We start from the raw sequence: 288,358 nt of genomic DNA, 5'->3' as shown, positions 1-288,358 counted from the left end.
AATTGCTTAATCAAATTGCCTGAACATTTACGACATATTATTTTGGTAGGACGTTGCAAAGATAACACTGAAGCTTTTCAGGGGCTGTTACAAGAATTGGAAATTGACACTGACAATCACGGGACGCGAAAACAGGAACACAACAGTTACAGGTCACACCCGTCCCAATTCCGCGGTGACAAAAATAGTAACTGGGCACGATAAGGCCATTCTTACAACGCAAATCGTGACCAAAACAGACACCACCTTACTACCACTTACACAGAACTGCCAACAGTGTAGGACGCAGAAGTTTAAATAGGAAGTGTTCTTTTCAATTTGAGGTACTCTACTGCGCTGTGTGTTTGTTGAATACGTCGTGAAGTGCAAAAGAAAAGCTGTAACTGTCTCTCTCTCTCAGAAGGCTGGATCCGGCCATATGCATTACCTCACAGCGCTGTGGAATGCGGAAGTTCTGGAGGAACTGTTTATGACTTCTGGAGCTGTTTTTAGCTACAAGACAGCTAATAGCGTAACACTATTCCCTTCACTTCTCAACCCAAAATAGCCGCATGTGCAAAAAGAGCTATCTTCTGCGACATTTTGTTCTAGTCAGGTTTAATAGACGGCCAGGGAGCAGATGCATCTTGAAACTTCTGCATTATGTATGGGGAGAGGGCATCATGCCAAAATAGACAGAAAAGTATTTTCTACATTATCTGTCGTCTGGTAGTGGCATTTTATTCTTCTTCAAACCTTGTTTGACAGCTTTCACTCAGAACAAGTTTTCTACATGCATGTAATCAATAAACTGCATGTCCACTGTCAGACTGTTATAGACAACATCAACGAATTCTCTTATATCGTAGATGATTAATTAATCTCTCATGTTTAGTATTGTTGTAAAGTCACTAAAAGAAAAATTACGTAAATTGTGCACTGTATTATAAGAAATGAAATAAAACTACCCACGATAACCTTACGACGAAAGTCTGTTTTAATAAAACTGAGTATCTGTACACAAGCGTGCCTCTATTGGCACGAAGTAGTGAAATACTAATCACTTAGATTTCGGTTGCATCTGTGTTTAATTGGTATGCTGTGTCATACTCAACAGGTATGCAAATGTGGCATTTCATAAATAAAGTTATATATTCTGAGAAACCCAAAATTTGCTTGTTAGCAGCGGAAAGAGGCATGACCTGTTGTGCAACATTGTAAGTTTTTCACCATTGCACTATGAGCTGAAAGTAATTTCTTGCGATTTGCTTATCGATGTTTGATCTGACTGCTTGTAGCTCTTTCACAGAGGGGATAAAAACGTTACAGTCAGCGAGACTGGAACCGCGAACCATAACAAACGCGTTTTCATAGGTCAGCACGTCACCACAGAGCACGCGAAGAGGTATGTGTCGTGCTGCCCTCTTACGAGGCCAACAGTGGCTAGAACCCGTAAACCGCTATTTAAAGGACGAGATTAGTTACGATTTACATGTGCAACGACTTTCCTGGGCTGAAAACGGTACATTTACAATCTTTTGTTACACATCAAGCGATAATAACTGAGATTATTCAGTGGAAATTACAGGAAAAATCATGCGAACTTTAAGGCTTTATTCCGTGCACACCAGGCAGTAACTCGTCGATCACAGAGTTGCCAAACATACCTTGCCTTGTTGCCAAATGTCAGTTACAGTACCAGCAGGAAGAAGACGAACCGATATGATCCTACAGTGGGCGGGGAAGTGACCAGAGCTGGCCTCTCAAAGACGCGGCTGCTACGGGCTGGAATACGTAATGCATCTGATTCGCAGTTCTGTAACTAGGTTTAGGGACTGGAGCGTAGTTACTAATAATACTCAGAACTGACTGCAAACTAAGCGTCGTAAATCAGTAACTCTCACAGTTGTTTTTATATTTCCTTCGTAACTGTACTCAAAACTAAGAAAATCATACACGGACGTTTTCGTGCCTCGCAGACAGTCGAGCACACAAGACAAATAAAAATAAAATAAAGAATATGTGTGTGTGTGTGTGTGTGTGTGTGTGAGAGAGAGAGAGAGAGAGAGAGAGAGTAAAAAATTATTGTAAAAAAATTGAATACCGGTATGTAAGGAACTCTTTCATGAAAATGACTGGTTCCATTCATTACGAAATGTCGTATTCATGATCTACGGAATTAATCTAATCTAATCTAATCATATCATGTTGCTGACTAGCTATGAAGAGTCATGAATTACCGAAATTTGCTCCAATATTCCAGTTATTGACAGTCTATTCGTAAGCTTGCTCGCATTCAGTGGGGTGAAACCTGTCACAGAACCAAGCAAAATACAAATATTTCTTGCACCATGTGCAACACGCAAACGAAATCTAGCCGCACTCACGTGTTGTCCGGTATATTACACGGAAAACATATCGCATTCATGTTGATAAATACAGCTCTATCAGATATCAATTTGAATGCGTACCAAGTGAATAAAAGTATATCTTGAAATACGCAGAAAGTCACATAGAGGTATTCGACTGAAACATAGCCATGACCAAAATTGTAACTGGGGTCGACAGCATCGTCGTCTACCACCCTGACAACTCGAACGGTGACAGTGCTCGGCCGGTTACTTACGTTTAGTGGTATCAAGGCTACAGCATGAAAGCACAAAAGTGTTAATAACCCGAAGATCATTAACTTTGGAACCCATAGAAAGTAATGCAGTCACCAGTCGGAACAGTGGTTTGAACACCACAGTGCTTTAATAGGCACGGTCTTGTTGGAGGTGGCATGCCATTGCTTTCCTCCGACCTTTGAGTTGACATACCTAGCCACTTAATAGGGGAACCTACAGTTTAACGTGCGTTTCGGACCACAGTAAAGCTAGGCATTTTTCACATCCACAAACACTTCCCGAGGGGAAATAAGTGTAAAATCACACATAAAAATCGTGGTCCTGACGAGGGATTGAACCTGAGACCTTACCGACCGTAGTCTTGCTCTTTATCACTTTGCCACCATACAGCTACTACTATGGTTTCTAAAGGGCATTACAATTAATGATCTCCCATTTGTTCCCGCTTTGGCACTTGCGTGTCCCTTAGGAGACCTTACTTTTGGGATTACCCTCGTATACGTGTGTGTAAACGCCTTCCGATGTCAACTCAAGGAAGACAAGGATACACAGTCAAGCTCCAATATTATAAACACGCCTCAGTTTGTCGACGAACTCAGGTTTATAATCGTTTTGAATGTTTAGCTGTGCTGTACCCACTGGTGTTAAACTCGTTTTCAACCAATGATTCACACAGCTACAGGAACACTACTTGTGATACCTCTTAGACAAAATACTTGCGCAGTTATATCAGACGAAAAAATCAAACTGTCGCAAACTGTGCGAAGTTTGTTTTACAACCTTCGTACCTGGGTAGAGAGCTTTTCCTATTTGAGATATCTGTGAACGTTGCGGCAAAAGACGATTTAAGAAGAAACTATATTCCTTCAGCTACGCCAATGTTTAAAGAAATCATCTTAACGGCACTAAATCATGGTTTGTGAATCGTTTACCGGCCGTATTCCGCCGCATTTCACTGGTTGGAAGGCAAAAAGCTTACTAACAAATTTCACAGAAGGAAAAGGGGGACGAAATGTCTCCCACTGGAAGGTCATGTTGTTTTATTTAAATGATTACACAATCAGGTTAAACGAACAGTGAGGTTGTCAGTATAAGCACATTACTGTTGTCTGTATGATGTTGCACCGCCCAGGGCCTGTGACGATAAAGGGCCCGTTTAGGTCAGGCATATTGTATACAGAAGTGGAAGAGACAGCACCACTAAATTCTACAATCCGTATGCATTGCATACCCACAGAAATTACTGTTACAGTGTACTTACGGAGCCCAATGAGTGAAATGCATATTTTCCGGTGAGAAAGAGAACTGGGAAACAGTCTTCCTTACTTTAAGTTACTTAAACTGGTGTCACTCAGAGCTAGAATTTATGGTCAGCGACTAAGTGTAAGGAGAATGAGTCGGATGCGGGTTTTACAACTGTGAAATACTTTCCTACCTTATAGAAGCGAATATTAAATTTGAACTAATATTAGGAAAATTTTGAACTTGGATAGCTTAGAATGAAAATCTTTCTGTTTCTTGCTATGGAAAACAATTGATTTTCTAAAACATTCTCTGTCATACACAAATTGAAACAGGTCACGTCGACCAAATCATATGGAAGAAATGACAGCGACGTATATCGGATTGCAGTAAGATACCATGGCTTTTGGTTCGGCAGTATTCGACAGCCATTTCTAGTCACAAGTAAATGAAGAAAGGCAGCGCGTTTTTGTTGTCAAGTAACGTCTTCATCAATTACTTTAGTTTTAATGTAATCTACGAGTAATTGCTGATGTCTGATATTAACATGAAAAGGATTCCGTAGACAGGGAAAGAACCTGTTCTTGGACAACAACTTCTATAATGACCAAAAGGCCTTAAATGATCTTCAAGCACGTGTGTTCCAGCAGAGGCTTGAAGAAAATGATAGTAATAATGACGGTGATAATCGAATTATCCGGTAACTTCACAGTGGATTTTCTCGAACTAAGAAATTTCCTTAATTAGTGAAAATTCCAAAATGGCTTCACATCGAGGCTGTGATGCCTAGAAGAGTCTTTACATCTTGCTGAAATGGGAATAACATAATCTCCGTGTCAGAAGCTTGCTTCTACTTAACCATTTAATAGACTCGCATTTATTCCACCGTGACTAATTTTGTAAGCTAAGCACATCATCCGTTACATCACATTCCTGGGGCTGGGAAATGTGGCCACAATGGTCTAGTGGAACCAACTATTACAAGTGCAATGCGTGGGTACAGGCATTTACTTTTAAGAGGCACGAACAGATTTACTTTACCTTTGGTGACCTCAAGAGAAAGATGTTATAATCCAGAATCCGCATTAAACGTCACGTTGCTTCATTCCCAACTGGGCAGAGTCGGTTTACGTTGGGAAATGACATAGGTGCAGGTCATGGTAAACAGAAATACTGTCGCCAGTAAACTTACCTACATTAGAACATTTTATTTTATTTGGCGAACCGATAGCCATTTAAAGGAACAGGGCTCGTATTTTACTTGTACTTGATTGAACTGGAAACGTTGAAAAATTTGGTGCTGGACTGTGATTCGAATTCGTATCTCCTCTTTCAAGGGTCTGAATCTCTCGGAACAGTATTGTTTAATCATTTCGTTCCTTTTTCGAAGACTGCAATCTTCTCTAGGTCTCCTCCGAAGGTAAGTATGTGGGTCCGAATCCTGATCCAGTACAAAAATATTCATAATTTCATTTCAAGCCCTATCACGTGCACACCGACCTACTAGTGAAAATTAACGTGCCTTTTTAATGTCTGTTCATTTGCTGCTAACAATTTCTGGTCAAACACGCACATATATGTTGGTGAGTAAGCAATTGATAGTTAAGCTATATTCGTGGACGATAAAGAAGAACGATAGGAGTGCGTTTCGATTGTTGCTCAGGCACAAAAATTTGTATCCTTATTTTAGATTCAAACACGTAGTAGCTGGTAAGAAAACCGTTACGTAACATTTGATTTTACTTAGTTAAGCGTATAAGGAATGAGTTTTTCGATGAAAAAATCGATTTTTGGGTAAATGCATTTTCGAAAAATTTAGGCTCCCTCGTTTAATACCATGTATAAAATATTTGGATGAGATGAATAGAAGTATTTTAAAAAAAATTTAAAATAATTTCGGCACACGATGTTCCACACCTTGTATATGAGACGCGAAATATACCTGATATAGACAGCCTTGCCAGAGATATAATTGAGCATAAGAGAGTTAGTTTTTCTGTTGGATACACTGCTAGACAGTTGACAATAGATTCTGCACTATTTGTATTGCTTCTTTTGTGAGTACATCCATGACATTGTTGTGGAAGTCGTATGTGGAGAAGTCAATGAGTTTTCTTTCCTTCAACATGCCAAGACCTAGTCTGAAGGTATTTAGATAGCGTGTACATTGGCGCTAGAAAGTGAAGTGTACTAAAAATTCGTCTGATTCATCTTCATCAGTATCTGATGTCCCAGTAGCGACTAACCTCAACACTGGTAGTGATACGTTGAGTGATCCCGCTGCCACTACACCGGAAAGTGCTTCAAGAAGAAAACTAGCTGGAATTGAAGAAGAATACAAGAAACTAAACGCTGGGACTACAAAATATGAGGTAATTAACGTATCTTTATTATCAGACGTTTTGGAGAACAATGTGTGCTGCAAACAATGAGGAAAATGTGGTGTTTCATTGAAAACAAACTTACATGTAGGACTTGCTTGTGAATTAGAGTTGATGTGCAGTTATTGCAAACACAATGTTCCTTTCTTCAATTCCTCACATGTTACTGCAGATACAGGTAAACTATACGATATAAACATTAGACTGGTTTATGGATTACGGTGTATAGGAAAGGGCAGGGCTGCAGGTGCCATGTTGTGTGGTGTGATGAACCTCCCTCCTCCACCTTCAAAATTTAACAAACACCTAATTGCAAGAGGCTCTGCTGTAGAAGATGTGGCACAGGAAAACATGAAAGATGCTGTTGAGGAAGCAGTTGTTGAAAATAATAATAGCAGAGACTTGTCCATAGCTTTTGATGGAAGCTGGCAGAAGAGAGGCCACACATCTCCGAATGGTGTAGCAACAGCTACAAGTGTGGACACTGGTAAGGTAGTTGATGTGGCAATACTTTCCAAGCATTGCAGATGCAAGGAGAAAATGAAAACTAAACATGAATAGGAGTGCATGGAAATTTACTATGGGTCAATTGGTGGTATGGAAATTGCTGGTGTAAGAAGTATTTATCAACGCTCAGTAAAATGGTACAACGTTAGATACATAAATTATCTTGGAGATGGTGACTCAAAGGCTTTCAAAGAAATTGAGCAACTGAGACCCTATGGTAACGATGTGAAAATTTCCAAACTGGAGTGTGTTGGCCATGTTCAGAAAAGGATGGGATCAAGACTTCGACAGCTCAAGTATAGCATGAAAGGCAAGAAATTGAGCGATGGGAAAACTTTAGATGGGAAAAATAGACTGACAGATGCTACAATAGATCATATTCAGAAGTGCTATGGTCTAGCAATAAGACAGAATACAGCAGATGCAGAATTAATGAGAAGAGCAGTCTGGGCTCTGTTTTTTCATACAGCTTCAAACAAAGAGAATCCCCCAACATGGGCTATGTCCAAAAGGAGACGATAGTTGGTGCAAGTACAACACAATCAAGGTAACTAAGAAACAATACAATCACCCTCATTACCTGCCACCTGCTATAATATATGAAATAAAACCAATATTTCGAGACCTCGCAGATATTAGTCTACTAAAGAAATGAACCATGTGATATGGAATAGACTACCTAAAACTGTGTTTGTGGGTATAAACATACTTCACTTTGGCGTTTATGATGCTGTTTCAGCATTCAATCTGGGCAATATAACAAAGTGCAAAGTTCTGCAGAAGATGGTGCTCTGTGTAGGACTACCAACTGCTGCAGCTATGCTTTGTTTGGACAATGAACGGCTCAGGTCTTCAGATAATGCCATAAAGGTATATTCCAAGATGGCTAGACAGCATAGCAATCAAGAGGAAGCTGTTGGACGATTCTGATGAGACGAGCTATGGAGCAAACTTGTACTGAAGTAAAAACTTTGAAGCTAATTTTCCATAACATTAGTTTTATTGTGTATAAGGAACATTTTCTCAGGGCCTATTTATAGTAGAAAGATGAAATTTTCTGTAGTTGTTCCTTAAGACCTTTTAATATATCTGAATTGAAAGATATGTGGAATTATTTTGTGTTAATGGATGTAAATTTTAAAGTACTTCTTAAAATGTATAACTTTTTTTAACATTTACAAAAAATAAAATATCTGAAAAACAATACATTACTTTTTCAAAATTAATAATTCAGCATAAAAGCAGAACATATCTCTGCGTTCTGTGAAAAAAATCAAGAGTATCGTCCAATAACAAATGAGAAAATGTTCCTAACATTTAGCTCAATGTAACATGGTAAGCATAGGGTGTTCGATATACCCTTAACAATCCGATTACGTGTTGGGTTTGTATCTCTGTCACAGAACTACACCTAATGCACTTCATCTTTAAATACATACACACTTTGTTACTTCAGGATGGAGATATATTGGACATCTTCTGTGGTTAGTTAACAGGGATGAAAGAGTTTTGATATTAGTCCCGGTTGATTACAAAAACTGTCGTCTTTTATTTTCAAGTATAGATTTGGTTACTGGTATTGGCGAACATTTGGGTAATTTATGACTCTTCACGGCTAGTCAGCAATATGATATGATATGATTAGATTAGATTAGATTAATTCCATAGATCATGAATATGACATTTGGTAATGATGTGGAACGAGTCATTTTCATGAAAGATTTCCTTACATACCGGTATTCAATTTTTTTACAACAATTTTTTACTCTATCTCATACTTTTTTATTTCTCTCGATCTATCTTTCTCGCTCTCTTTCTCTCTCTCTCTCTCTCTCTCTCTCTCTCTCTCTCTCTCTCTCTCTCACACACACACACACACACACACATTCTTACTGATTTACGACGCTTAGTTTGCAGTCAGTTCTGAGTATTATTAGTAACTACGCTCCAGTCCCTAAACCTAGTTACAGAATTGCGAATCAGATGCATTACGTATTCCAGCCCGTAGCAGCCGCGTCTTTGAGAGGCCAGCTCTGGTCACTTCCCAGCCCACTGTAGGATCATATTGGTTCGTCTTCTTCCTGCTGGTACTGTAACTGAGATTCGGCAACAAGGCAAGGTATGTTTGGCAACTCTGTGATCGACGAGTTACTACCTGGTGTGCACGGAATAAGGCCTCAAAGTTCGCTTGATTTTTCCTGTCATTTCCATTGAATAATCTCAGTTATTATCGCTTGATGTGTAACAAAAGATTGTAAATGTACCGTTTTCAGCCCAGGAAAGTCGTTGCACATGGACATCGTAACTAATCTCGTCCTTTAAATAGCGGTTTACGAGTTCTAGCAACTGTTGGCGTCGTTAGAGGGCAGCACGACACATACCTCTTCGCGTGCTCTGTGGTGACGTGCTGACCTATGAAAACGCGTTTGTTATGGTTCGCGGTTCCAGTCTAGCTGACTGTAACGTTTTTATCCCCTCTGTGAAAGAGCTACAAGCAGTCAGATCAAACATCGATAAGCAAATCGCAAGAAATTACTTTCAGCTCATAGTGCAATGGTGAAAAACTTATAATGTTGCACAACAGGTCATGCCTCTTTCCGCTGCTAACAAGCAAATTTTGGGTTTCTCAGAGTACATAACTTTATTTATGAAATGCCACATTTGCATACCTGTTGAGTATGACACAGCATACCAATTACACACAGATGCAACCGAAATCTAAGTGATTAGTATTTTACTACTTCGTGCCAATAGAGGCACGCTTGTGTACAGATACTCAGTTTTATTAAAACAGACTTTCGTCGTAAGGTTATCGTGGGTAGTTTTATTTCATTTCTTATAATACAGTGCACAATTTACGTAATTTTTCTTTTAGTGATGTTACAACAGTACTAAACATGAGAGATTAATTAATCATCTACGATATATGCGAATTCTCTGATGTTATCTATAACAGTCTGACAGTGGATATGCAGTTATTGGTTACATGCATGTAGAAAACTTGTTCTGAGTGAAAGTTGTCAAACAAGGTTTGAAGAAGAATAAAATGCCACTACCAGACGACAGATAATGTAGAAAATACTTTTCTGTCTATTTTGGCATGATGCCCTCTCCCCATACGTAATAAAAAAGTTTCAAGATGCATCTGCTGCCTGGCCGTCTATTAAACCTGACTAGAACAAAATGTCGCAGAAGATAGCTCTTTTTGCACATGCGGCTATTTTGGGTTGAGAAGTGAAGGGAATAGTGTTACGCTATTAGCTGTCTTGTAGCTAAAAACAGCTCCAGAAGTCATAAACAGTTCCTCCAGAACTTCCGCATTCCACAGCGCTGTGAGGTAATGCATATGGCCGGATCCAGCCTTCTGAGAGAGAGAGACAGTTACAGCTTTTCTTTTGCACTTCACGACGTATTCAACAAACACACAGCGCAGTAGAGTACCTCAAATTGAAAAGAACACTTCCTATTTAAACTTCTGCGTCCTACACTGTTGGCAGTTCTGTGTAAGTGGTAGTAACGTGATTTTATTTTGGTGATGACAAAATGGAGTCGAATGTTTGCACTGGGTAGCCGAGGCAGCTAGTTCATGGCTTCCGTTAAAATGTTTACGTTATGTAATTTAAAGTTGATAATTGCTAACTGATACTGTCTAAAATCGAGGTATATCACTCTCTGTATGCCTAGTCAGGAATGACTGTTAGTTTCCGTCAGTCGCGAAATCTTAGTCTGCATGACGTGGGTTTGGATCCATGTGCAGAACGAGGCGGTTCGTCGTGTCATTTGAAGTTCATATATATTATCAACTAGCTGCTCGTGAATAACGTAAACTTTTAATGTCTTTTGTGTTAAATAATAAGTACGGTGTGTTACTTTGAAGAGGAAATCATGAATACGACGAACATACTATGTGCAATACCTATCTGACGGAATAATGAGAGTGGTAACATTTCAGGTATGTCATTTACTGTGGTAAATGTGAGCTTACAAGCCTTAAGGACAGTCTTATCTGTGATAAGGTGTTCCCTGATATTTCTTGTATCGTGGTATTACTTTACATCTTAAGTAATTGCGATACAGAGCACTGTTTTCTAGTGGTGACTTGTTGGAACCATCTTCAGTAGTCAAACGACTGTACCAAGGAGCGATTAGAGAACCTGCTAGACGGCTGCATTATTTGGGTTGCTTGAGAATCAGGCAAAACGCAATTCAGGTCGTTCGGATACTTTTGATCATGACTGTACATAAAGCAGAGTTAGGTGCTCAGCAAGTGGCATAAGAAGCAAGAAAGAAAAGGAGGAGGCCAGCACTGGGCTGTTGTGACACTGAAGAAGACACAGATTACGGGCCAGGGCAATTCTAGTGCATAGAAGACGCAGAAATTTAAGTCTGTATAAGAATTTGTAATGAAAAAGTTTTAAACCTCACTATCTCTTAACTACATTTTTTGCAATAAATGACCCGTTTTCTAAAAAAGCACTGATGGCAGAGACATGAAATTTTCACAGCATGCCACGTGTGAGATGGAACTCATGTGGAACTAGAATAATTAAAATATCATTAGTTGTTTTGTTTTTATGTTCATTTATTTACAAAATACTGTCAAAAAATTGAGTGTTTGAAAAAAAGATAACATGCCCCGCAATACAATTTTAGTAATAATGCTAGTTCAGCGTATCTAGAAAGGTGCATTCAATAATTATGGAAAATTGTAGTTTGGTGTCTTAAAAGTTTCCAAGATAATGGGTCAAAAAATTCGGTGACTTAACATTGGGTCATAATGTCCCGTGAATAATTAATTTGCACCCCGCCATGCAGCACCAGATTCCCATCAGACCAACGACAACGTTGACCGACGGCATTGCTTAGACGCCAGTGGGCGATCTCAAAATCACGCAGTTTGCGTAATTACGTTGTCCGGATGCTGGTATAAAAGATCGGTGAAAGAGATCTCAAGGGCACTGAAATAAAAGTTTGATAAAGTAAATGCCGATTTAACAGTAGCAACTTTCAGCTTCATCCACCGAACAATTCGTCGGTAACTCTCCTTCGCTGCGGCCTGAGAAGGTCTTAAATGCAGCATAATAAATCGAGATGTGGCATTACTGGAAGAGGAAAGTAGGTTTCTGGATTCAAATATGGCTTCTATCATTAAATTAACGTAATTATTGAAGCAGTTATTTACTAACCAAACTACGAAAGCGACACTTAAAATTTATGAAACTGTAATCACAAACAAACGCGAGAGAGAGAGATAGGGAGGGAGGGAGCACAGCCCCTACTTTTATACAGTCAAAACAAATGACGGTGATTACCTTCAACTTACTTTACAGAGCGTGTTTTAACAAATTTCGATGCATAAACATTTGTTTGGAACACTCTTTATACGAACATTAAAAAATACATATTTTATATTAAATTATTAAATTTCCTCCTTGCTTTACAGATTTATTTACGCACAGAAAATTTATTGTTAATGTCTTTTAGCACTAATTAGACGTTTGGATAATATTTTATTAATTGTTCAAGAAAATAACACTTCAGCACCTTGTCGGTAGGCCAGCCGCTCACATAATGAAAAGAAATATTCTTTACTTCTATGGTTGTCTGATGCAGCTTATTAATTGACTGCTTGCAAGAAAGTGTTACTTCAGCGTTTTACCTTTTTATGTGTTGTATCCATTTAATTAATAAATATTTGAAAGTGTCATCCTGCACTCATTTAATCAAGAACTCACTCCACACCACCCTGTTGCATAGGACTTGGGTAACAATTACTCGTCAGTTGGGTCCTCCGTAATGAGGGAGTAGAAACCGTAAAATCCTTCCTCAGGTAGGAAAGTTGATGAGAACGGAGAGGACTACTTATCAGACTACGAAATATTTAAACAGGTTTTATGTTTGAGCTATTTGCAAGTTTATTTCACAGAATTTTCCACTACTCTTACAGCTCACTGGCCAATTTAATGTTCCCACTAAGTGTTCTACTAATCTTCACAATTTTGGCTTCTACCAATCAGAGACGACCGCTGTATTATGGTTCGTGGTGACTACTTTACAGAAACTCCTGCATGAACTCGCTAATAAAGTGCAGGCTGGCATTTTTCTAACTACCATCTGACACGCAGGCACAGACACCCAATACTTCTGGAGTCCATTATCTAATCCAGATGCTCATTGAAATGGATTACAGACTCCTACTAAAAAGCTTACTACTGCGCAGTGTAATATTTTTGGGTTTCAGATACTTTGAGATATTTGTCATAAAAGAAAAGGACAGCCACCGAGGTGTAGTTAGTAAAAATGCTACGCATCACAGCGCGAGAGTAAAGAGTGGAAATATTTTTTTTTTTTAATGTGCGCCTGTACCAAGACGCGTGTCTAGCTTTTAAATACTCTAAATAAACTCTATGATCCGCTGGGCGCAGATATTTAAAATCATTGCCGCAGCACTTGATAGCAAGAAGCTGCGAAACACAATAAAGGACAATCTATCTTTTGTTAAGAAATATTCTAAGAGACTTCATTATCCCTTATACTTCTGGTCGCCGACATGTTAAGACGTACTGCATAACATTGCTACAAGTTGTATTTTTATTTTGTGTAAAAACTATATGAAACGACGAACAAACATTTCGGTAACTCGGGTGTGGATACAATGTACTTACGCACACGCAACGACATTTTAATTTTAAGAAGGAACGGACTGACAAAGGAACCATTGTTGGACTGCGCTATCCACAAAATAAATATCAGATGTAAGTCATGCATTTATTATTTATTTGTCAATGTTTAGAAGTTTAATGCCAATTTGTTCAAAATATATTAATATTTTAGGATGCAGTAATTTTCTGTTTCTTTTTTTTTTCACTAACCAAAACTGATGTTCAAATTGTATATGAGCTTTGTTACAGGTACGTTCTTTATCGCGGTGTCTCGATTGTATTTGAGAGACCACTAATGTGTTCAATATCCGATCTGTTAATCTTTCTCTTACGAAATTCCACTAATTTGCTTTCATACCCATTTTTATATTCAAATAGGTCGCTTAGGTATTTTCATCAAAGATTCTGATTGCGTGAAGGAATTCCGGGTCAAAAGGTCAATTATTAGCGTAATCAATGCGTACGTCTCCCGAACACAATCGAGAACTGACGCATCGGTGATAAATCAATAAACTCTCTCTCTCTTTTAAAGTCATACTAAAAACGGCCACACAGAATAGCCTTAAGTACGCAGTCTAGCGTTAGGTTGTATTTTGTCAGTAAATATTACCAACCAACAGTTACAGCATCACTATTATTAATAAGCAACTTCCTAACGCCAAAACAGCTACTCCTTCATGTCTGCGAGTCGGCGCTATTGCTTTTTCGGCGTCTTGACACACCTCTTATCTTCAACAGAGCTGCGATGGCTCCTCACTGCTTAGGGGAATCCGTCAAATCCCTCTCATACATCTTTCTGCCTTCCTTGAATTTGCTTTGCTACTCGCTAACTGTTTGTAGGGGTAGTATAGCTTCTTGAAAGGAAGTGTGTCGTTGTATTCTTTAGCTTTCATGATCAATAGATAATGATATTGTCCTGTGCCCTCACTCCTTTCCCAAGCCAGCTACTATGGCTAATCAGTCCGACAACGTATAACAAAGAGAGAAATTAATTAAACGAACATAGTAAGATGTTTGTATGTGTCTCACTATTGTACTTGGAATGAGATGTCCCCCCCCCCCCCCCCCCCCCCCACTCGCTGTGATGAAAAGCCGTTCCACATTAATTTCGGGCAGTTATTTGAATGTAAGCACAAGCGAAGCAGAAGAAATTGCAATGAGCATACTAGCTAACTCCATTCACTACCATTTATATATCCAGGGAAGTGCTGGGACAGAATGATTTCGCACGTTTTGGAGACGTAATTTTTTTAGTTTTGTTTGTCACTCGACGACTCGTGTGCGTTTGTTTCTGTACGTAGGTAGTGAAGAGAAGGAAACAACTGCTATTTTGTTCAAAAATCAAAGTCTAGTCCCCTCATTCTGATTTATCCCGAAGTTGCTATATAATTGCTATTTGAGATAAATCGTCCCTTATGACAGAAACAAGTGGGATCTTAAACTGTGGAATATTAAGAAGTACAAGAGAGCTGTCAAAGTCAGAGATTATTGGGTGACAAATGAACACAAGACTGGTAATCTAAAGTATTTACAAGTTAAAGAATTTTCACGTCAAGCTCATTTAACTGATTAAACCACAACATAATTAGGGCTATAATTTGTGTTTAAAATGAAGTAAGAGTGAGTTATCTATTTAAAAGTAGAGAAAATACGAAGGATTACTTTATTTTTGTTAAAAATTCGAAATTCTATGAACCAAGTTTCGTAACATAAAGACTGAGACAATGTTTATATCATCCAAAGGCTTTGCTGTAGCAACAAAATAGATGGCAGACCGTATCTGTCAGATTTCATACATCTGAACAATTCTGGATTTTTGGTGAAGGTAGTTCGTGTTAAGTAAGGAGAAAGTGAGAGAATTTAAGATTGGGTACTGATGACCTCAGATGTTAAGTCCCATAGTGCTCAGAGCCATTTGAACATTTAAGATCCATGACTTAACGTTAAAGAGCGGACTGACGTGTGTATTGCTAGTAGTGATTCTTGGCTACTCTAAAAGGTTACAGATAAGATAATTAAACTAATTCTATCCTAGAAACAGTGGTAAACCACTAACTCTTACATAGATGTTTAGACAAAACAATTTCCGATAACTTTCTACCAATTTATGGTATTTAATCTTTGGTATTTCTCGATAGTGCACGATACGTAATTGCATTTTGTACGATACGAAATTGCATTTTGTACGATACGCAGTTGCATTTCCCGTTAGTGTGTTGACGTCAGTGTAGGAGGTACTACCTATTAAAAGTCACTGCTGTTGACCTTGACATAATAATAACACAAACGGAAAGGCATTTAAAAACTATATCGATAACAGTCTATGCAAATAGCTGCCGTTTGTGCGCTCAATTGCAATTCTCCAGAAACTGAACTTCTGTGTCTGCTAGTTGTGTGAATTTGTATGCCGCAGTCCCAAAAAACAGCTTGTTTTGTGGGAAGACAAACTGATTGATTTTGAAGAAGGAATCCATGTCAGGAAATGCACGGCTTGGGTGATGGTGAGCGTCGAAGTCCGAGAACGAACGATTGCGACAGTTTGTTCCGATTCGTTTTGGTGAGTACGAAAGGTATGCAACCCTTCAGCAACGTGTGTACTGCGGTTGCACGATCTGAGCCTAGTGACATTGCTGCGCATGCGCTTCATTCATCCTCACAGTCCTTGTGGGCATTCTATTACGGACCTTGTGAGGTCTGCCAGTGCAGTCTTGCATATGGTAAAGCGGACTGCAGTGGGAGAGCTGCTGCCTGACTTAAGTGGTACGTTTTCCAAGCAGACGTACCCCACACCATTCCACGATCACGGCCATCGAGAGACGCCTCAGAGAAGGGGAAAGTTGCACTTAGGTATTTTGTACCGGATGTGCGTCCATTGTCCAGTAAAGTAGTAGCACTTAGTGTTTGGTGCTTTTGAACACTATCCCCAGTCTACTATTTGCCCTCTGGTAGGTACGGAAACTTTATGCGCCTGTCCACCCTTGCTCGAAAACTACAGTACAGGACGTGCTGAAATGCCCCAAGAGGGCCGAGCCAACACCACTCGGCGTGCGGCATCTGGATGCGTCTTCAATGGCTGACCTCTCATTGCTGCGGACGAGTTACTTCCATATCTCGGTGAATAAAAAAGTTCCTAGTATTTATTGTGCAACATCAGGGCCTCATCGCGTTTGCAGAAAACCGCGTTTCGATGTCTTGAATCGTTTATGAGATATGACGATTGTTATGACCACACGATTAGAGATGTGCAAGGACGTGAATGGGAGCGTCATGCGCGACCGTCCTTCGCATGTAAAATACAGTAACTCGAGAACAGAACTAAACATCCTTCTGCTCCCAAGTTTAAATAAAATTTCGGTGTCTTGTCTACACTCCATTCACTGCAATGTATGAGCCAAAATCAACCATACGCGAAGTTTATGCTATGTATTTTTAACTCTGCGAACTCTTTAAAATTTCGTGCCATGTTTTACTTAATTTGATGATGGATAACGAAAAGAAATTCATTTCCTTACCGAGTAAAGATATCAGACTATAAGATATGAAAAAATATAATTTTTTCACCTAATAGTTTTCGAAAAATCGGATGATAGATATTTCGTATTGGCCGGAACGTCGTCTCTAAATATATGCACCAGCATTTGGCGAGGAGTACAGCCGTAACAAAAGCAGCCTCAGCACACAATACAGAGGTCGTCTGCAGTAGCCGAAGGGTTAAACTTGCACAATATACATGTTTGGTTGAACCAAAACCCGCGTGCGCCGGTTATTTAAAATTACCAACGCAGGGTCGGCATTAATTTCAAAGACAACTGCATGTATTGGTTGATTTGCGTGAACTCAGCCCAGCCGATATATATTCTGCATTGACGTAGGAGGTACTCAGTTCGAAGCCTGTTTGCAACGTAGACAGCGCTATTTGATGTTCATGCTGGGTTTGATAACTTAATGAATAACGTACACCCATTTCAGTGATTTGGATGCTCTCTAGCGGCAAGTTGTGCGTTTCCGGATTTGGTTTGCTTCTTGAAAACCGATCAGTTTGCTTACCCGCACAATGTACTGAGTTTTGTTGGTGTTTTTTTTTGGACATCCAGTAATTAGATGCTCCTCTTAAAATGGAAAGGAATAATCAAATCAGAGTTTACTAAAATAATAGTTTTTCCCATCTCGTGTAATGTTCGCATGGTAAGATTCTCGCTTCAGTCGCGTGCCTACTGGGAGAGTACCTTGTTTGTTCCTCAAATAATGGAGGCCCCCTTAACGGCCCCAATCAACCTGTATACAGGCGGCACTGTGGTGCACTAAGTCCTTCTTTCACACGAATCAGGGGCTGAAAGGCTGGAATGCACAGAAAAAAACATCTTTCTAATTGACAATGGTAACGCTTACGTGCGCCTCGGTAGCGCTAGCAGTGGCCGTTTCCCCCGCAATGCGTAAAACCTAGCGCTTTTTCATGGGACGTAAGTCTGGTCAAGGTGTTTCAAAAATGCGCAGAATGGAAGGGGAAGGGACAAGCATCTCTCCTTCTCTCTTATAGCCCAATAATGAGCATAGAGGTCTGGTTGGCCGCCAATATTATGGAGTGGATTTTTCTCGGTTACGTAACAAAACAGGGGGAAATTTGTGCAGAAAATCTCCTTTTCTCTGGTAGATCAACAAACAGCCACAAAAATTGGCTGACGCTGAATTTGGCAGAATTTTCGGTGGGACGCGAGAGTTAGGAGAAGCAAGCTTCTTCGTGGCAATTGGATTCCGACTTTGCCGTTTGGAAGACTGGTAAATGTTATCGCTTTGGTGTTCGAATTTAATTGATTGGGCGTAGCTGATCAGACATTGTTTAAGTTTTAGGAGGGGAATGGCAACGTTAGACTTCGATTAGAGCTGTTTTCACGATTCTTAATTTTGTTATTTCAGTTCTTTTGCTTTTGTCACTGATAAACCAGTTATTTCTGCCACGTCATTGATTCAATCTTGATCGATGAAGGTAACATCTGTTTTACACTATATTTCCCAGCACTTTGTGCACCAATAATGTGTGTATTACGTGTAGCTGAGACAGTTTATTGCTTCATGTGCATCTGTTTAATTTTGAATCTAGAAGTTTGGTATGTTCCGTTTTTCTCCATACGTGTGGATTCTTGTGAAATAAATATGCAGTAATTGAATTCCTTTTGCTTTTATTGCGGTAGCTAGTAACCTCTGCCTCTCTCTAATTATCGTTTAAACAATGCCATCTGCCATACTTATGTATGAAGGGCTTTTTCTTTCGACAATTCCGCTGTGCGAACCTTTCTTCTAATGATAGATAGCGTTTTAATTAGCTTACTTGTAACCGCCCTGTAAAACTGTTAGAAAATTAGTCAGCCGGTGTCGTAGTTTTGGAATGAGCGTTAGTATGATTGTCGGGTAATGACAAAAGTCAATGGTGGAAACTAAGCCACTGATTATTAAACTTAATGTTACTAAGGAATACACCCGAGTGCCTATACAAAATAAGAGAGCACGTACATCCGCGAGTGAGTGGTTCAAAATAAGAATTAATACTGTGAGGGAAATTGGTCATACGTATAGTTACGTCGGTAGACATTCAGTTGTATGCGAAAGTACGATAGGGATAGAGGCACGTACATTCCAAGTACTGTCATTCCTCGTAGCCAGGGCAAAAAGAATTGTGGTTAAAATGCATTTATTCATCTGAGAAAGAAACTAATTGGACCACGTAATTAAATGAAACAAAAGATTGCAGGTTGTGAATGTCGCGGCAAATGTGACCTAAATATTGAAATTGACATTGGCGGCCACGAAGATAAAGAGATGAACACATTTACGTACCTCTATTGTTGAGCAGCACCGTCGTGAAGATCTTCGCCCCCATCTAAATTCTCCATACAAAATTAAAGTAATAATAACCGTCCAGAGTTATAGGAGCTGGGATCCATGGTATCGTAAATGAGAAAGTCGTATTGTTTCAGAAGTTGCTTTTTTTATTTAACACTATTTCACTAGAAATTACACAGCACTTTGCTTTTACGTCTTCCCAGCAGAACATGAGAACAACGAAATGTAACTATTATTAAAACTAATAAACAAAGAGCGTAAATCTTCTTTTGTCCGTCAGTGTTAAATACTTTTCAAATTAATGTTTGGTATGAGAGTCGAATAATTATCTATACATTTATCAATCAGAAAAATTATTAAGTTGCTTTAAATTGCCCCCTTGGGCGAAACGTCCTTAGAAATGGCGAATTCCGGGCAATGAGCCCAACCACTTTACGCACTGGCAGTTCTTTCACTCCTTTACACAGGTACTTGAATTGCACTGTTCTTGTCTTTTAAGGGATTTCTCACTTTGCTTATATAGTTCTGGTACCGGCCCTAGCAATTAGCTCATCACTTGTTGTAACTTTCGTTTCTCTCGTTTACTGTACATGTATGGTTTTTTAGCAATGAAAACATGTATACTAGGGTCATAAAATATACATTAACTTACATACTACACACAAAAATTACTGCATCGTCCGTTACATAAAATAACATGAATATTACATTCCATTTTATACAAGTCTATAGTTCAGTTCTTTATGACTGTAGCGTCGTTCCTGCGTACAAATAACATTTTCGATAGCTCGTTGACAATAAAATTGCATTTCACAAGTCTTTTCTGTGATACTACAATTACGTTTTCTGTTGAAAATAAAAAAGTTTCACAAGAACGTCGTATATTTTGGTGTGTCGATCCAGGCTGTAGGCTTAGCAAGGGTATCTGGAGTGGTCAAGTGTGATAAATTCTTCGTTATTGTTGCTTATGGTCCCCACTGCCTCCCTCGTTTATACCATGATCTATTTGATAACGTCCCAGTATATCTCCTTTCTGGGTTTTATAGTTGTCTGATCATGGGCAAGATAAACATGTAACAAATAAAATTCGGAGAGATTAATACTAAGTCTAACTTAACACTAACATATACGTAAACATAGGTGTTGTTCTGCCTCAAGTTCAATGAACTATGGGATTTAACATCTGAGGTCATCAGTCCCCTAGACCTCGAACTACTTAAACCTAACTAACCTAAGGACATCACACACATCCATGCCCGAGGCAGGATTCGAACCTGCGACCGTAGCGGTCACGCGGTTCCAGACTGAAGCGCCTAGAACCGCTCGGCCACACTGGCCGGCCAAGTTCAGTGAACATGGGTGTCCTTTTTACTTCGTAACGTGGGACGTAGATCATGAGCTGTAGTGGTAAGACTTTATTTAGTCAAGAAAATCGTGTCTCTCCATCTCTTTGCACTATGGTGAGGGTTAGTTTGTCAGCACGCTACGCACCGTATGGAGTCCTGTAGCCGCGCAACCGCCGCCGGGTAGCGATGCCGCGCGTACCGGTCAATACACCTTTATCAAGTGTTTTGTGCAGCGTTCGCAGCATTTACGAAAGTACTGCACCTACTTCAACTCGTCGTACACCTTGGCTGTGGGAAGGGACCACAGCGTACCTCCTACGTTCACAGGGCGAAGGTACGTACCGCACTTTACTGTTTAGCTTGCCAGCGGCACACTGTCCTACTGCATAAACACCCGTACCGTAGCAGGCTTCCTCGATCCACTAAGTTTCATTTATTTCGAAGTTGAAGGCTCGCGGTAAAAAGTTGTTCTCACAATCACTGCCACTGAGTAACTCACTGCCATTGGATGACTATACACCGTTGCGTTCATTTTTCCGTTCAAAAAAAAAAAAAAAATTGTAGCTCATGAGACCACTGGACTGGTTTTAGTAGTTTATGACCACGTTCGTTATTTGCTTTTGTATCCTCTTTCAAATCTTAAGCTATGTACATACTGCCCATTTTCGAGAACAACAGCACTTCCCTAACTTAGCATCGTGCCGCAAATGCACTTATACATCGAAACGACTATACAAAAAATGAATGCACCAAAAGTACCTATAGAAATTTCTCCAGATGAGGCAAACTCTCTGCATTAATTACCTGAAATTTCTCCAGATGAGGCAAACTCTCTGCATTAATTACCGGTGAGTTACTGTGGGAGGAGAGTAATTTCATCTTTCATCACCCAACACTGTAACAACGCATGGTACAAACAGAAAAACACATAAATAAACGACTCACTATACTTAAATTCATACATAAATAGAAAAGTAAAATGCTAGGTAATATGAACAACAGGTCGATAATGAAGCTTGGATGCTGTATGCTATACTGCTTCCTAAGCCTGTGTCTGTGTTTTTATATGTTTTCATGTTCGTGTGCTCATCATTGTATCACTGGTATGTACATAATTATTTTTTTTTAATTTAGCGTGACCTTAGTCACTCCTTACTTTACTTCTTGTCGCGCGGGATTAGCCGAGCGGTCTCAGGCGCTGCAGTCGTGGACTGTGCGGCTGGTCCCAGCGGAGGTTCGAGTCCTCCTACGGGCATGGGTGTGTGTGTTTGTCCTTAGGATAATTTAGGTTAAGTAGTGTGTAAGCTTAGGGACTGATGACCTTAGCAGTTATGTCCCATAAGATTTTACACACATTTGAACATTTTTGAACTTTACTTCTTCCATAAATGATCTTCAGCTGAGATTGGATAAAATATTATAAACCTAAGAGAAAATCAGTGTGCGTATTTTCCTAATGTCAGCATAGATTCTTAGTACTTTCATGCCGAAGAAAAGACAAAATATTAAAAATCTCTGGTGTTACTGAGCGTCAAGTAGTGTACTTCTCAGTGATCTTGGTAATATTTTGTAACGTCAGTCGGAAAGCGTAGTGACATTAGTGTAACTTAGTTGCTTGTCTTCACCGGTTGAAGTCTCGTTGCATCTCGATGAACGCTACCTGTAAAGAATCATGTTTGTTTCGGCATTACCTGATTTCTCTGCCTCTCAGTTTCCTGTAACTTCCCTAAATCATTTCAGGCAAATGCCGGGATGGTTCCTTTGAAAGGGCACGGCCGATTTCCTTCCCCGTCCTTCCCTAACCCGAGCTTGCGCTCCGTCTCTAATGACCTCGTTGTCGACGGGACGTTAAACACTAATCTCCTCCTCCTCCTCCTCCTGTAACTTATCATGTACGTATTTCTTTTTTTTTATTTCAAGAGACAGTGTTAAGTTTGCCTCAGACTACGTTTACAAATCGTACCTCAACAGTGAATTTGCACTCTAATGTATGTATAAAGTTGAAAAAATTATTAGTAGTTAGAAAGGTCACACTAGTTTTTATTCCTAGGTTATATCTTCAGATGCACTTTACTTAGATTAGGTTGTCATGCATATGGTATATACCACGCTAAATTTTCATTAGCAGACAGAAATCATTTCATCATTGCAGCAAACAAAAAAATTAATGCCGTTTGCATTCATAGATAACGACTAGTGGTGTGGATACATCAGAAAAAAATATTTTCTCTGCAGTATGACTTGTATTTCAGTGACCAAATACTTATGCAATACCTTAGGGAGTCCAATATTTTCTGTAACTTGCCCTGTACCTTACAACCTTGATGCACAAGTGGCATAAAAAACTTACAGCTTTTTTGGTCTGTGCTAATTTTTCGCTCCAGAATCCTTCATACGTGAACTTAAATTTAACTACCACTGTGATCATAACATATTTAGTCAAACCGCCAAATACACTCTGTGCTAACATTGCTAGTCATCAGTTGATGCGTATGTCCTTGCTTGCTTGTGTATTGTGTCCACAGTCACTGACAAATGTAAACAAAGGTGGTGAAATGCTCTAATTCACGTGGCTGCATAAAATATACTTACTTTACCCTTCTTTTTACCATAGGTTACTTATTTCACTCGTGTGCATAGATGTGAAGTGTGATACTTAAACATGGTAGAATTTCCTCAAGTCTCTGTGTCCATAGAGCCCTCTGATTTTACCATTGTATGGATACGCAAGTAATTGACATCCGTCAAGCGGAATATGTACAATAATGTACAACCAGTATACCGTATTTGCCACTTAGCGGTTTTCTTGGCTAACAGAGAAGATTGCACATGGGTCTTAAGTAAAAATTTTGCTCCAACCACAAATCTGTTAGCACTATGTAACTGTTGGTCAAAGTTTTTCTTATGGCGTTGAGCTTGTTCAAATGGTTCAGATGGCTCTAAGCACTACAGGACTTAATATATGATGTCTTCACTCCCCTAGACTTAGAACTACTTAAACCTAACTAACCTAAGGACATCACACACATCCATGCTCAAGGCAGGATTCGAACCTGCGACCGTAGCAGCAGCGTGGTTCCGGACTGAAGCGCCTAGAACCGCTTGGCCACAAGGGCCGGCTTGAGCTTGTTCTTTAATAGAGATCAATACCTGTCTTATCTTTTCTTTTAAATCTACAGGTTGCCTTGGAAGAGGTGGTATGAGATTCATCTTGATTACCTTAGCAAATTACTACCGTGGCAGCATGGATCACCCCCACGACTATACATGGCCAACACTGGGGAGCATAACGAGGCCACGTTTAGTTTAACGCCCCATTATTGCTGTTTGCAGGTGTTTCGTTTCTCACTTCTATAATATTCATTCTCGACATGTTGTTCCTCTGTTGCGCATCCCGATCATGATTGAGCCCTGAGTTTATTGGCGTAATGTTACTTTGCACTTGGGACTGATAGGGTTGATTACTAATCATGTACTGCCACTGCACATTTCGTGGGTCAGCCGTGTTGTTGCTAATTTGAGGCTGAAAATTACTGTAAGCGTTACCCCACTGATTCCCGTTATGGTTTCTATTCCAGTTTCGTTTCCTCTTACCGGAGTAGCCAGAGTAGTTTCTGTCACCATTTTTTCTTTTCCTTTTATAACACGGATTATAATTTTGGTTATAGTTACTACTAAAATTGCCTCCCAAACTCGGGCCTGGCATATACGCTGCTGCGACAGGATCGACAAAAGCTGGTCGTGACTCAGTCGTCCACATTACGTTGTTGATACCGCACTGTGGCTGGAGCTACAGAGGCTGGTTGCCACCACTGATACGGAAATTATTTGAGTTGGTGTGTCTCTGTCTTGCATCTTCATTAATTAAGTCAATAGAACCCAAGACAGATGGAAAATATTCCAAATTGCTTTCGGATACTTGTACTAGCTTTTTCCGAATATTAAGCGGCAATTTAGCTTTCAGAATGCGTAGGACATCAATTTATGGCACTGGCTCGTCCCAGAACCTCGTCTTATTTCAATATTTCTCAAAATACTTTCGCAATGATGCAAATTTTGGATTATAAGGTCAGGGTTGAATAAGGCTTTCTTTAATCTCTCTTGAATGCTATGTGACCAGCACTTGGGAAGAATCGCGTTTTCAAACTGTTCTAATGTCTGACAAGCTTCTGACATTTCCATCGCCCATAACGCTCCATCGACTTGGATATAACCTGTAACATATTGTATCTTTTGCTGTTCTGGCCATGTTTTAGGCAATAGATTTTTGAATGACTTCATAAAAATTACCGGATGCACAGAAATCTTTTCAGGGATAAACATAGGAAATTGCCGGTGTTTTATAAGACTGCTAACAAAACTGATGACAAAGTGAGTTCGGCTATCTGCTGTTTCTTTCTTTCATAAAGGTGTCGTTGGTTACTGTACATCTCATAATTTTGTGAGCTCACATATATATTCAGGGTAGGACAATCACTAACTGCACTATCGCTCTTACCTGTGGGTATCTTGCCAAGCTCTTCTTCTGCGTCTTGGTATCGCTCTTTCATTGTACTACGTTCCCTGCTAAGTTGCTCGACTGTTTTATACTACCGGCCCGTTAGTCCTGCGTCAAAGCTTTCTGTATCTGGTCTATGTCAGTTTGCAATTTTGACTAAGATGATTTGTGTAATGTATACTTGTTCCATTGTGTCGCTAATTGCTTTCTTTAACTCTGTTTCTAGACTACGGTTTATGTGTGTCTTTTTCTTCTAGAAAGTACTCATACTGCTGTTTTTGCTGGTTTGTCATGTCCTCAACTTGATTTACAGCTTCTTGCATTTTTGGATTGACCTCGGTTTGCTGTACACTCATAGCTTTGAAATTTTCAGTTAACTTACGTATCTGATCTGGCACATCCTTAACTGTGGTTTTTAAATTATTAATATTCTGGTTCATGGAATTTAAATCTTCACGTACCACTTCTATTACCTGATCCGCTACCTCTCTTTTTAGTTGTGTCGTCAGGTTACTGTGCATATCAGTAAGACTTTTGACATCACTGTCTAGCTTCTTCATTTGAGTGGTTACACTCCCTGTCTGTTGTGACATTGCTTATCTGAGTTGTTACAGGACCTGTGTTGCGACATTTCCTGTCTGTGTATTCATTTGGGCTGTTATCAGAGTTACAAATTGTGACACCAAATCTGTCTGCATTACTCTAAACATGTGCCTAATGTCTGGCTCCACTGGACCTTGCACATTTGCTGAATCGGGAACAGTTTCCAAAGTTGACATATTATCGTCTGTCGCTTGCGACTGAGTGCCACTAGTCGCTGCGACTGCGTCATCAGTATCTGTAATGTGTTCTACTTCGGTGTTAGGCATAGGTTGAGCAACTGATTCCTCATCGGATGAATTATCTATCGTTTTGGTTTGTGATTTTAATTTCACCATAGCTGTATACAGCCATAAATCAGCGTGAAGCCAAACTTCACTACTATTGCGGCTCGAACTACACGTAAACAAATCACAGATGACGTTCCGCGCGTTGGTGAATTTCAATGTAGTAAAATATGCCTCTGGTGAAACAAGACTGATAAGTGACTTCTGGGCACGCAGTCAATGAAAATGATCCGAGATCTTAAAGATGTTACTTTTTTTCACTATTGCTGCGCCATAGGACTAACTTGGTTATTGTATTGAGAGTTACTGTATTTTAAAGACCGGAAAGTGTGTTACTTGGATGTTGAGACATTAATTAAATTTGAAATCAGTCATGAGCACTTTCTCACATTATACAAGAAGAAAACTTAGTGTTGTCACTTATGCCCGCATTTCATTTTTTGCCTACATTTCGCTTACAGTTTTCGATTCACCAGTTTTTTTTCTTTTTCTTTTTTTAAGGGAAAGGAACGAGGTGTATTCCAAAAATACTTCGACTTTCAACTAGCAGAGAATTCATTGCACCTCACGAGTGTACCTATGTAGATAAAGTAATTCGCAGCTTTAGCATAGCCGCGCGCAAGGCAGAGCAGTACTGCAATGCTTTATCCAGATTTGGGCAGAATAGAGGTAAGGACTAAATATTTTGATGTTCTTTTTATTTATTCAATCAGGGCAAACTTATGTCATTCAGAGAGAGTTTCTGTGATCAGTTTTGCAGAATTAATTATTGTAGGTTTTATGTCAGAGTTCATTATTCAGACAGTTTATACTGTTCAAAGTTCTTGCAGTCGGATTGGTAGCTTTTACATTATGGTAATTAATTATTTTTACAGTGCAGCTTTGCCTTCACATTAGGACAGTACAAGATCCATTACGACAGTTCATTTATTATTACATTTCATATCCCACAGACGGGAATAGTACGTCAGTCACATTTTCATTATTTAAAGAGAACTTTCACTGTTGTTTTTGTTATGTCTACATATTTGCAGTCTTCTGGCTCTGAAGGCTCCAAACCGTAGTGTGTAAGATGGCGCTGTGCAACTAAACTTTGTTGGTGCAAGAGAAACAACGTGATGTAACCAAGTTTCGACTTCAAAGAGTTGGCCACATATGGAACACCCTCTCCTTCACCATGACAATGCCAGACCACACATGAGCGCTGCGACATGTGCAAAAATTCGACGCCTCGGGTTCACTGTCATAGACCATCCCCAGTCTTTGGCCCTACCCACCTTTCACCTCTTTCCAGTGTTAAAGAAGATCCTCGAGGACTATACTTCAACAGTGTTGAAGCAGTGGTGAGGTTGTGGTTCCATCAACAATGTCAAACATCGTACAGTGACGGTATCAACAAACTGGTCTGTCATTGGGAGAAATGTGTTCGTGGCCAGATATGTTGAGAAATAAACATATAGACATGAAAAATTAAGATATAAAGTATTAATAAAATTTGTTTTATTTAAAAAGCTCTAAGGACATAAAAAATTCGGAGACATTACCTTTCAGCAGGCCCAGGTACATTACATGCCTTTCCCTAAAGATTACTTCTATTTTTCTCAGAATTAAAAACATCGTGCACCATTTTAAATTGTCAAACGCTTTTTCTCGATCATCAAATCCTATGAGCGTGTCTTAATTTGTCTTCAGTTTTCCTTCTATTATCAAGCGTGAAGTGAAAACAGCCTCTCTGGTCCTTTTAGCTTTCCTGGAGCCAAACTGATAGTCACCTGAAAGCATCGTGGATGCTTTAGACGTTAAACTGACTGTGTGATAGTTGTCGCACTTATTTGCCCTTGCTATCTTCTAGTAGTGCGGATGATGTTTCCGAAGGTCTGATGGTACATTCTACACGCCAACTTGAAGAGCCGCTTCGTTGCCACTCCCTCGCCCCCCTCAAAGTCTTCAGAAATTTTGTTGGAATCTTATCCATCGCTTATCTCTTATTTGATCTAGGACTTCCAGAGCTCTTTTAAATTCTAGCTCATATACTGGATCCCCTATGTCTTCCATAGCGACTCCACTTTCTTGTTCAACCATGTCACCAGGAAAGTCTTCCTCCTCTAAATGTATTCAATGTACTGCTGCCACAAACTCGCTCTGTTCTCTGCATTTAAAAATTGAATTTCCATTGCAACCTTAGTGGTACCACCCGTGCTTCTAATTGTTCTGAAGGTCGTTTTGACTTTTGTGTGTGCTGAGTCAGTCGTTAAAACTATAATATTCTTTTTGATTTCCTCACATCATTTCTGTAGCCATGTCGCCTTTGTTGCCCTGTTCTTCTTGTTTATTTCATTCCAACGGGCTTTATATTGTCGTATTCCTGTCTTTCCGTGAACATTTTCGTACTTCCTTCTTTCGTCGTTCGATTGAAGTACATCTGTTACCCACTGTTTCTTCGCATTTACCTTCCTTGTACCTATGTTTTAAATGCATCTCATCTTTCAACAGCAATTCACTATCCCACTTCCTTTAAAATTTACTCTTCTGGGTGACTGTCTTAAATTTCAGTCGACTCTTCATCGTTACTAAATTGTGATCTATGTCCGGACCTGGATATGCCTTACAATCAAGTATCTGACTTTGGAATTGCTGTGTGACATGATCCGATCCAGTTGGAATCTTCCCATGTCTCCGGGTATTTTCCAAATATACCTCCTCTTCCCGAGGTTCTTGAACATAGTATTCGCTACTACCACTTGTAATTTATTTCAAAACTCGAGTAGTCTTTCTCCCCTCTCAAACCTATTGCCAAGCCCGTATTCTACCATAGACCTTTTTCTGGTCCGTCACCTATAACCATGACTATTAGATTTTAATCTCTCTTTACGTACTGAATGACCCGTTCAATATCCTAAAACACCGTCTCTCACTCTTCGTTTTCTGCTTGCGACAGCAGCATGTTTACCTGAACTACTGTTGTAGGTGTTGGTTTCTTGTCGATTCTGATGAGAATTACCCAGTAACTGCACTGTATCCTCCTCTACCCTCTTTCACAAGGCCGTTGACGGAATGCGGATGTCTTCTTATGCCAGAAGTCTTGCTCCCCACCCCCACCACAGTGATGATACTTTTTATTCAAAATGTAAGGAGAGGCTTCGTTCGAACCATAGACCCAGAACTTTTTTTATTACTAGTCAAAATCGTTACCTATAGATAATCTATTTCCATCGTTATGTACATAACAAATACGAAGCAGTCTATCAAAGCACAGTATTTTACCAGTCATTAAAATGAATACCACAGTGCAGTCATGTTTTCCACCATCTTGGATGGCGACACCAAGCAATCAAGGTGAATGAACCCACATGTGATGTCAAGATGATGTCATAGAAAAGGGTGTGTGGCTTGTAACGTGATGGTTTGCGTACTGGTCTGCACATACGACTTCCTGAAGCTGACTGCCACGCGGAGTGGCCACGTGGTTTGAGACACGAATTGCGCGGCCCCTCCCGCCGGATGTTCGAGTCCTCCCTCGGGCATGAGTGTGTATATTGTCCTTAGCGCAAGTTAGTTTAAGTAGTGTATAAGTCTAGAGACCGATGACCTCAGCAGTTTGGTCCCTTAGGAATTCACACACATTTGAACATTTTTTTTTTTTTAAGCTGACTAGGCCTTTTGATTATTGGAACAAGTCTTGACTTGTTGGCTTTAGTAAGTCGTAGTTTGCTGACTAATGGTTTTTTCTTATTTTATTTTCAATTTCAAACATCTGTTTCAGTGAGCAGCAAATATCTATGGTCATGGAGCAAGTCAGTACGTGCAGTTAACATCAGAAAAGTAAAAGTAAATAATATAGCATGTACACGAACCATTTGCAGATGACAAACTGCAAAACTTACGGTTGAGATATATAAAGTTACTTAACATAATAGTCACTTGGCGGAAGTGAATGAAAGTGCGAGAGAATATTGACAAAGGTTTCCTAGACACACACAGAAAGTTGGATGTCAGATGGCGTGAGATCAGCGTGAGTATAGCGCCAGATGGGGCTGACCCTGATACATGAATCAGCTGAAGGAACAGAAAAGGACAGTGTGTGTCGGTCAGCGAGCAGTTGCTGTGACACTTTGGTGCTGTTCTTCATGACAACGTAGTCCAGAGCCAACATTTGGATTACCTCACTTGGGGAAGGGTCGTTAGGGATGTGGAAGCCCAGGAGTTTGGTATTGATCGCAGCATTGTTTCAAATGCATGGGGAGTAGTCTGAACTTGAGGAACTTCTGCCCAACCACAGAAGCATATGACCGCTACGTTGTGCAACAAGCAACAAGCTTAAACTAGACTGTATGCATGGGACGGCCGATAGGTCGTGTTCTGTTGACACTTACACGTACAGCACTGTTTGCGACTGCATTAGGATGAAGTGCTTGGATGGGATCTGATTCAGTCTGCACTTACCGACATGTGGCGAGAGATGGGAGCACATAATGTACCCAGAAACATTGTCGAACACATTATTGTTTCGGTGGCGTGGGGAGGCATCATGTCGCTTGGACATACTGACCTCAAAATCTTTGAACGTAATACACTCACCTGTCAAAGCTATTGTGGCACTGTATTCCGTCTCAGTGTATGTCTCTTCAGGGATGCATTCGGTCCTGACATCGTTTTTAAGGATGAGAATCCGCGACCACATCGAACAGCGCAGATAAGCAGTTCTTGGAATGATAGCATATTTGACGAATGCGCTAACGGTTATGCAGCAGTGTCAACTGCGATGAACACCTCATTAACCCAGTGCCAGCTTGGAAGAACGTTGCAGTGCAGGCATTGCAGTACGTGGTGATCACATACCCTATTGAAAACCATATCCCGCATTTGTACATAATAAATCGCTGTCATCTCAGTGTAATTATTACCTTTGAATAAAAGTGTAATTTCTGTTCGTCTTATTGCATATTTCTTGTTCTAACCTTGTGTACTATACTGTAGCAGTTCTTTCTGTGTGTGGTGTAAGTTTAATAGAGTTATGTTGCTTGGCAGTGACACATCTTGCGAAACACAGTTTCGTCCTTGAGTTTTGTACACCAGTGTGTGTCTACTAGCATAACTACCAATATAACACACGAATTAGATTAATTTATTCCAGAAGTTCCTTGACAGAACAGAAGGATGATTTGTGAATAAATTCTTCAATTTAGTCTTTCAGGTGAGAAGACTAGTGCGAAGATTTTTTCATTCTTATCGTAGCTTATTGGAAACGCATGCAGAGGAATACTGCAAGACTTTCTCACAAGAGCCAAGGAGGTGTGATTCAATTGCAGATTAAATGTATGTCTAGTTTTAACTGTGTGAAAGCTGATAATTTTTGGGAATAAGCTCACATTGTTAACAACAGATGACATTAAAAATAAATATTGAGAGGCCATTGTTAGAATTCCCAGACTCCTAAACAGGAGTTGGCAAGAGGTTTACGAACTTACTGTACATGTTGCGCGAACCGCCTGTTTCTGAGCCAAAAATACCCTTTGTGAATGGGAAGTGTTACACCAGAATATAATGCTGTATGTCTTAAGCGTATGAATATTAGCAAAGTAGACTAATTTTCGTGTTTACCTGGCACCTATTGCATATACTCTTTTGATGGTGAATATAGCAGCGTTCAGTTTTGGAACAAGTTCATGAACATAGGCTTTCTCTAACAGCTTAGTATCTATCAGAAGACATAGAACTTTGAATTGTTCAGATTCACTAATTATATACTCATTCTTTGTAATGAAAATATCGATTTTAGTTGAACTGTGGTTTAGAAACTGTAAAAACTTAGTGTTATATGGATTAGCATCAATTTATGTTGTATGAGTGTTAAACTTATGTCTTCAACCGCAATATTATACAGTGCTTATGTTGTATTCAATATCCTTCTCTTTAAAACTAGTGTCAGCAGCAGGTAGAAATATTTTAGAATCACTTTTCACACTAGAAGGCATTTCATAAACAATATAATAAAAAAAAGTAATGATCCCAACAACGACTACTGAGGCTCCCCCCTCTCGCCCCCTCCTCCCCACCACCACCATTTAAATGTACTCCACTCAGATGTAACCTCATATCTGTTCCATTTCCATTACTGTGGCAAATGACTTTTTACTGTCCATTCTTAAAGTCTGAGGGCAACCAGTTATGTGCTACTCTTCTTTTTCCAAAGTGATACAATGTCTACAGTATTATTTGTGATCAACAGAATCAAACGCCTTAGTTAAATCAGAGACTTTGTCCAGTGTTTGCAACTTTTTGTTTAATGCATTCAAAGCGTCAGCAAGAAAAGAGAATATAGTTTTTTTTCAATTTTTAAACTTATTTTGAAACCAATCTGAATGACTGAAAGCGAATTATGTGAACTGAAACTGTAAATTACCCTTATACATACAGCCTTTGTTGGAACAAATTATGATTTTCTGGAATAGGTTATACGGTTATAGTTGGTGGGGACTTCAACATACCCTCGATATGTTGGCAAAAATACTTGTTCAAAACCAGTGGTAGGCAGAAAACGTCTTCCGAGATTGTCCTAAATGCTTTCTCCGAAAATTATTTCGAGCAGTTAGTCCACGAACCCACGCGAATTGTAAATGGTTGCGAAAACACACTTGACCTCTTAGCCACAAACAATCCAGAGCTGATAGAGAGCATCATGACTGATACAGGGATTAGTGATCACAAGGTCGTTGTAGCTAGGCTCAATACCATTTTTTCCAAATCCATCAGAAACAAACGCAAAATAATTTTATTTAAAAAAGCGAATAAAGTGCCACTAGAAGCCTTCCTAAAAGACAATTTCCATTCCTTCCGAACTGACTATGCGAATGTAGACGAGATGTGGCTCAAATTCAAAGATATAGTAGCAACAGCAATTGAGATATTCATACCTCATAAAGTGGTAAGAGATGGAACGGATCCCCCGTGGTACACAAAAAAAGGTCCGAACGCTGTTTCAGAGGCAACGGAAAAAGCATGCGAAGTTCAGAAGAACGCGAAATCCCGAAGATGGGCTAAAATTTACAGACGCGCGAAATTTGGCACGTACTTCGATGCGAGATGCCTTTAATAGGTTCGACAACGAAACATTGTCTCGAAATTTGGTAGAAAATCCGAAGAAATTCTGGTCGTATGTAAAGTACACAAGCGGCAAGACGCAGTCAATACCTTCGCTGCGCAGTGCCGATGGTACTGTTATCGACGACTGTGCCGCTAAAGCGGAGTTATTGAACGCAGTTTTCCGAAATTCCTTCACCAGGGAAGACGAATGGAATATTCCAGAATTTGAAACACGAACATCTGCTAGCATGAGTTTCTTAGAAGTAGATACCTTAGGGGTTGCGAAGCAACTCAAATCGCTTGATACGGGCAAGTCTTCAGGTCCAGATTGTATACCGATTAGGTTCCTTTCAGATTACGCTGATACTATAGCTCCCTACTTAGCACTCATATATAACCGCTCGCTCACCGATAGATCTGTACCTACAGATTGGAAAATTGCGCAGGTCGCACCAGTGTTCAAGAAGGGTAGTAGGAGTAATCCATTTAACTACAGACCTATATCATTGACGTCGGTATGCAGTAGGGTTTTGGAGCATATACTGTATTCAAACATTATGAATCACCTCAAAGGGAACGATCTATTGACACGTAATCAGCATGGCTTCAGAAAACATCGCTCTTGTGCAACGCAGCTAGCTCTTTATTCGCACGAAGTAATGGCCGCTATCGACAGGGGATCTCAAGTTGATTCCGTATTTCTAGATTTCCGGAAAGCTTTTGACATCGTTCCTCACAAGCGACTTCTAATCAAGCTGCGGAGCTATGGGGTATCGTCTTAGTTGTGCGACTGGATTCGTGATTTCCTGTCAGGAAGGTCGCAGTTCGTAGTAATAGACGGCAAATCATCGAGTAAAACTGAAGTGATATCAGGTGTTCCCCAGGGAAGCGTCCTGGGACCTCTGCTGTTCCAGATCTATATAAATGACCTGGGTGACAATCTGAGCAGTTCTCTTAGATTGTTCGCAGATGATGCTGTAATTTACCGTCTAGTTAAGGTCATCCGAAGACCAGTATCAGTTGCAAAGCGATTTAGAGAAGATTGCTGTATGGTGTGGCAGGTGGCAGTTGACGCTAAATAATGAAAAGTGTGAGATGATACACATGAGTTCCAAAAGAAATCCGTTGGTATTCGATTACTCGATAAATAGTACAATTCTCAAGGCTGTCAATTCAACTAAGTACCTGGGTGTTAAAATTACGAACAACTTCAGTTGGAAGGACCACATAGATAATATTGTCGGGAAGGCGAGCCAAAGGTTGCGTTTCATTGGCAGGACACTTAGAAGATGCAACAAGTCCACTAAAGAGACAGCTTACACTACACTCGTTCGTCCTCTGTTAGAATATTGCTGCGCGGTGTGGGATCCTTACCAGGTGGGATTGACGGAGGACATCGAAAGGGTGCAAAACAGGGCAGCTCGTTTTGTATTATCACGTTATAGGGGAGAGAGTGTGGCAGATATGATACACGAGTTGGGATGGAAGTCATTACAGCATAGACGTTTTTCGTCGCGGCGAGACCTTTTTACGAAATTTCAGTCACCAACTTTCTCTTCCGAATGCGAAAATATTTTATTGAGCCCAACCTACATAGGTAGGAATGATCATCAAAATAAAATAAGAGAAATCAGAGCTCGAACAGAAAGGTTTAGGTGTTCGTTTTTCCCGCTCGCTGTTCGGGAGTGGAATAGTAGAGAGATAGTATGATTGTGGTTCGATGAACCCTCTACCAAGCACTTAAATGTGAATTGCAGAGTAGTCATGTAGATGTAGATGTAGATATTGACTTGCATAGTTGGTGATGTATCGGGCGATCTGGTACTTTTGAGTAATTATGACGATATATGGGATAGTTTTTACTGTAATATAGTGATGTAGAGGGATAATGTTTAACAATTTTTACTATAACTGAGGCAATTTGCTACCATTTCATGAACATTGGTATGTAAGGGGCAAATTGTGACAATTTTGCTGTAACAGTGACAGTTCTTTACAATTTTGCTGTAACATGTGGATGCATTTGTTATAAATTTTGCTGACCACAGTGACATATTGGGCAGTTTATCAGAATCTTGCAGTAACATGATGATATATGGGGCAGTTTCTACAATTTCATTTGATGTCTACCTGTAACCAAATACATAGCTGACAATCCTCCAGCGCCCTAGTTGACAACCACAGCAGCTGCCGTTCCCAGTGAATGACACCACAGTCACAAACTGCACATAAGAACTGTCAGCCACAGATGCAAGAGTAATGCTTTAAGATATGGTGGCTGTCACACACTGTGTATACAAACTGTCTGCTCCTGGTGTTACAGTACAGTTTTAAGCTCATCGTTGCCCCACCATGTAAACTGACCATCATTGTCCCACCCTGCAAATTGGCAGTCGTTGCCCTGTTCTGTAAACTGAGTATCACTGCCTCTTCCTATAACCTGGTGATTTATGTGGCAGTTTATTCCAATTTTGCTGTAACATGAGAGTAGAAAAATGTTATATGATTTTGGTGTAACTTGTCAATAAATGATTGATTTCTTACAATTTCGTTGTACCATAGATAATGCTGTCAAATAATTGACGTAAGATAGTAGCAATTTGGTACATTTTTGCTTTAACATGTCAATGTAAGGAATAATTGTAACATTTTTGCTGTAACAGGGCAATTTGTTCATTTTTGCTGGAAGTGGGGTAATTTGTATAGTCGACTTATGGGAGATTTGTTGCATTTTCCCATTATATGGAGCTTTTTGTAATATTTTTGATGTAATGTAGAGTTCAGTTTATCACATTTACGCAATAACATAGGCAGTTTATTTCAGTTTTGCTGTAATATGTTGATGTATGGAGGATATATTACATTTTTGCTGTTACAGGAGCAGTTTGGTACTTTTTGGTATAAAATTTGGAAATTTGTTTAAGTTTTGCTGTATCAGTGGACAATTGCTACAATTTTGCAGGTAGTATGGAGCAATTTGTTACCTTTTTTGCTGTAACTTGGGAAACTTGTCAAATTTTGGTGCCAATATTGTGATGTACAGGTCATAGTTTTACTATATCATCTACATCTGCATATATACTTAGCTAGCCAAGAAGCGGTGTGTGGCGGAGGGCACAACTGGCGCCAAAGTTATAGCCCCCCCCCCTCCTCCTTCTTCTGTTCCACTCGCGGCTCGCGCGAGGGAAAAACGACTGTCTGAACGCCTCAATACGAGCTCTAATTTCTCTTAGCTTTGAATGGTTATCATTGCGCGATTTGAAAGTTCGCGGTTATAATATATGCTCTAAATCCTCGGCGAAGATCGGATTTCGGATTTTAGTGAGCAGCCTCTTCCGTTTAGCGCGTCATCTATCAGCAAGTGTGTCCCACACAGATTTATAGAGCCATTTGTTACAATTTTGCTGTAGCATTGGGCAGACTGTTGTAGTTTTCATGAAATATGGTGATTTAGAAGGCATTTTCGTACTCTTTTGTTGAATTATGGAACAATTAGTGACAGTTTTGCTGTAATATGGCGATAAATGGGGTGAAATATCATGCACTCTCCGCTGTGTAATAGCAGAAAATGACAAACGTTTTGTGCCGCAAAATAAAGTTAATACCTTAACATGAGGTCATTATAATCTCTGGAGGATTTAGATATCGGTTTTAGCTGAACTGAGATGTTTTATGTCAATAAAAGTACAGCATTTAGGGGAATAGAAATTTTTGAGCAAGACAGTTCAGCCAGCTGTTGATGCTATGCTTGAAGCTGATATCTTACCTAGAGAAATGAACTGCTCAGGTAACAAATGATGGAGTGATGGATTTTCCTCATGGTCCCTGTATCCTTACTAAGTTGGCAACTGAATCAAGACTGGGTAAGAAGATGATATTGGGAAACATGCATTTTTTGCAATAAAAAGAACTAACCATAACTGCCAAGTGAACCGTTACTAGTAAAGACTACTGGAATTTTACATATCAGCAAAAGGCATTTGCTTATGATAGGCATTCTCATCATATTACTATGCTAAATGCGCTCCAAGCAAGGGAAGATGCATGGATGAGTAGTGAACAAGTTGAAACAGCTTCTTGTGAGTGTAAGAAGTTGTGAATGCAAGCGTCATTACTGATTACTTTTGCAAACTCATCGACATGTGCACTATAAACTGTAAGTAAGATCAACATTAGCGCCAATGTGCTTCTTATAATGTAAAAGAACAATTTTTCATTTATTTTGATAAATTTAATGTTTGGTATTAAAATCTAATTAATCTCGTCGACTAATCTGTAAGTGTTGTCATTAGCTCCAATGTGTGAGTCAATTATTTTAAACGTTTCAATGCAACAGTAATGCCATTTGTGTTTTGTACTCAAAATCTTATGTACTTCGAAGAACAATATAATTTTGTTTTCATGCAATGTTCGAATTGTTGTTTGCGATCTGAAATCTGTAGCTGTACTTGTGTATTGCAATGAAGATGTGGGAATGTACATGAGCGCTTGTGCGTGCGTGTGTGTGAGCGTGTGTGTGTGTGTGTGTGTGTATGTGTGCAGGTGGGTGGGTGTGTGGATGTGTGCATGTGTGCGCATTTTTAATCGAAACTTTTGTTCGTTTGATCAATTATTTTACTTTTGTGCTAAGATCGAATTTTCCCTCATTATCAGAAATCTGTGATACAAAGTGATATCGAAATTTCCATTTTTGTCTTGTTCCACCAATTTCTTTGGTCATGTTTACATTTTGTACTTGGAGCATTGTACCCACATACAGTATGTAGTGATACTGTGCAAACGGATTCTGTTAAAATGCCTTCTTACCTCGTTAAAATGGTGTTTGATCAGTTTGTTTGTCTATGGCTATGGTGTGTGTTTTATACCAATTATATTGGAGCATTATGACTAAATGGTCGATATTTTTTAGTAGTTTATTAAGGAAATACAGTCTGTAAATGTCCTAGAGAGCTTCGGAAGCATAGATTCGATTTGCAGATGTTACAGCAGCCCTTGAGAATTTGTTCTTGTACATAACCTCAAGAAGGCCTAGATCAAAGGTAATAAATAAGGCAGCCAATATCACTGGCTATATTTTCATAGTGTCGCACAATTAACGATATTTTCTTCGCCTCTAAAATGAAGCTTGGTGAAATGAGACATTTCTGAAAAACTTCTGCAACTTTTAGACGTATATTTTACAGACACATCCTTTATATATACTGCACTTTAAAGGTGAAAATAACATTGTTACATTTGGCGTAAACATTGTGTGTTGTTGTTGTCTTTTTCTCCCTTTAAATGGTACATGGTGACTTTTGTTTTTGTTCATACTCTTCATTTGTACCTAGGATCACATTAATTGTATTTTTCCAGGAGCTGACAGTATATTGGTCTGCCTGTTTGTTTTTGGGTTTGCCTGCTTAGCACAGAATTTTAGCCAACATGTGTTTTGTACAGTCATGGGCCTGATCAGATCCGTTTTCGTACATTGATACAATTAGGTCTACAAATGAAATGTCAGTTACTGTCTTCGGACGTTCTTTTTAACATGTGTTTTGTAATAATTTAGATATGAAAGAAATACGACAACACTTATTTTAAGAGTTCACATTCATGTTTTATTTGTCAGGTTTGAGGGATGTGTGTGGGTGTATAGAAATAACATTGAGACACTTGATATTAATATTGCATTTTTTTGCTGACTTATCACTGTGGATATTTGAAATGGTGAATTAATATTAAGAGACTTGACAAGTCTCATGTGTTTTGCGGAAGAATTTGAATGTGGAAATATTTAATTTGAGGGTCCATTGTGCATTATACCAACTGTGGTAGAGAGATAGAACTACTGATTCTCTCAAGTGCTGCTTAACCTATAAGTTCATGGCATGGACATCGTGTGTGTGTTTGTGTGTGTGTGTTTGTGTGTAAGAGGGGGAGGGAGAGAGAGAGAGAGAGAGAGAGAGAGAGAGAGAGAGAGAGAGAGAGAGAGAGAGTCTGATGACAAACCTTACCTTACATATAGAAGTACTACAACTTACACCCTCTACATAATTTTTTGATTAATACTTTAGGCCAGTCGGATGCCTTTGAGCATGGTGCAGAATTCAGATCATTTAAATACTTTAAAACATGTTGCAAAACTGAGATCATTTCGATACTTATGAACATAGTGCAGATAGTTTTTATCTTTTAGGTATTTTTGAACAGGGGAGAAATTTCAGATGATTTTGATATTTTTTTAACATGACACCATAATTTCTGCTACAATCTGAGCAGATTCTTGCTCTTTCTATTTTTTTTTATTTTTTTTAATATAATTTTAGTTTTATTTTCACACAAATTATTTCCGCTTGCTTGCGTTTCTTAATTTCTGCCACTGCTGACTAGCGGATCACACCTTAACTGTGGGCCAAAGGATATTTTGCCATATTATTTTACACTGTGAAATTTGGGGAGGAAAATGACAGCAAGGCCATCAATCATAAAGTGATGGGATACTGCAACCAGAGGACTGCGAGCTGCCCTCGAAAGAAAAGAAGTGTACAGTTCTGTGTACAGTGATACAGTGCTTTAACTGCCTGCCTTACTGTGTTGTATGTGTATTAATATCAAAAAAGTAAACTGTCGTTTTCGTTAAATGTGGAAGTTTTATCTTCATATTTGTATGTAGAACACTTTTGAGGATACTAATGAAGGCATCGCCTACACAGCTGACCGCGAAAGTAGCACCAGCTGCTCCAAGGCGGGCACTTGATGTACCATACTGAAGTGCCCACGCAGGTGTGCAAAGTATCTGCATGTAGCCAATGTCAAAATCATTGTTACACATATCTGTTATAGCACGTGCATATGGTTTGATGTGTTGCGTGGGAAAAAAGAAGAAAAAACACAATTACCTTTATATCAGTACATTGGTTTGTCAGTACGTTAATTACGCTCTGCATTACTTTACCGTAGAATGTTTATTAACTATAAATTCTGCATTTTTCTTTCCGTCTGACAACACATACATGAAAATAAACACTTAACGATTTCATGTTGTTACTCTAGCCAGTAAAACTTCACTCTGGCCACTTCATTTACGTCACTATGCTGTCTGTTTATTTTAGAAGGGTGTATTTTCTTTTTTCTTTGTGCTTGTGTGTCATTAGTGGTGGCAACAGACTAACATTTTTCTTTTCCTTGAGCAGAGGTACAGAGGTGAAGTGGTAATTGTTTCTTGTGCCTCGTTTTCTCCTTTATCTTACTGGCACGATTTTAGAAAAGTAACTGCATTTTTATTTTGAAAAAAGAATGCTCTATTTCATTTAAAGTCTGAAGGGACTATGTTACATGAACAGTTCATAATTATTCAATAAATTTTTTCTGTGTTTGTGATCGTATTTGCAATATATATAAAACTACTGATGTTTTGTTCCCTGTTACTAGCGGTCTTCAGCGTGTTTTTTTTTTTTTTTTTTTACTTCTGAATAAGAAAACTTTGTTTCTTATATAAGTGCAGACATGGCTGTCATCACCCTGGTGTTGTTCAAATGGTTCTGAGCACTATGGGACTTAACATCTTAGGTCATCAGTCCCCTAGAACGAAGAACTGCTTAAATCTAACTAACCTAAGGACATCACACATCCATGCCCGAGGCAGGATTCGAACCTGCGAACGTAGCAGTTGCGCGGTTCCTGACTGAAGCGCCTAGAACCCCACTGCCACTGAGGTCGGCCTGTGGTGTTGTGCCACCGCTGACTTGGTGTGCTGTCTTAGTCGGATACATCTTTTGTTTTCAGATATGCGAGTGCTGATTGGTAGCGTCTCGCCTACGTACACAATCCGCATTCGCACCTGATTTCGTAAACTCCAGCAGCATGTAGTTTGTCAACTGTATATTTCGTTGTGCGAAGAACATCTTTTATTCTGTTGGTGCTTTGGAAAATCGGTTTGATGCCTGCTCGGCGGAGAATTTTGGCTACCTGTTCAATGACACCGTGAACATAAGGTAACAGAGCGATGTTTTGTATTTCCTTTTGCTCTCCTCTATTGCCTTCATTCTTTGTCGCCATAGTTTTATCTATTACTTTCATTCCATAACCACTGGCACAAAAAAATGGACTTTAGGTTTTGTACTTCACTCTTTAGATGTTCCTCATCGCTGATCCTGTGAGCCCTCTTGGTTAAAGTGTGCAGGGCGGATTTCTTCTGCGTAGGGTAATGATGCGAGGAGACATGCAGGTACCTTTCAGTACTGGTTGGCTTCCTATATGCTCCATGGCCCAGTTTACCATCAGGTTTTCTTTAAACTTCCACGTCTAGGAAAGGAGGTTCCCTATTCTTTTCCATCTCCATAGTGAAATGGATACTGCTGTGGTGCTGGTTGAGGTGTTGGTGGAAATTTCGTAGCTATTCCTCTCCATGTGGCCATATATCGAAAGTATCGTCAACGTATCGGAGCCAACATTCTGGGCGTAATGATGTGGACTGAAGCGCTGTTTCTTCAAAAGCTTCCATAAAGATGTCTGCTGCAATAGGTGAGAGAGGGGAGCCCATAGCTACACCATCTGTCTGTTCATAAAATTCCCCTTTCCACTTGAAATAGGAGGTTGCTAAACAGTGGCGCACTTGATCGCAGGCCGGCCGGAGTGGCCGAGCGGTTCTAAGCGCTACAGTCTGGAACCGCAGGTTCGAATCCTGCAACGTGCATGGATGTGTGTGATGTCCTTAGGTTAGCTAGGTTTAAGTAGTTCTAAGTTCTAGGGGACTGATGACCTCAGAAGTTAAGTCCCATAGTGCTCAGTGCCATTTGAACCATTTTTGAGCTTGATCGCAGATCAAGCGTTCCTCTAAGATGTTCAAGATGTCTTGTACCGGTATATCTATGAATAAAGACTTCACGTCGAAGCTAACCATTATGTCTATGGCCGAGATACACTTTTCTTTTAAAAGTTCCACAAAATGGGTGGAGTCCTTAACGTACGAATTTGTGTGGCCCAACAAATGTCGGAGATTTGGAGCCAGTTCCTTTGCTAGACCGTACGTCAGTGAGTTAATGGTACTCACGATCGGTCGTAAAGGAAAGGCCTCTTTATGAACCTTCGGTACACCATATATTCTTGGTGCCTGTGGAACTTGTGAGATGAGTCTTCTGGAAGCGTCGAAATTCATTCTGGTTTGCTTTAGCAGTGCTTGCGTCGATTTGATTATCTTGGCCGTTGGATCTCCCTTAAGTTTCTTATAAATGGGTTCACTCAGAAGATCCTCCATTTGTTTATTATAATCTTCCGTGTCCAACACAACGGACGCATTTCCCTTGTCTGCTCGTGTTACTACTAAATGAGAGTTGTTCTTCAGTTCCGACTTAGGGTGACGTTCCTCCATGCTGACATTATGTTTCGTCTTGGGTTTCCGCCAATGAAAAGAAATACTAAAAACACCAATAAAGGCTTCTAACATCCACCCCTTCATCCTAAACAGCCTATCAGAATTAGATAATAGCTATGTCTGCAGGTATATAAGAAACAAAGTTTTCTCATTCAACAGTAAACAAAAATTCCCTGAAGAGGGTCGCTTGCAGCAGGGACCGAAGCGTCGGTAGTTTTATATATATTGACAATGCTGTCACAAACCTAGAAAAATTTTATTGAATGTGACAATGGCCGCAGAAGCCTACATTTATAGTTCATAATCAATTTGCTTGTAGGTCGATGACTTTCCTTAGTTGCTAGACTATTATAATGTTATATTTTTTGGAACTCTTGTTGTGTCTTAAATTTTTGGAATTGATTTTCTAGTTTCTTCTTGGATTAAAAAAAAAAAAACGTATATGGCATTTGTTTTCAAAGAATTCTAAAGAGAGGGGGGGATGTAAAATGTACTGCCATCGATAATAGTATGAGTATGAGATAATAGTATGAGTATGAGTAGTATCCTTTACACGTGTCTGGTTCTTTGGAACTTTTAGAGCTGAGCGCGATTTGTCCAGCAAGGGCATTGTATTTCTGTTATTTTCAACAATGGCCAAGTACCACCGGTCAGGCGCCAGAATGCGAGGTGCGAGCAGTGTTTCCACTTTGTGGAGTTTCGCCCTTTTGTAGGACGAAGTGGCTCATATTACATATGGGTTAGGGCTATTTTATATTGAAAAGGATTTAGGGAAATTTAGAGTGAAATCGAACTTAAAGTGGTAACCTTATTATTTATAGTAGACCCAACTCAATGTATTAATTTGCTCTATGGCTGCACCGATTTATTAATGGAGATTCCCTCAAACTCTTATGGAATGTAATACATCTAATTTATCCTACTATGTTAATTGCAGTATTACCGCTGTTAAGGGCGGCATCGGAACTTGGTCGTATTGTAACTACAATGATCGCACGGAAAGTTTGTCGATTACATCGGGCTGTGCGAAGTATAGAGGAAAATCAGGTATTATGCCATTGTGTGGTTTCGGGACGCGAAGAGGGAAACTGTTTTCGTGTTTGTGTTCCAGGCTGACAACGTTTGGCCGCGCGCGCCGCCTACCCATGGCAACAATAGCACAGCTAGTAACACGGATTTGCAAACGCGGATTATACAAACTCTCATCTTCGTACGTGGCGCTTATTTCCAGGAAAGAAAATTAAATTAAATCAATGCTGCTCTAATACCCAACAGAAGAAGTGAACAAATTGTGTGCATGTTACCAGGAATTTAATATGGAAATAATATTTTAGGTATAACAGCGGTTCGACTTGGATGAGAAACCTTCCGATTTATTGAAATACGAGTATGTAGATCCCAAAGTAGCACGAAATATCCAGGAACCGCCTGTGACAGATGTGTTTAGCCATTTTAGTTTTTTGGTGACAAAAAGCAACATGCAAAAAGCAGACAATGTATGGAGACATCAAGCTCCCATCACATTGAAGCATTTTGGAGTTGAGGGCAAGGAAGATATAAAAAAAATCCCAACTGAAATTTACTGGAATAAGGCACTAAGCTTGAATGATTATCATGTCACTAGTATTTACGAAAATTTCGAAATGGTCCTTTCACTTTTGCTAATAGTTCTATCTCCAAATACTGAAGTTGGAAGAGTATTCGGTGTTCCTAAGAATGTTAAAACAGGCAAAAGAATATATTTAACAACGAAACCCTTAATGGGTCCTTCATTCAAAATTGCTCAATTTTAAAGCTCAACAGTGCCATGCACAGTACGAAGGTGTAAACGTAGTGCTTCTGCTTCTCATCCTGTGGCTCTATGAATTTTTTGTGTACTGCACTATAGGTATTTCATGTTAATAAGTACGTAAAATAGTGTGTTGCTCTTTATTATATGTTAAATTTAGGAACTTTAAAGATTTTTAGGGTACTTCCGGTATAATTCCGAAAGAAATTAGGGTAAAACCAAAATCCTAAGTGGAAACACTGGATGGAGTCTTCATTTGGGTTTTGCGTAAAACGGTTGTGTGCAGCTGAGTCACAACAAAACTTTTTGAACAGTTAGCTGGTGTGATTAAGTGTGAGTCTGGAAGGCTTCTGTTGATTGGTGCAGTAACAGTGAGTAATTATAAGTTTATTCGCGCGGGTGGTCAGTGGACAAGTCAGTAGCGTCACTCTTATTCGTCGAAACACATTGCTATTTTAACAGTTACAAATGGCACCGTGATCTGTCATAACGTGAAATATTACCTCGGGAAACCAATACAGGAATGGCAAACTTCAGGAAGAAACTGGAATAAATTTAACTGTCAATACAAACAAGAAATGTGTTACTTACATAATCAGTAAACGATGTAACAGATATGTACCGTTATCGTTTGAAAGAAAGATTTTTTTCTCCTACATTCGAAATTCTTTAATATTCATAAAGTGAATAGTCACTTTTTCGTTTCGGTAGCATGGTCGGATTTTGCAACGAAACCTTTTATTCCTGTTATTTTTCCCTTACCAGCTCCCGATCGACGCAAATGCACCTGTTAAAATGAAGTATGACTAAAAAACACAGGGATAGGAAGGGTATAATATGTAACAGAAAAGGCATGAACCGCAATCACTGAATGTTGTCTGGCTCAGGTACATCATTATATTTATGGTGGGGTTTCCATGTAGAGTATGAAATATATTGCAACGTTAATAAATATTTGACAGATTTATTATCGATCCACGTGGCTTGCTGCGACTGTTCCTCGTTGTTACCCTGCAAACAAAAGATAAATCTGGTTAATGACATAGGCATGATTCACGAACAATCAACAGTACACAACATCATTTTTTTTTAATTTTGTGTACTGTAATTCAAATGGCAGATCTGACAACCACATGTGCATATTTAACTCATGGAATGTAGCGAATACCTTTTTTATTGTAAATGTAACTGTTGCTGCAATGCATTTTAATTCATCCTTTCCTTCGGCTCAAAATCTTTATCTCTCTTGGACTGGACTTCCCTGCCATATAATATCTTCAGAATCTGTTTCTAAAAAACTATCACTTTGTAATTTACATTCTTTTTACTATATGAAAAGCAGATGAGGTTTCATCTTTCTAAGCTAGTCTTGGTTACTAATTAACTGTTGACTAAGCGGTCTTGGCTATATTTAATTTTATTTGAAGAGATAACCAGTGTCGCCATTACACCCATCATAGATCTTAGAAAAGCAGCTACGTAGAAGACATGTAGGCATTAGGTGTCTTAGTGTCACTGCTTTTTTCAAGCTTTGATGATGACTGTAAGGCCGAAATTGGTTATCTGTTCAAATAAAGTGAAATGAAACCAAAATTCTATGCCCTATGTAACATCAAGGTCACAATACGTTTCGAAAGGTAAAAGTTACCTGAATTCATGTTCTTTCTTCTTAATAATAGAAAAAATCGGCATGATAGTAAAAACAGAACTTTGCTTCTTTAGAAATAATCTAATTTTAAGCACGCCTCTCAGACTTTCCCAATCCTTCCCTCCTCTGCAGAGGCTCTTCCACGATGCTGTGAGACCAGCTGCTCTGAGGGGAGGGATACAGCAGGGAGCTGGGCTTATCTTCAGCCTTAAGCCTTCGGTCCACGGACCGTGTTTCAAACGTGAACGTTGAGCGTGCCGAGGTCAACGTGCTGCTGAACGTTCAGAAACGATGCGACTTGTGCATACCTTACGTCGGCGCCAACGTGCGACCGCAACGCGCTCCAGTGGCAGTTGTCGGCTGTATCTGACTTGTAAATCACTTTGTCTACGAAATGGACGGGCGTAAAATTAGCGTATTAGCTCTAATAAAACGTACTTTTCTCCCTTGCTGCAAGTAGTGCAAGGCGCCTTACGGTAAAGCCAATCGAACAAATTCATCCCTCAAATGGGCACCGTTATGTTTACATGACATAAGTGGTTCAAATGGCACTGAGCACTATCGGACTCAACTGCTGAGGTCATAAGTCCCCTAGAACGTAGTACTACTTAAACCAAATGAACCTAAGGACATCACAGACATCCATGCCCGAGGCAGGATTCGAACCTGCGACCGTAGCGGTCGCGCGGTTCCAGACTGCAGCGCCTAGAACCGCTCGGCCACACAACTCATGACATAGAATATTATAGTATATACTTATATTAAACTAATAAGAAAGTATCAGAAACTATTAAAAAAGCGAAGGTCAGAAGGAGAAGAATATATAGAAGTTGCGGGATGCGAAGCATCAACACTTCAATCAAGATTTTCGCTCTGAAACTACGATGCTACTCACGGCGCTACTGTGACCATATGTAGCCTATTACTGTGCTCTGGAAGTCTTAATTATAGCTATATTATAACAAACTGTACCAAGAACAATGCATTTTTAATGGATCCTCAACATGCTGTTGGTGTCAAATGACCTACTGTCATAAAATAATACAATAATACTTTTCCCACGAATATACGTTCTTGTCATTTTATTACAACGAATCATACAATTGACGGAATGTTTTTGAAAGCTCCCCAGTTTGCTGGTATTCACAAATGGCATATATACATACGGGCTTCAAATGGAAGCCAATATGGCGCCTCGCAACTCTGCACCAAAGGAAGATGGCGGGCATGTGGCGTAGGTTGCGTTCTGCCATTTGGTTAGTCAACGATTAACCACACTTTCATAATATTTGACATGCTAGGTATTGCCTTCCCAACGTGGTATTCCACACTGTGACATCAGAAACTCCGCACGCTCAATGTTCAACGTTCGGATGCACGGTTCGTATGCCGATGGCTTTATGGTCATCGCAAAAAACAATTCTTTTCTGTATGTGTATGTGTTACAAGAATTAAACACCACCAATGGAATTAATAAAAAGAAAACGATTACCCTGCCCAAGAAGGGAAATGCGAATGGTTGTTCACATTAAAGAGCATAGGACATACATCGAAAATGCTATTGGATATTGTTAAAGAAAGACTAAAAGCTAAAATCAACCAACATTTCGGAAAAAAAAATTATTTAGGAAAGGAGAAGAAATCGCGGTGGCTCTAATGGCATTAGAAATGACTTGAGGAACTAGTATTCAGATTAACAGGAAAGTATGCTGCTATCATTTACCTAAAGAAGGCTTCTAGTAGAGTGAATGTAATGCCACAGTACCCAAAGGTTGCAAATTATAATCGCTACATGAGAATAGATTAATTTGTGATTATTATACGTTTCAGAAAGCAATGGAAGTTCTGTATGAAATAATTAATTTTGACTTAATTTGATTTGAAATTTTATATGAGGGTGGACGAGTTATCCCAGAGACACTTATGATGTGCTAGTGTAGAGGTATTTTACGTAATTTTTTCTGGTCTTAAGTGAAAATAATTTTGCAGTTAGACTTTTCACCGAGACGACGTTTTCCGTTGTAAATGAGCTCTGCGTGCTAAGTTTGAGCAGTTCTTCGCCTGTTAATACATCAGAGAGGTGCCAGGCTGCAGAGCCGTGCAAAATGGCACATCCCGTGGGCCAGTGGCGCTCTGCCCCACACTGAGCTACGACGGTTTTGAATGAAGTGAGCCCGTGACGTCACCTCACGTGGCGGACAAAGCTGTGCGCTACAGGCTGGCGATGGCACTGACCGCTGTTGGGAGCTGCGGTGTATTAATGGATAGCAGGCACAGTAGTTTGGTTGCAGGGTAGTACGTAGCGTACTTTACATTTTTATTAAATTTTCCATTTTTTGTCTTCACTGAAAGTGACTGCAGAATATACAGGAATACATTATCAGATGGTCGAAATGGGAGCGACCTAGACCGAGCCTTAAAATTCAATGAAGCGATTTAGGTATCTTCGAGTACAAAACATCTGGTTTCGTTTCCAATAACTCTTTCACATTCACAATACATTTGAAACTGGCGCTGATTTTTGAAATGATATACTCAAAATTTTTTCTAATTTTCCAATCAGGTAATAAGCTTTATGGTGGAAGTGCCATACACGAGCTACAAACAGACGATTCTTTCATCAAATTTCACTACCAGCAGAAAGAAGTTTGCTTTGTGTGCAGCTGTCTCAGGTATTTAAATCAAAACAGTAAAATGGAAGAAAGCGTGGTCTCTTATAGTAAAATGAACAGACAAAGTTTTCCGACCCTATAGATGACTGCCAGAAAAATACTGTGTACACAAGCACCCAGCTCGGCTCCGGTAGAATGGACATTTAAAGTAGAATTGCAAAGACCAAACACGCCTTCAGAAATGAAAGTAGTTTATTAACAAACAGCCGTTTTAATATAGATACAAGAAATAGATTGCTATAGATCTTTATTTCGAGTTTTTTCAGCTATAATTGTGAAGGATGAATTAAAAGGAAACAGGAAAAAAGGAGCAATAGAGATTTGGATTGAAAGAAAAATGTGATAAAAAGTAGCTAAAAGCAATTAAAAAGACAAAGATAGTGATTAAATTAAATGGAGAGCTAATTTGGCATATCAGCCTCATCAAAAACTTCTTAGGAGGAAATGCCCTGCAAAAAGAAATCAGGCATCAGAAAGTGTTATCAGTACAATGAGCTGCAGGATCTACAACCAATGGGAAGATTAAGAAAGGCAGAGAAGGAGGGCTACATCTTCCTCAGTGTCTGATGGTGAAACATTTGCTGGGATGATTGCGTGTGACAAGTAAAAAAATTTAATGCAGATATGTCTTCGAAACTGGATACCTGCTTCTTGCGGATAGTGAGGTAAGGGGCCTGTGAGAAGTTGGAGATTTCAGTTGGTCTGCGAGGCGTGCTCAGACGACGTAATACATAGTGCACAGTGGGCGGGATCCAGGGATTTGGGTTCGATTCTTGGTCCATTACATAGTTTCAGCATATCATATGCAATCATACTGACAGTGAACTCTCCGGACTAAAAATAGTTTCCTTCCTCCTAGACATGGGTAACAAGTAAACGAACCATAAACGACTGCAGTGCGGTTTGTTGTTGTGGTCTCAGTTCTGAAGACTGGTTCGATGCAGTTCTTGATGCTACTGTACACTATGTAGACCTCTTCATTTCCCAATAGCTGATACACCCTACATCCATTTCAACCTGCTTGGTCTGCCTCTGCAATATTTAAGTTCCATACATCCATTCAATACTACACTGGTGATTCCTCTATGTCTCATACTGTATCCTATTAACCGAACTCTTCTTTTAGTCAAGCTGTGCCATAAACTCCCCTCATATGTTGAGATTGTGGTCGTCCATCCCATACCAATAGTCCATGTGCCCCGCCTCCCATCTGTGTCGACTGTGGAGAGCACCATTCCCCTTGCTGGCTGGGATGTAGGATTCTACAGAAGGAAAGGAAAGTAATCGAATACAAGACCCTGGGCCGACTGACCTACACTGAGGCTAAAAGGAAGTTTGCAAGGCTCCATACCAAGTGCGTGAAAACATCTTACGCTGCTGCTATCACTACTGTTACAGCCCAATCCGTTGCACCAAATTAAGTCAGCTCTCTGAGCTGTAAGACCACGCCTGCCCCCTTCATGGTTGGGGGCACTTCCCTCCCGGTTGCTCCCGCACTACCGACCTCAGGAGAACCCCCCTCCCCTCCCCCAACCATCAGGGACATCAGTCCCCACTTCTAAACTGGAGAAGTGTAAGTCTTCTACAGCTTCTGTCTCTAGGAAGGGGTCCCTTGGGTCACTCCCTTCCCAGGTTTCTACCAGTGGTAAAAGCAGAGACCCACCAGTGGCTCAAGAAGCCGCAAATAGCTGGTTGCAGGGCTTCGCAGTCCTCGTCAGTTCCGGAGACTGTTGCCATTCAGGTGTGGACGCCTCAGGGTGTTACCTTCTGCAGTATCTATCTTGCACCAGATGGTGATGACCCAGAGCATGTATTGGTTGCGCTGGTAGCCCAGTTGCCGCCCTCATTTCTGTTACTGGATAACTTTAATGCGAATAACCCTTTGTGGGGTGGATTGGTGGCAACAGGCCAAGGCACTGTCATTGAGCAAGCGTTGGCACAGCTCGACCTTTCCCTCTTAAATAATGGTGCCCCCACACATTTCAGTGTGGCACATGGCACATACTCAGCCATCGATCTTTTGGTCTGCTGCCCTAGCCCTCTACCATCCAATGGAGTGTGCATAACGAATTATGCAGTAGGGACAACTTAACGATCTTTCTGTCACTGCCCAGCATCACTCACCTGGGCACCTCCCCAGATGGGCTTTGAATAAGGCTGACTGGGATTCGTTTCGCCTCCATTGCCACTATTGAGCCTCATGATGCCATTGATGTGGTGGTTCACACAGTCACCACCATTATCGTTTCTGCAGTCGAATTTGCACTTCCCTGTTCTTCTGGGTTCTCTCGGTGGAGGACTGTGCCTTGGTTGTCACTGGAAATCGCTGAGGCGATCAGAGATCGCAGGTGGGCCCTCCAATGTCATCACCAGCACCCATCCCTGGAACACCTCATCACCTTTAAGCAGCACTTTGCCCGAGCCCGACGCCTTATTTGCCGACAGAAGCAGGAGTGCTGGGAACGGTATGTCTCCACCATTGGCATCTATATCATCACAGGTTTGGAGCAAGATCATGCGACTCTATGGGTATCAGACACCCAGCAGCGTACCTGGGCTTTCCCTGAATGGAGCAGCCTGTACTGAATCAGACACGATTGCAGAACTCTTAGCAGAGAATTATGCTCAGAGTTCCGCTTGTACGAATTACCCACTGGCCTTCCACTACCTGAAAGAGTGGTTGGAATGTCAGAGCCTTTCATTGCATATGCACCACCCCAAATCGTACAATGCTCCAGTCAGTGAGTGGGAATTCCAAAGTGCCCTAGGTACTTGCCCTGATACAGCTCCCAGGCCAGATCGCATCCACTATCAAATGCTCAAACACCTCTCGGTGGACTGCCAGTAACACCTCCTCGACCTTTTCAACTCTATCTGGGTTGAGGGTAAGTTCCCATCACAATGGCGGGAATGCATCGTCATCCCCATTTTGAAACCTGGCAAGAACCCACTGGAGGTGGACAGCTACAGCCCCATTAGCCTCAGCAATGTTCCATGCAAGTTGCTCGAAAGCATGGTGAGCTGGAGGTTGAGTTGGCTACTTGAGTCTCAGGGCCTTCTGGTGGGTACTGTAAGGGTACTGTAAGGGCCACTCTGCAACTGATAATCTGCTCTGCCTGGAGTCTGCCATCTGCACAGCATTTGCCCGCCATCAGCATTTTGACATGCGGATGGCATATAATATAATGTCATGACATCACATCTTCAACACGCTTCATGGATTGCGTCTTAGGGGCCCGCTCTCGATTTTTATTCAAAATTTTCTGTTGCTTCATTCCTTCTGCATGCAAATTAGTTCCTCCCATAGTTCCTCCCGAGTCCAGGAGAATGGGGTCCTGCAAGGCTCTGTCTTGAGTGTTTGCCTATTTTTAGTTGCTATAAATGGGCTAGCTGCAGCTGTAGTATAGCGCCCCTAGCATTGCGGTTGTGACCGGCAGCTACAGAGCGCTATTTGCAGGATGCAATCTTGGGCCGTCACACACGGCTTCCAGTTTTCACCCACCAAGATCTGTGTCATGCATTTCTGCCGGCGTTACACTGTTCACCCTGAGCCACAGCTTTCTCTTGATTGCGAACCTCTTGCCGTGGTGGAGACATGTCGGTTTTTGGGCTTCCTCTTTGATGCCCAGTTGACTTGGCTCTCCCATATTTGGCAGCTTAAACAAACGTGCTAGCGCTATCTTAATTCTCTTCGTTGCTTGAGTTACACCAGCTGGGATGCCGATCGGTCTACCCTTCTCCGACTGTATCAGGCTTTGATTCAGTCCGATCCCGATTATGGGATCCTGGCTTATGGTTCGGCATTGCCTTCTGTGTTGCAGTTGCTTGGCCCCATACTTCACTGCTCGATCCGACTCGCATCAGGAGCTTTCCGTACAAGGCCTGTAAACAGCATACTTTTGGAGGCTGGTGTCCCTCCACTGCGATCCGGAGCCAGCTACTACAGCCCTCTTATGGTGCTCATGTTTGTAGCTTGCCCGGGCATCCAAATAACTGACCCTGTTCCCCAGCTCTGTCGTCCATCTTCCAGAATGGCGGCCCTGTCATGGTGTATGATCGCTGTTCGCTCTTCTCTCTGGGCTTAAGTTCCCCACCCCCTCCCCACCTCTTTTCCAGGCCCACATACGTCTACCCCCATGGTGTGTGCTCCACCCATGACTCTGGCTGGATTTGACACAGGACCCGAATGACAGTGCCTCTTGAGGCCCTTCGCCGCCACTTTCTTTCTATGTTTGCCGCGTTTCAAGGCTCTGACGTGATGTATACCAATGGTTCGATCTCGTTGGTCTTGAGGATCACTCTGAACAATGCTCATTGCCAGCTAGCTGCAGTGTTTGCACTGCCGAGCTGAGAGCCTTCTCTCGCACCCTAAAGTATATCTCCTCCTGCTCAGGCGAGTCCTTCATTATCTCTAGTGACTCCCTGAGTGGTTTATGAGCTATCGACCATTGTTTTCCTCACTCTCGTCTAGTGATGGCTATCCTGGAGTCCACCCATAATCTTACCAATTGGAACTACTCTGTGGTTTTTATGTGTACCCTGGGTCATATCGGCAACTGGGTTGATGAACGTGTTGACTCCCTGGCCAAACAGGCTGTCTGTGCATTGGACCTGGAGATTGGCCTTTAGGAGTGTGATCTCTAGTCTTGTGGCAGAAGGTACTTGGTACTGGGAATGATGAATGGCGCGCCCTGCTTTCACCCAACAAACTTCGGGTCGTCAAGGAGACTACTGGTGTGTGGCGCTCCACCTTGTGGGCCTCTCTCAAGGACTGCATTGTACTCTGCCGGCTACACATTGGCCACACCTGGCTGAGGCACGGTTTTTTTTTTGCGCTGCGAGGACCCACCTCTCTGTCACTGTGGTTCAAACGGCTCTATGAGACTTAACATCTGTGGTCATCAGTCCCCTAGAACTTAGAACTACTTAAACCTAACTAACCTAAGGACATCACACACATCGATGCCCGAGGCAGGATTCTAACCTGTGACCGTAGTGGACATGCAGTTCCAGACTGAAGTGCCTAGAACCGCATGGCCTCTGTCACTGTAGATCAACGTTGTCGGTGGCCCACATTTGGTGGACTGTCCGCTTTTCACTACGCTCAGGCAGACGATTACGCTGCCTAATACACTCCATGCACTTTTAACAGATGACGCTGCAGTGCCAGGCTAGGTTTTGAGTTTTATTCGGGCAGGGGACTTTTATCACTCGATTTGAGTGTTTGTTCCCCTTTTTGTGTTGAGTCTGGCCTTTGGCCTACGGTTTTAGTTGGGGTTTTTAGTGTGTCTCTTGGTGGTTGGGTTTTCCTTTTTTTGTTTCCATGGTTGGCTAACCACTGCTTGTTTTTGTTAAAAAGAATGGTTGAAATGGCTCTGAGCACCATGGGACTCAACTTCTGAGGTCATCAGTCCCCTAGAACTCAGAACTACTTAAAACTAACTAACCTAAGGACATCACACACATCCATGCCCGAGGCAGGATTCGAACCTGCAACCGTAGCGGTTGCGCGGCTCCAGACTGTAGCGCCTAGAACCGCTCGGCCACTCCGGCCGGCCTCCTGTTTGTTCCATGTGGGTGTTTCATGATCGTGGAGAAAGGTTTGATGACAACCAACCACTGAAGGTCGCTCTGTATAGTTATGCCTAGCTATATTATGGCAGACGCTGTCTACAGCTGTTTGTTATCAATGGTGTAGCTGTACAGTAGTGGTTTTCTTTTGCTATATACGCACAATATGTTACATTTATTTACGTTGAAGGTCAACTGCCAGAGCCTGCACCATTAATCAATTCTCTGGAGGCCGCTCTGCAAATTCTTATTATCTTCTGGCGTTGCTTCTTTGGTATGGACAACTGCATTATCTGCAAATAGCCTTTAAGAGTATCCGACGCATTCTACTAGATCATTAATAAATATTTTAAACAGCAACGGTCCTGTCACAATTCTCTGTGATACTCCAGATATTACCTTTACATCTGTCGATTTTGTTTCGTTAAGAACATGTTGAGTTCTATTTGACAGAATGTCTTAAATCCATTTGCAAGTCTGGTCCGATACTCTGTAAGCTCGTACTTTTTTCATTAACTGGCAATGTGGGGCGGTGTCAAATGCCTTACTGAAATCAAGGAACACGGCATAAGCCTGAGCGCCGTTGTCCACTCCGCTGTGGATCTCATGAAGGAACAGAGCGAGTTGAGTGTCGCAGGATGTCTGTTTGCGGAACCCATGTTGATTTTATAGACGAGATGTTCATTTTCCAAGAACGTCACAATTCTTGTGCATGAAACATGTACCATAATTCTACAACAGATTGACGTCAGCTATATAGGTCTATAATTGAGCGGATCTGTCTTACGGCCTTTCTTAGAAACGGGAATGACCTGCGCTTTTTTCTAGACACTAGGTACCTTTCGTTGCTCAAGCGATCTACGATACGTTACTGCTAGAAGGGGAGCAAGTTCTTTCGCATAAATCTGTGTAGAATCTGATAGGTATCACATCTGTTCCTAAAGCCTTTCCATTATTAAGCGATTGTAGCTGCTTTTCAATTCGGCGATGGGTTATCTCAAGATCTGCCATTTCGACGTTCGTAAGACGATCGAAAGGAGGGACAGTGCTACGGTCATCCACGGTGAAACAACTTCGGAAGACCGAATCAGTATTTCGGCCTCCTCTCTGCTATCTTCCGTTTCGGTGCCGGTGTGGGGGCTGAGAGAATGAATAGATGATTTTGACCCACTTACAACGTCTTACTTTCAAAATCAATGAACGCTTCTCTCATTGCTCTCCTTGCACCGATTTTCGCTTCCGACGACTTCTCTGGTGTGTTTGCTTTCAAACGTTTCACGCAATATACGCCAACAGCCACCTGTTTGATGCAGAATAAAACGTGATTCATCTCAAAAAGGCCACCTGTAACCTCTTAGTGGACGTCCAGTTCTGGTACTGTCGTACAAATTCCTACCTTCATTGTCAGTGAGCAGCAGTCAGCGTGGTGCATGAATCAGGCGATTGCTGTGGAGTGCCATACGTAGCAACGTTTGCTGCACGGTAGCTCCTTCGTTCATCAGGACGGCCAGTTCCTCAACAGTTGCCTATCTGTTCGCCCTTATGCATCGCCGCAGCAGTCATTCTCCTCTGTGGTGCACCACAGTTGCCCCAGCGTCGGTTTTTGCATAACACCATTTACCGTGCACAACATTTTTAAACTACGACTGCATGTGAACAGTTCACAAAGGTAGCCGTTTCGGGAAAGCTTCCACCCATGTCCAGAAAGCCAGTGGTCATGCCGTTTTGGTAGGCGGATAAATCGCTCCCTTTCCGCATTACGACAACGACTGTGCTGCTTTCCGTGTTCCCCTACACCCTTTCTATACTCTCCACTTCAACAACAGTTTGTCGCGATCACTCTACGTTCCAAAAGTGAAACATGATGGGGGTACAGTGATGACTTGGGCAGCCATATAGTGGTAATCCATGGACCCCATGGTTACTCTGCAAGGACGCATTACTGACGAATATTATGCCGCCATTTTGACTGAGCACGTCCATTCCGACGTAAAGTGCTTTTTAAACAATAACGATGTATTGTTTCATGACGACAGGGCCAATGTTCACACAACTCGCATCGTCCTGGAATGGCTTTGTTTTCACGAAGATGAATTGTAGAATCTGCCATGGCACTATAATCGCTAGATCCCAGTATTATTGAGGCTTTGTCTCTATTTCGGAGATGTGGTTACTCGACCATCATCCACCTCCATCATCGTTATCTGAAGTTGCCACTATTCTGCAGTCCCATGAAAATCTTTACAGAAGCTATATTAATCCTTTTCCAGACGACTAGAAGCTGTTTCGAATGCTGACAGATTTCCTACACCGTATTAGGCATGATAATATGTAGTGTTTTTCGTCATATTTTTGTCTTCCCTCTGTATGATTCTCCATTCTTGCACCATCTACTGTTGGTGTGTCTTTACTGTTTTGAGACTGCAAAAATTATATGTGTTTAATATTATTTTATGTAGAATAATTGCACTAACAACTAAAGTAAAAAAAAAACATTGCTCTTGGAGTGTAACACTATAGTTACGAGAAGTACATATCTGCGGGTTAGCGACAGTAGTGTTAAAGCCAAATACACAAATTCGCGTTCTCTGAGACACGTTCTAAATGTTACACTATTAGTTTAATTTCTTAATGTACTCGTATAGTACGTCAAATTATATCTGCAAGTACAATGGTTCCTCCTCCCACGTCTACTTTAGGTACAACGGTCAGCAGTTTGTGACAGTGTTGTTAACCTCCCACAGTTGCTGGAGAGTTCAGATCATATTCCTATAACTGATAAAAGGCTGATGTGCTCATTTACTTATCGCAGGCTTTGCTCCACTAGACATAGTTTCGATATTAAAGGCATTAAACCCTGTGTGTCGTAAGTTATAAAAGCTCTGAACCTGCTATAAAGTTCCCAGCTGCCTGATTACTACGCAAGGGGAAATTCGTTTGCACACGACATTATGAGAAATTCGTCTACTGTCGGTCATGGTTGAGAATTGGGATAGAAACACACACACCTTCTGTTACGGACACTGTCCAGTGGGTCGTTTTGCAGCAAGAAGTCGTTGAATGATGTTTCACTAGCCGAAATGTCTTTTGGCTGCATCACCTGCAACATGTTTACGTTCACACAATCATATTTACTGATCTTACGATTACTAAAGATAATATCAGCACATATCTGTTTGTGCAGAGTTTAAAAGAGCTTCATATCTAAGTGATCAGTGATCAGTGATCAGTGATTGTCAGTACCACCTCACCAAGCTTACTGCTGAGTGGAGTGAGGCAAGAAGTAACAGTGAAAAGTAGTACATTTCTACGGCAGACAGTTCCTTATAAAGAGGTTGCCATCTCTTCTAATCTTTCAAAAAATTCATGAGCCCCTTGCTTATAACATTATCTCTTGGAATCCAGCAAGTAACTTATTTGGTCCATCTGTCATCTTTTCCCGTGGCTACATCTCCTGCCCATTTCCATTTCGTTTTACATTGCAGTCATAATCAGGTCTTCCATTCAAATTGCTTATCTGCGTTATTTATTTTCCTGCATTTCTTGGTAATTCTCATCTTGCAAGTCTCTGTTGCTCAGTGGACAACGCATGAGAAGACTGCATCCTGACATTGCACAAGATTTATGTATTCTGTATATTTACATACTATACAAATGTCTAATTTCCCCAACAACAAAAATCTCATTTGCCTACATTGAAAAAAGCAATTTCTTATTTTCTCATTTAAAACTTTTCATATCTAATAAACTTTATTCTTCATAAATAAGATTCATCAAACAAAAAATCTCAAAGGTACATTTTAACTGAAAACATTCAAATAAAAATAAAAATTCATTCTACATAAATAGAACAGAAACAAAAATTCCAAACGAAGTTGAATTGTCTAAGAACTTAGAAATTATAGTAAAGGACAGTATGGATAGGGCTATGCCTGCCTGGCTAGCTGCACAGTCTAATGCACTGCTTCCCAAACTGGAAGGCATGCTGGTCCCTGGCATGGATCTGCCCAGTGGATTAGTTTCGGTCTGGTGTGCCGGCCAGCCTGTGGATTTTCGTTAATACGGTTTTCCATCTGCCTCAGCGAATGCAGGCTGGTTCCCCTTATTCCACGTCAGTTACACTATGTCGGTGACTTCTGTACAAACACTGTCTCCATGCATGCACACATCATAATTACTCTACCATGCAAAGATTAGGCCTTACACTGATCTGGTATGACATGTTCCCGGGGATGGGGGGGAGGGGGCACTGGGGGCTGAACTGCACAATAACTCAGGGTTAAGTGTGGGGTGGCGGTAGGGTGATGGACTGCTATGGCTAGTTGTGGAATTGTGAGGTTACAGTGGGAAAAAGCCTATCCATCGTTTCTAGGTCCCTGGTTCAATAGACAATACGCAATACACAATGGATTGCGTTACAGAGATTTAGAAAATTATTATAAAGGAAATGGTTATTCAAATGTAGCTGGAGGAGATCTTTGGGAATGTATTGATTATTTTAATACAAAACAAATGAATAATGATTGAAGAAGAAGGTACTAAAATATAAAACTTTAAAAGAACATGCCCAATTGCTAAAACAGGTAATTTGAACAGTTATTTCAAACTTAATAAACAAAAATTAATCCATCTTACTGTAAATCCTTTGAAATATTAACAACAATGATAATGATGATGAATTGAATAAAAAATCTTTAAAAGAACCACATCAAATCTGTGAAACGAAAAAAATACAAATTTATTCTCAACTTATAAAAAGACAATTAATTGATCTTATAAAAAATCTGAATGTAAAATCAATAACACTAACGATGTCACTAAAATCATTAAATTGTAAGTTCATTTTGTGATTTATGTACATTTAAAATATTTATTAAAAGATATTAAGACTTGTAAACCAAATCCTGAAAAATCTGATATTAACAAATATCAAAAACACTCACAAATTTAATTCAGTTATTACGTTAAATATTCTATTAAATCATAAAAATCCTCTGACTTACACAGGTTTAGATGCAGCAAAAAAGTGATTGAAATGTTAAAAGAACAACGAAGAGAAATTGCTAGAATAAATGAATGAAATATTTCGATGAAACTGACTAAAGAAGATATAATCGACTATAAAAAGCAGAGACTTGTCATCTTTATGAAGAAGAACATACTTTAGGTGAAAAGAAAATAAGATATCATTGCTAATCCACAGGAAAATATCGAGGAGATGCACTTGAAGACTGCAATCTCAATTACCAAAATACTGAATTATACCAGATTATATTCATAATTTAACAAATTACAATGTTCATATGTTTGTCAATGAATTAACAATAGATAGCAAAAATACTGATACAAGTCCCCATAATGAACAAAGATATATTTCCTTTAGTAAACATGTCGAAGATGGATAACATTAAGATTTGTCGATACATTTAAATTTATGGCTTCAAGTACTGATAAATTATCTTCTAATCATACAATAGAACAATTTAGAGAAAGAGCAAAATATTTTGAAGGTGAACAATTAGATTTAATAATAAAAACATTCGTTTATCCCTACAAATATATGGATCCTGAAGAAAAATTACAAGAAACTAAATTCTCTAAAAAAGAATATTTTTATTCAAAACTTAATAAAGAAAATACTTCTGATGAAGAATGTGAAAGAGCAGAAACAGTTTGGAAAAAATTCAGTTTTAAAAATTTAGATGAACACACAGAATTATATAATGAAGCTAATGTTTGAATTTTAGCAGATATTTTAGAAAATTTTGGAGATACATGTATTAAATCTGTGTATTTCACAGTTCGAGGATTATCTTCATATTCGCTGTTAGAAATGATAAAAATTAAATTATATTTACTACATGATTATTGCATGGTTTCGATTCTTGCAAATTCGAGTTGGAATTTCTCAAAGTATTAAAATATTTGCAAAAATAAATAATAATGGTATGGAAAATTTGAACCCAATAAAACAATCATATTATATAACTTATTTAAATGGAAGTAATTCATATGGTTGGGCAGTGTCTCAATTTTTACCATTTAAAAATTTCAGTTGGGCAGAACCAAAAATGTATTATTGCTGAAAAAATATTTAAAATGTTAGATGATTATAAATATGTTTTTCTAGAAGCTGAATCACAAAACCCAAAGAATTTACATAATTTACATATAGAATTACTTTTAGCACCAGAAGGAGGAAATAAATTATTAACAACTTTACATAATAAAGAAAAATATGTTTGACATTCTAGAAATCTTGAACAATGTTAAAAACTAGTACTAAAATTAATCTTATCACCTGAACAATGAGACCAGTTGAAGAAATTCATTGATTTTAACCCAGAAATGAGAAAAAAGGCAGCTAACGATTTTGACAAAATTCCTGCAAGTTACTGAATTATTTAGCGTTGGGAAAACAACGGAAAATATTAGAACTAGACAAAATATTAAAATTGTAACAGACCCAAGAAGATATATAAATTATATTTCAAAACTAAATTATGAACATTCTACTGTATTTTCAAAAAATGTTGTGGTAGTCCTATGAAGAAAATTATGATAGTATTCAATAAACCAATTTCTATTGGAGTGAGTATTTTAGCTTTATTTCGAAAATAAAATTGCGTGATTTTAATTATAATGTTATGAAAGCAAAATACTGTGAAAACATTGATTCATGTTATATAGATAGCGAATCTTTTAGTTATGACATAAGAAGTGTAGATTTTTGTAAAGATATGAAATCAATAATTTACGAATTTGATACAAGTGATTATCCTAATTATGATATTGATGAACTGCCACAAGTAAATAAGAAAGTCTTAGGAAAAATGAAAGTTGAAAATTGTGGAAAAATTATGTTAGAACTCATTATTTTAAGATCCAAAGTGTATGCATGCAAAGTTGGTGAAAAAAGGGGAAAAATCTAAATGAATTAAGAAATCAGTAGTGAAAAATGAAATTACTGTCGATGACTATAAATATGTTCAACTGACAAAAGAAAACGATATAAAAAATGAATTTGGTTAGATCACTTCAACATGAATAGTAAACAGTTGAATACAATAAAATAGTTTTAAGTTTCAGTGATGAGGAACGTGTTGTATTACAAAATGGAATCAATACATTATGATATGGTCATTATAAATTAAATCTAAATAATACAGAAGAATATAAAAATGATTTCTTCCAAGAATTAAAAATTTGCATAGAAGATTCAATAAAAATTGTATACTTTTTAATATTATTTAATGTTATGATAAGTTTGATGTCTTTGCAAATAAAATAAAATACAAATTTTCACAAAACATACAGCTTTTTTATATCAATAGATTTCTCAAAGTTTTTGATATTTTGAAGGTAATATGTCATCTTTTGAGTGACAACAGTCATGAATACATTTAACTGAAGTTTTAACTTCCTTTCCAAATTTTTCACAAATAAACGTATTAATATGCCAATTATGAAGAAGTACTCGGTGTCTCTCTGTTTTACAAACTTTACAATGTGATTTAACAGGCCAATTATCTTTTGTTATTTTTATTTCGGTATGAATTTCCCTTTCTTGATTGCAAATTGGACAACTAATTTTATTTCTGCCTTCCATATAAAGGGAAAATTTTTATTTGAATTAAAAAAATAATTTTTTTATATGTAATTGAAGACGCTTGTGGATCTGAAAGACAATGAATTTATATTTAATAAAAACAAGTTTTTGTAATCATTGGCGAAAATACAATCTTTGGTTTTATTCAAATCAGTGCTGATATTATAGGATATGTTGTCCAAGAACTGTAATTAAAGAACCTGTTAAACCAGAATATTGGAAAAGATGAAAATTTCAATAGCAATCATGCTGTTAAAAAAATTGTTCCACATACAGAATTTATTAATGAACCTGGTTCACATGATTTAGTTACGAAATAAAAATGTCTTTAGACGAAATTTTTCAAGATTTGGATTACAAAGAAGTTATATCATCCATTCATAAACTTGGAGAAATTAAAACAATAACATTTTATCAAGTTCAGATAAACTACAAAAATTATTGTATAGAAAAACTAGAAAGAAAAATCCAAAAATAAAGACTATTAATTTGGTAAAAGAAGTAGTAGGAGGACTAGAAAAATAAATAAAAAAATTGAAGAAATCATTAAATTGGAAGAGAAAGGAATAGAAAATTTAAGATAAACAGTTAATATTGTTTCAGAAATACTAAATGAAAGAAATGAAGAAATAAATACAGTATTACCACATATTGCTCCTGAACTAAGTGATTAAAATTTAAAATGAAGTTTTGTTATTTTAAGATTACATGATTTTTGATAATGAATATTATGTTGTTCAAATACAATTTCAAAATACACTAAATGAAAGGGATATATTTAGAAATTACATCTAAATTGTGAAGAATATTAAAGAATTATTTATGTACCAGATTAAATAAATTTATTTTACGAAATGAAATATAATTTAAGAATCGTTTCCTAAAGAAATTATTTCCATATTTTGGTTGATTATTCACTAGAACAATAGCCTGAAGACATAAATATTCTATCAAACGTTTCCTAGAATAGAAAACTAATTTTTGAAGCACATTTGATATAATCAGATTTCAAATAACATTCATGAGAAGTATTATATGCAACTAATAAAAGAATTAATTAAACCACATGATGCTGTCAACTCAAATTTAAAATCTTCATATGAAATCGACATTAAAACGTTTTTGTTAAACTTTATTTAAGTATCCAATTAAACTTTGTCTTCTGTAAAAAAGCAATAAGAATAATGAATATTATTCTCGATGTCAAACGTATTTAAATTTTCAGTAATCCATACTTTTTTGATAACTTTAGTAAAAACTACTTTAGATTTAATTATCCAACGGCTGTGTGTATTACCAAATCCTAACTACTTAACATAACCTTTACTATCTTCCTTATTTCAATTTGTTGTCAAGGTACACATCTGAAAATTTCGTATTCATGAGTTCTAGTTAATAAAATAGTCCTTTTGTTTGTTCACCATTTTAATCTTTCAATACATATATATATATACCATCTTCAATTACGAAAATTTCTGTTGACCAATTTTCTGTATATCCTTTCTTAAAATTCCCTTTAGATTAGTTGTTTCTACTTTATCGCCAATTTTATAGTTAGCTTCAGTATCTAGCAAATTTGTAAACAGCTCTTAATCTGATTTATTGCAGTTTGTTTATTTACATCTTTTGGCATCATTTTTCTTGTTGAATGTTTTGTGTTGTTATAGTCATGCACTAATTTCTAAACTAAGTCAACCTGTTTATAATTTCCTTGAAGAGCAAATTTCTTCTACAGTTTTTTCTTTCAAGGAGATATTAAATCAGTCAACAACAGATGCTTTTAATTCACTAAACGCTAAATAAAGCTTAGTGTAACTTTTTCATTAATTCTTTTAATTATTTGTTATAAAATTCCTTACCTTCATCTGTTTATAAATGTTTAACTTTTCTCAACTCAAATTTTTTTTTCGAAAGAATCAACTTCATTTATACCTATTTTGTCTTGCACTTGAATTGCCCAATCAAATTTTGAAAAACATCAAGAACAGTTAATAATTATTTAGATTCTTAATTTAGTTTCGAATACCTTTCAACTTTCCAGCATACATTTCAACTACATCAGATTGCCCTAAGTCAACAATTGCATAAGAAATGATATTTTTTCTTTTTAAATTCTTTCTTATTGGTTAATATAATTCCTTAATAATTAGTTTACCAAGATCTAGAGCATCATGAAACACAGTTACTATCTTGACAACAACTGGAACAATCTTAACAATATCTTTTAATTTCACTGTTATAAAATTTGATTTGCTAACCATTTTGATTGATTGTATTTCAGCAATTATTTTAAAAATTTCGTCAACAATGTTCATCGAAAAATCAAAATCATCAAATAAATAATTCCTAATAGTTTTCACCAAGAAGAAGAACTTCCTTAAGAAGAAAATGATACTCACTGAAATCGTGCTTTTTTTTCGAACCTCAGTCATAAAAGTAAAGTCAATAATTTGTTTATTATATATTTTACCTTTAAGACTATTTAAATCATTTCTTTGAGAAACAATCTGATAAAACTTTCTCAGTTCGTTTCTTTCAATAATAACACATTTAAGTATTGTTATTTAATTTCTAAATGTCTATTTTCCAAATAACTTCTACTAACTGCATGCAAATCATTAATAGGATCATTTTTCTGAACAAACCTGTTTTCAAAATCAATATAATATTTAGTTATTTTAATAATAGCATTTAATTCTTTTCTGAACATGTCTAATACGCCATTTAATTTTGTAAATGTTGCAGATAAAATTCTTGGATTTTGATTCTAATAGCTCTAATGATGATTTTACTTTTTCAATTATTTTTTTCGATCTCTTATGAATGAAAATCTATGATTTTTCATGGAAAATCTTTATATTTTGTAATTATTATACTATTAGTTTTGAGTTCTATTGGTTTAAAACATTTTATTGTTTTGGAACAGTTATTGAGTATATTTTCAAAAATGTTCATTTAGTAAATTTAAAATATCATTAGAGTTATAATTCATGTTTAAGTGTTTTAAAACAAATAAACACAAATGACCCCAAATTACTTCATCGAAATTTTGTATTCTCTCGATGTTGTAGTAAACATTTCCAATTTTCTAATTATGTATTTTTTGCCCTTCTAAGTTTTTATAACCTACATTTATTTATAGCTGCATTTGGAATTGCTGCAGTTCCACCAGCAAGGGACCCAATTGTTGCTAAATAAGGTAATGCAGCTAATAATAGCAGTAAAAATCTACCTTAATTTTTTGTTTATTTTTTGTTCATTAAATATCAAACAATCTTTTTCGCAACAGTTAGTCGCCTTTTCACTATCTTCCTTCTTTGAACATCAGTTAACAATCGCCCAATAATATTTAATTGTTCATTATTGAGCTTCAGCTGAATTGATTTTGGTTTAATTTTATCACTTGGCAGCAGAGTATAATCAAAAGTTATTCATTTATACAGATTTAAAAATAATAGAAAAATTTATAAACTATTTCCATTTTTATGAAGCTCAATACCCATACCTAAAATTCGTTTTTCATACATTATTCCTCTAACTGCAGTTGCAGCTAATTATTCTCCTAATGGAGCAACTCATGCATGCATTCTTTCTTTCATAGGTAATTGATCCTTTTTATCAGCTTCATATTTTTTTCTAATTCTTTATTACCTCCATAAGAAATATCAAGTTCTTACATGCTTTATCTAATGGATTAATTCATTGACCTCCTCTACATCTACATCTACATCTAACCTAATTCATACTCTGCAAGCCACCTGTAAGTGTGTGGCGGAGGGTACCCTGAGTGCCTCTATCGGTTCTCCCTTTTATTCCAGTGTTGTATTGTTTGTGGAAAGGATGTCGGTATGCCTCTATGTGGGCTCTAATCTATCTGATTTTATCCTCATGGTCTATTCATGAGATATATGCAGGAGGGAGCAATATACTGCTTGACTCCTCTGTGAAGGTACGTTCTTGAAACTTCAACAAAAGCTCGTACCAAGCTACTGAGTGTCTCTCATGCTGAGTCTTCCACTGGAGTTTATCTATCATGTCCATAACGCTTTCGCGATTTCTAAATGATCCTGTAACGAAGCGCGCTGCTCTCCGTTGGATCTCCTCTATTTCTTCTATCAACCCTATCTGGTGCGGATCCCACACTGGTGAGCAGTATTCAAGCAGTGGGCGAGTAAGCATACTGTAACCTACTTCCTTTGTTTTCAGATTGCATTTCCTTAGGATGCTTCCAATGAATCTCAGTCTGGCATCTGCTTTACCAACGATCAATTTTTAATGATCATTCCATATTAAATCACTCATAATGCCTACACCCAGATAATTTATGGAATTAAGTGCTTCCAGTTGATGACCTGCTATATTATAGCTAAATGATAAAGGATCTCTCTTTCTATGCATTCACAACACATTACACTTGTCTACATTGAGAGTCAATTGCCATTCACTGCACCATACGTTAATTCGTTGTAGATCATCCTGTATTTCAGTACAATTTTCCATTGTTACAACCTCTCGATACACCATAGCATCATCCGCAAAAAGCCTCAGTGAACTTCCTATGTTATCCACAAGGTCATTTATGTATATTGTGAATAGCAACGGTCCTATGACACTCCTCTGCGGCACACCTGAAATCACTCTTACTTCGGAAAACTTGTCTCCATTGAGAATAACATACTGCGTTCCATTATCTAGGAACTCTTCAATCCACTCGCACAATTGGTATGATATTCCATATGCTCTTACTTTGTTCATTAAACGACTGTGGCGAACTGTATCGAACGCCTTGTGGAAGTCAAGAGACACGGCATCTACTTGGGAACCTGTGTCTATGGCGCTCTGAATCTCGTGGAAAAATAGCGCGAGCTGGGTTTCACACGATCGTCTTTTTCTGAACACATGCTGATTCCTACAGAATTCCAAAGCAAACAGCTTGTTTTCTTTCAAAAACAGTCCCAAAATAACTCGGTCCAGAAAATCGGCTAGTGTACAAAAACTTAGGTTTAAAAGGGTTTAATGATCGTTTCCTGAGTGAAAGTTGTTTGAGATATGAATATCAGAACTGATACACAGAACTAATCTACATAAGAGGCAATGGCGTAACTTCCTGCACGAGTGACGCTAACATCTAATAGGTAGCTTTGTAAGCAAGCTTTACTGTTGTCTGACATTTACCAAACGACATTTAAAATTTGGCTGGATGTATTTGCAATACTTGTAAATTTAACGGACTGTGTGCTACAACGACCTGTCATTCTCCTTCCTTTCATTAACTGCAAGAGCCAATGGGTTAATTAAGTAACTCAGAGTTTCTTTGCTATCCTTTGTTATTCTTTTCCCATCTTCTTCGTCAAAGGTAGGAAGAAATCAGGCTTGATGAAGCCAATCTTCCTAGCAGAAGAAAATCCTGATGACAAATTCTGGTCTATCAGGTTGATGGCTGTGCGATGGGCCAGCTCACCATCTACATAAAAAGACAGCAGCTAAAACACCCAGTAATAGCCTTTATTTTTGTATGGTTATAATATAATTTGGCAACGGAAAAAAATGGACTTTGCATTTTGGTATCTGGACTGTCGGGGTATCGGTAATAAACAACAAGAAATTCTGATGAATGTAAGAAAGCACAACACTGATGTAGCTGTACTTTCCAAAATAAAAAGGAAGTGAATAAGGGTCTGGGGTAGGAATGTGGATTGTCACCGATCCTCTTTAAACTGTATCTAAGAGCGATAGTGCAGACTTGCCCAAAAAATGCCAGGTTATGGGAGTGACAGTAGAGGAAAGCAAGATATTTAGCCTGTATTTTTCAGATGATCAGATTGTACTAGTAGAAGATGATGATAATCCAAACTGTATGATACGAACGCTTAAAGAGGAATACCTAAGGGCTGGTCTAAAGGTGAAGAGGTGTGAGTACTTTTCAGTTGGAACGGAGAAAGTAAATAATTTGGAGGCAGATGAAAAGTGGTTGTAGATTAAAAAAGGCAAAATATCTTGTGGTATTATTTAATGAACAAAGCACAGACGATGATGAAATCCCTAGTAGGATTAATAAAGGATGAGCTGTAACCAGGTTAATGAACTCCGTTCTGTGGAATACAAATATGAAAAGAACAACAAAGTAGAGAATGTAGTTTTGTACGGAGCAGAGTCCTTGGACGTTAGTAAAGGGATATCTGTGACGACATCCAACAAAAACAGCTGATGTTGTTTGTCCATATGAGTAGTATGACTATAGAAAGGATACCAAATAGCATACTACGATGGATACCATCCTAGCGGAAGAAAGGGGGGTCACCCACGACGCAATTGGCAAAATGATGTGAAGGAGGCAATGGAAGTAAGAGACATCATACCATTACATACTGGTACCATTACTGCTACTAAAGGAGCTCAATATGGCGCCCATCAGAGTCCAGAAGAGTCTGAAAGCGCAGGATTGAGTTTTTCACAGCAGAATGAAGCATTTCCGTAGGTATGCTGGCTACGTCTCTTGATATGCTGCGCTTCAGATCAACACATGGGTAAAGATTCCCGTAGTAAAGTCTGTTCTTCAGGTAGCCCCACAATCAAAAATTGTGCCGGCCAATCATTTGGAAACGATCGGCTGATATTTTGATCGTTTCCAAATGTGTTTCGGAGAAAGTGGTGAACTTCACGAGTGATATGCGGTGGCGTCTCATATTGCATGAAAACTGTAGAGTTCAATACGTCTCTCTCCTACAGGGCGGTCGCGACAAGCTGGCTGATACCACAGTAACGGTGGCCAGTCACACTGCACATCTTTGGTCTTACAGCGCCATCCTGTTCAAAAAAGAATGGGCTAATGATGAACTTAGCTGCGAAGCCACACCGTCGGTGACACGTTCGCCATACTGAGGAACTTCATGCCCAGTGACTGGAGGAGAAGATCCAAACACTCAGCAATTTTGTATGTCTTGACCTCACCCGTCAGAGAAAAATGAGCTTCGTCTGTCCATAGGATGGTCTAGGCCCAGCTATCGTCAACTTCAATCCTTGCAAGGAAGTGGAGAGTGAAGTCAACACGTCGTTGTGCGTCCTGTGGTGCAGGTTGCTTTACGATGTAGATCTTATAGGGGTACCATTCGAGAATGGTTCGAAGCACCTTCCATTCAGTGGATCACGGGATGTTTCAACTACCACCTGTGGTGCAACCGGTCGTCGGCTTCTTCCTGGAGCGACGGCTAGTTCTCCAGTTGATTCGAACTTCTTTATCATGCTCCGTTCAGCAAGTGGAGGGAGAGGAACCTTCCGTAATCTTTTCAGCCGACGATATTCTCGAAGTACAGCTGCAGCGCTACTGTTGTTTGGATAAAACAGCTTCACCAATAATGTCCTGCTCTTTTTGTCCAGGCTCGAGTTGACACGTCAACAGGTGCACTGCGACTGGTCATGTGTGTGAAACTATGAATCACGATGACTGATCAGGGCACCTGATAACCACAGTTGTAACTCGACGGTTGCTCTGTGACGCATGGAAATCATGCAGCCCATATTCTGGACATTAATGCTACACTAAAAGAGTTTTGTAAGAATAAACTTAAGAAATTAGCACACCTTGACAGACCATTTGACAAAATGATATTAGCTGATGCACTAAAAACGAGATTACCAGGAAGATTGCAGTGGGATTTAGTACACAGACCTAACAGTTGTCTAGAACAATTTTGATGATATGTAGACAGGCTGGATAGGGTAGTAGAAAGAAACATGTACCATAACAATCGAAATGATAGATATCACAATGGTAATAACTACAGAAACAGAGATAATGGAGAATTCTATCAGGGTCAAAATGACAATTAGTTTCCGAATGATAACGTGTTAAATAGCGGAAGTTTAATTGTAAGCACCCGATATTGGTGATACCTATAAATGGTTTAACAACAAACAGACTGACGAGAGTGGTCATACTATAAAAGTAGTAAAGGCTTTGGAGATTTTGGGGGGGATGCAGCCAGCAGATTGGCATTGTTATGGCCTGAAGATTAATGACGTACCAGTGGTTGCTTTTGGCTATCAGTTGGAAAAGTGATTACTTGGAGCGAATAAATGTACTGACATTCTATAAGAAGAAAGCAATCAAGCAATTTATTTAAAGCCACAGAATCCTGGAAGCCACTGGTAAGGAAGTCGCCTGTTTGTCTGGGGAAGATAACGGTAAGTGTTGTGTCATATACCGGGTTTAAGCTGACGGTGTTCCGAAGGCTACAATGTGGGCTGTATACATCGCAAAACGCTGAAACATTGTGAGCTTACTCGCGGATTTTGCAAAAAAACATAACAGTTTCACTTTCTGCCACCATGTAAAAATATGGCGGTGTAATCAATCAGAATGTGAAATGTTTCCTGTTTTGACGGCAGTGTACTGTTCATCGCTTGGCGTCGTGCTTTGGTTTCTTTTGTTAAGTAAATGTTGCTGTATAGGGTGAAGAAGGTTGACGTTTTTCGTATGAAACACTATGACTGTTGAGAAGAAATTCCGTCCACTGCTGGTGAAGTAGTTTTATCAGAATGGCAGCAATAGTAGCACAGGACTGAGGGAATATCGCCAACAGAAACAGATACCAATAGGCCCCATGCGAATAAATGAGCTAAGGAATATGACTAAGAAATTTGAAGAAATAGGTCAATTAGGTGGTGCAGCGGAGAGGGGGAAACGGCCTATTTCCATGAAGATGACGTAGCTATAGCCGACCATGCAGCACATACCTCAATTTCTGCAGCGAATGCTCGAGCTATGTTACGGGAATTGTCTCTTCCCTGAGCAATAGTTGAAAAGATTTTTTGGTGCATTTTACACTGGTATCTTTACAAAATTCAGAACGTGCACCAAATGAAGTCCCATCACAGACTACAATACCGTGATTTTGCCCTTTAGTTTTGACCGTGGATGACATGTGGCTGGGGAGTATTCTTTGGATGGACAAAGCACCTTTAACTCTGCAGGTGAATGCACAGAGCCGTCGCATCTGGAGTTCTACTCTACCACATGCTGAGCAGGAACATCCACTGCACTCAGATTATGTGACTATGTAGTGTGGTTTGTTGTACTGCGCAAACAACTGAAAAATGTTATTTTCATAACACATTTTGTTCTACTTTTATAATGTCCGTCAATATTAATAAACAAAAGACTTGAAATTAATACTATACCGTATAAAAATATAGTATCGAAGTTGTATAATAGGCCAAACGTTTTCTACTTTTCTTCTGTTTTCGCGATTTTCAACATGTAACGAAAGAAAAAAAAGGAAAATAAAAATATTAAGCCGTTTGTAGATGAAAAGGTTTATGACGTATGGTGCATATAAACCTACCAGCACAGATTAACTGATAGTATTACTCGAGATAGCTGTATAATTCTCTTACTGGTTTCACCCGATTTTACAAGACCGTTTCTTCCACGTGAAACAAAATAGAAGCGTGGGGTGGATTTTAAATATAGCATGGAAACTACAAGTTTAGCTTGGCGCTAGTTGTAAGCTGCTGGTACATATGTTTGACAGTAGTGTTCTTGTTAGTGCAGCTGATTCGCTCTATTGCTTATTCATCGCCCAGTGCACGTAGAATTGAGGTGGTGATAATACAGTAACAAAGGTCTTTTGTTTTCTACGTTTCAACAGGGGTTTTCACCGAAGCTAAGGCTCTGCGCCTGCTACAGCGTGAGGCCGTCGTCACAAGAGACGAGACAGCTAACGTCGACGTGGACGCGGACGGGAAATCCAGTCACGAGACAGAGCCACAGTCTATTATAACACTCGCGAAACTCAGTTTGGGTTTTGTTAACCACTGCGATAGCAGCGTGTCAAGTGACCAGCAAGTAACACTTACAAGTACGATACCGGAGAGTGCGAGTAGTGTTGTTTGTATAGATTTTTAATATAATTTTTACCATGGTTAGCGTAACTAGTTCCAAAAAATAGACAATAAGTAAACAATTACACTACATTAGTCATTCTTTAGTTTACTAACGACGCAGGGAGGTATGAAACGGTAAATTACAGGTCAGTTTATTTATGATTCTCTGGTAACGTACGGAGACTTACTGAAGAATGTCGTTATCCTTTAATATCAAATAATTGCTGTTAAACACCCAAGATCTGACCTTTTGCAGAAAGACGTCATGCATCTATTCAAGAAAGTGAAGATTTGTTGGCTACACTTCAGCCAAATCACTGAATGTGGAATATAGGGAACCTATGTGGCGTGTATTACCCACATTATTTAACGTACCAGATAGGCCAGCACACCTGTAGCTGACGCGAAACCGCATAGACGTCATAGCAAAATGTCAAAAACTATAAATCTGTTTGGCTGTTGCTACATCTGAACTACAAACGCCAAGAATTTTCAACACATTCGCTTTTATGGAAGAATGGACTCCATAACGAGTTTTGTACGAGTCAAGGAAAGCGTCTGTCATAATAAGGACAGACAACAGAAATATATGCTTCTCATGCATCAAATATGTGTTTATATTCTTTTGCTGTCTGCGGAGTAAGCTGTAATTATGTGCATATTCGAGAGTATTTCTTCATCAATAGCATTTAGGTTACGCCACTGCATCAGAGAAATTCGCCTGTTTTTACATATATTTCACGATATATAATGTCCCTTGGTAATTTAGTAACGCATGGAATGCAAAAATATAACAATCATTTCGTTAATTAACTAGGAAAATAAATGCAGCAGACATTGTCATTACGAGACATGTCACATTCTGATTTCTCACCGCTTGGAGTGCTAGCGTCGCTCGAGCTGTCAAACGGTTGAGTAAAATCTTTCACATCAGAGAGTGTCGCCACTATATGTAAGCTGACTCTAGATCGTGACAGAGCCATCGTCGCATGGGGACAGGCTGATTAACCCTCGTATTCGCATTACAATTAATCCAGATTGATTTTTATCTTCTTATAATTTTATCTGAGGGGCTACATACTTGTGATTTCATGACTTTGTCTTAAAATGATATAATAGTATTCACACTTATGACCGGACCATTTTTTGCTTCGTTGCTGTAGTTGCCATCACCGTGCACAACGCAGTAGCGTCTTACGCTGTTTGGCACATGTGGTCTCAGATGCCGATAGTCTATCTGGTGAGCTACAACACCTAAGAACGGTATTCCAACAGCGTGGTTATTCCGATAGACGGATAAGCCGTGGATTCCGTCCCGAGCAAAATTCAAAGCACGGATAAAAATGGAGATGCGGAGCCACCCGTTGCAACGGCTTTCTTGTACTATTTTGACAGCATGTCTTCAAGAATAGAAATAACCCTCAAAAGGTACGATATCAACCTGCAAAATTGAGAAATTTATTGATCTCGGTCAAAGACGAACTTGGCCTTAGGAGGTGTGGTGTGTATAAGATCCGATGCCAATGTGGATAGTCTTACACTGGGCAGACGTGGTGAACCATGCAAGAACGTTGCGTTGAACACCATCGTCATACACACCTGGGGGCGACCTGATAAGTCAGTGGCCTGAACACGGATCATCGTATGTTTTACGAAAAGACTGTAATTTTTCCGACTGTGTTGTTAAGGAGGCCATAGATATCCGAACGGCGGATAATCGTATCAACAGGGATGCAGGTTTTCAATTAAGCACCGCTTAGAATCCAGCACTGGCTGCCATTAAATCAAAACGGGGAAAACCAGAACTTTCGATTCATCACACGGTGCAACGCACTACTGAGATTTAATCGAGCCTTTAACAACAGGAGCGCGGATGGCTTTCTGGAGCTCCCAGCAGGGAGCTTTCTTCCAACTGTGAGCGTCTTCCGCACATGCGTATCACTTGTTCCCGGCGTGATAAATTTGGACGCTGCCGCGCGATTATCATCAGTCGTGCTTTGCAGCAGTGACAGCAGCAACTACCGACACATGAAGATGTCGAGCAATTGCTTCGATGAAATATTATGCGATTTGCATGGTACGATCCGACTTGCAACAAGTCCGCCGGGAAGGCCAGGAAAGTAACATCAGTAGTTTTTCTATTTTTTCAGTGAATCGACGAACGATATTTTAGTATATGGTGTGATTGCTTCGCCGAAAAATGTACTTCCCAAACGCTCCTCACTTATTAGATTGACGAGCGCAGCGCGTAGACGTAAGCGAATTCGAGCTTCTCAAACAGACGAGGAACGACAGGGAGCAATGAAGCAGAACGTTTACGAAATGCACATTCACATGCATCAGAATTTAAAAATCAACATGCAGCAAGAATCGAAACTGAACGTTTACGAGCTTTCCAATCGCGCGCATCAAGAACACAAGACCAACATGAAGCAAAGAATGACGCTGCCCCTTTATGAATCGTTTATCCGCATGCATCACAATCAGAAGATCGACATGCTGCAACAATCGAAAGAGAGCGTTTACGTGCTACCCGAAAGCGTGAATAAGAATCAGAAGACCAACATGCAGCGAGAACTGAAAGAGAACATTCAGGAGCTGTCTGATCTCGACGGAAAGTACGTGATGATTTGAATCGTGCTGCATTTCAATTTGATGTTACCTACAATTACAGTTTGCGGTCCACTGTAAATATTGGCAAAATAGATAAGGTGTATGAACATTGCGGTTCTCTTAAGTTCAACAATGAATCACCAGAAATATGCTGCGCGAATGGCAAAGTTAAAATGCCGACATTGCATCCACCAGTTGATCCAGTGTTGTTATTGTTTTCGGGCGACTCATTCACTTCCAAACACTTTTTGCTGGCAAAGTTTTACGGGATCAGAACATGCCTAATTTCAAAATTCGAGGACAAATATATCACCCTGCTGGTTTATTTCTACCCGTTTCCGACGTTGAACATAAATTTCTATAAATATACTTTATGGGTGACGGTGATGCACAAGCTGATCAATGGTGCGATGCAGTTCCAGCTACTATGCGCCACATTATATCCTATTTGCAAAACTTTTTCAACCAAAACAACTCACTGATAAAATTATTCGAAATTTCAATTGACTGATTACTGGCGGATCATCACACAATTCAAATACGAACCGACAAAACACCCCTCGGATCGCATACTGGACCCACAAAAGCACCTACCGTAAATGAAGCTGTGATTGTCACATTGACGAAGACCGTGATACGCGTGATATACTATTTCAGCGACAGACTAATACAATTCAATGTGTTGCTGAAACACGTCGATCATACGATATGCAGCACTGTCACATAATGTTTTGGGAGGGGCAGGACGGATATCACTTCAGTATGCAAACTAATCCAATTACAGGTAAATATAAACATCTTTTTTTCATTTTATCAAATGAAAATATCATTTTCTCCTGAATTTTAAAACATTCGTAAGTATAATACAATTTATATTTTTCTTCTCTTTCCTCTTCTTTATTTTTAAAGCGAACAATTCAAATGTCAGCGATAAATTATTATTCATACCGCACAATCATAGTTCGGAATGGAACAAATCATGTTCCTCAATGCCATCAAGTATTTCATCAATACGAAGTAGACACATGTGCCAAAAACTGAATCCGAACGTCTGTTATTTATTGTCTCAAATCAAAATTCGTTGCGTAGGGAAGAATACCATCATTTACGAGACACAATTTGCAAACATTGTCAAAATGGTCATACTTACAGCAAAGTACAATGGCAGCCCACGGCATATGATTATGCACAAGATGCCTTTTCATCACATTTACACGCAATTCAGCATGGAAACAGATAAAATAGCTTCTATGGACTGGTCAGCGAGCATGCCATGTAGTTGCACCAATATTCAGGCAGAAACTCACCTGCAAGTTCGCAGGAGAGCTTCTGTAAAGTTTGGAAGGTAGGAGACAGATACTGGCAGAAGTAAAGCTGTGAGTAGCGGGCGTGAGTCGTGCTTCGGTAGCTCAGTGGTAGAGCGCTTGCCCGCGAAAGGCAAAGGTCCCGAGTTCGAGTCTCGGTCGGGCACACAGTTTTAGTCTGCCAGGAAGTTTCATATCAGCGCACACTCCGCTGCAGAGTGAAAATCTCATTCTAAAAACTCACTAAATTACTGAAGCATTACATTTATGGTGAAACTCGCTGCTGGATGTATGCGACTGAATGGAGGAAGAGAAGATTTCAAGGCGCTCATATTCTCATATTGTTCAAACCGAAAACACTTGCTGCTCAGACTGATGATGCCATTTATGGATAAATTCCCAATCATGAAGATCATCCACTGCTGTTTGATATTGTGTCGGTTAATGTCAAATGTCCTACTTCATTTGCAACTTTGAGAACGGTTGATGGCGCAGAATGCCAGACGTACAGAGAAGCTTGTCAATACCTTCATTTGCTCTAGAATGACTATCACTGGGAAACAACATTGACGGACGCATGTACCAGCTATCATTCGCGACAAATTCGAACATTATTCGCCATCATTTTGACCACATGTTCGCCATACAATCCGAAAGATTTGTGGTAAAAATTCAGAAAGGATCTGAGCGAAGATTTTTGCACCTTGTTCATACCGCGAGGAATGACAATTCGATCGATTTCTAAGACAATATTTTCAGTCAAGCTTTGATAGAAGTCCAGGACATATGCTTAACCATCAACAACAAAGAACTCATCTCGACGTGATTGGGCCAGAGCGTTCTGCACTTGACCTTTACGATCGCTATTTAGTGAGAGAACAGCCGTACAAAAGTAATGATTTGCGTGCATTTATTGAAGCAAGTGAACAATTTTCCTCGTGGAACAAAAACTGGCCTATGATAAAATTACAAATTCCGCCTCAAATGGCATAGGTGGTCTGTTCTTCCTTGATTCGCCTGGTGTCAGTGGAAAAACCTTTCTCATCAATTTGCTATTGACTCACTTCCGACCTCAAAATGGAATTGCTTTGGCTCTTGCTTCAGCAGGTATTGCGGCTACGTTATTAGATGGTGGAAGAACAGCGCTTTCGGCACTCAAATTATCACTGGATATGCAACATTTCAAAAGGATTTGCTGTGTAGGAAGTTGTGAAACTTTGCTAGTACACTGTCTGTGTCGGATACACCATGGCTCACAAAAATCGCTTGAAGCGCTTGATCGAAATATGAAGGGTACTATCAAATGCACAACCGTTCGGTGACTCTCTCATTTTATTTTCTCTTCCAGTGAAATCCACGTCAACACCAGCTGATGATCTCCATGTTTGCCTCAAAGCAAAGCATCTTTGGAGACATGTGTGAAAGTTCACATTAAAGACCAATATACACCAATATGCAGCGCAATACGTCGGCAGCTATATTTTCAAAAGAGCTGTTGAACATTGCTGGAGGAAAAGTTCCAGCTGATGCTACCAAAAATGTATTTAATTTCCATTTAACTTCTTCGATGGATAGCACAATGACGTACAGCTCTGTCAGAAAGTTATTCCGCAGACCGTCAGCAATAATAAAAACCACAAATGGCTTTGACAGCAAAAAACATCGACGTCAAGGCGATCAAACGTGCGATTCGCGAACAAATTGCGGGCGATTATGTTACCTACAAATCGATTCACAGCGTCATAAATGCGGACGAAACTGTTAATTATTCAGTCGAGTATTTAAATTCATTGAATCTTCCTGGCGTGTCACCACACATGTTATCACTCAAAGTCGGCATGCCAAGTATCATCTGGCGGAACATTAATCCATATCGATTGAGTAATGGAACTAGACTCACTGTGAAGAAACTGATGCGGGATGTCATTCTTGCTATTTAATTTCAAACGAAGGCAGTTCCCCATTCGAATTTCATTCTCAGTGATCACGAACAAAAAAATGGTTCAAATGGCTCTGAGCACTATGGGACTTAACTTCTGAGATCACCAGTCCCCTAGAACGTAGAACTACTTAAACCTAACTAAACTAAGGACATCACACACATCCATGCCCGAGGCAGGATTCGAACCAGACTGTAGCGCCTAGAACCGGTCGGCCACTCCGGCAGGCGATCACGAACAGGGAACGAGATCAGGCACTTCAAGGGTGCGGATTGAAACTATAAAATCCATGTTTGTCACATGGCCAGTTGTATGTTGTATGCTTATGAGTAGGACAGCCAAGAAATTTGTTTTTCCTGACGCTGGAAAAAAATTTGTCTACAAGCTTAGAGCGATCACATGAACTGTGAGCGATCCTCAGTTTATGTGATCGCTCTAAGCTTGTTGACACCAGTGCCTACCAATTTAAATTGTATATTACAGCACTGAGGTTAATAAAAACAAATAAATACGACCAATGCTGTCTCTCCTTCTAACTTGAATAAAAAGTCAACAAAATAAAATTATGAGATACTTCACCTTTATATATATCATTCAAGTTCAATACATGTATTCATTATTCACAATAAAATAAAAAAATATGCTTTCTATCATTCCTAATTAATCAATGTAACTCGTTTAATATTCAAATTATACTTCCCCAATTATTTCTTCTGCGGTAGCAGCGGTCTGGGTACCAACTATTATATACACTCCTGGAAATGGAAAAAAGAACACATTGACACCGGTGTGTCAGACCCACCATGCTTGCTCCGGACACTGCGAGAGGGCTGTACAAGCAATGATCACACGCACAGCACAGCGGACACACCAGGAACCGCGGTGTTGGCCGTCGAATGGCGCTAGCTGCGCAGCATTTGTGCACCGCCGCTGTCAGTGTCAGCCAGTTTGCCGTGGCATACAGAGCTCCATCGCAGTCTTTAACACTGGTAGCATGCCGCGACAGCGTGGACGTGAACCGTATGTGCAGTTGACGGACTTTGAGCGAGGGCGTATAGTGGGCATGCGGGAGGCCGGGTGGACGTACCGCCGAATTGCTCAACACGTGGGGCGTGAGGTCTCCACAGTACATCGATGTTATCGCCAGTGGTCGGCGGAAGGTGCACGTGCCCGTCGACCTGGGACCGGACCGCAAAGACGCACGGATGCACGCCAAGACCGTAGGATCCTACGCAGTGCCGTAGGGGACCGCACCGCCACTTCCCAGCAAATTAGGGACACTGTTGCTCCTGGGGTATCGGCGAGGACCATTCGCAACCGTCTCCATGAAGCTGGGCTACGGTCCCGCACACCGTTAGGCCGTCTTCCGCTCACGCCCCAACATCGTGCAGCCCGCCTCCAGCGGTGTCGCGACAGGCGTGAATGGAGGGACGAATGGAGACGTGTCGTCTTCAGCGATGAGAGTCGCTTCTGCCTTGGTGCCAATGATGGTCGTATGCGTGTTTGGCGCCGTGCAGGTGAGCGCCACAATCAGGACTGCATACGACCGAGGCACACAGGGCCAACACCCGGCATCATGGTGTGGGGAGCGATCTCCTACTCTGGCCGTACACCTCTGGTGATCGTCGAGGGGACACTGAATAGTGCACGGTACATCGAAACCGTCATCGAACCCATCGTTCTACCATTCCTAGACCGTCAAGGGAACTTGCTGTTCCAACAGGACAATGCACGCCCGCATGTATCCCGTGCCACCCAACGTGCTCTAGAAGGTGTAAGTCAACCACCCTGGCCAGCAAGATGTCCGGATCTGTCCCCCATTGAGCATGTTTGGGACTGGATGAAGCGTCGTCTCACGCGGTCTGGACGTCCAGCACGAACGCTGGTCCAACTGAGGCGCCAGGTGGAAATGGCATGGCAAGTCGTTCCACAGGACTACATCCAGCATCTCTACGATCGTCTCCATGGGAGAATAGCAGCCTGCATTGCTGCGAAAGGTGGATATACACTGTACTAGTGCCGACATTGAGCATGCTCTGTTGTCTGTGTCTATGTGCCTGTGGTTCTGTCAGTGTGATCATGTGATGTATCTGACCCCAGGAATATGTCAATAAAGTTTCCCCTTCCTGGGACAATGAATTCACGGTGTTCTTATTTCAATTTCCAGGAGTGTATATGAGAAGTTGTTAGCAAGTATGTTGCGTGCGAATAAGTGCGTGTTTTTATATACTTTTTATATTTATATAACATATACCGGTGATTAATATGTAGTATATAAAGAGGACATGTTGTTCCCAAAAATCTCGAAAAGTTCTTGACCAATTTACTTCATATCTTTATGCAGTACAATAATGAACACTCGAACTGACATAGGTGAAACAGTGTTGTCAAAAATCTCAAAAAGTACTACATTTTTCTACTTCCAATTTTTACAAGTTACTGTAATAAATGTTTGGACGAATATAGAATACACACACACACGTCCAAGCATTTATTACAGTAACTTGTAAAAATTCGAAGTAGAAAAATGTAGTGCTTTTTGAGATTTTGTGTGTGTGTGTGTGTGTGTGTGTGTGTGTGTGTGTGTGTAGAGAAATAGATTTAGCAAAACTCTCGACAAGTTCTCGATGGATTTACTTAAAATTTTAAATGTAATTCTATTATATATTCAGTCATGCAGAGACTAAGTGTACATATCTTAAACAGCAATGAACAGATTTTGTGTTACAACCCCTCCAAGCTAGAAAATGATCATCTGGGCTATCTATAAAACTAGTACAGTTTTGTTTTCTTTGGCGCAATCAGTTTTAACTATGATTGCAGGGCATGTAAGAAATCAGACGAATTGTTTATCACTTATAAATTCTTACCCATTAATATTATATTTTTAGAGATAAATTGCTTACACGACTATGAGCTGGTAGATTTCTTTTTCATTGCCGCTTTTACAAAAAACAGGAAATGTGTATTTCTGATGATTTTGTAATAACAACAAACAAGGTTCAGGTCATTGGGGGGGGGGGGGGGGTCGAGATGACCAGAGGAGAGGGAGCAGATGGTCACAGAGAGCGAAAATGAGGATTAACAGAGGGAGGGGGCAATAGGATACGGAGAAAGAGGGGGGACAAGATGAACAGACAGATGGGAAATAAGGAGCAGATGGGCAAAGAGAGAGGAGGAAATGAACAGATTCCAGAAGATGAAGGGGATTGGGAAGTACACCGATCAGCTAGAACACTACGGCCATCGACCTACTATCGATATAAACCCGTCCAGGTGATAGCTGCGTCACCTGGCGAGGAATGACGCTAGTCAGACACATGCATGGTACATGTGGTAACAATGAGCATCCTGTCCGTGTTTAGAATGGGGAAGGTGTGCGACCTATCTGAGTGTTATGGAGTGCAGATTGTGATGGCCCAGAGGCTCGGCCGAGCTTTTCGGATACTGCACGACTTGTCGGATGTTCGAGCATTGCTGTGGTGGGTGTCTTCAACACGTGACGAAATCAAGGGGAAACCACATCCAGACGTCGTGGGTTTGGGTGGCCACCCTTTATTACAATGTCGTACATCGCAAACTGGGCAGACTGACAAAACAGAACAGGTGGCGACCCGTTGCGGAACTAACATACGACTCTAATACTGTGCAGAGTACGAATGTGTGAGAACATACAGTGCGCCATACACTCCTAACGATAGGCCCCAGCAGCGGACGACCCATGCATGTGCCAATGTTAACACCACGACGTCGGCAACTACGACTGAAATGGGCGCGTGACCATCAGCACTGGACGGTGTCGCTGTGGCAGAATGTTGCATAGTGTGATGAATCCCAACAGCTTCTTCATCATGCTAATGGATGGGTCCAAATCCGTAGTCTTCCAGGGCAACAGCTTCTTGACTCATACATTGCAGGACCGAGACAAGCTAACGGCGGCTCCATTATACTCTGGGGGACATTCACGTGGGTGTCCATGGGACCAGTGGAGCTCGTGCAAGGCATCATGATGGCCGAGGAGCAGTATAATAAGCTTGATGAAGGTAGTTCATTGTTAAGAGACTCGCAGGTCCTTGGTTGCAAATATGTGCATTATCGAAGACAGTCATCCCTACGGTCACACTGCTTGAAGACCACAACACACCCCTTCATGACGATCGTGTTCCTTGACTGCAGTGGCATTTTTCAACAAGATAATGCGCCATGTCACACGGCTAGGAGTGTGATGGAGTGGTTTGAGGAACACCGTGATGAGTTCCAATTGAAGGATTTGGTGCAAGAAGGAGGCAGCTCCACCTTTTACAGTTTTTGGCAAATTAAAAAATCTTTTTCATCGAAAATAAAGAAAATAGTCGGCCTTGTGTTAGGTTACAAGGTTTCTAATACTACTGACCTGAATACACACAAATGCATGCACTCAGGTACGTGCAGTGGAGTTTAAATTTTGGGGCTGCCTCCATTTTGCTCCAAAGTGAATGAAAAGCACTTTGTAGGACCATTTTCTCCCTAATTAACGATATTTCACTTTTTAAAAAAACATTCATTGATAAAGAAAGCACATTATTTGCATAATACATCAATATATACAGGAGTGTGTTCAGTTTTCTAACTCACCCTCAGTCTCCTGAGGATCGTTTGAAGCGTCTGACGTCAGCTGGTACTAAAACCACATTTTGTTTTGCCCAACATACTTTCTGACGAGCTCTGTGACATCTTTCAACTTTCAGTCGTTAAGCGGGATGAGAAAATAATAAGCTTGATGAAGGTAGTTCGTTGTTAAGAGACTCGCAGGTCCTTGGTTGCAAATATGTGCATTATCGAAGACAGTCATCCCTACGGTCAAACTTCATTGGTCCCTTTACCGATGTATGGCTGTTCATAAGGAATATTTTGTACTTAGTGATTAAATATTTTCCTATTTTTTTGTTCGATATTGATATGTAAGAGTTCTTTAAACAAAAGTTCTTCAGCTTGTCAACAAAGTTATTATATTACCCAACGCTCTGTGGCGTGGCATAAAGTAGTGGCCCCTTTCTGGGAATCGCTGAACGATCTTCGTAAAGCGGTATCTTCGCACGACGTAAAACAGGTACTGCATTAACGAATGATTTTTATTTTGTGAGACGGAGTTATCGGAAAACAGATAAAGCATTTTGATATAATCTGTTAGAAGGTGGTTGATGTAGTGATATATAAAACAGGCGTTTATAAAATGCATCCCCAGAAGGAACTTTGGGGAGGGGCATATTTTGTTGGTAGCCGAAGCACAACATCTCGGTGTCATTATTACGTTGTGCAAGTGCCATCTGGTCTTCATTTAATATCTTGATAAAGTGAATCCGCCCGACTTTGATGAAGTAGCTTGGCATCCTGGAGCTCCTTACGTCTCTCATATAAGATAGAAGAGGCACTGAGTTCCTTTTGTACGCTGTCACAATTTTGACAATTGTCCTGTCTTGGGTGCCCGAATCTGATGCTGAAATGTGTCTTGAAGAACCGAAAGTAAAAATCATATTCTGCTGGAGATTCAAAGCGCTTCTCCAGGTACAAACAATGCATTTCTTTGATAGTGCGGTCAGCAGACAAGTATTGTCTATTACCATTGTCTTGACGACTGTAATGCAATTCTCGCCTAAGAAAACTGTCAATGTAACAATGAATCTTTTGCACAGTTTCATCTGGAGTTTTGTTGCATCTTGTATTATGCTTTCCCCTACCATCTGGTTTTGGTGTGATAGCTCCGTCAAAAGAAAGTTGCTTTGCGATGTTTCCCACTCGCTTTGTGGACACTTCATGCAGTGACGCCAAACCCTTTTTTTACAAATTTTTGGATTACTTTCACTGACTCGAACAGTACAAACATTTGAAAACGCCATGGGCTTACCTGTTCCACTTTTGGCCTATTTCTTGTAACAGGTAAACCTTTATTGCAACCAGCCAAACACACATCTTGGGTATGCTTAGTCGTTAGGCCATTAAAAGCATTAATAATACGATGCCAGTTTCAACGTCGAATGCAGTAAAGCACTTGTATTTGCAACTGCAATCATTACCTGTAGTCCGACGAGGCATGTTTTTTTCTACTCGTGCTCTTGTACTTATTTCCGTCAACCCTCCTCTGTTTTCTTATGTTCCGCCCCATCGTTCCTTGTGCGATCATTTTTTTCCTCTTCAATGGTTCAACAACTCCGTCTCTGCTTCTTGAAACTTCTTCTGAATCGGTAGACGTCTCATCTTCACCTGGCTCGTAGTTTTCTGAAGAGTCACAATTAAACAGTCCTTCCTCTTCTGATTCACTCGTATTGAAAAAAACCGTGAAATCAAAAGACGATGAAGTCGCAAAACAGATCTTAAACCTGATAAAAAATATGCATCACAGAAAACGCGCAATATTTACACCGGTCTTCTGAACACTACATAACATAATCTCCTTCTTACTATCGTTTGGGGGAAGAACGAGGCACCTCCCGTTTTCGCGGAAACTCGGAGCACAGGCAACTCCGTCTGTTGGATTTCTCTGGAACTAGCGGCTGCAGCTGCCTCATTCTTGCACCAAACCCCTCAATCGATGTGCTGAATCACCACCTCTCCAGATCCGATCAATAACGTCTGGGATGTAATTGAACGTGGCATCAGATCTCATCGCCCCCCTCCCCGGAATTTACTAGGATTAGGTGACTTGTATGTGCAGATGTGGTGGCATCTCCGTCCTGCGACCTACCAAGCCTTCATTGCTTCCGTGTTACGATGCGCCACTGCTGTTATCAGTGTGAAACGTGGACATGCCGGCTATTAGGTAGGCGGTAGTAATGATCTGGCTGATCAGTGTATATCTAATTCCCATACATACTAGAAAAGTATGTTCTTTCTTTTCGGTCTTTTCCATTTAATCCGACGGTGCCACAGCAATGAGTGAGCAGCTACTGCTAGTAAACCATAAACACTGAAGGTAGCAAATAAAATGCTGAAAAATGTGTGGCCAAGTATAACAGAAAGAGAAAATAAACTGAGTTTTCCGTAAGGTGGGGAAACTCTGCAGTACGATTATTATTGTAAAGACTTGGAAGCGGGAAGTGATAGCGCTGATAGCACCTGCTGTGTGTTCTCTGAAGGTAAAAACATACTCCTACCTGTTGTTTCTACGGCCTCCTCATTGATTCTGAAGACGGACTGGAGGCAACCCACGTCTTCACCATTCTTGGACTGCAGAAAATTCAACTTGAAGCGTCCATACAATAGCGAGGCCATCTTCTGCAACTTTAAGTTCAATGGAAAGAAGTGCTTCATGCTGTACTTGCCCTGTGAACAAAGACATCAGTCCCTTATGTAGTCAAACGAGCAGTTGAATCAGAGTAGCGTCTATCACTCGCTTCCGTTCAGATTACAGCAGTAACGCGTATTGGCGCGGCCAGCAAAAGACACCGTAAAAGTTTGAAAACCGCCTTAATCGTAGAATGTTCAACTGATATTCACATTTCACGGAAGTCGGTCGATACTGAGTCCACCGTGCACACAACAGGCCAGGTGAAACGGACACACTTGAAGTCATGTGAACCGAAGGGGAGGGTGAGCATGAAGAGGGAGATGGGGCTTGCACACAATCACCCTCATGTTCGTAGGGTATCCTTCAAATCATACCGACACAACTCGAGAGCGATGGGTCAGTCTTTTTATTATTGAATGTAGGGCTTGGCTGTGGAATATTCTACGCGAAATGGAAGCACATGAATGGACCTTAGGTTTCTGTATCGTTGCCTGATGAGAGGTTGCACAAAATCAGGGGCCTCATTTCATCCCATGCACAATACCTCTTTCGCAAGAAAGCCTCTTCACCTCCAAATAACTACTGTAACCCATACACGAAACTGCTTACTAGACTCGTCTTTTGCTCTCCCTCTGCAATTTTTATTCCCTCCCCCCCCCCCTCTCTCTCTCTTTCTTCCAGTACTAAATTGACGACTCCTTGAGGTCTCGGATGTTTCCTATCAAACGATTCCTTATTGTAGCCAAAGTAGGCCATAAATTTTGCTCATCAGTTCTATTCACTGCCTCCTCATTTACTATTTGATCTACCCATCTAATCTTCAGCAGTTATCTATTTGTTTCCCTCTACAATTTTTACCCATCACACTTCCCTCAAGTACTAAGTTAGTCATCCATTGATGTCTCGAAATTTGTTCTCTTAAGTCAAGTCTTCTTCAGTCAAGTTATGCCAAAAATTTCTTTTCTCCCCAATTATTTTCGATATCTTCTCATTGGTTATAGACGTATCCATGTTTTCCATCAGCTCGTAACTAGCTTGGTACGAACTGATGTTAGACGCCCGTTTACCATGCTGCGAGGGTCGATGCAAGATGACAAGGGCATATGCGCCAGACAGTGATGATATTGTGTGCAACGAGAGTGCACAGGGCTACACCCACGTAAGTAATTAGTAGAAACACGCATTTGGGATTAGAAGATACACATAAAGGGACGGGGCTCAGCTTTAAAGAGGTTGTGACAGTTAAATTGTTGAGACGCTGAGCGATCAGTACGCAAGAGAAGAACCGACACTGTCGCGATGTTTCATGGTCACAGCAAGTTGTTTTCGAGGCGACAACTAAACATTTATGACATCCTTCGTACTGAGGGGAACTAGTGGGTGCCAGAGACACAGTCGCAACAAACGTTGGCGATAAACGTTCACAAATCATAACTAAGTTTTCACCAGTATATGAAAGCGTGGAAGAGACCCAGTATTTCCTCCCACAGTAAGTGCGAAAAAATCAGCTCAGTTTTGTAAAACAATTGTATAAGTAAAGAAAGAGATCAGTTCATATGAAACAGGGAAAGAAAGGTTTAGCCCATTAATGCTGGTATTTGAAGTAAATAATGATATAGGATCCAGCCCTGCCAAACAGTTGTCAAAAGTTGTTGGCATCCTGTGCCTATGTGGCACATTAAGCTTGTGTGTGCATTTCTTTACATAGTTTACAAATTTTTTAAAAATTTTGTGAAATTGATGGTAGGCAAGGTGAGCGACAGAGTGACTGATGTCTGTAGTGAAACTACGGAAGGAAGACACCGTCTACAAAGAAAAGAAAAGAACGCAGGACCGTTTATATCAGGTAAACAAAAATGACTTAATGTCTCATGACATGGCAGAAAACTGCCATTCTAGGTTATAGTTTTTTAGCAACGTGCCTGAAAATACAAGACATTTTAAGAAGGAGGACAATGAAAGATGGATGTGATTCAAGATTTAACAGCGCAGACGACTATTACTGAGCTCGAGGCCAAATGGGAGATGGAGTGAAAGACATTTTAATTTGTCGTATGGTATTTATGGTGACGCATGGCACATCAGAACTTAAGATTCAGTATTTAGTATCTAGTCTTCGAACTACCAGGAACGCCCCTGTCGATAAGAGAGGGAAATACGGCGAGAGTCCCCGGAAATTAAGAGATGAAACAACTAAGACCATTAAGCACCACATTACCTCCTTCCTAGTTAGAAGCTGTCAATATGTAAGAAAAGATACAACTATAGTATACCTATCTGAGGAACTGGATATAAGTAAAATGTTCAGTTTAATTGTAGAGGCATCACCCAACAATTAAGGCGTCTTATGAAACACGTAGAGACGTATTTAATACGAGCTTCTATATTTCCTTTGGGTTTCCCTATACAGATACACGTGACACCAGTCACAAATATTCAGCCGAAGTGAAATGTCTGCAAACGGAAAAAATAAATTGCACTAAACTAGCAAAAATAAGAGATATTGAGTCTCAATCGATGGCAGATATTTATGCATGCTGAGTGCACCAAGCTTGTCAAAAGCGCTCGGCAAGCCCGGGCAGTCATCAATCCAACTGCGAGCCAAAGCAACAAGGCTTCCATAGATTTCGTATTTGTTTTGAATACAGTCAGAGACAGTCCCTTTAGTCAACCATAGTGCCAGTAGTGCTAGTGTTTGTTTTCAATACAGTCCAGAGACAGGTAGTGCCATTTTCATTGTTTTCTACAAGAAGTGGCTAGCAATCACAGTTTAGTCAATAATCAGCCACCTTTAGTGAATTAGCAGTCTAGTTAAAAGTTGATTAAGTCTCTTCACTTACAAGTTGATTAAGTCTCTTCAGTAAATTGATTCCTTAGGATGGATAGGATGTGTGACTGCTGTGTACGGGCGCAGGAGGAGCTGCCCACTCTACGCGAACAGTTGAGCGTGTTGATGGCCGCGGTCAGCCGTCTTCAGGCTGCTGCCTCGGAGTGTAGCGGCAGTGGGGAGTCTGGTGCGTCGCAAGGTACACCCCAGGTGTTACATGCTTCACCCACTGTCCCTGCTGTCGAGACATTGTCGCGGGTACCGGGCGCGGTTGGGCCACCCTCTCCCTAAGGGGAGTGGCGGGTTCAGCGGCGTTCGCGGCGCACGAGGCGGAGGGTAAATGTGGAGGCTGTCAGTGTGGCATCGCCCGCTCTGCCTGTGAGTGGACATGTGGCTGCTCCTTCAGCAGGGTCCGAGCAGGCAAATGGGAGGAGAGGTTTATTAGTTATTGGGAGCTCCAACGTTAGGCGGGTGATGGAGCCCCTTAGGGAACTAGCGGAAAGGTCGGGGAAGAAGGCCAGTGTTCACTCTGTCTGCTTGCCGGGGGTCTCATCCGAGATATGGAGGATGCCCTGCCGGCGGCGACAGAGAGCACTGGGTGCACCCGACTGCAAATTGTTGCACCAATGACTCCTGCCGTCTGGGTTCAGAGGTCATCCTCAGTTCGTACAGGTGGTTGGCGGAATTGGTGAAGGCGGAAAGCCTCGCTCGCGGGGTGGAATCAGAGCTAACTATTTGTAGTATCGTTCCCAGAACCGATCGCGGTCCTCTGGTTTGGAGCCGAGTGGAAGTCTTAAACCAGAGGCTCAGGCGATTTTGCGGAGGTCTGGGGTGCAAATTTCTCGACCTCCGCTATCGGGTGGAGAAATGTAGGGTTCCCCTGAATAGGTCAGGCGTGCACTACACGCCGGAAGCGGCTACAAAGGTAGCGGAGTGCGTGTGGAGTGCACATGGGTGTTTTTTAGTTTAGAGAATTCCCCCCTAGGCCCGACAAGACCCTCCTCAGATGCGGCAAGGTAGGAGTAGGCAAAATGCAACAGGGAATAACAATATTAATGTGCTAATTGTAAACTGCAGGAGCTTCTATAGAAAGGTCCCAGAACTGCTCTCATTAATAAACGGTCACAACGCCCATATAGTACTAGGGACAGAAAGATGGCTGAAACCAGACGTAAACAGTAATGAAATCCTAAACTCAGATTGGAATGTATACCGCAGAGACAGGCTGGACAGTGAAGGGGGAGGCGTGTTTATAGCGATAAGAAGTGCAATAGTATCGAAGGAAATTGACGGAGATCCGAAATGTGAAAAGATTTGGGTGAAGGTCACGGTTAAAGCAGGCTCAGACATGGTAGTTGGATGTCTCTATAGGCCCCCGGGCTCGGCACCTGTTGTGGCTGAGCACCTGAAGGATAATTTGGAAAATATTTCGAGTAGATTTCCCCACCATGTCATAGTTCTGGGTGGAGATTTTAATGTGCAGGATATAGACTGGGAGACTCAAACGTTCATAACGGGTGGCAGGGAAAAAGAATCCAGTGAAATTTTTTTAAGTGCTTCATGTGAAAACTACCTTGAGCAATTAAACAGAGAACCGACTCGTGGCGATAACATATTAGACATTCTGGTGACAAACAGACCCGAACTATTTGAAACAGTTAATGCAGAACAGGGAATCAGCGATCATAAAGTGGTTACTGCATCGATGATTTCAGCCGTAAATAGAAATATTAAAAAAGGTAGGAAGATTTTTCTGTTTAGCAAAAGTTACAAAAAGCAGATTACAGAGTACCTGACGGCTCAACACAAAAGTTTTTTCTCAAATACAGATAGTGTTGAGGATCAGCGGACAAAGTTCAAAACCATCGTACAACATGCTTTAGATGAGTATGTGCCAAGCAAGATCGTAAGAGATGGAAAAGAGCCACCGTGGTACAACAACCGAGTTAGAAAACTGCTGCGGGAGCAAAGTGAACTTCACAGCAAACATAATCATAGCCAAAGCCTTGCAGACAAACAAAACTGTAGTGTGAGGAGGGCTATGCGAGAGGCGTTCAATGAATTCGAAACTTAAGTTCTATGTACTGACTTGGCAAAAAATCCTAAGAAATTTTGGTCTTATGTCAAAGCGGTAGGTGGATCAAAACAAAATGTCCAGACACTCTGTGACCAAAATGGTACTGAAACAGAGTGCGACAGGCTAAAGGCCGAAATACTAAATGTCTTTTTCCAAAGCTGTTTCACAGAGGAAGAATGCACTGTAGTTCCTTCTCTAGATTGTCGTACAGATGACAAAATGGTAGATATCGAAATAGACGACAGAGGGATAGAGAAACAATTAAAATCGCTCAAAAGAGGAATGGCCGTTGGACCTGATGGGATACCAGTTCGATTTTACACAGAGTACGCGAAGGAACTTGCCCCCTTCTTGCAGCGGTGTACCGTAGGTCTCTAGAAGAGCGTAGCGTTCCAAAGGATTGGAAAAGGGCACAGGTCATCCCCGTTTTCAAGATGGGACGTCGAACAGATGTGCAGAACTATAGACTTATATCTGTAACGTCGATCAGTTGTAGAATTTTGGAACACGTATTATGTTCGAGTATAATGACTTTTCTGGAGACTAGAAATCTACTCTGTAGGAATCAGCATGGATTTAAAAAGACGGTCTTGGAAACCCAGCTCGCGCTATTCGTCCACGAGACTCAGAGGGCCTTAGACACGGGTTCACAGATAGATGCCATGTTTCTTGACTTCCGCAAGGCGTTCGATACAGTTCCACATAGTCGTTTAATGAACAAAGTAAGAGCTTGTGGACTATCAGACAAATTGTGTGATTGGATTGAGGAGTTCCTAGACAACAGAACACAGCATGTCATTCTCAATGGAGACAAGTCTTCCGGAGTAGGAGTGATTTCAGGTGTGCCGCAGGGGAGTGTCATAGGACCGTTGCTATTCACAATATACATAAAGGACCTGGTGGATGACATCGGAAGTTCACTGAGGCTTTTTGCAGATGATGCTGTGGGGTATCGAGAGGTTGTAACAATGGAAAATTGTACTGAAATGCAGGAGGATCTGCAGCGAATTGACGCATGGTGAGGGGAATGTCAATTGAATCTCAATGTAGACAAGTGTAATGTGCTGCGAATACATAGGAAAATAGATCCCTTATCATTTAGCTACAAAATAGCAGGTCAGCAACTGGAAGCAGTTAATTCCATAAATTATCTGGGAGTACGCATTAGGAGTGATTTAAAATGGAATGATCATATAAAGTTGATCGTCGGTAAAGCAGATGCCAGACTGAGATTCATTGGATGAATCCTAAGGAAATGCAATCCGGAAACAAAGGAAGTAGGTTACAGAACGCTTGTTCGCCCACTGCTTGAATACTGCTCAGCAGTGTGGGATCCGTAACAGATAGGGTTGATAGAAGAGATAGAGAAGATCCAACGGAGAGTAGCGCGCTTCGTTACAGGATCATTCAGTAATCGCAAAAGCGTTACGGAGATGATCGATAAACTCCAGTGGAAGACTATGCAGGAGAGACGCTCAGTAGCTCGGTACGGGCTTTTGTTGAAGCTTCGAGAACATACCTTCACTGAAGAGTCAAGCAGTATATTGCTCCCTCCTACGTATATCTCGCGAAGAGACCATGAGGATAAAATCAGAGAGGTTAGAGCCCACACAGAAGCATACCGACAATACTTCTTTCCACGAACAATACGAGACTGGAATAGAAGGGAGAACCGATAGAAGTACTCAGGGTACCCTCCGCCACACACCGTCAGGTGGCTTGTGGAGTATGAATGTAGATGTAGATGTAGATGTAGAAGGCTTAATTTCGGTGGTCTGACGGGAACCGGTATTACAACTGTGGCATGGTCGTTGGCAGTTGAGAAGCCACCAGACTGAGAAATGGCGGCTTCAGTCACAAAACCTGTCAACGGCCGGGAGAGCGGTGTGCTGACCACGTGCCCCTCCATATCAGCATCCAGTGACGTCTAACAGACGAGGATGACACGGCGGTAGGCGGCGCTGTTAGGCTGCGTTCACACTGCCGGCCGGGATGACGCAGTAGTCGGGACAGCGAAATGGGGGGAAATCCACTTCTCCGATTTTCATGTTTTAAAAATTCTTAGCGGTATATAAGACTTCGCCACACCGTTTTATGAACTTATTTTTTCCTTAAAAGCGTTACTTACGTCGTGAAAAAAGAAAAAGTCTACTTTTCGTTTCGCCTGATTTCTTCGTTTCGTAACGCTTCCCAACCGATTTTGAAGAAAGTATGCGGCTAAAGAATCTGATTTTTGTACACGTGGTAGTGCAACATCTTAGCTTCGTATTGAATCGTTTATCTTTCCATATTTCTTAACAGTCATTGTGAAATGATGCTATTTGTCAACGTTGTGCACTTGATATACAAACCTTGTAGTGAAAAAATTGTGTAGCAGGTAGCTTACTGTTAGATCCGTTTTAGACCATACATTGTTGGGAATGAAATGTAGCTAAAAGTACCAAAAAGTTTTTGAAATGATAATGATACTGATATCTGTCTGTGGTCTCAAGTAATGCGAGCTATTCAGTGGCGTCAGTGCCGCGTCCGCAAGCCACGGAGTTCGCGCGGTTACGGCTTGGTTTAGTGTAGTCATATAATGCACGGCAGAAAAAAACTAATTACTAGTGATCAGCGCAGACCTAGTGCCGGTCCCTCGTATTATTTTAATGGTCTCATTCTCTAGATAAATCCAAATGTATAAGAATTTTTCCCTAGGCTATTGGACAATCATCTGCTATGCTTTTATAATTGGCCACACGTTGCATCACAAAAGACAAACAATTATTTGTCATCAACATCCTACAATTAGTATGATGTACATTTCGTATTTCGAACTAAAAGATAACTGAAGCGCAATTCTGTAGTCTCGTTGTCTACTCTGACAAAAAAAAAAAAAAATAGAGAGTTAATGAAACTACTGTAGATCGGTACAGATGTGTGTTTCATCGTTCTTCATTGGTTTTTTTTTCTTTTCTTCCTTGGCGGGCTGCGCAGCACTGTCAAGGTAATCCCCACTCTTTGGCTAAATTTAAAAAGATCCCCACCCTTCGACAGCTGACAAGCAAGTCAGTAGAAAACGCAGCTGCAGTCAACAGTTGCTCGCCTTTAGCTAGTCTGTGCTGTCGTGTAGAACAATGTCTTCACTCTTTTATTGGTATTGTTTTGACTCTGCAGTAACTCGTCGAGTTTTGAAGTACAGAAGAACTAGGAGGTTATAGATTCATCCCATAAATAGCGACAGACATTTAGGGGAGTTTTTTTCTTTATATGAAGAACTTAAAAACTATCCTGAAAAATTTTATTCAAATTACAGAATGAATCATAATACATTTCAGTATGTGCTGCAGAACATTCAAAATAAAATTTCTAAACAGAACACAAATTTTCGCAGAAGTATAACAGCAGAAGGAAAAATTGTGTATAACGATAAGGTAAGGTTCGTTAGTACACACTTTTTGGTTTGCAGTAGAACTTTGTACGGCATTCACTACTTCCAGTTAATGGTAGTCATGCTTTTGTGTTTTAAATTTCACAAACGCTTACCTCTGAGGGGACGAGAGTTTATGGGACTCCTGAGAATCATTAGGAAGTAATTAGCTTCGTCATTTTGAGTAATGTCATGCTGTGCCTTCAACGAAGGGTCGCAGAAATACTCCGTCAGAATTTTCCAACTTTTTTCTTCTTTTTTCTTCATGATGCAGTGCTTGGCAGTGGTGATGGTTCATCATGTGGAGCCACTGATGACCTCACAGAATTCTTTTCATTACCTTGTAAGATAGACAGATTGATAGGCGAAGAGTTTTGAGATAATGCCCTTTGGCTCAGTGGTTCTATTTCCACTGATAAGGAACTGCCACAGCATGACTTTACAATGCGTTATCATCTGGTAGGGACACATTTCCGTCCCTCAGTGACACTCATATCTCTCTCCGTTTACAAGTAAATGCGAACTATTCAGTGGCGGCAATGCCGCAATCGCTGGCAAACTATTGTTGTAAATGAATGTAAATACGGTAGGTTAAATAAATGAAATAAAAGTAATTTCGCATGTATCATTATAATAAACGAAATTTTTCCTTATTGATTGTGAAATGTGAGGTAACATCTTAAAATAAAAGACGTGTGCAGACATATTTGTGATGAAAGCAGAAGGGAGACGTGTGATGCGTGTACTGCAGAAGCTGCAGTGCTGCTCCACAGGCTCGCGCCTGCGGTCGGCTCGCGCCGGCAATATTAAACACTCGGGATGTCGCCGGCTCTGCTCCGGGAGGCTGACGCCGTGTCGGCGCGGCCCGGCCGCCAGTGTGAACACCGCAATGCAAAACCACGTGTTTGATATCGAAGCGGGCGGCGGCCCGGCCAGGCTCGGCTCGGCCCGGCCGGCAGTGTGAACGCAGCCTTAGGCCTTCCGAGTCATGTTCGCACGGAGAGGGAGATTTCATCTACATATCCTTTTGACATCCACTCTTTATCAAATACAAAGAGTACATCTTTCGTTTACGATATTGCAGTGCTTTGCTGGTCGAATGGAATATTATTGCATCGCACTTATAAACCATAATACAGCTGACGGTTGTCCATACTTGCAACTGCGAATACATTTCATGTACTTTTCTTTATCTTGAATGTGTTGCCGAAAAGGTAAGATATCTATCCTACGGTTCACATATTTCCTTACAGTTACCTTGACATGGCCATGAAAAGATCTTGATATACATCTAAGAGAGAGGAAAAAAAAAACAGCTACCACGAGGGAATTATCCGAATGGGACCGAAGTCGCCAGCTGTGATGTACATGTATAGACGCACAAATAATTACAATTTCAGAAAAATTGTATGATTCATTTAAGAGAAAGGGCTTCAGAATTCGGTCCACCACTGGCCCTTACCCAAGCAGTTACTCGCTTTGGCACTGATTGATAGGGTTGCTGGAAGTCCTGCTGAGGGGCATCGTGCCAAGTTCTCTCCGATTAGAGCGTCAGATCGTCAAAATCCCGAGCCCGTTTGATGACCCTGCCCATAATCCTCAAACCATTCTCAGTTATGGTTAGCACGGGCGACCTTGCTGGTCAAAGGTATCAGTTACTCTGACGGAATGTCATCTACTCCTAGGACCTTGTTTCAGCTTAAGTCTTTCAATGCTCTGTCAGTTTTTTTCTTGCACTGTCATACCTCCCACCTCATCTTCATGTATATCCTCATTACTTTCTGTAATATTTCCATGAAGTTCATTTCTCTTGCATTACCTATCCCTTCTATATACTCCTTCCACCTTTCAGCTTTCCCTTCTTTGCTTAGTACCGGTTTTCCATCTGAGCTCTTTATATTCATATATTTTCCTATAGGCGATATCTGTCTTCTATATCCTTACGCTTGTCCTCTAACCACTCTTTCTTAGCCTACTATTTTTCCTTTTCTTCCTTTTCCTATTATCGAATTCCTGCCTCCAATCACAATTAAATTATTTAATGCCTTAACTATGTGAATAATTTCGTTCCTCTCATCATATAGTGTGAGAATACATGTTTATTATACACTACCGGCTATTAAAATTACTACACCACGAAGATGACGTACTACAGACACGAAATTTAACGGACAGGAAGAGGATGCTGTGATATGCAAATGATTAGCTTTTCAGAACATTCACACAAGGTCGGCGCCCGTGGCGACACCTACAACGTGCTGACATGAGGAAAGTTTCCAACCGATTCCTCATACACAAACACAAGTTGACCAGCGTTACCTGATGAAGCGTTGTTGTGATGCCTCGTGTGAGGAGGAGAAATGCGTACCGTCACGTTTCCGACTTTGATAAAGGTCGGATTGTAGCCTATCGCGATTGCGGTTTATCGTATCGCGACATTGCTGCTCGCGTTGGTCGAGATATAATGACTGTTAGCGGAATATGGAATTCGTGGGTTCAGGAGGGTAATACGGAACGCCGCGCTCGACCCCAACGGCCTCGTATCACTAGCAGTCGAGATGACAGGGATCTTATACGCATGGCTGTAACGGATCGTGCAGCCACGTCTCGGTCCTTGAGTCAACAGATGGGGACATTTGCAAGACAACAACCATCTGCACGAACAGTTAGATGATGTTTGCAGCAGCATGGACTATCAGATCGGAGACCATGGCTGCGGTTAACCATGACGCTGCATCACAGGGAGGAGCGCCTGCGATGGTGTACTCAATGATAAACCTGGGTGCACGAATGGCAAAACGTCATTTTTTCGTATGAATCCAGGTTCTGTTTACAGCATCATGATGGTCGCATCCGTGTTTGGCGAGATCGCGGTGAACGCACATTGGAAGCGTGTATTCGCCATGGCCATACTGGCGTATCACCCGGTGTGATGGTATGGGGTGCCATTGGTTACACGTGTCGGTCACCTCTTGTTCGCACTGACGGCACTTTGAACAGTGGACGTTACATTTCAGATGTGTTACGACCCGTGGCTCTACCCTTCTTTCGATCCCTGCGAAACCCTACATTTCAGCAGGATAATGCACGACCGCATCTTGCAGGTCCTGTACGGGCCTTTCTGAATACAGGAAATGTTCGACTGCTGCCCTGTCCAGCACATTCTCCAGATCTCTCACCAACTGAAAACGTCTGGTCAATGGTGACCGAGCAACTGGCTCGTCACAATACGTCAGTCACTACTCTTGATGAACTGTGGTATCGTGTTGAAGTTGCATGGGCAGCTGTACCTGTACACGCCATACAGGCTCTGTTTGACTCAATTCCCAGGCGTATCAAGGCCTTAATTACGGCCAGAGGTGGTTGTTCTGGATACTGATTTCTTAGGATCTATGCACCCAAATTTCTGAAAATGTAATCACATGTCAGTTCTGGTATAATATATTTGTCCAATGAATACCCGTTTATCATCTGCATTTCTTCTTGGTGTAGCAATTTTAATTGCTAGTAGTGTAAAAGGGGATGTGCAATGAGGCGACAAAAGTCACGGGATATCTTCTGATATCGTCTCGGACCTCCTTTTGCTTGGCGCAGCACAGCATCTCGACGTGTCATGGATTCAATAAGTCGCTGGAAACCCTCTGCAGAAATGTTGAACAATGCTGCCTCTATAGCCGTCCATTATTACGGAACTGTTAGTGATGCAAGGCGATGTGCACGAACTGACCTCTCGATTATGCTCCTTAAATGTTCGACGGAATTCATGTCGGGTGATCTGGGTGGCCGAATCATTCACTCGAATTGTCCAGAACGTTCTTCAAACCAGTAGCGAACAATTGTGGCACGTTGACATGATATCTTTGTTTGGGAACATGAAGTCTATGAATGGCGGAAAATGGTCTCCAAGTAGCCGAACATAACCATTTCCAGTCACTGACCGGTTCAGTTGGACTATAGGACCCAGTCCATTCAGTGTAAACGCAGCCAATACCAGTATGGAGTCAGCAGCAGCTTCCACAGTGTCTTATTGACAACTGGTTGGCGGGGGGAGGGGGAGAGGGGTGTTCTGCGCCACACTCGAACTTTCCATAAGCTCTTACCAACTGCAATCGGGATTCATCTGACCAGGACACGGTCTTCCAACCGATGAGATCGCGAGCCCAGGAGAGGCGTTACAGGTGACGTCCTGCTTTTAGCAAAGGTACTCGAGTCGGTCGTGTCCTCCCATAGCCCATTAATGACAAATTTCGCCGCACTGTCCTAACGGATATTTTCGTTGTACGTCGCACGTTGATTTGTGCTCTTATTTCACGCAGTGTTGCTTGTATGTTAGCACTGATAACTCTGCGCAAATGTCGTTTCTCTTGGTCGATAAGTAAAGGCCGTCGGGCACTGCGTTGTCCTTGGTACCTGAATGCTGAAGTTTGATATTCTCGGAGCACTCATGACACGCTGGATCTCGGAATACTGAATTTCCTAACGATTTTCGTAATGGAATGTCCCATGCGTATAGGTCCACCTACCATTCCGCGTTCAAAGTCTGTTAATTCCCGTTATGCGGCCATAATCAAGTCCGAAAGCTTTTCACATGAATCACCTGTATGCAAATGATAGCTCCGCCAATGCACTGCCCTTTTATACTTTGTGGACACGTTGCTTGACTTTTGTCACTTCAGAGTATGTATATATAGTCTCCATCTCCTCGTAAACCCCTGGATCGATTTCAACCAAAATTGGTACACGTATCACTTACTATTTCTGTGGTTAGAGGGGTAGATGTCGGAGTAAAAAAAGCGCGTAGCTTACAACCTGTTAATAGCCTGACTAATATTAGACGGTATCTGAGAACGAGAGCTCGTAGCAACTTGCAAGCAACGAACACGTAATATCAAATCCTTACGTGCCTTTCTTTCGCTGATAATCCCTCCGCAATTACTACTTACTCTATTTGCAGTACATCTGGCAGACAGTATCCACACATACTGCTGAATGTACTTGCAAAAATGTATCACTGTACGATACATAGTTCAGAAGATATGACGCCATGTACACAGATATGCGTGAAATACTGACGGCATCACGCACAACGATTTAAATTTTTACTTCGTCACTACTAACTCTATTCTCAACACAGTATCCACATATACCACTAGATGCAACTGCAAAATTATGTCATCATACGACGCTTACTTCAGGAAATATGCCGTCAGAAATATTAACTTCCATGAAAACAAAATTGCAGGCCGAAATTCGCTAGAGATATACTTTGATTAACTAGAATCTTATTACCACCGCCCTACTATCGATATAAACCGGTCCAGGCGGTACCAGCGTCACCTGGTGAGGAATGGCTGATAGACACACGTACGGTGTACGTTATGTCAGTGAGCGTGCTGAACAAAGGGAGAAGGTGTACAGTCTGCCTGAGTATGACCGAGGATAGATTGTGATGGCCCGGAGGCTCGGTACAAGCATTTCGGAAACTGCCCGACTTGCCGGTTGTTCGAGGAGCGTCACCGTCAGTGTCCTCAAACGTAGTGAAATCAAGGTGAAAGCACATTCGTGGGATTTGGTGGCCACCCCTCATTAAAAATGTTGGACGTCGTAGACAGGGCACACTGGTAAAACAGGACCGGCTGTCTATGGCGGATATAATATCAGGCTTTAATGCTGGGCAGAGTACAAGTGTGTCTGAACATACAGTCCACCGAACACTACTAACAATGGGCCTCTGCAGCCGACGACCCATGCATGTACCACCACACCACGACATCGTCAACTACAACTGAAATGGGCACGTGACCATCGGCACTGAATGTTGGCGCATTGGCAGAGCGCTGCATGGTCTGACGAATCACGATACCTGATTCATCATGCCGATGAGAGGGCGCGAATCCGGTGTCTTCGAGAGGAACATTTCCTTGAAACTTGTACTGCAGGACGGAGACAAGCTGGTGGCGGCCCCTCTCGGACGGAGACAAGCTGGTGGTGGCCCCTCTGTGTAACATTCACGTGGGCACCCGTGGGCACAGTGGAGCTCATAAAAGGCACTCTGTTGGCCAAGGAGTATCGTACATCAGTTCCAGACCACGTACACCCCTTTACGACGATCCTGTTTCCCGATGGCAGTGGCATTTTTCAATCAGATAATTCTGTGGGAGAGACTGATAATACAGAATAAATTCAAGAGCCAAGAGGGGATAACAAGAGTGGACAACCAAGAACGAAGTGCTCGGATTAAAAAGGGTGTAAGTCAGTGAGGTAGTCTTTCGCCCCTACTGTTCAATATGTACATCGAAGAAGCAATGTTGGAAATAAAAGAAAGATACAGGAGTGGAATTAATATTCAAGGTCAAAGGATGTCAATGATACGATTCGCTGATGATACTGTTAACTTGTGTGAAAGTGAAGAAGAATTACATGATCTACTGAATGGAATGAACAGTCTAATGAGTACAGAATACGGATTGAGAATAAATCGAAGAAAGACGAATGTAATGAGAAGTAGCAGAAATAGAAAAGTGAGAAATTTAACATCAGAACTGATGCTCACGAAGCAGATGAAGTTAAGGAATTCTACTACCCGGGCAGGAAAATGACCAGTGACGAACGGAGCAAGGAGGACTTCAATTGCAGACTAGCACTGGCAAAAAGTACATTCCTGGCCAAGAGAAGTCTACTAGCATCAAACGTAGGCCTTGTGGAAGAAATTTCTGAGAATGTGCGTTTGGAGCACTGTATTGCATTGTAGTGAAACGTGGACATGGGAAAAGCGGAATGGAAGAGAATCGAAGCATTTGAGATGTAGTGCTACAGAGGAATATTGAAAATTAGATGCACTGATAAGGTGAGGAATGAGGAGGATCTGCTTAGAATCGGAGAGGAAAGGAAAAAGAAAAAAAAAAAATGCGCCATGTCACTATACCAGGTGTGTGATGGAGTGGTTCGAGGAACACAGTGGAGAATTCCAGTTGATGTGGTGCCTCACCCCTCTCCCCAACTCGCCAAATCTGAACCCTATCGATCACCTCTGGAATGCGATTGAACGTGGCGTCTGAGCTCATTGGCCCCTCCCTGGAATTTACGGAAATTAGGGGCTTGTGTGTACAATTGTGGTGACAACTCCCTCAGCGACCTACCAAGGCCTCGCCGCTTTTATCCGTGCAAAAGGTGGACATACTGGCTATTAGTTAGGTAGTCATTATGTTCTCGCTGATCAGTATATGTGAAATACGTGTACGAATACATGTGAAATACGTTAAATATACGTGAAATGTATGTGATGGTCATATTCGGCAAAGCCACAGGTACAAAGATTCTGCTAAACATATCGGTCGATTTCAGCCAAACTTGGTACACTTGTTAGATACTATCTAGAAAGAAGTTATGTGTGGGTAAGATCCAGCAACCTCCTGTTGGCGCAGGGGTGGTATCATGGAGAGAGAGAATGGGGGGGGGGGAGGTCGATGGACAGATATAGAGGAGGAAAGAGGGGACGGACGAAGAGAGGGGAGCAGCAAATGGACAGAGAGAGGGGCAGAATGAGATGGACAGTTGGTGGGAGAGGGGGTTCGAAAATGGACAGAGAGGGGGGGGGGGAAGTGGACAGAAAGGGGAGTAGATGGACTGAGAGAGAAAAGAAGAGGATATGGACAGAGAAAGGAAAGAGAAAGAGGTGGACTGAGAAAGTGGGGAGAAAGGGATGGACAACAAGAGGGGAAGAAGAGATGGACAGAGAAAGGAAAGAGGAGATGGCACTGAGACAGAAGAAAAGTATGTCGACAGAGAGTGGGGAGAGGAGGAGATGGCCAGCGACAGGGGGAGTTGCAGATGGGTAGGGAGATGAGCTGGAGGATATGGACAGGGATTGGTGGTGGACGAGGTGGAGAGAGAGGGGAGGAGGTGATGGAGAGAGGGAGGACCAAGGAGGCGATGAACTAATAGAAGACTGGAATAAATAGTTATCTGGGCAATGTCAGGTTCTGAACTAGTACGTTAAATACAGAAAGTAATACCTTTTGTCCTCTCAGTAGAATTCTTCAAAATCTTCCTAGACAGAATCACCTTAGTTTATTTCTTTGTAAGAAGTTATTTATTCTCTTTCAGGTTAGACCAGACAAATTCCTTAGTTAGAAATAGCAATAAGTTGGTGCCAGGAAACTAAAATATAACTGCAGAGCACGCTAACACTAATAACACAACGAAATTAAATATAATACTTATCATGAATGTCGAGTCCTCCCTTTCACAAACAATATCTGCACAGAGGGAAGTTCATTATTTCTTCGCATCAAATGTAACGGTCTGAGGACACAGTATTATCAGAATCAGTATGTGCTTTTAGTGATGGCAGTTGATGGAAATAACAGAGGAAGGCAACCCTGCAACAACTAAAATTTTGGAACATGGGTGCGTAGCAAAAAAAATAAATAAATAAATAAATAAATAAATAAAATAAGTCTGCAGCTTGTGATCTAGTGGCTAGCATTGCTATCCTATGGATCACGGGGTCCCGGTTTCGATTCCCTGCCGGATTGGTGATTTTCTCTGCCCGAAGATTGGATGTTTCTGTCGTCCTCATCATTCCATCATCATTCATGAAAAGTGGCGGGATTGGACTATGTTCAGTTTGGGAAAGTGTGCGGGCGCTGATGACCGCGCAGTTGAGCACCCCACAAACCAAACATCTGTATCATCATCATCATAATCATAGCAAAATGACTGGGAGACAAGTGATAAGACACAAGCACAATGTTGTTAACCTATGTTTTATCTATTCTTCATTGTTAATATTGTTTTATAGCTGTGTAATAATATCGTGTATTATTGCAGACTCTAAATAAATAAAAGAAACAAACTGTAACGCAGGAGTTGCCACACAGTTTCCTTTGGAGAACGAGTTATTCTTAGAGCTTTTACTACCCATTAACACATACAGTTTATCAAGTTACCTTCTATAAGCAATGTGGATACACACAATGACTGTGATTTCCAAATGATGGAGCGCAGCAATTATTCGTCCTTTCCTTTCAGGTTTTATTAAGCAAATCTAGATTTCACCTAATGTCTAGTCATTATCAGTGCTCTGTTTGATAGTAACAATGTAAGTCCTAATATGTTATTCCCCTGTTGTTTGGGCTTGTGCCACAGTTCGCTCAAGACTACTGTACTGTCCAGTAGTTTTGAACGAATTGTGACAGAAGCCAAAATAACAGGGGACTGACGCACTAGACATACATTGATATTTCTGAAATATTGCATTGATAATGGCTAGGCATTCGCCGAAATCTAGATCCTGAAAGGAAAGGACGACTGATCGCTGTGCTCCATCATTTTGAAAGACATAAAATTTAACTGATCATCAACTAAACTACTCTGGCGGAAAAAAATTAGTACACCTGGAAAGACGACGGCAGTTTAAATCCAATAACGTCACATGTCATTTTTAGGACAGTAGATGCATTGATAATGGTTTCTAAGTTGTCCGCCAACAGGTAGCGTAGTGGCGTAGCTACCAAAGCATCATCTATTTAATATGGGGAGCTCATAGCCAGAACGCTCAGTGTGGTGCAAACGCGTGAAGCAAGCAGAAAACCATGCCACGGACACGCACTCATGCTTCCTATAGCCAAGTTTATAGCGAGTTTGAAGGGGGTCAAAGTGTGACCTTACGAGTGGCGAGATGGCTCTGGACGTCGAGGCAACACAGACAACCGCCAGGATCGTCTTAATGGCATCAGTGGCAGATCGTACAGCTGCCACAGCACAGATGAGACGGCTTGTGAGTCCAGATGTGTCGAAAAGAACTTTTGCGAACCAGTTATTAGTAGTGGGAGTAGGAGCACGCACACATCTAGATCGTCTTCCAAAACACCACAACATCGACGCGCAAGACTCGACTTGTGCTATCAGAGGATCACTTACGAGATGGAACGGCCCGCCGTGGTCTTCAACGATGAATGCGGATACTGCCTAAACGCAAGTGATGGTCGTCTGCTTGTAGCACGTAGACCTGGTGAGGCTGTCTCGTAGAGTGCATCCGTCCAAGACACAGTGGTTCGCCCCCTGCTGGTCCGGGGTAAGAATAGGCTCGAGGTATTCCTGCCTGTTGTAAGAGGTGACTAAAAGGAGTCTCACAGGTTTCGGCCTTTATGTGTTGGTCCCCTGTAGGGTTTGACCTCCATTCTTCAAAATTTTTCTGAAGAGCGAGGCAGTTGGGGATGGGCGCGTTACATGGAGCATCGTGTCCATCGTGCATTGAGGTCTTTCACACACTTTCTCGTTGATGCATTGCAGTCCTGCTCATTCTCCTTCTTTTGTGTGATGACACTTTCCTGGTTGCGTTTTCCACCATGCACTATGCAGTGCCGCTTTCTGCGCCGACGATAACCATGGACGTCTTTGCACCCGATATCCAGCATGGCAGCCAGTCTGTTGTGTTGAGGCCGCCATGTACCCTGTTGGCTGTAGCCCCCTGACAACACAGGGATCGACCTGCTGATGCCTGCGCCGTTAACTTCCAATGTATGCCAAGGAGTAGATGCATATCTACCTGGGGCATCATGACTCCTGGAAATGGTCATCCTGCCTGGTGGCCCTTTCTGAGGCTGGGTGGCGCCTGTGGGGAGGGCCCTTGGTCAGAGTGGGTGGCATCAGGGAGGATGACCCGCACTGAAGCGTGGTATGTCATCTCTTGCTGGTGGCAACCCACCAGCAGTCTCTAAGCGTTACAGGGTTCAATTCAATGTGCAAAAATATGACCCCAAATCGTTTCCCTCTCTGGCCACACCATGGGAGGAACACATGGCTAAGGATGGCAGTGAAGCTTATTCACCCTGGTACCTCGTCTATACGATAGTTGATGGGGAACTATTCATGTCAATGAAGCCTCAGTTTTTTGTGAAGCATTTAGAGGACAGGTTTTGCAAGGTGGAGGGCTTGTCCAAAATGCACTCTAGGTCAGTCTTAATAAAAACAGCATCCTCTGCCCAGTCATAGGCATTACTCACCTGTGACAAATTGAGGGATGTTTCTCTTTCCATCATGCCCCATAAGAGCTTCAATATCGTCCAGGGTATTATATTCCATAGGGGCCTTCTTTTATAGTCTGATGACCATCGGCGCTCCAATTTATAGTGGCGAGGTGTTCACTTCGTCTGGGGCATCGATCGGGGTCTGAGGGACAATCAGGTTGCCACCAGTGCCTTCATCTTAGCCTTTGAGGGTGACACATTGCCCAAGAAGGTTAAGGTGATTGTCTACTGCTGTGATGTCAAGACATATGTCCCTCCCATGATGCGGAGCTTTAAGTGCTGGAAATTTGGTCATATGTCTTCCTGCTGTACTTCCAGCACCAACTGTCTGGATTGTGGGCGTCCTTCGCATTCCCAATACTCCATGTGCCCCCCTCCCATCTGTGCCAAGGACTGTAGGATTCTTCAGAGAGAACGAAAAATAATGGAAGACAAGACCTTGGATCACCTGACCTACACTGAGGCTAAGCGAAAATATGAGCGGCTCCATCCTGTGTGTATGACATCAACCTACGCCACCGCTGTGACAATTGTTCTACCATCTCCCGTTTTGCCATGTACAGTTGGCTCTCAGAGCCATAAGACTCCACCTGCCCCCCTGATGGTGGGGGACACTCCCCCATCTGTTGCTTCTGCACCACCTACCTTGGGACCAACAACCCCCCCCCCCCCCCTGTCCCAGCCATCAGGGACATCTGTCCCCATGTCTCAGCCAGAGAAGTGTAAGTCTTCTTTGGCTTCTCTCGCCAGGAAAGGGTCCCTTGGGTCACACCCTTCCCAGTTTCCGACCAGTAGAAAAGCGGATACCCACCAGTGGCTGAAGCAACCACAGGTAGCTAGTTGTAGAGCTTCACGGTCCTCCTCAGTCCCTGAGACTGACCCAGTGAGGCCCTCCCAGTCAGAGACACAAAAGGAACAGTGAGAGAAACCAAAAAAGAAGAAGGCACCCTAGAATCCAGACCTTGCGGTGGCACACATACCACTGCTACCTATATTCTCTGCATCTGAGGATGTGGAGGAGATTCTGGCGTCTGGTGGGGACCTAGTTCTCGTCGGACCCTCAGTGACAATGGATGTCGATTGCACAGGTACTGAATCGGTGGCAGCAGGTGACCCTGAGGCGTAGCCTGCCTCCTTGAGCGCTTGATGCCTTCCCAGCCTAACAATGACGTCAGCCTCCATTGGAATTGCGGCGGTATTTTCCACCACCTGGCTGAGCTATTGCAATTGTTACACTTTACACCTGCTTTCTGCAACACCCTGCAAGAAACCTGGTTCCCAGCAATGTGAACCCCAGCCCCCCACGGCTGTGGGGATAGTACAAGAATCTTAGCGATTATAATAGGGTGTCAGGTGGCGCTTGCGTCTACGTCTTGAACTTGGTGTGTAGTGAACCTGTACCCCTTCAAACTCCTCTTGAAGATGTGGCCGTCAGGATAAGGACGACACAGGGCATAACTGTCTGCAACTTATATCTTCCTCCAGATGGTGCAGTGCCCCTGAACTTATTGCCTGCCCTGATTGATTAACTCCATAAACCTTTCCTACTTCTGGGAGATTTTAATGCCCAACCCCTTGTGGGGTAGTACCGTGCTTACTGTCCCATGCTTACTCTGCCTCTTAAATACTGGGGCCACCACAGATTCCAGTGAGGCTAATGGTAGTTACTTGACCATTGATTTATCAATCTGCAGCCCTGGGCTCCTCCCATCTATCCACTGCAGAGCACATGACGCCCTGTTTGGGAGTGACCACCTCCCCATCTTCATCTTCCTGTCACTCCCTCTGGCATCATGCCAGATGGGCTTTAGACAAGGCAGACTAGGAAGCCTTCACCTCTGCTGTCACTGTTGACTCTCCCCCACATGGTGCCATCGATGTTGTGGTTGACCAGGCCACCACAACGGTCGTTTCTGCGGCGAAAAATATGATCCCTCGTTCCCTGGCGAAAGACAGTCCCGTGGTGTTCGTCGGAAGTCGTTGAGGCCATTAAAGAGCGTCGGCGAGCTCTACAGCGACATAAGCGGCACCCTTCCATAGAGCACCCTATAGCCTTTAAATGGTTCCATTCCCGCGTTCGCTAGCTTATAAAAAGACGGACCTTCCCAGGTCTGGACCAAGATCAGACGTCTTTTCGGGTACTAGACCCTAATGGGTGTCCCTGATGTTCACATCAATGGCGTGTTGTCTACCGACGCAAACGCCATTGCCGAGCACCTCGCTGAGCACTGTGCTCGCGCCTCTGCGTCGGAGAATTGTCCCCCAGCCTTTCGCATCCTCAAACAGCAGATGGAAGGGAGGGTTCTCTCGTCCACTACACTCCACAGTGAACCATATAACGCCTCATTTACAGAGTGGGAGCTCCTTAGTGCCCTTGCATGTTGCCCCCACCCACCTCCTATGCTGGATCGGCTCCATCGTCAGATGATTTAACATTTCTCGCCTGACTACAAGCGACATCTCGTCATCGTCTTCAACCGGATCTGTTGCGATGGCGTCTTTCCATCACAATGGCGTAAGAGCACCGTCATTCCGGTGCTCTAACCCGATAAGAATCCGCTGGACGTGGATAGCTATTGGCCCATTAGCCTCACCAATGTTCTATGTAAGCTGCTGTAACGTATGGTGTGTTGGCGATTGAATTGGGTCCTGGAGTCACGTAGCCTCCTGGCCCCATGTCAGGGTGGCTTCCGCCAGGGTCGCTCTACCACTGATAATCTGGTATCCCTCGAGTCTTTTCCAGACGCCAACATCTGGTTGCCGTCTTTTTTGACTTATGTAAAGCGTACGACACGACCTGGCGACATCATATCCGTGAGACGTTGTGTGAGTGGGGTCTCCGTGACCCACTCCCGATTTTTATCCAAAACTCCCTGTCGCTTCGTGCTTTCCGTATCCAAGTTGGTGCCTCCCATAATTCCCCCCATATCCAGGAGAATGGAGTGCCTCAGGGCTCTGTATTGAGTGTCTATCTCTTTTTAGTGGCCATTAACTGTCTAGCAGCAGTTGAAGGGCCTTCAGTCTCACCATTTCTGTATGCAGACGATTTCTGCATTTCGAACTGCTGTTCCAGTACTGGTATCGCTGAGCAGCACCTACGGGGAGCCATCCACAAGGGGCAGTCATGGGCTCTAGCTCACGGCTTCCAGTTTTCAGCCGCAAAGTCGTGTGTCATGCACTTCTGTCGGCGTCGTACCGTTCATCCGGATCCAGAACTTCACCTTCATGAGAAACCATTCACTGTAGTGGAGACATATCGATTATTAGGACTGTTTTTCGACGCTCCATTGACTTGGCTTCCTCACCTTCGTCAGCATAAGCGGAGGTGCTGGCAGCACCTCATTGCTCTCCATTGCCTGGGCAACACCAATCACCATTGCAAATCAGACGTGCGCAAATGCTCGCCAGTTACGCTGCACACGTTCGTAGTTCTGAGCATCCGAATTACCGTCTCCTTCCCTCGCCCGCGGCAGTCCATCTCCCGCAACGGCGCAAAGGTCGGGGCTAAAGATTGCGGTTCGCGTGCGATGCCTTCTCTCCGAACAGGAGTCCTTCCCTTTACCACCTCTACTTGCGGTCCTTTCACGTACGCCCCATGGTGTACGCCCCGGCGGCAGCTTTGTCTGGACCTTTTGCATGGCCCTAAGGACTCCGTTAACCCCGCCGCTCTCCGCTGTCACTTCCTCTCGATTCTTGACGTGTTCCGGGGCTCTGACATGGTTGACACCAACTGCTCGATGGCTGATGGTCACGTAGGCTTTGCGTATGTTCATGGCGGACATATTGAACCGCGCTCCTTGCCAGATGGAATCAGTGTTTTCACTGCACAGCTGGCGGCCATGTGTCGTGCTCTTGGCCGTCCGCGGTGGCCGAGCGGTTCTAGGCGCTCCAGTCCGGAACCGCGCGACTGTGCTACGGTCGCCGGTTCGGATCCTGCCTTGGGCATGGATGTGTGTGGTGTCCTTAGGTTAGTTAGGTGTAAGTAGTTCTAAGTTCTAGGGGACTGTTGACCTCAGATGTTAAGTCCCACAGTCCTCAGAGCAATTTTTTCTGACTCAAGGCGCAGCCTACAAGCTATCCACCAGTGCTACCCTTGCTATCCTCTTGTAGCATCCATCCAGGAGTCCATCTATGCTCTGGAACAATCCCGTCGTTCGGTGGTGCTTGTATGGACCCCACTGGCACGTTGGAATCCCAGGCGACGAACTTACCGACAGGCTGGCCAAACAGGCGACGCGGAAACCGCTTCTGGAGGTGGGCATCTCCGAAGCTGACCCGAGTTCTGTCTTACGCCGCAGGATTTTCCGGCTTTGGGAGACAGAATGGCATAACAGCAAGCACAACAATCTGCGTGCATTAAGGAGACTACGACTGAGTGCAAGTCTTCCACGCGGCCCTTTGGCAGGGAATCAGATGTTCTTTGCCGGCTCCGCATTGGCCATACGTGGCTAACGCATGGTTACCTACTCCGTCGCGAGCACCCACCTCTGTGTCGCTGTGGCTCCCAAATGACAGTCGTCCACCTCTTGCTGGTCTGCCCACTTTTAGCTGCTCTTCGGGGGACTTTTAACTTTTCCAGCACCCTACCTTCGGTGTTGGGCGACAATGCTTCAACAGCAGCTTCAGTTTTACGTTTTCTTTGTGAGGATGGGTTTTATAATTTGATCTGAGTTTTCGCGCATGTCCTTTGTCCCTCTGTGACCTCCGCTCTAGTGCTTTTAGGGTGGACGTTTTAATGTGTTGCTGAGTGGCTGGCTTCTCCTTTTTATTCTTGTGGTCGGCCAGCTACAGTCATCTGCTTTCTTGTTTTATTCTTTTCCAGTTGTTTCTTAGGTCTCTCTGTTCTTTCCTTGTCCTCTTTTGTTCCTTTTAGTGTTCGTTGAATTTCCTTCGTTCCTGTGGTTTTTCCTATCTTTCCGCTTTGTGTTATATGTCTCACCTGTTTTATTCTCACACTTTCGGCGTTGTTTTACTAGTAACAAGGGACAGATGACCTCGTAGTTTGCCGGACGGAGTGGCCAAGCGGTTCTAGGCACTTCAGCGTCTGCTACGGTCACAGGTTCGAATCCTGCCTCGGGCATGGATGTGTGTGATGTCCTTAGGTTAGTTAGGTTTAAGTAGTTCTAAGTTCTAAGGGACTGATGACCGCAGAAGTTAAGTCCTATAGTGCTCAGAGCCATTTGAACCATTTTTTAACCTCGTAGTTTGGTCCCTTCCTCCCTCTTTTATACCAACCAACCAACCACACTGGTTCCACTGCAGGCCTAACGGTCTGGGGTACCATAAGCTACAACTCTCGTTCACTTTTGATGTTTCTGTAGGGGACGCTGACCAACTCTCAGTACGTGCAAAATGTTTTTAGATCCGTTCTTTTACCATTATTGCGACAGGAAGATGATGTGTTGTTCCATCATGATAGTGCTGGCCCACACACTGCCCGTGAAACCCAACGTGCTCTTCAAGACTTGCAGAAACTTCTCTGACCAGCACGATCTCCAGACTTGTCTCCAATCGAACACATGTTGTATCTGTTGGAGCGAGAAGTGACTCGTGCGATCCTTTAACCATCAACTCTTACAGAATTACGTGAAAAGGTGGAGTAGGTTGGCATGACGTAACCCACAACACTATTCGGCATCTGTACGACGGACTGGAATGCAGAGTCAGTGCCTGAATTGCCGCCCTTCGAGGCTACACTACGTACTAATATGGGTGTTTCAGTATGGGTCGATGCCTGGTACCTCAGAACCATTTGCGCCATTCGTCTGTAAAGTAATAATTTCATGTAGTCGATATGCACTGTTGGAAAAACGAATCTTGAGTAAACTGAAACCTTCGAAGAGGATATGCTAATTTTTGTTTCCGCTAGTGTAGTTTGGGACGACTGTATGGAATAGGAAGTTAATATTTCACTTTATAAAATATTTAGTCTACGCCTATGGCATTAGCCGATGGGTAACGGAGGCGCTCGTTTGCAACGAAGTCAATGGTCAGCGCAGAGCTTTGGAATATACTGCGTGACTCTGCACACATGGCCTCCTACTCAATGGTAATATGAACTTCCTCGCCTCACCTCGTCTTTTTTCCGCCAAGTACGAGTGCCCTCCAACAAACATGACAGTTAACTAATCTGTATACATAGTACCGACCTGGATGTGATTAATACCTTTGTTACTTCTTTGGCGATGGGCTCGTTTTTGAATACAGGCTGAAGAATAAATATTTTATGCACAACTAAACGGTGCATTCGAGTGAGAAATAAAATTTGATTTGAATCTAAATTGATTTGGGGTATGTTCTCTGCAGCTTACGAGTATATGTTTCATCCCTTCGCAGTGTGTATCATATTTCCTTTATCCTTGCTCTTCCCCACGCATACACACATACCACACACACACACACACACACACACACACACACACACACACACACGCTCACGCACATTTAAAGTGAGTGCGTTCCAAATACGTACGGCTGGTGCTGGAGGGCCCTCGATACCAAGGGAGCCGTAATAAGCTTCGAAGATGTTAGGAAAGTTGACCTTCAGGTACATGAACATATCTTTCTCCGTCAGGTTGTAGATGCGGCTCCAGCCACCAGTGCTGCCCCATCGGTCGATTAACACACTAGACTGAAACAGAGAAACCGAGTTCAGACAGGCTATTCTTTCGTGCGGGAAACAAGTATTGTTAAGATATGCGATGACAATTACGAAAAGTAGTTTCTGGCTTAAAAAGAACCTCAAACGGTTTAACGATTTTGCAGACATCGAAATATGTAATAACACCTATTCCAGTAGCAACATAAAGAAGCGCTTCAAAAATTTGCAACATTACAAAGGATGTATGTGACTAAACTGAGCTTTATATAACACGTCGGCTATATGACAGTAAAACGAAATTATACGATTCCAGAACTGCACATAAAACCTGATATCCAGAATTCAGTATGGTAAATACTCCACCTGCTGCAACTGGAAACTCTTAAACGCCGTATGCCGAGCAGACTGGCTGCGCGGTTTGAGGCGTCATGTAACTGACTTCGCGGCCCCTCCCGCCGAAGGTTCAAGTCCTCCCTCGGGCATGGGTTGTTGTTAGCATAAGTTAGTTTAAGTTATTTTAAGTAATGTGTAAGTCTAGGGACCGATGACCTAAGCAGTTTGGTCCCGTAGGAATTCACACATTTGAACATTTTAAACGTCGTGGCGCAGAGTCAAAGAGGATCTGGATACTTTCCTGCAAGGTATCCCTCCACGTAGTTCTTACGCCATTTACAAAGCATTAACAATAGTTGCTGCAGAACTGTGACGAACAAGTTGCCCTCTATTCAGATATGCTCGGAGAGTGACATGGCAGCAGGACATGAAGACAAGGAAGCAGGTGTAGCCCGCCATTTCCCTGCTGGGCAGTTGTTCGCAGTATTGGCAGTCTGCAGAACCTACTGATTTAGCCAGAGCAGTAAGACTGCTCTCAATTCTTAGAGGTCGAAATAACATGTTGTGTTCGGTGCCACTGCAAACGATGGCAAATGGAGCTGTCTGCACTCGACAACTCACCACGGTCACCACGTTAATACCTATTTCACTATTCAATTTGATGTGGTCTTCAGTACGAAGACTTGAACGATTCAGCTCTCAACCCTAATCTGTCATGCAGAACTACTGCAGCCTACGTGCAATTAATATTCAAGCCTTAACCTCTCTCTACAAATTTTATGCTCACCTCTATTTTCCTCCATTACCAAACTGACGATGCCTTGATGCCTCAGGACGTTTCCTATCAACTGATCTTTTGTTTTAGTCAAGTTGTGCCATAAATTTCTTTCTCTCTCAATTCCATTATTATCTCCTCATTGGTTATGAAATCTAAACGTATAATATTAATGTGCGGTGTCTGTTCTTTCGGCCATGTCAGAAAGAAGAGACACCGCGAGAAATCCGCATATGTGATACGTATTACGTAAACTGAAGGTGGAGGAGGGAGAAAGGAAAGGAAAGGAACTACTGAGATCAGTTGCATAGGGACTATGGTGAATCAGCGATATCATGTGAAAATGTAGGCCGGACCGGGACCTTTTGCTTACTAAGCAGTTACGTTAACCGCTGCACCGCCCGGACACAGTGTTAATCTCAAATGCGAGGGCTGTCTCGGCACACTCCCTGGTCGCCTCACATTCCCACCTACGCCACCTATCGACAGTTCCTCTTTATGTCCTCCACGCTCTCTAATTTTAGATTCCCACTGTAGGTCGAACGTAAATGTCCATCCGTCTTGAAGATTGTGGATTCGTGCCCTCCTCCACCTTCAGTCTACATAACATGTTTCACAGCTGCGGATTCCGCGTGGTGATTGGAAATGTCCAAAAAAACAGACACCACGCATTCATATCAATGAGTCGCCCCGATAGGCAATGAATCCACAATTTTCAGTGTGGATACACATTTACGTTCGACCTCCAGTGGTACTTTAAATAAGAGATCATGGTGGACATGGGCAGACAGGTGGCGCTGAGTGGGAAGATAGTCCGCACATTCATGGTAAACACTGTCCCCGGCTGGCACACTGGTCAATGCAACGAGGCCTGCTTAACAAGCAGGAAATCGCGAGATCGAGACCCAGACCGCCACACACTTTCAGTTGTCGCGCCTGACTCCGCATGAATTCCCGATGCAGCTGATGTCAATTTTTCTTTACTTTTTCTTCCTTTCTGTCCCCTCCACCTTCAGTTTTCGTAATAAACGTGTAATCTTCGGCATTTAAGAAGCTTCTATTCTCTTCTTGTCTGAACGCATCATCGTCCACATTTCACTTCCGTACAAGGCTACAAGCCAGATGGTTACTTTGAGAAAAGACTTACTAACACGTAAATTTATATTCGATGTTAAAAAATTTCTCATTTCCAGAAATACGTTTCTTGCTATTGCGAGCTTGGCCTTTATATTCTGTCTAGTTTAGCCATCATCAATTATTTTACTATCCAAACATTCCATTACTGTTATTTTGATTTTGTTGGTGATCATTTCATAGTCTTTCCTCAAGATTCATTCCGAATATCTGCTCTTCATATTCCTTAGCCTCTTCTACAGAGCCGAAATGTCATCAACACATCTCAAAAGTTTTATCTCCTCTCCATGAACTTTAATGCCCTTTCCAAATTCATCCTTCGTTTCCTTTACAGCTTGCTCAGTGACCGTGTTGAATCGTGGATAGGCCACAACCTACGTTATCTAACACGTGTATGGCTCTAACCGTGGAGTCTAGAAGTGGAACTCTCCCGAAAACCTCATATTTTGTCTCTCAGTACGACAGAGATTGCGTGCAGCTGTCCATTACAGCAGGCGTTGGACACTGTGGATCGACCTAACGGCATATGTGTGAACTAAACAACTTGCAGTTAATGGGGTAGACATGTCAAAACAAATGGGTCCTCATCGCTTGCAGTGCCCAGAAATGTGGATGAAGCTATAAAGGGGGATCAGAAATAGTTAGAAAAGCGGGTGTTGCAGGATAGGTCGTGCTGAGAAATATCTGCTAAGAAAAATATTCGCTATGTTGAACCGTTTCCGAGTTAATTAGCATTATCATTCCCTTGTTCGGTTTCAGGAAATAAAACTGAACACAACTTCGGCGACCCCGTCTCCGGCGGGCCACTTGAATTTGCGCGCGGAACAGCCTGACTGGCAAACTTCAATGCTAATTAACTCGGAAAAGGAGCCAAAGTACCGACTTGTTTTCTTAAGAATTATTTCTCGACACAGCGTATCCTGCAATACCCTTACCATACAAGCTTTTCAGACTGTTCCTGACGACACTGTACATTCCAGTACGTCCATGCGAAGAAGAAGGCGGTCGTCACGAAATGGGGTCGCATTGTACATGGAGATTATAATTAATCATTACTTGAGACGGCTCCCAAGACAGACGAGTGATTGTAGGACAACGAAATTTTGTGGGAACAGTTGTAAGGAGATGCAGAAGAGAAGCAACGAACAAACAACTGAGGGAGTAACATTTGATCATTGCGTACCATGTTTACATCCCAGGTTACAAACGTTGCTCAATGAGACGACCATCTAAATCCACGACAGCCCGGAACCGCGCTAGAGATTGCTCTTCTGCTGCCCGAAACAACGGTGGGCGCAGCTCGTACGCTGCTTTAAGATCCAAGTTGTATGCATCATTCTCAACCATGGCAACAGTAACTTCTTCAACAGGTTGCGGCGCAGTTGGCTGTCAGCCTTTCACAGGAACGATTCTCAAATCGCCTGTTAATTCGAACATCCGAATCATGTTCTTCAACTCATATTCGGAAAGAGGACTTCTCCCATTCCTTTAATGCGTCCATACTCGCGAAGAGCAAAACCACTGTTGGTGTTATTTTAATAAAGTAGTTTTGCGGCTAAAGCCCTCCTTATCGTTTCCAGAATCGTGTTGACTGTCTGCAGCTGTGAAGCACACTGGTGCTTGTGTTTCAGTCTTGCGCCACCGTGCCAGTACCGGCGCCTAAGGCAAGTCATAACATTAGCACTAGTAGCGACGAAAATCTTGCAGCGCACGGTCTGAACATCAGCCCTATAAAGTTGGGTGCCCATACCACAAATAGTGTGCGCCCCAACAGCTAAATGGTGCCGGCACGGTAGCTCAGCGTGTTCGGTCAGAAGGTTAGCTGCCCTCTGTCGTAAAAAAAACCTGAGTTAATCGATCAATAATGAACTTAAACGGAAGTCTTACGACGTCCACCCCGAGCAGATGCAACGAACAAAAACGAACAAAATGAGATTAAAAGCCGACCGCGGTCGTCTCGCGGTTCTAGGCGCGCAGTCCGGAACCGTGCGACTGCTACGGTCGCAGGTTCGAATCCTGCCTCGGGCATGGATGTGTGTGATGTCCTTAGGTTAGTTAGGTTTAAGTAGTTCTAAGTTCTAGGGGACTAATGACCACAGCAGTTGAGTCCCATAGTGCTCAGAGCCATTTGAACCATTTTTTGCACAATTTCTTTTTGAGATTAAAAAAAATGGTCAGCGTGACGGACTGCCGTCCTGATGGACCCAGGTTCCATTCCCGGCCGGGTCGGGGATTTTCTCCGCTCAGGGACTGTGAGTTGTTTTGTCTTCATCATCTCTTCATCCCCATCCGGCGCGCAGGTCGCCGAATGTGGCGTCGAATGTAACAAGACCTGCACCAAGGCTGCCGGACCTACCCGGTAAGGAGCCTCCCGGCCAATGACGCCAAACGCTCATTTCCATTTACCATAAATAGTTTTCATTTACACCGGCTCAAGTAGTGAATGTTTAATTAAAAACACCATGTACACTGCAGCACTCTCTCATCACTGTCTCTGTTGTAGCAACATGCTCTGTACGAGCAGAAACGTCATGGATATGGGAGTCATATTTCCTGAAGACAGAGCATATTTCCCCGTTCGATCTCATACACTATGGAGCTTTGCTCCTTACTTTGAAGACGCATAATGGCAAGTTATTTGACGTTCTAACTTCGTTTGACGGCTCTTCACTGGATGAGTTCGTAGTAAATCTGACCTTTTCGACCACACGACAGAGCACGCTGGTCGTTTTATGCCAAAGTTTCAGTGCTAATCACTTAGTGGTGGAACATTGCTTCCCCTTCTTCGAGTATGAATTCGTTTAAGCTTTTCTATACAACTATTCGAAATTTTCGCATTTGCGTTAGTGCATGAACTGTATAGTGAGATGTCCCCTATGTGAATACACTATAAGAAATACAAAGATTATGATTAACAGATATAGTACACTTTCGAATCAAGATTTCCAAGCTGGTAAATGATAAGAATCACTGTTTCCTCAGAGGTTTTGGAACTTTGCCCCTCCCCCCCCCCCCCCACTGTCCTTTCGAAGAGTGTATTTTTGTGCTATTTTTTTGAACAATACATGATTGTACAGCTCTGGCTGTTTGGCATACAGACACAATTTCATTTTGGTTTAGTTAACTGAAAAAAGCGCCGTCACCGGTTTCGAATGTGTATATTCAAAGTCAGCCGGCTTATATGATTTTATCAAAATACATGAATGTTAGCTTGCACGTGAGTTGCCATATAAGGACCCCTGGATCATTTATTTTATCGTCTGTCTAGAACGAATAACACATTGTTCTTATGTTTGCACATTCCGTCACAGTGGCTTTCATTACTATTATATTATGTAGAAGCAGCACGTTTTTTGACTCATATCAGAGTATTCTTTAGTTAGTTTGTGAAACGTTCTGACGCAATTCATTGTCGACATCGGCCTTAGGAAATGAAGCCGTTATGAGAATCGGCATCAATGTGAAATACCGTACATTGGCCAGACGCTTCACAAAGTGAAACACCGATGCGATCATCTGGTCCAACAAGATAAATTTATAGTGGCAGAGCACTGCTCTGGCACAGGACATACCGTGCTCTTCTATAAGACCGAAATTACATCCCTACGTCCTGGCAAAAGAATGAAAGAGCCTGCTCTCATTACTAACGAACTACTTGTCGTTGCAATGCTTTACTGCTTTATGGCTTTAAATTGTGTCCTTATTCTGCGACAAGTTTAACCAGTAATAGATCAGTTCCTTGTCAGTGGTTAACTACATGTGTGTTCTCTTTCTACAGCAGAAAATCAGAACGTCGGAACGTATGACATTTCCTGACCACACCTGTCAATTGTTTTCGAGCACACATTTCATAGCGGAGAGTTGTATATAAAAAACGTGGAACATTCTTCCAATCTTTCGCTGAGTATTGTGCCGTGACTTAGCTGCCCGCCTCACATTTTAAGTCCAACCTGGTGTGTTGTCAAAGCGGCTGAGAGCGCCCTAAACTCGAAACTACTTGATACGGGAACCACACGAACTTTAGTGCCTATTGCAAAGGGGTGTAGGGTACAACTAGGACATCAACATGTTTAAGTAGGGAGGTGTAACTCTCAATCGTTTTTGATAAGATCGAGTTTGAAAATTACAGGCGTGCTCTTTGCAGTGTACGGCCACAAGGGTTCACGGAATCCGCAGCCGGACGGACAGATCCGCCTCGCGCGTCGAGCGAGCAGATTGTCCTTACTTCCGCCTGTCGAACTTGAGTGTACTCAGTCTTGTGTGTGCGTCGCCCGACGTCGCGTAATTCTAGCCTAGCTCCGTCGTTCGTTTGTTCCCTGGAGGCAGCGCTTGCTGTCCACACCATGATGTCTGTCGAGTCTCCCAAGAATATTCGTCGTCGGGGTAAAGTTCGTTTCAGCTTTGACGAGAGTACGCGTCATGTTCAACGGGGCTCGCTAGAAATTCACGATCGATTGGTTCATACGATTCGAGATACATCTGATCAGGTAGACACTGCTTATTTTTATGCAAGCATACCGGCTTCTATCGTGGGTTGGTTCCCAGGTGATGTTTACACATGGTAATGGTTCTGTTAGTCCCGTCCTTCCTGTAAATGCAGCGACCGAGTATATCCCGGTTGGAGTTTACAATCTTCCTCCCGAAGTGGACGATTCATTTCCTCCTTATAGCGTCATTCGGCATATTCGGTGGGAACGCTGGCCTACTCAACATAGCTTGCAGCGTTACAGTGGTATCTGAACTGTAGAAACATGTGTTCAAAAAGCCTTCCTTTACATCTGAATGTTTGTGGTTATCGGATTTATGTTATGTGCACAGGGCTAGAAGGGAACCTACTCTATTTGTAATGAAAGTGGCCCTCTCAGAACCAATTGTCTTCGTCGTGTTATGGTTTTAAAATCGTCCTATGAAAAACGTCGTTCTTTGACATTAGCTGAGTTAGTGTCTTCGCAAACTGCTTTCAGTACTTCTCCAGCTGTGGAGGACTTTCGGAGACTCCTCGCGACTTTCAGACGCGGCCCCTGTTGCCGTTAAGGCGCCGTCACCGGTAGCAGAATTTAAACGCCGGCCGCCTCAGAATGGTGAAGATTTTGAAGTCACCCCTCCCCAATCTCGACTCTCCGAGAAGATGGTGGTGGAGCATGCTTCTTCCAGAGGTGATGCTCTGAACACTGACGTTAATTGCGGTTCTTGTTTCGCCAGGGATGGCGACGCTAGTTCTGCTGATGTTGAAATGAATGCTGGGTCTACGTCCTCTCCACCGTGCGTAGGGACGTCTGTTCCGGTGATTGAACGGAGGAATCGTCTGCTGTGCTGCCTTAATAGTGTCCTAGTCCAGTCTCATCCCTTCTTCAGTCTAATACGATAGAGCAACCGGTTACTGCCGATTCTCTTCCGGGTAGTCAGATGAAACACACAGCTTCAGACGCTGCATCGTCTATCTCTTCTTTATCTCATGATGAGGTTCATCGCTCCTGGTTGTGTTCCTCGCATTCCGTTCCACGTCAAGAAGTTACGTTGTCACACAGTGGTGCTAAACAACATTTGCAACCTGAGAGTGCAGCATCGCGCCGAAAAAAGAAAACAAAGTATGAAATCTGCATCTTCCGACGGAAAGGACTTAAATCCTGTACTTTCGCCTCCGCAATCTGCCGGTGTTGTGGCGAGTGGGACGTGATGCGTAAATTCTTTTCTAGTTCTACTATCGTGCCCTACATGTCTTAACTAATGCAAGTGTGTACGTTTCTTATTTTAAATGTTAATAGGATAACCTCCCCTTACGACGGTTTATTCTCAAGCTGATGTTGTGTGTTTGAAAGAAGTGTTATTTTATGCGTTTTGTCTCCCTGGGTATTCTATGTTTTTTTAATGATGCACCGTTAAGTTATGTTGACAAGACCGTGCTTTATAGGGACGGTATTCCGTTTATGAACTTTGAAATGCTGGACGATGGTCGGAGTATGGGGTGTTATTTTTATGATCTCGCCTTAACTTTTCTTTATGTTCCATCTGCATCTGTTCGTACACATGGGCGATAGCTCTTTTATAAGGAAGATGCCATTTATTTACTTCATGAAATCACAAAAAAATTTGATGGTGATACGGATGGATTTCAACTGTGTTTTACGTCCTGTGGATCAGACTGCCACTTATAATTATTGTCATGAGCTCAATGATATAGTGGCGTCGTTAAGTCTAGAGGATGCTTGGTCTTCAGATATCCCACATTAGTACTTTTCACGAGTTTTACAGCTACTTCCACTATTCGATTGGGCCGTATCCATTTTTCAGCTTCCCCGTGGAGACAATTTTTGTCAATTGATGCAATTACTGCCAGCTTTACCGACCACTCTGCTGTTTCAATTGCTTTTAACCACGTCCCGTAGCGGGTACATCTTCTTCGGTCTGTTTAGAAGCTAAATATTTCAATCTGCCGGACCGCTCTCTGGCTTATATCATCGTTGCCGTGTGGGGACGAGCATGCCGTTACCAAGTGCGTTATCCCTCAAATGCTGAATCATGGATTGCCAAACCTCGGCTTCGCACTGAACTCTTGCGTTTCATTGTTGCTAAAGCAGCAGAAATGAGGACGACTCCGTAATTTTATTACGCTGTCCTTCGTGGCCTTTTGATAGTGCTCGAGACGTCCCACTTGGAGTTATGGAAGTTCACCACGTGAGGGCAAAACTCCTGTAACTAAAAGACTAAAATTAGATGGTATTCGTTTGCGTTCTCAGCCGCGTTAGATTCTACAGGATGAACTGGCTTCTCTGTATCGTCTAATTCGGTTTCGAACGCGATCTCAGGGGACGTGTCTCAGTACCATTATTCGTTATGCAGATGGACGTGAGTGATCATGATAGCCTGATACAATGCGTGAACTACTTAGTTTTTATTATACGAGGGTCACTCCAAAAGAAATTCACACTATTTTTTTTAAATCCATCTTTTATCCCACATGTTTGAAAGTTTTACAGTGTGTAGATACATCCCTTAGGAACAAAATTTTCAATTCTCCACATAGTTTCCATCCCTCGCAACTGCCTTACGCCATCTTGGAACCAGCCTCTGTATACCCGCAGCGTAAAATTCTGGACCAACCTGTTTGAGCCACTGTTTGGCAGCGTGCACAAGGGAGTCATCATCTTCAGACTTTGTTCCACGAAGAGAGTCTTTATGTTTCCCAAAGAGATGGTAGTTACATTCATCTCCACCATTCTCGTACTGTCCCAAAAGTTCGCTGCATACAGTTTTTCTTGTTTCTTTGTGAACCACTGTCAACATCCTGAGAACCCACCTGGCAAAAACCTTTTCTAACGCCAACCCTTTCAGTATTCTGCAAACACTTCCTTCCTCTGTCTCAATGTAGCGTGACAATTCGTTCACTGTGATGCGTCTGTCAGCAGTCACCAATTTGTTAACTCTCTGCACATTGTCTGGAGTGTGTGCGGTAGAGGTCTGCCGCTGCGAGGACAATCCTCAATATTGCCGTACCCGCTTTCATCATGTAACCTGCTTGCCCACCGACTAACTGTACTGCGATCGACAGCAGCATCTCCATACATCTCTTTCAAACTCTTGTGGATGTTTCCCACTATCTTGTTTTCACAGCACAGGAATTCTATAACAGCACGTTGCTTCTGACGAACGTCAAGTGTAACAGCCATCTTGAAGACATGCTGTGACGGCGCCACTCACGGTAACAGGTGGAACTAAGTTTGAAAACAAGCGATAAGGATGTATCTACACACTGTAGTACTTTCACACCTGCAGAATGAAAACTGTATTTTTACAAAAATAGTGTGCATTTCTTTTGGAGTGACCCTTGTAAAACTGTAGGGCGGGCGGTAAATAGCCCCATGTCGTTTTTGCTTGCTTACATTGTTGCATGTTATCAAAGTAATCACCCGGGCGTTTTCTCCTGACTGTCGATGCTAAATGTCGTGATCTCATCTCGATTGCTTCCACAGTTCCTGTGTCGGAAGCTTTACTTTGGAGTGATTTTAAACATGCATTTCACCAAGTTAGTCATGACGGCCCTTGGTTTTAATGGTGCGGCACTCTCTTATTTCTAGTATTCAAGCGTCTATTGACGTGAATCGTCGCATTACTCCTTACTCCTTACTTATGAGGCAGTGCCCTGTTCAGAGAGATGTAAAGATGACTTAGTCCAACTGGAGTGGTTGCTGAAGCCCTCAACTTAAAAACAGATTTCTCTGATCACAGTTCATTGTCCCTCGCCAGCAGCCATTTTTCATCACACAGTAGCATGACTCTTTGACTCAATATGGAGATAATAGAGTGCAGAAAAAGGGGACATTGTGTCACATTATCTATATACATTTCCTTAACTTCTATATTTGCTCTATCTTTTCCCTTATTGCCCACGAGCGTCAGTACACTGTTGAACGGAATACACATATCCTGCTGCAGGAGAAGGAAGCTCCATATATTTTACTCCTGTTTGTCTTCTGGTCGCTAAAGCTTCAGCACTCGACGACTCCTGCCATCTGGGGCTCAGCATCTGTCTGCGGAGTACGCGCTTGGCGTCCTCGGGAATTGTGAGCTGGGGACTGGTAAGTGCCGCCGCTCTGGGCATGCTTGAGCGATCACTGTGCGGCGCGGCCGTGAAACGTTGAGTGTCAGAGTGAATGGGGATCTCGGCTTGACAGCCCAGATCGTGAAGATGAAATAAACCTCTATATAAAAAAAAAAACCCTCAATCTCAAGGTGAGGTTCGCGCTGATGAGATATATGCCTGTTGAGGTAGAACAGTCGCTAGTGGGCAACCTCTGGGAAACCTACCTCACCTCAATTGTATAAGGCTTATTAGGCATGTGGCGCTCTGTCTGAATGGATCCTTATTTCCCTAGCTGCTCATGGGGCCGCGATGGAACCCTCGAAACCTTCTTCTTCTCCTCCCAGCGGGAAGGCTGTACTGCATTGGAACACTATCACCCATTCATCCAGAAGAATGAGGGCGCTAGTCCTCCTGATAACCAACTTCTTGTCAGTAACAGGGCTGTCCGCCCCGATAGCTGAGTGGCCAGAGCGTTGGAATGCCGTGCAAAGGGGCCCAGGATCGATTCCCGGCTGGGTCAGAGATTTCCTCCACTCAGGGACTAGGTGTTGTGTTGTCCTCGTCATTATCATCTCATCCCCATCGACATGCAAGTCACCGAAATAGCGTCAACTCATAAGACTTGCACCAGGCGACCGGTCTATCCAATGGGAGGCGCTAGCCACAAGACATTTCATTTCAGTAACGGGGCTCAAGGAGTCATAAATCAGGACGTCTTTGTAGTGATCAAGAGGAAGGAGAGAATATCAAAACAGTCTTCTTCTATGTCCATAAGGGCTTAGAAGGGCTTGCTGGTAGCCTAAACTCTATTAAACAGTTGCGAAATGGTTTCTTGCCGGTCGAGACTAACCTGGAAAAGGAGGTGCAAATACTTAAGAAGTCACAAATTTGGGTTAGTATGACATCAGTTTTGAGTTACGTAACTCCCTTAACTCCAGCAAAGGTTTGGTAACCTGATGTAATATTATGGACATAGACGTTGCCAAAATCTAACAAGAATGGGTATCACAGGGGATAATACACTGAAGAGCCAAAGAAACTGGTACATCTGCCTAACATTGTGAAGAACCCCTGTGAGCACGCAGAAGAGTCGCAAAACGATGTGGCATGAACTCATCTAATGTCTGAGTTGTGCTGGAGGGAATTGTCACCATAAATCCTGTAGGGCTGTCAATAAATCTTAAGAGCACGAGGGGGTGGAGGGCTCTCCTGAGCAGCGTGTTGCAAGGCATCCCAGATATGCTCGATAATGTTCATGTCTCGTGATTCTGGTGGCCAGAGAACGCGTTTAAACTAAGAAGAGTGTTCCTGGAGTTACTCTGTAGCAGTTCTGGAAGTGTGGGGTGTCGCATTTTCCTGTTGGAATTGCCTAATGCACAATGAACTTGAATGGATGCAGGTGATCAGACAGGATGCCTACGTGCATGTCACCTAGTAAAATCGTATCTAGACGTATCAGGGGTCCCAATCACTCCAACTGCACACGCCTCACACGATTACAGAGCCTCCACCAGCTTCAACAGTCCCTTGATGACATCGAAGGTCCATGGATTCATGAGGTTGTCTCCATACCCGTATACGTTCATCTGCTCAATACAATTTTAAATGAGAGTCGTCCAACCAGGCAGCATGTTTCCAATAATCAACAGTCCAATGTTAGTGTTCATGGGCCCAGGCGAGGTCCAATGCTTTGCGTTGGTCAGTCATCAAGTGTACTCGAGTGGGCCTTCGGCTCCAAAGGCCCAAATCGATGATATTTCGTCGAATGATTCCTAAGCTGAGACTTGTTGATGGCCCAGCATTGAAATCTGCAGCAATTTCCGGAAGGATTGCCGGCCGCGGTGGTCTCGCGGTTCTAGGCGTGCAGTCCGGAACCGTGCGACTGCTACGGTCGCAGGTTCGAATCGTGCCTCGGGCATGGATGTGTGTGATGTCCGTAGGTTAGTTAGGTTTAAGTCGTTCTAAGTTATAGGGGACTGATGACCACAGCAGTTGAGTCCCATAGTGCTCAGAACCATTTGAACCGGAAGGGTTGCACTTCTGTCACATTGAACGAGTCTCTTCAGTAGTCGCTGGTACCATTCTTGCAAGATAATTTTCCTGCCGCAGCGATGTCGGAGATTTGATGTTTTAACGGGTTCCTCATATTCACTGCCCACGTTCCTCATATTATGTGGCTGCCCCTGCCTCTCAACAACAAGAGTCTCTATTCTATTTTCTCAACAATAGCCTCGATCGTTTCAGTTAAGTCGGTTACTTTCTTACCGATTTCAGTAACTACCTCATTTAATGCGTTGATCATTTTCAGAAGTATCTGGTAATATGTCTCTAGCTCCATGCACATACCTCCAAAGTTATGCACGATAGCCTGAATTTTCGCATGCATGTACAAGCGAATCTTTTGTTTATGTACACCCATTCTCTCAGGTTGAGAGCTGGACAAGCAATCGAATTTGTCTATGGTGCAGCTTATACTGATGTACTCACCTCTCTTACTGGGATATATATATATATATATATATATGATTCACGTGTAATTACTATCATTCAATTTTCTTGTTTCATCAATAACGAGAAACACATACAGTGAATGATTGCAGTAGTCAGCACATATCTTTAGAAACTCATTGAACGACTTGTCAGTCCCTACATGTGCTTGGTAAATGTGTTTCAAATTCAGACTGTCTTGTGTGAAGGCTATAATGAGGTTTGCATTATTCGTAACCAACTGTTTTGAGATTCTGGACCATCTTTGGATTAGATAAAATACATCAGCACAAATATGAGGATTGAAACAGAAATATTTTTGAATTTGGCATTGGTTTTTCACAGTAACATCGTAAAATATGAAGACAGTGTTTGGTTTCACTTTTTTAGGTTTGGGGATATCACTGCTGTCATTGGATGCCGTTTATATAACGCCTTTGACATCGCGCTATTTTTCCTGTATTAGCTGATACTTGAGCTGAAACAGTATTTTTGAAAATACACTAAGATGCTCAACTCCGAACTCCACCTACATGTGATAGCAACATCATGAGAACATTATTCTTACCACAATTAGATGTATCTGTAATAATTGTTCATATATTACCAGGAAGGAGTATTCCATTCTTGTTCTACTTCAGTTGTTCTTTTACAGGATCTGTTACCAACAAGAAAGCCCTTGTGACGATAATGTTGCATCCACCCTGCCATGATATTGACTATATCAGGTACTAACATGTAGTGGGGGTATATAGAAATACAGGTGGATATAAGCTTTCAGAATATGTAAGTAGAGACACTAGGGAGAGAGGAGGAGTTACCATACATATTAAAATCTGTCATAGTGTGAAAAATCTGGAAACTAAAAAATTGTATGTAAAGCAACATATAGAAGCAAGTGCATGTGAGCTTAAACTAAGTAATGGCACTTAAATAACTGTAGCTGTGGATAGGTCACCATTGCGAAATTTTCGACTATTTTTGACAAACTTGGATTCTTTGTTGTGCTATCTGTCAGACAGAAGGAAGCAAATTATTGTTTGTGAGGATTTCATTGACGTATTACATGGTTCTTTCAATTTGGCGTCAGTTATTGATTTTCCTACTTGGGTGGTACAGGAAAGCAACACACCGATAGATAATGTTTTTATAGACCAAGACACAGCTAGTTACAGTATATGACATAGCTCCATACATTAATGCATAATAGTCCTCCCAAATAATGCAATGAATTAATGATATAACGATTGGAAAGCTTGCAGCAGCTAGACTGGGATGACGTGTACAGGGAACTTGATGCTAGTTTAAAATTTGACGTATATCATGATACCTTGTGAGTATATTTGAAAACAGTTTCCCCTACGAAAACAGTGAAATATAATAGTAAGAAACCATGTAAAATGCCATCGCTTACTAAAGAGATAAAAATATCTTGCAAACAGAAAAGGAAAATGTATCTTAGAGCTAGGAGGGGTAATTATCCCGAAACAGTGAAACATTGTAAAAACTACTGTGCTGTATTAAGAAAAGTTATTAAAAAGTCCAGAAGTATGTGCTTTATGTATGAGATTAGCATATCTGATAACAAAATTAAAACAATTTGGAATATCGTTAAAAGGGACACAAGGCAACTGAGAGCACAGGGAGACTGTATCTCTATCAACTTAATGAGAAGTTTGATAACAAGAAGCCAGAAATAGGAAACGTTTTTAATAATCATTTTTTAAGTGTTGCAGAGAAAATAGGATCCAGCTATTCATAAGAAAATGCAACACAATTTATGGAAGAGGCAATACCTACGCAATTTGATAAAATTGAAATTCAATCCACCTCTCCTACTGAAATTAGGAAAATAATAAATTCACACAAAAGTAAAAGCTCACATGGAATTGATGCCAATAAATAGGATTCTCAGCCACATATGTAGTAGCTCACTGAAACAGGGCATTTTCCCAGGTAGATTGAAATACCCTAATGTTAAACCATAGTATAAAAAAGGGGATCCACCGAGGGCACAGAGGATAGTGCACCTGCAGGGACTTATCCCTTGCACGCTCCCCGTGAGACCCACATTCCCAACTTAATGTCGACACCACTATATTCGTAGTACGCCTAATGGATGTTTGCCCATCATACTCATTACTCGTGGTAGATTAATCTACCAAGTCCTGTACGAGTTCGGGCATAGCGTGTGCGTTTGCACAAGAAGGTCAATGTCTGGGAAGCCATATTTTAACTATATATGACGGTAGTATCTGTTCCCGAAAGAACAGTTACCGTTGATGACCATGCAGCTTTTGCTAGAAATGAAATAATAATTAAATGGACACCCTAGCTGCAAACAGGCGTTGATATATTTCATTGGGGACATGTTGCAAATGTGTGCCCTGACCAGGATTCGGATATTTTGGGGTCTCTCAAAGGCTTCTGATTGGGTGTATCATGAAATTCGTCTAGATGAGCTTAAGTATTGTCGTATGAGTGCCACAGTGCACAAACGACTTTATTCATATTTAATTGGAAGAATGCAGAAGGATGAAATTAACAGTACAGGTACTCTGGACAAATGAGCAGAGGCCTCTAAGTGGTTAGGTATCATGAATCGTGTCCCACAGGATTTAGTCTGGGGTCCCTTATTGTTCTTAATATGTATTAATGACTTGCCACTCTATATTCATGAAGATGCAAAGCTAGTTCTTTTTGCTGATGATACACCTATAGTAATCACACTCAACAAACAAGAATCATCTGAGGAAATTGTAAATAATGTGTTCCAGAAAATTATTAAGTGGTTGTCTGCAAACTGACTCTCATTAAATTTTGAGAAAGCATAGTTAATGCAATTCTGTATAGTAAATGGCATAACACCATCAATAAATATTGTTTATGAACAGAAGTCTGTTGCTAAGGCAGAATACACAAACTTTCTGGGTGTGTGCATTGATGAGAAACTGCATTGAAAAAAACAAATCGATGACTTGCTGAAACGGTTAGTTTCTACATTGGCTATGCAGAAAATTCAGCTATATAATATACACATATCAAAAAAAGTTTTGCATCACCTCGGTTCAAAGAGTTTTGGAACCTGTACATAAAATTGGAGTAGGGATGAACATAAACATCATTTCCGCCCTTTTTATTGCTCGTGAAAAACACATTTTGATGTACCACCGTACAACGAGACGTTCAGACTTGGAGGTTCAGATTGCTGTACACACCGGTACCTCTAATAGCCAGTAGCACGTCCTCTTGCATTGATGCATGCCCGTATTCGTTGTGGCATACTATCCACAAGTTCATCAAGGCGCTCTTGCTCCAGATTGTTTCACTCCTCAACTGCGATTCGGCATAGATCCCTCAGAGTGGGTGATGGGTCACGTCGTCTATAAACCGCCCTTTTCAGTCTATCCCAGGCATGTTCGCAAGGGTTCGTGTCTGGAGAACATGCTAGCCACTCTAGTCGAGCAATGTCGTTATCCTGAAAGAAGTCATTCACAAGATGTGCACGATGGGGGCGCGAATTGTCGTCCAGGAAGACGAGTGCCTCGCCAATATGCTGTCGATATGGTTGCACTATCGGTCGGAGGATGGCATTCACGTATCGTACAGCCGCTACGGCGCCTTCCATGACCACCAACGGCTTAAGTTGGTGTAGATTGTTCCACTCCTCAACAGCGATTCGGCATAGATCCCTCAGAGTGGTTGGTGGGTCACATCGTCCATAAACAGCCCTTTTCAATCTATCCCAGGCATGTTTGATAGAATTCATGTCTGGAGAACACGCTGCCCACTCTCGTTGAGAGATGTCGTTATCCTGAAGGAAGTCATTCACAAGATCCACACGATGGGCGCGAATTGTCAATTTCAGCGTTGACAGACCCAGGCGAGGCGTCAGGCTTTGTGTCGGTAAGTCATCAAGGGTACACAAGTGGGTCTTCAGCTCCGAAAGCCCATATCGATGATGTTTCATTGAGTGTTTCGCACGCTGACACTTGTTACAGCATACATAGCACACAGCCGTTGGGCATTTTCATCACAATAGCCATACATCAACACGATATCGACCTTTTCCGCAATTGGTAAACGGTCCATTTTAACACAGGTAACGTATCACGAAGCAAATACCGTCCACACTGACGGATTTTTACGTGATACCACGTACTTATACGTTTGTGACTATTACAGCGCCATCTATCACAAAGCGAAAAAAGTGGTCCAAGTAAAACGTTCATATTTCTTTACGCACTACACGAATATGTAATAAAAATGGGGTTCCTACTGAAAAAAAATCAGTTGATATCCGTTTGACCTATGGCAGCGCCATCAAGCTGGCCAACCATAGCGCCATCTGGTTTCCCTCTTCAAGCTAGACAAGTTTCGTTCTTTGTAGTTTTTTCGTTTGATGCTTATTTCATGAGATAGTTGGCCTAGTCACTATCAATGGAACACCCTGTATATACCCATGAAAAGTAACTTCATCATTCAGTTTGGGTGACGACAGAGTGTTTGAGGGAACTGTATGCTGCTGTATAGGTATAGGTGCAGTATTTAAGTTTAATAGTTGGACTATGATGAGAGACAGCTATGAAATAAAACACAAACACATTTTGAGATTACACATTCAGATAGTTATGAAACACGAAAATTTAATTGTGATATAATTCGACAATAGGAAAAGGAAGAGAAGGGAAAATAGTAGACGTATATGGATGCGGAAAAGGGGCGAAAGAAGAAGCACCTGGTAGAATTTTGTAGAGAGCGTAATTTAATCATCGCTAACGCTTGGTTTAATAATCACAAAAAACTGTTGTGTGCGTGGAAGAGACCTGGAGACGCTGAAAGATTTTGATTTGATTAGATAATGCTAAGACAGATGTTTCACAATCAGATTTTAAGCTGTAGGACATTTGCAGGTGTTGACATGGACTCTAACTACAGTTTATTGTTTATGAACTATAGATTAAATCTTAAGAAATCTCAAAAAGGTGGGAAATTAATAAGATTGGACATGGACAATTTGAAAGTACGAGAGGTTAATACGAGTTTCAGAGGGAGCAACAGGCAACGACTGACAGAACAGGGGAAAGGAATACAAAGACGACAAATGAGTAGCTTTGAGAGACGAAATAGTCAAGGCAGCAAAGGGTCAAATAGATAAACAGACAAGACCCAGTAGAAATACTTGACTGTCACAGCAGATATTCAGTTTAACTGATGAAAAGATAAAAGTTAAAACTATAGAAAATGAAGTAGGCTAAATGGACAGGAAGTGCAAAATGGGTAAGAAGGAATCGCTTTAGGACTAATGTAGGGATTTAGAATTAAAACTCATAGAGAGAGACAAAGAGATGAATTGCGTAAGGATCCAGAAGAATGTTTGTTTGCAGTAATTATTCGGAGATAAGAGGCATCTACAGAATAGAGTAGCATGGAGAGCTGCATTACACCAGTCTTCGGACTGAAGACCACAACAGCAACGACATGCAGTATCTGCAATGATTATCCATGTTCTGAAACACATTAACTAAAGAATGGCAAATATTTCTCGCAAAAGAAGTTCCTGCAACGAGTGACAACATATACCTAAAAAGCAAGTGTCTAAGTCACTGAACTATCAAAATTTATTATCTTATGTGCTTTCTGTTTCCGTCACCCCCATCGTTTACAGCCAGAGAATTGTGAGTTTTGAGTGCAAATCATTGGCAAAAAAGAGAGAGCTTCAATGAACTGAAATAAAAAGTAATTTTTCATTTATTTCAACATAAATTCATAATGTAGCATCAGTTTAGAAACCAAACAAAACTCCAAGTTAAATACTGGAAGAATGAAAAATTGGTATTTAGGTCAACAGATAAATAAATTTATAAAATACTTAACTTTTAGGAACATATTTCTTATTCATCTTCCCTAGCAATAATATACTTTATTGGGCTTGAAAAAGTTGGCAACATATATACACGCCTATGATAACAACAGCTTACCCAAAGATGATAGATTTTCAAAAGTGAGACCCCTTTGGAAACTCTTGAATGAGCTTTCAATAATGAAAGAGTGCTATGTGTTGATGAGCCATGATTCCGTATTATGGTAGACATGGAACAAAGCAACATATGGCAGGTAAACCGATTAGGTTTTCTTATAAAGTCTGGTGTCTTTTCACAAGAGTAGTGTACCTAGTTCAAGCGGAACCATACCAGGGTGCTGCGACAGACCTGAGCTTGGTGTACGTGGTTCAGTTGCGTTAGACCTAGTATCATAACTTCCCTTTGAGAATGAACAGAGATATGATTTCTTTGTTGATAACTTTTTTTACTTCATTGCCACTTTTGAATGCACTAAAATGAAAGGGCTGCACTGGAACAGGTAAAATTCGCTCAAATAAAATAGAACAGAGGGCGCTCCTCTGCAAGACCTTCATACACTGAAAAAGGTTCCAAGAGGAACATATGACCAGGTAACCAATAATAAATCTTGATTGATTCACTCGCTACCATGACGACAGCACTGCTACCATCACCTCAAACAGAAGTGGAATTCAACCAGCTGGACAATCCAGACGATACAGTAGGTGTGAGAGAAAGTTTATTGAAACAATTACTCCTGCTGCGTTGTTAGCTTCTAACACTTACATCGGAAGAGTGGACAGACTATATGAAAATATTGGAAAATACAGGATTAATTTCAGAACGAAACAATGGTACTACCAACATCTTGCTTTTCCGTCAATAAACAATGCTTGGTCCCTGTGAAGACAAACAATGCAGTATAAGGGCAATCCACAGGACCTTCTTGGCTTCACAAGGTATGTGGTCAACTGTTACTTTCAAAAGTACAGCTCATGACAGTCATCTGCACATTCAGTGCGAAATCCAAAAGCCTTACATAAAAGGATGCTAAATGATATACGCTACGATGTACAAGATCATCTGATTGTATCATTAGGCAAAGAACTAAGACGTGGCCAGTGCAAGAAGAACACAACAAAACTAAAATTCCTTTGTATGCAAATTGTTACGTGCAGTTTCATACAAACTAAAGCTCAAACTGAACTCATTAAGCCACAGTGTAATCTTGTTTATTCCTTATTTGGTTATATATTCACATTTTGTGTAATCTATAAATGAGCTGTATGAAATATGTAGTGAGAAAAATAAACACAGGTGTGAAAAATTTACATTCGCTTCTCACAGCATTACATGCACGGCACATCTACCTTCTCATTCCGACTGTTCCATCTTTGGAACGTCCATTCTTTATACTAAATATATTGTTGCAATCGCGGAGGAGGTGTCGTCCATCCTGTGTGCCCTGAACCCCAGGAAAGCTGCGGGCCCAGACGAGGTTTCCAACGCCCTACTCCAGAAGTTGCCGCCGCTGGCTGTCACTCATCTCGCCGCCGTCTTTAATGTAATCCTCCGGTCCTGCAGTTTTCCTCAGTCCTTGAAGAAGCATGCAGAGATCTTGGCGATTTCGAAGATGGGAAAGGATCTGCGTCAGCCCGCGAACTACAGACCTATTAGTTTACTGCCGGCCGTCTCCAAGGTCTTTGAAAGGGTGTACATCAGGCGGCTGCACCGCCACGTTGACGAGTAAGGCCTCCTGCCCGAAGAGCAGTTCGGTTTTCTTAGGGGCCACTCGGCAGTTCACCAACTTCTACGGCTAGTGGAAGATGCGTTCGTCGCCCTCGAGCAGCGCGAGTTCTTCGGCGCGGTGTTCCTGGACGTGTCGCGTGCTTTCGACAGTGTGTGACACTGCGGCCTCTTGTTCTAACTTTTTGAACTTGGGGTCCCGACGTCACACGTCCGTCTCATCCATTCCTATCTTGCCGATAGCACCTTCCATGTGCGGGCCGCGCATGGCTTGTCCTCCCTCCGCCGCATCAACGCCGGTGTGCCACAGGGCTCGGTCTTGGGACCACTCCTGTATTCGCTGTACACTTCTGATGCGCCGACGATCGACCGTGTGACACGGCTCTACATACGAGGAGCCTCAATGCCGCCGTCATGCGCCGTCGTCTGCAGCTCGCCGTTGACACCCTGGCAGCCTGGGCCGTCACGTGGCGTCTACAATTCAACGGGGCCAAGACGCAGTTCCTGATCGTCACCAGGCGACTCGTTCCTGCGGGTCTGCAACCGCTCACCGTCGGTGACAGCCCTGTCCCATGGCGTCCCGTGGCGCATTACCTCGGCGTCACCATCGACCGCCGACTCACGTGGGTTTCGCACATCCGCGAAGTGAAGGCCAAAGTGCGGAACCGGCTCCGCATCCTGTACCCGGTGCTGAACCCCGGATCCCGACTACCACCGCGTCTGGGCATCACTCTCTGCAAGGCGCTGCTCCGCCCTGTACTCCAATACGCCGCCGTCGTCTGGGGGAACGCCGCCGACACGAACCTGAAGAAGCTGGAGACATTGCAGAATCGCATCCTTCGGCTGGCCTTGCACCTGCCTTCCGATTTCCCCACCGCTCATCTTCACGACATCGCGAAAGTACCTCTGCTCCGTGACCTCTTCCACGCGGCCGCCCGCACCTTTTACGAACGTGCTGGCCGGTCACACAACGCCCAAATCCGGACGCTGGGCAGCAAACTGCCGCGAAGCGTCACCACCCGCTGGCCACACCTGCTCGCTGCAGAACTGTGCGGAGGAGACACCCAAGAAGACATTCTACATGTGAAGACGCATTACATCGGCATGCATGGGAGGCAAAGCACTAACTGCTGCGAACTCCATCACACATCGGAGGAAAGTTATCTCCGTGCAGATCCACGCGAGGAGCTCAGGAGCTCAGTTCGTCAGCGCACCTGACGATGGCGACATGTCTGATCGCCGAAATATCGTGCCCTTTGGACACTATGAACCGGCAGTATACCCGTGGACTGTTAGAGCACCGAAAGTATTGGTTTAAATGAAAACAGAAGGCAGCATCAAAATTTAATTTTCCAGACCTTTTAGTTTACTCTAACGCATTTTTAATATGACTCATAGTCGTTTGATAAATGGCAAAGGAACTTTTGTCATGAATAAGATGTATTTCAGCTTTTTCATTATGTAACTGTCGTTGTGGAATGTCTTCCTCTTATCCATCAACAGGTAAAATAATAAATTGGAATTACTAATTAGAGAAATGTGCATCTATCTGCACGATCTATTCATGACTGAGTTGCAGGCTAATTGCACGTGTCACCGCCAGGCAGCACATCGACGAAAGCGCACTCAAGTGAAATAATTTAACTTCTATTTTCTCCAGACTGTAATGAGACGTGGCTTTCCTTCTAACTTTAAAAACAATTTCGATGTATTAGCTACATTTAGTACGCAGCAATGTATCACCTATAACGAACTATATATAAAGTAGCCAGCAACAACATTTTTCACCGCAACCCTTAATTTTCTGCTGCAGGAGTGCTAGGAAATTAAGCATCACAGTAACTATGACCGATAACAAAGTAAGAGACACTTCATCATCAAGCTGTGATACGAAACTAAAAACATGAAAGAAAGCAGTTTTGTGCGCCAGTTAGTTTCCTCAGAATGAAATGTATTATACAGTATACAGTTGTGAAGTAAATGCGCAGTTTTTAAACAAGTTGAATTGCTTTTCTGAAGGAAAAGGACAACCTTTACTGAAAAACTTAGTACAGAAGTTGATTGTAGGTTCCCTTTACATACGTATAGTATTTTCTACTGTTTAATGAGCTTTTATTGGTTACAGCAAGAAAATCAAAAACACTCATTGTTCTGATGTACTACCTGCCGCTTTGTGGGGATCGCTCGTTACTTTCCTGTATGGTCTTACTCTCTTGCTACTCCTCATTAGCTGTTATCCTTATACGTAAGCTCTGAAGCTAAAGTGTACAGTTGATAAATGAACAAAACATATCCGTTTGCCTGTGGCTTCAAACACAACTGTTTAGTCGGTTTCAGTGTGGAACTATTCGCGCATGCGCACTGAATTTTGGAGGCAGGACTGACTGTAAGGCCGAGTTTCCATTCCGTATATTCTCTGTTCCGTGCCTACAGTACTGCTATCTGTATCGCTGAGGCAATCAAGACACCTATCAACGGCAGGACCCAGGGTTCATTGCATACCACATTGAATTTGTCTTGAGGTACACTTTCTACCCAGCCGCATGAATCCTTCCATTCCCACACCAATGAGCGTTTGGCACTTTGATCCAGACACGAAGGTCACTATTAAGTAATTATTGGCACTGAATAAAGACCTAACACCGGAGACACAATAACAGTGAAAACAAGCTATAGCTGAGTCTAGTCAAGAACAGTTACTTAACAGTGCCAAAACAATAGAATTCTTCCACTCACAAGTGAATGCTCCCGGCATCAGAAGATTCCAGGTGTCGCTTTCAGCGGCACAGGGGGATGGAAATGTGTTAACGACTATTTACAGCGATGGCCAGAGACAGCCAAACATGAAGTACCGACGTATGAATTTGAATACTGATTCTTCATGCCAGTGAAATATCGTACCTGCTACGATTTAGAAGCTGTAACATATTAAGAGGATTGTGTGCATATATATCATCCACACAGTACCGAAGGTGGCAAGCGCAAGTAGGTGCGAAAACTACGTGCTTACGTAGCTGGTAACGCAGTTTTGTGCACAATCTTCTTCCACACATATAAATGACTGAATAACTATTGAAGGATTAGATTCAAATGTTTTTCGATTAATGGATTTCATCACACCTCTTCAGTAAAACGAAAAGCAAACAGCCACTAAAATCTGGTAACGTTCATTTCTCCTCCACGTACCCCTAAGGGAACTTTTGCGCTCGACTTTGTACCCCAACGATACATCACCTTAGTTAGTCACTTGCGAAATGCATATTGTAAGTAGGCTGTTTAGGTTTTTTTATTGGTAACGCCGCCGCCACGTAGCGCTCTGTATGAAAATCACTGGCTGCGCCGTGTGCAGTCTGTGGTTGGTTGGCATTGTTGTAATACTCGCCATTGTAGTGTTGAGCAGCTGGATGCTAACAGCGCGTAGCGTTGCGCAGTTGGAGGTAAGCCGCCAGCAGTGGTGGACGTGGGTAGAGAGATGGCGGAGTTTTGAAATTTGTAAGAATTGGTGTAACGAACTGATTTATATATTATGACTATTAAGGTAAATACATTGTTTGTTCTCTATTAAAATCTTTCATTTGCTAACTGTGCCTATCAGTAGTTAGTGCCTTCCGTAGTTTGAATCTTTTATTTAGCTGGCAGTAGTGGCGCTCGCTATATTGCAGTAGTTCGAGTAACCAAGATTTTTGTGAGGTAAGCGATTTGTGAAATGTATAGGTTAATGTTAGTCAGGGCCATTTCTTTTGTAGGGATTTTTGGAAGTCAGATTGCGTTGCACTAAAAGTATTGTGTGTCAGTTTAAGTACAGTCGTGTATAATTTTTCTAAGGGGACGTTTCATATAGACCAGTCGTGTATAATTGTTCTAAGGGGACGTTTCAATATGTAACCACTTATTCCATAGCAATATATTAATCAATTTTAAAGCACGAAGAGAAGAGTCAGTCTTTTCCATATATAATTAAGTGAATATTACATAATGCCTATTTTAAATTTGGAGCAACAATACCTCCCAGGGCTTGCTAGAGCTTTCCTCCGGGGTATGTGTATCCCTACTGTATATCACTGCTTTAGTTCAGATAATGAAAATATTGTGGACTGATTTCACTCAGAAGAATGAATGGATAGCTCAGACAACGAAAACACTAACGAATGGTTTCAGTTGAAAGAACAAGTAATTGGTAACTGGTTTAACCGAAAGAAAAGCAACAGAATATTTCCTCTTAAAAAGAAAAATGTGTCATTCAGTTAGTATGGAAAACAACAACGGACCGTGTCGACTGTTTTCATAGTTACTCCCACAGACTGGCTACACTCAAAACAATTAACTCAGTCGATGCACACACATTGAACAGAATGAGTCGACTGTTTTCCGCCAGCTGACTGAAAAAAGTTCAAATGTGTGTGAAATCTTATGGGACTTAACTGCTAAGGTCATTAGTCCCTAAGCTTACACACTACTTAACCTTAATTATCCTAAGGACAAATACTCACATCCATGCCCGAGGGAGGACTCGAACCTCCGCCGGGACCAGCCGCACAGTCCATGACTGCAGCGCCCAAGACCGCTCGGCTAATCCCGCGCGGCCAGCTGACTGAATCCATTGTTTTCATTCGGCTGTTCCCAACACTTTTCCTTGGTAGGAGGCCTGGAAGGCTTGAGATCAAATAAAGTCAAAGGGATAGATAACATTCCGTCCAAATTTAGAAATTTGGGGGATGTCGCAATGAAACCATTATTCAAGTCCATGTGTAGGATCTATGAGTCTGACGACGTACCATTAGACTTTCGGAAAAATATTCACTCAGTACCGCCGACAGCAATGGCAGATAGTTGCAGAAACTATCGGACACCCAGTTTAGCTGCTCAAGTTTGTGTCAAGAACAACATGCAGAAAAATGGAAAGGAAAACTGAGAATCTGTTACATGACGATCAGCTTGCTTTTAGGAAAGTTAAAGACACCAGAGATGTAGTTCTCACGTTGCACCTGATAATGGAGGAAAGCTGAAGAAAAATCATGACATGCTTAGAGGACTCGTCGACCTAGACAAAGCGTTCGACAATGTAAAATGGAGCAAGATGTTCGAAATTCTATGAAAAATAGGAGTAAGCTATATGAAAAGGAGGGTAATATACAACATGTACAAGAACCAAAGGGAAGTAATAAGTCTGTAAGACGAAGAACAAAGTCCTCGGATTAAAAAAATATGTAAGATAGGGATGCAACCTTTCGCCCCTGCTGTTCAATCCGTACATCGAACGAACAATGACAGAAATAAAAGAAAGGTTGAAGAATGGGATTAAAATACAGGGTGACGAGATATCTGTCTGATGACATTGCTATCCTCAGTTAAAGTGCAGAATGACAGGACCTGTTGGATCATATGACAAATCCAATGAATTCAGAATATGGACTGAGGGCAAACCGGAAAAAGAGAAAGAGATGTTGCAGAAATGAGAATAGCGGGAAACTCAATATCAAAACTGGTGTTAACGAAGTAGACGAAGTTTAGCAATTCTGCTAATCTGGGAACAACGACGGCCGACGTAAGGAGGGCATCATTCGCCTTAATTAGACGAAGAAAACTTTGGAAATGTGTGTTTCGAGCACAGCATTCTATGGTAGTGAATAATGGACAATGGGAAAACCGAAACAGAAGAGAATCGACTCGTTTGAGATGTGGTGCTGCGGAAGAATGTTGAAAATTAGGTGGACTGCTAACATAAAGAACGAGAAGTGTGTCTACAGAATCGATGAAGAAAGGAACACATGGAAAACAATGACACCAAGAAAGAACAGGCTGGCAGAATATGTCCTACGACTTCATGAAACTATTGTACTAGTGGGAGCTGTAGCGACTAAAAGACAGAGATTTGCAAGACAGAGATTTGAATACACTCAACAAATAATTGTTGAAGACGTAGGGTGCTGGAGCTACCCTGAAATGAAGACGTTGGCGCAAATGAGGAGTTCGTGGCGGGCTGCGTCAAACCAGTGAGAAGACTGTTGATTCAAAAAGAAAAGAAAAAGGAGGCCTGGAACGGTGTGCAGTCAGCCTCGTGATGCCTGTTTAGGCGCCACTAACCGAGGAGCAGCAGCACCAGGTGTGTGGCCGGGAGAGCGGGGGGCGGAGCCCCTGTCCCTCCATACCGTATCTCGATGATACTCTTGGCTTAGGATGAAACAGTGGTCGGGGGGACTCGATTTTCCCACCTGTGGCCAGAAAGGCGGTGCTTTCCTTTTCCTTCCTATGCCATTAGTATCTAGTAAGTATTCCGTCTCTTATATCCACTCCTAAAAATTTCTCAGTTTCTGATTTGCACTTAACGTAGCGTCGCACACGAGATCATCGCATAGCAGAGCGACAAATTTTAGAGTCAGGTTACTTGCCATCATATCTGGATCGCTCAAGTCGTACGGAAAAGTGAGGTCTCCTTCGTAGACGGTGTTGTTGTCGGAGTCCACAATGAGGCGGACTTCGAAGTTGATGCCCAGCGTTCCGATGTCATCGCACGGCTCGAAAGCCTCCATGTCTATGAAGTAGGGGCCCTGCAGCACGGAAGACAACAGTTGTCAGTTCCACTCACTGCAAGTGACAGCAGATAAATTTGTAAAACATTTATGGCTCACTTATAAGACATATGTACATGAGAACGGAAAGACAAACATTTCTTTGGTGGATTCTTTCTAAACTTTCCGGTGACAGCCGAAAAGGTCAAACTCAGCCTATGGACTTAACGCACTTGAAAGTTATTTTCAATTTTGAGCTTTGTTGATTTTAAGAATTTCTAATTTTTGCACTGCTGTTACTCAAACCTCCGAATTTTTTCAATGGAATATTTTATGCAACATTCATTGTCAACAAATAAGAGTTGCTAACTGTTGTTGTATTTTCCATACTACGATTTTATGTTAAATTTTCCTATTCCCTGTTCTTTGTTGATTAGATATCCTTTCATAGTCTTTGGGAATTCTATAGCATATAGTTGAAACCACAAAGAAATTAATTTCAGCCCGAGAAGTGACATAAATAAAATTTTCTGTCACACAAGTCATCGCACTTTTTCTTATATTTCACATCTTATTTTACACGACCTACTTTGTTGGTTATAGCCGGCCGGTTCTAGGCGCTTCAGTCTGGAACCGCGTGACCGCTACGGTCGCAGGTTAGAATCCTGCCCCGGGCATGGATGTGTGTGATGTCCTCAGAAGTTAAGTCCCATAGTGCTCAAAGCCATTTTTGTTGGTTATAAGCTCATTTTCTAATGATATTATTATCATAAAGGTGGTGCAGGCAGGTTTATCGTAAATAATACGATAAAATCTGTTGAGGTTACTAAGGACTTCGAATGCGAAATAGTATCGGTGAAGATACATGGTGAAAGTGAATCAACTTTTTAATCGGTTGCTTTTATAAACTTCACGTTGCAGCTGTTTCAATGGGGGTACATTTCAGAGAGAACTTGAAAAAATTCTCATGTAAATTTCCTAGTCACGTTGTAATATTAGAGGGAGATTTCAATTTAAAAATCTATAGACTGGGAGACTCAAGAGATGAGGGCGTGCGACATAGTTATAAATGCTTTATCCAAAAATTATCTTGGGCAGTTAGTCAACGAACCAGCTCTTGAAGTTAACTTTCAAGACTACTACGCAACACAAAAATCAGTGTGACAGCCCTAAGCTGATTTTCTTTGTCCAAAGTGAATCGATGGATGCCGGTCTCTATGAATAGTCCGATAGCACTTTTGGTCGCATTTGCGCGGTATGTTATTTTTGCAGGGGGGCTTGGTTTACTATTGCATTTATCCGTTATTTCTATTTCTTTATATTATCTGCTATATAGAGAATATTCGGTATGCTTTCATGCAAGAGAAGGAACGTAATCATCCTTGTATTTATTACATTCAGTTTAGATAAAAATGGGTGAAGTAACATTTAATTTAAATACAAATAATATAACGAAACACATTTTCATATGAACAAAAAAATTTGTTGATAAAATCGTAAAATCACAGAGAACATTTTGTTCCCATCCTGGTAGCGAAAATATGTATCGTTGATGTAAGATCGAATTTAGAGGTTGTTGGCACCATGGAAGGCCAGTAATCGTAGTTATGAGTGGGTTCTGCGAAGTCATGGGATGTGTCCACTGTTAGTTGGGATTGTTCAAATTATGAATCTGAAATAATGAACCATGTCAATGAAATTATTTCAGTGTATTCCAAAGTCAGTCATGATAATGTTTGCATTCAGGAACGTATTTTAATGAACATAAAACAGAAAATAATTACTTTTTAGTCATTATAAACGTGCAACAGCAAATAATTAGATTTGAGTCGTTTTATGAATCAAACACGGGCTCCATTATTGGGCATTAATGAATTGATAGTTACAGCCTCTGGACTACTGGAAGCATCGAAAGGATAAGTAGAGGGTGGTCAGAAACAGTCTGCAGGGTAGGTTGTGTTGAGAAATAATTGTTAAGGAAAAAATTCGACACTTTGCACCTTTTCTGAGTCAATTGGCGTTGAAGTTAGCCAATCAGGACGTTGCATGTGCGAATTCAGGTGGCCCACCAAATACAGTTATACTTAGTTCATCATACAAATAATCCTGATGCAAACTAACAGAATCGCAATGATTGGTTGGCAGCCGTGGCACACGTACACTGATGGTGTTTCGCTCTTGGAAGTAGGTCCTACTTATGTATTAAATATCTTGTTACTGTGTTACGGTAAATGAAACTTTAAGACATTCCAATGTGTTAACAGCCATCAATGTTTTCGTTAGTCATAATTTAGTATGTAGTTTTTTTTCCAAAAATAGTGCACAGTCGCATCTCTATGCTCTAATTGTAGCACTGTTCATATGTGGCGTAAAAGTAGCTGACGCTGCTTTCTGCGTCGCAGTGAAAAACGTGGGCAGAGCATTGTTAAAAAGTGTCGAGAAATACATTGTTCTTTACGTTTTTCACAATTGCACAGAAAAAATCTCCTTTGAAATGTTCTGAAAATGAGGGCATTTCAGTCAGTGGAATGCATACCTGAATCGGTAGCGTTGTAGAATACTATAAAACTCAGCAAATATACGATAATTAACCCATATCTAGCTCGCCCGGTTGGCCGTGCGGTCTAACGCACGGCTTTGCGGGTGGGAAGGAGCGCCTGATCCCCGGCACGAATCCGCCCGGCGGATTTGTGTGGAGGTCTGGTGAACTGGCCAGTCTGTGGATGGTTTTTAGGCGGTTTTCCATCTGCCTCGGCGAATGAGGGCTGGTTCCCCTTATTCCGCCTCAGTTACACTATGTCGGCGATTGCTGCGCAAACAAGTTCTCCACGTACGCGTACACCACCATTACTCTACTACGCAGAAATAGGGGTTATACACGTCTGGTGTGAGACGTTCCCTGGGGGGGGGGGGGGGGGGGGAGGGGGGGTATCCACCGGGAGCCGAACCGCACAAGAACCCTGGGTTCGGTGTGGGGCGGAGGAGGGGTGAAGTGGGCTGCGGTAGTCGTCGTGGGGTTGCGGACCACTGCGGCTGCCGCGGGGACGGAACCTCTCCGTCGTTTCTAGGCCCCCGGTTAACATACAATACAATACAGTACAACCCACATCTAATCACCATTTATATGAAAAATGCACGTTGATTCTTTCTAATTACCTATTGAACACAATATTCCTGTTTTCATTGCAAATTATTGATATTTTATAAAAGATTCTTAATAAAGGTTGTTTAAATTAAGAGAAGATGAGAAATTAAATTTTTAGCATAAAAGTGAAAGATCAAATGCTCTTTATTTGGACTGTGTCCATTGTTTTATACCACAGATGCGATGTTACACGAGCCAGAGTGATAAGCATCGTAGAAATATGGAAAACAATTCTCACGGCTTCGAACACACCATATAAATCCTGCATTTTTACAGTTGCCACCGTACAGTGTGAACTGATCTGAGCCAAGTTACGGCATTTGTCGCGAGAAATAACAAAACATTTAAGCAGCCAGACGTACTGGAATTAATAATACACGAAAATTTGTCACACGTCACTGACGAACTCTTGCGGGATACAGAACGTCACGTCATAAGAGACGAAGACAAAATGTGGCGCTTGCATGGCTTCGTGGACGCTGTTGTTGATCGACTCGTAATCAACGTAGTAGATGACACTTCCAGTATTCAAATGTATTTCTCGGATTCTGATACGGGAGGAGTTCAGAGATTACCAGACTAATGATTGTAAGAAGTACCTTCAGTGGCTTCAATATTTAACTATATAATGATACCACTGCGATATACTTTTATGTCACACATAACTAAGGCAGACAAATTATCCTGTGTTTAAGTTAGGAATTTTCATCACTCTTATTTTCAACTGCGATACTATGTTAGCTGAGGAAGGGGGCGTGTTATGCTTTCAGTCTGGCCTCCTAAGAAGCGTGTGGGGTTGCTGGAGTTTTGCGCAAGTCTGTTAAAAATTAAAAGACATTTGAAGCTGTATTGTTTCTCTGCTCGTCTCTTTTTACGTCTTACCTGAAACTGCTCACGTCATTGCAGGCAAGTTGGACCAGACGGCTGGCATGTGCCGTCCAAGTTAAACGAGCCGATAAAACTGTTGTCCCGCATTATTGCTCAGACGAAGAGAGCGTAACGCACAGCATAAAACGTACCGTATTATTGTGTTCGACTGTAATTGAAACAACTTGGCTTCAGATCGACGTGAAACGAAATCCTATGAGATACCAGCAAACACAGAATGTTGTAATGTTTACATCAGGTTTATTCTTGTAATGAAGACAGTATACAGTCAATTAGTCTCATAGTGTAGATGATAGTAAACAAGACTGCTCAGCCTTTGGCTCGGGTTGGACCCTTAATAGCGACCCACGTCCAACGTATGCATAGTCCTCTTGCTCATTTTGAGGAAATCAAACGAAGAAAGCGTGACGCGCGTAGAGGCCGTGCGGTTTGAGGCGTCCTATACGGACTGCGTGGCCCCTCCAGCCGGAGGTTCGAGTTCTCCCTCGGGCATGGCTATGTGTGTTCTTCTTAACGTAAGTTAGTTTACGTAGTGTGTAAGTCTAGGGACCGCTGACCATAGCAGTTTGGTCCCTTAGGAATTCGCCCACATTTGAACATTTGAAGAAAGCGTTTGGCAACACCGTCTCTGGCGGGCTGCTTGACTCTGCACACGCAACGACTTGATTGTCTAACTTCAGTGCTAATTAACTCAGAAATGGCACAACGTATCGAACTTTTTCTTTACAATACTTTCTGAACGAAATCTACTTTGCAACATCCTTACATGCTCTTCAGATCACTTAAAATTACTCAACAGAGGAAAGGCCACTGGCGTTGACGTGATACCAATACGATTCCCCATAGAATATACGAAATAAATTGTTCCTCTTCTAGCGGTTAGGGCCGAGCGTTTCTAGTTATAGAAAAACTGAACACTTCATTTTTTTCGAGAAGAGTTGTTATACAGACGCACAAAATTATAGAACTTTATCGCTGACATCTGACTGTTGTAGAATTTTAGAGCACGTTTAAAGTCGAGTACGAGACTTTTCTGGAGACCGAAATTCTGATTTGTATGAATCAACACTGACTCCCGAAACAACGATGTTGTAAATACCAGCTCGCTCTGTTAGTCCACGAACACACCCAAGGCAGTTCATACTGGCAGACAAGTTGGTACGGTGTTCCTTGACTTTCAGTAGGCGTTCCATACAGTTGCACGCTGCCGCCTAACGAAGAGAATATGAGCTTTGAGAATATCTGACCTTTGGTATCTGTATCGAGGAATTCCTCAGAAGAAGAAAACGGCATGTCACTCTGAACATAGAGAAATCTTTAGACATTGTGATTTAATGTGGAACTATCGTTCATAATTACTTCTTGTTTTTAATTTCTCTCGTGTCCCTGTGTCCACGCAATAGCCGTTTTAAGTAGCAAATTTGGCAGTACTTTCTGGAATAACACAGCGTCGGGAAGGCATTTCCAGACTTTTTTCTGGTCCTAAGGTCATATTTGATCCAGTAGTACGACGCATCCGACCGCGTTAAAGTAACTTTCTTTTGTTACACGTTTTGAATAACCGAGAAGCGAAATATGTGATGTGAAAAGGCTAATTTCGTAATAGCGCATTTTCCTTGGCACTGAATGACGAAACTCATGATCCAGCCATCCATGTCCTCTTCTCGAAAATGCTAAGAACATATTTTGCTCCCCCCCTGCGGGTCCGCGGCTAAGAATAGGCCAACGGTATTCCTGCCTGTCGTAAGAGGCGACTAAAAAGAATCTCCAACGTTTCAACTCGGGTTTGACCTCCACCTTTTCCAAATTTCTGTTGATAGTGCGCGCCAATTTCGGTAGGACGCCTTAAGTGGTGTTTTTTGTTTGTCCATCGTGCACCAAGATCTTGCATGCTACACCAAGATCTTGCATGCTACTTATTGCCACGTAGCTTTGCACCCACCGACTTATGGGTTGCCTAATTCTCGTCTCCTGCGCCGTCCCATCCTTCGCGCCCACGACAATTCTGGACCATTTCGGCACCCAAAATCCAGCGCGGTAGCCAGACCGTCGTGGTGGGGTTGTCATGTGCCCTCTTGGTGGTAGCCCCATGACAACACAGGGATCGCACTGCTGATGACATAGCTGAGACCTCTCCGCATATGGCAAGGAGTGGGTGCCCATCCTTTCTGGGACACCAGGACTCCCGGCAATGGCCATCCTGCGAGGTGGCCCTTGCTGAGGCTGGGTGGGACCTGTGGGGAGAGGCCCTAGTTGGAGTGGGTGGCATCAGGGCGGATGACCTGCTTTTTCCTTAGTACGGAATCAAGCTGGTGGTCGCTCGGCCCCAGCAGTCTCAAAGCGATTAAAGAATGATTTTGATGCTGCGACCTGTGATTCACGATCGCTCCCCTCCCTGGCCACACCTTGGGAGGGCCGTAGGGCGACCAGGTCTCGCGAGCCATATTCGCCTCAGCATTTAGTTTGCAGCATGACTGATGAAGCAATCTTTCAGGCAACAAAGCCCCAGTTTTTTGTCGACCATCTTGAAGATAGGTTTGGGGAACTGGCGGCGTTGTCCAAAATTCGTAGCGGTCTGATTTTGATAAAAACTGCCTCCCAAAGCCCAGTCACAGGCGTTGCTCGCCTGTGAAAAGCTGGATGTCATCCCTCTCTCGATTATGTCCCATAAAAGCCTTAACATGGTTCAGGGTTTTATTTTCCATCACGGCCTCCTTCTGCAGTTGGATGAGGAGCTACACGCCAACACGAGGTGACCATTTTGTCTGGCACATGCATAGCGGGCCCAAAGGCAACAGGATAGCCTTCATCTTGGCTTTTGAGGGTGACTCATTATCTGAAAAGGTCAAGGGGATGGTTTACCGTTGTGATGTGAAACCATACATCCCTCCTCCCATGCGATGCTTCAAGTGCTGGAAGTTTGCCTTCATGTCTTCTCGCTGTTCCTCCAGCACCACATGCAGAGATTTCGTGTGTGGCTCCTCACTTGTGTCAATTGTGGGAAGCACCACTCCCCCTGCTCACCTGACTACCCTGTTGTCCATAAGGAGCGGCGAATAATGGAGATAAAAACCCTGGGCAAGGTCACCTATGAAGATGCAAAGAGGAAATACGAATGATTTCATCTTGTTCAAGTGACTACGTCATATGCTGTGACTGTGTTTGTTAAACCTCCAGTAGGCCCTCAGGGCCGCCCCAACTCTTCATCCATGTCCTTGCTGGGGGTCACTGCTTCTTCTGGTGCTCCCAAAGTATATCCTTTGGGAGACCAACCCCCCAAATTGACGGGGATATCGGACTCAGCCTCCCCACCGGAGGTACACCAGCTCCTCCAGCTTCTCTCATGCAGAAAGGGTTCCTTGGAAGTCTACCTTCCAGTGCGACAGCTGACATTAGTCAGTGGCTTAAGGAGCCATGAGCAGCAGATCAAAGAGTTTCCCACTCCTCGTCAGTCCCTGGCCCTCCTTCTGCGACTTCCTCCCAGATTGTTCCTAAGGTGCAATGGGAGGAGGAGGGGAAGAAGAAGAAGAAGAAAAAACTGGGTAAGAAGGAAGAGGTTCAGGTTGCCTCTGTGGCACCTGTTACTACCAGCTTTGCATCTCAAGACGAGTTGCAGAATTTGGCATCCCCCGACGACCTCAATTTCGCCTCTTCCTGTGATGCAATGGTCCTCGACTCAGGCTCTCCTTCGATGGAGGTAGACGGCCCAACAGCGTAATCTGCCACCTCGGTCCCTTCACGCATTTTTTGGCCATGGGAATTCCAGTGGAATTGCAGCGGTTTCTTCCACCTCCTTGCTGGGCTCCTACAACTTATCAGCCTTCACCCTTTCTTTTGCATTGCTCTCCAGGCAACTTGGTTTCTGGCGATGCAAACCCCCGCCCTTCTTGGCTATTGGGGTTATTATAAGAACTGGGCAGCTTATGAGAGGATATCTGGTGGAGTCTGCGTCTACGTTCAAATGGTTCAAATGGCTCCGAGCACTATGGGACTTGACATCTGAGTTCATCAGTCCCCTAGAAATTAGAACTACTTAAAGCTAACTAACCTAACAACATCACACACATCCATGCCCGAGGCAGGATTCGTACCTGCTGCCATAGCGGTTGCTTGGTTCCAGACTAAAGCGGCTATAACCGCTTGGCACAGCGACCAGCCTGCATCTACATCCTTAACTCTCTTTACAGCGAGTGTGTACTTCTTCAAACACCTTTAGAGGCTGTCGCTGTTCGGGTGTGGACGCCTCAAGCTGTTACTCTCTGCAGTCTCTATCTTACATTGGATGGTCATGTCCCGCAACATGTCTTAGCTGCGCTTATAGCCCAATTGCCATTACCTTTCCTGCCACTGGGCGACTTCAACGCCCATAACCCTCTGTGGGGTGGATCAGTGGCAACATGCCGAGGCACTGTCATTGAGCAAGTGTTGGCACAGCTTGACCTTACCCTCTTAAATAATGGTGCCTTCACACACTTCATTGTGGCACATGGCATGTATTCAGCCATCGACCTTTCGATCTGCAGCACTATTTTTTTACCATCTGTTCAGTGGAGTGCGCATGACGACTTGTGCAATAGTGACCACTTTTCCATCTTTCTGTCACTGCCACAGCGTCACTTTTCTGGGCGTTCCTGCTGATGGGCTATGAATAAGGTTGACTGGGACTTGTTCACCTCCATTGCCACAGTTGAGCCTCCTCCAAATGATGCCATTGATGCGGTGGTTCACTCGATCACCACTGCCATCGTTACGGCCGCAAAATCTGCAGCTCCCTGTTGTTCTAGGTTCCCTTGGCGGCGGACTGTGCCTTGGCGGTCACCCGAGATCGCTGAGGAGATTAGAGATCGCAGGCAGGCCCTCTATCATCATAAGCCACATCCATCATTGGAACACCTGATCGCCTTTAAACGGCTCGACTTTGAAAGGTATGTCTCCACCATTGGCCACAGGTTTGGGCCAAGATTAGGCGACTCTATGGCTATCAGACTCATGTCAGCGTACCTGTGTGTTCACTGAATTGAGCATCTGTACTGACGCCGACACGATTGCAAACTGCTTAGCGGAGAATTTTGCCAGAGTTCTGCGAATTACCTGCTGGCCTTCCGCACCCTGAAAGAGCAGTTGCAACATCGGAGGCTATCATTCCACATTCATCACCCTGAAATCACATCCACTTCATATGCTCAAACACCTCTCAGTGGACTGCCATCTACGCCTCCTAGACCTTTTCAACCATATCTGCATTGAGGGTGAGTTCCCATCGCAATGGCAGGAATGCATCATAATCCCCGTGTTCAAACTTGGAAAGAACCCGGAGGAGCTGGACAGCTACCACTCCATTAGCCTCACCAACGTGCTTTGTAAGTTGCTCAAATGCGTGGTGAGCCAGAGGTTGATTGGCTACTTGAGTCTTGGGGTGGGTCTCATAAGGGCCGCTGGTCTGCCAGGAGTCTGCCATCTGTACGGCCTTTGCCGCTGTCGACATTTGTTTGCCCTCTTTTTTGATATGCAGAAGGCGCACGATACAACATGGAGACAACACATCCTGGCCACACTTCATGGGTGAGGTCCTCGGGGCCCGCTCCCGATTTTCATACAAAATTTTCTGTCGCATCGTTCGTTCTGCGTAGCGGCCTCCCATAGTTCCTCTCGAGTTTAGGAGAATGGGATCTTGCAAGGATGAGTGTCTGCCTCTTCTTAGTTGCAATTAATGGGCTTGATGCAGTGGTGGGAACGTCTGTTTCAGCTTCCTTGTATGCTGATGACTTCTGCCTACCCCATATCTCCACTAGCATTGCAGATGCTGAACGGCATCTGCAGGGCTCTATCCTCAAGGTGCACCCTATGGCTGTAGCACATGGCTTCCAGTTTTTAGCTACCAAGACTTGCGTTATGCATTTCTGTCGGCGTCACAGTCTTCACCCTGAGCCATGGCTTTATCTTAATGCTGAACCTCTTGCTGTGGTGGAGACGCATCGGTTTTTGGGATTGGTTTTCGATACGCGGTTGACTTGGGTGCCCCATATTCAGCAAGTTAAACAAAAGTGTTGGAAGCATCTTAACGCTCTTCGTTGCTTGAGTCACACCAGCAGGGGTGCCGATCGGTCTACCCTTCTACAACTGCACCAGGCATTAATGCAGTCCCATCTAGATTATGGACCGGCATCACCTTCTGCCTTGTGGTTGCTTGACCCAATCCTTCACAGCGAGATTCGACTCTCCACTGGCACTTTCCGGACAAGCCCTGTCAACAGTATACTAGTGGAGGCTGGTGTCCCTTCACTGCGGATACGAGGCCACCAACTACTTTACGTTTATGCTGCACATGTTTGTAACTTGCCCAGGCATCCCAATTACCGTTTGCTGTTCCCCAACTCGGTCGTCCATCTTCCAGAATGGCGGCTCCGGTCAGGGTGTACGATTGTGGTTTGCGTCCAGGCTTTTCTCTCTGGGCTTAAGGTTATCTCTCTTCTGCCTTTTTCCTGAGCCCCTTTACGTATTCCCCCATGGTGTGTACCCTGCCCATGCCTTCAGCTCGATCTGGCGCAGGGCCCTAAGGACTCAGTCCCTCTTGAGGCCCTCCACCGCCACATTCTTTCAATCCTTGCCGTGTTTCAAGGCTATAACATGGTCTATACCGACGGTTTGATGGTTGCTGGTCTGTCGGATATGCTCTTACTCTGGGGGATCATTATGAACAACACTCATTGCCGGCTGACTGCAGTATTTTCACTGCAGAGCTGGTCACCAACTCTCGCGCCCTACAGCATATTCGCTCCTGCTAAGGTGAGTCCTTTGTTATCTATAGTGACTGCCTGAGTGGTTTATGAGCTATCGACCAGTGTTACCCTCGCTCTCACCTGGTGATGGTTATCCAGGAGTCCCTCCATACCTTTGGCCATTGCGGCTGCCCTGTGGTCTCTGTGTGGACCCCGGGTCATGTCTGCATCGCGGGAAATGAACGTGTTGACTCGCTGGCCAAACAGTCAGTGCACTGGTCCCGGAGATCAGCCTTTTGGAGTGCAATCTTCAGTCAGTTTTGCGACAGACGGTTCTTGGTACCTGGGGTGATGAATGTCGCACCGTGCCTTCACCCAACAAACTTTGGGCCGTCAAGGAGACTACCGGTGTGTGGTGCTCCTCCTTGCGAGTCTCTCCCAAGGACTCTGTTGTACTCTGCCGGCTGCACATTGGCCACACCTGGATGCCACAAGGGGTTTTTATGCGCCACGAGGACCTACCTCTCTGTCGTTGTGGTTTGGGTTTGATGGTGGCTCACAATTTGTGGACTGCCCGCTTTTAACTCCTCTCAGGCAGACGTTGGCGCTGCCTGATACGCTTCCTGCACTTTTATGTGATGACGTTGTGATGGAAGACTTAGTTTTGAGTTTTATTCGTGCAGGGGGTTTTTATCGCTTGATCTAAGTGTTTGTCCATTTTTTGTGTTGGGTCCGGCCTTTGGACTACGGTTTTAGATTGTGTTTTTTAGTGTGTTACTTGGTGGTTGGCTTTTGCTTTTTGTTTTCATGGTCGGCCAACCACTGTCACATTCTGTGTTATTTTAATTTCTTTTTTCTGGTCTCTGTTTGTGTCTTTCTTGTCCTGTGTCGTCCCTTGTCGTCTCTGTTGTTTGTTTTATTCTTTGTGGGTGTTTAAAGTTCGTGGAAGAAGGGACCTATGGCCTTTGCAGTCTGATCCCTTCAATCCCACAAACCAACCAACCAACCAACAATGAAATATGTTACCTTTGGTGATCAAATGTTCTATTGCTTCATAGCGGACTCAAAAACGCAGCTGGGCTAGAAGAAACCTCAGAGGGCTTACCGTCTTACGGCATCTCTCTGGCGGACAGTGCAGCCCATTCCATTTGCAACAGGGTCGAGTGCATGTCTGTCTGTAGCACCTGGTAGCTCTGCGGTAACTTCACTGGGTGTTGTAGCCGACTGGAGGCAGCTACACATGCTCCACGAGTTAGCACCACTCTATGGAGAACACTTCTCCCAACGTTCTCTTTTCCCACAATGTTAATTCGTTAGCCTAGCCGCTAGGGTATGCCTCCCAGAATATGACAAATACATTCGAGTTGTAATCGTAACACTTTTACTTTATTCACGTATTTGTTTTGTGGGTAAAATTTCGGAGGTAAGTCTTCTCATCAGAGTAACTGCATTTTATACTTCTGTCGGTCGCGAACGAAGAATGTAAGCGCCTCAAAGTCCTTGAAGCTTCAGTGTAACACTCAACTTCAAATACCACCAGCCGCCACTATTACAATGTGTTCCAATAACCGTGCTTTGTTCCAAACAATAGATGCCTAAGTTTGGCAGCTGTGATAGAAGGCACGAAACACAGCAACTTCTACGGAGCTCAGTTTCAGAGTTTCAGCTCACTGTGAATTGGACAGGCTATTTTGGATCGGTTTTCTGTTGTTTTTATTTTCATAGTTCTGTGCTCGATTTGGGTTCCCCTAAACTCGTCGTTGCTTATCTGCTGTTTCATTTCTCGTTTCTTTTGTGCTGTGAACTCTGATTGAGATGAAGCGAATCATTTTTATTTTGATAGTGTTATAAAAGACATGGAGAAAATACTTGTAAAAACTAAAACCAAGGTAAGTGGATAGGATAGTTTACTAATTTGTAACAAACTCTATCAATTTGTGTACATGATTACCATCACTTCAGGAACTGTGATATAATTCAAGCTGAAAAATTTTAAAATAAATTTATCTTTGGCTCGTTTCAGTTTTTATAATCTGTCAATTTTCCAATGCTACACCACAAATATTTCTGGTACGTCTGAGTGTGGGCTGCATGTTGCATACATAACTCATAACAGAAGTGATAATAATCACGTGTCAGTTAACCACAGTATGGTCAGCTCGTTTGTGCTGATAGTACCGCTTCTGTTAAGGTTTGTGTGGGCTACTTATGCTACCAAGCACAAGCATCTCATAAATCATCTCATTTAATTTTTGAAAATGGATGGCTTATGCTACCCGAAACTGGTAGCAACATTACCACATTGTTTTTAGTACATAATGATTTGATTTGCAAAAATGTGCAGCAAGGCATATTAGTTTATTTCTGCGGAAATAAGCTGTTAAGGGGACCACCTTTCTGTTGGACCAATTACAGTAGAGCGTTGATTATCCGAACTAATTAGGGGAAATGGGTGTTCGGAAAACTAGCTTACGTGGACAATCGAACCATGTACAGTAGAATCTCATTTACACGTTTCTGAAGGAATATGATAAAGTAAATGTACAAGTAAGACTAATGTCAAAATTAAACTTTAAATGCATGCAAACGGAAGACACTTGTACTATACAGCAGTAGACAGGAAGTTCTTAGGAGAGGCCATTACCTAGCAGTTAGGAAGTTTTATGACGTACCACACTAATACTTTTCTTGAAATTAAAAGAAACTAAGTAGTATCTGTTTGTCACAGCCTTTTAGTACATTTTCTCCACAAAGCAATACATATATAATTCAGCTATACTAATTGAAAATACTTCTTTTTAGGTAAATGTTCAAAAGACCAAATAAAATAAACACACCTCGAGGAGTTCATATATCTAAAAGAAAAAGTGGATTTCAGCAGAAAAAAGCAAAACAAACTAAAACTGATGCACTTCAGAGCATGTCTGGGGCCATCTTGAAATATGTTACAAAAGCGGATGATGGCAATAGTTCATCAAAACAAACTGATTCTCGGGCTGGAGTAAGGAATGATTGAGATGATCAGCTCATCTTCAAAGGCAACAGTGACAATAGATTGATGGTAACCCATGAAAAAGACGAATCAGAAGAAAATGCTGGAAATGACTTTGATAATACTGATAATGTTGTTGCTATGAAAGACTGTGATAACATAAATGAAACCCCTGCAGGACTTGAGAGATGTTGTCGTTGTAGCATACTTGTTTGCGATAACGTTCGCAATGCGAGCATAAAAAAAGGAGGGGAATATTTCCAAAACAGAGGAGGGGCATTTGGCATTGTATCTAGTCATGCACCAAAAACAAAAAGTGATGTCAGGTATCTTTCAAGGGAATGATTTTACAAAGTGATGCCTACTGGTGAAAAAATTCTGCGGTCTTGGATGGTTTACTCTCCAATAACTACTGTCACCAGTAGTACTAACGCAAGATGCACATTTGTTACTGGGATTGGGAAGTGGTGGAAACTGAATCATGAAGTGACCGACCCAAGAAACTACAAATGAACAACTGGAAAACCTTGAAAAGTGGAAAAATTCGAAAATGAGACTAAAATTGCATAAAACAATAGAGGACGCAACCTTGCAATTAATGGATGCTGAAAAACTGATGTTATCAAGATTATTGGATATATAACATTGCTTGTGGTTACACAAAACCTAGCATTTCGTGGACATTATGAAGGACAACGCTCTACAAAAAAGGCAATTACTTAGAACTAGTGAAACTACTATCAAAATATGACGTAGTGTGGAACATGCTTAATCTCAAAAAGTTTTATATTTGTCGCCAGAAATACAGAATGCATTTATAAATGTTTTAGCGAATCAAAAAAAATCTAAGATTGTCAACGAAATTAAATAGTGTGATGTTTTGCTATTATGTTTGATAGCCCAGCTAACATTTCACATATTGATCAGATGTCTGAAGTGATTCGTTTCATGAAAATTTATAATAGAAAAGTGAAAGTAAAAGAAGTAATCCTTGAATTTTTTTCTTCCAAATAGAGAAGAGCCACTGAGCTAAGTGACGAAATTCTTAATCAGCTGGAAAATGACTGTTTAGACATTACGATGTGTCGTTCCCAAGGTTATGAGTGGCGTATGTAGGGGTGTATAAGCTATTATTACAGCAAAAAAACAATAAAGCCGTTTTTATTGGGTACACTGATCATCAGTTAATGTCTGTTGGCCAATATTCCTTTGCGCAAAATGTATCTTGTGTAACACTTTTCGAATAGTAGAGACCATTGTTACATTTCTTTTTCCTTCCACTGCTGGGATGTTCTTATTAAACACTGCAAAGCATATATTAAAAGACTCTCAACAACACGATGTAGAGCTCATTACGCTGCAGTAAAAGCGCTGGCAGGAAATTTTGGTGGGTTTGTCGCAGCAGTTGACGGATTACGTGCTAAGAAGAAAATTTTGACAGCAGAGGTGCTGCACAAATCATGCCCGCTGTATGTAATTTCACATTTCTTTGGTATCTTTACTTTCGGAACGATTTAGAGAGAGTAGTTGCATTTCAAGGTAAACGCTTCGGTCTTTTGTTAGCTAGTTATAAAAGTAGAGGTACTTCGTCTTTATAGCGAATGAAAGCGAGGTCATGTTGTAGAAGAAGCAATACGTCTTGCTGTAAAAAATACCGGAGGAATACGATATTCCAACAGAAAGAAAAATTCGTTGTAAAAAACGTAAATGTGGTAAACTGGCCACCGATATACGACTCACAGTGAGAGCAGAGCATCAAAAGGGTACGTTGGAATGCCTTGACCGATTCAGTAGTGAACCCTGAACAAGATCAAAGTCCATTCCAGATGTCGCCTCATTGTTCGAGATTGTACAGCTAAATACTTTGCGTTTGGCAAACAATGAGAAGTTGAAATTACTTGTTTCAAAATTCACTGGTATTTATGATGAAGTATCAGGAGAACTCCTCTAGGAGATTCCCAGGTTGAGAAGACATTTAAAAGCAGTTACAGATTGGGCGTGTCTTGACCTTTTGAAATTAATAGTGGAATGGGATTTTAAAGACTCTCTTCCAAACATTATGCTCGCTCTTAAGTTATTAATGAAGATTTTCGTATCAGTTGCATCATGTGAGAGCAGCTTTAGTAAATTAAAATCAATTAAAAATTACTGACGGTCAACAATGAGTGACACGAGGCTAAATAATCTGACCATGTTAGCTATCGAACATGAGGCAACACAGTATATTAATTTGGATTATGTGATATCAGACTAGGAAGAAATTTTAAGCAGTTTTTTCTCGCCTGAGCAAATAGTTTTCTGAAGAATTTATATGGTTGTATAGAGTTTAATGTTATGTACTAATGTATAGTGCATAATACTATATACTAACATATAATGCAAAATAAAGGAATACTATTAAAAATTTCAATTTGGATGATTAATGACTCTAAAGCCTTTATTTCTCTTATTTAAATTCATACTTGACAGATATCCAGTTTTATTGATTTTAAGAGTTATTATTAGGGGGTGACACCATTGATATCTGTCACTTATGCTAACTACGCCACTGCCTCCCATATCGGCGTTTATAAATCCACCATATACGCTGCCTTGCCGCGGCATCGCGTGGGTGGTGAACCATTATAGTAGCAGAAGGACAAGAACAGCGTGTGTGGCATCAGGTACATTGAGCGGGCTGAAGGCCACTTACGACGCGAATCCTCTACAGGTATCGACATCTGATGTCAACAGCGAGTGAAGACAGTGATTGTAACTTACGGAAATAAATAAATAACTCTAATTCTTCTTTCACTGTGCGTACTGTTGACACAGCTGACCTCCATCCTTCCGAGGAAAACTGGCAAGGAGCGAACTGAGAGAGTGTCTTCTGACAGTGAACCATCTCTGCCCTCTCAGTAGTTGCCTCCAGCAGTAATTTTCAAAGTATTCAGCAATGGAGAGTTTTCTACGTTTTCGTGCTTCAGACACAGAACATCAAATGCCTTTTAACAATTCTTCATCAGCAAAAGTTATGTATCTCTTTCATGTAGAAATTATTCAACTGAGACGGTCATACACGCGTCCCTTAGCTATGAAAGAAAACGTCAGCTGTTTCCTAAATATCCTGCTTTGTGATAGTGTTTGAAGAATGCAAATGGTTCTTTGTTGGTAGGTATTTTTTAACATTTTCCTTGCCTGTAGTTCAGAATTGTTGCTGCAAGTAACAGTCTTCTTGTCAACAGGTACATTAGGAAAGCTGCCTCACTGTCGGAGCTAGTAGGTTTTGTTAACCGTATGTGATAAATCGGTGAACTGTAATTCAGAGTATGTTAAATGTCACACTATTTCCACCACATGGATATAATGTGTACAGGGGTAGGTCATAAAGTAAATCACTTGATACAATGAGGTAATTATGTGGAGAGTTTAGATTGGCTGTGGTCAGTTAACTCATTGCTATCATACCTGTAGGTTAGAGAAACTGTGGGTTTACAAAACTAACATTTAAGTTTTTGAGCAAGGAGAACAGTGTTTGTGCACTGATGAAGTTTATGAACTGTGGCAAGAGTGTCTCGATTAGACTAACAAGACCTCTGAGCGCTAGAATCATCAGACCTTGGACCCTCCATAAAGAATGAGGCGAACCTCACCTGCAATTGAGCATTAAAGCGAACAGACATGCTGCACTAGAAGGAGAACAACAATCCAGTCAGTAGAGTATGGCGCTTCCAAGCAAGTGTTCAATGTCTACGCTCACGTTGACGATGGAGGATAGGCAGGGTAATATAAGAATTTTTTTCCATGCCGTTGAAACTCAACTGCTAGCTATATTAATTATATTCGGCTTCAATGCGAGAGAGGTGCGGCAGTGGTCTATGCGCTCAACTAACAATGTGTTGGTATCCTTGAGGAGAGAATGTGGAAACTCTGTGCGGAAACCCGTTACTTGCTTTTCTTAAATCACTTCAGCTAAAAGCCAAAATGATTCGTCTGAAAATACTGGGGACAGTTATGCATCGCACTGCGTCTCAGGTGACCACAGTACTGAATGTGAACTAAACTTTCCTCTTTTTTGCGTTTTTACGAACAGATATTGACGTGTTTAGTTAAAAGCTTCGGCAAGAATTACTAGGACATACTGAAAAGCAATGCCTCCGAACTTTTATGTGAAATCTCTTAAAGCGTTTCTTCTTGTCTACATATTTATTTTTCAACACAGTCACCCTAGCAATGAACACATTTCTCCCAAGGAGAGACAAGTTTGTTGATATCGTAACTGTAGAATGTTTGTGGAAAATACTTGTTATAGGTACGTATGCATCACAACATCTCAGCCTGATGTTGAGAACGGGTGTGCTTACCACACGAAAACGTAAGTAAATACGAAAATGGGCGCGAAAACATGACGAAAAACTAAATTGCATTCTAGAAGACAGGTTAACTCCCAGAAAAAAAACTTTCTCATCAACATCGTTTGGTTGCAGATGACAAGCTACCTGTAGTAATTAACACAAAAGCGATCCAGAAAATTCATGCACATCAAATGTAAAGGTATTTGCAAAAAGACACGATCTGTTGTTTGAATTAAATATGCACATACTTTTATAATCATTTAACAAAAATGTTCACAATGCAGAATAAATAAAAACGAAAACCCACTGATGATGGCATAGTGGTGCAGAAACATGTTTCGGTACTGAAGAAAACGGTGTTTTGCATAAATGGCGGACCTCACATCCAAAAATTTTAACTGCAAACTCGGCCAATACAAGGAGCTGCAAATCAAAAAGATGGGTAGAATGTTTGATTTCGTCTGCGGAGCCACAATCTCACATCTGCTTGCACAGCTTGATCATTATCAAAATGGAGTCCTCGAAGGTGTTCATTAAGTTTTACAAACAGATGAAAATCGAATGGGACAGGATGCTACTGTACACAGGAGGGCCCACGACAGCGAACCTAAGTCGTCGGATGGTTGTAGATGTTGCAGCGCTCGTGTGTTGTCTGATAATGTTATGCTGAATGAGAGGCTGCTCAGTGTGTGGAAGAAGTCTTAGAATTCATGCCAGCAGTTTTCTTAGAGTTTTTATTGCACCGACATAGTTACGTTACGCACCGCCGTGTTACACGCCACTCTAGCAGCAGACGGTTGCCACTTGCGTCATCGAAGCGGGAAAGTCGACCGAGTAATATGCATGACATCTAATACCTCAACCGATATAGAGAACAGAATAAGAAATTCGGAGGCATTTCTTTTCAGCGCGTCTCTATATTCCACGAAACACACTGGGCAGTGACTAGAAGATATATTTCCGGTATTCTCAATAATCGTTAACTAGTGAGGAAGCTCCTATTGATCGATTTGGTTGCAAATCCGTACTAAAAGACTGAGTTCACCAACACTCGGGGATTTTTCTTGGAGACCGTCAGAAACTTTCAGCAGGATAATAACCTTTCCACACCACTATAAGGCTTGAAAATAGGTGGGAAAACAAACCAAGATTTCAATGTATTTACGTCGTCCACAAATTAATTTCATCCTAACGTAAGTGGATATCGTTGTAACTACTTTAATTAATTCCCTGCCACATAATTTTCAGAAACTGTGTTTGGTACTGGCGTACACTATTCGTTAGCAAACCGTCTTAAGATAGTGACTGGTTAATGTATTTCACAGGTCGAGAAACACGTCAATCAGCGGACGCTATCAAAGTACTGTTAGTGCAAAATATGCTCGTAAGGAGATATTTAATTTAGTCCAACGGTTAACCTCTATTTTACATGATGTGAGCAACTTGCAAAGCATCGAGTGCTGACAGTGTGTAAAGCATTCAACTGGCAGTCTGGAGGACTTAGGTTCAATTCCCCTTTTCGACATCCAGATTTAGTTTCCTTTAAACCCCTTCAAGTGCATGCAAGATTTCCTACTCCATAATTTTCGATATGAGTTAATGTAATTTTTCAAATGTGCACTAGAATACTTTGATGGAAGTACTGTTGGGCAGTTGGAGGTGAATGGCCAGCAGTGATGGATGTTAGATGTAAGAAGTTAGCATTGATGGACGGTTGAGGCCTGAAGTGTTAGCGTAGGCTAACGATCTGTACATGTTAGACCTGGAGAATGAATATTATTCATGATTATATACCTTTTTACTAGATATCAATGACCATTTATGTTTGAGCCTGAACTGGATGTCACATTATTAAGGTAAAAATACATTATTTGGTTTGCAACAAAATCATTCCTGTGCTGACCACATGCCTATTAGTAGTTAATGGCTTTAGTAATTAGAACCTTTTATTTAGCTGGCGGTATTGACTCTCACTGTATTGCAGTAGTTCGCGTAAGGAAGATTTTTGGGAGGTAAGTGCTTAATGAAATGAATAGGTTATTGTTATGATTTCCTTTAAGTCAGGGCCATTCTTTTGAATTAATTATTTGAAGTCAGGCTATCCTTTTTTGAGCAGTCAGATTGTGTTGCGCTAGAATATTGAAAGTCAATGTTGACATGACAAGAATAAGTAAAGAGAAAGTAGGTTCACTTGCACTCAGTTTCACTCAGCAGATTACGTAAAATATTTAATAAAGAAGTTTCATCTCAATATTCGGTGCAACTTGCCAATTCCTCTCAAAATCTCCAAAATACCCTGTGTTGTTACTTAGTGACTTTTCCTTATTTCTGAATCCCTCTTCCCGTGTTGCACAGCGAGTGTCCTCTGAAATACGGAATTCGTGTATTACTTGTGCCAACTGATGTACTTCCTACATTTCTCTTTTGTACTGTGTATTGATTTAATTCTGATTTTGTTTGAATTTCCTAATTTTTCGGGGTGCACTTGGCCTCGTGATGCCAATTGAGGAGCTACTCGACCGAATAATAGCGGCTTCGATCAAGAATACCATCTTACTACTGGGAGAGCGGTGTGCTGACCCCTCCTGCCCGCATCCTCCACCAAGGATGAAACGGCGTTCGGATGGTCCCGGTAGGCCACTCGTGGCCTGAAGACGGAGTGATCAGGAGTTCGCACTCTTCTGTGTCAGTATAGGCTACTGGTCTTGTATCATTCATATCATAAGCACGCAAGTAAAAGTAATCTAATATATTCTGTTAATTTGAACAAATATATTTAATGTCAGGAGTTACACTTTCCTCTTATTTTTCTGACAATATAATATACATCAATGTCCATGAATTAAATTCTTTTTCTTATAATATATCAACACTATATAGTTTGCTGGGGCGAAAGATTCAATAATGTTTAAAGATTGGATATTAATAGATGATAAAGAATTCCAAAGAGATACAAAAATTATAGATCCATAACAATATTTAAAGAGACAGAAGTATGATAAGAAACTTAAGAGAAAAGTAGATATAATACACAGGGGATGGTCAAAAACATGGAAACACTACAAGCACCACACATTACCATGCTTAAGACTGTGTATGAAAGCCGTTGACATTCAAAACAGCTTCCAGTCGTCTCTGAATGGATAAATACAGGTCCCTTGCGGCTTTTAAGGGAAACACACATCATTTTTCCAGCAAAATAATAGCAAGTTCATACACCGATGATGGAGGTGGACAGCAGTCCTGCACCAGTTTATCCGAAGTAGAGCAATGCTCAGTAATATTGAAATCTGTTGACGTTGACTTTAGTGGCCAGGGAAGAAACAACAATTCATCCTCGTGCTCACAAAACCAATCTTGGATGATGCGAGCTGTGTGAACATGGGCCTGTCGCCTTGGAACACAGCACCATCATTAGGGAAGTAACTTTGTGTTATTGGGTGGACCTGGTCAGGCAAAATGGTCACATAATCAATGGCAGTACTGTGAACTTGCAGAGAGACCATGGGGCCCATGGAATACCACGATGTGACAGCCAAAATCATCAGCAAATCCCCGCCATGCGCCACTCTTGGGATATGAACTCAGACAGAAGGCGGAAACAGCGAGCAACAAGACTCTTCCAGCCAAATGACTTTCTTCCATTGCTCCATCGCTCAGTTTTTATTACTTCAGTACCTGTGACTGGTATTTGTATCACCGATGAGTGGAACTGTAATTCCAGCTCGTCCTGTTGTTTTGGTACTGGCAAAATATGCGAATGCAAAATTCAGTTGCGGAGTGATTTTTTACAGCTACCGCCCTCTTACGAGCCTCTTCAACGACCGTCTGTCACAATCACGCAGCACACACTTTCGTCCACATTGAGTTTTATTATATAATGTTTTCCTACTTTCCCTGTATGGGGTACAAATCTTGGGTATGGTGCCTCTTGAAACACCCACCAACAATTTGTCCAAATTCGAATTCACTTAGCTCCAACATAATACCCCCACAACTCCAAAAAGCATTGTCCTGACATCGACTGATACTTCCAACGAATTGAAGACATGTCGCAGGTACAGTTCATGATCAAATAAAACAGCGCTACCTGTAGGCTCGGCTAGCACCTGTATTTAGGTTCAAACATGTATTTCCCACGATATTTCCATATTTCTGCCCAACCTCTGTGCTACTGAGTTTGTGTTAAAGATATCTGTAGAAAATATACATTTATGATCAAGAGCATCACACATACGAAATGTCATATACACACTCTACAGGACTCAAGTTCAACAGTCGAACTGACCGTGCACTAGCCGATTTGCTCGCTGGTGAATGGATTCGTTCACGAGATGATGCAGCTGGATAAGGAGACGTCATCTGGTAGGATGAAATCCAAATCCTTACCAGTCAAGGAGGTAAGCTAATATCAAGGGTGTCATCCTTATAGACCATGGCAGTCACTGATCCGTACAGAATGATGTGGAAGTTTGTCTGTTAATCTAAAGGTGTAATACATCGAACTTAAATACTGCTTGGAGCTGAGGAACCGATTTTTTTATTTCACGGATATTTGAAGTATTTAACGGTTTCTAGCTTCTTGTTAAGTAAATGAAAAAAAAGCTGCTGCCACTATCATCGCTCACTTTGTGCCTCAAAATTAAAATAAAAGAATTATTCTTCAAAATTGTAAAGGTGTCATCATTTTAAATTACTGCAATTAGTATACAGTTGTTGTGAAAATGGCTACTACAAAAATTTGTTATATAAGTCCTCCCATGCTTTTCCAGGTGGCCTATGCCAAATATTTAGAAAACTACATTTCAACAACCTTAAAATCATGCAACGCATATAAAGTGCAACAGTATTTATCAGTCCAATAACCTTGTACTTAACTATATCAACGTCAGGATTAGAAACAGCTCTTCTAGTGCTCAAAGATCAAAGTAGCAGTACAGAAAGTATTGCTAACATACGAAATGAAATCAATGTACTCAAAAAAGAAAGCCTTACAAAACGCATGTACAGTTTGAAAATAGCTTTAATGAAAGTGCTGTTTCCCCATATCTGGTCAAGAAGGTTGAAAGTTGCACAGATACAGTCACAAATTAAATTGAAGAAAAACGTATGAAACAGAGAATACAGCTCATGAGGTAACAAACACAGTCACACACAAAATAACAAATATTTTCAAAAGGTGAGACCTAAAAATAGCATTCAGAAAGGACAATTCCATTAAATAGCACTTTCCAAGAATAGAAAAAGGTAAAGACGTCCAACAAAAAGCAGGAATATGCCAATTACAATAGAATATATGTGATGGCAGGTATGTAGGATAAACCAGCATAACATTTGATACCTGGTGCAAAGCATCTATCAGAACAGTGAACTATAGGGCAAGTCATCTAATCTTTGCAGAACATTTAAGAGAAGATAATCACAAGCCGACTATGAAAATAGAATAAATAATGAAAGACGCCTTCTAACCTTAGAGGAAAATTATCACATGTGCAAAAACAAAGAGTGAAAAAAGCTTCTACTAAGCGACAGGTGAATATAACTAACTACCCACTGTTTACACCGACTGATCATATAAAAAGCAGAAATTCCAACAGATGATTGCAAATCCCATTTCTCTCCTAAGAATATAAATGAAAAGTAAATAAATCAATGAAATAAAAAAATTAATACAAATAATGATTAAAATGAAGAAATAAAAGTAAAAATAAGAAGATCACACACACACACACACACACACACGTACAATGAAACAAGAAACGATTGATAGCAAATACTGCGAAATTTGGTAACACTTTAAAAAACTACTGACGCTCTAGACACAGGAAATGATAGTTACAGAGATATGCTTGAATTTGGCAGTTACTGCCCTATGTTTCGAAAACAGAGTTGGGTCTGTTTTGCTCTGAAAATATCTGCACAACAGTGCCAATATCGACGCTGTGCACTGTGTGTCGCATATGAAAACAACTTTTTTTTTTATTCTCTGAAGGTGCATGCTGTTTGACAGAAGTAACGCCCACTTAACTCTTCGCTCTCAAGTTTGTATTCACAATGGCGCAGTGCTTAGCTGATACTGCAGCAATGGCAACCCCACCACTGTACTTCTGCGTCTGAGGGCTGTTGATTTACTCTGTGTGTCATGTTTGGCTTTTTGATTTTTGTTTATTACAGTCTGTTTCACTGTCGTCAAGACGTTTTCAAGGAAACAAAGGTAACTAAAGTAAAACACTGAGTAAAACATAACTGAATTATTACCCATTACTTTGTCTGCAACAGTTTCAGCTAGAGTCCCGTGCAGTTTTCCCACGTTGGGGACGCCGTATGAATTTTATTAATATTTAATTACCAGTCGCGATATGCTACCGTTAATGTCAGCTACCGGTGAAACTCGCGTCACATTATAGCCATCAATGGTCTAATACAGTTAAATCGAAATTCTGATGTCGTCTGTTACCTATATGCGGTAGGGTGTCATCACTGACATTGTCGTACGACCAGTGACATAGGAGGGATGAATGACAGGACAAAACTATTTGCATTTCATCGAGAATATGGTACAGGAAAAAAATAGCGTACACATCGCTGTGATGCAAAAATCAGTCTGCTCTTGGTTTGATGGAATCCTTCCACAGTTTATCACAGCAGTGAGGTAACATCGTAGCCACACTTTTCGTATTTGGTGGAATGCACAAGGCAATGCAATTATCTAGCTCCTAATCTATCCAGGCCTTAGGCCGTTTTATGTTTGTTTATGGGTTAGATGAAAAAAAAAAAGGATTCGAGTCTTATGATTCGACAACAGTAAGGACATAACAAACGGAGGATTGGACAAAAACGTTGATTACCTTGTAGTATTTCAAAGTATCCATTGTCATTCGGCTTTCTTTTCCCTCCTGAGCGAAGTCAAGCAAGCAAGAATCAGTTATCTGAACATAGAACGATAAGTGTCCATCGATGTATTAAAGAAGTTCTGTGTGTTACATGTCAATGCACGTGTTCGTGACTGTTCGGACCTGTGGACGCACAGTGCAAGTCATTATAGGTATGGAAGACAAGGTTTTCGGTTTTATCATCTTTTTTCCATCCAGTTTAATCTTACTCTTTAAACCCCTCAAACTAACTAGCTTCTTTAACGACACTCTTTTGATTTTTTATTCCCATTACGTCGTGAAATAAACATAGAAAGCTAACAAAGATTGAAAAATTTTAATTCTCTGAGTTTCAAGATACACAGAAACAAAATTTTAGATTAAATAAGTAAATAAAAGGGAATTAGTCCGTCCTCATTTGACTGTGTTTCTCAGAAAAGTAGTAAGTGGTTGAAAAATCAATAATAATCTTTTACTGATTCTAATATTTTGAAACTCTGCTGAAAAATCATGTTGTGATTGGGATTTAATATCACTACTTGGACTTTACGAATAGTCAGAGCTGAAGCGTGGGAAACTGAGGTAGAAGAACTCTGTTTTTCGTGTTAGTTTGTCCGTTTTCGAGGGCTATAAGCAGATTATGGCATATTTTGTAGACGCAGGCAGCAAATCTGCTACTTTCTGTTTCTGTTGTATACTATGAATAACTTGTTGTAAAGTTTATAATTTATTACAGTTACCATGATTTCTTCCCCTTTCCATTGTTTCACAGAGGGAGGACAGATCAGCCGTACTACCGTACAGACCAGGGGGGACAAGTCTTGCATACTGCACGTGCTCGCGTACTGTGAAAGCACGGCAACTGAGACATTGGTGTCTCATCAATGCTGTACCAATTCTTTATACTGTATGTTTTTTTCCTAGTTTCTGTCGGTATTGTTATTAAAATAACATTGATAGCTTTTTCTATTGTCTATAATTACGCAATATTTCAAACCAATGCAAATTTTAAAAATTTAAAATTATTTCCTTTTTCAAAAATGTTTATTTAAAAACGAAATATTTTAGCGCTGCTGCTACGGTCAATTGATATTTCATTTTCTTACTTCGTTGTTGGTATAAAATTAAAAATCCCTGTTATAATTGAGACAATACAAATACCGATAAACGTCGGCTTTCCATTCCTATGTCACTACAAGGAGTCAGCTGATGGCCAGCGACCGGGAAAAGTCGGCAACCGCATTGCTAAGAACCTCCATGTATGTTATAATATTGAAATGAAACTAATTTGAATGTTCACTTTTGAATCCAGTCTTGAAGAGTTCACATGAGATACGTATTGAGTCAATACGTTATTATGAAGTTACTGCGTGTCTTTTTGAAGATATTTACGTAAATAAATGACAAATAGGAAAAATAATCAGCGGATGGAAAATGTTTTCAATCTGGGATTTTTATTCATCCACAGACTTCTTGGAAGGTATTTCAAGATTCAAAAAATATTAATTTGCTGTGTCTATAGAAAAGAAAAGCAATGCTCAAATTACATTAATATTCACGCAGGTAATATTACGAAAAATAGTTGAAATATTATCTCTTGGAAGGGCTGTAATCGACAGATTCCGATGAGATTTTCTTTAATTGAAATAAGCATACGAATTCATAGATATTGAAATTAAGCAAATTGAACAGTTCTCTTCTGAATGATAGAAAGAATCTGCTACAATATTCGAATTTTACTAAATATCTAGTAAAAAGGGAAAGACAGAATTAAGACGTTTGTGGTGTTGCAACTAGCAACACGCCCCTGCATAGAACTTAAGCAATATCCCTTCCAACGTATAAAAAAATTAAAAGGTCGTGTGGCATTATTGGTCTGGAGGCCCCATCAGTGGAAGTTTGGTCGGCGGGTCGCAAGTCTTACCTTTGATGACACCACATTAGGCGGCTTGCGCGTTGGTGATCAAATGATGATAAGGATAACACAACAACCGGTCCACGAGCGGAGAAAATCTCCAATCCGGGCGTGAATCGAACCACGGCCCGCTGCATGGTAGGCAAACATGTTATCACTCAACTAAGCAGGCGAACTTCCAACATGTGAAAGTTTACAAAATTCAGCATCAACATGTAATATTGCCTTTTTGCATTTGTATGTGAAACTGTGTGGCGAGTGTAGAAAACAAAGACATTGCGAGTCACAGCGCTAAGAGAAACTAACGTGGATGTAAAACCAAGTAGGTAGTTCTCATTAAGTCACAAACTTATAGCTGCCAGTTGTATAGCCCCAAACCTTAGGTTCACCGCGTTTATAACCTCATGGTACACTGCGTAGATTTTTCCCCGTGACTTCTAACGGACGTAGATGTTTCATCAAAAATCTTGCTTGCGTCATTTACTGGTGTACTTATCGATCCGACCCTAATCTTAAATTTCATTCGTATGTGCGGCCGTTCAACAATAGATTTTTTTGCAAACATGAACTACTTTAGCGCTGTTTACTTTTGTTCTTTCCTGTGTTTTTCATTGCCTTCTAAACCGCAAACGCTTCGACATCCGAGCTGCACTGCATCAACGGTCTCGTCCCCGCACAACACACGGATACGTGACCCCGCTGATTGTAGATGCAGCATCTCATACCCTAAATTCCTCCTGCCGATAATTATTCATTGTCCACATTTTCTTCCTCTTTAAAACACATTCTGGCTAGAACAGCCTGAGACAGTGGACATTGTGTGAGTTTTGTGTGTATAACTGTATGAATGTGTGTGTGTGTGTGTGTGTGTGTGTGTGTGTGTGTGTGTGTGTGTGTGTGTTTGTGCGCTTTGCTTCATTTCTGAAGAAGAGTTTTGCCGAGAACTTATGTGAATACAGTGCCGCTAGGTCTATGAGTAGTGGTCTATCCGATTTACAGCACAGTTATTTCCCCATGAAGTTTTTTCTAAATAATCCATTGCACTTCAACAGGAACAATGATGGACATGATTACAATTCTAGACCAAAAAAGTACTTCATTACACCACATAGTCTGTAACACAAAGGGGTTCACAATGCTACAAGGAAAAGTTTTGATCACTTAACCAGTGACATAAAATGTCTTACAGAAACTGAACTGAAAACGTTTCTCTTTGACAGCGACTCCTATTACTCAGAAGATGTCTATTATTGTAATGTGTAAATGGTGATTTGTAGGAGTTACTAACATTTGTGCGTCTTTAATTAAAAACCAATAAATGTAATAAATGACCAGCATAGAGGTATATTTACAAAAGAAACTGATGTTACTAAATATGACTTGTTCCATATCATTACGATTTATAGCGCAAATGATACATGATGAACAAGAAACTAACTGACTAAGTAGTGGTATGTCATAAAGCTTGGTATGGACTTCTATAATTTGAAAATTTCAAAATGAAATTCAAAAGAAAAAGCTGATAATCGAACCAGACATAAATTACAATTGTGATACGTTTGGTTATGGCTGAAAAACTGACATAGTTACTAGTAAGAAATATTCCGGGAATAGAAGAAAATAGGCTGTTGTTGGAAAGGTAGGCCTATATGTGTATTGTTTTTTTATCCTGCATTATGGGTTACACCATGAATGATGCATCATAGGTAAGTTTTCAAGGTGATAAGATATGTAAACTACAGTGTAACTAATTCATTGACAATCTAATAAAATCAAAAATCAACTGTGGATGGAAGTCTACCACTATGCAGTTCTGTTTCTTTGACATTTCAGTAATCGATCAATTTATATAGAAGCACAACATATGATAGCATGCCTTGTTTCCTTTTTTATTCTACGCTTTAATGGATTAGCAAAGCACGCGTAGTAAGTTTTTTACAAACGTGAACATTAAAAATGTTGTGCATCCGAGCTGAAAATGTAACGAACAAAAGAACCAATAAGCAAAGATGTGTTCCTCTGCTGTCAATACAAATACAATAAAAGTGGAAGTAAATGGATCGCGAAAGCATTCTTTTTACATCACTTTCTTCTCTTCTTGGTTATTCGAAATATATCAACAAAAATAAGTTACGTTAAGGAGACCAAATATGCCGTGTTACTAGAGCAAATATGCATTTAAGAACAGAAAAATGTTCGATATATCCTTCCTGATTGTCATGTAAGCACTTTAAGTTTTAGTATTTCAAACAGTTGTTTCGTACACTAGACAGAAATAATGAACAAGAAGTAACTGTAAACAGTAGTCTGCTAATGTTTTATGGAGGCAGGCCCCGCCCAACCTGGCTTCAAAACAACGTAAAGCGTAAGTCTATAGTGCCCTCGCTTCTTTTTTTACCTTTGTGTTACGATAGAGACGGCAGTTAGAGCACGTTAGGTAATTTTTTTCTGCTTTAATAGATATTCGGACACTAAAAGTGTACTACATAAGACAGTAGAGTAACAAAATACTGCTCACCAAAGGATAATATTAGGTGAGACTCAGTCTTCAACATTGTTCTTCATATTTTTTTATAATAATAAGAAATTCTTTCCGAATTTGTACGTCGCTACGACGTGGGAGAGACGCTGAGAGGATTGGCGACGAAACTGCGTCTTCGAGACGGCAGTTTACTTGGAACTCAAGTCGTTGATTAACAAAATTCTTTTCAGTTCTGTACTGAAGCACGTATACATGACACAATACCACAAATATGAGTTTAGTTTGTTTGAATGTGAAATCGCATTGCCTTATATAACAGCGACGAAAAAAACAAATTCTTATTAAATTTTCAGCGAGTAAAATTAATAGAGAACATTTCAAACACTACAGCCTACATCTACATTCTGAAAGCCACTTTACGGTGTGGTAAAGAGGCTCTGAAGATATATCATTTCTCGCCTGCTCTGTCCCAGTTACGAAGGGAGAGCGGGAAGATCGAATGTGGATGAACCTTCTTATGAGATATAATTTCTCATCATGATCTTATCGAGGAGATTAGATAGATAGATTAGATTAGTTTTTCGTTCCATAGATCCGTGCTGAGGAGATCCTCGTGGATGTGGAACATGTCAATTTTTTAAAGCTGAAATAACAATACTAATAGTATGAATATATACAATACATCATTTATTTCTATTAAAAAATTCGTCAATGGAATAGGAGTTGGCTACTAGTAAGTGTTTCAGGCTCTTTTTAAACTCATCTTTATTTGTATCTATCCCGCGTCCGGCCATCTTGATTTAGGTTTTCCGTGATTTCCCTAAGTCACTCCAGGCAAATACTGGGATGGTTCCTCTGAAAGGGCACGGCCGACTTCCTTTCCAATCCTTCCTTAATCCGATGAGACCGATGACCACGCTGTCTGGTCTCCTTCCCCAAACCAACCAACCTTTATTTGTATCTAATTTTTTTATGTTTGCTGGCAAATTATTGAAGATGAGAGTTCCTGAGTAGTGGACCCCTTTTTGAACTAAAGTAAGTTCTTTTAAGACCTTGTGCAAATCATTTTTGTTCCCGGTATTGTATGTATGAGCTGAGCTGTTTACTGGAAAAAGAGATATATTATTTAGGACAATTTCATTAAGGAGTAAATACACTGAGAGGCAGTAGTTAGTATACCCAGTTCTTTGAAGAAGTTTCTACGGGATGTCAGTGAATTTACTCCACAAATAATACGTATTACACGCTTTAGGACTCTGAAAACTTTTGTTTCACTTGAAGAGTTACCCCAAAATAATATACCATGTGACATTATGGAATGAAAATAGGCAAAGTATGCAGGCTTTTTCATTTTTATGTCGCCTATGTCTACTGACACTCGAACTGCAAATACAGATTTGTTAAGGCGTTTCTGCAGTTTTGTAGTGTGCTCCTCTCAACTGAATTTATTATCAACGTGCATTGGAGTAGTAATTCGTTGCCCGACTCTTCCTGAAACTCATGCTCTTAGAATATAAACAGCAAACAGTAGTATTTGCTCAGGGAGTTTGTTGAGCATCTAGACAATCTCTCTATTACTTTGAGGGACGTTCAACAAATAATGCAGAACTTATTTTTCTGAAAGCGGGGATGTTTCCTTTAGGATTCCAGTACAATATATTATTCCCTACTCTTTTGGCTACAAATCCCGATTTTTCAACATAATCTCCGTTCAGTTCGACGGCCTTACGCCATCTCATTGGGAGAGCCTGTATACCGGCATGGCACCAATCTACTGGTCAACATCTGAGCCAACGTCTTGCTGCACAAGAACCTCCTTATCATCTATATACTGCTTGCTGCGAAGTGCACGCGCACTTTATTGGGCCAAACAGATGGAAGTCGGATGGTGCGCGATCCGGGATGTAGGATGGATGAGCAAGAACAGTCCAACGAAGTTTTATGAGCTCCTTTAAGATGCGCAAACTTGTCTGAGGCCTTGTGTGGTAATGGGGAAGGAGAAGTTCGTTTGCATTTTTGTGACAATGAACGCGCTGAAGTCGTTTCTTCAATTTCCTGAGGATAGCACAATACACTTCAGAGTTGATAGTTGCACCATGAGGAGGACATCAAACAGAATAACAGGTTCAGAGTCCCAGAAGACCGTCGCCATGATTTACCGACTGGGGACGTGGCTTTGAAATTTTTCTTCATTGGAGAGGTCATATGCCGCCACTGCATTGTCGTTTTGTTTTCAGTTAGAAGTGATGAACCAGTGTCTCGTCACCTTTGAGGATATTCGACAAAATACTGTCACGATCAGCCTCGTAACTTTCAAGAAATTCCGCACGGATGGTAATTCGTTGCTCTTAATTGTCTACTGTTAGGCTGCGAGTAACCCAGCAGGCACAAGCCTTTGAGCACCCCAACTGGTGGACGAGTATTCAGCACTACCAACAGAGATCCATCTGAGCAGCCGGAGCTTGATCGTGAACTGACGATTACTTCGAATGAGAGTGTCCGCACGTTCCAACATTGCAGAAGTCACAGCTGCGTGCGGGCGCCAGGCACACCGGAGATCGAACAGGTTTGTGCGAGACTGCGATGATGACAGACGCTTCACCTAACGACTTACCTTTCTTTTGTTCACTGTCAGATCTCTGTAGACAATCTGCAAGCGCTAGATTTGCCTGTGTATTGGAATCAGCAACTGAACACTATGGATATTTTGTAAACTTCACATTTATTCAATGTCAATAATTATCCCAAGTCATCACTAACAGCAATTCGACCCAGTTCGTATCATTGTAACAACTGAATGTCACATAACAGAAAAGATTTCATTTTAAGTTTATGAAAAAACCAAACAGCAAACTTTGAATTTTTTTAGCTCAATGAAAATAGAAACTTCACAATTTAAATGAGAGTGTTGACTAATTTTGCAAATTTCATTTCTTTCATTACCTTTCTTCAGAAAGTCTGTTATTCTGGCAACACCTCCGTACGTAATTTATTTCAAAAGTGTTATGTAACCCGGCGTTGCTGATTCAATTGCAGCTGATTATTATGTATTGGGTTATTGCGTTTCTGGCAGTGGATTTAGTTTATTGAAAAGAAGTGATTGGCAAAACTTGAATATGGTAATGATTATAGTGAAATAACGGTTCTCCACTGTTGCTTTACGAGTCCCAATTAGTAAATGACTTATCATTTCAATGCAAATTAACTTTCAAGCATTTTATAAATCTTCCTGTTTCAGTCAAGCTCTCCTGTGCATTACTCTTCCCCGTTCACAACGAGTTCTGTAGTTATTACGTTAATTCATATTTCACACAGCATAATCAGTTTCATAACTTCTGCTCAGATACGAGTCGGCAAATTTCACCAAAGATCAGTTTTGTTACACTTCAGTTCAGAATTAATAACATTTTCATTAACTACTCAGCATCAGTTGATAAATTCAGACATTTTCTACTTTCGATCGTTGTGAGCGCAACGTATTTCTTTCGTATAATAACATCCACTACTACATTTATTCGCACTCTGCAGGTACAAAGCTTTTCAGAACATATACAGTTTCCGAATAAAACGTAAGATTCATTACACGTGTCATTGAATTACTCAAGAGAGTGGAAAGTTTACAGTTGGTGAAATAAGCTCTGCGTCTACATGGATGCTCTGCAAATCAAACTTAGGTGCCTAGCAGAGGGTTCATGGTACCACTTTCACAATAATTCTCTATTCTTCCAAGATCAAACAACACGCGTAAGGAATGAACACTCATATCAAACCGTGCGAGCTCTGATTTCCATTATTTTATTATGATGATTGTTTCTCCCTTTGTAGGTCGGAGCCAACAAAATATCGTCAGTAATTATACAGAAGAGGAAAGTCCGGTGTTGTTCACGAGCTAATTGATGATGACCAAGCAGACATGCGACCACTGATTTTTGTGATTTTCGCTTAGGGCATGTGGTACCCATAAATTCGATTTTTGACCTTTCCCACTGCATTAAAATGTCACCCGATGATGGAACGATCTCAGTTCATCACATCTGCTAGTTCTCAAATACACTGACGTGCGTCATTGTGGATTAATGCACTGAAGCGATCTTCATCAAACCCTGAAGGTCTTTCTGTTCGTAGAGACTTAAGAATATCAAAACGGTCCTCCTTAAAACGAGAAAACCATTTCCTTGCCGTACTCTGTCCAGTCGCATGGCCCCCATACACGGTGCAAATGTTTCTGGTTGCCTCCGCTGCTATCACCCCTCTGTTTAACTGAAACAGGAAAGTAAGTCGGAAGTGTCACTATTTTTCCACTAGGCACTTCATTTTCTACCGTCCACAGCTCCACTCAAATCTCCAAATGACAAAAGGACGATATGTAAAATCAGATAGCGTCAGTGAACTACAAATAAAAAATAATAACGATAAATAAACCCTTAGCAACTGAAATACCAACTTGCAAAACAAAAACGCTACGAACTTTGCAATATCATAATAAGACATTGTACAGTTGCATAGGAGGTAACTTTGATTTGTGCTCAAAAGTTATATTTTGAACTGTAACAATAACTACTGGTTTAGACGTTGTTACAGCATATGAACAAAGCTTATATCGTGCTACTGCGCTATGGATGATACTGATAAGCACGGCTATGACGTTCCTCTGGGGTCGATAGTACGTCAGAGATTCAATGGTAAGACGATTGCTTTGAATTAGTGACTTCGGTGAAGTTTTCTGGACCTCTGGTGTGATGCACATTCATCTTTGATTTGAAATAAATAATGATGTACACGAATTTAATCGGAGGGCACAGAGCCTTAACAATACAGTCTGGTTTTGCCTCATGCCTTGGGTACTTACTTTTTATCCAGCCAACCTCTCCCCACACAAGTAATTCCATTCAAAGGTTGTATACAGCGCGGGACCGCAACGTCAGAGCTTCGAAGTTCAGGTGAGGTACGTAAGTTTATATGGCCCATCCTCGCTGACATGCACCGACAGGCAGCACCAAGCACGTGGGTAAGTTTATAGGGTAACATATGCGAGTGTCTGGGGCTCCACCAGTCGTCACTGCGGCGACATCTCGCATATTTTGCAATTTTCACATAATTTGTAAAACTCGACGCAGTAACATTAATTGACATGTTAAATAAGCTGCAACTCTAAACTTACTGGGAGATTAAAACTGTGTTCTTGACCAGGACTCGGATCCAAGATCGAGTCATGGTTCCATATATCATTTTAATCTGACAGGAAAGTTCGTATCAGCTCATACTCCGCTGCAGAGTGAAAATTCATTACGGAACTTACGACTTATTTCGTTGGTGTATTTCCTTGTGATTATCTCAGTGAACTTCAGCCTAGTTTTATGAGATGATTCTACAAGGTGTTTCACGATGTTTTGATGATTTCAAATTTGGATAACGCTCAGTTAAGAAAAGAGGTACAGTGTCGGTAGCGCCGGCTGTTGGTAGTGTGGAGTGCCAAGCTTCCTCCCGACATGGGCCAGTAGTCATGTTGTACTGGTCAAAGTAACATCGTGCGGAGCTTTTCCGCTACGGCGAATCTGTCGTGAGCGTGGTAGGTCCCTTTTGCAGGCGTTTCAAGATTCGTCCGCGATATCCAGTTCCCGCTCTTGGAACAATATTGAGCCGGGCAAGAAACTTGCTTCGAACCGAATGTCAATCGGGCCTCGGAAAATCGTCCGAACTCCCGAGAACATCAAACGTGTGAACAGCAATTTACAAACGAGCCCTCATCGTTCGTTACGAAAACGTGTCCAACGCTGAAGATTTCTCCAGTTTTATACATTTAAAAGATCGAATTCTCGCTGAAATTTCAGAATGCCTGTAACAGTTACGAAAGTTTTGGTCAAAAACAGGGTCAAACGCCTGGGATATTGTGTAGCCGCGAATGGTCGTCATTTGTCCGATGTATTATTTCATAAGTAAACTTGAGTAAATGTTGTACCTCGTGTAAAGTATACAACTTTGTTGAGCTACCAGGTTGTGAGTTATTCCCCTTTAAAACAGTCGAAACACTGTGAAATACCCTTATTTTAGTTCGCTCTGAATAGTTGCCCTTGTGTATTTTATACTTGTTACAGCATCTGGTGGTTTATCGTCAATTCTGCAGCCAAAGAGTAATGGATCTCTTCGCTTATTCATTATCAATACGTTGCATTAATTTCCATTTAGGGTCAATTGTCAATCGCTGTGTTTCTGCTTTGCTCAGGTGTTTCTGCTTTGCTGGTGTCGTAACCTTCCTATAGGTACCTGCTTAATCTTGAGACATTTCTGGGGCGTGTAACCCACACGGAGAAGCCTCAGCAGTTGTCAAGTCCAGTCCCAAACAAAGAAAGAGTTGAATTAAATCATAATTACCACAGTCCCTAACTCATACTGCATACGCAATCAAAATTTCAACATTATTGATATGGGCCTATAGTTTCATTGAGCTTAAACGCCAAGAAGTCTAGCGGGACCTCCAGCTGGACACATCAGCAACTGCCTTCGCTGTCACACCCCAGTAAAGTTGGCTACAGCAACGTTTCTCACTTCGAAGAATCACACTAATGTCCTGCGTCCGAGCTTCGAAACCACGGAGAGATACTTTCCAAGTCCCGTTCATTGCAGATTTTAGAAGGTGTCACTTTGCTACTGCTACGGGAGTTGCTAAGGGAGTTGTTTTATTGTACATGAACTGGCATCCATTACCTTGGAAGTAGCCTTGCGCAGAGTCAGTTAGTTTTAGTTAGTACGCTTCGGGATAGAATGCTCGTGGCTGCTTTGTTCATTTTAATTACGCGGTTAGGCAGCTCATACCGCAGCAGCCGGTACTCTCACTTCATTAATGCGGATATAGTAAGCTGTGCCATGCTGCTCTTTTCTTTGCGTTTATATCCGTAACTCGTCATGGCTAACCACCTTCTTTCTCGCTATTTACCAACAAGAACAGATTTCCATTCTAGAAATGCCACTCTCTAGTGACTGGACGTTTTATCATTTGTTTCTTATAGTTTTTCCTCCACGTGATTTTCTCGTCCTACAGCAGGACAGCGGGATGGCAAGTCATCCATAACGGCGGGTAGATTTTCTTCCGATTGCGTAACAGGAACACCTCGCATTTACCGGTTTAGATAAACAACATACTTTGATTTATTTAAAATTGCTGCCTTTCATTGGTCTGTAGTCTGTGGTTTTCTGCATGTCCCCTTCAATCTTTATGTTATTCACTCCTGCAATCGAAACACTCGTGTTAAATGAACAGGTCTAATGTCTTCGTGATCAGCGGACAGAAGACTAACAGCTGAGGACACCTTTACCTGCCAACGGGGAGCGCTGAGAGGCAGGACAACTGATTAGATTCCGTTCCATTCATTCAACATTTACAACAGCGGTCGTCACACGCAGACCGGAACGAGTATTTGCGAGACCCACGGTTCTCGGCCATATTTTATCGTAACATGCATCTAACAACTAATGGCCAAACTGAGAAACACCAACTGCTCAGGAACTAACAAAAATACTTACAGAAACAGTGAAAATTTAATATGTCCTCTATTTTAATTGACGTTGGTGAATTCGAAAGTGAGATAAGTTGCCCGCTTACCTTAGGGGCAGAGCGGCAAGTAGCGTGGCCACTGTTGGGTTGTAGGGCGTGAGACGGGGAATGTTCAGTTGTTTGTCTTCCAGTACTGACAACTGACGGGCGTGCGCAACTAGTACCGATCAACTATTATAGTATACATTTTGACAGGGAAGTAACACGGATTCGTCAGACCGTTGTCTTCAAATGTGCTACGTATTTGCACCAATGAACATGAAATTACATTAAGGCTGTTATAATACAACGCAACGAGTATAAGAAAAATGACATTCAAAACGTATAGTAAAGCTTTGTGATCGTGTCTTACATTATAAAAAGGAAGATTAGTGTTGAATGTCCCATTGGCATCGAGGTTGGAGCAGAAACTCTGATTCTGGACGGACATCGGCCGTGTACTTTCGAAGGTCCCATCCTGGCACTTGCCGTAAGCGATTTACGGAAATCACGGGAAGCAAAATAAGGATGGCCGGATGGGGATTTGAAACGTCGTCTTCCCGAATGCGACTTCACTGTGCAGACCACTGGTGCCTCATACTGCGCAGTGCATTTCAGTTTATTTTATTTTTAATTTACTCGTGTAGTTCCGTAAGACCAAATCCCCAAGGTCATAGAACGTGTCATTACATGAAATTACAACATAAAAGTAATAAGAAATGAAATAAAATGTTTATGAACCCACAGAAAGTCAAGCCATAAGTTTAAGTAAATTCAATCAACAATGTAACATAACAATCAGCTTCATTTTTCAAGGAACTCCTCATTAGAATAGAAGGAGTGACCCATGAGCAAACTTTTCTTTTTCGATTTGAAAGCGCGTGGCTTACTGCTAATATTTTTGAATTCTTGTGGTAGCTTATTGAAAATGGATGCAGCAGTATACTGCAAATCTTCCTGCACAAGAGTTACGGAAATACCATCCAAATGCAGATTGGATTTATGCCGAGTATTAACAATTACTGCTATTGATCAGCTAATCATCCGCTCACACTGACAACAAAATAATACTCCGCCAGACAATTATTGTGTCACAACTTTCGGATCGCTGTTGGTGGCTGAAATAAATAGCACTTGACATGAGGTGTTCGGAGCGGTGCCGATTTTTAACAGTCAGTACTTGGTGCCAGGCACTCAGGTGAAAAAGATAATCGGATACGTCCTAAAATCATGTCGAACCTCCTTTTGCCCGGCGGCTTGCAGCTGCTCGACGTGTCATGGATTCAACAAGTCGTTGGAAGTACCCTGCAAAAATATTGAGCCATGCTGCCTCTATAGCCGTCCATAATTACGAAACTGTAGCCAGTGCAGGATATTCTGCCCGAACTAACCTCTGGACTGTTGTTGTTGTTGTCTTCAGTCCTGAGACTGGTTTGATGCAGCTCTCCATGCTACTCTATCCTGTGCAAGCTGCTTCATCTCCCAGTACCTATTGCAACTTACATCCTTCTGAATCTGCTTAGTGTACTCATCTCTCGGTCTCCCTCTACGATTTTTACCCTAAACGCTGCCCTCCAACGCTAAATTTGTGATCCCTTGATGCCTCAAAACATGTCCTACCAACCGATCCCTTCTTCTAGTCAAGTTGTGCCACAAACTTCTCTTCTCCCCAATCCTATTCAATACCTCCTCATTAGTTACGTGATCTATCCACCTTATCTTCAGTATTCTTCTGTAGCACCACATTTCGAAAGCTTCTATTCTCTTCTTGTCCAAACTAGTTATCGTCCATGTTTCACTTCCATACATGGCTACACTCCAAACAAATACTTTCAGAAACGACTTCCTGATACATAAATCTATATTCGATGTTAACAAATTTCTCTTCTTCAGAAACGCTTTCCTTGCCATTGCCAGTCTACATTTTATATCCTCTCTACTTCGACCATCATCAGTTATTTTACTTCCTAAATAGCAAAACTCCTTTACTACTTTAAGTGTCTCATTTCCTAATCTAATTCCCTCAGCATCACCCGATTTAATTTGACTACATTCCGTTATCCTCGTTTTGCTTTTGTTAATGTTCATCTTATATCCTCCTTTCAAGACACTGTCCATTCCGTTCAACTGCTCTTCCAAGTCCTTTGCTGTCTCTGACAGAATTACAATGTCATCGGCGAACCTCAAAGTTTTTACTTCGTCTCCATGAATTTTAATACCTACTCCAAATTTTTCTTTTGTTTCCTTTACTGCTTGCTCAATATACAGATTGAATAACATCGGGGAGAGGCTACAACCCTGTCTCACTCCTTTCCCAACCACTGCTTCCCTTTCATGCCCCTCGACTCTTATGACTGCCATCTGGTTTCTGTACAAATTATAAATAGCCTTTCGCTCCCTGTATTTTACCCCTGCCACCTTTAGAATTTGAAAAAGAGTATTCCAGTCAACATTGTCAAAAACTTACCTCTGGACTATGTTCCATAATTGTTACATGGGACTTATGTCGCGCTATCTGTGAGACCAAATTATTCTATAGAACTGTTCAGAATGTTCTTCCTATCAGTCTCGAAGAATTGTGCCCCGATGACATGGCGCATTGTCCTCTACGAAAATTCCACCGTTGTTTGAGAACACAAAGTTCGTGAATGGTTGCAAATGGTCTCGCAAGTAGCCAAAAATAATCTTTTCCACTCAGTTATATCTTCACTCGGATTAGAGGACCGTGTCCATTCCATGTAAACACAGCCCACACCATGAAACGTCCCCTTAGAAAAATTATACAAGACTGTGCTTAAACTGACACAGTATTTTTAGCGCAACGCAATCTGACTTTCTGTAATCCCTACAAGAGAATGGCCCTGACCAAATTAACCTATACCTTTCACAAATCACTTACCTCACAAAAATCTTCGTTACTCCAACTACTGCAATACAGCGAGAGCCACTACTGCCAGCTAAATAAAAGATTCTAACTACTGAAGGCACTAACTACTGATAGGCATAGTTGGCAAATGAAAGATTTTGATAGAGAACAAACAATGTGTTTACCTCAATAGTGTTCAAAAGTCATAATATATATAGCAGTTCATGACATCCAGTCTTACAAGTTTCAAAACTCCGCCATCTCTCTCGCCACATCCACCACTGCTGGCGGCTCACCTCCAACTGCGCAACTCTACGCGCTGGTAACATCCAGCTCTCAACACTACAATGGCAGACAAAAATGCAAACTAGCCACAGATTGCGCACAACACAGCCAGTGATTTTCCATGCAGAGCGCTATGTGGCGTTACCAATAACAAAACCTAAACAGCCTACTTACAACCATTATGGAGCTACCATTAGCTTACTCAGTGTCTTGCGAACAACTTAGGAGGGGCGAGGGGGGTAAGATTTTTGCGCCACACTCGAACTCTTACCAACTGAAATCGGAACTCATCTCATCAGGCCAGGGTTTTCCAGTCGTCTAGCGTCCATCCGATATGATCATGAGCCCAAAACAGGCGCTGCAGGCGATGTCGTGTTGTTAGCAAAGGCACTCGCGTCGTTCCGCTGCTGCCATAGCCCATAAACGTCAAATTTCGCTTCACTGTCCTAACGGAGACGTTCGTCGTACACACATTGATTTATGCGACTATTTCACTTTGCGTTGCTTGTCTGTTAGCACTGACAACTGTACATAAATTCTGTTGCTCTCGGTCGCTAAGTGAAGGCCGTCGACCAATGCGTTGTCCATGGTGAGAGGTGCTGCCTAAAATGTGGTATTAGCGGCACTCTCTTGACGCTGTGCATCTCGAAATATTGAATTCCTAAACTGTTTCCGAAATGAAATATCCGATGCGTCTAGCTTCAACTACTTTTCGGCTTTCAAAGTCTGGTAAGTTTCATCGTGTGGCCAAAGACACGTGGGAAACCTTTTAACATGAATCACCTGAGTGCAAATGACAGCTCCGCCAATGCACTACCTACAGGGTGTCCAGAAAAAGACTCCCTGATTTCAAAATTAAATATCTCGAAAACAAAGATCGACAGAGGAATGCAGTAAACGGTATGTTTAATGTGAAAGCTGTAAGAAGTAAAGCTGCTAACAGATGGCGCTGTAATCGGCATATGTAATGCCTAGTATAAATAGTGATCCGAAGCCCAGAGCGGTCAGTTTCAGTATTGAAACTTGAAAGGAGGTTAGCGTACCGAAGGAAGAGATTAAAACCATGTACTCCATTGAACAACGCGTTTTTCTGGTGCTAGAATACCACAGGTTAGAAGAGAGTCCTACGGCAACAAGACGAAGTTTTCAAGCACGATTTAATGTTCCAAAAGGACCCGATGCGAAAACCATTCATACTCTCTTCGCAAAATTTCAACAAACAGGCAGCGTAACTGATGATCTAGTGGTGCATGTTGGTCGCAAGCAAACCGCAGTTACGCCTGAAAATATCGCCACAGTTTCTGGAATTATTCAGCGAAATCCAAAGTCATCTGTCCGTAGAATTGCATCTGAGACTGGTTTGAAGGCCATACCCGTACGAGCTGTGCAACAAAGGGTTGCCTTTGCTAATCAGATGCTCACAATGATTAATAGTGAAGGATTTGATATTGGCTGCATCTGGTTTACAGATGAAGCACACTTCCGCCTGAATAGATACGTGAATAAGTAGAACTGGCGATTTTGGGGTTCCGAAAAGCCATATTGGTGTGAAGCGAAACCCCTGTATTCCCCTAAAGTTACTGTGTGGGCTGCAGTATGCAGCAGAGACATTATTGGCCCTTTTTTCATTCGAGAAACGGTCACTGGTGCACGTTACGTTGCAATTTTGGAACAATTTGTCGCCACACAGCAAGCCTTATGGGATCGATCAGGTACTGAATGGTTTATGCAAGATGGAGCCCGACCACATCGGACCGAGTGTTTCGCTTTCTTGAGGAATACTTCGGGAATCGAGTCATTGCTTTGGAATATCCCAAATTTACTGGTGCAGGCATGGATTGGCCTCCATATCCGCTGGATTTGACACCCTGTGACTTTTTTTGTGGGGCACAGTGAAAGACATGGTCTACCCGAAGCATCCCGCCACGCTGGACGAGCTTGAGTCGGCGATCTCTGTGGCATGTGAATCCATTTCGGTTGAGACACTACGAAATGTGATGGCGAAATTCATTTTTCGTTTGCGCCACCTATGTAGTGCCAATGGTGAACATTTTGAAAACATTGTGATGTGATTGTTTACAAAGATTGTTTTCATAGGATTATTTCACTTGTGTATGCTGATATTAGCTGTACAGCGCACAGCGCCATCTGTTAGCAGCTTTTGTAACTATTATTTCAAACTGCTGTATAAACTTCTTACAGCTTTCACAATAAACATACCGTTTACTGCATTCCTCTATCGATCTTTGTTTTCAAGATATTTAATTTTGAAATCAGGGAGCCCTTTTCTGGACACCCTGTATTTTGTGTGTGCGATACTACCGCCATCTATATACAGGGTTTTTCACAAGTCATGTTGCACATTTCTACAGGTTCTAGAGGGGACTTAGGAGATGAAGCTTTACGTAGGGACCCAAGTCCGTAAACGGTTCGTTTCCTTGTTGCAAGGAAAACAAGAGCTACTCAGCCTCACGCCCAATATTTCTTACGCAGTTCACCTGTTATGGTAGGCTACCTACATTCATGAATGGTACGATCACCTGTGTTTCTATCTGCGTTGATTTCATGCTTCCTGGTGATGCGTCAATTGAAATTAAAATGACTAGTACTGCAGTAACAGAATGCCTGAGTGCACTTCCGCAAAGTACATCGATTTGTTGTTAATTTGCTGTGAAGCTCGACGTAATGGAAGAGAAGCACAACGTCTGTACGACGAGTACTTTCAAAATCGTGTGACTCATCCATGTTTTCCAGAGTAGAACAACGGCTACGGGGAAGTGGAAAATGGACAGCAAGTGATAGAGCGAATTGTGGTGATCCAAGAAGGTGGCGCACCGTTGTACTACAAAAAGAAATGCTTCATCAAGTGGAAGAGAACCTGTGGACGAGTTGTCGGGCCACTGGACGTGACTTACTTGTGTCTCACTCGTCTGTCTTGCGCGTTCTGGACGAACAGCAACTCCACCCCGACCACCCTTAGAAGGTACACGCCATGCTACCTGCAGATTTTGTGCCACGTGTCAATTTCTGTACTTGGTTTTTGCACAGTTGTGTGGATTTTCCTCAGTTTTCAAGGCGAATTTTGTTCACCGACGAAGCGCGTTTCAACAGGTAAGTTGTTTTGAACGCTAGAGATAACCTCATTTGGGATCAAGAAAACCCCAAAGGCACGTGTACACTACGATTTCAGCACACCTTCGCCATCAATGTCTGGGCAAGCATCTGGGGTGGTTCTGTGACTAGGGCATGCCAGATACTTGGTATTTCTACAACAACTGCTGACGGAGCTTTTGGAAGATATGCCATTGGACATTAGGCACTAACTGTGATTCCTGAATGATGGCGCTATTTGTAGTTCGCGTACGAAACCATCTCAACGGAGTCTACGGGGACAGGTTGCTCGGTCGAGGTGTAGCACGTGCTCGGCCACCAAGATCGCCGGATTTTACCCTTTTAGACTTTTTCTTGTGGGGCCACGTGAAGAGTCTTGTTTACGAGACCCTGGCCTTTCGGAGGCAGATCTGATGGCACACGGATCATGCTGCGGCAGAAACGATTAATCATACACCACGTGTGTTGGACAGAGTTTATGCGAACATACTGAGCAGATACACAGTGTGCACCGAAATAGATGGTCGCCATATCGAACAGCTGTTGTTATATCACAGAAAATGAAACTGAAAGGTATACATCTTGTTTTCCTTGTAACATGGAAACGAACCGTTTCCGGACATAGGTTCCTAAGTAAAATTTGATCTGCTAAGTCCCCTCTACAGCATTTAGAAATGTGTAGCATGAATTGTGAAACTTCCTGTAGTGAAAATCGCCATACCACGACTTTTGTCAGTTCAGTGTATAGCTAGTTTATTGGTAGCTCATAACGTACAAATTTATGTGGGTTATAAGTTAATAATAACATTTTACATATGCCACCCTAGGTTCCGCCCCACAATGTCAGTACTGGCTCTTGCGTAAAGAAGTTTGACGACTACCGATCTGCAGTATCTGGAACAGAATCGTCTGTCAAAAGTCGCTCTCAGTTTGCGACCCCAGGTACTGGGTCATTCATACGCTAAAGCGCGAAAAAAACTTGTATAGTCATGCACATTCAAATACAGAGATATGTAAACAGACAAAATACGGCGTTGCGGCCGGAAACGCCTATATAAGACAACAAGTGTCTCGTGGAATTGTTAGATTGGTTACTGCTGCTACAATGGCAGGTTATCAAGATTTAAATGTTTGAAAGTGGTTTTATAGTCGGCGCCCGAGCGATGGGACACAGCATCTCCGATGTAGCGATGAAGTGGGGATTTTCGTGAACGACCATTTCACTAGTGTATTGTGAATATAAGGAATCCGGTAAAAAAGCAAATCTCCGACTTCGCTTCGGCCGGAAAAAGATCCTGCAAGAACGGGACCAACGACGACTAAAGAGAAACGTTCAACGTGACAGAAGTGCAACCCTTTCGCAATTTGCTGCATATCTCAATGCTGGGCCATTAACAAGTGTCAGCGTGCGAAACATTCAACGAAACATCATCGATATGGACTTTCGGAGCCGGACGCCCATTCGTGTATGCTTGATGACTGCACGACACAAAGCTGTAAACCTCGCCTGGGCCCGTCAACACTGACATTGGGCTGTTGATGATTGGAAATAAGTTGCCTGGTCGGACGAGTCTTGTGTCTAATAGTTTGGAGCGGTTGGACGTGTACGAGTGTGGAGACAACCCCAAGAATCCATGGACCCTACATGTCAGCAGGGTACTGTTCAAGCTGGTGAGCCTCTTTAAGGGTGTGATGCGTCGGCAGTTGGAGTGATATGGGATCCCTGATACGTCTAGATACGATTCTGACAGGTGACACGTACGTAAGCATGCTGTCTGATAACCTGTATGCTTTCATGTCCATTGTGTATTTCGACGGACTTGGGAAATTCCAGGAGGACAATGCGACTGCCCACACATCCAGAATTGCTACAGAGTGGCGCGAGGAACACTCTTCTGAGTTTAAACACTACCATTGTCCCCAGACTCCCAAGACACGAACTTATTGAGCATATCTGGGAGGCAATGTAACGTGCTGTTCAGAAGAGATATCCAATCACTGGCACTCTTACGGATTTACGGACAGCCCTGCGGGATACATGGTGTCAGTTCCCTCCAGCACTACTTCAGACATTAGTCGAGTCCATGCCACGTCGTGTTGATACACTTCTGCGTGCTCGTGGGGCCCATACTCGATATTAGGCAGGTGTACCACTGTATTTTACTCTTCAGTGTATATGTACTGAAACGAATTGTCATAATTGTGAAACAATAAATAGTTGCAAATAAGACGGAAGAATAAACAACAAAACGAAAGCATCTCATAATGGCAAACATCAGTTACAGTCAGTCTCCCGCGGTATAACTGAAAATAAACAATACAAACGATTTGTTAGCTTTAAATGATCATTCCACTATTCATGAGCTTTCATCTTGTTACACCGACTAGAAAAGCTTAGTACACGTGCATATGGAGAGCAAAGACTTACGGTGTTTGCGATGTCGGCTAGAATGGTAGTGGCGGCCACGCTGAGCGCCCACAGGGCAAAGCGATGAGCATTCTTCATTCTGGCAGCGAGGCACGCACCATGTGTGGTCACCCAAATCACGGCCCAGCTTTTAGCCGTCGCCCCATCCGCTGCGCACTGTATCTGATGAGAGCGGCACGTGGAACCGTGGCATTGTTTCCTGTACACGCAACAGTCCAGGATATCTGTCTCATAAAATCACACTGCTCTCTGTTTCGCAAAGGTCGTCCGGAGCCCGTGCTCTGTACATCGAGTTAATTCAACACATAGCTTTAGGACATAAAGCAGCAACCCAGGTAATGACCAAATATATTTACTGAGGCTTTGCTTGAACCATAGGGCTATCGTTCGAAGAAGATAGACACAAAAGAATATTATAAAAGAGGAGAAGAGCAGATGGAAAGGGGAAACAGGGAAGGAGATCTCATTTTACAGACCATTCTCTTTAGTGATACAGGAAGTCTGAACAATCATAAACTGGGAAAAGGAAGACGCAGTGCATGTTAATGGGATATAACAAACACATCTTCCGCTTTACTGATAACCGTTCTACCACACACATCAAAAAAGTTTTGCATCACCCCGTTCCCAGTACTCCTGAAGATAGACGTTGACTGTGGATATTGTCTCACAGACACAGTTCCTCTGACTGTTCAGAGATGTCACTAAATCCCCCAAAGATGTAAACAACCATGCATGAGGTGCGCCTATTACACGGAGGTGGTCCTACAGCCGATCAGTTCCAGTCATTCCACCAGGAAGGAGGTACACGGCTCGTGTTAACTGTACTTCAACCATGCCTAGCTGGTCAATACCGCGATGCGATCGCGTCCGCATTATTACTTTGTGTGAGGAACGGCTCTCAACTAGGGAAGTGTCCAGGTGTCTCGGAGTGGACCAAAGCGATGTTGTTCGGACATGGAAGAGATACAGAGAGACGGGGTCGATGATATGCCTCGCTCAGGCCTCCCAAGGGCTACTACTACAGTGGATGACCACTGACTACGGATTATGGCTCGGTGGAACCCTGACAGCAACGCCACCATGTTGAATAATGATGTTCGTACAGCCACAGGACGTTGTCTTACGACTCAAACTGTGCGCAATAGGCTGCATGATGCGCAACTGCACTCCCAACATCCATGGCGAGGTCCATCTTGGCAACCACAACACCATGCAGCTCGGTGCAGATGGTCCCAACAACATACCGAATGGACAGCTCAAGATTGGCGTCACGTTCTCTTCACCGATGAGTGTCGGATGTGCCTTCAACCAAACAATCTTTGGAGACGTGTTTGGAGGCAGCCCGCGCAGGCTGAACGCCTTAGACACACTGTCCAGCGAATGCAGCAAGGTGATGATTCCCTGTTGTTTTGGGGTGATATTATGTGGGGCCGACGTACGTCGGTGGTGGTCATACGTGAATGCCATCCTCCGACCGATAGTGCAACCATATTGGCAGCATATTGGCGAGGCATTCATCTTCATGCACGACAATTCGTGCCCCCATCGTGCAGATCTTGTGAATGATTTCCTTCAGGATACAGAGAGCATATTTTCCAGACATGAACCCTGTGGAACATGCCAGGAATAGACTGAAAAGGGCTCTTTATGGACGACGTGATCCACCAACCGCTCTGAGGGATCTACGCCGAATCGCCGTTGAGGAGTGGGACAATCTGCACCAACAGTGCCTTGATGAGCTTGTGGATAGTATTCCACGACGAATACAGGCATGCATCAATGCAAGAGGACCTGCTACTGGGTATTAGAGGTACCGGTGTGTACAGCAATCTGGACCACCACCTCTGAGTGTCTCACTGTATGGTGGTTCAACATGCTATGTCTTGTTTTCATGAGCAATAAAAAGGGCGGAAATGACGTTTATGTTTATTTCTATTCTAAGTTCCTGGGCAGGATTAGAGTCGAGGTCAGCTGTGCCGGTCTGCCTGTGGATGGTTTTTAAGGCGGTTTTCCATCTGCCTCGGCGAATGCGGACTGGTTCCCCCAATTCCGCCTCAGTTGCGCTATGTCGACGATTGCTGCGCAAACCCTTTCTTCACGTACACGTACGCGTACACCACAATTACTCTACCACGCAAACATTGGAGTTACACTCGTCTGGTGTGAGACGTTCCCGAGGGGCGTGCACTGGGGCCGAACAGCACAATAACCCTTGGTGCGGTGTGAGGCGGCGGTGGGGTGAGTGGACTGCTGTAGGCTGTTGTGGGGTTGTGAACTACTGAGGGCTACAGCGGGAACGAAGTCTCTGTCGTTTTAGGCCCTCTGTTCCATACAATACAATACAATACAATAAAAATGAATTATTTATACATATTAACAACCTGTTCATAGAACCAGTTGATTAGTTTCTCTTTTCTGGGCTCATGTGAATAAAGGCTGTATGAATTCCAAAACAAATAAACAGAACAGCAAAACAGCTTTAGAATGCTTTAAGCATGTCGAACTACGCTTTAATTCAAACTCTAGACGTATCTGAAGCGCAAAACTTGCTATCATGTGTATTATCAGTTCAGATTATTTTTAGCATTCCTTTTCTTGTAATGTACAAACGATACAAACATAGACATTTGCTAAGCTAGAGACTAAACACCGGCGTCAACTGTGTGAATGCTCTGAAAAGCTAATCATTTGCATTTCACAGCATCGTCTTCCTGTCGGTTAAATTTTGCGTCTGTAGCACGTCATCTTCGTGGTATAGCAATTTTAATGGCCCGTAGTGTATTATATTGATTGTACCTCCTTCATATGACCGACTGCACTCATTGTAAACACACTTTTAATAACCAATAATGGGAATAGTGTGTCAGTTAGCCACTTTGGGTATGGGCCGCAGCGCATGCTGCAGTGCACCATGTGAGCATGCCTGCAGCCATGGTCAGCTGCCTTTGATTGGCTGGCCCAAGGAGAGACGGCAACATGGCACGAGTCCACCTCCATTCTTTGGGAGCAGATAGATTCGCTATTGAATGGCCTATGGAATTGCACAGAGGCTCGGTTGTGGTAACCGTATTACTCATTGTGGTCATTCACCGAACCGATCGTTAGAGCGACTGAACAATACAGAATGAGGCTACGGGTCTGGTGCCTCACTGAGGCGTTGCAGCAGTTGGCCGAGGTTGGCCCTTCATTTGATCCCTGCGAAACCCTATATTTCAGCTGGATAATGCACGACCACATGTTGCAGGTGGCTTTTCTGGATACAGAAAATGTTCAACTGCTGCCCTGGTCAGCACATTCTCAAGATCTGTCACCAATTGAAAAGTCTGGTCAGTGCTGGCCGAGCAACTGGCTCGTCACAATACACCAGTCATTACTCTTGATGAACTGTGGTATCGTGTTGAAGTTGCATGGGCAGCTGTACATATACAGGCCATGCAAGCTCTGTTTGACTCATTGCCCAGGCGTATCAAGGCCGTTATTACGGCCAGAGGTGTTTGTTCTGGGTACTGATTGCTCAGGATCTATGCACCCAAATTACGTGAAAATGTAATCACATGTCAGTTCTAGTATAGTATATTTGGCCAATTAATACTCATTTATCATCTGCATTTCTTCTTGGTGTAGCAATTTTAATGGCCAGTATTGTATCTTCGTATAATAAGAAATCTATCTTCTTGTGTCTCAAGGTAGGGGACACAACTCCTAAAAACTGCAGGTGCATTGAGAGACCCGGGGCGACTCGTGGCAGCTGAAATGTCATCAAACACTGCCTTCTGATCAGACCAATGTCCCATGAAGTTAAGAGTTGTCAAAATCTAGAAGGAAAAAATAACCATTGCACTTGATGACTGATCATAATTATACAATTGATTTAGTCATTTCAGGACTTGCAAAATAAATGCACTTTAAGATGTTGTAAGTAGGCTGATTAAGTTTTTTTATTGGTAACGCCGCCGCCACGTAGCGCTCTGTATGAAAATCATTGGCTGAGCCGTGTGCAGTCTGTGGCTGGTTGGCATTGTTGTAATACTCGCCATTGTAGTGTCGAGCAGCGGCAGCTGGATGCTAACAGCGCGTAGCGTTGCGCAGTTGGAGGTGAACCGCCAGCAGTGGTGAACGTGGGTAGAGAGACGGCGGAGTTTTGAAATTTGTAAGAATTGTGTCACGAACTGATTTATATATTATGACTATTAAGGTAAATACATTGTCTGTTCTGTATTAAAATCTTTCATTTGCTAACTATGCCTGTCTGTAGTTAGTGCCTTCAGTAGTTTGAATCTTTTATTTAGCTGGCAGTAGTGGCGCTCGCTGTATTGCAGTAGCTTGAGTAACGAAGATTTTTGTGAGGTAAGTGATTTTTGGAATGTATAGGTTAATGTTAGTCAGGGCCATTTTTTTGTAGGGATTTTTGAAAATCAGATTGCGTTGCGCTAAAAACTATTGTGTGTCAGTTTAAGCACAGTCGTGTAAAATTTTACAAAGGGGACGTTTCATATGTCGACCGTTAGGCAAGGTTACCTCACTGGAATCTTCTGATTTTTTCTTGTAGTTTGTGTAGTTAGTGTAGCCTTTGTTTATTGCTAGCGCGTAATCATAGAGAGAATTTCCTTTGTAGTTGCAGTCTTTCATTGTTGTACAGTAAAATAGTTGTGGCATGCATGTAGTTTTGCACGAAGTATTTCGCAGCTGCGCTTGCAATTAACTAGATATTATTTTCAGTGCTATGTTAATGTGTTCTCTTATTTTTGTTCTTCAAATTGTGTTTTTCTGTGTTGTCGTGTGAAAAATTGTGACAATAATGGCGTGTGAAAAACGTAACACTAGGCTCCAAAGTAAACTGAGAAATGACAGTGAAGACGAAAGCAGTGTGTTAGCGTCACCATGTAATGTATTCACTAACGTTCAAAGTAGTAATTTGGTAATAGCGCATAGGGAAATGGAGCAGGCTGCAAATAATGGTGTAGGCAGTGAAACAATTAGTGAACAGGGAAGCATTATCGATCGATCGGTCGGCAACAGCTCGCCTCATGATTCCGAAATGACAGGACACAATCTTGCAAATACTGTACATTCAGATTTTGCGTCCTCACCGTTTTCTCAAATAAATCAGGACACATTTTCTGTTTTTCAAACTGCGAATATTGGCGGTTCAAATACATTGCCGAATAGCACTAAGGAACATGTTTCAGACACCAGTGCACTGTTATTACAATTAATGCAACAAATGGGACAAAAGCTTCAAAAGTTAGACACAATGGAACAAAATCAGAGACAATCACAGCAACAGTTGGACACAATGGAACATAATCTTCAAAAGTTAGACACAATGGAACAAAATCTTCAAAAGTTAGACACAACGCTTGAACAAAATCAGAAACAAATGGGACAGAATCTTCAAAAGTTAGACACAATGGAACAAAATCAGAGACAAACACAGCAAAAGCTTCAAACATTAGACACAATGGAACAAAAGCTTCAAAAGTTAGACACCACACTTGAACAAACACGTGAAGATTTAATTAATGAGTTACATAACATCGAATCGAAATGTCAAAAAGTCTGTAATGACGTAAAAACACAAATTTGTGAGCATTTCCAACCTATTTTTTCGCGGCATGAAAATGTATTACAGAATCACGAAGCAGCCATAAATGAACTGCAAACTATTGTTCATGAAAATCATGAGACCTTGCAAGCTAAAATTGACTCAGTTGCATCTACCGATTCGGTTACACAACTTTCAAAAACTCAAGCGAACTTAAAGGACACAGTAGATACTCTGAAAATTGGTTCAGAAAGACACACAGAGGAAATAATTTCAGCTCAGTTGGTAGAGCACTTGCCCGCGAAAGGCAAAGGTCCCTAGTTCGAGTCTCAGTCGGGCACACAGTTTTAATCTGCCAGGAAGTTTCAAATCAGCGCACACTCCGCTGCAGAGTGAAAATCTCATTCTGGAAACATCCCCCAGGCTGTGGCTAAGCCATGTCTCAGCAGTATCCTTTCTTTCAGGAGTGCTAGTTCTGCAAGGTTCGCAGAAGAGCTTCTGTAAAGTTTGGAAGGTAGGAGACGGATACTGTCAGAAGTAAAGCTGTGAGTACCGGGCGTGAGTCGTACTTCGGCAGCTCAGTTGGTAGAGCACTTGCCTCCGAAAGGCAAATGTCCCTAGTTCGAGTCTCGGTCGGGCACACAGTTTTAATCTGCCAGGAAGCTTCAAATCAGCGCACACTCCGCTGCAGAGTGAAAATCTCATTCTGGATAGCATCATAATGATGAAACATTTCGAACAATCTGAATTTTCCAGTCTTGTGAAATATTTTGAAGACATGTTACATAAGAATCAGTATCTTTCAAACCCATACAGCCCCTCAGAACTCATCCGCATTTGCTTAATCAAATTACCTGAACATTTACGACAGATTATTTTAGCAGGACGATGCAAAGACGACATCGAAGCTTTTCAGGGACTGTTACAAGAACTGGAAATTGACACTGACAATCGCGGAACGCGAAAACAGGAACACAACAATTACAGGTCACACCTGTCACAATTCCGCGATGACAGAAATAATACACGACAAGGCTATTCGTACAACGTAAATCGTGACCAAAACGGACACCATCCGTATGACAACCGTTGGCAGAGTAGTAATTATTACAGGGAAAGATCACCTCTCCGCGGTAATGACTATCACAGAGACTATCAGAGAAACAGACAATATGGAAACCAAAATAATTATTATCAAGGGAGACGGAATAACTTAAGACGCAACGGTCCAGCGCGCAGTTACGATTCAGGGAGAAATTCTCCACCACATGACCGACAAGAAAGAAACTATGGAATCTACCGACATGATGACAGACGATATGATCGTAACGACAGACCTGAATGGCATCAGAACTGGCGGGATTCAAACAGGGCGGGGCCCTCTCCACAAGGTGAATTTGTAGAAGTTAGGTCTCCTAATCCCAATAACGGCGCGCGCCAACAAAGAGACAGACAATGACTCGCACCGCAGGCAGCCGCGTGCGCCGGCTGGCTCAGAGAAAAATAACATAGACGTTAACCTGGAGAAAAATTCCAGTATTCTTTGCCGACGTATACCGCATGATAATTGCGTTCAAGTTAACTCTGAGCACTAGGAAGAGTAAAGGATTGTACTACGTTTAACATGTAAAACCGTTTATTGAAAGATAATCTGCTTTTTAACTTTGTCTTTGCCATAAAACATTTCACTTCACATTTCTAGTATGCTTTGTCACACTGAGAAACTGTTAACATGCAACAATGTTTGAAGTGTAATATCCAGTCTAGAACCTACGGAACATATTTAGACAATATTTACGAATGCATTGTTATAGTGAACAGACGTCACAGTGTTATTGTGCGTGTACATTCTTGCTTGTTAGTTGCACGATTACGTAACGACTATAAGGCTGACATACTTAGAACAGTTACCAGTACTGCTAATGAGATTTTAATGCAACATTTCCGTTTACTTGAAAATAAATTCTAGATTTAAAGTACTTTCTGTGAGATACCAGATGACTCAGTGTTTAGTTTATATGACAGCTACACGATTTTATCACGAGGCTACTAATGAGTGACAATTTACAATGTTGCTTTTGCACTGTATCTGTTTTATATCTGCACAGTTTTTCTGTATTATTCTGGAAAGTAAAACATGTTTTAGTAGTAACTTTTGTGGTATAGCTACAATGAGACAGCCTTTATCGTAACACAACAATACGTTACATTATAGTACTTTCTTGATCACGGTAAGGTACGTAATAACTACGATATCTATACGGAAAGCGTTTCACCTTCGTTTATGATGAGGTAAGTACATTGACTTCAGCAGAACTTTGCTTACAGAGGACGATAACTACGACAGTTCCACAGAATTATCTTACAGCAAAACGCACATTTAGCACTACAGGTCACGCATTTGAGTGTTTAATTTGGTACTTAAACCATTTATTTATCAATATTGTTGAATTAAAAAGAAAGTTTTTTGTGATACATTTCATTCCATTGCTGTAATCTGTAACACCTGAGGGTATAATTACATTAATCCTCAGGGGGGTACACGCTTACTTTGTGTACCATGTGTTTGGCAAGCACAAGGAGCCCTAGCTAATATGGTATTTGCTTATACAATTTTACACATCGGTACCATACGTCCTAACACACAGTTACACAGCTATCTGATTATTTGACAGAGAAACAAACATATTTTTACTACGTCAGTGACACATGTTTACGCAATTACGCAGGTGGATAACTTCACACTTATGAAATTGTATTTTGTCTGTACTTCGTGAACTGTTCATATATTTTCGGAACCATTGTGATACTATGAGAGCTTTGAATGACATATTTGGTATGGGATCATGATTTTGAAAGTACGTTTGAGGCAGATGGCACTTTTGACATGAACAGAAAATTTTTTTTAGGTTTTGAAATTATTGAAGGAAGCTACGACGATTTTGAGATTTGACTGAGGTGTTATGACGTTATTATTACGACTACGAAGTGAATTATGCAGGTGAGGTATGTTTGAGCTGATGCTATATGAGTTATTTGGTTATGCTACGTATCTGTTATGATGAAATATTGAAGAAGTGTTGACGAATAAGGTAAGGAATAATGGGTAGTGGTTAGGGACTCCGTTTTGTGAAAAAGGATGTTGGAAACCGAGAATCGTACTTTAAGAGTTATGAAATGTGTGTATATGCGTGAATGTATCACTATGCTGGTGAAAATTTTTTGGACACTATTCTATTTAAAGGATTTTGTTTCTACATATTTGTAACGCAAATTCTTGACCTGTGAATTTTTTTTATATGAGATTGTCACTGTAGCGGAAACTGCTGTCGTAAATTTTTCAGTAAGAAAGGTAAGTGACCACCTGCACATAATGCGTCGTGGGCACCCAGCTGTGCGACAGTCGCCTGGGAGAAAAGCCATTAGTCTGTGCCTTTCAGAGGCACAGGTAAAAAATAAAAAAGGGGGGGGGGGGCATTATGCTCGCTCGCTATTGACTTTTCTTTGTCGCAAATACGACACGCTCAAACTTGAAAACATATGATTACACTTTGGAGTTCTTAATTTATGATATTTACTGAAATGAAATGATGAGAAACATTCCATGTCTATTGTCTTGCTAGTCGGAAGATTGTTTACTGCATTATGAAATGATTTATGGCTATCGAACGACGTTTCACGCCTTGCTTCGCCTATTTTGTTTAATATCTAGTTTCTAGCTGCCCTGCAACATTGGTTAAAGTAAAATTTTATAGATGTACTAATATAAAAAATTTTATGCCTACAGACCCAGTAAAGAATAACTTCGTGATATACTTCCAAAAAAATGAGGGAGCACAAAAAGACATTGCCATTCACAGGAACTGCATACATAATTTTCTTTTCAAGTACTTGGTAATTTATTTCATTCAATAAGTAGTGGTGCACCATTTTAATTATATAGACATTAAGATGTGAATATACATTTCCCTTATCTGCATTGTTGTCTTTAGTGTACTATTTTTTTCTGCTTGTGGGTTTGTCATGTTTAGGTATAAGTTATTACACTTATTGCTGCTTGCTTTGCTTACTTGCATTTTTTGTCATTGCTGTTTGTATTAATTGTTTTGTGCTGCTGTATTGCCTCGTCCCTTAGTTAAGCATCTGAGCTCAGTAGATTTAAGTTAGCTTAAGAGGGGGTAGCCTATATAAGAGAATGAGTTGCGATGAATTTGAAGAAATGCACTGAGAGGTTATATGAGAAAAGTACAGAAAGCAGGTATAGATAGAACTTTTTGGAAATAATGAAGAACGAATGGAGATCTCCAAGAAGTAAAGAAAGTTTTGTTTGCAAGATACTGCAGTAAAACAAACCCTGTCCTTTCCCTTTCTATTATTCCGCTATGTGTTTGTGTACTCTTGTATATTTGTGTTCTTCCTGTCTTTATGTGTTTATCTAATAATATTTACATTGTAGAATTTTTCTGATGTTTAGACATTATTTATTCTCTTTTATTTTAGTGCTAATGTGTGAAGTTGATGTTTCAATAATTATTCTGATCTTTTATGTATGTACTTATGTCATAATTTTTGCAACACTGATGAATTTGTTATTTCGATTCTTTTGTAAAGCCTGTACTACTGCAAATGTTCTCTGTATTGTTATGTTATTTAAAGATGTATTTTGTACCTTTGTTATTGTATTTTCATGTTATAAAATTGTAATTGACACCAGTTCATCAAATTAAGTAACTTGTAAATTACATTCCACTGCACACGTTTCTGTTGGTCATAGTATATGGATAATATGTGAGAATTAGGGACTGATAGTGTTTGCACGTGTGTTAATAATTCAGCAAGGTACTGGATAACAGCATTGCTGGTTCTAAGGACATTTCAAAAAAAAATTTTGTGAGTGCACAAGTGGTGGTTATGACTTGCTATATTATTCGAAAGACTCTTCAGTGGTGATTGTGCGCCTGCGCAGTCAAACAGATGGCTGCTGTCCATCTCTACAAGGACTACAGTGGGTCTACACCTTTGTTGATCCACCAATACCATTGTTTCTACAAGGTCTACAGTGGGTCTGCATCTCTGGTGGCCCACCAATACCGTAATCTCTACCAGGACTACAGTGGGTCTGCTCTGAGATGACCTACCTACCAATATTCTTCAAAACTTCGACTGACTCTGCTGTGGGTTTGCTCTGTTGTGGCCCATTACCTGTCTGCATGTCAAGAGTCAGCACTGTCTTACCGTTGGAGGGACAACACTACTTCTTCAAGACTGCATGGAAATCCACTACTTCCGTGTGCATTTTCTTTTACTACTCAGACTTTGAGAAAAACACTGCAATTTTACTTTGATGAATGATCAGGACTGTCTTTATGGACTGTGAGAAAATTTTAGCTTTTGACCAACATTGTATCAATAAGTGTGTGCATTTGATATCTTTATTATAGTAATTATGAAAAAATTTATCAAATCATTATTGGCCACTGCCCAAAACAATTTGTAAAAATTTTTTGTGGGGAGCATGGGGGCTATGTAAGTAGGCTGATTAAGTTTTTTTATTGGTAACGCCGCCGCCACGTAGCGCTCTGTATGAAAATCACTGGCTGAGCCGTGTGCAGTCTGTGGCTGGTTGGCATTGTTGTAATACTCGCCATTGTAGTGTCAAGCAGCGGCAGCTGGATGCTAACAGCGCGTAGCGTTGCGCAGTTGGAGGTAAGCCGCCAGCAGTGGTGGACGTGGGTAGAGAGATGGCGGAGTTTTGAAATTTGTAAGAATTGGTGTAACGAACTGATTTATATATTATGACTATTAAGGTAAATACATTGTCTGTTCTGTATTAAAATCTTTCATTTGCTAACTATGCCTGTCAGTAGTTAGTGCCTTCCGTAGTTTGAATCTTTTATTTAGCTGGCAGTAGTGGCGCTCGCTGTATTGCAGTAGCTTGAGTAACGAAGATTTTTGTGAGGTAAGTGATTTTTGGAATGTATAGGTTAATGTTAGGGCCATTCTTTTGTAGGGATTTTTGAAAGTCAGATTGCGTTGCGCTAAAAACTATTGTGTGTCAGTTTAAGCACAGTCGTGTAAAATTTTTCTAAGGGGACGTTTCAATGTAAAGGGATGGCTGGAGCTCTTTGATGGGCTCTCATGTATGACAACAGTTCCTCAACCAAACTATGGGCTGTCCCCTTGCTTAGTCTGTACCTCACTACAAAATTGCTCTCAGGCATTGAAAATGCGCTTGTCTGACCCCACAGATTATGCTGGAAAATTACATGAAACAGTATTTCCTTGTCGACCTTCGTTGCTCTTGCCTTCTTAACAGTACTTCGTGCACCATGACCATTTCCATGATTGTTTGCTGAAATGCATGCATAATAACATTTATGAACTCACTTTTTACTCAGATGTGTTCCGGTGATTCTTCAATAAAATCTAATGACTAAATAAAAAGCAAAAATCACTCAATATTTTTAAAATAACAAATTATCTCTGCAGTCGAACCCACCGAACTAAATGAGCGGCCTTACTGACATCTCACCACCCCTCAGAACAGTAGACAAACAACTGAAAGGCAGACCAGTAGTTACCAGGCCTCAGCAGTGTACAGAGTAGCAACTTCAGCCACCGAACTGAGAGTGACAGCGGCTGGTGTAGCTTGGATTAACATATCATAAGTGCGAGCGGCATTGGGAGAGTCGTCGCTAAAGTTGCCTATCGCGGCGGTGACATCTTCTTGCAGGGAACATTCAACTGCCCTTCTGGCGTGGCTGTTCTGGCGCATTTACACATGCGCGCCTGTCTTCTGTTGTGCTCTGGAACAGGGATAGCTGCAGTCTCGATTAGGAATGGTGGTTATCTCAGAATCGATCAGTTTTCGGTTACACTTATCTTTCCGTCTCTAGTTTAAACTGACTGCTAAAAACCTTTATAATAATGGGTTCCTGAAATAATTGATTTCTGGTTTTTTATTGCTATTATTGTCAGTACAAGTGTAGACTTCGAACAAAGGTGGGAATTCTAATGAAGTTGAAGGAGTAGATCACGATCGATATGACGCTGAGCCTGCGGCAGAAGTTGAATTCATTGCCTCTACCAAAGACTACGAAGGTGAAGGACACGGACGCAGTGACAGTGAAGGCACAATGTCACAAGTTGATAACTTCGGTGCAGCATCACTTTTGGATGGTATGAATCTTTCGCCACGAAGCAACACAGGAATAAGGATTCAGTTACCATCCGGACTTTTATAGCACATCAATAAAATTGTAGGTATAGAAATTAAATTTACCTTTTTTTTGCAAGGAACATAGTGGCTGTTTTCTCTTTATATCATCCTGCAACTTTGTTGTGCCTCCTCCCGTTTTTAATCATTTAAAGCTAGTGGAGCAATGTACATCTTTCCTACCATACTTTGAAAAGTACTACTAGGAAACAGAGATGGCACCGTTCTGGACTACTACTAATGTCCTAGGATGACAGTGAGAACTACCGTAGAGATCAGGTCGGGGCAACTCCAACACACTGCATGTACATGTGTATTGTCTATCAGAACATGCCACTAGAGTTGCCAGGAGTCCGCCTTTAGCCAGATATGTCCGGATTTTTATGGCCATGGCCAACCTGATAGATACGTCTTTTGTTAGGCCTTTTAGTGAAGAAGTATAAAACGCACCACTATGGCCTGTTCCAAGGAAATGATAAAGCGTGAGTAAGAACAATTAGGTGGAATAGGGAGATGTCCAATAAGGATACAAAGATATGCCAACCAGTGCTATTCTTATGTCTGTGTCCTACGTTTTTCTTTGTAGAATGAGCCTAACTTACAATGCCTCAGCCACACGAGGTGCAGAGTGACTGAAGCAAAACTGAACGTGTTGATCAGCTGACGCCCACTCTCCCAGCCCCACACTGCTAAGCTCGCATGTCACTCCTACCCATGTTGAGACACGCAAGTGCAATAATTTTATTTGGAATTTCTGGAGCTAGCAGAACATGATCTTGCAATTTCAGGCAATAATACCAACATCAAACGATTGTTCTATTTCATAAACGCCCAGTGGAGAAAGAAACGCAATAAATGGCAAACCAACACAATTACCAATGATGTTATTGTTGTTGTATAACTGTTGTATATCCTGTCAAAAGTTCCAAGAAATTATTTCTATTAAAAATAATGTTCTTGATAAAGCGGCTTGAAATGAAAAATATTAATATTTAACTATATATTATTTTTATTTGTTTATAAGTCTAACTAAAATAAATATGTTTGAATATTTTTCACTTTCTGTCCCAGAATAACATACAATTATTTTACATTGCCTACTAAAGAGGTTTTAGTTTATTTTGGCATAATATTATCTTAGGAGAAAGATAGCAATTAAGAAACTGAACACTTACTTGCTATCATAATTACCAAATTATAAAGATTTTTATTGATAGTTTTTTTTAGTTTAAGCATGTTTATAGTTTGTGTCATAAACAACTGAGTGTAAGTGATAATTAATAAATGACTGAATTCAAAATTTGTAGTCTGGCTTTTAGAGCAAAAAGTCTGGCTAAATATAACGTAAAATCCGGCTTCTTTGTTTTTGGACCAGGCAGCCATACACGTCACACCACAACAGGCACATTACTACATCCACAATGCTGTACTGATTCGTATCTCTTCTGTTCGTTACTAGTTCCCAACCGTAGCGTTGTTGTTACAAAAGTGCTGGTATCCAAGAAATCCAATATTTCAAAGCAATGGAGATTTTACTAACAAACATCACTCGTTTTAAAAACAGTTTTACTTAAAAACCAAAAATTTTAGCAATGCTGCTGTGACAAATCAATATGCCTGATATTTTGTTCGATTATGAATAAAAAACAACTAACACAAAAATACGAAAAATGTCGGTTATTCGGAACTAAAATACCAGTATCTGTTTTAAGCAGTTGGTAGTTCCCAGCCCTAGTCCTGGTGGAGGTCAGCAGGGGTGCACCAGTGGCAGTGTTGGCCAGCCTCTCTGCTGGGCGCAGACATTGGTCAGAGTTGCCAACCGTCGTCTTTGCTTGAAACATTTCACAGCTGCAGCAGCTCACAACTTGTTTGCCGTTACAGGTCTTGCACCTAGGAGGGTGCTGAATCTTAGGGTGTGGGCAGGTCTTCCATGCACTTGACGCATGCCTGAGGAAAGGAACAGCGACGAGCCACATGCCCCTCTACTTGACAACAGAAGCACTGCTGAGAGCCACGTTTGTGCTTCAGAGATTCTGTGGTGACTGATGTCTTGGCCACAGCATTCTTATTTTCTTTCCAGTGGTACAAAACTAACAACTTGTCTGGCTGATAAAGGAAATGTGAAGTTCCTTATGGTAGACCTTTGGCTGCAATGAGAGCTGGAGGAATTTCGCTCTTGTTTTTACGCAGAGTGCCAATCATGGTGATCCTGCGTTAGACCTCCTCATAAAGTTCTATAGATGAAAACTCGTTATCGTTTGTGACATTGTGCTTTATTAGATGGAGAGGTTGTGTTCGTAGTAAAAGGCACTGGGTAGGTAATAGGAAACCTTGTTAAGTTAATGTTCCTTTCTCTGTCTAAGCGATACCTCCAGAGAAGAAGAAGAAGTTTCTTGCATCACAGAGTAGTACAATCTTCATCCAATACTTATCGAGTTTTGCTGGTGAGTAAATCTCGAAGGGGCATTTACCCCTGAAACTGAGAATTTGTTTCATTGACTGTCACTTATTCTGAAGCAGTGTCATATACAGAACAACTCTGGTTGAATAACTGTCAGAACTCCCAAAAAGCTGCAAAATTATTACTTTTTCTTTCTTCTTTGGTTGTTTTTGCTTGGTCTTTGGCAACCAAGTATGAAGATAAAACTGTTTATTGATATTACTGTTCGAAAATCTGTGGTCCAAATGTATGAAAAACAAGACTAACATGCTGAGGTTTGAATATCTCATAAGACCACTACAAGCAGAAGGGTTACAATGCTTTCAATTCAGTGACATCTATGGGTCCACTATACCGCTGGTCAGACTGGTACTGGGCTTTACTGCGATCAATTTGTTCATTGGTGAACTGGACAATCGCACCCAGGGGCTCGGCATTAATTTTCCGAGTATGAACTTGGCGACGCTGGGCTTCCTGAGGTGTGGGACTGGTAAACGCCGCCAGTCGCCAGTCACTGCAAGCTCTGGGCATGCTTCAGCGACCATCGTGCGGCGTGGCGGTGGAACGTTGTATGGGAAGGGGGATCTTAGCTTCACCGTCCGGATTGTGAGGATGCAATAAAGCTCTATAAAAAAAAAACCTCAATCTCAAGGTGTGCTGCGTGCTGATGAGATGCGTGGCTGTTGAGATGGAACAGTCGATAGCAGGCAACCTCTGGGGAACCTGCCGAACTTCAGTTGTATAAGGCTTACCTAGGCACGCAGGGCTCTGTCTAGGTGGCATTCTAGTTCCCAAACTGCTCGTGGAACCAAGCTGGATCCTCCGAAATCTTCTTTGCCTCCTCCCAGTGGAAAGGATGGTCTGCTGGTAGGTTCCAACACCCAGTTCAACAAGAGGGCACGTGTAGCCAGTCCTCCTGACTCAGGAGCGAAATCTGAGAGTATCACGACTAGTAACAGAACATATGCTGCCGGTCAGAATATGTTTTTAATCGTTAAAAGGAAAGAGGGCAGTTTCGAGAGAGTTTCCGCTTTCTATACTCAAAAAACTGAGCTGCACACCACCTTGAATTAAGCAAAGGTGTTGTGACGTGCAGGTATCTGATGGACATTCCCAAGGAGGAACTGAAAGATGAATGCGCTCCAGCAGGAATAGTTGATGCGCAAAATATCATGAAGACGGTGGATGGGGTTCTTGTTAAGTACGACTTCTTTGTCCTGACGTTTAACAGAACGAACTACCCTGAGCATATTAAGGCAGTTTTCCTTCGCTTAGGCGTGCGGCCTTATGTACCCAACCCAATGCTGTGTTTAAAATGCCAGCACTTTGGGCATACTATCTTGGCTGTTGTGGAGAAACTACTTGTGTCATGTGTGGTCAGGCTACCCATGAAGGTGTCTATTGTTTGTCTCCACTGAAGTGTGTGAATTGCTCAGGACCTCACCCAATCTGGAGCCGTGACTGCAGCATGTATCTGGAAGAACAGAAGAGACAGGAGCCTAAAACTATTAAACGCATCCCCTATACGGAGGCAAAATAGCTCTATAAAGCCATGCTGCCCCCTATTTTTGCTACCTCCTTCACTTGTTAAACAGCCCACACGGAAAGATAACGCTGCTACACAAACAGAGGCTGCTAGTGTCGGCTCTAATACCTGTGTGTGTCCGTGCACTTGTGCTGCTGCAGTCGTTTCTACGCCTGTCCCTCCCCAAAGACCTTCAGAGAAAGCTGTGGTTGCTAACATTGTAGAGCTCCCTGCCTCTCCATAGGTTTCGTCTGGTACACTGTCCAATGTTGCCACAGCTGCAACTATGATTGTGGCTGAAAAGTCTACCCAGGGAAAAAAACCAAAGCCAAACGTACACCACCGGTGAAGTCAGGCAGATAACAACCCGACGACGTCGACATCGCCCTCTCTGACGTCTCTGTCGGTTCTTCTTTAGAGGCTATGGAGCTTGATGTCGGATTGGGGTAACCATCTCGCTACATAACTGAGTCTTCATATGTTGTGGGCTCAGAAAGTCAGAATGAAAGTACTACCACCCTCCCCCGATAGATGGCTCCCTTTATACACTGGAACATGAATGCATTCAGGGATTCAGGACGCACATGGAACTGAAACTCCTAGTGCAGCAACGCCCTCTGTGCTTGTGTTTGCAGGAAACACGTTTCAAAGCATCTGATGCCCCTGCACTATGGGGCTATATCCCGTATCCCAAGGATGACCTGACTGGGGAAAGGAAAGAGCCAAAGGAGTGGTTGCTGTGTTTGTCAATAGTGGGCACCACTCCTCTGCTCTTCCCCTGGATACCGACCTGCAAGCAGTTGCAGTTGAAATTTCTGCACGTCAGAGGTTTACAGTTGGTTCTCTTTATTTACCTCTACTGGATGCATTAGACTCTGAGGCTCCCACAGATCTTATCGCACAACTCCCCAGACTATTTCTTCTCCTGGGCGACTTCAATGCGCACCATGTCCTGTGAGGCTCAACGTCTACTTGCCCTCAGGGTCGAGTTTTGGAAAGCCTTCTGGCATCTCAAGGGCTGTGCCTCCTAAACGCTGGTGCTTCGACTCATTTCTGCGATGCTACTGGGTCATTCACAGCTATCGACCTATCTTTCTGCTCTCCAGCCCTCGCCGACTCAGTTCACTGGGAGGTCACTGATGACCATCATTCCAGCGACCACTTCCCAATCCATCTTTGACTACTCAGTGTGTGTTGGTGGAACAAAGCCACCAACAAGGATGATAAGCAAGTGAACTGGGCACTGTTCTGCCAGTTGGTTGCATCCAGGAATGAGTGGATCACATATGTGATCCATCACGCTGCTGATCTCTCAGTACCAAAGTCTTTCGGCCCTCTTCAGAGTCGACCTGTCCCTTGGTGGACAGAAGAGTGCCATTTAGCAATCTGGGACAGTCATGCAGCCCTTCGATGGTTTAAATGCTGCCCGATAGCGGACAATCTCACAACCTTTCGAATCGCGAGAGCCACAGCTTACCGTGTCATTAAAGAGAGCAAAAAGCGGTCATGGCATGAGTTCCTGAACTCCATCAATCGTTCCACTCGTTGCTCAAAAGTATGGGAAGCCATCTGGAGGATTTCTGGTAAACAGCCGTTTACCTAGAGGTGCAGTGCAGAACCAGGGGTGCCTCCAAATAACACCTAGAAACATTGCTCAGGCGCTAGCTGAGCATTTTACACAAACCACTGCTGCTGCAAGCCAGGATCCAGTACCGTGCGACTGTCGAGAGGGAAAAGTTGGACTTTTGATCAAACAATTCTGAGACCTACAATTCCCATTTCTGCATGTAGGAGCTCGAATCGGCACTGAATGAGACTTCTGGCACTGCACCCAGGTACGACCACATCGGTTACTGCATGTTTCGACATCTGCCAGCCACGTCAAAGGAAATCCTCCACAAATGTTTTAATTTAATATGGCAGACAGGCGTCTTACCCAACTCGTGGAGGGAGGCAATTCTCATCCCTCTCCTCAAACCAGGAGAGGACTGCACATCTCCCAGTAGTTATCGGAGTATTGCCTTGACGAACTGTGTCGGAAAGACCCTGGAATGGATGGCTATTAGAGGCCAGGCAACTTCTTAGTCGCTCTCAGTGTAGATTCCGAAAATTTCGGTCCACGGTTGACAACCTGACCCTCCTAGAGGTGGCTATTCAGCAGGCTTTCCTCTGTCAGCATCACTGTATCGGCATATTCTTTGATATCAGTAAGGCATATGATACTACTTGGAGACACTGTATTCTCGCACAACTGCATCAATGGGGCTTTCGTGGTTACCTCCCCATTTTCATTCGGTCTTTGCTGTCTCAGCAGCTTTTTGGGACCCGAGTTGGTCACACACTGATCGATTTGAGCAGGAGAATGGTGTTCCACAGGGCAGCGTTTTAAATGTTACCCTCTTTGCCATAGCTATCAACTGTATATCATCTACAGTAAGGAGTCCAGTACAGTGCTCTTTACTTGTGGACGACATTGCTTTTTTCCGTACCTCCTCCAGTGTTGCAACGGTGAGCCATCACCTGCAACTTACAGTGCGGTGGCTAGAGGAGTGGGCTACAAAGATGGGTTTTCAGTTTTCTGCCAGTAAGTGTGTGTGTGTTCATTTTAATCGTTCTCGCCATCCTTTTAATTTGCCTGCCTTGCATATAGGAGACACTATCCTACTTTTTAGAGATACAGTGCGGTTTCTGGTACTCATTTTTGACTCCAGATTGTCATGGGTGCCACACCTGTGAGACTTGAAAGACAGAATCCTGAAGGCACCGAACATCCTCAAGTGCCTCAGCCAAAGGTCTTGGGGAGCGGGGAGGGTGCGTCTCCTCCAGTTTTATCGGGCTTTTGTGCAATCGCGGCTGGACTATGGGTGCACAGTATATGGGTCAGCGAGGCCTTCTTATTTGCAGATCCTTGACGCTGTTCACCATGCTGGGATTCGACTGGCCACGGGTGCTTATCGGATCAGTCCCATACCCAGCCTCTGTGCTGAGGCCAGGGAACCGCCAGTTACCACCTGGTGGCAGCTCCTACTGGTGCGCCAGGTATGTAAATTTCTCGCAGCTCCAAATTCAATAGCTCACCATATTGTTGCTCCTTCGCCTCTGGATCGTCTTTTTTCCACTGTCCCCGAGCTATGATACCGTTTCGGATCTACGTGCCACGTGTGCTGGAGTCCCTCAGTGTGGAGCCCACACAGCCCAAAATCCAGAGTTTTAATCGCCTGCCACCGTGGTTAATGGAGAGGCTCAGAGTGATTTTAGATTTGGTGCAGTACATGAGAGATAGCACTCCTGCCACCGTTTTTAATGCAATATTTTCTGCCATTTTATCTGAGCAGCACGACTATGTAGCTGTTTTCATGGATGGGTCGAAACAGGGGGCTCCAATGGTTGCTCTGCTGTTTTTCTGGATCGTGTCTTCAAGGTCCGACTGCCTCAAGCAGTCTGGAATCTTGCGGGTACTGGAGCATATGGACGTTCTTCTCGTCCTAAATTTCTTGTCTGTTCCGACTCACTAAGTGCCCTTCACTCATTGCAACGTCTGTATCCCGAAGATAAACTAGTCCAGACCATCCAGGATGCCCTCCTCCAACTAAAACGACTGTGGAAGGAGGTGGCTTTCTGCTGGGTTCTGGGGCACGTCGTCATTGCTGGGAACGAAAGGGCAGATCTTGCAGCCAAAGAGGCATGGCTCCATCCACAAGTCTTTCAATGTGCCATCCCCCACACGCACTCACCTCGCTGTGCGCTGTGGAGCTCACGAGTCATGCGTCGGTGGGAGGATGAGTGGCTGGAAATGACTGACAATAAGCTTCATGTAGTCAAGCCCACAACGTGTGTGTGGTGTACTTCCTTCCAGCCTCGTAGATGGGACAAGGTTCTCCTCACTCGGCTTCAGATAGGCCACAGTCCTATGACGCATGGCTTCCTGCCCTGGCGAGAGGACCCTGGCGTCCAGGTCATTGTGTGCCACGTTTTATTGGATTGTGTTTTATTTTCTGACCAGCGGGCCATGGCTGACATGCCGGCGGATCTGCCATCTCTTTTAGGATATACTCAAACGAATGTGGTTAAAGTTTTAAAGTTCTGTGACTTGTCCAATGTTTTTACCAAGATTTTAGGGAGAGGGTCATGATTTGTTGACTGGCTCGCCCATAATTTATGTAAGTTGCCAGCCAGTGGCAATTTCCTCTGGCATCCTTGACGCTCCTCTCTCGTTTTCCTTACGTTTTGTTTTCTTTTACAACAATTTTCTTCTTTTCCCTTTTTCTTTGGGTGTATGCTTCCATTTTACTAAGTTTATCCACATTCGTTTCTTTCGATGTATGTCAGGGAGCTGATGATCTCGACGTTGAGCGCTCTTAAGCCCCAATACACACACACACACACAAACATGGCTTGGTTTATGAATAAAGAAAACAATTTTACCTTGTTTACCAATTTTTGAACGTCTCCTGTGGCCTTAAGTAAGTGAGTAATGATGTTTATTGAAAGGACTCTGACGTTTCTGGACGATAAAAGAGCGTCAGCATTCTAGACAGTTTCTTCAAATTTCCCCTGTATGCAGTTTCTGCTTTGCCGTCGGCTTCTGATGCTGAGGCTGAATATCCTTGTGGACTAAGATTATGCTCTATCACGCCGTCTTCAGGAAGAACGTCAAAGACGTCTTCTTCACTGCCCTTTTCTGTGTTAGATCACTTTCGGCGTTAGTTTCAAATACTTCTTCAGAGAAATGCTCCTCATCATTAAAACCGTTTGTTCAATCTTGCGAGTTCTCGTCGACATTTTTCGCCTGTTAAGAAACGTCAGTTGTTCATCATGGCTGAAACAATTGAGATGGGTCTAAAAATGTAGAATAAAGGAAGACCACAAATTGACTCATATAATTTTATGAAAATGAAATTCACACTGAACTGAAAGTAGTAGAACATATCATAAAACGTGGGGTCATACTGACCTGGCTTACAGTTCCTTTCACTATATATGAATAACAAACGCTCGCTCAACTCTAACATCGGCCCGGCCTCATGCACAGCTGGATGGAAAACTGCTCAGGGCCACAACCCTCTACCACCATCTGCATGCATGGTTTTGTCGCTCACGGGTCATTTTGACCTGTGAGTTGTTGAGGGTAGCCAAATGCTAACTGTACAATGTAACTTAATGCAGACATATTCACATCAAGTCGCACACAAAAATGTCTTCGTTATTCAGAACATTAAAAAGCTTAAGATTTTTCTTTCACAGCATCATCACAACCAACTTAATCGTGATCTTCTTCTTCTGTTTCTTCTTGTTGTATCTGTGGCCTAACCTAGGTTTCTAACACGTTGCCATAGTTTGTTCCCAATATACGAGTGTCAGAAATAGTCATAGTATGTTGTTGCTTGGTCATGTATGTGTGTCACATATGTTGCAGTCTGTGCAAGTATCCAGCTTACAGCGTTGTTATTTGTTCTCGGTTATTTTCGTCTTTCCAGTTGAACTGAGTGAATTATATCCAAATCTGCGTGGGTTGTCTCATTGATCACAGCCAATCTGCATAATCACAAATAAATCTGTGGATTAGTGTATCAGTCGTCGGTCGGCCTAAAGTGTGTCTAGCGGAATTTTTAAATGGTCTGAAATTTGTCGCTGACATGACGTGCCATTTAGATGTTGCAGCCGACGTGAGGTGATCGTTGTTTACGTTTCTCCAGATGATGCTCCCTTTGGGTCAAGGATTTTTTCTTTGTTCTGGTTTCAGTGGGCTGTTGATTTGACAATATTTTAAATGTCGCTGCTGGTAAGTAATTTTGATTTGTCTGATTAGCTGTTTCTATAATTAAGTTTATTGAAAATTGCCTTATGTGCGGATATAGAATGTTAATTTCAGCTATTTTTATCGGAGTGTGGTACTTTCCGCCTTCTGTGGAATACTCGTTGCAAGATAACTTGGACTTGACCATTGAATTGTGAGCAGGAATTGTTAAGTAGTGGACTTGCGGCCATAGTGTATTAACACTGTTGTGTCACAAATCGCAATGGAACAACATCTCTAAATCAAGTGTTCAAAACATTCCCCAGAAAAATTTGAAGATGAGGAAAGTGAGTTCCAAGTTTGTCCCAAATACCTTCACTCCCGAACAAAAACATCACTTCATGGAGACTTGCCACAACTTGATTTAGTTAAGGATATAGAACAATATATTTCATGTGTTTATATCTGTATGGCAAGATGTACTCGTATTCCACAGAGTGTAATAAAACTCTACGAATGTGTTTTTTTATACTCTGTGGCGTTACCTTAACGATGCACTGTAATGTGCTGCTCTATGTTTCGCAGAGGTGCTCTGCTATCGAGGCACCTTCCAGTGTACCTAACGTGATGAATCCGCCCTCGCATGCGCATGAGTGGGCAGGTGGTAAAGCGTTTACGTCGCTTGAGGCGGAGAGCCAGTGTGGAAGCTGGCTTCGCCCATTCACCTTGTGAATGGTCAGGTGTCTGCTTCTTCAGCAGGGTACAGGGGGGAGGGGAGGGGAGAAGGGTTTACTAGTTGTCTGGAGTAACTGAAGGAACAAGAAGCCAAGTTAATCGCCAATGAATAAGATGTGGAGTACAATGACAATGTGACACACTCATAAGCAGCAGCCATCGTTTGTTGTATTTGTCACAAACATCAAGGCTTGATATTGTCTCCGCCATAACCCCAAGAGAGAAACAGTGGAAATATGCTAAAAGAGTTTTAGATTTCTAAAGGGAGGAACAGATTATAAATTAAGAAAGGGCAAAATAGGGAATAGAAAACTTGAGGGCTGTGGTGTTGCATCCTGAGAAAGTGGCTTAGAGAACAGACATTACATTACATAGGTAATTCTTACATAGAAGACAACATCAACTCTCCACTTTTTACAATGCTATTTTTTTATTTAAGTATTCCCTTTACCGGTTTCTAACCGACAGCTTCATCTTCAGACGGCTACTTCACGTTCAACGTCATTTTACATTAGCTTTCACTTTTTGTTTTCCCAACTGATGAAATTTCCTTGGGGTAGTAGTGCCCTACAACCAAAGCAGCATGGGGGACAATGTCTTTTTAACTTTGTTTGTGCCAAAACGATTTTAAGGGATGTAAGCAAAGATGTTAAAGGGAAAATATTTTGGTTACATACGATGACAAATCCGTGCCATTATATTCTAACGGTGACAGCTTGTGACGATGCAGCAGCGAAATTATTTGAGGCATATTTTTATGTATATGTATACACATAATCTGTAGCGTCACTCACACACTAAGAACTTTCACCACATGGAAGTATGTGAACAAAGACTGCGATATTACAACCACAACAATACCAAAGGCTTCAACTCTCAGAGATATTTTAATATACATACAGGTAACCGGCAGTAGGAGTTTACAAATTGCTAATGTTTTAATGCAATGGAACCAAAGTAAATGATCAGGGCTAGATGTATATTACAAACATAACAATTACGGACATATTAAGTAAATGTTATGGCTTTCATTGGAAGCAAAATAAATGATTTACAATGGATGTACATAGATAAATATTAAAACAGTGGACTTTTTTTGATATTTTTAGATATAGCTAGTTGGAGGTACTGTATGACAAAGCAAGCTGTTATACATAATTCACGATGGGGTTAGTGTCTGCACATTGTTATTATGAAAGGGAGTAGTGTTTACTTTAATCTGGAAAGCAAACGAATTAAATTTTGAAGAAAGACTGCATTGGTTAACTCAGTCTGTTCATTGAGGAGATTTTGTGTTGACTTTTTTTTTTACCTAGATACATTTTAATCTCTTCAACAGCTTCATAAAGCTTCCTTTCTCAGCATAGCGCAATACTTGTACATAATCTTCAGTGATCTTTATTCTATGACTGTTAGAAGTTATGTACATGATAAATGTGGATTTTGATACGTTGTTCAAACGTATGGCATCTACATGGTCTTTGAACCAAGTCTCAGTGCTTCTCCCAGTTTTTCATATATTGTAGGGGGGACAACTTTGACAGCTGAGTTTGTGTATGCCAAATTTTTACAGGGGGGGGCGGGAGCTATTATTCTTTAAGTTGTGAAACTTAATGCTTGTGTTTATAAATAGATTGCTTATTTTATAGGATATGCTCCCTAGGAAAGTTAGTGTAACATATTTTCCGCTGTTTTCTGCTCTTTCTAGTGTTACTGTGGGCTTGACTGGTGCGTAGCTTTGTTATCTGACGGTTTTTATTTTTTTGTGATAGTTTGTATATAATGAGAGGGCTGTATCCAATGTTAGACGCAATGGTTTTAATGATATTTGTTTTTCGTGTTGAAATGGTTATACATCTACATCATACTCCACAAGCCAACTAATGGTGTGTGGTGGAGGATACTTTCGGTACTACTATCTGAATTTTCAATAGTCAATCTCTCCGTGATGCACAACGCCTCTCTTGTAACGTCTGCCAGTGGCGTTTGTTTAGCGTCTCGATAAAGCTCTCTCCCCAGCTAAACGAGGCCGTGACGGAACGCGCCGTTCTTCGTTGGATCTTCTCTATCAGTCCTACCTGATAGGGATCCCAGATAGATGAACAATACTCAAGAATCTGGCCACTTCTTTCGTGGATGAGTTGCATTTTCTTAAGATTCATCTGATGAATCTGAGTCTGGTGGCTGCTTTTCCCGCTATCTATTTTAAATGGTCACTCAACTTATGGCCGCTCTGGATAGTTACGCCTATATATTTTACGGCAGACGCTGTCTCCAGCTGCTTGTCATCTATGGTGTAGCTGTACAGTAGTAGATTTCTTTTCCTCTTAATGCGTAATATATTACATTTATTTACGTTCCGGGTCAACTGCCAGATTCTGCAACATTCATCAATTCTCTGAAGGTCGTTCTGCAAATTCTTACTACTTTCTGGCGTTGCTACTTTGGTGTAAACAACTGCATCGTCTGCGAATTAGCCTTAAAGAGCATCCGACGCTTTCCACTAGATCATTTATATATATTCTGAACGGTAACGGTCCTATCACATTTTCCTGTGGAACTCCGGATATTACCTTTACACCTGTCGATTTAGTTCCTTTAATAGCGACGTGCTGAGTTCTGTTTGCAAGAAAGTCTTGAATCCAACCGCAGGTCTGCTCCGATATTCCGTAAGCTCGTATTTTTTTCTCATTAAACGGCAGTGCTCGACTGTGTCAAATGCCTTAATGAAATCAGGGAACACGGCGTCAACCTGAGCGTCGTTGTCCACTGCGCTGTGGATCTCATGGAGGAACAGAGCGAGCTGAGTTTCGCAGGATCTCTGTTTGCGGAATCAATTTTCATAGGGGAGATGTCAATTTTTCTTGAGCATAAAATATGTTCCATAATTCTACGACGGATTGACATCTACGATATAGATCTATAATTGTGTGGATCTGTCTTACGGCCTTTCTTGAAAACGGGAATGACCACCGCTTTTTTCCAGTCGTTTGGTACCATTAGTTGCTCAAGCGATCTACGATAAATTACTGCTGGAAGGGAATCTTATAGGTATCTCATCTGGTTCTGAAGCCTTTTCCCTATTAAGCGATTGTAGCTGCTTTTTAGTTCCGCGATCGATTATCTTAATATCTGCCATTTACGTTCGCACTACGATTGAAAGGAGGGACAGTGTTACGATCTTCCGCGATGAAACAACTTCGGAAGACCGAATTCAGTATTTCGGCCTTCGCTCTGTTATCTTCCGTTTCGGTGCCAATGTGCTCGCTGAGAGAACGAATAGATGATTTTGACCCACTTACTGATTTTTACATATCATCAAAACCTTTTAAGGTTTTTACTCAGGTCGGTTGACAACGCCTTACTTTCAAAATCATTGAACTCTTCTCTCATTGCTCTCCTTACGATCATTTGCGCTTCCTTCAGCTTTTGTATGTCAACTAGGTTTTTACTTGTCTTGAATCTGATATGAATCTTTGTTTACGTAGCGCTTTTCTAACGCAGCTACTGAACCATCATGGATCTTTCCTATCCCTTAAAACCTTACTTGGAACATACTTCTCTAAGGCATACTGAACGATGCCTTTGAATTTTTTCAACTGGAATTTTATATTGACGTTTCGATGTGGATCTAAAATATACCCTCTTACGCTGGTTTTGATGCAAGATGAGCTATTGTTACATGTATCAGTGGATGTTGGTTTTCTACAAATCTCAAAATTATGTTTAAGGTTTTTTGTTGGTGATTCTTATGTCTAAGAAACAGATGCTGTTGTTGGTCTCATATTCAATGGTGAAGTTCATGTTTTTGTGCATGCTGCTCAAACGTGTTGCTCATGTGACTATTTCGCCACTGGTGCCATGAATAAGTATAATTGTATCATCAACACATCTTTTGTAGTAGATGATTTTGTAGTTGACGTGACTCATGGCTTCAAAAATATCTTCTCTAAGGGATTCATGTAAATACCTGCTAACATCCCAGCTACACTGCTACCCATTGCCAATACATCTTTCTGTTTGTATATTTTGTTATCAAAACTACAATGATTGTGTGATAGTACCAAGCTGAGTAACTCAATGATCTCACAGATCTCTGCCATCCATAGTTTCTTTCGTTTGAGTAGATTGTTTCTGATTGTGTTTGTGGTGTTGTGTATAGGGATGTTAGTATTAGGGTTTGCTATTTCAAGTGATGCAAATCTGTCTGTCAGTGAAACACAGACATCTTTACTTTATTCAGTGAGTTCATATGTATTCTTAATTAAGAATTTTTTTGAAGAGTATAGTAGGTATTAATCAGAGCAAACAGTTTGTTATTTAACCTATATGAAGGGCTGTTCTTACAGTTCGAAATTTGTCTGATAGCACAGTTTTCATTATGACTCTTAGGCTGTAACTGGAGCCAATGTGCAGTGAAGCTCATGGAAATGCAGTCATGTGCTTCCCAATTAGGAGGAAATTATAGTTCTCAAGTGTTTTCTTAATTTTGGCCTGAAACTTATGTGTAAAATCAAAATCTAATTCAGTTATGTTGTTTGTACTGAAGAATTCCATGGTTTTGTCAGCATAGTCACTTTCATAGATTATGACTGCACAACTTCTTTTGTCAGTTTTGGCTACTAAAGCATTGACTTAGAAAGTTTGTAGTCGATAACATTTGGAAAGTTTAGAGCACTGTTCCTGTTGTTTTTGAGATGTCTTGTTATTATTTTATTGGCTTTGAAGGGTAAATGGTTGATTACCCTGGAATTTAATTTTGCAGCATCAGGTATATACAAACTCAGCTGTAAAAGTTGCCCCACCTACTATATAGGATGAACTGGGAGAAGTATTGAGACTTGATCCAAAGAGCATATAGATGCAATTCATTTGAACAACATTTCAAATCCATGCATACAACTACTAACAAATGGGATAAAGACCACTAAAGACCTGTACAAATATTGCACCATGCTGAGAAAGGTAGCTTTATGAATTTGCTTGAAGAGATTGAAATATATGTACAAGTAAAGCAAATCAACACAAAATCTCCTCAATGAAAAGACTGAGTTAACCAATGCAGCCTTCCTTCAAAATTTAATTCACCTGCTTTCCAACTCAAAGTAAATACTACTCCCTTTCACAATAACAACATGCAGAAACTAACCAATAGGGAATAATATATAACATGTTTTGTCATACAGTACCTTCAACTAGGTATATCTAAAAACATCAATGAAATGTCCACCATTGTAATATTTATTTATGTACATCCATCCCAAATCATTTACTTTGCTTCTGGTGTATGGCACAATACTTATAAAATACGTCCACAATTGTTATATTTATTAATTTACATCTGGCCCTTATCATTTACTTTGGTCCAAATATATACCAAAATATTTATGTAATGTCACTGCAGTAATACTTTATAACAAACTGACTGCTTTATTTGTTTATCTTAATTTTAATCAGTCCTTTAATATAAATAGTAAGTAATGAAACATTAGTAATCTGTGAACTTTAACTGTCACATACATGTTTATGTATAGAAATATCTCTGAGAGTAGATATCTTTGGCATTGTTATGTTTGCAATATGACTGTTATTGTATACTTGCTTCCATGTGGTGAGACTTCTTGGTGTGTGATTTGTGCTCCAGATTATGTGTATACATATGCATAAAAAGTGCATCATATTGGTTTTGCTGCTGCATGATCACAAGCATTCAACATTGGTACATAATGACATGGATAGTTCATCATAAGTAACCAAAACATCTTCCCTTCAATAATTTGTTTACGTCACTTAAAATCGTTCTGAGGACAATTAAAGTTAAACAGACATTGTGTCACATCTTTTTTTGGTTGTAGGGCACCACCACCCCAAGGAAATTTCTTTGGTTGTGAAAACAAAGAGTGAAAGCTTATATAAAATGTATCTTAACGTGAACTAGTCGTCTCAAGATTAAGCTGTCGGTTGGATACCAGTAACGGCGCTATTTAAATAAACAAATAGCATTGCAAAAAGTGACTGGTTGCTGTTATCTTCTAGTTAAGAGTCAATCTGTATTTGGTACACAGCCATGGGCTCAAAATGTTAGTTTTCAGTAAAGTAGACATTCCATTAATGAAATTTGTTTCATATCGATGGAAGGACTTTCATCCCCGTCCTTTACAAGACAAAAAACGGTAGCTTGAGCAATGTAGAAGCCGAGTACATGACTATTACAAACAATTCAAGATGAATTATCGATCAGGATTTTAATATCTGAAATAGATCATAATATCAGTATAAAATGCACTAAGAAGTTTAGTGACAAGAAGGGACCTATAAACTTAGGCAAAAATGACATCAATAGCACCAAACGTAAACACATCGATATAAGGCATCAGTTTACAAGAGATAATTTATAGCAAGAGAGTGTTGAAGTGGAATACCAGGCACAAAAGACATTTGGCTGTCCTACTGACCAGACCGTTGAACAAGGAGAAATTTCGTAAGATAATGAAACAATATGTTTTGACTTGTCAAAGTGCATTCGAAACATCTGTTCAGAGTGTAGCCTTAGGAACATAATATATTATGAACAACATATTTCACATGTTTATGTGTGTGCGACAAAGTGTGCTCCAAACAGTGTAATAAACCTTTCTGACTATGTTTTATATACTTTGTGGCCTTACCTTAACCATGTACTGTAATGTGCTGTTCTGTGGATGTTAAAATATAGTTTGCCTTATTTCAGAAATTTCGTAACCATAATAACTTATTTCACTGCACAAGTTCTGTCAAAAATACTTTCCTGAAAAACAAATCATCACAGCTGATGAGACTTGATGTTATCAATACTGCAGAACAATAAAGTTCAGAAAGCTACATGAAGAAACTGCACCCCATGTAAGTTGTCACACTACATCAGTTGGTCATAAAATTGCAATTAACAGTAAAAATGAATTATCTGGCAGTAATCCGTTAGTAAATGTGGTTCCTGAGGGAAAGACATAAAAAATTAATATTCAAGTAAAGGAATCTCTCCATTGTCATCCAGAATCTTTAAAAATCCAGGAAGCAACTCTAATCTGAATTAGGAGAACTTAAAATTTCCAGAGAAAAAACATTTAAAAACTTAGTAAACTGGAAGGTGAGTTTCGCTTAGAAACCTCATTCTTAATTAAGGAGCAGAAAGACAGACAATACTTAGTAACTGATTCTTTATCAGAAGAAGTGCTTTAATAGTGGGAAGTGATTGAAGCACATGAGCCTTGAATCACTCGAATAGAATCTAATGTTGTAATGTTAGTGTATGACCAAAGATAAACTAAAGGAAATTGTGAAATAGTTCATAAGAATGTGAATTTGAAAATAGAAATGGTTAATATTGGTTTGTACAACAGATTAGACGTAGTCAAGAAGATATATGCAGAGAATTCTGTCCAACATAATTCAGATTTGGTAGAAATCATGAAGAAATTGACAACAGATTCGAGGTAGTATTAGAGACTGTGACTCAGTAGGCCATTCAAGCTTAGCCTGAAACAGACGTAAGTCTTGAAGCTCAGTATGAGAATGGAAAACAGAAGAACAACAGAAGATAAGAATAAAAATTATATAAGTGTGTAAGTTTCAGAGTTTCTCTACCAGAGGGGGCTACCAGAAAAAGTATACATTTTGTTGCTGAAACAACAAACAATTTGAGGGAAATTTCCTGAGCAGAGGGACGATAAGAAGACAGTTGGTTGCATAATTAGTAGACTAGAAGGGGAAGCATTATTTTGGGGAATTAGAACAGAATCGCTATCGATGACACACAATCGGTTTTTAAGGTCGTTTCTGAATAAATACTGGTTGAGCAGAGCTCAAAATTACATCAAGAGAGACCTACCTACTTAAAGATCGAAATTTCAGCAGCTGTGGGTATTGTGTGAGGCCATTTCATATTTTATTCTTGTCTCTATGCAAAGAGGAACTTACGCTCCAGGTTAATGAATTGAATTCTGATAGGAGTCGATAAAGCATATGCAAATGTACGCTCCAAAATTGTCACAGAAAACCTGATGAGTAGTAAATTTATTACTATAAAATGAACACTAAGCAGTGACAGACTATGGCAACATTGACTAGATAAACTCATAGACAAATAACGAGTTGAATGGCAACCTGTGGCAACTTTAATATCCTTGTTCTATCTGACATAGAGATCTGAGGGAAAAGCTAATAATGGCGCAAGAAATGTACTTATAATCGAGGAGTCCCTAGTGATTGTTGTAAGGTTAATGTAAGTAACTCGTACTACAGAAAGGAGAACTACCACACATGTAGGTGAAGTCGAAAGCAAACTGTGCATTAGTGACAAAGTGCAAGATCTGAGAGTGAAATAATCAGATTACGAAAAATTGACTATAATTTCCCTATGCCTGATCTTATAGCTATGGCACGATTTCACCATAGTATTGCAGGTGATGGTTCAAGTGGCTGTAGAATCGATCATTCAAGGAACCGACGACCCTCCCCATTGCCAATCTCCAAATTAGTCCAATATGCTTCTCGTCCCCAATGCATCTCAGTACCCTCCTTGGTGGCTCTCAGTGTCAAAGTAGGACGATTGAGGCTCTGGGTCTTTAACATGAACTCAAAACTCTACTTTGCCATCTGCTTTTCCGTCGACTGTGAAGTAAGAAAAAACCTCATATTGTATTTTCTGTCCTGCACAGTATTTGATGGGCTCAGCTCTGAATCTTCAAAGTGCTGACCGATCAAATTGTCCATTACGAAAAACCTGTCTCCTTCGCCTGACTGGTCAACCATTGGCTTGTGTCCTACCACACTCTACCAGAAAACCTCACATCACTCTCACTCTGTCTTTTTCTTCAGACAATCAGATGCTCTCCCTTGTCACCATCTGATGTCTCTTTTAACTTAAAGTTTGTTTATGTTAGCCAATAGTGGCAGGTTTCATATCAAATAAGCATTATTTTTCTGCAAAGTTAGAGCATTCAATAGCCTCCCACAATTTCAAAGGCCCAGGACTGAGCATCTCCTGCCCATCACTAATGTGTTTACCTTTAGTTTCCCGTGCTTTTCTGGGGAAACGGCCAGCTTGCGACATATCACAAACAAATGTGCGTTCCAGTTAAAGAGAACGAGTTCCCGCTCCGTTTTCTGGTGGTAAAACGTTTGCACCAGGCGTTTCTCTACAGGAGATGCTATCTGCATTTCTATACAATGCTCCAACTTCCTGCAGCACCTCTGTGTGGTAACAACCTCTGTCCAATGGCCACTGATCCCTCAGACCACACCTGGTGGTGTTTCCAAGAACTTGTCCCAGGGGTGTATGGCTTTGGGCATTTCACATCCCTGTCATAGCCTCTTGGCGCTTTCAACATTTTCACTACTACATCATATGCTAATATGTATTGAAAATAAGAGAACAACAAGACCACACCAGTTATTTACTGACAATCACTAATACTGTGGTGTATCAACTTTACAAACGTAAATTAAGTATTCCAATTAAATGGAAGTTTCATTGGTGATTTGCATATGTGGTGAAACTGTTTCCAAAAAACTCACCAATAGCTATGTAAAAGTTATTAAGAGTTCTTTCAGACATTTAGAAAGAATTCTCTATTTGGATAGTCCTCTGAAAGAGTCTGATCTAATTTGTCATATAGATTAAGTTACCAGTTTCAATGCAGGAAAAGTTAATTGTAATTTAAAAAGTAGACATCAGGAAATTGTCAGGTGCCAACCAAAATTTGGAAGTTAGGTCCAGACACAGATCAGAAGCCAAGAAACAATAGCAAAATGGGAGTAATTACTGCCACCAAGATTTAACATGATGCCAGTGCAGATAGATAGACTATGTGAACTGGAAGAGAGATCACAGTATGAGACACAGAATTCACATAAATTCTATTACAGTCCTCCCAGATGTATTAGAGGGAGAGGAAAAGGTAATCATCAAGTGGAATCTAGAGTTCAGCAAAATCATTATAACGAAAACTCTGGATGGAGTTCATAAGACATTATGAGGTCCAATCATGAACTGCTATCACAGAAGCTGAATAAAGATACAAGTTTTGGTATATAATACCAGGGAATTTATTAAAGAGATCGTTATGAAGGAGGATGAGTGAGAATTTTCTAAAGTATTCCAGCTCACAGTTGGGATACAGATGTAGCACTTAAATGTGATAGCAGTAGTCTATTCTGGATCTCAGATGACTACAAGAGCAGGAAACCTATTTGATAGGATTAAAATTGTTAATTAGTTCCCAGAGTTACCAACGCAGTGGGCAAGAACAGTCACTACATTTGGATCTAAAAGTAAGCTAATAAGAAGACAGGTTCTATAAAACTCCAGGATAAACAAAATATACCACACAGTTAATGCAATTACGGTGACAGGATTATGTGTAAGGCTAATACTAGGTACAGACTGTTTAATAAATAGTCAAGTTGAGATAGAATTTGTCATTGGTAAACTCTGTGTAAACTGGAAAAAAATAACATACATTGAAAGGGTATGAAATCCCTATAGAAAAAAAGAACACAGGGTTAAAAATAAAAATTACACAGATAAGTTTCTTGTGGAATACACAAGGAAAACCATCCATATCAGTCACTTAGGATCAACAAGCAGATAATAAGATATATACTGAACTAACCATAAGATAAATCAAACTGCTGCAAAAACAGAAAGGTTGAGTGTTACAGAAATAAAAGAGTTAAAGGGCACTTTGAATAAAGACAGGGGTATTTTCACCAGAACCTCGATTTATGAAAAAATTATTAATATAAATTCAAGATTATGCCTCATGATACTTTTAGAATGTGACTGTTTCCTAACCAAGTCTCAAAAGGAGAGACAATTGACAAGGATATTAAAAGCACGCCAAAAGAAACTATTTCAGTCAAGTTATGATGGTTCCAAAAAAAAAAAAAAAAGTTAGGTCGGTATGAATTACAGCACATTGAAGGGTGTTAACAAGATTGTAGTGCCACAAGTAGATGTCATAGAACAACACATTTAGAAAACTAATTATATTAGGGTAATGCACAACCTAGATTTAACAAATAGCTTTTGGGAAGTGCTCTTAAATGATAAGTGCATGAAACACATTGCAAATATCTAGGGTGGTAGATGCTGTCACTTAATAGTATTAACATTTGGACTGAAAATATCTATTGAAGGCTCCATGTGCTTGCTACAACCACTCTTAGGTGAAGATTTAAAAGCTGAGGTAACTGTCTATTAATGCTAATAAAAATTGGCATGAACACAACTAAGTACTGAAAGAAAACTTACCAGCATTTGCTGTGGAGAGAATTAGAGTGAATCTTGGAAATTCAGAGTTTTGGAAAAAGGAAATTAAATTTATAGGATATATTATTTTAGTTTCTGGAATAAGATCGAATTATGAGAAAACTGAGGCTATTAGGAGCTTTCCTGCCTCCAAACAAAAGAATTTCTAATCCTCTGAAGATTTTATAGCAAATTTGGGACAAATAAGGTACTTCATGAAAAAGTGTTGTAATACTTAGCAGAAAAGAATGCAGTTCAAGTGTGAACCAATGAATGCAGTAAAGAATTTGAGGAAAGTAAGGAATATTTATGCAGGAAAATCATGTTGCAATAACCTGATCTATCAAAGAGCTTTTGTTTGTGGATAGATGCATCCATATACGAGATTGGTTCAACATTGATTCAGCACAACCTTAAATAAATGGAAACGCAATTAGTCTGTGACAGAAGAAGTAGTATTTGTTGTAGTATTAGCTTTCCCAAAATTAGATGCTATAATTTGCAGATAAAAACTTATATGTATGCAGACCACAGGACGTTAACCTTCCTGTAAGACTGTTAAAATTGTAGGTGATGACCAAAGGACTAAAATGAGGAAATATTATTTAGTACACTCCAGTGATTGAAAGGTATGCTGGGCAGACCATAAGGTAGATAAATTAATTCTACATAGACATCTCAAATACGGACATTTTGAAGTAAAGAAATGCACTGAGACACCCAGGGAAACTTTTATGTATTACGATAATGTTAAAACGTTAAGAATGGTTGGAAACATGTGACAAGTGTCAGACTAACAAGGTATGAAATTCATATCGAAAAGAAATAATGTATATAAGTATTCCTGAGAAAGTTTTGGACACAGCAGCAGTTGACTTATATGGCTCGCTACAGAAATCACAACGGGGGTTTCTGTATCGATTTATAGTTTTAATCATTTCTTTGAAGCTGTGAAACTGTATCCCTTAAGAATAGCTCATGGAGAGCATTAGATAATAAGACAAAATTATGTAGATGCCATAAAGACAATGAATCTCAGTTCTATTCCAAAATGAAGATAATATCCATTTGTATTTACAAGTATCATATCTCTCACATTCCTTCCATTAAAGACATAACAGAACCGAATGGGATATTCAGGACCTATTGCTCCAAAAAGCATTGCAGCTGGTATGGATGTATCAAAGAGTATGATCAAGTGAACAAAAAATTACCCCACTCAACTATAGAAATGTGTCCTGTTGAAGTATTAATGGATAGGAAACCTACTAACTTAGCTGCATAATCCCAATCCTTCCCCCAGGCTCAGGATCTCATCGTCAACGAGGAAAGGAATCTGCCATTGCAAAGAATAAATAATGCGGCAGGAGAAACGAAAGTGAGGTAACATAAAAAGACCAGAGAGTAGGTGATTTACTGCTAATTAAGACTAGACACAAATGTTCTAAAATCAATGCAGAGATCAAAAAGTTATGGGAGATACATGAAGAACCGTATAGGTAATTCACTTTGCTCACCCTATTTCAAGAGAAATTGAAGCCACTAAGTCAAACTGAAACATGGGTGTACAATATTTTACACTAAAAAAAGTACTGCAGTAGTCAACAATAAAAAGCCATGGACTCTGCCATTAAGCAAACTATACACTTGATGAATAAGAGGGCCTCAATTGCTAGGAATGTTATTTCCATTTCGTTACATGTGTTACCCATCATTCTCCAGCTATCTTATCATTATTTTGAAGTAAAAATGTAAATTTTCTCTATGTGTTTCTAAAGCAAACCAGAGATGGAACAAGACACTGAAACATGCAGACAATAAAGAATATATTCAAAAATAATATTTATGCCACAAATGATAAAACATGTTCATACCATATCGTCAGCAAGACACCAACTGGAAATTGTTTACATTACTGTGTTCTGCTTATATGAGATACACCAAATTGGTTTGAACTCACAAATAAATAACATGGAAAGCAGATAATTGTAGGTTATGAAAGAACAACAAAAGGTAAGTGGCTGACACTATGAGTGGATAGATATTGAAACCCACATTAAAAATTTGGAAAAGGTGCAATCTATCAGAAGGCATTTAGAGTAAGTTATATAATAGGAAACCAGCTGAAGCAGACATCTCAGATTATTGTTAGATGTCATTTAGAAGGAAGGATGTAAAAGAAAACTGAGTAATATAAGCATCAGGCAATGTGCTGCACTGAATTTACTGCAAAGAATTTACTGAGTACGCAACAAACACCGCACCTTCATTTAGTAAGAAAGTACTAAATAGGCGACAAATAGTTTCAGCATGAATTACAAGAAGAAGTAACGCATTGATGAATAAGTAAATAGGTAAGTTCTGCTTTGGGAATGAACTAAAAGATTTTTTACTTTAATATCAGACAAAAACACAAGAAGGTAAAATGTGGGAAAAAACTATAAACCATTAATGTAATACCAATGGCATTAAGAAACGAAAATATGGTAATTTATATTATAAGGTAAGTACTTGATACACAGAGACCATCCAATGTAGCACAGGAGCAGTGTGTCACCTGTGAGTTGAGAAACAATATACTGAAATGGACGCATATAGCATGCTGATTTGAGTTTAAAGACAAGTTAAGAAAGAGAAAAATACCTCACAGTAAAAAAAGGATATGCCCTGGCTACCGAATCAACAATGCTTTTAGTGCATCAAAAATTTTGGGTTGTATATAGGACTCTTGCAGTCAACAGGAACACAAGTCCTAATGAATTACGCATTAAAACATCTTATGCATTTCGTAGCAGCGATTGTACTAATGAATAAGAATGTTAAATGTTACTCAGAGACAAGATGATGGGATGCTAATGGGGTTAGCTTGTGTACGAGCCATCAGCACAACAGTTGAAAGGAAAGGAAAACTGGAGGCCAGCAGGGTTTCAACCCTTAGCTAAATGGACTCGCTTGGATATAAGCTGACCTAAGACTCACAAAAATATATGGGTCAATGGACACGGGTAATTCCCAAACAGGGTAGTGATATAACACCCAGCGTTTAACACTATCTCAGAGCTCTGTGAATGGTAGCAACCTGAGATGTGAACATCTGATGAATCTATATTTGTTTGCAGAATTATAGTACGATTACATGTCTCTTTGGTACATGTAATAATCCTGAATGATTTACCTGGTGGAGAAGAGAGATAGACGACAGAAAGCTGAACCACTGGAACGAGCCAGTCTTAATGAGGTATGTCATACCAGTAACAAGACAATTTCAGGTGGAATTACAAATTAGATAACTCCCATCGAAAAGAGTGTTTATGTGGAATGTATATAAGATTTCTTTTTTTGTTTAAAGACCCCAAAACACTGAAATACAGAAGCAGATATATACGCTTTGTTTATTTAATTGATCAATGAAATCTGTGTTAAGAGGGCAATAAAGTGAAGAGTAAAGAGAGAGAAGTGTTAGTAGGTAGTGACAACTTCGATGGTACAGTACTGAAAAAAGATATTAGCATTATATGTAAATGTGATTCGTCTAAGAATTAAGAAAAAACATACGTTATAGTGAACTGAATGATTAATACATAAACTACTAGCAGAATCATATGGAAAAATACAAGGAAAATTTACTAAATCTTATAGGCCATTTTTGGGAAAAACGTAAATTGTTCAAAGAATTAAGGGAGTATTTAAGCAATCACAGTCTAAATTAAGTTGATGATCAAAGTTTACAGCATTTTATAAAGCGATAAACCTTGAACAAAGGAGGTTTGCCAAAGACGTTTATGGCTGAATTTATTATTCTTCTATTTCAAATGCTGAAAAAATATTAAGGGGAGAAATCGTAAGATTTCTAGTAAATGGTACTTAATAAATCGTAATATTGTGCGATATGTTAAAAGACCTACTGCGTAGGTAGAAAATTTTAGTGGCATCTTGGACACAAGTCACTTGAAAACAGTGTCAAAAGGAAGGAAGGATGTTTGGGTTTAACTACCTGGCGTCATGGAGCTCATTAGAGACAGAGCACAAGCTCGGACTGTGTCGAGGATAGGGAAGGAAATTGGCCATGTGTTTCCAAGGAACGACCCTAGAACTATTTAGGGAAATCACAGAAAACCTGCATCTTGATGGCCAGATTTTAACTGTCGTCCTCCTGAATGCAAGTTCAGTTTGCTAACCACTGTGCCCCCTCGCTCGGTTTGAAAACAGTGTTCCCACATTTTATTCACTAAGCTAAGCAGGACCATACAAGATAGGGAGGATTTTTCTGGACTGTGAGTGGCTGGAACCCTTGAGGCAGAAGCTCTCTCGTCACAGCTCGAGGAGACGGATGGCTGTAGTTGCCAAGTGCAGTGAAGTCATGATTAGTAAGAGTGGAAAAGTGTGCATATCTTTCTGAGGTTTCATGTTAAATGTCACAAACAGTTATGTTGTACACTGGTGTTAATTAAGTTATTATAAACTATGATCAATATTATTCCTCACGAGAGCCAGGTAATGATTTTCTTGAGTGACATGTTGCTTAATAATTTGTGTGTTAATTAATGGCACTGTGCAGTATTTACAGCACTGAATAAAACATGGCATCTCTTTCTTCAAATTGAGGAACTCTTTTCTGAAAATGAGTACCTGTCATCATAACAATTGCAGGGCCCCTTCATAACCAGACCCACGACTTAGCACCACCTTTTGCAGCGAGAGGGACATACCTTGGAAGCATCAGGTGAGCTTTAGATCTGTGTGCTGTATGTCTGATGCTGTGTATGTGGCTCACATGTACTGGGGGATGGCTGTTAGAGTTGAGACGTTGTAAAGTGTTCATTAATTATGGCTTCTTTGTTTTATGAACAGAAATTGTCATCTCTAGTGCTCCCAGCAGTCTCCATGTCAGAAGAGTTTTCTCATATAAACCACAATCAGTTATGGCAGAAGGCATTAATAACAACAAGACAGTCTTGTTAATGCGACAAGTATATTAAACAAGGCCAACCTGTTCCTTATTACAGACCTCCCACATTCTCGTGTTAAGTTATTGACTACTTTCACACCACTAATAATTTCACAGATTTAATTAAACATTTGTAAATGTGAATGAACGAGCTCTCCAGGCATAGTAGATTACTTAACACGTACTCCTGATATCTGAAAAAGTCGCACTCTCTGAAGCTGGAAAACGTAGCACACAAAAGCAGCAACAAAAAATGGCGAGATTCTACTCAAGCCGAAACGTGTAACTAGCTCTGTCGACTGCTTATTCGCAGACAGTTCAATAAGTGATGCTACTTTCCAGGTTTCGATCGTATATTCATAATTACGAGCAGTGGGACTTATTTAAAACTGACCAGTATTGTACATCTACCTACTTTCCATCAATATATTGATTATATATTGTCCAAGGCTAAATATAACCAAGTTTCAAGATTGCTTTTAAATTTCGACTGTTAAATTTTTCCACTACTTACTGAATGTTTTAAGCTACAACCATATACTTCCAACATTTGTTGAACTACTGAACTCAAATAAAACTTAATTGAACAAGAAATACACATACAATGTCATAAAAATAAACAAAGATATTTCAAACATATTGCATTAAGCCATGTTTTTATATGCCTTTTCAATTAAATTTTTTTAAAGCAACCTCTAAAGCCACTGGAGCATTCTTGACGACCTTGCTTCCAATTCTGCATCACGTACAATTTAAATTAATCCTAATGAAACTACTATAAAAGTATCGGCATATTTATCCGTTAGTATAGTAACATAAATTGAGATATCATCTTCTCAGTGCGCCAGGTAACGTGGAAATTCATACTCACTATTCCATTCTGCATTTCGGTTTATGAGCTTCAAATGGAGCATTGTGCCTTCTTCACTTTCCCTGATTAAATTACATAATTTTTATGCAGTTACTTATAATTTTTAGTGGATAATGTATACATTTCAGAGAAGAAGTTGAGAGGTCGTTGGTGTTTTGGGTGTAGCCTAACTGCTTTCTTGAGAAGGAGAACAACTACAACACTTCTGAAATTTTGGGAAAGTGTTTTAATCCACGTACAGTCTGTGTACAAATCTGTGTGTTGTTGTCTACCAGCGGTAGGTATTCCTATTGGAACGCTGTTATATGTTGCATGCCAACGTTCTATGCGACATAATATAATCTCTAATTTAGCAACATGCAAATCAGTTAGATAACTTAACTTCTTGTTGTTTTTGTGGTCTTGAGTTCGAAAACTGGTGTGATACATCTCTGTCCGGTACTCTATACTGTGCAAGCCTCTTCATCTCGCCCCCCTGTGGGTTCAGGAGTTAAAATAGGCCCATGGTATTCCTGCCTCTCTTAAGAGGTGACTAAAATGAGTCTCAAACGCTTCGGCCTGTGTGTGATGGTCCCCTATCCAAATTCTTCCGAAGAGCGAGCCAATTGGGGAAGGGAACCTTACGTGGTGCACATTGTCCATCGTGTATTGAGGCCTTTCGCCAGCTTTCTCGTTGCACACTGCACTGTACAGTGTTGGTTTTCGCAGAGACGACGACCATGACTTCCTTGCACCTAATATCCAGCTATGTAGCCAGTCCATTGTGGTGGGGCCGCCATGTACCCTGTTGGTTGTAACCCGCTGACAACACAGGGATCGCTCTACTGATGCCTGCGCCGTTAACTCCCCCCATATGTCAAGGAGTAGATGCCTATCTCCCTGGGGCATCGCGATTCCCAGCAATGGCCATCCTGCCAGTTGGCCCTTGCTGAAACTGGGTGGCGCCTGTGGGGAGGGCCCTTGGTTGGAGTGGGTGGCATCTTGGCAGATGACCCGCAATGAAGCATGGTACATCATCTCTAGCTGGTGGCCAGCCGCCAGCAGTCTCTAAGCCTTCTTGGGCTCAATTTAACGTTCAGAAACACGATCCCAAAACCTTCCCCTCCCTGGACACACTGTGGGAGGAGCGTAAGTCTCAGGATGGCAGTGACAGTTATTTGACCTGGTTCCTAGTTCGTACAAGAGCAGATGGGGAGTCTTTCATGTCAACAAAGCCTCAGTTCTTCATAGAGCATTTAGAGGACAAGATTGGGGAGGTGGAGGGCTCTGGGTCAGTACTGATAAAAATTGCATCCTCTGCCCAGTCATGAGGGTTATTTACTTGTGACAAGTTGGGGATGTTTCCGTTACCATCCCATCCAATGAGAGTTTAAATATGGTCCAGGGTATTATTTTCCAAAGGGACCTTCTTTTGCAGTCTGATGTCGAGCTGCGCGCCAGTTTAGAGAGTCGAGGTGTTCATTTCGTCCAGCGCGTTCATTGGGGTCCGAAGGATAATCAGATTGCTACTGATGCCTTCATCTTGGCCTTCGAGGGTTATACATTACCGGAGAAGGTCAAGGTGATGGTGTACCACTGTGATGTCAAGCCCTATATCCCTCCCTGATGTGGTGCTTTAAGTGCTGGAAGTTCGGCCATATGTCTTCCTACTGTACTTCCAGCCTCACATGTCGAGATTGTGGACGCCCATCACATCCCAATACTCCATGTGCTCCGCCTCCCATCTGTGTCAACTGCGGAGAGCATCATTCACCTTGCTCGCAAGAGTGTAGGATCTTACAGAAAGAGCGAAAAATCATGGAATATAAGACCCTGGACCAACTGACCTATACTGAGGCTAAGAGGAAATATGACCGACTACATCCTGTGTGAATGACTTCTTCATATGCCACCAGCACAACAACCATGCTATCCCCATCAGTTCAGCGAATTCTAGCCAGATCGCAGAGCCGTACAAGTCCACATTCCCCCTTGGTCATGGGGGCACTATCCACCTTGTTGCTCTTGCGCCACCTACCTCAGGAGCAAAACCCCCCCACCCATCGGGAACGTCAGTCCCCGTGTCTAAGCCAGAGAAGCGTCCAACGTCTTCGGCTCTTCTAGCTCGCAACAGGTCCCTTGAGTCCCTCCCTTCCCAGGTTCCCACAAGCAGGAAGGATGACGCCTAACAGTGGCTTAAGTGTCCACTAGCAGCAGGTCGTAGAGCTTCGCGATCCTCCTCCATCCCAGAAACTGAACCGGTGAAGCCCTCCCAGCCAGTGAAACCCAAGGAGCAGCAAGAGAAGTCCAAGAGGAAGACCTCTAAGGCCAAGGAACTTGCAGTGGTACCCATCCCACTGCAACCTTCAATCTATGCATTTGATGATGAGGTGGAGATCCTGGCGTCTGCTGAGGACCTAGATCTCGCCAGTCCCTCAGACATATGGACAGCGCTTGCAAAGGTGCTCAATGAGTGGCAGCAGATGACCCAGCGGGGTAATCTGCCTCCACAGTCCCTTCACGCCTTTCTCGGCCAAGGACAATGTCACCCTCCAGAGGAATTGCAGAGGTTTCTTCCACCAACTTGCTGAGCTATGACAACTTCTCAGCCTTCACCCTTTCCTCTGCATCGCTCTTCAAGAATCTTGGTTTCTGGCAATGCGAACCCCTGCCCTCTGTGGCTATCAGGGTTATTATAGGAACCAGGCAGCTTATGTAATGGTATCTGGTGGTGTCTGCATCTACATCCTTCTTCACTCCCTTCATAGCGAGTCTGTCCCTCTACAAAAACCTCTAGAGGCTGTCGCTGTTCGGGTGTGGACACCTCAGGCTGTTACTGTCTGCAATCTGTATCTTCCACCGAATGGTGATGTCCCACAGCATGTCCTGGCTGCGCTGACAGCCCAATTGCCGCCACCTTTTCTGTTACTGGGCGACTTCAACGCCCATAACCCTCTGTGTGGTGGATCAGTGATAATGGGCCAAGGCAGCATCGTTGAGCAAGTATTGGCACAGCTCGACCTTTCTCTTTTAAGCGATGGTGCCTTCACACACTTCAGTGTGGCGCATGGCACGTACTCAGCCATAGTCCTTTTGATCTGCAGCCCTAGCCTCTTACCGTTTGTTCAATGCAGTGTGCATGATGACTTGTGTGGTAGTGACCACTTTCTGATCTTTCTGTCACTGCCACAGCGTTACTATTCTGGGCGCCCCTGCAGATGGGCTATGAATAAGGCTGACTGGGATTTGTTCTCCTCCATTGCCACCATTCAGCCGCTTTCTAATGACACCATTGATGCGGTGGTTCACTCGGTCACCACCGGCATTGTTACTGCCGCATAATCTGCCATTCCCTGTTCTTCTGGGTCCCCTCGGTGGAGGACCGTGCCTTGGTGGTCACCTGAGATCGCTGAGGTGATTAAAGATTGCAGGCGGTCGCTCCAGCGTCACAAGCAGCATCCCTTACTAAAACACCTCACCGCCTTTAAACGGCTCCATGGGCGGGCACGCTGCATCATTCGGCAACGCAAGCAGGAGTGCTGGGAAAGATATGTCTCCACCATTGGCCTCTGTACCTCTCCATCGCAGGTTTGGGACACGATTAGGCGCCTCTATGGCTATCGGACCCCTGTCAGCGTACCTGCTTAATGGAGCAGTCTCTACCGACTCTGACACAATGGCAAACCGCTTATCACAGTATTTTGCGCAGAGTTCCGCTTCTGAGAATTACCCACTGGCCTTCTGCTGCCTGAAAGAGCGGTCGGAACGTCAGAGCCTTTCATTTCACACACACCACCCTGAATTGTGCAATGTTCCGTTCAGTGACTGGGAATTCCAAAGTGCTCTAGCCGTTTGCCCTGATACAGCTCCTGGGCCCGATCGCATCCACTGTCAGATGCTCAACTACCTCTCAGTGGACTGCCAGGATGCCTCCTAGACCTTTACAACCATATCTGGGGTGAGGGTGAGTTCCCGCTGCAATGGCGGGAAAGCATCGTAATCCCTGTTTTGAAACCTGAGAAAAACCTACTGGAGGGGGATAGCTACCGCCCCATTAGCCTCACCAACGTTCTCTGCAAACTACTTAAACGAATGGTGAGCCAGAGGTTGTGTTGGCTTCTGGAGTCTCGCGGCCTTCTGGCTCCATCCTAGGGTGGTTTCCGCTGAGGCCGCTCAACGACAGATAATTTGGTGTGCCTTGAGTCTGCCGCCCTCTCGGAATTTTCCAGGCACCAACATCTGGTCGCCATCTTTTTTGATTTACGGAAGGCCAACGACACGATCTGGCGCCACCACATCCTTGCCACACTGGATGAATGGGGCCTCCAGGACTCGCTTCCGATTTTTATACAGAACTTTCTCTCCCTCTGTACCTTCTGTGCTCAAGCAGGAGGCTGCTTTAGCTAGTCCCATATCCAAGAGAATGAGGTCCCACAGGGCTCCGAATTGAGCTTTCCACTGTGTTTGGTCGCTATAAATGGCCTAGCAGCAGCTGTAGATCCGTCAGTGTCGCCCTCATTATACGCTGACGATTTCTACCTTTATTTCAGTTCCTCAACCATTGGTGTTTCTGAACGCTGACTACAGGGAGCCATTCAGAAAGAGCAGTCATGGGCTGTCGACCATGGGTTTCACTTCTTTGCCGACAAGAGCTGCGTTTTGCACTTCTGTCGCTGACCCTGCCCTTTTTCTTGATGGCCATCTACTATGGGTAGTCGAAACATATCGGTTTTACGACTGGTTCTCGACGCCCAACTAACATGGCTCCCCCACATTCGTCAGCTTAAGCGAAAGTGCTGGCGGCATCTTAACGCCCTCCGCTGCCTGAGTAACACCACCTGGGGGGCAGATCGCTCTACATTGCTGCGGCTCTACAAAGCCCTAGTTCAGTCACGACTCGACTATGGGAGTGTAGTCTATGACTGGTCAGCGCCCTCGGCGTAAAACTACTTCATCCTGTGCACCACTACTGGGTCTGTCTAGCGTCGGGCGCTTTTCAAACGAGTCCAGTGGCGAGTCTCCTAGTTCAGGCTGGAGTCCCTCCATTGCACATTAGGCGTCGCCAACTGCTCGTCCACTATGCAGCGCACGTTAATAGCTCTCCTTAGCATCTGAACTACCATGTTTTGTTCCCGAGCACGTGGCTCATCTCCCGGAACAGTGGCCCCAGTCAGGGATAACGATCGCTGTACTTGTTCGTTCCTTACTGTTGGAACTCGAGTCCTTATCTTTCCAGCGTCTCGCGCAGGTTCATACACAAATGCCTTCATGGTGTATGCCTTGGCTGAAACTATGGCTGGACCTATCATGCTTTCGTAAGGACTCTGTTCCTCCTGAGACACTCTGCAGACACTTCTTACCCATCCTTGACGAATCCCTGGGTTCTGAAGTCTTCTATACTGACGGCTGGCTGGCTGATGGTCGCATTGGCTTTGCGTATGCTCACTCGGCCCATGTCGAACTTCGTTCCTTGCTGGATGGCTGCAGTGTCTTCACTGCTGAGCTGGTGGCCATCTCTCGTGCCCTTGAGCATATTCGTTCCTGCCCCGGTGTGTCCTACATGGTATGCTGTGATTCGCTGAGTGGTTTACAGACCATTGATCAGTGATACCCACGCCATCCTCTGGTAGTTTCCATCTAGGAATCGGTTTATGCCCTCGAACAATCTGGTCGATCAGTAGTCTTTGCATGGGTCCTGGGGCATATTGAAATCCCGGAAAGTGAGCTTGTCTTGTTGACAGACTGGCCAAACAGGCCACTGGTAAGCCGCTTCTTGAGATTGGCATACCTGGACCTGACTTACGATCGGTGTTACACCGCAAAGTTCTCGGGATTTGGCATGTGAATGGCGCAGCTTAGTTACGCCCAATAAACTCCACGCCATCAAGGAGAGCACAAATGAGTGGAAGTCTTCTCGTCGGGTTTCTCGCAGGGACTCTGTTGTGCTCTGCCGCCTTCGCAGTGGCCACACTTGGGTGACGCATGGCTATCTTCTCCGGAGTGACGCCCCACCATGTGGTCGCTGCGGCCTACATTTGACAGTGGCCCACCTTTTGGTGGACTGTCCACATCTCGCCGCTTTAAGATGGAATTTTATCTCCCTGATTCCCTTCCTTCTAATTTAGGAGACCATGCCTCCTCAGCTAATTTGGTTTTACATTTTATACATGACGCTGGTTTTTATTCTTCAGTTTAAGTTTTATTTCCTGTTTTTTGTCTCCCCGTGCTTCCTATCCTACTCCTTTTAGGTTAGAGATTTTAATGTGTTGCAGAGTGGCTGGCCCATCCTTTTTTATCCTCGTGATCAGCCAGCCCGGGTCATCTGCTCTACTGTTTTAAGCTCTACTGCCTGTTTCTTGTTTGTCTGTGCTCTTCTTGTCTTCTGTTCTCCCTGGTGTGTTCAGCTTTGCCGGCCGCGGTGGTCTCGCGGTTCTAGGCGCGCAGTCCGGAGTCATGCGGCTGCTACAGTCGCAGGTTCGAATCCTGCCTCAGGCATGGATGTGTGTGATGTCCTTAGGTTAGTTAGGTTTAAGTAGTTCTAAGTTCTAGGGGACTAATGACCACAGCAGTTGAGTCCCATAGTGCTCAGAGCCATTTGAACCGTTTTTTATGTGTGTTACTCTTGTAGTGTCTCTTGTATGTTTTCCATTTTAACCCATGGACTTGGTGCAATGGAACAAGGGACCAATGACCATGCAGTTTGCTCCCTTTAAACCTCAAATCCACCCACCCATCTTCATCTCTGAATAACTAGTGCATCCTATATCCTTTGCACCTGCTTACTATATAGGTCTCTTGGCTCAAGGAAAGCTATAAGTATCTGGTGTATGGTGACATTCAGATGGGTTAGATTTTACTTAGACCAAAATTGAAATGGAAAGTCCAGCAAGTATAGTAGTGAGTAGGAGGTGTTCAGTGTTTTGGTTCCATTGACGATGGTGGGTAACTGGAAGCTGAGGCCAGAGACATCCCAATTGCCATTAATCGGCAACCTTGCTCTTGTAGTTCTAAGTATTTTGTGCTACTCAGTAGTACTCGATTGTAGCAGGTACAGATGATACATACAGGATCTGCTACTGAAAGGAGCCAATGTGACCCAACTTTTTGGAAGAACTGATTTTTATCTGCAATTCCTTCTGTAGAACGCACAGACTCAGATTTCTCAGTGTGGAACTGGTTGAACTCACATGATCCCGGTATCACATGAACTAGTTATATGGGGCAGATGATAATTCTCTCGTCTCAACGCTGTAGCAACTCTGAAGTAGTAGGCAGTACTTGGGGCTTCCTGGTTGGTACTACTAGTAGCATATTGTGAATTCTCAGTCACACGAAGTTCCTCAGGTGTTCCCCATGATCTTAAATGAGCAGATTGACTCAACAAACAACACACTTCAGAAAATAACTCTAAAGGTGAAGCTTAATACCCAAGACTATACAGACACATGTACTCAATTATATCCTATTATCAGTCTATATTGAATGGATCAATAGTTCTAAATAAACAACACACTTCCCATACACACTCAGTATAGTTTACTACATAACATCGATGTTTCCCTAACAGACTAAATAAATTACACTAATTTTCGAATATACGCATTCCCAGTAAATAAAAATAAAGAACACACAGATTAAATTCAGATATCTGTCGAATATAAAAATAAATGTAATCCACAGTTAGCTCATAAAGCCACTTTGTGATCTTAGGGCATAAGGGTATATCATATTAACACAAAGAATTCTGTTTTCTCACCTGACTGTAGATTTCTTCCTGACCACTTCCCTCCCCCCTTCAAAAAAGAGCAGTTGACAACTATGGAATGGTTTCAGGCCTGCCCTTAAATGGACAAAGTGGCACTGCATGTACAACCATGGTGTGAGTTGGGAGTTGCAGCTTTATATTAAACTGATTAACTGGAGAAGACATTTCGATCACTTGATAAAGCCCTTGGCACCAAATAACAAATTTCTTCATTTCCCTTTTGGCATGTAATGTTTAGTCAACATAATGCAGTCCTGTGTGGAATATCAGTAGCTTGGTTTTCTCTTTTTGTGCACCTCTTGCCACTGCAGGACTTTCATATTCATCTTCTGAACCTGGTGCCGAATACCCTTGAATCTCTTAGTAAAACTCTGATCAGAGGATACACGTTTTCCAGAGGATAGTTTATACAGTTCAAAAGGAGATGACACCTTTTGCCCATAAACAGCCACATGTGGTGATAACCCTGTATTCTCATTTATCTTTAATTATAGGCCATAACTATGTATTGTAATTGAGCATGTTTGTCACTTTGGTGACTATTTTCATAGTAATTTAACATTTATCCTATTGTGTGATGCACCCCCGTCCTCCCACTGACTTGCAGAAGCAGTTCACTGGTCCACAACTTCCTAAAAACGTACATAATTGCTTCATTAGTTCTACACAAAATTAGCGCCCTGATCTGTTATTACAGTCTCTGGTCTCCCAAAGTTCAATAACCAGTGATTAACCAATGTGTGAGCTATTGTTTCCACTTGTTGATTACGCACTGCAATTAGGGTGACAAATCGTGAAAACTACTAAGTTATAGCCAACACATATCCACTCTCTACCTGTGTCTGTGCAAAGACACCAAGAATGTACATACCAATCATTTGGAATGGTCTGCTGGCCTCAGGTAACCTTTGCAATGGGATCTACTGACGATTAAGCTCAGCCCTTTGTGCATACTATATGCAGTTTTCAATGTACTATACAACATCCTGGTTCTGCATTATCCATCATTAATTTTCTGTAATGCACTGTTCTATAGCTCACAGACATCCAACTCTTGCCAAGGTATGGTAACGAATCTGCCTCAGCACCTCATTGTGTAAACTGACTAGCATGATTATGCATTAAACACACTTTGTTTGTTTGTCTACAGTTCCATCATCAGTTCTAAACTGAGCTTGTATCACAAATTGTTCAAACTCATACCAGCAGCCTCACCCTTCTGCCTCTCATCTGCAGATATACCAATACATTCCAAGGCATGTATCTTGCAACTCAATCCTTCTCTGTTATCATCTGTCTTTCCAGGATGATGTATGACTTCAAAATCGAATTCACTTAACTGTGAAGCTCAATGTAACAAGTTGATAGAAGAATTTTTTAGGTTCAGAAACCCATTTCAGTTTTGCATGACGTGTTATAACTTTACAGTGTCGACCATGCAATTAGCAACAGAAATAAATGATACCATAGATCAGACTGAGCGTCTTCTTTCCAGTAGTCATATAACTTCTATCTGTGTTATTTAGCTGTTGAGACATATAAGCCATTGGGTGCTATCACAAAGCAATATATATTGTTTCTGATGGTCTGGGAAGGTGAGGAAGAGACCAATGATCAATAAATCTTTTAATCACAAAAAACTTCTTCACATTGTTGAGTTCACTGAAACTTCATGCTCTTTTTCACACAATATGTCAGGTGCCTTGCTGTGTCTGCTGATTTTGGTATAAATTTCCTATAATAATTAACTGCTATCATATAGGGCTGTAACTCATTCTCTGTTCTAGCCTTTGAGAATTCCTGCACAGCTTGTGCAAGTTGATCATCAGTTCGCATTCCACCCTGGCAGGTAATATGGCCCAAATAGCGAACTTGTCTTAGTACACAATGAAGTTTTATTAAAATCAGTGTCATGCCACTTGTAACAGTCTATAGGTGTCACAGAATCATACTATGTGTTTCTGGATGTTTATAGAAAAGACTATAATAACATTCAGGTACACCATACACTTTTAAACTGCAGTAACATACCATCAAATAGACGTAATATCGCCGTTGCATACTTTGGCCCAAATGGCATTTGCCGTACTTAAAATCACCAAATAAGACTGTAAACGCAGTCTTGGCTCGATCCTCTGGTGCTACCTGTAACTGATGGTATCCACCTTGCCAATCGGTGGTAGTAAAATAAAAGAATTCCCCAAGATTACACAGGACCTCCCTGATGGTAGGCATTGGGTAAGCACCAATAAGTTTCTTTTGATTTAAATACCTGTAACCCCAAGAAAATCTATAAGCCTTACTACAATTTCGGCTGTTCTTTGGTACAATTACTATTGGTGCTGTGCAGGGTCTGATATTGTCTTTTATAATCCCATCGTAGAGCTGTTGGTTAATAAATTCCTCCACTGCTGGTTGCAGATGATGTGGACCAGTAATGGATCATGGGGATAAATTCTGGGAGTCTACAATGACTACCGCTACTACTGCTACTAATAATGATAGTAATAATAATGATAATGATGATAATGACATCCACTTGAAATTAAAACGAATCTACAGATTGGGCATTTGACCAGGTTTACTTGCGTAATAAGTTAACTCGACGATCCTTTTCCTTCCTGAATCTTTTGATGACTTTGTCATACCATGTGTCTCGGCTTTCAAGTTTTCACAGAATTGGTTCCTCAACTGAGGTACAAGTAAGAGCTGATGAGCGATCCTGGCAAATACTATTCTTGAAATATGTTTTTACCTATTTAAGAAAATGACAAGTTTCAACTGAAGCACTTCTTGCAGGAATAGTATCAATCAGACAAAATAATTTGAAAACTTCTGGAATAATTTTGGTCAGTTTCATTCTCAGTCATTCTTTTGATTATGTCTTCCAAACTGACAGTCTGAAATGTTTCTTTATGTCTGAAAGAAAATGCAGTCTCCAGTTCTACACACAACTGTGAGCGACTGAAGGGTGCACTATACGTTTGTAGTAATGAATCTAGTCCATCTACAGGGAAATGCTGTTCATAATAGACAAACGGAGTAGTATCACCTAACTTAAGGAAGAGCAGTTTATTACAGTGTGAAAAACCTTGTTTCCTGTTGTGTTGCAATATTATCTAATGCCTTGAAGTATACCTGTTTGTATTTTAACATTAATGGATTGCCAATGTATTCATCCATCATTTCAACTGACTGCATAGAAGCTTCAGCTTGCGAATTAATATAGCATTTCATGGAATTTATAAAGTCGATCACTTTATCTTCATTTCTTAAGTTTTTTATTGTAAGATATGAATTTTGAGACAACATTGTTGCAAGACTGTACGTCATTTGTTTTTTCCTGAAGAATGTTGAAAAGCAGGGAAAAGCAAAACAAAGTCAAAGTCTAGAAGGATAATTTTGAACCACAAGTTTCTCTTGTCGTAGTTCTATTAGAGTTTGGACTGTCAATTACTTGATTTAAAACCTCTAGTATCCACATACGGTTTTCGTGAATAGAAGATATTTTTCTCATGCTAGAATTTCGTCTTGTTACACTGTTGAAAGAAATGCTTAAAGAGTACTGTCAAGAATTGCTGTGAGTTTGGAAGACTGGTGGAAGAAAGCAGGAAAAGCCTGAAGTGTGAGGAGAAAAATCCTTTCTTGCTGTGTATAAAAGCAATTCTGCTCCAAAAGCATATTCAAGCGATGTGCTAAACAATGAGTGAAAAGAACTTTTGGAACGGGAGCGAAGTTTCATAGACCTTGTCTTGCAGTCACTTTATTCTTCTGCCTGAATGGAAGCACCATCAGAGGTTTGGGTCTTCAGTTTTTCTACATATCATAATTCTGGAACATGCCACTCAGCAGAGTGAATAAAGCAACAGCAGTTCTAGCTTGGCTAACATCACGAAAACCAAGAAAATTTATTGAATGTCGCCTTTGGAGTCCATTAGTTTCACAACAATATTGCATTGTGACTTGTCTGAAACGTCCGTTTCTTTGCCTACTATACAGGCATAAAATGAGGTTTTACCCAAACCTGAATGAACCACTGTATATTCAGAAACCTTCTCATTTATACATTCTGTATAGTTTTTGAAAGTCACCAGACACAACCAATTTTCTTCCACTGTTCTTTCAGATCTTCGTTTCTTTTTAGCACAAGTTTAAAAAGGCCACTGAAATTTCCGGGATTCATGGAATCTTCCGTTTCATCACGGCTTCTTGAAGATAGCTCCTGCTTACACAAAAGACTTATGATGTCAATTGGAATCTTCATGAAGTCTCTGTTAGCTTTCACTTCATTGTTGAGTCTGATATTCATCAGTTTTTCATGTTCATTAAGTAACTCTGGAGTACTAACACTTGTTTGAATAGTTATTTAAATGAAATGAAACTACTTAGATGACATTTAGAAGAAGCATGTTGTGCTAAACGTCTAGACAGATTCTTCAGATCGTCGAAACCTTTAGTGGATCATACAGTTTCTCATGTACTTAAGAGCAAACATGGCCAGCAGAATAATTTTCCTTTTTTAGAGCTAGTGCGTAACCACTTCTGCTTCTCATACCATGAACTTTGGAATGCATATGATTTGAACTTATCTTGCCGAAGAAGTTTGGATGTCCTTCCTTCAAAGATTCAATTCGCTCAGTTCCACATCTCCCTGACAACTAAATCTCCTGCAAGGAGGTACTGATGCCTTTATGCGAAGGCGCTACATCAGTACTTGTACAAGGTTAGGTTTCATCCATATTCACTGCTCATGCGACAACTAACGTAAGAGAAACCTAGAGAAGCGACACCAAAGAAGTGGCCTTCCATGACACAACTAGAATGGCTTGACCCTTTCTTCTGTTCTTAGTAGTGTCGTTATGGCTACCACAGCAATCAGTCGTTTACAGGTAGCCTGGTATGTGTCTGGTCTCCTCGCTATATGCTTCCTGTCTTCATCTGTTTATGTTAGAGTTATTCTTACACACTTTCACTTGCTCTCTAGTGCGGGCAGTTTAGAAGAAATAACACACTCTGACGTCTTTCGCGTTCGCTGACAGAAGTGGATAAAGATATAACGTAAAAATAATTATTGCTGTTATCACTAATTCTACTACAGAAATGTGAGGAGGCCTGTCCATCCTTGTCTCCTCTGAACAGCCGCCACTGTATGGGACTAGATATTTTTTTTATAAACTACTGGTTCATTCCAGGGAGAATTTCATGCTGCATTGTGTATGACAATAGTTTCAGAGGATAAACAACGCTATGTATTATTCTAATAACCTTTCTATCTCCTTCCTATCACGTCGTTCTAAATGCGACACCTTCCCCTTCAATGTGGCTGAGTCGACTGACTGTCCTGGCTTCGAATTTTCTTCCCTTAAGTCTCTATCTAATTCTTCTTTCAAATACTTACAACTTAGCTATCAATACACCTCATGTCAGCTCTTCTAATGAACCGAAATTTTTGACTCCGACTGTCACTATCCAGCTACCATCAACATCCTACACATAGGACGAACTGGACAAACTGCAGCGAATAAAACACTGTACCTTATGCAGTTCTTCGTTTTCCATCAAAGGCTTAACAACACATAAAATATTAACTAACATATCCTCTGCCGCATCCACCCTGCTTACCTTCCCTTAACCTTTCAGTATTATATCCTGCAAGTAGAGTCTGAAACGCCTTGTATGCGGTGTAGCTAGCTTCCCTGATATCTGGGCCGTGCCTTGTTTCCTTCCATTCAGTCTTTCCAACAATAAAACCGAGGTGGAACAATGCGCCATCCAGATTCACTGTTCACTGTTGTAGATCGTCTTTCGTGTGGTGTTTGATCAGGAAATACACCTAAAGTAAGACGTCGTAGCTGAAGCATACACTAGAGAGTGCTTCCACGCAAGCCTGTAAACCTTTCCCACAGCTCAGAAATCTAACACTGCCAAACCGAGTGACTTAATACTATCCCCATCGACACCACTTAGCCTACAAAAAGGGAGGTCCAACTTGCCAGCTTCTGTATACCAACTACACCTTGTCTGGTTATGGATACCTGTGATCTCTTATCTAGGACAAATTTGGCCATTTGTTCTCCTATATAGCTGGTTAAAGAATAGTCTGTGAGTGGAAACACTGCCTGGTGGTTGTAACGTTCTAACTTTCATTTGACGTTGGGGTTCAAGATTTAAGCTGTAGTCCCCACCCTCAAGTTTGAGATCCCTGCACCAGAATTCTAGTTGGAAGAGTGCAACCCGTTTAAACTTATTGCATTGCAGCATTATCCAGTATCACTGAGTGTGGCCCATCTGTCCACATTTATAACACATGGTCTCATTATTAAAAATTACTATCGTCTCTTTAAGCTTGGTAACTACATCAATCTTTACCAAAGGGGACATAGCTGTTGAAGTTACGTTTAAAATTTGTGGAAACTTTACACACACTTTACGCAATTTTTCTGTGGGAAAACCCCTCAAAAATGCGTCTAGTGCCCTTAGTTCTGCCTCCTGTAAACTAGTTTTACTGAAGTTGATATCATCTGTCAGTGTACATGTATTAACGTTTATCTTCCTTTTGTGTTCCAAGAAACTCTCCACACACTCTCCCAGTTTTTAGGTTATATCATTAAGTTGTTCCTCATATTATTTAAATGTGTTCTATCTTCTATAAAGCTCTACCAGGCCTTCCCACGAATCCTGGAAGAATGGGGCAGGTGGGGATATGTTAGGAACTGAAATTTTGGAAATTTGTGGTAAGACTGTACGGGACCAACAGCTGAGGTCATCGGTCCCAAAACTTTCACACTACTTAATGAACTTAAACTAACTTACGCTAAGGATAACACACACACCCATGACCGAGGAAGGACTCGAACCTGCTACAAGGGGAGCCATGCAGACCATGACAAGACGCTTTAGACAGCGCGGCTACCCCGCTCGGCTTAGGAATTGACTGTTCTCTTCTTTCTATATATTCTACGTTATCAGTTTGCATGTGAGTTAACTGATCCTGCAGTGCTGAATTCTCTCCCGAGTCGACGCTTTTTTCACTTACTGCCATTTTGCTCATCTGTTACTACCAGAATTGTGCAATATACCCAAGAAAATAAAGAAAAGTAGGAAAGCAGGAAACAAACATAAAAACTTAAAGTGGGACCTTATTTGCACATTTCTGATGTACGCCACTGCTGCTCTCACATTGTCGTCACTATCATCCCAACCTCCTTCTGACACCATTTGTTAAGATGTAGAGGATGATGTGGACATTAATGACACCATTTGTAAGGGTGTGACCTGAGTGTGGGCAGGTGGTTTTATGGTAGTGGTTGAGAGTAGGTGCAGAAGATATAGGCCACCAACAGTTTATTGATTTCTGATTTCGATGGCTGTAGGTACAGCGTCCAAAGTAGACAATCGATACTGGTTGGTTAGTGCAGGCAAGAATGCGCTAAGGTCAGAAATTGCATCAGTATAACACAGTGACGATATTGCTAGCAGTGCATCCTTCAGCCCAGAGCAACGGTAGGAGGTGAAACCCTTGGCCTGGTAACTGTGGTCAGACTGAACCTATACTCAGGCCAGCAATAGGTCGCTGAAGTGGTTCTGGTGGGCCCTGGAGGTTCAAAGCAGAGAGGACGTCAGCTCCACCCCAGCCCAATGCAGGCTTCAGCTTGACTTCTGGCTGGCAGTCCCTTTGAGATGGCAGAAGGAGTTAGCAGCCTCTTGGCAGATGCTGACCGACATTCAGTGCTGATTCGATGTCCAGCTGTGCGTGATTGCCAGCTTTTATGTTGCGGCTGAGGTCGCATATGCAGTCTACCAAGCACTGTCGAAATGTCTGGAAATGCCAGTTATTGCCCAAGTGACAGAGTTGCACTTTTATACTGCTAAGGCGTAAGCGAGGAGTCTGTGGGTGTCTGCAAGCACATGGTTGTGGCATCGAGTCCTGATTTGTGTTCATACTGTTGTAGTACTAAGGACCTGTAAACTCAAGTGTCTCACAATTAGCTTCCTCTCTCAAGGTGAAGCTTTTAGGTTATCAGTAAAACCATTTATTGTTTGAATCTCAGATGTTGTTTGGAAGGAAGGTGATATATTTCTAATCAATGTTTATTTATAGTGACCATGGGGAGATTTTATAATCAATATTCTTGTAAATTATTCTGTTTATCTACCATATTTACATTTTATGACTTCATTAAATCCCCTTTCCCTAGTATCACTAATTTCAGTCACATTTAGTTGTCTCCATATTATAATTCTCATGTACTTCCGTGGGGTAGTGTGCTTTTTTCATCTGCATTGGACTTGATTCACGATTTCGTAGCACATGTGTTCCCTATTAGATCTTCTTTTTTTATAAAGATTTTCAGCAAAGTAAGCTGAAACGAGATTTCCTTCTGCTGAGACTATTTAATTGCAAACCACAGCATTCACCACTCAGATTAAAGGATTATAGGTGATGCAATATCGACAGCATCTCCTTCGGCCTCCCACAGCTAGCCACACACAGTACATTTGAACCTCTTGCCAAAGTGCCTTCGAGCGAGGCTGTCCTTCAATCGCTTGCTGTTTCCGATCAGGGGCGCCATACACGCCACTAGGGGATAGTAAAACGACATCACTGCACTGCTGGAGACTCTAATTGACTAGTGCATCCTTTTAAACAGCCACAATTCAGAGCTCAGCCCCCTGAACATTATTGTATAAGACTATTTACTAGCACCACGCTACTGAACATTATTAACATTCACAGACATAGATGGGTATCAAGTTTCAAGACTATTTAGTTCTATCTGTTACTGTCATTTATATATATAGCTCAGTACTACAAAACAACCTCCACATCCAAAGTAATGTGTACTGGTAACTCAATTGTTAGTGTACAAGTCTAAATAAACTTGTTAACATCTTCCTATTGTTCAGATATCTGCTTGTTTTTACTGGTCCCATCACTATATATGCAACATGTGATTGGAAAAAGTAGGTAAAAATGACAAATACATTCGTTATTGCACATATAGGACCTATAAGGAATGTTTTACCACTCTTGGAGGTTGTGTTGCATGGGGTAACAGTTTCATGTGCATATTCACTGTTCAGTTGTGTAAATTCTGGGTAACTTTCCCCCTTTCCGATGCGTTTTGCTTGACATTAGTAAAAACGTCAGGTCACATTATCAGTCGAGTGGGGGGGGGGGGGGGGGGGAGGGGTAACTTCAAGTCCATAAAGAGTGTGCAGCATTTTGCATGAACACTCATACCTAGTTGAGACTTCAGGAAGGCTTGCAACTAGCGACTCTCTGCCACTATTCTTTTCCTTTATAAATTTTCTGATCATAGAATCAATACAAGTAAGTGCAGCTTCTAATGGTACCTGTTAGTGTACGATTACAACTGCTTGCCCAATCAGGATTTCTTACCACGATTGAATATTCTGGTTGCAGAAACGAACATCACAAGTAAGTAAGACTATTAATTAGTCTAATATTCAATTTATATTGTCAGTACAAGCATTAGAAAAGTGTTGTCATGCCAAGCTTTGTGCTCTAATAACTTTCTGAATAATACGTGTACACATTGTTTTACTACAATACTCATTATTCTATGCAACAACTCATCAGGATTATATTTCATATTGATTCTGGGAATATTCTGAGTGGTATGTGATTTTCGGATTTAAGAAATTATTTATGTGCTTTATACTACACATAACTTATTCCTGTCATTTTATTAAATAAGTGTTTCTGATTACTTGTTACTTCAAAATGTTACACATCTTTCCATTGTTGAGGGCACAGAAATTGATACGTTAAAGTGCAGCTGTAACAACTGGAACCATAGGTGTGTGGTAATTCTAAATCGCAAATCATGTAACATTTCCTGCTTATAATGCTTTCTGCTTTCCTGTTGAACAGCAAGGAACATTTGCTTCTGAATTCAATTATTTTCATTATAATACATCTATAATTCTTTTAATTATTTGAGCATCCATTTACAACTTGTATGAATGTGTGCAACATTAAGGAGTGCATATATGTGCTCCACCACATCTTCAACATCCACTTGCTGTTCTAGTATTGAGAATTAATGGAGTCAAGTCATAGAAAGTTTTTGCACTTTTTAAAAGTGTGTGGTCATTTTATGTTAAATATTTCACAATTATCTCTATGCATGTTAGTGATATGAGGTATCGTGGCTGCATTATGTGAACAGTGAATTAGTTCAGTTAGTATTGGCTGTCACATTCAAAATATAGAGGTGAAAAACTTTATTTTTGTGTGTTGTATAATGATGAATGCATGCTGGTACAGTGTTCTGGAGTCAGGTGATGTTACTGGTGAAACCATGATAAAATGAGATTTCGTTACATATTTAATACTTTCTCCATTGTTGAAAACAGGAGTCTTCATGTGCAGTTGCTGTCGTGCTAGTACAGGGCAGTAATCTTCTTCATGGTAGGTCACTGTAAATCTGAAATTTTAATAGCATCTCGTTTGGTAAACCTTCAAATTGTCAAGTTTCAAGGTGGAATTTGAAGATATTGTCTAAAGGTGAAATTGTGAGTTTGAACGACATAGTGAATTTATTAATCATGTCAGACTTACAGTGCTTCTTGGAATTTCATATTGGATTATCACGATTCTGGGGGGCAGTTTATTTCAGTAAAGATTCTGTGGAAAGATTGGTGATATAATGATCCAAGTGTGAAGTGCTTATCAATTGGATTTTTGCTTGGGTTCTGCTTTAAATCTGGGCACAGTTACTATGAGATTGGAGTTATTATTGATGGAATTGGTACATGGAGATCGACGCTGAGTACAGAAACTGCTTGTGGCTTTTTGTTTTCACTTTATGTTACGAGTTACTGTTGTAGAATTAGTGCAAGTTATTGTATGGGGTTACTGCCTGATGGTTTCACTATTAATTAATAGGAACGCTGTTTATTCTACTGACTATGACCGTAATTTTGCTGTGTATTTAGTGCCAAGAAGTCTGATTTTGTTTGCTGAGGTACATTTCTGGTGCTCATGTGGTCTATTGTTACAATTTTCAAGTTGATAAAGGAACAGAAATGAAACTTTGAGTGTCAGGGGTTCTGTTATGGCTTTGGTGGTTATGAATAACATTTTTTTGCAGTGGAATATGATCATTTTCACATATCTGTTGCGTGTTGAACACAATAGAATTAATGATTTTCAGTGATTTTGCTTAATTTATTGAAATCTTGAGGACTGGCTTGGACTTTGAAAATTTTCTGTAGTGTAGCTATGTGGATAGCATTCTTGGGTCTTGACTGGTGAATTTTTGGGTGTGCTTTCCATTCAATGCTGACTGAATGAAGGTGATTAATAGTGGAAGTTATTTGATTTGATGTCCTTTTTTTATTCACTTGTGACAAACTTTGATTCTGAATCTTTATCTGAGCTCATATATGATCAGTAAGTATACATTTTGTTCTCAGGAGCCATGGTAGTGTGATATCTACTGTTTGGTGACATCATACAGGTATTGTGGCACATTAGTACATAATTTTCCTAGTTATCTTTGTGGATCTGGGTTGAGTGTTGCTTCAAACTCTACAGACATCTTTAAAAATAGTGGGCTTGGGATATTAATGAGATATATAGAGAAGTTTGAGGCTTATTAAAAAGCATGGATACCTAACACTAAGGGATTAATGAGGGCCAATACTGAACAAGTTTTGGAATCTGTTAGAAATATTTCCAAAAGTAAATTAATGATAAGTAAGGAGGAAGTGGACAAAATCTGGGACAGGTGTGTGGCTATATATCTGTAATACTTCACATTTATGAAAGTAAGGAAGTTAATTGTGATTGAACAGAATTTCAAAAGTTGCTAGGTCATCACCAGAGTTTGAAGAATGTGTGAGTGTCTGATTACAGATGAGTGTAGAACAATAAATGATTGTTCCTTCTGGGGTAATATTGGTATTGCAGAACATAGGAAAGTTGGCAAATGAGAGGTGACATTTTTATATGCCTACTTAGTGTTTTATTAAATGTAATGATTCATAATGGTGTTGCAATATATCTGGATACTGATAAGCTGAATGTAGATAATTTCCCACAGGTACTACTGGATGATTTCACACTAGAAGTACCATATGGGTAATTTTTACCCCAAGGGTTTTTAAGGGCCCTACCCTCCCTCCATAATCATTGCAGGACTAAATGCTCCAGAGACTTTTCATCATTCATGGGGTTAACAACTCATCAAAATTTCAACTCTCTATCCCATCTGAAAGTATGAAAAATTTACCTGTTACACAAGCAGTACCATGTGGGTCATTTTAGACCCATACACATTTTAATGCAATTTGATAGCAGTAACACCTTTTTCAGACACTAAATAGTTTCTGGGCGTGCCTTGACATTATTCACGAGATATTGGAGTATAATATAACACTTTCTGCTAAAAAGAACGCAAAATATGAAGAATTCGGAGGTCAGGCGACACTTTATATCAGTATGGCTTTCCATTTTATACGGACTGGCGACATGCAGACCCACGGAGTGACACAGGGAAGCTACAGAGTAACACATTATATAATGGGAAAGCTGACTCCCTGCCCCCTCCACCCCCTGCCCCTCCTACATTGCTGTCTGGGGCACTGCTAGTAGTTCTTTTATGCGGCAGCAGATGTCAAGCTCATCGGCCTTATGGAACATTACGACTTACAACTCCTTCACTTGTGTGAAAGTGGAAGATGAGCTGAAACACAAGGTACAAGTTTAGCTGACACTCTTCAGAAATCACTCAAAGAGATCCCTCCTGTGACGCAAAGTGGAAATGATGTACTGTATGCAATCATACTTGTAAGACAGGCGACAAACTTCTCACAGCATACCAAGGGAAAAAGAAAAAAATGTCCTTATTCTGAGTAATATGCATGCTGGATGTCATATGAGCGAGAATACTGAAAAGAAACTTAAAGAAACAGTGAAGTTTTATAATGAAACTAGGAGTGATATTGTTGATCAAATAGCCAGGTGTTACAGTGTCTGAGCTGGGATCCACCGATGGCCTGTACATGTCTTTTACAGTATTTTTGACCTTGTCATGATCAACATACACATAATTTTTAAATTATCTACCTCTAAGATTTCTCAACGAGACTTTATCCTCAGAGTAGTGGATGAGCTTGCTGCCATCTACAAACTGCAGAGATGAGCCAGTCTCCCCTTCCATCTACACGATACTGGCGCTGGATAATATGGAAGTAGAAGGTGTTATCAAATTCAGGTTTCCTGCAAACAACAAAAAGGAATAAAATATATGCTTCAAGTGAAACAAATAAGTGTGTGAAAGCTCCCAAGCAAAAACTCTTGTTGAATGTCTGAACTGTAGGCACATCCCATCTTAGGCAGCCCTGTCAAGTCTCTGTTCCTATATATTTCCAAATATTTACAATTATAGACCAAAGTTCTTTGTTCTTATTTTTTGGTTTGTCGATAACAATAAGCAAGAAAACACGCGAAGCATTTTAGTCACCTACTGTGTTTTAGAATCGTTTATTAATACTCTGAACTTAATTTATCTGTAAAAACAAAAAAAAGTATTAGTACTCACATAAACAATATGATTTGATCGTGTTTCAACCTTTTTATAAAAAAAACATTGTTATATTGTTTTGCTTACTAATTTCAATTGTGATTGATGAAAAACTGGAATTTCATCTGTAAAATTCAAAATGAAGAAAAGTTTGTTTCTGAAGATTTATATTAGACAGTGTATTATTCATTGTAGAGACAAATTATCCTTAGGTTATATTTGAGAGTCTTGCTGAACACACTTTCAACATGGCGGCACTCAAAGTACCACCCAAATATGAATAAAACAGTGGTTCCCTACAGTGGGTCAAAAATGACCCACATGGTACTACTAGGGGTATGGCAATGTTAATTGATGAACTGTTGCAATGGCGAAATGTAGAGCTTAATAGGAAAATGGTAATGTATAAAGGTCACGTCTTTTTCACTGGGGTGGGGACAGTTCTCATTATCATGAAGAGTATTAACACCTGTTCTTGTAATATTACTGTATCCTGCGAGAACTATTCAGCGTTTTGTCTATGTATTATCTGGTAGGTCTTCTCGTGTAACCAGGTTGCTGTCATGTCTTCTCCTTTAGATTATAACTCTCTGTTAAGATTTTCTCTGTTGATGAGGCATTTGTCATGTGTTCATTTCATTTTGTCTTTGTAAATGGTATGTATGGGATGACGAATGTGAGTTTTTCTTATAGTGATTGAAACGCTTCATTGCTGTGTGTATTTGTAATTTACTTGAATTTTCTTTTCCGACTGGGGGTCACTCAGCAAGCGCATGAGATTATTATTCTGTTTTTTAGTTAAGATGGACTTTGAAAATTGTCTGTTTGTCCATATGACATTAGTCTATGACATGAAAAATGCTTTGCCCATTCCCATTATTATTTTCTCTTTGTAGCTACATTATCAGAATGAATTTATGTATCTCATACAAAATGAGGATACGATCTTCACACTAAGAAGGACAAACCAGTTTTGTGTATCATGGGTCTGGCAAGCACAAGGGCTCAAACTGTGACAGCATTATCTCATTTTTCAGTTTTATGTACTGCTCTATTACTGGCATAAAATCTCCTCAATTTACTTGCCATTGCAAGAACATTTCATGGAAGGACTACACAGCAAATGACTTCAAAGTAATATGCTGTTTCCTTCTGCTCACATCTTACTATCAGATTTTTTAAGTTTAGAATTTTGAGAGGGAGTCACTTGTTACAGTGGGATATATCAGTGGTAGATTATATAATGGTAAGACAGAGATTTAGGAAACGGGTTTCAAATTGTAAGACATTTCCAGGGGCAGATGTGGACTCTGACCACAATCTATTGGTTATGACCTGTAGACTAAAGCTAAAGAAACTGCAAAAAGGTGGGAATTTAAGGAGATGGGACCTGGATAAACTAAAAGAACCAGAGGTTGTACAGAGTTTCAGGGAGAGCACAAGGGAGCGATTGACAAGAATGGGGGAAAGAAGTACGGTAGAAGAAGAATGGGTAGCTTTGAGGGATGAAGTAGTGAAGGCAGCAGAGGATCAAGTATGCAAAACGACGAGGGCTAGTAGAAGTCCTTGGGTAACAGAAGAAATATTGAATTTAACTGATGAAAGGAGAAAATATAAAAATGCAGTAAATGAAGCAGGCAAAAAGGAATACAGACGTCTCAAAAATAAGAGCGACAGGAAGTGCAAAATGGCTAAGCAGAGATGGCTAGAGGACAAATGTAAGGATGTAGGGGCTTATCTCACTAGGGGAAAGGTAGATACTGCCTGCAGGAAAATTAAAGAGACCTTTGGAGATAAGAGAACCACTTGTATGAACATCAAGAGCTCAGATGGAAACCCAGTTCTAAGCAAAGAAGGGAAAGCAGAAAGGTGGAAGGAGTATATAGAAGGTCTATACAAGGGCGATGTACTTGAGGACAATATTATGGAAATGGAAGAGAATGTAGATGAAGATGAAATGTGAAATACGATACTGCGTGAAGAGTTTGACAGAGCACTGAAAGACATGAGTCGAAACAAGGCCCCCGGAGTAGACAACATTCCATTGGAACTACTGACGGCCTTGAGAGAGCCAGTGCTGAAAGTCTGCCATCTGGTGAGCAAGATGTACGAGACAGACGAAATACCCTCAGACTTCAAGAAGAATATAATAATTCCAATCCCAAAGAAAGCAGGTGTTGACAGATGTGAAAATTACCGAACTATCGGTTTAATAAGTCACAGCCGCAAAATAATAACACGAATTCTTTACAGACGAATGGAAAAGCTAATAGAATCCGACCTAGGGGAAGATCTGTTTGGATTCCGTAGAAATGTTGGAACACGTGAGGCAATACTGACCCTACGACTTATCTTAGAAGCTAGATTAAGGAAAGGCAAGCAAACCTACGTTTCTAGCATTTGTAGACTTAGAGAAAGCTTTTGACAATGTTGACTGGAATACTCTCTTTCAAATTCTGAAGGTGGCAGGGGTATAATACAGGGAGCGAAAGGCTATTTACAATTTGTACAGAAACCAGATGGCAGTTATAAGAGTCGAGGGACATGAAAGGGAAGCAGTGGTTGGGAAGGGAGTGAGACAGGTTTGTATTCTCTCCCCAATGTTATTCAATCTGTATATTGAGCAAGCAGTGAAGGAAACAACAGAAAAATTCGGAGTAGGTATTAAAATCCATGGAGAAGAAATAAAAACGTGGATGTTCGCTGAGGACATCGTAATTCTGTCAGAGACAGCAAAGGACTTGGAAGAGCAGTTGAACGGAATGGATAGTGTCTTGAAAGGAGGATATAAGATGAACATCAACAAAAGCAAAACGAGGATAATGGAATGTAGTCGAATTAAATCGGGTAATGCTGAGGGAATTAGATTAGGAAATGAGACACTGAAAGTAGTAAAGGACTTTTGCTATTTGGGAAGCAAAATAACTGATGATGGTTGAAGTAGAGAGGATATAAAATGTAGACTGGCAATGGCAAGGAAAGCGTTTCTGAAGAAGAGAAAATTGTTAACATCGAGTATAGATTTAAGTCTCAGGAAGTCATTTCTGAAAGTATTTGTATGGAGTGTAGCCATGTATGGAAGTGAAACATTGACGATAAGTAGTTTGAACAAGAAGAGAATAGAAGCTTTCGAAATGTGGTGCTACAGAAAAATGCTGAAGATTAGATGGGTAGATCACATAACTAATGAGGAAGTATTGAATAAGATTGGGGAGAAGAGAAGTTTGTGGCACAACTTTACCAGAAGAAGGGATCGGTTGGTAGGACATGTTTTGAGGCATCAAGGGATCACCAATTTAGTATTGGAGGGCAGTGTGGAGGGTAAAATTCGTAGAGGGAGACCAAGAGATGAATACACTAAGCAGATTCAGAAGGATGTAGGTTGCAGTAGGTACTGGGAGATGAAGAAGCTTGCATTAGATAGAGTAGCATGAAGAGCTGCATCGAACCAGTCTCAGGACTGAAGATTACAACAACAACAGATTAAGTGAATTAGTTATGGATAATATTGATTTTATCTAAATTGGTGCATCAGATAAGTAAAAAATTATGAAAAAAATTGCCTTTGGATATCTCTTCCAGTGAAGTTTGATTATGTTGTTCGCAATGTTAATAAATGGTTGATGATGTGATTATCTTTTGAGGCTCTACTTAATTCTGTATGTATTTGTGCCATTATTTTAGTGGCAGATGTGCAGGTTGAGGCTATGGCAGAGTTATTTAGTGATTTTATTAATGTTACAGGGGTATTGGTAGGAAGCACATATGGAGGGTACTGGTTTCTCCTAAGTGAAGGATGTTACTAAGTTAATTTTCTGTCCAAGTTATTGAATGGAATAGCCCAATAATCAGAAGGGCTGCTCAGAGTATAGAGTTGTTGTAGAGCATGACTATTATGAGTTACTGAGAGATGAAGTTGATATAATGATGAATGTGTGAATCAACTGATGAAGATTTATGAACTTTTAATGGTACCTGAAGGAATTGCAACAAGCCAGTAGTCAGAAATATTCTGTTTGCTGGTGGAGGGAAACAGGTAGCCATGTTGTTGGTTAGCATAAGAAATAAGGAGAGCTCTGCTACTTCTGTAAGAGTGAATAAAACAAGTTTCTCATGTAACCCAGGAAATGATTTTAGCTTTTGTAACACTTTAGTTGCAAGGTAAAATTTTATGTGACTAGGGACTCCCATCAGGTACACCGTTCACGGGTGCAAGTCTTTCGATTTGGCGCCACTTCGGCGACTTGCGCGTCGATGGTGATGAAATGATGATGATTAGGACAACACAACACCCAGTCTCTGAGCGGAGAAAAATCTGCAACCGAGCTGGGAATCGAACCCAGGCCGTTAGGATTGACAGTCTGTCACACTGACCACTCAGCTACTGGGGGCAGGCACTTGCAAGGTGAATAATGTACATTTATTTTGTACATTACGAGACCACATTATGACTATGTATACATGTGGAGGATCTAGTAACTAAATGAAATGTGACCACCAGAGGATTAGTGAAATAAGCTTTTGCTTTTGGGTACAAATAGTAGTTAAGAAATGGAACGTGAAAATGGCTATGATAATAACTTCCTTCCTGAATTTTGGTGAATGACCATGATAATCATTTTGAAAATAAGAATTTAATATGAACTTTTGATGGAGCAAGAAGTGAGACATTTTGATTAGCATATTCTGAATGACTTTTTAAATTTTTGTGTAGTTTTAAGTGTGGACGTGAGAGGTATACTGCATTGTGATATGACTGATATTCAGAAAGCTTCTGAGTATTTTTTCTTCTCCATGCTGTGATCCAGTGCATTTTGATTATTGTTTTGTGCTGACTTGGTGATGCAGATTTTAATGTCTTGATTCTGTTATTAATTTTTCCTTGCAGTGATACATTTAAGTATGATACAGAAACCATCGAGAAAATTTGCATACCTGATTCCATTATTAAATTTGTTTTGCTGTTTTCCTCTGATAGTATTTCAGTATTAATGCCATTACGTATAGTGATGCTTTAACAAGAAAATTTGTGGGGTCTCTGGTGACATTATACTAATATTTTTAATATAAAAATAGAAACAGCATTCTGTACAACATATATCTATGTGTGGAATCATATATACGCATATTACTTTACTACAAGGAAATTCATGATTTTGCTGTTGGTGACTGGTATCTGAAGATCCTAATGGACAAATTTGCAGGTTGCTTATTGTCACGTGCAATATGCTGCTATTTTATTTTGTATGTATCTTGATTTTAATATCAGATTTTCTCCCAGGCACGAGCTGTGTGATGTTGTTTTTGTTCCTAGTATCCCATACAAAATACATGTTGTGCATGATTGCTGGTAAAGTGCGCAACTAGACTGGCCTCCAGGCGGCCACATGGCACTACCAGGAGGAAGGCCGTCGTGTTTGGCGTATGGCACTGCTTTATTGTACTTCATCTGTAGCAGCAGTTGGCACCACAATGATACAACGACCTGTTACGAATCGGTTACTTCAAGGACAGCTCCAAGCCTGACGCTCTGTACCGTGCATTCCACTGACTCGAAATCACCGCCATTTGCAACTTCAGTGTTGTCAAACCAGAGCTCACTGGAGGGCAGGGTGGATGTCTCTTGTGTTTTCTGATGAAAGATGGTTCTGCCTCGGTGCCAGTGATGGTTGTGTGTTCGTTAGAAGGAGGCTGGTTGAGAACCTGCAACCAACGATCTATCTACTAGACACTGGAGTTATGGTCTGGATGATGTCTGGTATGACAACAGGAGCACTCTCATGGTTATTCCACATACCCTGACTGCAAATTTGTGTGACTATGTGATGATACCATCAGTTGTGCTGCCATTCAGGAACAACATTCCATGATGCGGTTTACAACAGGATAACACTCGCCAACATACCGCTGCTGTAACCCAACATGCTATACAGAATGTTGACATGTTGCCTTGGCCTGCACGATCACCAGATCTGTCTCCAATCGAGCACAAATGGAACATCTTCGGACTACAACTCTAGTGCTATCCACAAACAGCATTGACTGTTCCTGAATTGACCGATCAAGTGCGACAGGCATGGAACTCCATCACAAACTGACATCTGGCATCTGGACAGCACAATCCATATACATTTTCAAGCTTGAATTCAACATTCTGATGGTTACATGGTTATTAATCTATCAACATTTCACATTTGCCTTGCCTTATCTTGAAATGTTAATCATTTAAATGTGTCAATTAGATAAATGTATTACCGAAATTTCATTACTCTAAATTAATTACTTCTGGTGTTGCGATTTTCTACCATCAGCATATATACCCCACTGTGAAAGATGACCATCAGTGCCTTCATTAGAAGAATGTTGCCTATGGAACCATCATTCTATCCAGGCGTGCACCACTTTGTCCGAAGCAATTCGACGACCACTAATATCTTTGTTCAGCGTTCCAAAAATAGGGAACTCGCTTAGGGAGAGATCGGGACTGTACGGAGGATGTGTAAGGCCTTCTCACGGAAACTCCTGCAGTGTAATCAAGCCAACCTTGGCTATATTTGGATGCTGGAAAGTTCTTACACGTCCTACACAGTCCTGATCTCTCCCTATATGGTTCCATAGTTTTGGAGCTCTGGAGAAAGTCTTTCTGGGTATTAACTTGGTTAGGACAGAGAGATTGCAGGCTGTCAAAAATAAATGAAATGATGTGTTGTGGTGGCCCTACAAGTACGTGCCCTCTGACTGAGAGTGGAGATGTTAAAAGTTTTGACTGGTTTCGTTGTCTAGGGGCTGGGATACATAGTTGCCGCTTTACAGGCTAAATACTGCTGAGTCTACAGTATACAATATGAATACACACATGAACCGAATGGTCGAAGGTTCCTATCACTCGGCAATTCCGAATTATGAATGTAACATATAAATTTATAAATGAAAGATTGCAATTAAATGAAATCTGCAGCTACTATTTCAAAGACTTTAAATGATGAGTACGGTAGCAGAAGTACCTTTAAGAATGCCATTTATTACTGCAAAACACTTATTAGTGTCGATGTTCCTGCAATGAAATAAAATATATGTTGAATAACAGGGAAACAATAGATTCCTACTTCACGTAATTAGTTATGAACAACAACATAGCTCATGAGATTTTCACTTCCAAACGCGTTCGTCTCTGTGTTGACTTTGTCTACAGTCAACCCACAAACTGCCATTGATACTTATCCATTGCCACTCCCAGAGTATCTCATGGACGCTACTTTCCAAAAATTGATTTGCGCGACGCATATCTTCTAATATCTCTCGGTGAAGAATCTCAAAAAGCTTGTGTAGTAGATACTTATTTGGGCTTGTTGAAATATTTGCGTCTGCCTTTTGGCAGTGCTTCCACACCGACCATTTTCTAACGGTATTTGTAACAGCTGACTGCACAAGTGCCAAACTGTTCAAACTATTTGGTGGACGATACTGTCGCAGCAGGTGGTACATCTGAAGAACATAATGCAAATTTACATGCTTTGTTTCGCATAACTAAAGAGTAGACTGGACAAGTATAATTTTTTTAAGCCTGAGTTGCGGTACCTAGGTCATGTCATAAACAGTCAAGGTGTACATCTTCTGCAGTCACATTTGTTAGCCATACGAGACTTGCCAGTTCCTCGCAATATCACGGAATTGCAGTGCGATTTAGGGAAAATGAACTATTGTATTCGGTTCATACATAATGCTGCACAATTCGCAGCTCCAATGTATCGCTTGAGTCGCAAGAATGTCCCGTTTTTTTGCACAAATGAGTGCCAAGTAGCTTTTTAAAAACTTAAAAATGCATTGCTCAGCGATCGATGCTTAGTTCACTTTGATCCTGACAAACCATTTGTATTGCAAGTTGGTAGTTGCTCTTACGGAATCGGTGCAGTGCTTTCGCACAGAATTGGTGATAAAGACAGGCCTATTGCTTTCGCATCAAAATTGTTGTCCAAACAGTCTAACTATCCACAAATTGAAAAAGAGTCTTTGGCTATTGTGTATGGTGTCACCAAATTCCACCTCTATTTGTGTGGCAGAAAACTCTATTTAGTAACGGATCACAAGCCTTTGCAGTCCTTGTTTAATCCAACAAAACCGTTTCCTGTACAAACTGTTCAAAAATTGCAAAGACAGGCAATTCGAGATTGTGTATCGTCCGACAGCTCAACATAGCAATGCGGACCAGCTTTCACGTCTTCCGATTAGCCCTGACATAGCCTTTGGCGCTTCTGCTGCATCTTGTTGTCACATCGATACACAGGATTCTGAATTGCTTCAATCTTTTCCGCTGAACTATAGAAAAACTGCATGGACCAGGGAAGCTGATTCAGATTTGAACATTTTGCTCCAGTATATTCGCACATCTTGGTCTGACTAATTGAATAGCATAAAGAACTCTGTAGTGCGCCGACACTTTGCACGTCGGCGTAGCCTCGCTGCACAAAAAGGTGTAATACTTGTTCAAAATGACAGTGGACAGTCACGTGAGTTGATCCCTAAAGCTTTGCAAAACGAAGTGTCGCAGCTACTGCACTAAGGACACTGGGGGATTCTTCATACGAAGTTGTTAGCGCGTAGACACTGTAGTGGGCAGGGCTTGGACGCCCAAATACAAAAGATGACGTCACAGTGTCACGCATTTGCTGAAAATCAGTCCGCTTCGCCACAAGAATTCTCTGCTTTTCCTAAGTTGGAATCGCCATGGCAACGTGTGCACATATACTTTGCGGCCTTTTTTGGAATACTCGTTGGTTGGTTGTGGTTGCCTTATATAGCAAGTTTCCTTTTGCTGTGTCAATGGACTCGACAACGTCATGTAGGTGTTGTCATCGATCTTTTGTCTATAAGGTGTACCTGAAGTTGTAGTGTCAGACAACGGACCTCAGTTCACGTGAAACGAATTTCAAACTTACTGTGAACGCTCTGGCATACAGCATCTAACTAGTGCATCGTTCCATCCACAGTCAAACGGCGAAGTGGAACGTATTGTCAGATCATTCAAGCAGCAGATGACCAAACTTCCCTCCGCACACACCAGGGATCAAGCGTTGCAGCTGTTTCTCGCTTTGAATCGCTCGCACACACGAAATGGACCATCGCCGGCGGAATTGCTTCACGGCCGCTGCCATCGGACCTGCTCCACCCTCCTCAGCACCCGGCGCTGAAGGAAGGCCGCAAGTATCGCTTCGGGCCGCTTGATATTGTCTTTTACAGGGTTTGTAGCGGCAGCAGACGGTGGGCGCGAGGCGAGATCGTCAGTCGACTTGGCGCTTGCATCTATCTTCTTTCGGGTCCCGATGGCTTGCAGCGCCGCCATCAAAATCAGCTTTGCCTCTGTCATGTACACGACGATCTTTCAGTCTCTCTTCGCCTAGATTCATGGGACCAGAGGATGAACAACGGAAAACCAGAGAAGGCGGTGAGGAAACGTCAGCCAATAGCGCGCTGACAAGGAGCGAGCCGCGCCAGGAGCGCCCCCTGCACGAAGTGAATACAGGCACCGGTCCTGCAAGCCTCGGCTGCTCAGATCGGCTCAGTATATGGACATCAGCGCTTTGTAGTGATCCGTATCCAGTGCTTGCTTAGACTTGGACACTGATGTAACTCCAAAGTTAAGTATTGTCAATCTGATTTAGTGAAATAAAACTACTAATGTTATTTGTTTGAATTGTTGTGTAGCATTCCGAGTACGCAGCATCTTTTCCGACAAACAATGTTCAGCGACCGCCGAATTGCTCGGATACATCAGTCGAGTGTGCCTCTGCTCTGGTGTTCACGGCATCGATCCTCGACGGTACGCATCGTCTGACCAATATACGACTTGCCATATTGACACGGAATCTGGTACACGCCGGCCTTCCTCAAACCGAGGTCATCTTTGGCGCTCCCCACCAATGCACGAGTTCTATTCGGAGAACAAAACACAGTTCCGACCCGGTGTTTCTTCAAAACGCGGGCGATTTTCCCCGAGAGTGCGCCTGTATATGGAATGCCTACCTCCTCCCTCGTGATTTCATCCATCTCCACAGGTTGTGCTGTAGTGGTCGGCGGTCGCTGAACATTGTTTGTCGGAAAATCACGCTATGGAGTATGAACGCACGAGGATTCTGGTACAGAAGTCGAGATACTGGGACAGCGTTGTTAGAGAGGCCATCGAAATTCGCACCAATGACGACCTCATAAACCGTGACTGTGGCTATAATCTTAGCAAGGCATGGGAACCAGCGATTGGGTTAATCAAGAGTAAATCGAGCAAACGCATAGTTGTGACGACCACGGCGGACAGAGCCATCACACCGACGTCATCCCAGACGCCGTCGCAATCTGTTCCACCGCGCTACCGTGGCGCGGGGCGCGGACGCCGGAGGGAGTGCGCCGCGTGCGGAGGGTATTTAAAACGGCCGCCGCCGCGACCGAACCCAGTTCGCCCTGAGCCGCCATAGCGTACGGATCTTCGTGCCGGCATGTTCACAGGAGCTCAGTCCGTCAGCGACATATATGATCGCCGAAATATTGTGCCCGTTGGATACTGTAGACCGGCAGTACACCCGTGGATATTTTGATTATCAAATACGCCGGGAGAAACTCAAGAATCACACAACAATACATGTTTCACTGTTTTTGCGAATCCAATCTCTAATGGGCTGAAATAACGGATGAGAATTTTAATGGAAGCGTGTCATCATATTACAAAAAATTTAAAGTTTAATCTATGGAAATTGGTGATTCACTTCTCGGTTAGAAATGAAGAAATATGTGTCAAGGGCTGAAAGTTACTATGGAAATATCATCACAAGAACCCAAGAGGCAAGAGTAACAACAGCCTCCGATACCAGCTACCAGAACCATTTTTGGCCAATAATAAATTCGGGAAAGACCCCGCTTCTACGACTTTAATTTTAAGACATGGTTCAAATGTCTCTGAGCACTATGGGACTTAACTTCTGAGGTCATCAGTCCCCTAGAACTTAGAACTACTTAAACCTAACTAACCTAAGGACATCACACACATCCATACCCGAGGCAGGATTCGAACCTGCGACAGTAGCGGTCTCGCGGTTCTAGAGCCGCTCGGCCATCCCGGCCAGCTGACTTTAACGAGCGTGAAAAGTTTAAAGGCGTTGCAAATTGTGAACTAAATCAAAGAAAGCTACTTAACTGGCAGCATGACAAAACGGCTTGGTCAGAATTGCGCAGAAAAAGAAACGAGAGCGAAGCAGCTGTCGCTAAGCTGGTTTATTAATGTTAATGAAGAGTAGATTGTAATAATAGAGGAAATGCTCAGTGGAGAAAAGGTCATGCAATTCGAAGACTATACGGCCTCTCATTGGACGGAAAATCTTACTACACTAATTGAAATATGGAAAGTTTTCAACCAGCGACACAGGGCCACGAACTCTGTCGAAGGCTGGCACAGGAAACTAAACTGCTAAATAAATCAAAAACATCCGAACGTATACTTTCTGTTAAATATACTGAAGGGAGAAGTACTGAAGGCTATATTTGAAATTATTTACCTGCCTCTTTAAAAAAGGAAAAAAATTACACAAATCTTGACAAAAGATTAAAAGTCATCAGAAAAAATTTAACGAGTCATAGGATTTAAGAAGACATGTAAAATCCCTGCCTCTCTTATAAAAATAGAGTGAGACAATGAAATTCATAAAATAAGACAAAAAGTTTAATAATTTTCAGTAGTAACGTTGCAGAATAAAAAAGATAAAAATAAAGAAAAATAAAATAATAAAAAGTATTTAAATTTGCCTAAGTACTATTTGCATAGCCTGTTCTAAACCTGTATGAAATGTGGAGGGATGTTGTTATTATCAAGGCCAGAAAATACGTGGCTAAAACATGGGTGGTCGGAAACACCACGTTGACGTCACGCATCGCAAGGCCACTACGCCACCACACTGCTCTCAAGGCCGTTGTCAGCTTCGCAGACCCTGGAGCTGCTACTTCTCACTGCAACAGCTGCTCAGTCAGCCTCACGAGACTGTTTTCACCGTATCACAGTCCTTCCAACCAAACGAAATTCCCGCTTAATACCTGGAATCGAACCCGAGTCTCCGGGTAGAATAAGATTCGCTGGCCACTTACATATGGAGGCTGACTCATGCACTCAGAACGAGAGAAATTACGCGACACACTGCTCCGCAGATTTACTCGAAAACGTTTATGGGGGTCCTGGATTAATCCGAGGCAGTGCTGTATTGCTAAATCTGTCCAAACAAGGTTCACCAGTTTCGCTTGACCACGAGACATGCTTAAATTGCCTCTAATCCTATACTACTATGTGACATAGTATCAATCCAGATACTTTTTGAAACACTGCCAGAATACGGCTCGTAGACCTGACAACTACCTGGTTTTTAACAACAGGATAGCAGTTCAACCCCAGTAGGGGAAAATAGTTACACAAAAGTATGACACGTTAACTATACAGGAAAACAAACTGATTTAATGTCTTGTATTAGACCTCGCTAAGACCGCTATTTTTCTTTTTTTTTGGCATTTTGTTCGTTATTGATCGTTGTGTTTGGTTGTTGCGGACGTCGCAAGACATCCTGTTCAAGTTCGGTGGTTGATTCTTCCACTCAGTTTTTTTCTTTTTTTTTATTACAGAGGCCAACAGCTCTCTGACCGAACACGCTGAGCTACCGTGCCGGCATTTCGTTCGTTAAACATGGCTTCGCGCTTACCGATGGCCCCTCGTTCTGCTAAGCGGCCCATACTAACCCAGCACACACACGTCCGGCTGAACTGCCACTGTCACCTTCTGCCTGCGATTTCGCTAACTCCAGGCAACTGAGCCTCAGGCACAAAATTTAGACATTTTCGTTGAGTACTTCCTGCTCACACTAGCAGTACAAGTCCGCAAAGAGCTCCAAACAGCGAGATTTTTCCAGAGTTTATTTTCAATACCCGCCGTGAAGCATCTGACTTTTTGACATACTAGCTAGCCTTTAAACCTGCATAATTGGCTCTTACCTTAACCCGCTGACAAGTATTATGAATCGTGGGTTCAGTACATCCAGGATGAGCAAAGCCCCTGCCCCCTTTTTTCTGCCAGTCGACAGTCACAGGACAAGTTCACATGCGCGCACAGGAATGATACAGGAGTTGTACAAAAATGTGGAAACGAGGCACGAAATGTACGCTTCAACATACTAGTCAAGCCTGCAGGTTGCAATGTCGTGTTTTATCGCGAACGGCGCCTGTGTAATGTCTTCAGTGCATTGAAAGTGGAAGTCGTGCTGAGAGCAGTGCTTCGTGTAGTCGTGGGTGCACGTCTCGGAGTTAAGTGAATTCGAACGTGGGAAAGCTGTTGGTGTTCGTGTGGCGGGCGCTTCCGTAAACAAGGTAGCCGAAGTGTTTGGTGTTTCAACCGACACCGAGTTAAAGACTTGTACCGCATACAGGGAAAATGGAGAAATATCATCCGCTACGTCACAGCGCTGACGAACGTGTGTGTTGAGTGAACGTGAGAAACAGGTACTGAAGAGGATTCTGCCAATATTAGGTTGGTGCATAAGTTCGTAGCGTTTCCAAAATTGTTCAAATGGCTCTCAGCACTATGGCACTTAACACCTGATGTCATCAGTCCCCTGGACTTAGAACTACTTAGACCTAACTAATCTAAGGACATCACACACATCCATGCCCGAGGCAGGATTCGAACCTTCGACCGTAGCAGCAGCGCGGTTCAGGACTGAAGTCCCTAGAACAGCTCGGCCACAATGGCCGGCGTAGCGCTTTCGTTTTGCATTTTTGTATTCTGGTTGCTATCGATTTATTTGTCGATTGTCATTTTTTATTTGCAGTTCACTGTTGCTGTTTGAGTCTACGTGTTGCCATTTTGTCATCTGGAGATTGTCAGTGGAGCTGCGGACGCTAGAAAGTAGAGCGCCAAGTGGAGAAATCGGAACGAAATGGTTCAAATGGCTCTGAGCACCATGGGACTTAACATCTGAGGTGGTCAGTTACCTATAACTTAGAACTACTTAAACCTAACTAACCTCAGAGCATCACATACATCCATGCCCGAGGCAGGATTCGAACCTGCGACCATAGTGGTCGCGCGGTTCCGGACTGAAGCGCCTAGAACCGCTTGGCCACCGCAGCCGGCAATTCGGAACATTTTCGACGTGTTCTGTTTCAGTTCAGCAGAGGGGTGGCAGCAGTAAATAAGATGGTTTTCTCATTTAAGGAGAATCGTTTTGACAGTGACTCCTCGTTCAAGAAGACCGTCAAAGTTTGATGAAGATCGTTTAAACGCATAATTTGCAATGACCCGTATGAGTGTACTCGAGAACTGGCAAATGTGATGAACTGTGATCATTGCAGCATATTGCGACATCTGTATGCATTGGGGAATGTTAAAAAATCACTTGTATGGGTAGTTTATGCTCCAAGCCAAAAACACAAAAATCAGCTGGTGGCCATACGAACATCTCTGCTTGCTCCTCATCAATCGGCTCTTCAACAAAACCGACTATTCCTATCCCGTATCGTTACTGGTGACGAGAAATTTTGTCTTTATACTAACATAAGGAAAAAGGTACAGAGACCTGTGTACACAAGAAAAGATAATGTCATGCACGTGGTGGAACTGCAGTGGTGTGGAGTACTAGGAATTGCTTCCCCGGGGTGTGGCCATCACTGCTGACATTTGTTGTCAGCAACTGAGACGTTTTGCAGATACAGTCCAAGAACGACCGCGTTCTGCTAGACTGTCACCATACAGCAGTGGAATTGGGAAGTCATTCCGTAGCCACCTCATTCAGCTGATCTTGCAGCCTCAATTTTTTATCTTTTCCGCTCTCTATCGAACGACTTTAAAGGAACTTCCTTACCAGAAGAAAATGCACTCCGAGCATGGCTCGACGAGCTCTTGCCTTATAACCACGTGTTTTCTACAATCCACTCGTGAAATTCAAAAGTTACCGTAACCTTGCCGGACTGTTGTAGATACTGAAAGAGAATATATTAGGGACGACCAAAGTATCTGTTATGTGTATCTACTGTGTTTATTAAGTTGTGGAAAAACAGTCCTCCCCTGGTAGCTGAGTGGTCAGCGCGACGGAATGTCATACCTAACGGCCCGGGTTCGATTCCCGGCTGAGTCGGAGATTATCTCCGCTCAGGGACTGGGTGTTGTGTTGTCCTTACCATCATCACTTCATCCCTATCGACACGCAAGTCGCCGAAGTGGCATCAACTCGAAATACTTGCACCAGGTGAACTGTCTACCCGACGGGAGGCCCTATCCACACGGCATTTACATTTATGGAAAAACAATGCGAACTTATGCACCAACCTAATAACAGGACGACAGCTACGAAAGTCACTGAAGAATTAAATGTCGCACTCTCGAGAATAATACGAAAGGAGCTCCGTATGCAGCGAACAGCAGGGCGAGCTGGCATTCTAAAATCACACACCAGCGTTGCAAGTGCCCTTAACAGGAAAACGTGGTGTTGAACCCACAAAACTTGGACCGTGGAGCAATTGACGAGAGTCACTGGATCGGATGAGTCTTGTTTCACACTGTTTCCAACTTCTAGTCCAGTTTACATCCGAAGGATGAAACATGGCAGAAATTTGTCGATGGCTTAGGCAGCGATATAGAGGTGTTCCATGATCCCCTCGGTTACTGTGCAAGGTCGCATTACTGGCAAGGACTATCTGACCATTTAAGTTGATAAGGTCCATCCCAGGGTATAATGCTTGTTGCCCACTTGCGATTCTGTGTTGCACGACAGCAGGGCCGCTGTTAACACAGTTCGCATCGTCCGGGACTGTTTTTTGTGTGCATGAGGAGCAATTACGCGTCTCCCCGGAGTACCACAGTCATCAGATTCCAATGTCATTGAGTATTTGTTGTCCACTTTGGATAGAAAGATGTGATCGCTATCCACCTCTATCATCGTCATAATAATAAACTCCGTCCGACCGCGCCTCGGAAAGCCCAATAGTAGCGACCGACCGCTGTGTCATGATCAGCCGACAGATGTCACTGGATGCGATATGAAGCATCATGTGGTCAGCACGCCGTGCTCCGAGTCTTTATCATCTTTCGTTTCTGGAGCCGCTATTTCTGAATCAAGCAACTCCTCAAGCGGCCTCAGAAGGGCTGAGTGCACCTCGCTTGCTAACAGCACTCGGCAAACCTGGGCGGTCACTCATACAGACCTTGCTTAACTTCGGTGATCCAATGGGAACTTGTGTTACCGCTGTGGATAGGATATTGGCGTGAAGAATGGTATAACATTCCCTTGTAAACCATGCAGGAGCCGTGTTTACTGACTCCGAGACTAACGAACGCTGTTTTACGTGCAACAGGGTTCCTGTACCGTATTACGTACGATAGTGTGCTTTGAAGTTTCCCTATTTCCGTGTAGCACCTGCATGTTTCTTTTTTTTAACCCCTTTCCGATTCTTGGTTTAATTTATGGAAACCAATGTATAAATCGCGGCAGTGCACTTTTGCATGTCGCACAGTGCAGGCGCAGCATCGAGACCCACCACGAATCTGTAGTCAGTCCAGACCGCGGCGAAGTAAAGCATCAGCGTCCAGCTCCGGTCTCCAACATGGTCGCCATCCGCTGCCACTGTGCACTGCACTTCCAGCGCCGCCCTCTGGCCGCAGCGCCAGCCGACAGCGCACACCCAGCGCCCGCGAAGCCTATCTGATGCCGCCACGCTCGTCGCTAGCTTGCTCTTCCTCTTCACGCTGTGCTTTTGGACTGCGGATGCTGCACGTTGCAAGCTGCTAGTCGTGGCCCTGTGATGATAGCGGTGTGTCATTAATCCAACGTTACCCTTCAAATTATGCAGCATAACTGTAATACAGTAGCTAGAGAGGACAGTGCCAGAATCCCGTATTCGGTTCAAAAATCTCAGCTGCCCTTACTGCATCAGGCAGTTCGATCTAGTTATACAAGGTGAATCGCCTAAAACTAGCACGTCAGATATTTCGATAATGGAAGGCGCCATTGATAAGCGAATGTCACAGACAGAATGATAGGCAGGGTCCGCTTATGCTGCCTATACACCGAATACTACGAGTTTCAAGCATGTATTTATATAAGAGAGGTACAAATATTTCGATGGAACAATGTCTGTTGACAGTGCTCAATAACTAAATTAGAACGTCAGTGGTGTTTCACATTGGTGCTTATGTGCAGCCCGACATAGATGTTAATAATTCTTCGCAGGTGTCGTGTTGTTAAATGGGATTTTGCCTAGGGCAAACGAAACGCAAACAAAGGTGAATGTCTGTTGTGTCTCACATGTAAAGAACCAACGAACTCTCACAGCCTGTGCTCAGAATGACCACCACCGGAGTCAATACAAGCTCTCATTCTGCCACGCAACTATTGCTGCGCATTGTCCAGCATTTTATCGGAAATTGCAGCTTAGGCATCAGTAATACACCTTTTCATATCATCTGTAATTCTTTGAAGAGGTTGAAAAGGTTCACATCTATTGAGATATCTTTCAGTAGATGAACGAAGGGCATGCTTCCAACTTTCATCATAAGCCGTGAGCGTGTCCGCTTTTTCCGCATTGGCAAACATAATCTTCCACGCACGTTCCATTACGTCTACTACCGCAGAATAAGCGACAGGATCGTCGTAGTGAAGTCGCAGTGTACACACAAAGCAAGATATATATACATAACATCGTCGCCTAACACCTAAGCAATAGGACGGAACAAACAGCTGCCGTTCTTTACAAAATGGCTCTGAGCACTATGGGACTTAACATCTGAGGCCATCAGTCCCCTAGGACCTAGACCTACTTAAACCTAACTAACCTAAGGACATCACAAAAATCCATGCCCGAGGCAGGATTCGAACCTGCTACCGTAGAGGTCGCGCGGTTCCAGACTGAAGCGCCTAGATCCGCTCTGCCACAACGGCCGGCCCGTTCTTTACAACGTCCAGGATTTTACCGTCAAAAGTATTGTTCCATTTAAAAATTTGTAACTGTTGTAACAAAAATGCACTTTCGCCAACGATTTAAAATCTGTGTATTGACTGCAAATATGCGACCTGGCATACAATTCAGTTATGTGAAAAACGCGCTTTGATAGTGCCTCCCATGTCCGAAATATTGACAGTGAAAATGTTAGGTTATTCACCCCGACAGCATGTCACGCGGATGATCGCCTTATTCAGATAGAACCTGTGCGCCGTTAATATAATTCACAGTTCAGCCAGGAGGAGAATTTGAGCCTCTGAATGAAGTGTACTACAACGCTCAGAGTCGCTGAGGACAAATTTGCAGGCTTCTACTTCAATTTCAAGTTCTTTTTATTATTTATTTATTTTTAACCAAATACATTTACATCTCTTAAGGAGAAATGGGGCTGTTTATGGACTTATCTGGTTGCCCTCTTCCAGCCAGAGGGTTAGTGTACTACGTTTTTATTCATGTATTACGACATTTCAACTTGCATGCTAATAGTTTTTCTGTGCTTTCGATTTCTTCTTACACAAAAATTTAAAAAATCAGAAGTTTAAGGTAATAAATATTTCAATGTATGTAATAATAATAATAATAATAACAGCAGCAGTAGAAATTTTTTGAAGAACTGGTTTGAATTGTTGTTGCCGTAGGTACATGTCCAATAACTTTATCCAAGAAAAAGACTTGAATAGGACAAAAAGGGGGGAGAGATGAAACCTTTTTCAATAGTCTCAGGTTAATGTCCCAGTTAACAGATTAAAAATATCCGAAGCTCCGGGCTGTCGGCTCGGGGTTATGACGTCATCAATATGGGCGCCGTAAGAATTTCTAGAGTAATTTTTAAAAGGCTATAAATTCCCACAGAATTAACATAAAAGAGCGCTTTTGCACAAAATTGTAGAGGAATAGTTGAAAAATGCATGTGTAACAATATCTTACAGATATCTAACATTTCTTCTGAGCTATATTAAGCAAAAATGAGAAAAATAATATTCTCAGCCTTTTTTCCCAAGTTTCTCTGTAAATAACTGTATGGAACACGTTCTTAAAACTGTAAAAAATACCAGAATGATTTTCCCAATCATTAATAATAAGGGAGTTTTCTCAATCTATTTACCATAAGGCGTGATCATTCACTAGCCAGACTCACGTTCCTACAGTTTCTCAAGCACACACTTTTAGATCTTGTGTTAAGAGTTTCCAGTATACGTAAATATGTTCCAGGGATTGTAAAACATATGCTTAGTCCGTCACAGGTGTGTTCCTCACACTATTGTCCTCGTCTGACCAAGAAGCGGTAGAAATATCTTAAACAACAGGCAAATAGAATGAGATTTTCACTCTGCAGCGGAGTGTGCGCTGATATGAAACTTACTGGCAGATTAAAACTTTGTGCCGGACCGAGACTCGAACTCGGGACCTTTTTCCTTTCTTAGGAAAGTGCTCTACCAACTGAGCTACCCTAGCACGACTCAGGCCCCGTCCTCACAGGTTTACTTCTGCCAGTACCTCGTCTCCTACCTTCCAAACTTAACAGAAGCTCTCCTGCGAACCTTGCAGAACTAGGATATTGCGGAGACATGGCTTAGCCACAGCCTGGGGGATGTTTCCAGAATGAGATAGTTCTGCAAGGTTCGTGGGAGAGCTTCTGTTAAGTTTGGAAGGTAGGAGACGAGGTAATGGCAGAAGTAAAGCTGTGAGGACAAGGCGTGAGTCGTGCTTGGGTTGCTCAGTTGGTAAAGCACTTGCCCGCGAAAGGCAAAGGTCCCGAGTTCGACTCTCGGTCCGGCACACAGTTTTAATCTGCCAGGAAGTTTCAACAGGCAAATAGGCTTTTACAGTTTCCACAGCTAGGAGTTTGGAGAATTCTTTGTTTTAGTTGGAACATAATACAGGGGTTACGACTTGGGATTTTCCTATTAGTAGAATAGGATTTATTTATTTATTTTATTTATTTATGCATTTATTTTACCTGGCAAGATTAGGGCCTTCAGGCCCTCTCTTACACCTAACCAGGCATACTCAGATTGAACGAGTTACAGTTTCTACATAACATTAAGGACATATAGCCTATTATGCAGTATTGATGTTAAAGAAAAAAATAGATATTATAACAGTAGTACAATGATAATTATAACAATAAAAAATAATTATAACAATCAAGAATAATAATAATAATAATAACAATAATAATGACTATGTATATGAAAGTACACATACTTTTCTTTTCTGAATGTCAGTCCCATTGTTAGTTGGGAATTTTCTCGTTATGTTCTTGCATCTTGTGAGTTATTCTCATCGAGCAGAGGCATAAGACGATATAATGGGGTGAAAGAGATATATAAAAGGTAGATAGGTTAGAGGAAGAGAAATAGAACGGTAAAATTCGAAGCTGTGATGGAGAGGAGAAAGAAAGAGATGGGAGGGGCACAACAATGGTGGCTATACCGTCCCTAATATGTAAGTTTTGAGTTCCCTCTTGAATATTGAGTAGTTCTGGATAAGACGAAGATCACAGGGTAGCGCGTTCCATAGTCGTATGGCTGAGATGGAGAATGACACGGAGAAAGATTTTGTGTTATGTAAAGGTACAGCCAAGATGATAGACGTATCCGATCTGGTGTTGTGATTGTGGAATGTTGATAGGTGTTTAATGTGAGAAGATAAGTATTGGGGGTACCAGTGGCTAAGAAATCGATGAAGTAAGCACATCGTGTGGAGGTCGCGTGCCTTATGTGGGCGTATCCAACCTAGCTGGGAGTATGAAGCACTTATATGATCATACAACCGAATATTGCACACGTATCTAACGCAAGCATTCATCACTAGCTCGAGGCATCTAGAATTTTCACTATTTGTGCCGTGTTGAACTACATCGCAGTAGTAAAGATTAGGCAAGACTAGTGTTTGGACTAATTTTTGTTTAACATGGGTTGGATATATTTTTCTAAATTTTTGAATTGCATGTAGGGAGGAGAGCGATTTCCGGCAAGCTGTGACTGTTTGTTCTTCCCAGTTTAGGTGTTCATCCAAGATTATTCCAAGGTCTTTTACTGTTTTTTGGTATGGTAGTTGGGTACCATTGAGGAGTATTTTAGGGACTGTTTCGCGAAAGTACCGGCTGATTAACTTTGGATGAGATATAAGTATGACCTGGGATTTCTTGGGATTTAGTTTCAGACCTAGGTTCTGTGCCCATCGGGAAACAGAGCAAAGATCTGCGTTCATACTCGCTACTGCGCCAGCAATGTTTTTGGGGCTTGCACTTATGTACAGTTGGATGTCGTCGGCATAAAGATGGTAGTTGCAGGAGTGAATCACTGAAGAAATATCATTAATGTACAGTGAGAAGAGTAGTGGACCAAGGACGGAGCCTTGGGGGACTCCAGAGCGCACGCTTTTCCATGATGACTTTTCCGACCCACAAATGACTTGTTGACGTCTGTTTTTGAGGTAGCTGTCGAACCAGTGTATTGCGCTGTTTGAGAAATTCAGCTATTTCATTTTAATTAGTAATATATCGAAGTCAACTGTGTCAAAAGCCTTGCTAAAGTCAAGCAGTGTTAGGATAGTAGCTTCACGTCTGTCCATAGCATGTTTAATGTCATCAGTTACTTTGATTAATGCGGTTGCTGTACTATGGTGCTTTCGAAAGCTTGACTGATATTCGTCATGGATGTTATGAGTTTTGAGGTAATCCGTCAGCTGTTCATGGACGATGTACTCTAGGGCTTTAGAAATTGCAGGTAGTATGCTGATCGGCCTGTAGTCACCTGGCGACTTAGGGTTGTCAGTCTTGGGTATAGGCTGAATTAAACTTTGCTTCCACTTAGTAGGATATGTACTACTGACAAGAGACAGGTTGAAGATGTCTGTGATAACTGGAATAATAGTGTCTACGACGTTCTTAATCATGCCAATGCTCACTCCATCATTTCCTACTGCCTCGGAAGAGATTCTCATAATTGCCTTGCGTACTGTGCCTGTAGTGACATGTTTTAGGAAAAACTTGTCTCTCGAGAGATTGATATCTTGGGGCTGGTAATTTGTCGCTGCGTGGCAGTTTACAGCTGTTGAGAAGAAATCGTTTAATTCTTCTGCAGACGCTTGATAAACAGCGTCAGATCTTCGCTTCCCTATACCGAAACTGCGCAGCTTTTTCCACAGTGCAACAGGTTTTGATATGCCGCATACGACAGAGCGGGCATGTCTGATTTTGGCATTCCTCACGCTTTGCTTGGTTCTGTTTCGGAGTTTCCTATAAGCTTCGTACGCCTCGGGAGTTGGGTTACGCTTGAAGGCCCTATGTGCAGCATCACGTTTATTCATTAACTGGCGTAATGCAGTGGTGAGCCACGGAGCGGGAGCTCTCTTTACCTTGACAGTGCGTTGAGGAGCATGTTTACTTCACTAACAGAACATTTGTGCACACAAAACCATCAAAATGTCCACAATATTGTACTAATGTGAATTTTTTTTAATTTATAAGATGGTTAACAGTGAATAAACTATGAATTTATTTGTGTTGTTATGTATCGCTGGATACTTTAAATTCAGGTTGATACAGTAACTAAAATAAAGCAAGTTTCTTTTGTATTTTTCAGGTTTCTGAGGAACTGACCAATTATTTCACATTGTGGAGATGGAAGAATTGTACCTTATTTGCAACACGTCCTTGCTGTCACAAGAGGAAACACTGTCACTCGTGTTATCGATACTGTAGTGAAAAACAGGTTTCAATGTAAAGAAAACTGGGAAGTGTTGCAGCAGCGTGGGTATATGTGAGCTGACGTAGGAACTACACACGTCCGAGCAGTACTGCGGCTTTCGTTCAACACTCTCCTTCAAAAATTCCAAAGCTGAGATCCAGTTTCTTCCTTTGACTTCAATCAGCATTGCCTCTTCTGTGGAGAAGGTGGGAGAGGCGTCCTCCGAGTCGATCTCACCGTGAGGCGTTACGGAGATCTTGCATTATGCTAACTCGGAATTCTACAAAGAATGCTCCTCACATGAGTCCTACAGGCCGTATCTGACTTTTAATCCCCTCACCCCTCTTGAGTATTCATGCCAGATGAAAACGCACGAAAAATGTTCATAGGTATCTGAACTCCTAAGGGACCAATCTGCTGAGGTCATCGATCCCTAGACTTACACACTGCTTAAAGTAACTTAAACTGACTTATGCTAAGAACAAGGCACACATCCATGCCCGAGGGAGGTTCGAACCTCCGACGGGAGGGGCCGCTAAATCAGTGACATGGCGCCCCAAACTCGTGATCACTCCGGAGAATGCTCACCGCACATATAATAAGAATCAATGTAATAAAAACACAAACAAGAATTCTCCGAAAGAATGACTGGGTTGAGCGGACTGGCGGGTAATTTTTAACTCAAAACCAGAAATATTGTGCAGAATGAAACAAATTTTTATTACTACTAGCTTTTTACATTAACATCTCATTATGGATGCCATACAATGTGTGTACATAAAAATGACAACTTTTTCATTTTTCAATAAGGGTTGGGACCTCTCCTATAACTGACCGAACGCACGAGATTCTAGTTTATTTACCTATCAACATAAAGATTATTGACGCAGAAAGGAAACTACACTTTGAGCACGCACTGCACTGTATATGTAGCACACAACAAGCCCTTCTGTGCCTGTCTCGGCAAGAGCGAGAATACGGCCGTAGCTCGGGCTACTTGCCGGCGCGTAGCTACTAACATCGTCTGTTATTTTAAAGATACTTGTTTTACTGATGTGACAATGCCTTGATTCTAGGGGCCTTCATTTTTAGATGTGGATATACAGACATGCAGACTGTTGACACATGTCCTGTGACGACAGCTATATTGACTGTTTGTCCTTCTGAGGAAGGACAAATCCGTCGAAGCCATGGTAAAGGTTATTTGAAAACAAGCCATTTATTACAACTAGTTGGCTGTCTATTATAGCTGCTGTTCTGTAACAGTTGTTGTATCGCAGCCATGTTTAAAACATTGAGTAGAAGCTACTGATCGTTTCGAATAAACTGATGTTATTGACAAGAAACGACAGTAAAGAATATATACGTTGAGATGTCAATGTCATAATACGCAGACTAGTGAACAAGGGTCGTCAAGACGTGCTGGAACTTACATCACTTATTGCCCGAACCGCCCGTTTCAGAACTGAATATACCTTTCAAGAATGGGAATAATTACCACAAAATATAGTACCATTTGTTACAAGCGAATGAAAATAAGCACAGTAGACTACAATTTTTTGTAGAACTATCACTTACTTCAGATATTGTTCCAGTTGTAAAAATGGCAGCATTAAGTCTTCGAACGAGATCCTAAACGTGAGCTTTCCACAACAGTTTCTATCTATCTGAAAACCTACAAATTTTTACTCTTCATTCTCACTAAACATATGCCTATTCTGTGTGATTAAAACGTCGGATTTTGTGGAACTCTGTCTTAGAAACTGTAAAAACTGAGTTTTACTGTGATCTAGCGTTAATTTGTATTCTACTAACTTATGATCACTCTAACAATCAGTTTAATAAGCCACAGCTGCAAAATACTAACACGAATTCTTTACAGACGAATAGAAAAGCTAGTAGAAGCCGACCTCGGGGAAGATCAGTTTGGATTCCGTAGAAATACTGGAACACGTGAGGCAATACTGACCTTACGACTTATCTTAGAAGAAAGATTAAGGAAAGGCAAACCTACGTTTCTAGCATTTGTAGAATTAGAGAAAGCTTTTGACAATGTTGACTGGAATACTATCTTTCAAATTCTAAAGGTGGCAGGGGTAAAATACAGGGAGCGAAAGGCTATTTACAATTTGTACAGAAACCAGATGGCAGTTATAAGAGTCGAGGGACATGAAAGAGAAGCAGTGGTTGGGAAGGAAGTAAAATAGGGTTGTAGCATCTCCCCGATGTTATTCAATCTGTATATTGAGCAAGCAGTAAAGGAAACAAAAGAAAAATTCGGAGTAGGTATTAAAATCCATGGAGAAGAAATAAAAACTTTGAGGTTCGGCGATGCCAGTGTAATTCTGTCAGAGACAGCAAAGGACTTGGAAGAGCAGTTGAATGGAATGGACAGTGTCTTGAAAGGAGGATATAAGATGAACATCAACAAAAGCAAAATGAGGATAATGGAATGTAGTCGAATTAAGTCGGGTGATGCTGAGGGAATTAGATTAGGAAATGACACACTTAAAGTAGTAAAGGAGTTTTGCTATTTGGGGAGCAAAATAACTGATGATGGTCGAAGTGGAGAGGATATAAAATGTAGACTGGCAATGGCAAGGAAAGCGTTTCTGAAGAAGAGAAATTTGTTAACATCGAGTATAGATTTAAGTGTCAGGAAGTCATTTCTGAAAGTATTTGTATGGAGTGTAGCCATGTATGGAAGTGAAACATGGACGATAAATAGTTTGGACAAGAAGAGAATAGAAGCTTTCAAAATGTGGTGCTACAGAAGAATGCTGAAGATTAGATGGGTAGACCACATAACTAATGAGGAGGTATTGAATAGGATTGGGGAGAAGAGAAGTTTGTGGCACAACTTGACCAGAAGAAGGGATCGGTTGGTAGGACATGTTCATAGGCAGCAAGGGATCACCAATTTAGTATTGGAGGGCAGTGTGGAGGGTAAAAATCGTAGATGGAGACCAAGAGATGAATACACTACACAGATTCAGAAGGATGTAGGTTGCAGTAGGCACTGGGAGATAAAGAAGCTTGCACAGGATAGAGTAGCATGGAGAGCTGCATCAAACCAGTCTCAGGACTGAAGACCACAACAACAACAACATGATCACTCTAAAGCATTTTCAGAATTGGACCTATCCCCAGGTCGCCATCATACACAACGACGATGGTCGTCTGGGGTGATTTACAACTGAACACAATACGACCCCATTCATCGGCACTCCACGCTTCCCAGCCAAGGCACCACTCCAATAACAGTCGATGTATTGTGGCGTTAATGGCAGTCTACGCCTGGGATGGTAATTCCCAAGTGCGTCCTGCAGCTAGTCTCCGAAAAATAGTGGCGGTGTGACACGGAATGTTGCACAGAGTGTTCTCGGACGCAGGCATAGATAATTGTGTTGGTGTTATGATGTGCTTAGAACACAATACGGCGATCGTCCTTGTGGTGGTAAGACATCGTCGACTGGCCTTGGCAATGAGAATGCCTGCCCACACGTTCCCATGCTGCCCACCATGAGACCGCTGTCACATCCGAATTCCCTAAAAATCCTTGTACTGCACTATTTGACCAGCCGGCCGAATGGAGACACACAGAGACGCCCCTCTCAAACTCTGCGAGGTGCTTATAATGCTCTCTCCGTAAGTAAGCTGCATCTCCGTGTCCTTCACAATAACCACTCTGCACCTGACACTTTTCACACCCCTTATATACATTATCAGGCCTGGTAAACAAAATTAAACACAAACAACGCTAATCCCCTCTGGTAGCCGTTTCATCCGTCACGGAAAATTGCAGTTACTTTGACACCCGGCCCTGTCTTCTGGGTACTTGACTTCTTTTGCCATGCAGTATATTTAATGTGATTCTAGTAGCCTAATTTATCATTGGAAGGCGGTTGTCGTATTGTCAGCTGTGTTATCCTTTAAGCTCATTGTTTCATTTTGTATCAGCAGAGTCATTGCAACAACAGGACATTCCTTGGTCGTATGTTGTAACTGCACTGGTGGCCAGTTCGGATTTCTGCGTTGAGAATGACTGGTAAGGTGCCTTCATAGCTTCGTGTGACTGCTTATTTATTAAAGTAGATCCTCCACCGATGCAACATCTAAGCGAATGCAGAAGATGACAAAATATATTTGTTTTCCTTTCCGTGCATGGATGGAAACGTGTTTGCGCAGCGCAAGGTGTTCACATTCACGTGGAAACTGCATCTCTCTGATTAAAAATCCTAGTAGATGTTTTGGTGCGATTTTTGCATTTGGTCTTGCGTGTTGTATGTCCATTTCGTCAGAGCTGTAAGTTGGTGAAGTTGCTGATTATCGATCGATGTAGTGTTTCAACTGATACAATACATTCAAAAGGCTCTGCTTATTTCAGAGAAGGAGAAGATTTAGAAGACTGGATGCACATGGTTGCTACGAAAGGTCAATTAATTTGTTACGAATACGTTGGCGTTCCTTAGAGAGTGTATTTTGGTAGCTTGCCATTTTTTTAATAGTCACGTTTAAGTTATATCTCTGTATGTCATGTTAATGCGTTGTAAAATGACCATTTAATTCTATTTTCTCAAATGGGAAACACGACAGTTGCACAGGTTGTTTACATTAGATTTGGACCACTGATTGGAGCAATATACTTATACACTCTTTTCCAAAAAGTTAACATAAAAAGTTGTTCTTACAGTTCTGAAATTGGCCTCGTCTTTTTCAAATATTTTGGTTTTGAGCCACCGCATTCGACAGAAAAAAATTATACTTTTTACTGCCCTCCTGTAGATCACTTTTGTTTCGGTTTGCAGTCACTGACAATGGAAATGGAATTTCGTTTGAGTAGCCCTATACCAACTGATTTATGGATCTCCAGCTAGATCAATCAATGAGAAGCTGAAGAGCATGGAAAATAGAGTCACTGAAACAACGAGGTACCCAAAAAGTGAGACAAAATTGTTCAGAAATATCAAATCTGAATTTAAGAAAAAGTGGATTTTAGCAAAACATGAAGAGAAGAAGTTGCTGGCGAAGAATAGTGACTGGGGAACTACTACAATTACTGAATTAGTTTGAGAGAAAAATTTTAAAACATTACTGCGAGATATTAATGGCAGAAGAACTACTTATCGAATCATCATGAACTATCATGCGCAAAAGCAACGACCTGAATTGTGATCCAACTGATTTGCATGCAACCAACATAACGTAGCTGTCTAGCGGGTCATCTAACCGCTTTGCGGTACAGTCGTTCGACTATACAAAATGGATACCACGAGAGACCACTAGACAACGCTGTTCCTTAAGGCAATCAGTGCGATGTAACATCACACCATGATACTGCAACAACTAGAAAAACACTTAGTTAGAGATGAGTTAGTCCCTAACGCTTGTACGGGTTACAGTGACTTTAAAAAGTGTTACCATCTCATTACACTCTGAAACAATTAACTATGGCACGTAAACTATGTAGCAATCCTTAAACAAAGTAAATGTTTGCATGAACAAGATATTCTGAGACAATATCTGGATTAATAAAGGTCTATGACAGTTCGAAGTATTTTTCCGCTCAATAAGGTTTTCGTGCACCTGCTGAATGTCCCAGTGACGATTGGTTTTTGCTTAAGCTGGTCGTTAAAGTAACTAGTTAAGGAAAACGCGATAAACAGCGGTAAACGCTCTATAGATACCGCAGTATTAATGGAGTATAATCAGTAACGTCACTGTATAAGTTATTCATGAAGAATTATTTGCCCAGCAGTCGCAGCCACTACTAACTAAAATACACTTTCGCATCTGCCTGGGACGTGATCAAGGCAACGATCACCAATGCTGACTAGCCGGAAAGAGACGTGAACTATAAAGGTTTTCACCAGTATTAGTTAACACATCTGAACTTCAAACGAAATGACGAAATGCTTTCTACTACATCAGAACCATTATCGTCCTGTTAAATAACCACGAAAGACGTTTAATCTCCTCTCCTTCAGAAGTAACCACGTATGCACGTGCTGAAAATTGGTATGCTATGATTTAAAATGTTGGACGGGATTTTCTACCCAACACGTTATCGGATTGTTAACTAAGTAAATTCAGATGTTAGAAATCGAATTTATTTGCCAGCTGCGAGCTGTATCAATATGAGATGAGGGTACAATTTGTTTCGGTTGCCTGGGAATAGAACTCGGCGCGTATTGTTGCTGTTTCCCATCCATAAATAGACGTTAAGTATCAACTGCTTGCTCACCAGTAGTGAGAAGCTCGCATGTTTCACTAGAAATAACGGTATCTAACTTTATTGTTGCCTTTCATGAGCAGACATTAAATATGCAAATTATTTTTCGTTGGTAGGGCCGTGTGCACAGGCTAGGGCGTAAAATGAAATTATGAATATATTTGTGCTGGACCAGGATTGCAACCCAGATACGTTCCAATCAAATAGATCCGAATTCGAATTCCAGTCGATGACCAAAACTAGCAACGTCTCTAGTTCACATTAAATATGAACAATGTGAACGAAATAACCATTCGTAAATTAAATGAAATAAACTTTTTAGTGATAGTTTACTGGCGAAAGAGTTTGGGCCTTCGGCGGCTGCCGCCTTTGTTATGGCGCCATTGAAACAGGCTCTGACGCCGTTGCTGGTGAAGGGATGTTGTGTTTAATGCGGATTCTGAACAACTGTACAACCTAACATTCTGGACTTGGCGTTACCATAGGTTAATTAGATCTTTTCGTGAATGTTGAAAACAGATGCCATAAGTGAGAATCGAACCTAGACCCCGCAACTATCAAACTACGATCGCCTCAGCAGCCCACTACAACTCGCAGTTGGCAACGTCCTGATTGGACTGTTGTGTCCGACGATGCACCTAGAAGCTGTCAAAAAATCCGGCTCTCTCGATTGACTGGTTAATTATCTGCTAGTTTCTAACGCAGGTATTATTCTAATCTCATGAGTGCGTGATGTAAGGACCATTCTAGTTTTTATAGCTCCGATTTTGTGCCAATATGAATTTTTTTCTATGACAACTAATGTTTTAGTTCGAGAAATGCAACTGCTGCGTGTGGGGATGCCAGATAATTCGATGATTACTGTCACGATTGCTATTATTGTATTCATTATATTGCTACTACACATGTGATTGAAGGAAAGGTATATACACCTTGATCATTTTTAGTATCATCTGCCCAAATATAGTAATTATGTGGTTCCTTCCATGTATAGGGAATACTTTTCGATTTAATGTCGGAAATCTCCAGTTCTTCGTTAATCACATTAAAATTAAATTAATTGCTGAAACATTTATTTGAGAACAGAGACAGTGTTGCTTTTCTTTATTTATTTGCACTTAGCAACGGTGCTTGTAAAATGCGAAATCTGGAGGTAAAACACTATTCAAAATGCAGGGATTTTAATGTCTGCCATTAAATGTCGTGTGTATGCTTTACAGATGACTTGGTCAGACTGTTGAGAATCATAAGGGAGCTACATTGCTGCTGATTAATATCTCCCTCATTTTCGTGTGTCGTGTTTAATAAACTACCGAAAAGACCATATGCAGTATGCAATAACGTGATAAAATTGATTACAACTTATCATGATAACGGTACATAAAAGTCTGCTATCTTAAGGCAAAATACCACAAATCATTACGAATTAGTAAGAGAAAGTTAAAAAATCGTTGACAGAAGCACAAAAAAAGGTATTAACAGGTGTGCAATCCTGTAAATGTTGTGTCTATACATCCACGGACTAGAGAATAGAGGTAGCGATATAATGGCGGAGAGGTTTTCATTCGATGTCTTTACCGACTGTTGATCTGCCTTCGAGATTCTGTTTTACAGAGTAGGAGAATGTATTGTCGCCACCAGTGTTCGACCCGACAGCAAGTGCAATCTGCAATTTCATGTCCAAACACTTTAACCCTACACTAGCAGCCATATGCATCAAACGTGTTCTCCTTGTCGCCTCAATCATAGATTCGTCTGCTAAACAGCGATGTAAATAGCGAAACCAGCTGAGTTTCTGTTGAAAGGAGCTTCCTGGAATCAAAATTATTCATTTGATACCTTCTGTATCATCCTCTAAGGGAGAATCATTCAGGATATTGAATGATAATGATAAGATATTAGTGAGTGAATTTAGAAGTAAACTTTTGCACCAGTCCAGGAAGTATTTCGATGCCCACATGACTGCCAAATGTATGCTGCAATGTTGCCAATTCTCCATTAGGCTGGTGACACGCAGAAGACGCCTGCTAACGCGAAAAGTGTCCTCAGCTTGTAACCATAGGACAAGCTCGCGCAACACAGACGTGGCAGGGCCGGCGTTGGCGCTAGCTCCAGTCGCTACCACTTTGACGGGGCCCTGAATTAACAAACGTAAAGTCCAGTTAGCTACCAATGCAACTTCAACATCAGATATAAATAACGGGGGAGTAAGTTACGGGGCCCTCCTTTTAAGTAGATATCGTAGCATTTGTTGTTATTGTGACTTATAACTGCAAACTAAAAAAAAAATATTTTCCAGAACCGATTACTAGTATCACCTGACGCCTTTAACAGAATGAGAAAATAATATTCTTTTGGCTATTAAATACGTGAAAATGATATTTATTACGTAGGACTTCTTTGGCACTACTGCCGGCACATAATGAAACAGATGAAACCATAACATGACACTGATTACAAAACGCGAACATCAACAAAGACATTTCATAACCAGTGAATAACACATTATTTCATCTACATCTATATTTCATAAGCCACATTACGGTATGTTATACAGGGCACTATATATACTCATTTGTTTACTCCAGAGCCGGCCGCTGTGACCGTGCGGTTCTATGCGCTTCAGTCCGGAACCGTGCTGCTCCTCTGGTCGGATGCTCGAATCCTGCCTGGGGCATGGATGTGTGTGATGTCGTTAGGTTTCAGTAGTTCTAAGTGTAGGGGCTGATGACCTCAATTGTTAAGTCCCATAGTTCTTAGAGCCATTTGAACCATTTTGTTTACTCCAGGCGGGAATATCTCGTAGGATGAACGATTGCTAGTAAACCTCCGTGTGAGCAAGAATCTCTCTAATTTTATTCCTATCGTCTTTCCGCACGATGTAAGTATGAGGAATCCATATATTAGCTGACTATTCACGCTTCGTAAGCTCTCGGTATTATACAGCTGTGCATACCGTTATGTGGGATCCCTCTGTTGCAGCGTCTGCAACTAAAAGTGACTAAGCATCTCTCTGAAGCTTTCGTGCTCACTAAACTACCGTGTAACTAACGGTGTTGCTCTTGATTGGCTTTTAGAATGGTGAGTAGCTTTCAAGTATTTGTCAAATGATTGATTTGTAAGCTATCAGTTAGCACACATGAAATTGAAACAAAATGGCGAAATTTTTTGCGCTGAATCAAGACTCTTATCTCCCTTTAACTGACCACGAAAGACGTTTAATGTACTCCCCTTTACAAGTAACCACGTGAGCACGTGTTGAAAATTGCAACTGTGTGATGTAAAATTTTAGCCGGCCTGTGTGGCCGTGTGGTTATAGGCGCTTCAGTCTGGAACTGCGTGACCGCTACGGTCGCAGGTTCGAATCCTGTCTCGTGCATGGATGTGTGTGATGTCCTTAGATTAGTTAGGTTTAAGTAGTTCTAAGTTCCAGGGGACTGATGACCACAGATGTGAAGTCCCATAGTGCTCAGAGCCATTTGAACCATTTTTTGTAAAATTTTGTGACAGGGTTTTGTACCCAGCCGTTATCGGACGGTTAACTAAGTAAAATCAAATATTAAATATCGAATTCAGCAGCAGCGAGATTTATCAATATGTAATAACGATACACTCATTTTCTGCCCAGGAAACGAACCCGGCACCTACTGTCACCCTTATCCATCCATAAATAGATATAAACTATTAACTGCTTGCTTACCAGTAGTAATATACTCACATATTTGACTATAAATAATGGAAGCTATCGTTATTGTTGACAATTGATGAAGGGACATTAAAAATGAAAATTATTTGTCGCTGTACTTCGGTGTGCACGCACTATGGCTTACAAGGAAATAATAAATATTTTTGTACTGGACCAGGATTCCAACCCAGATATGTTCCATTCATAGAGAACCGAATTTTCTACATCTCGAATTTACATTAAATATGAGCCCTGTGAACGTAATGCCCATTGGTTCATTAAATGAAAAAAAATTTGTGCATATTTACCTGAACAGAATTTGTATGTTCAGCGAGTACCGCCCTTCTTGTGGCGCAATTTAAACAGGCTCTGACCCTGTTGCTGGTGAAGGGATATGGTGTTTATGCGGATTCTGAACTATGGTATGACATAATATTCTTCACTTGGCGTTACCAGAGACGCAGTAGGTCCGTTAGTGAGTGTTAAAAATGAACGACCTATGTGAGAATCGAACCCACACCACGCAGTTATTAAACTAGGATCCACAACTATACCATAACAGTAATTTCGTGTGCAATGGATACTTTCCGATTGCAGAATTTAAGAACTTAAGGCACTGCATCAATTCCGCTTCAGGTAGTGTAATATCATACACCAGCACTGTGCTCGATATGCTATCTGCATTGTGCTTTTCACTTGATTCTGTGATCACTGAAATAAAATCACGTAGGCTCCCAACACGACAGGTTTCATTTCGTTCCTCCATTCCTACTGGAAAATTTGTTCTCTTAGTGATCAGCTCTTTCCGTTCCTGCCAGCGAAATGTGACAAATGTGGCCTGTAATAGATCCACAACCCGCTGTTTTAATTTTGTTGTAGATGAAGGACTTTAGTTTCCTCATAAAACGTCTTAAGCAACAACGTTCTCTGAATTTCAGAAATGAAATGCTCATTGTCGAGGTAGGAAGAGCTTTAAATCAATGTCCCCAAAGTCTGGAGCAGGTATATCTCTTCGTCTGACGGCACTGGGTAAGTTCTTATTCTAAGAGACATCACAAGCGGTGTTCGTAACGTTGTAGAAATCATTAGTTGAAGCAGAGTTTAGCACCTGTAGATACGGTACTGCTAGAAATACTTAAGTATTATATACTGAAGGCTGATTTCATCTTGAAACTGAGGCGTATTTATAAAACGGAAGCTACTGGAGATTAAATGTTCTTGATTTCCTCCACAGAGCATTCGAAGGCGTATACACACAATGCTACAAATAATGCAACGATACAAATAGCATTGTCCATCTAAACTAATAACTCATTGTTTACATCAAATTGAAAAATAATTGTAATTGCAGTATTCGTACCTCATTCTAAAAGTTTTCAAACCTAGCGCTTTACCCACTACGCTAACCCGCCACTGGCTGAATATGTTGTTACAGACCTGTATGGTGTGTGTTGTGTGCGTACGGTAAGACCTTCGGTACACACACCAGCAGATTATTTGACTTGTCGCTCTAATGAAGTAGGCGAGTGTCAGCAATATGTCTAGTGGTCTTATCGTGGTGTGTTTATCTTCTGCCGTTAGGTCAGACGATAGAAATGCGACTCGCACGCTTAGAGTAGCTTATTGACGGTGACCAACCTTAAACAGAACTTGATTAATTTTCACACACATTGATTAAAATAATAAAAAGCATAGAAATAACTTGGTTCTGGATGCTATTTACAATTGACAATCTGAAGTTCCTTTGGTCTTGGTACGTTAATCTTATTCTCACATATCTCTGATACTTGACAAAGTGTCTATTAATTTCTCTTCAGGGCTATGTACAGGAATTTGATAATCTTATTAGGTGCAGACTGAAACTTGACTACAGACTAACGCAGACTGAGAAATCGGAGGTCTGTACACACGTTTTAATACCTCGAGCGTACAGGTATCACTGCGCGAGTGTGATCCGCGAGGAGAAAAGGTTCTACATTAGCAGCAATCTCATTGGCTGTGTTACATATTAATACGCGGACCGGCGGAAGCAAAATTTGGTCCGTCTCTAAGACAGCGCCATCTCGTAGTGCGGAGACGGACGAGCGCTGCGCCTGCACTGTTGTGCTTAGCTGGGCGCGCTCTATTGGGAAAGTTGTGTACGCATACACACTGACTATGTGGAACTATGTACACAACAGCGTGCTTTAGCGAGAGCACCATGACCTGAATCACTACATGAAAATCTAAATGTTGCTTTAAATCTCTGAAAACGACTTCATTACTACTATGTATGAAGATTAGAGACAAACTAATTGCCTTGATACTCAAAATAATACTTAGTAGCAACTTATTTATGAAATATATTTCATAGCATGTAAACGGGAATGAATTTCACTTCTGAGGCGCAGAAAGTGCTGTCCCACTTGTATGGCATTTTGTTTCCTCTTGCCTTGTCACTAGATTCTTACCTGCAATGTCTCATCTCAAGGAATTCGATAAAGGTCTCATTCTTGCGCTTTATGAAGATTGATACTGTATGAGCGCCATTTCCCATACCCTAGGATACAGCAAATCTACGATTCATCTCTGGGTAAAGAAGATGGCGGATGAAGGCCACGTCAACCGCCGTCATCACCCTGGGCGTCCACGGACTACCACAGAGTATCAAGACAATAGTACACTCCAATGCAGTGATGACGACCCATTCAGAACCAGCACAGAAATAAGGAACATCCTTCAGCTAAACATGAGCAGGTCGACCATACGACGACGTCTCAACGAGAAGCGAAGGTATGGACGACAATCCGCTCTGGAGTACAGGAAGAAGTCACTTTCATACTGGGAGCAAGTTATATTTACGGACAAGAAGGTGTTTTCTACTGCGCCAAATAGTTCTGTCCTTGTATATCGTCCACTTGGAGCGAGATTTGACAAACTATGTTCATCAGAGGCAAAGGTGTGGCCGAACTTCTATCATTGTTTGGTGATGGATATCAGCAGATGGGTGTGGCGTTTTGTGGGAACTGGACCGTCACTTGCTAGTTATTACTACTGCCAAATACTGGAGAACGTAATGTTTCTCCGGCCTGTGTAGCCGAGCGGTTCTAGGCGCTGGAATCGCGGGACTGCTACGGCCGCAGGTTCGAATCCTGCCTCGGGCATGGATGTGTGTGATGTCCTTAGGTTAGTTAGGTTTAAGTAGTTCTAAGTTCTAGGGGACTGATGACCTCAGATGTTAAGTTCCGTAGTGCTCAGAGCCATTTGAACCATAATGCTTCCTTCTGTTCGTCAGAGGTTTTCCGGAGGCAGTATAATATTCCAACAAGATCGGTCGCCAGTCCATACAGCGAATTGTGTAAAACAATGGTTTGAAATGAATGGAGACGTCACTTTTCCGGGGTGGCCTCCAAAAGGTGCTGACCTCAGTCCTGTAGAGCACGTATGGGCAGAGATGGAGAAAATTATTAGGTGCAGAAGACCTACACCAACAACCAAGGCATCGCTGTCCGAAGCAGTTCATGATTCACGGGAAGAGCTGTCGCAGAATAACAGATTCATCCGGAATCTTGTTGCCTCTGTTCCCAGGAGGCTAAATTCTGTTGTACAGGAGGATGTAAACTGGAGACGATACTGAATCCATTGTGTCATTAGGGAGGAAACTTTATGACAAAAGAACGTTTTGTTTACCGTTCGATTACTCTTACTGAGCATTTAAGTTGCTATGAACAAAAGGAAAATGTGTTTGCCTTAAACTTTTTTCAAATGAATGTGTAATATAACTAAATCGAAAACGATTGATCATCACCAGCTAAGACATTTAATTGAAAGAAGAAGACCATAATATACACATAACTCAATTAGTCTATTTCACTCTTTTGCAGTCATTCAAAGCACTATTGATTTTAAATTATTTTGTGACCGTTGATCAAGAAGATTAAGATGACTATGGGAACATTTTTTTCACATAGCAAATGACGTCAAATCCAGTGAAGTCATCAATGTGAAAGAATTAATTTTGTTTGACGTCAATGAGAAGGAATATCACTTTGAGTTATTTGTGCAGGCAGGACTCCAGTACCGACAGGAGCATAAAAGAGAGATTATTTTTATTTAATACTGAGTGGAAAGTATAATACCGAAAGAGAATAATCAAAAAAGTGTGAGTATGACTCTGTTCTGTACAAACACAATTACGTACTTAGATAACAGTAATTCCTTTTGCTTGATGCCCTGGTGCAAGTTTTTGTATTGGATACCACTTCGATGACTTGTGTTCTTAAACTATTCCAGTCATCCAAGCAGAGAGAAGCCAAGTACAGTTAAATGGGTAAACCGAAACACTCGATGTTTCTGGCCAATCGTTACATCATTGAGAGGTGAATACTAGGTTAAATTGAAGACTGAAAAACCCATGGTATAAACGAGATTGGATCCTGAGACTTTTTTAATTGCAGGCGCGCACTTTACCGCTAAACCAGCAGACCCAATACTTCCGACCAATATTCGTCTGTAGCTTTTATAGATTACGTTTGCGAGTATCAGAACGTTTAACATACCAGGCTATATCTTTCGAGAGAAGTAACTTAGGAGCTTAAATTTATTTACGCAGCCACGGGACCGTAGGCCTTAGCAAGTGGCACAAATGTCTACTTCACATCTTTAAATGTCCTGAGAACAAGATGTCTTAGTAGACGGAAAGACAGACAGATGGATAACAAATGGTAAAGAAAATGTATTTTTCCGTGCCATATCATTACAAATCAACAATTTTCGGATTTATTCCTTTACTTGTACTTTATTACTTTATGTATCTGCACACACTGCTAAATTCCAAACTTTTGTGGTAGTTCTGTGACGCTCCTGTATGACTGTGGAATGAACATAGACAAAGAGGATTTCGAGGCCGGATTTACATAATCTGTTGATAATCCTTAACCACTTGGGGTACTTTGAATTAATCAGACAGACGGTTTTTTTGTAGTTTTATCGTGATACGTTGTATTTCATTTTTCTAAGTATAGTGCATACTGAATATGTACTTTAGTTACTTCTGTAAACGAAACATCGTCCCCCCTATAAATCGTCGCATGAATGAAAAAATAGATATAGAACTACGTGACCACGGGATAGTAAAACTACAGAAATCACTCGTCAGAAGAATGGGCACTGCACCTGCAAGTATACCAACTGGATTATACACAAAGTATGCGAAAGAACTTACTCCTTTCTTAACATCATTTTACCGTAGATGTCCTGATGAGCCATCCCAACGATTGGAAAAAAGCGCATTTGCAGGAAGGGTCGTCGGAAAGATGCACAGAACTATAGGTCTACATTTCTGACGTCGGTCTGTTGTAGAACTTCGTAATATATTTCATGCTCGTACATTAAGCAAGTTTCGGAGTTTCAAAATCTACTCTGTTAGAATTAATACGATTTCCATACACAAGGATCGTGTGCAACTCAGAACGCTCTGTTCGCCCACGAGACTCCAGAAAACAGTAGAAACAGGTCGCAGGTAGATGCCATGTTCCTTGACTTCTTACAGTCTTGACTTCTGACAATCGTTTGACCAATACTTAAATATTGCTCATGATTCTGAGATCCGTACAGGGCAGGATAGCCAAAATAGAGAAGATCCAAGTAATCCTTTAGTTACTGGGTTATTCAGTAAGCACGAAAGGGTCAGAGAGTTGCTCATTCAATTCCAGGTGAAGAGGCTACAAAGAAAAAAAACAGCCTCCACGGTGGTATGGTCTACTGTTTAATACCTAGACTGTAGGTAACTTGAATAGTCGGGCAATAAATTGCTTCTTCCTATTTATATCTCGCAGAAAAACCGTGAAGATAAAATTAGAGAGATTAGAATGCACAGAGATGCTTACCAGCAATCGTCCTTCCCACGAAACATTCGTGCCTGGAGCAAACAATTGGAGAGGTGATAGTGATGTAGAAGGTGCCCTCTATCATACACCGTAACACGGTTTGTGAGATGTAGATGAAACAATGTGTTATTCGCAGTTTAAGAAATGTCTTTGTTGATGTTCGCGTTTTGTAATCAGTGTCAAGTTGCGGTTTCATCTGTTTCATTATGTGTCAGCAGTAGCGCCAAAGAAATCCTATGTAATAAAAATTATTTTCACCTATTTAATAGCCAAAAGAATATTATTTACTCATTCTGTTAACGGCGTCAGGTGATACTACAGAACCTAATCGCTTCGGGAGAATAATTTTTGTTTTAGTTTGCAGTTCTTGTAATAACAAAAATTGCTACGACAGCTACTTAAAAGGAGTGCCCCGTAAATTATTCCCCCGATATTTATCTCTGATGTTCAAGTGGCAATCGGTAGCTAATTCGCCTTTCTTCTTCTTTTAGTGTTCAACCTTGAGGTTGGTTTGCAACAGAGCGCCATTCCTCTCTTCTGTCTGCCTTCCTCTACATTTCCACGTATTTGTTACATCCAACGTTATCCGTGATCTGTTGCATGTATGATATCCTTGGTCGCCCACGCCTATTCCTTCCCTCAATAGCTCATTCTGCTATTGTTCTAATTATGTTGTTGTGTCGTAGGATGTGCCCTACAAGTTTTTCTCCTCTTGTTCGGATGTGCCTCCACAGAGATCTGGTTTCCCGTGCTCCTCTAAGCACCTCTTCATTTGTTACTTTGTCTCTCCAGCCGATCTTCACCATCCTTCAATAGCACCACATCTCCAGAGCCGCTAGCCGTCTTCTCTCTTCTCTTCCCATCGCTTCAAGTTTCACATCCGTATAGGACCACACTCCAAACGAAACCTTTCATGATACGTTTCCTTATTTTCAGACTGATGTTGTTGCTGGTGAGTAAGTTCCTTCTTCGATTAAATGCAGTTTTGGCATTTGTATTCTGTTCGCAATTTCTTCCCGCCTTCTATCATCCCTTGTGGCTTTTCTTCCCAGGTAAGTAAATTCCTCTATCACTTCCAGATCCTCTCTTCCAATTCTCATTCTCAGAGGTTCATATTCTGCTCCTGTACTGTACACCATCACTTTAGTCTTTTTCTTGTTGATTTTCATTCCATACTGATTGCATAGAATTTTTTCCATTGTTCTGAGGACTTCCTCTAGGTCTTCTTTTCTCTCCGTGATTATAGCAATGTCATCAGCATAACGTAGCATGTCTATCTTCTGCCTATTAATTTTGATCCCCACCTCAGTAGTTTCTCGAACTTGGTCTATAGCTTCCTTGATGTAAGCACAGAATATAAGAGGAGAGAGAGCACATCCTTGTCTTACCCTTTTTCTAATGCTTGCTTCTTGTTCATGGTGACAGTTCCTAATCACTGCCACCTCATTCTTATAGAAACTGAGTATCACACGGATATCTTTGTACTTTATTCCACTTTTCCTCAGCAGTCTGAACATCTCTTGCCAGATAACGTTATCAAATGCCTATTTCTTGTCTACAAAGGCAATATAAGTTGGTTTATTTTTCTATAATTGATTTTCGATAACGAGTCTCAGTGCCAGAATCGCCTCTCTTGTTCCCAATCCCCTTCTGAAACCAAACTGATCTTCACTGAGCGTATCCTCCACCTTCTCTTCAATTCTCTTCAGAACTATTTTTATGAGAATTTTTGATGCATGTGATATTAGTCTCAGAGTTCGGTACTGTTCACATTTTGTAGCTGCTGCCTTCTTTGGTATAGGAACAATGATACATTTCTGGAAGTCTGTTGGGATCTCTCCTTTGTTATAGATGGACCTAATAAGTTTAAGCAGCATCATTTTCATGCTGTCACCAGCATCCTTTATTAGTTCTGCAGGGATGTCATCAATACCCATTTTTAGAGCTCTGTCAAATTCTTCTTTCAGAATGTCATCTCCCTTGTCATCTTCATCTACTTGCTCTTCTCTTCCTATTACTTCTTCCAAAAGAGGTGTTCCGGCATACAACTCTTCTAAGTATATTTTCCATCTCTTCACCAAACAGCACTTTCCCCCCTTTATTTTTTATTGTGCCTGAGAGTGTTGTTTTACGTTTGTTAAAAATTGATTTACTGTTCTGTAGGCTAAATCAGTTCCTCCGTTTTGCATATTTTTTCCACTTCCCTACACATTTCTTCAAGAAAATTTTCTTTTCCTTTCCCAGCTTCTCTATTAACTAAATTCCTTAGTCTTCTGTATTCAACTTTTTCTCCTGTTTTCTACCAGCTCAGTAATATCTGCTGTTATCCACTTCCTCTTGTTTTTGGGTTAAATTCTTCCAACTATCTTTTCAGCTTCTTTGTATATACCAGATTTAATTCGATCCCAGTCTTCATTTACTCCATCATGTTGAACATTTTTAGCTAGGTTGTTTGTTTCATGAGCATAACTCTTTGCCAGTCCCTCAGTTTTCAGTTATTCTAGTTCCCATTTAATTTTTACTGATTTCTTCTTCAAACTTTTGAATTTCAGTGAACTTTTAATCATGAACAGGTTATGATCACTGCCTATGTCGCAAGATGGATAGCTGCTTCAATCTTTTATCTGGTTCCTAAAACGTGCTTTCACTAGAATGTAATCAGTCTGTTGTCCCCTTAGGTCTCCAAGGGCCTTCCATCTGTATCTTCTTCGTTTGTGATGTTGGAAAAGTGTGTTTGCAACAACTAGTTGGGGCCTCGAGCAGAACTCGACAAGTCGATCTCCTCTTCATTTCTTCTTCCAAGTCCATATTGGCCAACAACTCCTTCCTCCGGTTCTTCACCCACAATCGAGTTCCAGTTGTCCATGGCAATCAGGTTATCTCTCCCTTAACATTTCTCGTCGTATTACTTATTTCTTCGTATATTTCGTCAATGACTACATCTTCTTCTTTGGATGTTGGCATGTATATTTGTATTACCAAAGTGTCCTTTGGTTTAGTTTCAAGTTTGACTAGTATTATTCGAGAGCTATGTCGCACATATCCCTTGACACTTGAGCCATGGTTTTTCCTCAAAATTATTCCAACTCCTCCCATTCCTGGTCTATCTTGATCAGTTCCGATGTGAGTGACTCTATACCCTCCAGACCAAAAATCACCTAGTTGCGGCCATCTCATCTCCGATATGCCTAGGATATCGATTTCCAGTCGTTCCATTTCAAGTTTTTCATTTAAAAGTTTGACTTTTACGTATGTTAATTTAGGTCCCCGTTAAAGTGGTACCCACCGGGGCTAGCGTCAACGCCGGCTCTGCCACGTCTGTGTTGCGCGAGCTTGTCCTATGATTACAAGCTGAGGACACTTTTCGCGTTAGCAGGCGTCTTCTGCGTGTCACCAGCCTAATGGTGAATTGTCAACATTGCAGCATACATTTGGCAGCCATTTGGCCTTCGAATTACTTCCTGGACTGGTGCAAAAGTTTCCTTCTAAATTCATTTACTAATATCTTATCAAAAAATGATTCAAATGGCTCTGAGCACTATGGGACTCAACTGCTGTGGTCATCAGTCCCCTAGAACTTAGAACTATTTAAACATAACTAACCTAAGGACAACACACACATCCATGCCCGAGGCAGGATTCGAACCTGCGAACGTAGCAGTCGCGCGGTTCCGGACTGCGCGCCTAGAACCGCGAGACCACCGCGGCCGGCAATATCTTATCATTATCATTCAATATCCTGAATGATTTTCCCTTAGAGGATGATATAGAAGGTATCAAACGAATAATTTTGATTCCAGGAAGTTCCTGTCAACATAAACTGCAACTGTTTTCGCTATTTACGCCACTGTTTAGCTGACGAATCTACGATTGAGGCGACAAGGAGGACAGATTTGATGCATATGGCTGCTAGTGTAGGGTTAAAGTGTTTGGACATGAAATTGCAGATTGTACTTGCTGTCGGTTCGAATACTGGTGGCAACAATACATTCTCCTCCTCTGTAAAACAGAATCACGAAGGCAGATCAACAATCAGTAAAGACATCGAATGAAAACCTCTCTGCCATTGTATCGCTACCTCTATTCTCTAGTCCGTGGATGTATAGACACAACATTTACAGAATTGCGCACACGTTAATCCCATTTTTCTGCTTCTGCCAATGATATTGACTGAAGTGTGGCACTGAATGATTTTTTAACTTTCTCTTGCTAATTCGTAATGATTTGTGGTATTTTGCCTTAAGATAGCAGACTTTTTTGTACCGTTATCATAATAAGTTGTAATCAATTTTATCACGTTATTGCATACTGCATATGGTCTTTTCGGTAGTTTATTAAACACGACACACGAAAATGAGGGAGATATTAATCAGCAGCAATGTAGCTCCCATATGATTCTCAACAGTCTGACCAAGTCATCTGTAAAGCATACACACGACATTTAATGGCAGACATTAAAATCCCTGCATTTTGAATAGTGTTTTACCTCCATATTTCGCATTTTACAAGCATCGTTGCTAAGTGCAAATAAATAAAGAAAAGCAACACTGTTTCTGCTCTCAAATAAATGTTTCAGCAATTAATTTAACTGGAGATTTCCGACATTAAATCGAAAAGTATTCCCTATACATG

General features: G+C 41.5%; 1 protein-coding gene and 1 non-coding gene across 3 annotated transcripts; one reads left to right on the top strand and one right to left on the bottom strand.

Moving 5' to 3' along the window:
• Positions 1 to 45,077: 45,077 nt before the first annotated feature.
• On the bottom strand, positions 45,078 to 183,777 carry LOC126336186 (uncharacterized). 2 transcript variants are annotated; one of them, XR_007564907.1, is made up of 6 exons: positions 183,624 to 183,739; positions 137,936 to 138,094; positions 110,519 to 110,677; positions 84,567 to 84,735; positions 57,094 to 57,185; positions 45,078 to 45,205 (listed from the first exon to the last, which is right to left on the bottom strand). XR_007564907.1 is itself a non-coding variant. In XM_049999693.1 (5 exons), the coding sequence occupies exons 1-5, from the start codon at positions 183,699 to 183,701 to the stop codon at positions 45,201 to 45,203; spliced, it is 570 nt and encodes a 189-aa protein (XP_049855650.1). In that variant the 5' UTR covers positions 183,702 to 183,777; the 3' UTR covers positions 45,078 to 45,200. The 2 variants fall into 2 exon arrangements, 1 of the variants encoding a protein (XP_049855650.1); XM_049999693.1 differs by lacking the exon at positions 57,094 to 57,185 and having other exon boundaries at positions 183,624 to 183,777.
• Positions 75,590 to 75,663, top strand: Trnas-cga (transfer RNA serine (anticodon CGA)). The gene has a single exon. It is a non-coding gene; the product is annotated as a tRNA-Ser (tRNA).
• Positions 183,778 to 288,358: the final 104,581 nt, after the last annotated feature.

This window comes from Schistocerca gregaria, chromosome 2, assembly GCF_023897955.1.
Source record: "Schistocerca gregaria isolate iqSchGreg1 chromosome 2, iqSchGreg1.2, whole genome shotgun sequence".
Taxonomy (NCBI): domain Eukaryota; kingdom Metazoa; phylum Arthropoda; class Insecta; order Orthoptera; family Acrididae; genus Schistocerca; species Schistocerca gregaria.
Note: the sequence above shows the minus strand (reverse complement) of the source record. Positions and strands in the feature narration are given on the sequence as shown.

Excerpts from the sequence above, each read along its gene's own strand:
- LOC126336186 (XM_049999693.1), bottom strand. The coding sequence starts at position 183,701 with ATGAAGAATGCTCATCGCTTTGCCCTGTGGGCGCTCAGCGTGGCCGCC. Across the intron at positions 110,678-137,935 it reads TGAGCGATCCAGATATGATG|TCTAGTGTGTTAATCGACCG; the intron begins GCAAGTAACCTG and ends TCTCTGTTTCAG. Across the intron at positions 84,736-110,518 it reads AGGGCCCTCCAGCACCAGCC|GGCAAGTACAGCATGAAGCA; the intron begins GTACGTATTTGG and ends CTTTGTTCACAG.